Source organism: Zootoca vivipara, chromosome 3 (genome assembly GCF_965207765.1).
Source record: "Zootoca vivipara chromosome 3, rZooViv2.hap1.1, whole genome shotgun sequence".
Classification (NCBI taxonomy): domain Eukaryota; kingdom Metazoa; phylum Chordata; class Lepidosauria; order Squamata; family Lacertidae; genus Zootoca; species Zootoca vivipara.
The window spans coordinates 34,443,529-34,731,886 of NC_142586.1; the positions used below are offsets into that span (position 1 = coordinate 34,443,529).

The 288,358-nt window shown below is 41.7% G+C and overlaps 2 protein-coding genes, 1 long non-coding RNA gene and 1 pseudogene across 4 annotated transcripts in view; 2 read left to right on the forward strand and 2 right to left on the reverse strand.

Annotated features, from left to right (window-relative positions):
- The first annotated feature begins 24,810 nt into the window (after positions 1–24,810).
- On the forward strand, positions 24,811–200,257 carry COL19A1 (collagen type XIX alpha 1 chain). 2 transcript variants are annotated; one of them, XM_035109681.3, is made up of 48 exons: positions 24,811–25,083; positions 34,990–35,113; positions 46,771–46,839; positions 47,320–47,419; positions 70,019–70,142; positions 70,805–71,080; positions 74,994–75,074; positions 77,619–77,744; positions 80,436–80,489; positions 90,014–90,067; positions 97,110–97,163; positions 98,879–98,923; positions 110,031–110,084; positions 117,048–117,101; positions 118,885–118,920; positions 126,095–126,148; positions 138,376–138,429; positions 150,334–150,387; positions 157,780–157,824; positions 158,204–158,239; positions 158,952–159,005; positions 161,765–161,818; positions 162,207–162,296; positions 163,004–163,048; positions 163,140–163,217; positions 166,500–166,535; positions 166,626–166,679; positions 166,776–166,829; positions 167,641–167,682; positions 168,204–168,257; positions 169,957–170,010; positions 173,806–173,859; positions 176,344–176,397; positions 177,800–177,844; positions 178,083–178,133; positions 178,215–178,259; positions 178,717–178,743; positions 180,009–180,062; positions 180,708–180,752; positions 183,107–183,151; positions 183,245–183,307; positions 183,817–183,852; positions 183,989–184,033; positions 186,243–186,413; positions 186,834–186,900; positions 189,629–189,757; positions 198,013–198,090; positions 198,299–200,257. In XM_035109681.3, exons 2-48 carry the CDS (start codon positions 35,026–35,028, stop codon positions 198,433–198,435), a joined length of 3,219 nt encoding a protein of 1,072 aa, XP_034965572.3. In that variant the 5' UTR covers positions 24,811–25,083; positions 34,990–35,025; the 3' UTR covers positions 198,436–200,257. The 2 variants fall into 2 exon arrangements, with proteins under 2 accessions (XP_034965572.3, XP_088521971.1); XM_088665845.1 differs by lacking the exons at positions 198,013–198,090; positions 198,299–200,257 and adding an exon at positions 190,492–190,678.
- Positions 150,077–150,171, forward strand: LOC118083282 (U6 spliceosomal RNA; annotated as a pseudogene).
- A 5,213-nt stretch (positions 200,258–205,470) lies between the features above and the next one.
- On the reverse strand, positions 205,471–262,733 carry COL9A1 (collagen type IX alpha 1 chain). The gene is made up of 35 exons (XM_088665846.1): positions 262,605–262,733; positions 256,494–256,890; positions 250,307–250,390; positions 249,516–249,536; positions 246,980–247,054; positions 246,525–246,560; positions 246,354–246,416; positions 244,707–244,760; positions 244,324–244,359; positions 240,784–240,807; positions 240,541–240,594; positions 239,853–239,906; positions 238,692–238,724; positions 238,535–238,591; positions 238,169–238,222; positions 237,661–237,714; positions 237,141–237,194; positions 235,862–235,915; positions 234,065–234,118; positions 232,333–232,386; positions 232,153–232,206; positions 231,107–231,160; positions 230,051–230,095; positions 229,877–229,930; positions 229,715–229,768; positions 223,572–223,625; positions 222,712–222,783; positions 217,218–217,253; positions 217,068–217,112; positions 216,119–216,151; positions 213,905–214,051; positions 213,671–213,725; positions 211,629–211,817; positions 208,394–208,471; positions 205,471–206,654 (listed from the first exon to the last, which is right to left on the reverse strand). The coding sequence occupies exons 2-35, from the start codon at positions 256,833–256,835 to the stop codon at positions 206,473–206,475; spliced, it is 2,409 nt and encodes an 802-aa protein (XP_088521972.1). The 5' UTR covers positions 256,836–256,890; positions 262,605–262,733; the 3' UTR covers positions 205,471–206,472.
- Positions 262,734–263,098: 365 nt separating this feature from the next.
- Positions 263,099–288,358, reverse strand: part of LOC148686208 (uncharacterized) — a 41,996-nt gene continuing 16,736 nt past the window's right edge. Inside the window, exons 3-4 of the long non-coding RNA XR_015948895.1 lie at positions 265,044–265,117; positions 263,099–263,161 (exon numbers count right to left, since the gene is read on the reverse strand). This is a non-coding gene — a long non-coding RNA (uncharacterized LOC148686208). The remainder of the gene's footprint in view (positions 263,162–265,043; positions 265,118–288,358) is intronic.

Here is a 288,358-nt window from a genome sequence, read left to right on the forward strand (position 1 = left end):
GGGGGAAAAAAGTCCCTGCACTTAAAAAAGTAGTATGTCATGGACAAGTTAGACCAGGTTTTCTGTAAAGTATTCATAGCATTTGTGGTGCGGAGAAACCTACATGTAGTCTTAAATAGTATAGTCTAGTAACCACAGGAGTTTTCCTAATCCCCACATGCTTCTGTACATGTTCCTTATGACAGCCACTGTTGTTCTTTTGGTCAACCTTTGTTCTTCCTGTTTTGTAGGCCAAAAATAATTGAGGATATTCCAAATGAAAATTAAGATCTGTACTAGGAAAGGAAGGTTGGATGGTGTAGTAATGTACACACAGTTGAAGATATAGGAGACACAAACATTAGCATGACCAGCAGTGGAAGGCGACTAAGCAGATACTGAGTGAGTGACTTGAACCGCCAATTATTTCCAACTTTTCCTAGGTCCAGAGTGTGCAAGATTCTCATGCCACGCATTCCAAAAGGCTGTCAGAGATCTAATCATGCAGATCAATTAAGAAGTTAGAGGCAATACTACAACGAAAAAATATTAAAAGGCATATCAGAATGAAAGGGTGTATTATTTCTTAAATAAGGAAGCAAAGCATTCACTAAGCTTGATTCAAATGGACAGTGGAGGTTAATTATAATGAGGGCATTTAAACCCAACAATCAGAATAAGAGGTGTCAGTTAAAATGATTAATGTATACTTCTGTTAGTAACTGACAAACAAAATTCTATGCTTCTCTATTCAGAAGTAGGTTCCCCTGAGTTCAGTAAGCAAGCTGGTATAGTTTGTTTATGAAGCAAGAACAAGGTGGCTAATTTAAAACAAAAGGTGTGCAGCACAACCCTATGCATGTTTATTCATATATGAGTCCCCATGTTCCGTGTAAGTATGTTCTACATGGCACTCTAAAGCAAATTAAACAAGTTTCCATGGATCATCAATTAATGGCTATGTTACTCAATGCATCGCTTTAAAAGACTGACCAACAGACCATCCTTTTATTGGTCAAAATCAGAAAATAGAATATTGTAGGTCAAACCACAGAATTCCCCAAATAAGCCAAATTCAGTCTGTGTCTCTTAACTACTTGCTAAGGTACATGAGATCATCAACTGACACATACCACCAAAGATGAAAATATCTAACACTAGCTTGATGTCATCTACTTTTTATATGTAGCTACTACATTCTGGGTTTGGCTTTTTTTTTCAATTTGAACTTACAAATGCTATGGTGATAAGTAGAATTTTACTTTTGTTCGACCAGTGCATTATTGAAGTAGGTGTTGTCATTTGACAGAATTGTTATGGAACTCCTTGGTTTGTGAGTGGGAGCTGTTCTAACACTAGGATGACTCAGAGTTTGCTTCAAAATATGAATCATCTCAGATCTGCCATTTCAAAACCTCCTAAGCTATGCAGGTACAATTATAAGAACTGGCCTCCGTAACCCCCAAATGGCCAAACGTTCTGCAAGAGACCACACGGGGTTCAAAATGTAATGTGCAAGATTTCAAATTACTGTCCTTGGGACAGCCATTTAATATCAAACATGTTTTGTGACTAAAAATAGACCATTCTGCTGACATGGTGCATAATGCTAAACTCGGCTTCCCTTTGCCAGTAACCTCTGGATTCCCCCCTTCCTGTTTTCATGTCTTCTTAGTTTTCTTTATAGTCATGAGTACTTTGCAAGGCTTGTTTCTCTGCTTGTCCAATTGGCACCGGAATTGGAGATGTCACTGTAGGAGAGGGACTTGCAGGAAAATAGCAAAGGCTGGAATACCACCATCTCACCTTTTCCTCAAACCATCCAACGAAGGGTTGCACATTTCTCTCATGGCACTAGGGAATATCCCTACCGGCAAAGGGTGGCATAAACGTGCTAACTCTAGACACTGTGGGGCGGGTGGGAATTGTGTTGGCTGGGAGAAAAGACAATGAACCAGAATGTAGGACAATGTTAGGAAGGCCTTAGTTGCATCTCAACAGCTCTCAAGCCATAGCACAAGACCATCAGTTTCATTTGCTCTCACCAATGATGGCTTTGGGGTCGCAGCAAAAGTTAAACCACCCTTCATCACCAATTTAATTGTGGATTTCATGCGCCAGTCATTGTGGAGACAACAATGTAGATCGCAATGTAGGAACACAAGAAGCTGCCTTATACTGAGGCCACACCTTGGTCCATCTAGTTCAGTATTGTCTATATACTGACTGACCGTGTCTCTCCCACCATTACCTGGAGATGCCAGGGGTTGAACTTTCTGCATGAGCAGATGCTCTCACTAAGCTACGGCGCTTTCCCAACCTTGTTCTTCCCATGATTTCTTGTAGTTCCTGCTTAGGTAAAGGTAAAGGGGCCCCTGACCATCAGGTCCAGTCATGGCCGACTCTGGGGTTGCGGCGCTCATCTCGCTCTATAGGCCGAGGGAGCCGGCGTTTGTCCGCAGACAGCTTCCGGGTCATGTGGCCAGCATGACAAAGCTGCTTCTGGCGAACCAGAGCAGCGCACGGAAACGCCGTTTACCTTCCTGCCAGAGCGGTCCCTATTTATCTACTTGCACTTTGATGTGCTTTCGAACTGCTAGGTGGGCAGGAGCTGGGACCGAGTAACGGGAGCTCACCCCATTGCAGGTGTTCGAACCGCCAACCTTCTGATCAGCAAGCCCTAGACTCTGTGGTTTAACCCACAGCGCCACCTGGGTCCCAGTTCCTGCTTACTTGTAAGTAAGTTCCTGCTTACTTGTGTGTTAACATCTAAATTATTAGTACTTTAGTGTGCTTCTTCTGAACACAAGCATTCAAAACAGCGTCAGCCAGTATCTCCTGACTCTGTTAGCACCTGACCCTGAGAAACACCCTCATCAGAATTTGACTATGTACAGTGACAGTAATGCAGATATGCAAACAGTTTCTGTTTCTGTTTCTGTTTGCCTTTTATAATCAGTTTTTCTGTCAGTTTAATTTTTGTTGTATCATCTTGTTGAAACATAACATTAAATGTGACCCCTATTAACACTGTTATCCATTTTCTAAGACACTACAGAATATATTTATATATTTCTGTTTGTGGTGGCCTGGATAGAAACAGCAAAAAGGTGGAAAATACCTTCAGGCTGCTCAATCCAAGGATGGTTCACAAGAGTATGGCACATTATCCAGATGAAAAATTAACACATCACAGCAGATTAGTTAGCGGGTTTGTTAAATATTACGTTTCTATCCTACAGCAGTGTATATAAACCATTTACCGGTATCATTTTGGTGGGAAAGTGCTTGTTGTCACGGAAAACTTTCCTAACAATGCATCACATCACTATTCTTCAGCAAATGTTATCTATCACCGGTAAAACTGTTTACGTTTCTCTTTGTGTGAATTATAATTTGATTGCTGTTTAATGTTTATGTTTGGTCAAATCTGTTGTTTAAAAATGTAACTATAGTAACTGGCCGTTTGCCTGTCTGATTTGTAACAGTACAGTTCTTTATTTTTCAGTGGCTTTCCCCATACATTTTCTGCTGTTTGTAAAGATCACTTAGTGCTGCATTTTGGTTTTAGTGCTGTTTATTTCTTTGGTATGTAATTTTTATGGTATGGGTTTTCTTTAATGTTAACCACTTTGAGAAATATTCTGAATGCATTTAATAATGAAATTAAATCACATTTAGTCTGCAGTCGAAGACAAATTGGCTTCACAATTCGCTTCGCTTCAAAACAGAGTACCATATCTTTGAGGCCTGACCAGTGGCGGAGCTTCATGCTCCGACACTGGGGGTGGGGGTGGGGCTGGCGCCCATTCTGGGGGCGGGGCACACCTCCCGGAGGGGTGGGTCACACATTCCAGGGCCTTGGGGTGCCTTCCGGAGGGCCGTGGTGCACGTTCCGGGGGCGGGGCGCACCTCCTGGAGGGGCGTGACATGCGTTCCGCGGGCGGGGTGCACGTTTTTGGGCCGGGCCGGGCCGCAATGGCGCCCCTTGGAGCCTGCCGCTGCCCGCCCCCACCGCCCCTATCTTCCTACGCCCCTGGGCCTGACCATATAGGGTTTGTGACTACTGACAGAATCGTTCAAATTGCATGAACCTCAGGCACAACACATTTTAGGGTGACAGGATGTAAAGGACAGGGTTAGTTACTGTATCAAAGAGGGGCTTTCAGGCAATGCATATTTTTCTTCAACCCCTAACTGCACTGCTGGAAATCACTCTTCTGCACAACTAAGAAAGATATAGATGGGGCCATGCCAGGGCAGAGGAGTGGCAAATAGGGGTGTCATGCAGTTTATGGGGACCACACCTGATCATAGCTGCCAAGTCTCCTGTTTTTCGCGGGAAGCCCCCATATTTAAACCCGTTTCCTGCTGTTATTCTGAATAAAGAAAAATCCCGTAAATCCCCCTGAATTTCCTACCTGCCAGGGAGGCTCCTTCTGCGCATGTCTGGACATGCACAGAACTGATTTCGGGTGCCACTCTGCCCATGTCTGGGCACCGGAAATTGGGCAGCACCGGCACCGGAAGTTGCTTCTACACATGTCCAGACATGCGTAGAAGCGACTTCCGGTGCCGCGGCGCTGCTGATCCCGGATTTTTCTTACTGGGAGTTGGAGGGTATGCACCTGATGCTGCCAACTACTGCCAGCAGGCACACTGCCTAACCAGCCCTGCCACCTCCCACCAACCTGTCTACCCCTTCCCTTCCTAGACCAAAGGGAGGCCTTGGCATCACTACCACTACTAAAGCAATGTCAAAAGAATTATGTAGGCCGGTGAAGGGGAAGGGACTGTCACTGCCACCACCATTGCCATGAAGAGGCAGGGGGCACAGGGCCGTCTTAAGCATGTTGGGTGCCCTGGCCCCATGGTGCGGAGATTGCTCCGGCGCCCCCCCGGCACGTTTTTCGCCGCAGCTGGTGGGCGGGCGCAGGGCACCGCGCGGCTCTGCGCCACCCAGCCTTCCCTTAGAGCCAGCCCTGAGGGGGCAGCAGAGGAAAGGGGGGAGATGAAGGCAACGAAGAGGCACATAGTCTGATTGGACCCAGGCCAATCAAGGACATAACAGGGAAACATATTAAGACTTCATAATTTTATTTTTCTCCCTCAGTTTTTCTGGGGCTTAGCTGAGGTAACTGACTTCATTTCAGGAGGTTCTCATATATGAATACAATAGACAGAGAATCTGATGTTGCATTCAAGCAGCAAAGCTTGATATGAGATAATAGGTATTGAAAAAAACCTCAGTCATTCCTGCTTTAATCAATGAAATCATGGAAGGTACACAATAGAAAGGTCCCCTTTTGTGCACACATACATGCAGCTTGACAGAATGACAGGCCTCTTTATTACTGTATTATAGAAACATGGGAGGGGAACCAGTTATCAGGAGCTTTCCTCAGACCAGACGATGCCTCAGCCTTTGGAATAAATATAATGACCCAAAGTCACAAAGTATAAACTCTCACCACATGCCAAGGATTTCACAGTAGCACTCCCAAAATCAACTACACTGCTACAGAGAGGAGGCCAGTAAGGTATAATGTATAGAAATTCACATAATGTGAATGTCAATACTGCGCCTGTCTATATAACCTTACATTGCAACAGTTGTTGTTTACTGCAGCAACCAGTATGTCATAAGATCCATAATCTTGATATACTACATACGGTATGTACAATTCATGAAGCCCAGGAGGGCAAAACAAGGCATTATTCCGGAAATCCTTGTCAAGATTCTGTGGAACTGTAGGAAGCTCCCATTTGGATTTTATGAATATACAAAGACATACGTGGAAAAGAAACTAGCAAATATTTGGACTCTATGAATGAACTGATCTATTGGGACTTCTGTTTACTTTGTTGAACTTTATGTGTTGATTATGTACAGGGGAAATATTTGATATTGTGAAAAATACAGAAGAGCATTGTTTATGTGAATGTACAGCCGGTTACGTTTTGTGTGTTTGTTGCATGTATTTCACGTAACGCTAGTTTGATATTGTTTTGCAAGGATTTCACAGTAGCACCCCCAAAATCAACTACACTGCTACAGAGAGGCGGCCAGTGAGGTATAATATATAGAAATCTAGTTATCTCCCGCTTGGATTACTGCAATGCGCTCTACGTGGGGCTACCTTTGAAGGTGACCCGGAAACTACAACTAATCAAGAATGCGGCAGCTAGACTGGTGACTGGGAGCGGCCGCCTAGACCATATAACACCTGTCCTGAAAGACCTACATTGGCTCCCAATACGTTTCTGAGCACAATTCAAAGTGTTGGTGCTGACCTTTAAAGCCCTAAATGGCCTCTGTCCAGTATACATGAAGGAGTGTCTCCACCACCATTGTTCTGCCCGGACACTGAGGTCCAGTGCCGAGGGCCTTCTGGCAGTTCTCTCACTGCGAGAAGCAAAGCTACAGGGAACCAGGCAGAGGGCCTTCTTGGTAGTGGCACTCGCCCTGTGGAATGCCCTCCCATCAGAGGTCAGAGAGATAAACAACTACCTGACATTTAGAAAACATCTGAAGGCAGCCCTGTTTAGGGAAGTTTTTAATGTGTGACATTTTAATGTATTTTAATCTTTGTTGGAAGCCGCCCAGTGGCTGGGGAAACCCAGCCGGATGGACGGGGTACAAATAATAAATTATTATTATTATTATTATTATTATTATTATTATTCACATAAGAGAATAAGAGAAAAATCGACTAGTACCGGAAGAAAAGGAAATTAATTTTTTCTCACACATCTTCCCTATGGAAGGTAGTAGGTACAATAGCAACAAAAACTACAGCTCCCACAATTAATTCTCTGTTTCAGGCAACATGGTAATGATATGCTTCCCTCCTTGAATGAAATATTGGGACTGAATGCCTTGGAGGGAAAATCAGGTACCGGTAGTAGTCACTGTGCAGCACAGTGCTTTGGGAACGGGAAGAACCACTAGGAACAAAGGTGCTTTCTGCCCTGCCCTGCTCTGTTCTCTTTTCAACAGTGCAATTTTAGCATGGGCATTGTCCATTTGATCTGAGGACAAAGTCATGTGGAGTGGCCTGTGTACTAGTAAAAAGAAGCAACAATGAGAGAGTCTACTTTGCATTTTTTTTTGGTTAAGGTCAATAAAAAAGAAAGGTGGGGAGAAGGAAGAACAAAGAACTCTGCCCAGGAATGCTGTGCATCCATTGTGTGCTTGGATTATTAGCCACTGATGGAGGAGGCAAAGTGTCTTCTTGCTCCCATCTGCTCTGCTCTCTTCACCCACTGCAAATGATTATAGATCCACGCTTGTTTACAATGTTCAGACTTCAGGAAGCAGTAGACTGTAACTAATCAAAATCAGCAATCCTGGATTCCCAAACTTCAAAGTCCTCTAAGAGAATAGATGGCCCCCATATTCCCATCCCAGTTAGCTGACTGTGGTTTCACAGAACAAAAACCACCCTAATTTTCAAAATGTCATTAAGGAAGCTTTAATAATATAAATAGTGCATTGACTTGGTTTAGGAGCCAAATAACCTTGTGAATTGGGATTATTTTGGAGTATTCCCCCCTCTTCAAAGCAGTTGGATCAGGGCCCCCACAAAGTCTTGTGTTGATCTGTTCTTTCTGTATTTCTGTTTTATAGCTCTCTATTTTCCTATATATCTGTGGTTTTCCTGGTCCATGGTTTGTGCAAGAAATAAGGCTGTCCGAAATGTTGCACACAGAGTACCTAAGAGCTCTGAGTTGGGTTTTGTTGTTGTTGAAGCACAGAAATGGGGGAGTGTTCTTTTTTAAAAAGATGAAAGCTTCATTAACTTTATTTCTTTAAAGTCCTATATTGATCAGCTTTAACAACAACAAACCTCAGAGCTCTTGGTAACGCCAAGGTTGCAGACCTCCTGCATATTCCTGCATTGCAGGGGGTTGTGCTAGAGGACTCTCAGGATCCCTTCCAACTTCTAGGATTCTTCAGAACTCCACAGGCAGCATTCTATATAGCTTCATGGTGCAAAGCCTGTCTAAGATCTATCAGAGGAATGAAGTGGCAATTTATTATTATTATTTAAATATTTTAAGGTAAGGTAAGAGACAACCCTCCACTTCCCCACCCCCACAAATTATGGAGGAAAGTGCAAACCTTTTACTTTCCCCATAAATTGTAATTTGACAGACTTAATCCACTCTGGAGGGGTGGATGCAAAGTGAATGGGTGCATGCAAAGTGAATCTTGCAGCCTGGGCATCTCTGTAATGTTGTTGTTGTTGTTGTTGTTGTTGTTGTTTAGTCGTTTAGTCTGACTCTTCGTGACCCCATGGACCATAGCACTCCAGGCACTCCTGTCTTCCACTGCCTCCCGCAGTTTGGTCAGACTCATGTTCGTAGCTTCGAGAACACTGTCCAACCATCTGTAATAATAATGATCAAATTTGTCAAACTAAACAAACAATCTCAAAAGCATTTTCAGGGAAATGGTTCATGCTAGCACAGAATCATAGAGTTGCAAGAGGCATCAATATTATCTAGTCCAGCCCCCACCAATGCAGGAAATCCACTGTTGCAGCAACCCTGATAGCGATAGGTGGTCAAGCAACCTCTGCTTAAAAACTTCCAATGAATGAGAGGTCACCATCTTCCAAAGCAGTTTGTTAAGTAGCTTATACAAGGGACCCAGGTGGTGCTGTGGGTTAAACCACAGAGTCTAGGGCTTGCTGATCAGAAGGTCGGCGGTTCGAATCCCTGCAATGGGGTGAGCTCCCGTTGCTTGGTCCCAGCTCCTGCCCACCTAGCAGTTCGAAAGCACATCAAAGTGCAAGTGGATAAATAGGGACCGCTCTGGCGGGAAGGTAAACAGTGTTTCCGTGAGCTGCTCTGGTTCGCCAGAAGCAGCTTTGTCATGCTGGTCACATGACCCGGAAGCTGTCTGCAGACAAACGCCGGCTCCCTCGGCCTATAGAGCGAGATGAGCGCCGCAACCCCAGAGTCGGACACGACTGGACCTGATGGTCAGGGGGCCCTTTACCTTTACCTTTAAGTAGCTTATAGCATCAGGAAGATCTTCCTAGTGTTTCATCCTTATTTTCTTGTTCTCTTTTTCTTTTTGTAGATGGAACCCGTTGCTTCAAGTCCCATGTTCTGGAGTAGCAGAAGACAAATTTGCTCTTATTATCTATGCAATAGCCCTCCAAATATTTGAAGATGGCTATCAAGTTGCTTCTTAATCATCTGTTCTCCTGGCTAAACATAACACAGCTCCTTTAACCTTTCCTCATAAGACTTAGTTTCCAGGCTCTTCACTATCTTTGTCACTGTCCTCTGGAGATGGTCCAGCTTGTCAATATCCTTCTTAAGCTGTGGTGCCCAGTACTCTAGGTGAGGTCTGACCAAAACAGAAATAGAGCACTACCATTACTTCCTGCAATCTGGACACTATATTCCTGTTGATGCGGTCTAGAATTGTATTAGCCTGTTTAGCTGCCACATCACACTGCTGAGCTTTGTTCATAGCTGCCAAGTTTTCCCTTCTCTCGCGAGGAAGCCTATTCAGCATAATGGAATTTCCCTTTAAAAAAGGGAGAACCTGGCAGCTATGGCTTTGTTTAACTTGTCTTCTATTCACCACCCAATCCTTTTCACATATACTGTTGTCAAGCTAGGTGATCACTCATCTTGTGATCTTTTTCTTCCAAAATACAGAACAACATTTATCTCTGTTGAAAATCATATTGTTAGCTTTGGCTCAGATTCTCCATTCTGTTAAGATAATCTTGAACCAGTTTTTGTCTGGTGCTGTATGTCTGTATATATAATATCTCCTATAATCCTTCGTCTAAGTCATTTATAAAGATGTCTAACAGCACCAGGCCTAGAAGGTGGGCCAGTCCGCCTGTGAGGCGAGGTGAGGCAGTTGCCTCAGGCGACAGATCTGGCTTGAGGAGTGTGTCTGCTCCATTGCTGTGCCTGCCCACTATTCTCTAGCCTCCTTTTACCTCCCCCCTGCCTTCGGGAGGGGCAGCAGCAGCTGGGGGCTGCAGAAGAGTAGGGGGGAATTTTCTGTGTTACCTGAAGCAGCAAAACACCCTGGGTCAGGAGAGAGCCCCATGGCACCTGCCTGTCACTTCCCTTCAAGTTGACAGGAAGCCACTGATGCACATTCTTTGGGTATGGTCTATCAGCCAGCTTCAAAACTTCTCACCCAAAGTAACATCCTTTTGGTCTGAGGGTGCTCCTCATCCAGCTCTCTTACCAGAGATCCATGTGGCCTCAGTAGCAGAGATTGCTTTTTACCAGCTTCAGCTGGTAAGAAAACTATTGTTGTTTCTGGACAAGGAGAGGCGTCTGACCACTGTTGTCCTTGCACTGGTAACCTCCAGGTTAGGTTATTGCAATGTACGCTACATGGGGCTGCCCTTGCAGTTGGCCCAGAAGCTGCAGCTAGTGCAAAATACAGTGGCTTGACTGATCACTGGGGCAGATTCTTGCCACAGTGTTATGCAGCTACTAAAAGAATTTCAAACCCAACCGAAGAATTGATGCTTTTGAATTATGGTGCTGGAGGAGACTCTTGAGAGTCCCATGGACTGCAACGAATATCAAACCTATCCATTCTTAAGGAAATCAGCCCTGAGTGCTCACTGGAAGGACAGATCGTGAAGCTGAGGCTCCAATACTTTGGCCACCTCATGAGAAGAGAAGACTCCCTGGAAAAGACCCTGATGTTGGGAAAGATTGAGGGCACTAGGAGAAGGGGATGACAGAGGACGAGATGGTTGGACAGTGTTCTCGAACCTACAAACATGAGTTTGACCAAACTGCGGGAGGCAGTGCAAGACAGGAGTGCCTGGCGTGCTATGGTCCATGGGGTCACGAAGAGTCGGACACGACTAAACAACTAAACAACAACAACAAAAGAATTTCACTGGTGGCCAAGCTAAGTTCAAAGTGCTGTTACTGGTGTATAAACTACTTTACAGCTTGAGACTAAGAAACCTAAAATACGATATCACCACATATATATCCAATCGATCACTGCCCTCTGAGGGAAATGTTAGATACCATCTCATTAGGAAGTCCACCCCCAGGGGCGTAGGAAGATAGGGGCGGTGGGGGCAGGCTGCCCCGAGCGGTGCAATCCCAGGGGCGCCACCGCAGCTGCCCGCCCCGCCCCAAAATGCGTACCCCACCCTTGTGCACGGTGCGCCACGCCCCGAAACGCGTCACGCGCCCCGCTCCCAGAACGCACGCCACGTGCCTGGGGGCCGCGCACCTGCTCTCCGCCCCCAGTGGCGGAGCATGAAGCTCCGCCGCTGTCCATCCCATAAGATGTAAGAATTTCTATTGTCTTCTCAGCACCTGTTGAATACCTTTCCTTTTCATCAGGCCTTTTAAGTGGAGATCTTTATCGTAGACTGTATCTGTGTTGGGTTTGTAATAATTGTTTCTATATGTGGTATTAGTTTCAATGTTTTTTACACATGTGGAATTGTTTAAAATTGTTCTTATGGTTGATGTTTTACTGTGAAATCATTTTGATATATTTTATGGGAAACAATTCATAGATGGAACAAAATACTGTGTTCAGTGGGCTTTGCCCCCTTGGAAGTGTGCTTAGGGCTGCAGTGTGTGAGAGCAGAATGTTGGACTAACTGGGACTTTGCCCTGATCCATCAGGTCTTATGTTCTCCATATGGTTTAATGTTACTGCCCATTGTCACTGCACATTATCTTTCATGTCAGCTGCACGTTATGTGACCAAAAAAAAAATCACTAATTTTGTTCGCTCTTAATTCGATCAGGTGCTCTCTTGTTCTATATTTGTGTAGAACAGTGAGCAGCTGTTCCCTGATAGAGATTTCAAGAGCTTTTGTGGTTTCATATACCTCTATCATATTTCCAGTTAACTATCTCTCTCTTTTTTCAAGCTAAAGAGCAGTAGTATTTTTAACATTTTGTACAAAAATACTCCATCTACGCTGCATGATCACATTTTTGTGTTTCTCAGTGCTCTTAAAATGAAACGACCAGAACTATCCAGTTGATGAAATATACTGAATAGATAATTGCATTCTTTTCTGTCTTCGTCCTTAGCAGCCTTTGACATTCTATTTAATGGTTTGAGGGTTCTTTTACATTTCTGGTTACATATTAGAATTCTCATTGTTTCCTTCCATTGAGAAATAGGGAAATGTTGATTTACTGTCAATTCCCATTTTTGAGACTGGATATACCTATACTCGTTCTTATGGAAGGCAGGGTCTCCTTCGGATTATAACATTGGCCATGCTGGCTGGAGCAGATGGCAATTGGAGTCCAAAGGTTCCTCGGTGCTGCTGTAGAACAAATAATTTACCATTGCCATGAACGAAGGATCAAAATGATGCTGATAAAAAGAGGAAAATGTCAAGGAAGATTATATAATTTATTAGGTGGAGGCTGTCATAACAACTTAATGTTATAGGGGACAGAAATAACAGCCAATCCTCATAATGCTTAGCATCTTCTAACAGTTAATGGGTATTAAAGAGGATGACCCAATATATACGGGATTACCCAATCCCATACATAACACAGGGATTAAAAGAGTAGAATGGGAAATTGTTGGTTTTAAAAAATCTTTTAACCGCCCTGAGATCTTGTGATGAAGGGCAGGATGTAAAACAAACAAACATGGACATTAATTAATATTTGAGTGCCCTTAATTCAGAATAATTTATGTATATTACTACTAAAGATAAAGTAAAGGACCCCTGGATGGTTAAGTCCAGCCCAAGGCGGCTATGGGGTTGTGGCGCTCATCTTGCTTCAGGTCAAGGGAGCCAGCATTTGTCCACAGACAGCTTTCCGGGTCATGTGGCCAGCGTGACTAAACCACCTCTGGTGCAACGGAACACCGTGACAGAAACCAGAGCGCATGGAAACACCGTTCCTGTCACAGCAGTACCTATTTATCTACTTGCACTGGTATGCTTTCAAACTGCTGGGTTGGCAGAAGCAGGGACAAAGCAACGGGAGCTCACCCCATCGCAGGGATTCAAACCACTGACCTGATTGGCAAGCCCAAGAGGCTCAGTGGTTGAGAGCGCCACCCGCTCCCTACATATTGCTACTATGTTGTGGCAGCATAGCACAATAGGGACAGATGTTTTTTTTCTTGTTTATACAGCATCAAATTTCTGGCCTAACTAGAATTTTTGCATGACAGTTCTGTTTTTTGTTTTTGTTTTGTTTTTTTAAAAAACAACCAACGTTTTTTTTGGATGTGAAGAAGGAATGAATCTGTGATGCCATGGGGAGCTTCCCTTCTTCAGTCGGGCAGGAAAGAATTTACAGCCTCTGCAACCAGCCCAGCACATTCAGCCTGCAAGGAGACACTGTGTGTGCACAGCACATAAAATACGCCCACCCACACATCTGTTCTTTTTTCTTTTAGTTTCCATATGGGTCTCTGCGTGTCTGCCTCTGGCAGACTCAAAAGTCATAGAAGTAGAGTAATAGCAGACTTGCAGAAAATGTTTCTTCTTTCTGCAGAAGAAGCGGGAAGGAGAGGCTGCGATGAAACAATGGAAGAAGTATATAGAAATGGGTATGGCAGGTTGATGTTTGCTTGAAAGTAAGCCCCTTTGAACTAATGCATAGGTTGCATAGGTTGCTACCTTAAACTTGTCACCTACATGCTGTTTAAAATCTTGTACGTGACAAGATTTCTGGTGTCAGAAATCTAAAAGAAAAGCCACAGCAATTCGGAGGTTCTTGGGTGATATTTGACTAAATTCTACTCAGAGTAGGTCCATGGAAAGAACAGACCTATCTCGTCATGTTCACTAATTTAATTTAATTTGGTTTACTCTAATCAAAACCTATTTGAATACCATGCACATATATTTAAATGATTAGCTTAAGGCAGTGTTTTGATTTCTCTTTTGGACAAAACTGGCCTGAGGATTCCAAAGCAGCTACATTATTTCCAAACCCATTTGGTTTTGAAGAAACTTCACAAATACCTCTTAGGTGGAGGATGTTCTCTGGTGCAGCAGAGCTTTGCTTGCCTGATTTTAGAGTGATTTAACATCCTTTCCTTCTGTGTCTTTTGAGAAGAAGAAAAAAAGAAGCAGCACAGGATAGTTTTCAATTGGGAACTGAACCCATGTTCTCCTCTTTCAGTCCTTACTAGTGATATCCTTTCAGGCAAAGTATTTAAGTTATGGGAAGAAGATACTGTACCACTGGCATTTTGTGGCCAAAGATGAATCCTTGAGGGTTAAGTCAGGGGATTTTTTTTTTAATACAGCCAAATACAGTCACAGCATTTATCCTTTTCATATATTGTTGTGTATTTTGCCTTCTAGATTTGCAGCCCTTCGGATGGAATCAGTACTTTTTTCCTAAAAGTACTCTCATTTTGACCCAAGAAAATCACCATTTTATAGTTCAATTCAGGAAAAATGCAGTAAATGGACAAAAGTACAAAGATTCACAAAATGTTTAGGGGTATGCGTGCGTACCCCTGCATTCCCCCAGAAAAAAACACTGGATGGAATTAACTGGGTTTTTTAATTGGCTAATAAAAACTAGTCAATTTTCTTCATGTTTTCTAAACAAAGCAAACGCAGTGAAACAGCATGTTCATCCTAATTCAGTTTAACCCAGAGTACTATGATTTAAGTCTCATGGGGATCCCTGTGGAAATTCCTTAGGGAATTGTAGATATTGGCATTGGGAAGTCATAATAAAATTGGACATTGTTTATGAATTAAGATACAGTACAATTTTCATTGTACCTATTTATCTACTTGCACTTTGACATGCTTTTTAACTGCTAGGTTGGCAGGAGCAGGGACCGAGCAATGGGAACTCAACCTGTAGCGGGGATTCGAACCGTCAGCCTTCTGATCGGCAAGCCCTAGGCTCTGTGGTTTAGACCACAGCGCCACCCACGTCCCAATAATGGCTGAACTTGGTAACAAAACAGCAATGCAATATCTTGTTCTTCCTGCTTTCCTCCCTTGGCCTGTGCTCCAAAGATCTCTTTCTTAGAGCTGGGCTTAGTTTAAAATCAACATGACATTCTCTAATAAATGTGTGTAGCGTGCAATATAATGTGGATGTAGATGAAGGGGAAACTAAAGCAAATAGAAAGCACAAATGGAACCTGCAACAAAATGTTACAGGGCGGACTGTTCAAATTTCCAGCCAGCCGCCCCATCTTCCGTGACACTCCATTGCCTTCTCCCAACAGTCAGTCAACATTCTGTGCCCACTGAGCATTCTCAGACTTCAGTGGGCTGTGGTTTTTTTGGGGGGGCTGCCCTTTTTGTACTTCTGCAAAGTTTAGCGTTACTCCTGGGTTATCCCAGGCTTGCTGACTCCTCCTTCTTAAGTGCATGGATAGTGCCGTTCACTATTAGTGTATATTGGATGGTACACTTATTCGGTTTTCTATAGTGACTGAAGCAGTCAGAACAGGGACTTAAGTTAATCATGACTAACATAACCCACACTGATTTTAATGGATCTAAACGTGGACCCAACCCATGATTTACAGCCAAATCTAAAATGCACTTGCATACTTTTCCAAAGCAAATTCATTGGGATTGCCTGGTAACAAGAATGAAAACTAGCAAGAAATCTGCTAAACTCACACAAAAAAGGAAGCACGAACCCTTCTTCATTTCCAGTAGCAAAGCATCTTTTGAAAACAAATTGTTATTGTGAATAATGCAAATATTTTTTCCACACATTATTTCTATAAATATAAAAACTGCCAATTATTTTTATACATAGCCAATCTGGTCTGGCATCTTTGTATTTTTCATCATTAATTCATTAATATTAAATCACCAAAAGAAAATGGTTCCCTTGGTGCCATTACTTGTAATTAATTATGCATGTTATGAAACCAAACATTCACCACACATATCATGAAGAATTTTTAAAATGTTATAAAGCTTGGGAAAAGAGGGAGAGAAAATGTTATTTTTCCCAAACAGGAACAAATAATAATGCACATGTTGCATTTATAAAAATGTTATGATTAGAAATACAACAGTAAAATACTATATTGCTAATAAAACACTGAGCACAAAAGGCATAATTAGTAAATGATGATTAGAACTGTAAAAATAAATTTTACAGATGTACAGTCATTTGAATTAACCGCCAAGCCTGCAGCATATAGCTTGTTATGGGAAACAATCCACAAAACAAATTCTGTTTAAGCAAATTTCTTGTCTTTTTAAGTGGTTTCTAATTTCAGTCAATCAACGAAGTAAGCATACTCTCCAACATTTTCCGATGAAAATAGGCACGTCCTATTTCATAATAAGAACAATACTATTTCTATTTATACTATGCCCATCTAACTGGGTTACCCCAGCCACACTGGGCGAATTCCAACATACATAAAAGCCAGTGCCAGATTACCAAATGGGCAGTCGGTACCAGCCTACTATGGGCCCCATGCCTTTTAGGGGCCCTGCAACAACAGATCAAAATAATATTGATTTGATCTTGAAAGAAAAGTACAAAAATGTATTAGAAGTTAATCTGCAAGAAGTGCCCTGAGATTTCGACTGCCTAGGGGCCTCCACAGGGTTTAATCAGGTGCTGATAAAAACATAATAAATCATTAAACATTTTTTTTATTTAAAAAAAATCCCTATAGAGGGCTGCCTTCATAACTCCCAACATTTCTCCAATGAAAATAGGGACATTCTAAGGAAAAGCATGACATTCCAAGATCAAATCAGAGACCAGGGCAGCTTCTGTAAATCCGGGACTGTCTCTGGAAACTAGGGACACTTGGAAGGTCTGAGTAAATGACTAATGAAATCTTTGCAGAAGAAATAATTTTTAAAACAAAGTGGAGTATTTACTTGTTATATCACCAAAAAAGTAACCTAAAATGGGTTGTTTCCAATGGTTGTAAAAGTGGAAGACAGTTTTCACAACAGATCTTCCTCTCAAATGTGGCTAGCTTCCTTTTTCTGAGAAAAGGTCAACACGGTCCCTGTCTCCACCTCCAAGCTTGTGTCTTTGGTTTGCTTGTCTGACTTCATCTTCTCACTTGCAAGACACGTGCTTGCCTGATCCTAGTTCAGGGCTACCCACACCATAGTTGTAGTAAGAGTTATGTTTATTTCATATTCAAACAATAGATTCCACCCAGAGGACTGTAATATATTAGGCATTTATTTAATTGCTGTACTTGCTGCAGGTACTGCATAGTTTGGCTTACCATGTTATCTAAACCTGGGCTCATGGTTTACCTCTTCCAGCCAAAACCACAAGCTGGAAACCCAAGAGGAAATTTTGATCACAGATTGTGGTTTCTCTGGAGTGACAATAATTTAGCTTAGTGTTACATGCGAACCAGCTGATGGTGAAATACTGGTAGTGAACACCAACCCACAGAGCAGTGAGATATTCTAAGTGTGAGCTTTATTAGAAAACTACTTGTTACTACCTGAGAGGCTATTTAAAACCATACCAAAAAAAAGCTTATCTGAATGTAGGAATAAATAAGGAAGGCATTAATGTGATTAAGATCGATTTGGAAATGCAACACACACACTTAAGGAACTCTGTGTACGTGTGTGCTCTTGGGTTCATCACAAGTTATAAGCCAGATCCAGTTATTCTGGGCTGGCTACAATGATCACTTCCAGGATTTTAGACTCCTCAAGCAGCTGCTTTCCTTTCAACTGATTCGCCTGTAAACATTCATCATGACAGAAAAAGACACAAAGTCACCAACAAGGCTGATCTGAAGAAGTATGGAATTAGTTCATTTGTCATTCCTGATTGCATGCTTGTTACAGCATGCAAAAGAGCCCCCTATTTGTAGGGTCTGGCCTCTATCCAGCCCCATTAGGTATTCTGAAGCCCCTTGATTTAAGAGGGCTTAAGTGCTCCTGTCTGCAATGGTGGCCTCAGAGTTTACGCTTTAATCGTAATGGGGTTGTTACTACTTCCTTGTTTTGAGCAGTAGCAAGATTAAGAGCCTATGGAGATGATGTTTGTTTAATATCAGTTTACCTCTCACGACTTCTGCCTACTAATTCTAAGAATTGTACTTTTGAGCATGTTCAAAATTCTGTTACAATGCCACCAGCCTCAATGTTTCTTTGCACAGAGGGAATTATTATTAAACTAGTTTAAGTCTATGATGTGGATGTGTCCATAAGTGCGAGGGCTGTCAGCTGATATTGTTGATTAAATAAAATAATCAAGTCTGAACAATGATATACCTATGCTGCTGGTAATGAACATATGAATTTCTGCCAAAAGCTGATTTGAGTTCTCTTCCAAAGTTGCATGTATACTGGATCAATGACTTAATAAAATTAAATAAATTGAGGTGATTTTACATAGTCCTAATTCTAATCACACCAAAAGTGGACCCAAACAATCATGCTTACCTCTAAGATGACATGTGATATATGGGACTGTAAGAGTATATTAGTGTACAAGTTCCCGGACTCCTCAAAATAGCCAGTAAATAGCCTTACTTGTGGCACAGAAGTACTGTGGGGGTAGACTAGTAGGTCAGTTTACAGCACGTGAACTCAGCAATGTTCAGATTTTCTCAGGCGTAGAGATTTTAATTCCAATGTAATTGAAGACCAAGAATGCCACTGAAATCAATTCTTTCATCCCAGACTAATACCAAAATATAAGATTGTATCACATGTTGCAGTGACTTTTGCCTTTCTCTAAGGTCTTTCAATTGTTTCAACTTGTAAAAAAGATGTATAGCAGTAGAATGATGTTCAAGCCTCACATAGCTTTAGTCTGGTATGTTTTCTCCTAAGAATGACAGAAGAGCGCAACTCCTATGCTCTGCCTCAACAGTTGGGGGCAGCAATGTTTTGGAATACCAGTTGCTGGAAACTGCAGAAGAGGCTAGTGCTCTCATGCTCAAGTCCTGCTTGTGAGTTTCCAACAAGCATCTAGTTGGCCAATGTGAGAACAGGATGCTGGGCTAGATGTGCCATTGGCCTGATCCAGCAGGCTCTTCTTATGTTTGACAGTAGAAGTGACACCAGCTCATATTTGCCACTTTCCCCCTTGGTGTGCATTAGCAAATTATTTATTTCCATTGAAACAGCCTAACGTGTCTGGATATGTGAATAAGTCTCTCTCTCTCTCTCTCTCTCTCTCTCTCTCTCTCTCTCTCTCATCCAAAGCAATGCAATTACGACTAAAACCCTTTCAGTCTGGTTTCAGGCCTGGACCCAGCACTGAAACAGCCTTGGATGCCTTTATTTGGGAGAGAGTCAAGATGAGTGCTCTACCCTGTTGATTCTTCTTGACCTATTAGTGCAGGCATCCCCAAACTTCGGCCCTCCAGATGTTTTGGACTACAATTCCCATCTTCCCCAACCACTGGTCCTGTTAGCTAGGGATCATGGGAGTCGTAGGCCAAAACATCTGGAGGGCCGCAGTTTGGGGATGCCTGTATTAGTGGCTTTCAATGTCATTAACCACAGTATTCTCCTGGATTGGCTGGGTGGGATAAGGGCTGCAACTTGAGAGCAGCTCTGGGGGTATTCTGCTCCATCTTGGCAGTAGTGCTGTGGAGTTCTGCAAGGCTCTATCTTGGCACCCATGCTATTTGCGTGTGAATACCTTTAAACCTCCCCCTTAAATAAACTCAGACAAGACTCAAATTTTGGTTTCATTTTTGGCAGAATTTAGGCCACAACTTTATTGATTACAGCGACTTTCTTGATTACAGCGAGTGGTTGCATAGGTTCTGGTTTGACTAGCTCCCTGCACCGTTCCAGGTAGCGCTGACTCAGGGCACACTGTAGGTCAGCCTAGGGTGAGCACCTGGATAGGCGGAAAGCCAGGTACATGCTATGTCCACCACCCAGATGTCCCCCTGGACTCAGGTACGGGCGCAATCCCTCGCAGGGTTGACCAAACCATTGAGTCCCTGGATTCCTTTAATGGAATACCCTTCACATAGGGATGGCGAGAGCGCTCCCCCATCCCTATCACCTGAACCAGAGCCTATCCATAACCTTACAAGTTGTGACGATTTGCTACGTGGCAGGCGAAACCCAAATGGTACCAGCCGATCAGCCAAGTGGGGAAAATTCCTGCCGTGCCCATCCCAACAACAGATGGCAGACAACGGCATAGCAAGGTCAAGCACGCAAGCCCTAAAAGTAGGGAGAGGTGGGCGGGTATTCCGATGCAAAATGCCAAAAGAGGAAGCTCTGCGTCACATGCATGGGTATATGTAGGTTCCTTAATCCGTTTAGCCTGCGTCCCATTGGCCTGATTGAACCCTGCATCAAGGGACCTACGAATTGGGTGTTGTGGCTATCCAGTCATACCCACCCAAAACACAAGGGTTGGGTTGCCAGGTCTCACCGCAACACGTGCCCTCTTTAAGGGAGAACCCAATTTAACATTGATATGAAACCACTGGAAGGTGTCATTTGGGGATTTGAAGAGCAGTGTTGCTCATGTGCTGATGACACCCAGATTTATCTCCCCATGCCACCTGAATTGGGAAAGGATGTGCAGGTGCTGGACCTGTGTGTGGAGGTAGTGATCAGCTGGATGAGAGCCCATAAACTGAGGTCAAATCCTGAGAAGACAGAACCTTTGTGGGTAGATAGTTCCTGGGCCCAAGAATCAGGTAGATGGCTCAGTCTGTATAGGGTAGCACCCCACCCCTTCAGGAACAAGTATGTGATCCAAGGATAGTCCTAGACTCCCAGTTGTCACTTGAGGCTTAGGTAGCTTCAATGGAAAGGAGCATCTTTGCCTGGCTATAGCTGGCTTGACAATTACAGCCATTCTTGAACCAGCTTAACCTGGATATAGTTAGTCTAGGCTCTCAAAGCCTCCTGAACAGAATATTGCAAAGTGTTTTACATTGGGGCTGCTCTGAAGACATCATGGAAACTGCAACTGGTGATTTAGTCTGGGACAGTGAGGTGGGATCATATTACACATATCCAGAAAGGAAGGCACTGGTTGGTGGCGACCTACTGGGCCCAATTCAAGCTGGCAGGACTAGTATACAGAGCCACGAACATCTTCGTACCCATGTCTATGGCCTGGAAGCCATGACAGGAAATAGGGTCTTCTCAGTTATGACACCAAGGATCTCCAATTCACTTCCTATTAACATCAGTCTGTCTTTCACCTTATTCTAATTCAGGTGAAAACTGAAGATCTATTTAATTCTGTAGACCTTTGGAACATGAAAAAGGTGGCTCCACTGACCATGTTAGTTAGGATTGTGATGGAAAAGTTGTTTATTTTTCTGCTTGTTGTTAGTCACCCTGGGCTCCTGTGTGAGGAAGGGTGTAATATGAATGAATATTTGTTGATGTTCTTTATTATGTTGCATGTTTGATTCTAATGAAAGGCAACAATCAGCCTCATCAGCTCCTTCATAAATTCTATGAATACCGAGTGTTGGCTAAATTTGGTTTTATTTGTGTTCAAGAAGGGAGACAACAGCATGATAATTATATTTAGAATTTGTCTGCCTTTACTGAGAAAACAGACCATGTGTGATTTGACACATGTTTAATTCAAGCTATTTTAGCAATGTAACATAATAGAAGAAAGTAATTTGGTACTGAAATAATATGCTTTCTTCTGTCAAGCTATTTTTCTTATTTTCAATGTAAATTTTAAAATCAACAACAGCAAATACTGCAAATGGAAGCCCAAAACAAACTCAACTGATCTAAAATGTCAACATCTAAAGTAATTTTTGTTTTTTCTCATCCCAGCTTTTCCTGCTGTTAGTATTCACTTTTGAACCACTCCGACATTCATTGCCATTCATAAACAGATTGTACGTTGCTCCTTGAATGCTTGGTCTGTGGCGTGCTAAGCAAGATACATATTCCATTTCTCATCACATTGCAATTTGTAACCATTGTAGGAGGGGTCATCTATAATTTCCTGCAGTAAGTATGTCATGTGTTTGTTGTTGTTGTTGTTGAACATAGAAACAATCTCTTCAAAAGCAGAACTAATACAAACAGCATCTGTGAGGATGTGGTCACAAGCGATACTCTGGTTCATCAAAAACCATGCCACTCAAAGAATGCACATACAAGGCTCCTTGTGGATGAACAACTTTAGAGGCTGATGGGAAGAGTTCCACTTGGAATAGCTATACACAACTTTATTCCAGTTACTATGGTCCAAACTAGATGTGGCACACAGTCATGTGTATCTTTTCCTCTGACTTCTAAAAACAAAAATAGCCTGGCCAGGTGCTGGTACAAATTTATGGTAAGAGGAAGAAAATCGGAGAGTGGGGTGGTTGCTTAACACCCACTGACGGCTGCCATTTTTCCATTAAAAAAATCACTATTCTCAAGCACAATGCTTAGATTTTACAACAGGTCCTGGGCGCTGCTTATTTTTAAATTAAGGACCACCACTTGGTTGATGATAGGCTGATTCAAGCAAAATCATCCACTTTATCTGTGGTTCTTGGATGCTTCCAGGCAGTTGCTATCTTTGGGTGGGATTCAGTGATATATTGGCAAGCCGAGGTTGCAAAATTAAGCACAAGTTGCAGAACGGTTTGCTGCAATATCATATAACTTCCCCACAAGCAAATTAGGATGAATGCTCATTAAAGAGGTCTCCTGGAAGCAAATGTTATGTCTTTTTCAAGTCTTAACATTTTTGTTTACCAAGCGAGTTCTCTTTCACTGTTACCTGTTCCATCTCAGGATAGCTGAGGCCAATTATTTCTCCTGCTGTTCAATATCATTATCAGATTGGGGGGAGCATGCCTTTAAGAAGCTAGAATTGGAGAAGGTTGAGAAGGGCTTCCAGCATTTGAGGAATGGGAATTAGTATATTGCTTTCTGCTTTTCTCTTCCCTATAATGAATGCACAATGCTAGGTCTTGGGACCACCCATGCTGGAATAATGACTCACTCCCAAGTCTTGTACCCTCTGAAACAGACTTTTGAAGCTGTCTCTTCTGTTCTCCATGATAGAACTCCCTGCAGCAATTTATTTCTTTCCTCCTGCTCACCTAGCAGTTTCATATTCAACAGGTAACGCACAAACAGGTATAGAGGATGACATCATCCCATACAGATCTCCATCATACCTAGTTTGGCTGACTACCATGAGTGATAGTCCACCAATAGCATTAAGTCTTGTAGCTCCATGCAAAACATTATAACTACTTATGAGAGCTGATGAAGCAAAAGTGGTTATGAGACCAAGCTATGACACAGGAAGTCCCTGGTTCAAATCTCACCTCTGCTGTGAACTCACCGGATAACCTCAAATAATCCACACTCTTTTCCGTCTCAGCCCCCAATCTCAATCTCCAAAACTGAGATAATAATACTTACCTTACAGGGTTGCTTTGTAAGAATTACAAGACAATTTGTTTGAAGGACTTTGAATACCCAAAAGCCCTAGTAATTATTACTACTAGGAAGAGAGAGAAAATTCATTGGAGTGTTGGCATGGTCATCAAGAAGGGGAGGGGCAAAAACAAACCCCACCCCTATTTTGGTGTGTTCACTTCTGCATATCATTTAAATACTGTCTCAAGGCAAATCTAAAAAAAATTATAACACCAACAATTGAGAAACTCTTGCCTGCGAGCACTCCAACTAACAGCCTTCACCAAAGGTGTCATGGTTTTTGCAGACACTCGAACTCAGGATGCAAGGGAGAAACGTGCAAGAGGAAGGCATGCTTGGCAAATCCACATTGTGATCAGCTCCCGCCCGGAAACCAATGTCCTCACTGTGGAAGAACGTGTGGATCCAGAATTGGCCTCCACAGTCACTTACAGACTCATTGTTAAAACCGTGTTTATGGAAGACAATCTTACTCGGCTACGAGTGATCGCCAAAGAGAAGAGAAGAAGAGAGATCATTGGTAGGGCTTTTCTTGTAAATAACACAAGCCCCCCCAAAAAGAAGGGTCCCTACCCCAAAGAGCTAACAACCTAAATTGCAGATTTCAGCAGTGTGTGAAAGGTAAGAAAGATGTGGATCTGGATAGCTCAGTTAGTTAGAGTGTGGTGCTGATCCCCATATGGGACAGGTGCGTATTCCTGCATTGATGCAGGTTGGACTAGATAATGCACAGGGTCCCTTCCAACTCTACAATTCTAAGTGGGCAGAGGGGAGTCAAGGGTAGCTGATGCTTGTTTGGAGGAAAGGATTATGTTAAAAGCACAGGAGAGGGTGGTGAAGGTGGAGCGGGGTGAGCTTGAAGACAAAATTTATTTAAATATGTGCAGACAGCATGTGTGAAGATCCTGCCCTCCCTTCTCCCTAAGTTTGTGCCGCAGTCATTCCCTTTTTCTCGCTATCCTTTTATCCTCTAGTTAAATCCTTAAAGGCAGTGCTAGAAACTGTCATGAGAACACTCCCAGGGCCCAAGCAAGCACAGTTTAGCATATTCAAGGGAGAATTAGCAGGAATGCTGTGTGTCACAGAGGGTTTTTTAATCACAGACAGCTGATATTACAGTGTAAGAACACCCTTGCTTTATATACGGTGAGCTTAAAAAAAAAAGGCAAATCAAACAGCAACCATCCACTATTCTCTGCAGCATCGGTGCCATAAATAGGTGCATTCCCATGGCTGTTTGATTTTAAATTTATGATAAAGTATATAAAATTAATGAGATGTGGCTACACTTAACATGCTGGGGGAGCGGAATCTACTCCCCTGCTGTTGTGCTGGTATCATGTACAGTACTTCAGAGTCGGTGCGCTGAAACCAGACACCCCTTTCATTCATGCAGTCAAACCCCAGGCAGTCTTATCTGTGACACAGCTTTAGACAATCCATACCTAACCCTTTTAATATTATTAACAGATTTGCATTGCAACCTCTTGAGCATGTGTTCTCCCTCTCTCGCTCGCTCTCTTTTTGCAAAAACGGGTGCCAGAGCTGGGGGCTGTCCTGCCGTACAGTTGTATTCTCTCTGTGTGCTTGCTGAGTGGGAGGGTCACACCGTGTGAGACTAATAAGGACAGAGCTGCGTCCCCTTCTCCCACTCTTTAGAGACTCCAGCAACTCCTCGGCAACTACAGCAGCTTTGTACAGGCATTTGCTGCGCTTCTGGGGAGGAGGAACTTAATCAAAGGTAAGAGCCTCTTGTTTGCGATCAGCTGATTTACACCCAGTATACACTGCAAAGTACCGTGTGCTCTGCTTGGTTGGTTTGCTCTGGTTTTGACAGTGTCACAACTGAGCCCTCTATATAAATGGTATTATAGATTGTGCGCTGGTATATTGATAGCTGTCATTCTGTGCTTGTTACACTGTGCAGTCTGTGTAGCTGTGTGATGGGAAAACAGGTATATATATATTTTGCATGGATATGCTGGTTTTAAACGAATGCCCTGTTCCCTAAGGCACAGGGAACAGTTCAAAGCACATGCAAGGCATAACATGTACAAACTGATGCAGTGATAATGAAGCTTGTGGGTATATTTTGTTCAATGTCTATATACCAAAGGAAATAACTGTGAGGGTGTGGGTGCGTCGCTCTGTCTTCTAGGGGCCGTTGCACTAAATTGCGTGTGTATATCGTGAAGGAAAGGAAAGTCATAGTGGGATGCTGAAATTTTAAAGCAGCACAGCTCCCATGAGGAACTATAGTGCTTTTACTGGATTCTCTCTCTCTCTCTCTTGCTGTCAGGGATATTTTGTTTTGTACTATTGCTAGAGATCCTGGATTTGGGACCAAGAGAGTGTTGTCCCCTCCCAGGTACACACCTGAGTAAGCAGAATGGTAGAGCATAACCCCCTATAAATGAACCCCTCTTCTCCAAACACACACACACACACACACACACACACACTGAACGAGGATGCTATTCAATTCCCTATTTAGTCGCATTCTGAAGTGGGATGGTTTCTTTCCATATCTGTGCAATTTCTGATTATTTAAATATTATACTGCTGTCATACATAATCCCATAAGCAACTGGGGCATGTTGCGGCCGAAGTTAACAGCTTTTAAGTCCCATTAATTGGAACGGGAGAGATGTTTGGCACATGCTTAAGTGCCCCACTAAAACGGATGCAACACAATGGTGCTGCCATTTATCTGGATAGTGCTCCATATTTATTTGCTTGTTTAATTAGCTAAGGGGCGGGGGGGGGAAGCATGTTAAAAGTCTTGATTAAGAACCACATTGTGGGTTCCAATGTATGGTACTCTCAGTCTCCCCCTTTCTACCACACCACATAACCTTCTAAAAAGGTAATATAAATATTTCCCTGTGTGGGATCCAGATGTGGTTAAGAGTGGTGCATTTCCATTGTGATATGGTGGAAAACTGAAAACTTGTGCTTTTGCTTATACCACTGTCACTCATAATGAGCAACAGTAAACTCTGTTTGCATTACACAACACACATTTAAAGCACCAACCCCTCCAAAGATTTCTGGGGATTGTAGTTTAAGAGTGCTGGGAATTGTAGATCTGTGAGGGGCAAGCTACAGTTCCCATGGGGGAAAGTAATATGCTTTAAATATATGAACACACCATGAAAATACATTGCTTTTTAAGAGCAAAGTAACTTTTTTTGAAAGCAATAACAATTTCCATCTTACAGCCTGCCTCACTTTGTTAATCCTCACTACAGATCTGATCTGGTCCACAGGGGGAACTGTCTTCAGTTCTGAAGTTTTCTCTCGAGAGTAGCTTCTCTTATATAATTTTAAATAAGGGTGGCTTTGGGGATGCACTTACATTGAACCATTGTTTTGCTTGCTTCCCGTCATGATTAAAGCAAACAAATCTGTGAACTGCATATTTCTAAGGGTTCCTAAATTACTGGTAATCACTCGGTTGCCAGAATAAGCACGCACAACTCACACTTTTCTGTCATGGCAAGTGCATGCCTGGAAGGGCCCTGAGTTTGGACCACATGTGCTCACTTTGTGACATTCAAAGGGCTCTGATGAGAGCATTAGAGGATGCCATTTCCCAATGGAAAAGGTGTTAGCTGTTGTTAATCAGGATGTGAAAGGCTTAAAATATAAATGCCAAATAATATAAATATAAATATAAATAGCCTTTGAAAGCAGGGGAGCAGCCACAATAAGCAACATTGGCTTCACACTCTGATGTGACTTGCATCTAAGGGTGCAATATTTTTTTTTACTAGCCTTGCTCCTGTGCTTCAGTCAAAATCCTTTGCTCCTAACAAACATTAGCAGGTAAGGGCTTTTCTGATATGTGGATAAATGGAGCCGGGTGGAAAGCTGTAAACAGAAACATATTAAACAGCCTGTGGCAAAAAGGTCATAACCGTACCTGCTGCCCGCTGAAGAGTTGGAGGAACTGCGTGGGCCCAATCAGGCTGCAATAGCAAAACCAGGTAGTAAAAGCCTGAGGGGATTAAAGAGGACTGTACCACTTCACAGGCAGCAGGGGAGCATTGCAATCTTTAGTTGCTTCCTCATGAAGAAATTACCTCCAATTAAGTAGATACCACACCAAGCCAGCCTATTCCCAGAGTTGTTGGCTGTCTACTTACTAAAGTTGTTTCCCCCCCCGAAGAGGGAACAAGTTAAACACAGAACAATATTTTAAAATAGGATTTCCCCCCCTCCTTCCAAATTCCCACTGGTTGAAGTGATACATTCCATTCACTCATTTATACCCTCATTACAGTACTACCTGTCTGCTGCATATGTAGACTAGGCCTAGGTGAGCTTTCCTTGCACACGCAGGCAAGGAAGTAGGTCATACGTGACATCCTCCTCTATAAAGGTAATTGATATTTTCTTCTCCAGGCAAGGGTTTCTGAGAGGAGTTGCTGTTTCACATATGTGAGTGTGGGCTGAGCACCTAAAATTGATTTGGAGTGAGCTTGAGACGAGGCACTGGTAAAGGTCCATTATATATGCTTGGTGGTCCCTGCTCAGGTGTGTATGTGTGAAAGAAAGGATCAAGTATTCTCCAGTGTGTTTTAGAAATCTCAGGTAATGGATCTATTACATGAAGGAAATGCGCAAGCGGCCTAAAGTGGTCCAGCTTTTAAGGTTGGCTAAAACCTACTAGTTTAAGATACTCAATGTTTATTTGCCCTTAACTGCCAGGAAACTCTAGGGCAGTGTTTTTCAACCTTTTTTGGGCAAAGGCACACTTGTTTCATGAAAAAAATCACGAGGCACACCACCATTAGAAAATGTTAAAAAATTTAACTCTGTGCCTATATTGACTATATATAAAGTAATTTTTCAATTTTTCCCACGGCACACCAGGCAACATCTCGCGGCACACTAGTGTGCCGCGGAACAGTGGTTGAAAAACACTGCTCTAGGGAGATGCTCAAGTACGTGAACAAGCCCACCCACTGTCGCTCAGCCTGTTCTGAAGCGAGTTCCAAGCTTGGGCAGAGAGAGAAGCTGTGTATAGAGCATTTTTTTCCAATCCAATTTTGGACATGGGGTGCCCGAGAGCTTGGAGTAGAAGAGGGAAGGGCGATGGGAATGGGCAATGCATAGACACTGGCATGAGCGTTGCACTGCACGGGAAAGGAAGGTGAGAAATCAGCAGGAACCTCCATGCCTAATTCTTCCCAGCTAAGAAAGAAGTAGATGCATTGCAGGGAGTGATTTAAGCCAGCAAGAAAATAGCCGTTGAAATCTGTTTCTAGTGGTAGGATTCAACTCTGGAATTAAGGGGTGAAAGTAAATAGGAATGCAAGTTCATTCCATAAATCATCTACTTTTAACAGCTGTGTGACACGGAACGAGAAATTCAACAGGTGAGGTTCTTCCATCCCTCTGGCATGAAGATGCTGTAATGCAAGCCTCACCTACTGATTTTTCCTTAACACAATTATTGAAAACAAAGGAACTTGGCTTGAAAAAGGTTGACAGCCATGCTAAACAATATCTCACATGTGAGCAATCACACAGGTAGCTCCCACGCAGATTAGGTGGCAGGAATTATAGGATGCATTTTGAAACTATTGGTTAGGTGTAGCCTCTAGTACACTTTGTTTTAGAAATTAAGCTTCAGAATGGCAGTGGACTAGTGCCCTGTGAGTTGTGCATACACGCTTCTTCCCGAAGGTGGGCAGATAATAATTTAAGCAAGCCCCACCAAAGCAGCTTGCAAGAAATAGCAATTGAAATGCATTAGAAAAAGGAGTTGCACTGCCTTGGGTCGATAAAAACAATCAGTGTGTATCTGCAAGCGCGTTTTCCAGACAAGTGATGTGACTGCTTTTGTTGTCCTTATCAAGTACAATAACTTGTGTGAATAAAGATGGAGCCACACAGATGTCTTTCCCAGTTTCTTCTGCTCAGTTATGCAAGGAATGCTTGCAGGCCCCTCATAATGGATAGGCACATGAAAGTCAGGGTTGCCATTGGGTATAGCGTACCCAGTCAATATCAGCAAGCCCTTGGAGAACAAAGCAAATCCCAAGATCACAAGGATGGGCAGAGTTTGGAATAAGAAGGTCTCTGCCTGCGCATGTGGAGGGTCTTCATCCCGGCTCAAACATAGATAACCAGCATAAGTCCAAATGAGGGTAAGTCCCCCAAAGGGGTATAGCAGGAAGGGATAGGGGGAAACTTACCCCTATTCAAAACTCCTTTCAGTTCACTCATGTGACTAGCAACCTAGTGGACATTACACTGGCAGAAAGAGTGGTGTAAGTCAAACTCTATTTTAAAAGCTTGTTGTCCTGCTGCTAAGCTTAGGCTGGCTCAGCTAGCAATATCTTCACTTCTGAATACATTGGTACCTCGGGTTACAGACTCTGCTAAACCGGAAGCAGTACCTCTGGTTAAGAACTTTACCGCACGATGAGAACAGAAATCACGCACTGGTGGCGTGACGGCAGCAGGAGGCTCCATTAGCTAAAGTGGTACCTCAGGTTAAGAACAGTTTCAGGTTAAGAACGGACCTCCGGAACGAATTAAGTACATAACCAGAGGTACCAATGTAGAGTTTTAAATAAGGGTAGTTTACCCCAGTGTAAATTACCCTGGCATGAATTACCCTGGCTTCCTATAGCTTGGATTGCTGTGCCTATGTCAGGCATCCCCAAACTGCGGCCCTCCAGATGTTTTGGCCTACAACTCCCATGATCCCTAGCTAAGATGACCAGTGGTCAGGGATGATGGGAATTGTAGTCCAAAACATCTGGAGGGCTGCAGTTTGGGGATGCCTGGCCTATGTTGTATCCAATAGTCCTACTTGTACTCATTGAAATTAATTGGTATGTCTAACTTAGGGCCACTGATATTAATGGACCTACTGTGGGTAAGACTAGCATTGGCTATAACCCTCAATAATGCCTTAAATTCAAGCTTGCAGGAATCATATTGGAGGCAAGGATAGGTTGAAATGAAACATACAAACAGAAACACTGAGGACCTACATTGTAAGATAATAAGGGAAAGGTGGGGCGATTCCAATTTTTAATGTACGTGACACTCATTTTTAAGATACACACACACAAATACAGCATTTATTTAAAATGTTTATACCTGGCTTGTGCAACGAAAAACATATCTATCTATAGATATGATGCAAACTAGTGCAGAAAGCTAAATCTGTGTACCCATTACTGTTTGTTTGCTCCAGTGTGTGTGCACCACTGGTGTTTGACATAAAGTACACATGACATTAGCCACAATCCATGCCTATCATGTATTTCTTTGAAAAGTACTGCTGTTGAATGGATGCATTTTTCCTCAAACGAGCTTCCACATGTTTTGGAAGTAGAAACCATGTTCTCTCTGCAGTTAAGCTCAGGTGAGACAACTGCTGCGCATGCACAGATGGCTGCGCATGCACAGATGACAGCTTCATGAATATGGCTTTGGGGGGTTGTAAGTGTGGGGAAACTGAACTGGGAATGTGCATCAGGTGAAGACATCCCTGCTCTCTCTCTGTAGTGTAGAGCAACACGGAAATGTGACTTGCAGTACAGTGGGGGAGAGCACACCTAACTGTATTTTAAGCCAATAAAGTGTATGTAGCCTAAGATTTGCAGATTCATACTGTCTTGCCAGAAAGGTTTTCAGAACTTGAGATTCATTGCGTGAAAATGCTTTCCAACTCCTTGAGAAAGGCAATAGAATTTAGGCATATGCTCCTAGAATCCATTTATCCAAATGAGATTCAAGCACAATTTTGCCATCTCTCAACTACCTCCTTTTTTGTTTTTTAGTGAGTCTGACTGCCAAAATAAAGAATCAACCACTGCCTCTTCTTTCTGTTGGCCTTATAAAGGCAACATTAATGTGAATACAACATATAGATGGCACCAATGGATCTGAAGTAGGGGCAGCCTGTATTACCCCACTATGGGCCAAATGGGAAGATACTGTTGCATGCCACCCAATCTCCGAGCAGTGTGAGATTCCACATGGCCACATCTGTTGTGTCCTTCATCTTACATCATTGCCCACTGCAAACTGGAACTCCCCTCTGGCATTGTCTTCTGCTAACCAGCCAGAGTGCAGGGCAGGGCTAATAGTCTTAGTCTTGCTGATGGCTTCTCTGCGTGTCTTTTATGAGGTCAATGACTTGGTGATTACCTCTGGATGGTTCCTCTTGGTAGCTTCTCTGACAGGCAGTTTACTGGACAGGGAAAGCTGAGTGCAGCAATTTAAAGTCTAGCATTCAGTTTAACCCTCTAAGCAGTGATAAATTTTAACTTTTACTACATCGAGGAATTTAGGGGGATCTGCGTACTCCTACATACTCCTAACAATACATTAACTCAGTGGCTTTCAACTGGTGTGCCGTGGCACCCTAGGGTGCCATGAAGGATGGTCAGGGGTGCCACGGGCAACACTGGCCTCTGTCCCTCTTTCCTTCCCTCCCTGCTCTGATGCCCTCTTGTGTCTCTGCCTCCCAAAGGCTTGCACAGCTGTTTATTGTAGCAGCCCTGGCTATAAGGTCCACAGGCGAATGGTGTCTCTGGGAGGCACCTCTCTTTGGGGTGGGTGGGGGGGACAGCTCAGAGACCAGGGGCGGCGGCAGCAGCAGCTGTCCAGAGGACTCCCAAGGAAAGGGGAGAGGAGGCTGAGGGAACACTCCACAAGGGAAGGTGCTTGAAAAAGGGCGAGAGGCTGCCAGCTCTGCAGGCAAGGGGTGACATAACGGGACTCCTGAGCCCCACAGGGGATGCCGCAGAAAGAATGTAGTTGGTTAAGGGAGCCGTGGACTCAAAAAGGTTGGAAACCTCTGCATTAACTCTTTCACCATTCAATGCAGTTTACAGAAAAAGGCAGATTGCCAGTGTAGGGGCCCTGATCTAGATTGGGATTCTAGCACAAGGGCAATGGGGTTTTGACCTTCCTCCAACCCCACTATGATTCTGGCCTAGATTGGGGGGACCCTTGTCAGCAATTTCCATAGGAAAAAGTTCTCATTGAAGAAAATTGAAGCCCCCCCCCATGCAAATTGTTGGTGTACCACCATAACCCTGCATCGGAATAGGTATCATAGTGGGTAGGCAATGGGTTAGGTCTATGTATATTCTTCCCCCATTCTATTGTCTTTATCCGAACTGGGTCTTCCATGCTTCACATTCATGTGGAAAAAATACTACACTTATTGCATAGTTTGACCTGGACTCTTTTTCATATACAGTAAATAAATTATCATCCTTATTTGGATTTTTTATTTATTTTTTTGCATTTTACTATGCTCTGTTAAAGTCCTAATTCTCTTTTCATTATAAGTGATGTAAAATAAATGATTGATTGTGTATAGATGACAAAAAATATTTTGTTGTATACATTCAATTCCTCTTTTATGCAGTCCAAAATGGAACTGTCCTTTCCCCCTCATTTACATATTTTCTGAGACATGAAAGCTGCTTAAAAAAAGAAAAGAAAAAAGAAAAAGAAATCTAGATATAGGAATGATACATCACTATGAGATTGTGACTGCTCCACTCATCCTGCTCATAGTGAGTGCATGTAGTTTAACTTTAAGTATCATAGGCTAAAAATAATCAAAAATAAAAATGCTAATCAGCTATTACTCACACATGATAATTTAGTGGTCTTTTGACCAATATATGTGACCTTAGCATAGCTGAAAACATATTACTCAACAATCTAAAAAAGTAGCTGAGAAGTACTTTTCATTGTCTTCTTATAAGTCTAAAATTAGCCTGCAAACACCGTGTGTGTGTGTGTGTGTGTGTGTGTGTCTGCTTTTTTCACACTAATAAATGATACACATTGTACTTGACTGATGACACTTCTCTCTCTTCACAACTGCTTGTGATTTTTGCAGAAGTGAGAGGAAGTAGAGTTCAGGGATGGAAAATTGAAAATAAAGTTCACCCTAGTTGTGTCACCATCAATCACAGGCTATTTCAGTAAGCAAAGTTACAGAGAGCCTACATAAATAACATGCAGTCAATACATATCAAATTTTAAAACATTTCTAGCAGTCATTGGTCAGCACAATGTAAAATTATTTTCTGCTCCCAAATGGCAAAAATAAAATGCCTGTGAAACAGAAATTATTCAAAGGCCACAATAGAAAGAGGTACAACCTATGGCTCTGAGGACTGAGGCAGAGCAGCAAAAGTCACCTCTTCCCAACCTTGACTGGTACCCAAGACCAGTCAAGTTATTTTTGCACCTGTGGCAGAAAGTGCTACAGCTACCCCACCTCTGCCTCTACAGATAGTAAGTCATTACTTAACTTATTATTTTTTCTATCTTTTTATGACCCCAAAATCAGCTGCTTGAGGTGACTGCGTCACCCTGCCTAATGATAGGACCAGAACTGGGTCCTCAGAGCAACAGTTATACCCAACATGGGCTTCTCAACAACTAGAAATTGTCTATATTTCCCAGGCGGAATAATGGACTAAGGATTTATTATACAGAGTCACAAATGTGTGTTTAAAAATTGCTATTGGTCATCTGGGATGCTCATGGAAAGTACACAAACAGCTGGTTTCCATTTTTAGATTTGGACCGTAATTAGCTAGTAGCAGGGAATTATCCAACCAATTATGCTACAACACATCTCAATTCAGAAGTAAGACCAGGCATCCCCAAACTGCGGCCCTCCAGATGTTTTGGCCTACAACTCCCATGATCCCTAGCTAACACGACCAGGTCGGGGAAGATGGGAATTGTAGTCCAAAACATCTGGAGGGCCAAAGTTTGGGGATGCCTGAGTAAGACCCCCTGAGTTTAGTCAATGAGATTTACCCCCAGGTGAGTATGTATGTACAGTACTACATTAATGGCTCAATAGTCTATACCCCTCTTTCCCCCTTATAACTAACTCATGTGTATATTGCTACATTTGTTTGTGTGTATGTACGTGTGTACCAGTATGCATATGTATTTAAAAAGGGAATATTTAGATGATTCATAATTATGTAGGTTTTATATTAACTGGCAGCAATGTAGTTCAAGGGTTTGATAAGTGTAGAGAGGAAGGTTGCTTCGTTGATGTGATTTAATTTTACACTTCACAAAAATATGATTAATTTTAAATATAGGGGGAAGCCTCTCGAGTACTAGTCCCTTAACCATTACCCATGAAACAAAAGTGTAAGGGTGAAATCATGTGCAAATTCCTGAAACCCTCAGAGGAAGACGGAGCAGCATTTCACCACTCCTCCATCCTGTCTAGATATAGCTCCAGCTGAGAACTTCTGCTATGTACATGAAACTAAATTATCCTATACTTTTATGCAACTAATTATATTTCTTGTAAACAAGCTGAACCTGAGTCCACTGATTTCAATGAACTCAGGCCTGCCTAACAATTTTCAGTGGAAGAAGTGGGGGGGGGGGCTTTAAATGAAATTTGTAAGTCCCAGCTTCCCCCACATTTTAGCCAAATCATGCCTCACATAACCTCCTGTCACAGCAGGTAAGCAAGGTCAAGTCTTCTTTGGCCCCTTGTAATTTGAGCACTGGTGTCTAAATCTGGATATGTCTAGGCTGGACATCCACAAGGCAATCTGCTTGACCACAGTAATCATAAGAGTGTTTTTAATCATGAATGTTTTCATTTCAGATTTCTGGTCATTTGTTCACATGTGTTCAAGAGGAGATGAAGGCAATTGGATCTTGCATAATTTGGCTTGGGTTGGCCATCCTTCTTCCAGTCTCTCATTCTATAGCAGTCACTGATAAAACAGGTATTTCTTTATTCCTCTTCCTTTCTAATCAGGCACAGAAACTTTGTCGGGGTGATATTGATCCTTTTGAGAGAATAATCAAGTCGTTTGGAAAGTATAGAGGCACAGAAGGCTTTTCGACATGTTCAACAGGGCACGTACAGCTATGTAGAAAGTTGTACTCTCTGCAATAATAAAACCAACACATGGAAAGTGCATGTACAACGAAATGCATGGAGGGTTAATGGAGCTTTGGAAGCTAATCTGGAAAGTATTTAATTAAACTTCTCTATTAAAAGATGTTTCCACCCCAATGTATCTAACAGCAATATTTCCATTTCCTGTCCACTCACAGGAGTCTACATTTGGAATGAGCTTGCAATCGTTTACAGTTATGTTGTGCTGCTACTGATACTTCCTCATTTTCTTAAGTTACATATGGAAAAAGAACCCAGCCCTGGGCTTTGAAACAGAGCACAGTCATGAGTGCAGTTTTGTTTGCTTGGTTCTGTATGTCCTGCACTATGATCCTGATGATACTTAGATGGGAATGTCATATTGCTTTTAATGGAAATTTCTTCCATGCAATTGTGCATGAGATTGGCAAATTTAATCAGTGAATGTAAGGACATGAATGGGCCAGTCCTTCAAGGAAGCAAATGTGCTTAGGAATATCATTAGCCTTTCTCTGGATTCGTGCTTGTCTGATAATCTCTATGTGATATGACCAAAAGAAAAAAAAAAGTTCCTAGGAAAAATTATAGAAAGTGAAGAAGGAACACTTTTCACCAATACTTTATAACTTCTGCCGCTTTGCTATTTTTTCCTTCGATCTGTTTGATTTCCCCCCCCCTTGCAAAAAACACATATAAACCTGCTGCCCTTCCGCTTACGCATCTCTCTGCCACTGCTCACCTTGGCCCTCACAAAACTTTTGGGCCACCTGCCTCTTAAAATCGTCCAGACAGTTGTCATCTCCTGGGGATTAAATCAGTTTTTGTAATTGCAGAAATAGCTGGTTTAGTTGTATTTCATCCAACATTGACCTGGCAGTTTCTGAGGACTTGCCATAGACTGCATTTGTATTTTTTGATAGTTCATTGGTGCTCAGTCTCCAACACCAGGTGGGATGATTCAGAATGACCCCAGGAAGGGCACATCCACACTTGCCCCATGATTTCAAGTTACAGGTCCAATGGGGCTTTTTCTTTCTTTCTTTTTGTCCTGCTGCTTTCTCCAGGAAAACCTGCTGTTTACTGCTAAATGAGAACAAGCATCAATCGGCTTTTCTGCGGATTGACCCATGACTTTAAATCACGGGATGAACAAAAGTGTAGCTGGGTCCTTAGACATCTACATCAAATGTTGTAGGAGAGAATCTTACTGATTTACATGTGGAGCAAATAACAACACACTTTGAATAGAAAAATGAAATGGGATTGATTTTCAGATCGCAACATTGTTCATGTAACTCATACAAAAAAGGTGGAAGGTATGAGCTATCCCATCTAAATACTAAAACAAATATATTTAAGAATTATTTTTCTTAGACCACCAGGAGTCCAATGTTAAGTGGAACCTCTAAGCATCTTGAAAAACCAATAGTAAGTGCTAAGTGATTACAAATGTGCTGAAGGGTAGCAAGAACTGTGGATAAGCAAACCTTGCATTACAGGCTCTTTCCTAAACTCTTAAGGCAGCAAAACCTCCTCAAGACTCGCTGATCTCAGCTCCTGAGAGAAATGGAAAGCAAACTACCCAGTGAACCTACCATATCCTTCCCTTGCCCTTTTCAGGTGTGAAGTTACAAAGTTCTGGATGCAATATATCCTTAATTGGATGGTTGAATGTACAGACTATTTGTTTTTCAGGGTCCCAGGTGATCAGCACTATCAGAAATGAAGAATGACAAAATTCACCAGAGAACGTTAGCTATCCACCACTGATGCTGAATAGTGACCCTTCACTATAAACAAAAATATCTAAAAACAATATTGACACCCCACCTTCCCCATTTCTGCCGCCCACCGTAACATAGGCCTTAAAAGTATCTACAAGTTTTCGAGCCAAAATGCAGAGGATGGAGGTTTGAGAGGCAAAATGTTTCTGGTTCAGCATAAAATAATGAAAAGAGTCAAAAGTTATTTATGCCAAGAGAAACTGCTGAAGTAGGCATATCAAAGGAGAGCTAAATCTCTAAGCACCTCAATTTACTGGAGTTCTCTTTTTGTACCACTATTCAGTGAAAAGTGAACTCTATACACCTTTGGATTTCCCTTTGAGTCTGCTTCCATGGGATCCCCTTATGTCTCTGTCCCTTCCCTGCTGCCTCCTCATTCCTTAGAATGATCCTATATTGCTGAGTTTGCTTCTCCTTGGGTCCATAGCTGTTTTGGATTGAGACCCTTACCCGTCGCACACAATGGTCTAATTGCATTGAAATGACTCTCAGAACACTTGGAGCTTCACAGAAAGCTCCCAATTAACCTTGATTTTTAAAGTGGCATATACTGAAATATGAAGGCAATTACTCACGCTAAAGAAAAGAGAGAGCTTACATGTGTGGGCTGTTATGAAGGAAGAAGTAAGGTTTGCTTTCTGCTTAGTATCCTGAATGAGCCCGGGGAATGACTTCATTTAATTAGCTAATATTGTATTAATTAAGGAAATGGCAAGGCTGGGGATGGGGGGGGGGAGGGGAGAAGAAGAGATGTTGCAGAACGGCAAATTGTGCTGGTTATGCTTGCAGCAGCCTGCCTGGGTATATGCCGATAGCTTTTTGGTTCATAGCAATGTCTTCAGTTTTCGCTGGTGCAGAACTGCTGGTATAAGAGCCATTTACTGGAGGGAAGTGATTACTTCTAAAAATAAAATCTAACAAATCTAAAAGAGAGGATTGTGTTACAATACTGAAGCTCACGGAGCTGTCAACAGCCATGTGTTAGTCTAAAAATGAGTTATTTCTTGTAATTGTTTTATTCGTTGACTTTTCAGGGATTAATCTTGTTTAGGAATATTTATGTTTTCACTGGATTCATAGGGTTTCTCTGTTGGCAGGGCCATAAAGAGTTTTAAATGCTAATTTATACATTTTAATTGTATACAAGTCAGGTTTTTTAAAAAATAAAAAAATCCTTAGTGATTATTGCTGTGTGTTCCAAATTCCTATTATGGGCATCATTCTACCGTACTACAATCCTAATCTTCCTATAGATGGGCCTCATCTGCACTTTCGAGGGGTTTTTCTTTTGGCCTGCACCATCAATCCACAGAAAGCCCGATTGATGTGTGTTCTGATTCAGTGATAAAACAGTGGATGTCCTGGGGAAAGTGGCAGAACAAATGAAAGACTTCTCAGACCTTTGCCTAGAAAACATAGGGCAAACGGAAGTGTGGGCGAGCCCTTAGTCTTGACGGACTAAGGCTGCAATCCTGTGCACATTTATGTCCAAATACATCCCATTGAACTAAGTGAGATGTATTAATGAGTAAGCATAAATAAGATTGGGTTTAACTTAAATCCGTTGATTTCAGTGGTGTGTGCTGATGTCCTTTGCATCCTTACCTGGAAGTAAGTACCATTGAACACAGTGGGGCTTACTTTGGAGCAAACTTCCATGAGCATGTGCATGTGCTGTTAGTCATGATGACTATGGACAGTGTTTCCCAACCTTGGGCCTCCAGCTGTTTTCAGACTACAATTCCCATCATTCCTGACCACTGGTCTTGCTAGCTAGGGATGATGGGAGTTGTAGTCCAAAAACAGCTGGCGGCCCAAGGTTGGGAAACGCTGGACTATGCTTAGCTGGTTCGTTGCTGTGAATGGTAGGGACTAATTCAGGGTCACATCCACACCATACCTTTGAAGCACCCTTATACCACTTCCTTGGAGCTGTAGATTGTTAAGCATGCTGGGAATGGTAATGAGGGGTTTCCTAATAACTCTCAGCACTCTTAACAAACTACAGTTCTCAGGATTCTTTAGGGGAGGCCATGATTTGTGTTCCAGTTCTAACTATAGATATTCAGAAGGTCTCAGTAATTTCTCTATGGAATCCTAGATTTCTGACAAAGAGCATATTAGCAATATATTAGCTTCCAGTCAGAATTTTAGGCATGTAAATTTTGAGCCAAACACCGATTGAGTTTGCAAAAATGTTCTCCAGCCCTGCAGTTTTTAATTGGTTTGTTGGAACCCAGTAGCAGTTCTACCGTTCTCTTGTTGCCATTGTTGTTTAGGGTGATTTTTTAAAAGAGGAAAAGCAGGAAGACAGATTAACAGAGGCAATGTATAGGAAAGAGAAAGAGAAAAGAAATCAGTTGCAAATAGGGCAAAGCTCCTTTAGTTCTGTAGAAGAAGGAATGTCGGCAAATGATCCCTGCATGACAAGCTGGACCTGACAACATTCTCTCTCCTGCAAAACTCTGAAATGTACAAGAGTCTGTCCTTTCAATCTAGTCTCCCCGGTGGTAAAATGAACATCGTCCTCACATGCTTTGTTTCCCCTAAAACCTGACAAGTGTAACGCTTAGAGTGAAAATTCTTCTCTCTTTTATTTAAAAACATTGTGGAATTGAAATCTTATTGTATGGCATTCAGTTGCATGTGAAATCTCACAACTCCCACAACTGCAGTGAGGTAATTTCCTTCTAATATTCGAATTCATTTTTATTCCTAAAGCGGCACAATGAATAATTCCTCTAGTTACTTCAGTGGGACTATTCATGTACATTTGGGCATTTACGTTCAGAATTACTCAGTAGTGTACTCAGACACTGACTGTACACAAGCTGAACTCCTTACATTGTGTATCATGTAAAATTTAATGTTCCCAGCACTTTCAGTTACTGCTCACACTCTATTTATGGCCTAGCGGCAGACAACCCGGACAGCCTTGCATAGATGTAAAGTGCAGCCTATGATATAGTAGTTCTAAATATTTTGCTTGGAAGGCTAAACTTAATTGAATGCCAGCATTTAATATGTGCTTTCTCCCGCCCACGCTGGTTGGCACAAGGGTGCAGTGCAACGGTCTGTGGCGGCAGGTAGAGGCACACAGTGTAACTGTTCTTGTGTTAAAGTCAGGATGCATAGCAGAGACAATGCATCCATATTGCTTTTTCCAAGGGAGGTCTTAAGATAGCTGTCCCCCCCCCCCTTCCTGGTCTTAAAAGGCAAGGAGAATGAGCCCTCCAGCTGTAAATGGGGCATATCTTCTCTCTCTTCTGGCACTTACAGATTCCAGGATATAGATTGTGCATACAGCTATTTTCTCTACGGAGAAGAGACACACAGTTTAGTTATCCCTGCCTTATATACTTGCGTGGTGAGTGTAGAACTTGAGTAAATGAAGGGAGGGAGGGAGGGATATATGAATGACAGTCTTATCTAGGACCTGATATTTTTTCCTCATGGCCTCTTGACTGTTGTAGCTCAGAGTTATGTATATTTAAAACACAACTAAAAAAGGAGCACTTACCAGCTTTTAAGAACTCCTTGCATGCTACCATGTTATTTTAAAAATGTTGGCTGCAGTCATGTATGGGATGCAGAGTAAAAAAAATAAGTTGAAAAAGTCAGTGATGGTTCAATAACAAAAAATACAATAATAATAATAATCCCATTCTGAAAATTGCTCAGTGAAGCGTGTATAATTTAATGTTAACGTGCCAGGGTCTTGCAATAGACCAAAGCTCTATTGCTTAAGTGTTGTGGAACATACAGTGTGTGGTCCACACTTTTGTTGCTTTGTGGTTCTCTTCTAAGCCCAGTTCATCAGAGACTTTCAAATAAAGGTCAGGTTCTGCAACTGAATTGAAAGGCCATATTCTGTAGCCTCAAGCTTATTGTAGCTCCTCTATTTCATTGTTGTTGTTCATTATAATAATTCTTAGGGCTATAATAACAACCATGTGGCTAGAGGCTCAACCATGTGGATGACTGCCTCCCTCACATGGTTACTGGTGGAATGCACTAAACAGCTATGTTGTAACCCTGGTCACCTGATTTAGTCCTCTCCATGGTGCTGGGAGAATAGCTTTGATGAGGTTAGATGAAGGGCTTTAGGAGGGAGAGATAGTGGAGAAAGAACAGAACCTGGTGTGCTCAAAAGTGGGAGTGAGGGTATCACGCCTTCTAGGGAGTAGAATAGGAGACAAGCAAGATGTGGGTAGAGGCTTAGACAAAAGAGTATTTCACAGTAGATGGGCTGATACTTGGGCACAGCAAGTGACAGTAGCATCATCTTTCTTTCATTTAGAGTTCATTTTTTAAAACGATGAGCTCAAGGATGAAAGCATTTTTATATGAACACAGTGTCAGGCTTTAGAGAACATTTACAGAGTGTATGGCGAGAATCTTAATAAGTGGAAGCAGAGAGGTTCTTGCACAATGAACAGAGCAGAGGATGGCCATGGAAACATGGGAGCATGTTGAAAAGATTCAGTTCAACTTAAGCAATGTAGTGATTTCTTCTTATTATGTACGTTCTCTGTGGAATTTTGACACACTCGCAAAGCAAGCTACATATCTCATAATATCTAGGATACAATCTGACATGGCCTTACTTTTGTTTCTAAATGTGGGCTACTCCATAGATAAAAAGAAGAGGATGCTAATGTCGTTGGATAATGGCTTCATTAGCTTCCTTCATATGCTACTCATGTGAAGTGGCACCATCTGATTAAAAGGGCTCTGGAGCCATGCCTCTGGCCCCAGTAATAAACATCGTTCCTTGTTCTGCCATCCATGAATTAGGTTCTTGGGCTCTGGTTTTAACTATTGAATGGTGCCATGCAAATAAAATTATTTATGCATTTGAAGAGGGGAAGCCTATGTACTTAGGGTTTCCCAGAACTTGGAACCTTGGTCACATCACAGATTCTTCAAATTCGTGACACCCCTTCGTATGAGTAAGCACATGAGCAGAGCTATTGATCAATGTTTGCTTCAGTGTTTCCCCCATTCCCTTGGAAATGGCTGCATTAAATTAGCCCCTAAGTAATGAACATTTTATTTACTAATATAAATTGTATTTGCCATCTAAAAAATATATGTGGTTGCCCACCAGTAAAAATTCATAGGTGGCTTACAGAAAACAGCATTATAATATGATATTGTTACATGCCACCCCAATTTCAGAGCAGTGTGAGATTGCAGGGAGTTGTAAGTGCTCACCCAGGATTTGTGTTCCCTTTGGAAATGAGGCACAGTGGAGATAATATATATATATGGTTTATTTACACAAATATACAACCCGAGCCTACAATTGAGGGGCTTTCAGCATTGACATCCCTAGAGGTTCCTGTTTCTGCCATATCTGCTGTCTCGGATTCCAAAGAGGAAACAAGCATGCTGTCCTCCCCCATTCTTGACACTTACAGGTTGGAACATTTCCCTCTAGCCCACATCATCCCCAACTGCAGTCCTAAATTCTCCACTTTGCTTTATCTCTGCTACCTATCCCAGAGCTGAGGGCAGGGCCCCTCCCAAGAGCCATATGCCATAGAATCTCCTCTCCTTGGCTTTTCTTCATAGGCCATCATTTCCTTTTGTTTTCCTCAATGGCTCTTCTCCCAGGTGATTTCCTGAAATTGCTATGCTGGCCTGTCTTATATTTTAACACTCACTAAATTGCATGTCTGGCCTCCAGATTACAACTCCAAGCATTGCTTAACTATCTCACTGCACCCAGGAATTTAGTGGGGGCACCCCTGAACTCACAACATAATAATTAAACCAACATTAAAGAATAAAAAGCAGCCAAAATTTCCTGACAACAGAAAGTGACATCCAGTGTTGTGCAATCTTCTCTTCCTCTTCTCCCCCCACTATAAAAACCTCCAGCATTCTGTCTCACCCCCCCCCAAACATTTTTTTGGGGAAGTCCAAATTTAAAACAAAATTATTTAAAACAGTTTAATTTCTGGTTACCTCCATAGTGTGGAAACATCTGGAATACTCGCCATTTTCAATGCAACCTTTTCTTCTCTTGGTTTTGGAATTCATGAATCACATTCTGCTCTGCTATACCTCATCCCTTTGCACCTTGTGACACTTTGGAAAGCCCCTGCTAATATTATTTTGGCACTCTTTCATAGGGGCTTCACATTTTAAATTCAATACAGATTCCATCTGCGCTAAATTAGCAGGCCTGCAGTTGACTCAAATGGTTCTCAGGTGGCCGCTCCTTCAAGCAATACTTTGATGCTGAAAAGTGTTGTGGCAGTGTAATGTCAGCTAGTAAGTGTCAGTTTGTTTGTGCACAGATTAGACATGGAAGTATCTATAGAATTAATATATAATGCCTCTAAAGCATTGACTAACATATTACCTTCAGCAACTTTTCTCTCTCTCATAGCAACATGTGAGAGCAGTGTTATGAGTGAGTGCCAAAATCATGCTGCTCTGGTAATGTCATTGTAGAATTACAAATCACAGCCACTGGGGTCCTTGCTCTTACATCATAATTGCACGTGTGTGACTCAACTGTTGGTGGGGGGGAGGTGCTGTCATGTGGCTGCAAAATAATAAGTGTGAATTAGTACTATGAAAGTGAATAGGCAGGGGAGACAGACTGCACAATCCTATGGGTATTTACTTGGAAGAAAGGCCATTAATCATGCATAGGATTGCAGTCTGAGATCTTAAAAGGCCTGGGGAGAATCAGTGCTCCCAGCCGGGATTTTATGATTCATGTATATAGGAGTTAAGGTCTTTGAAGGCTGACATGTTGAGGACTTGTTTTTATATAATAGTAGAATAAAAAGGTAAAGGGACCCCTGACCGTTTGGTCCAGTTGTGGATAACTCTGGGGTTGCGGTGCTCATCTCGCTTTACTGGCCGAGGGAGCCGGCGTACAGCTTCCGGGTCATGTGGCCAGCATGACTAAGCCGCTTCTGGCAAACCAGAGCAGCGCAGGGAAATGCCATTTACCTTCCCGCCGGAGCAGTACCTATTTATCTACTTGCACTTTGACGTGCTTTCAAACTGCTAGGTGGGCAGGAGTTGGGACCGGACAACGGGAGCTCACCCCATTGCGGGGATTATCTTTAAATCCTCAAAAGTTAATTTAATGTAGCCTGTTTCGTTAGGCTAATCATTAAACAAAGTGATTTCAAATCATGAATTAGCATTATATGTTGGAACACTTTGCCTATTTTAAAAGAAGCTATTTCAAACTGAATTCGAATCATAGGTTGGAACACTGTTATAGGGGAGTGTTAGCATATTTGAAACAGCCCCTGTTGTAAAATAACTTAACGAGATAGTTTTTGTAACGAACCTTTATGATATTATTTAATGTTTTCTCCAAAAGCAATGTTGAATATTAACACAACATTGACAGCCATTGTCTTCACAGTAAATGATGTTTGGCTATTTCTCCTGTGATCCACTTATCTGCTTTTATTCTTACTTCGTTATCACTTAAACATTTATTGCAAATTCCAAATTTGGGAAAAGTTAATCCAAGTACAAACAAATGCACAAAATATGTGATCAAATGCTTTACTATATTTTTAAGGGGAGAATACAATTTAAAATTAATACTAAATATTTGTTGATGTTAACTCAGATTTCAACAGTTTTTCGTTCCTTTTGATTTCAGTGAGATAGGTAAGCCTGTACTTAATCCTTTACTGTAATTGAATTATTTGCTATTTCATGGCCATATTTGTGCTTTGTCTTACTGAATGACATTACAAGGCAATATTTTATTGTTAGGAACACACTTTAGATTGCATCAGTAAAAGATTGAGTATACAGTGGTACCTCGGTTTACAAACTCAGTCCATTCCGGAAGTCGGTTCTTAAACCAAATCCGTTCTTAAACCGAGGCACTCTTTCCCTAATGAGGTCTCCCGCCGCCGGTGCCCTACCACCGTTCGGATTCCATTCTTAGACCGAGGTAAAGTTTTCAAACCAAGACACTATTTCCGGTTTTGCGGAGTTTGAAAACAAAATCATTCTTAAACCGGACTGTTCTTATACCGAGGTGCCACTGTACAGGCAACTCTCAACTTACATAGGGGTTACGTTCTGGGGATAGTGCATAAAGCCAAAATCACATATAATCAGAACAATACAGTGGTATCTCGGTTTATGAACACAATTGGTTCCAGAAGTCTGTTCATAAACTGAAGCGTTCATAAACTGAAGCGAACTTTCCCATTGAAAGTAATGGAAAGTGAATTAATCTGTTCCAGATGGTCCGCGGAGTACTTAAACTGAAGCATTCATAAACTGAAGCAAACTTTCCCATTGAAAGTAATGGAAAGTGGATTAATCCGTTCCAGACGGGTCCGCAGAGTACTCAACCTGAAGCGTACTTAACCTGAAGCATGGGTGTAATTGGTTCCAGAAGTCTGTTCATAAACTGAAGCGTTCATAAACTGAAGCGAACTTTCCCATTGAAAGTAATGGAAAGTGAATTAATCCGTTCCAGATGGGTCCGCGGCGTTCGCAAACCGAAAATTCGTAAACCGAGGTGTTCGTAAACCGAGGTTCCACTGTAGTGAGTGGAATTGCCAAAGTTTTTTTTTCCTGCTGGATGCCCACCCTCCCCTATTGCCCCTTTTATTTAATTTTTTGCCATGTGCGTAAGGTAAATGAGCACAAGTTAAATGCACAAAAGTTGCGGGTTACTTGTAGTTTCCCTTTCTCACCCCAAACCACTCAAGTCTGCTATTTAGCAATAAAGTGCTGAAGTTTGCGGCTGGCAGCCAACCTCCAAACTTAAGGTCTAGCACAGCAAGGAGAATGGGAAATCTAAAGATATGCTTCCTCAGAAACATTCCTCTTGTGAACCCCGTGAATAGCACAAGGCTCTTGATCCAGATTGGTTTAAACCCTGAACAGGAATACTATTGTAGGGGCTTTCTTTTTTTATTTTTAGCTTATTGAAAATGTGCATCAATTTTTCTTCCATGATACTGATGCTAAATTCATTTCCCCAGTTTTGCAGGTTTAATTGTGTCAGTGGTGTTCAAGAAGATCTGTTGTTTTCTTGTTACTCCATACAGTGTATAGTAGGAGTGGGGGAGTGGGGAAGGAAATCCAGATATTTGAATAAATTATTTTATGCCTGACACATTTTGGAATAATCCTTGTTCAGTTCATCACAAGTAATGTGATGTAAAGGTATAATGCAGCCTCATACTACTTGAATAAAAACAAAGTAATCAATATATGTATATACGCAAACACATGCACAAAAGTTGTTAAAATCCATGAAGAGATATGCCAAGGACAAAACATTATATGGATAGGCCAATTTTTATAACAGAACAAGCATCTGAAGAAGGGACAACCCACAAAATAAATAAATTCTATTCCACCTGTGCAGTACTATGCATGTTTCAGTCTTTCTTCCATTACTTGCTAAAGTCTTAGAAGTAGCAAAGATTAATATAATTAAACCCTGTGAACATGTATTAATAATTGCACAACAGACACCCAAATTATTCATCTCTGAGTGAGCCTGCTTCTTCTGAAATGGACCCTGGCGCTTTCCTAGTGTCAGGCTCATTAATGACACTCTATAGAAATAAACAACAGCAGGTTTGCATTTAAACATTGTGTTATTTTTTACAATGCTAATATTACTTTTATTGTAGTGAAAAATACTATGATCTGTTTATTTTTATAAAGCTTTAGGACATTTTATATTTTTTTATAGCTACTGCATGCCCAGTATTGAAAACAGAAGGACATCAATTTAGCTACCAAGAAAACCTTGATGTTTCAGGTGAGTTTTCCTTAAGCAAAAATAAATTAATAAATGAGTATGTCCAAAATTATGTAAGAACACATTTAATACTTAGAAATGTGTTTTCATTAAAGCAAAACATTTTATTTCTGAGAGCCCTAGCTAAGTCATTTACATTCATCCTTTATTTTTCCATTCATGCTTGTTATAATTAGCACAGAGTTAGCATTCATTTCTGACAAACAGCACTTTTATTTTCATTCATTCAGATGGCAAAAGGAAACAGTGAGTGAATTCCTCAGAGGTTGCCAAGTCAAGTGCTAGGGGAATTTCACGCTAATATTCCTTCTACAGAAAAAATGAGATCTGGACATTTCTGTGACCAAAACCGTGGGATTTGAAATAGCCTGTCACTCTAGCGAAACAGACAAGCTTATGGCACAAATCGATGATTTTCTTCAGCCTTGTTAAATTGCATTAAATGAACAATAAATGATCCCACTCTATCATATTTTTCAGGTTTTGATTTAACCCAAAGCTTTTCTTTGAGGCAGACTTCATGTGGAGTTGGAAAGCCTTGTTTTAAGTTGGGGAACGCACCTCTTATCAGAGACTCTCAGTAAGTAATACATTATCATTGTATAACCATGTAGAATCCCTAAACATTTCTCTATATCCTACTTGGCTCGTATTTAATTCTTTATTTTCCACCAGTCTCTTCATTTGTGTACCTCTGCGTGAATTTCCACTTTCTCTTTTCCTGCAATGATGGACTGTGTCTTTCTGTTGATTTTACTTATTGTTTCAGCCCTGTAAGCTTAAAAAAAGGGGGGGTTGGGGGAACTTTAGGTAGTCGTATAAGCTTCTTCATGTCTTATTCCCATAAAAGCAATGAAATCAAAATTATATGGTGATGGAAGTTTATATGCTAATTATCCAGAATATGTGGAATGCTTCCATGTGAATGACCATTGAAATGGGGAGTTTTCAGTATTTCTTCTCTCTTTCCCAGTACTCTTCAGGTTGTTTTTGTTCTCTCTGCTGCCCATCCTTTGCCTGTTTGTTTTTCAAGCAATATTTCCTTGAGCTGTTAAAGTTTTATAAACCTGCTTTATTCTCTCTTTTTGAACCCTGTTTTAGAGTTTGTGGATTCTGGTGGTGAGCATATTCCCATAATGTGTGCTTACACATCCTTTTTAATTGCTGCCACAGCAATTTAATCAGGCTAGATTGTAACAAAAGAAGGCTAGGAATGTAGACATCTGCCACTAGAACATCTTTATCTCCATTGCCCAGGTCCTGTGTGCTCAGTAAATCTCTTTTGTTGCCTTCTTCACTTTCTGCATCGTGTCAGATTTTGTGGCTTTAGACCCAGCAGCATAGTCAGATGCAACATGACTTGTATGATCACGTCTTCTTCTCTTAGTATATGTAAATAGACTCTGGGTATACACTGTGAGTAGCAGAACATTGGTCTCCTCACCACAGGAAGCAAGAGAGTATCTGATTAAGCTGACTTGTAAGTGTCAAGTAGCTTGGCAGATATCCCCTTACATTTCACTCATTCAGCTACAGCATGAGTGAGTTGTAAACTATGCTGTGCCACTTCTGTTGAGGAATGCCATTTTCTTTTTCAATGAGGCTTGCAGCTATCAGCGTACTGTAGTTGTAAATATGGTGCTTTTCCAAGCTGGATATACAGTAGAAGGAAGTTAGTTTCTTTAGTATATCTGTCTGGAAACAAGAGTTTGGGTGAGGTGCTATCTTCTCTCTATCTCTTTAGGGTTTCGTTATTGAAATAAGTCCCCCACCCCACCCCCCTGGCAGTGTGGCTATCTTTACTGCATTGTGGGAAAAGAACAGAGACTTTGCCATCTTGAATAGTAGCATATATATCGTAGCATAAGCTTTCATGTACTGAAGCCCCCTAAACCATGGGTGGGCAAACTAAGACCCGGGGGCCAAATCCGGCCCAACCGCCTTCTAAATCTGGCCTGCAAACCGTCTGGGAATCAGCGTGTTTTTACATGAGTAGAATGTGTCCTTTTATTTAAAATGCATCTCTGGGTTATTTGTGGGGCATAGGAATTCGTTCATATTTTTTCCCAAAATATAGTCCGCCCCCCCCACAAGGTCTGACCCCCGCAGGCTAAACAAACAGTTTTGCCTTAAATAATCTATCAGGATTGCACTCCACTAGGTTTTACTCAGAGTAGACCTGTTGTTGCCAATGGAATCTTTCCTTCCATTGCATATAGCAGGCACAAGGCTCATGATTTGGATTTGGACCATGGCAGAAGAAATAGTTTATAGCCCATCTCCTTCCATACTATGGTACCAACTTGTTCCTGCCCTGGGTATGTATGAAAGTGTCTCAGTTAACAGAGGCTTCCCTGGTACCTTCGTTACATATTGTTGCCTGCCACGTCCAAGCAGTGCGAGTTTGTTAATTGGGGGGGGGTTGCCTATATACTGGGACACGGGTGGTGCTGTGGGTTAAACCACTGAGCCTAGGGCTTGCCGATCAGAAGGTCAGTGGTTCGAATCCCCGCGACGGGGTGAGCTCCTGTTGTTCGGTCCCTGCTTCTGCCCACCTAGCAGTTCGAAAGCACGTCAAGTGCAAGTAGATAAATAGGTACCGCTTCGGCAGGAAGGTAAATGGTGTTTCCGTGCGCTGCTCTGGTTCTCCAGAAGTGACTTAGTCATGCTGGCCACATGACCCGGAAGCTGTCTGCGAACAAATGCTGGCTCCCTCGGCCAGTAAAGCAAGATGAGCACCGCAACTCCAGAGTCGTCCGCGACTGGACCTAACGGTCAGAGGTCCCTTTACCTTTAGCCTATATACTTGACTCCCCAAAAAAGAACAAAGCCTCAAATTGATGTTTAAAGGAAAATATTTTTTTATTATACAGTGTGGTACATCCAATGGGTTTCAGTGTCTTCTTCTACTGGGATGCTAAGAGGAAGGACACCGTTAAACATTTCAAGGCTATAATTTTAAATATGCCTGCTAGGAACTTCTGAGCAATCATCCACAGGCTTGTGGTGTAATAGTACTATATATTTGTCAGAGATATTATTCCTCTGAATATCAGTGGCTAGGTATCACAGGTAGGCAGAGGGCTACTGTACTCACATCCAACTTGCATGCTTCCTGCAAGCACTATGAAAACAGGATTCTGGACTAAACAGCTCCCAGCTCCTGCCCACCTAGCAGTTCGAAAGTACATCAAAGTGCAAGTAGATAAATAGGGACCGCTCTGGTGGGAAGGTAAACAGCGTTTCCGTGCGCTGCTGTGGTTCGCCAGAAGCAGCTTTGTCATGCTGGCCACATGACCCGGAAGCTGTCTGCGGACAAACGCCAGCTCCCTCGGCCTATAGAGTGAGATGAGCGCCACAACCCCAGAGTCGGACACGACTGGACCTGATGGTCAGGGGCCCCTTTACCTTTAATGTAGGCCTAACGATTTGCAAACAGACTCTTACTTTCCCCCCTCAATGCCTTATGAAAAAAATATTTATGAACCTCTCTTGTGTTTCAAAATCTGTTTACCATGTGGAATGAAGGAACAGCTGCTTAAGAAGCCCATACCTCCATGGTGTCCATGGAACCAGAAGCATATTCTTTTTATTTACTACCTTAAGATGTGTTTTTGTATTTCCCTACTTGATGAAACAAGTTCTGAAACAAAACAGTTTTCCTTAAAGCACTGCTTTAAGGCCAGGTTGCCATGTAAGATTCTAATAGGCCTAAAATTGTTTTAGTTAGATATTCAAGTTATAATCAATCATATTCTGCTTAGACCATTTATCTGCATTCTGCTGGGTCCCTGAAAAAAATATTACAGTGTTGTAGGACCTTAGGCTAAAATATGGCAGTCACGTAACCTGTTTTACACCAGGAAGCCCTCTATCTGAACTGCTGTCCTGGAGAAAATCTAGTTTGTCTCACATATCTGAAGGATCAGCAGAATGCTTCTCTCCCTCCCCACATCATTGGGGAAAGGTATACCTGCCAACATTTTCAGATGAAAATAGGGACTTTCCATTCTACCTCCGCATCACTGCTGGGGATTGCCTACCCAGGATCTCTTCCAGATACTGCCTTCTCTTCAGGCCTGACCTGGCTCCTTTTCTCCTTCTTGTTTTTTATTCAGCATGGCCAGCTGAATGGGCAACTTGGGGCCCACCAGGCTGGAGAGTCATAGTGGCGGTGGTCTTGTTGCCTTGCTCCCCCTTCTTCTTCCTCCTCCTCATTCCTGCAGTTGCTGCTGCTACTCCATCGGCTGGCCAGTGTGTCTTGTTGCAATAGCTAAAATGAAATCAAACATGTGGTTTTGTATTTGAGGCTCAGACTCAACCTCTGATGTACTCAGTTTCTTGTCTTGGGGGACTCACTAACCTCCATCTAGTCCAGCACACTGGGTGGGATTCACCTAGGGCTGCCATTGACATCCAGAGGAAATTTCTGAAAGGTGGCGCTTTGTCCTGGTTCTTAGGCAAGTCAATTGAAAAATCGTGTTGTTTTTGAAATATGGCAACCCTTGATTCGCCTAACTAGCCCCATCATCTGAATCCCTGCAAAGGACTGTTTCTTCTTCAACAGGGCTTTCCCCTCCCCCCCCACAATTGGCTCGGGGTTGGGAGAACCCCCAGAACAGCACACAGTGGGAGGAGAGGGGAAATTGTTCTGCTTGGCAAGCTGCAACACTTGCGCAGATGGAACAACTGGAAGAGTGTGGCGTTGAATTCCACCCATTGCTGGTAGTAGTGGTCATGCCTTGGGAAACTTAAAAGCAGCAGGGCATAGGGGCAATGGCATTTCCCCACTACAGCAAGTTATATTCCTTTTTCAACCGTAGTAATGACTTAACAACAATTTGCAAATATACATTAGGAAATTTGCACCCTTTGTTTTGGTGTGGGTGGGGCAATGTGTTTCCTCTTTTTTTCATCATGTGCCCATTTCCATCCTGGCCTTCATGCCCTAAATGTTGATGTGAGCATGCACAGCTGTCACCAGGGCCAAAGGCCCCAGGGCAGAATTCCCAGAATTCCTCCATGCTATCTCACACATCTGCACGTTTGAGTAGCGAGCGCCGTAGAGAGGACATCTTATAGGTACAGTCTGCATCATGCTTCCACTGTGATGTGACTGAGTATGAAATGGCCTTTAAAAGCCCTCACCATTTTGGAATACGTAGATCCATTTTAGGCTTCACTGATAAGCTTTATGAAGCCTTTCTCACCTTAAAGGTATAGAATGAGACATGTGGGACGTTGCCAAATGAAGTAGCAAAAATTCCATGTTATTGCTGTTGTTTTTTAACTGTTCAAAAGCAGCCTTGGAATAATAAGAAAATGGGTATGGGATTTCAAATCAATATCTGCCGCCTACCAGGGGTGTGAAAGTTGTCACTTTTTCTAGCAAAGCCAGTCAAGCACTTAGCTTATTCCAACCATCCTGATATTCATTAAGGCTTGGTCAATTAGTAAAGCTTCCTGTCTCGGTGGCGCTTCTCTGTGGTTAGCTCTTTGCAAGTTTTATCATTCTGCCACAAAGTATTTTTCACGGTTGAAGGAGACAAATTTATGAACACCTCTTTAGAAGCAAGTTTCTTTAATTTTGTATAAACAAAAATGGTTTTGTGCTCTACTTTATCCACTCAGGATGTCTGGGCTCCAAAATGGCACAGGACATTAAATGTAATAGGGTTGGCATTTTAACAGTTCTTATCCTCTGTTGAATCTTTGCCACATTATAAAATCGTTTTGCAGTTTGGAGGGAGTCAAATGCCATTCAGCACGAATGAAAGTCTCTCCTCTTATCTGTAGAGAGAGTGAAGACTAGAATAGGAGAGCTATATCTTGAATCAAGAGTGTTGACAGTGTGCAGAAGCGTTTGTGTCATCTTTGTTTGCTATCATTCATCTGAGCTGATAATCACAGTTGCCCGCCTTTTGAATCCTGATTAATTTTATTCTGTTAACAATTTGAGTAAATAAGTAATTGGAATTAATGAAGTATTCTAACAGGGATATTTTGAAGGCTGTAAAACTGGGTGAGAGATTTCTGCTTTTATACCTGCCAATCATAGACTCTCTGCTGCTTTCTGAATTTTTTATGGGCTTAGCACACTGAAGTCTCATTGCGTCTGTTAAGAATTTAGAGCACTCAGCACATGATCTGACACTTTTTGTTTGAACTACAGGAGTCTTGCAGGCTTAATCTCACAGTGTCAAGGCAATGGAATTACCTTATAAATGAATACATGACAGTTCCATGAACTCCTACATCCCCTGATTTACTGTGGAAGGGCTATATTTTCTTACATCTATTGGTTGTAATCCTTGCCCCTATTTTGCCTTTGTGGTAGTTACTAAGAAGGGGGATCTTTTCAAAAAGTTCTCTCTTTTTTTAGTGCGTAAGTGTGAACGTCAGCCTTTTCTCCAGTCTCCAAGTCAAATGTCCAAATTGTGTGTAAAGCACACCTTGACTTGCGTGCCCATGCATGTAAATGAATATTACATTATTTATACACTTTATATATGTGCCCAGTCCTTACGGTCTTAATTAGAAGCTCTTCTTCAGTTTATTCTGTCTAATGACTAGAGAAAGGGCCTTCTCGGTGGTAGCACCACAGTTATGAAATGCTTTCCCCAGATGGGCTTGCCTGGCACTTGTGTTAGGATCTCTTTAGCACCAGGTGAAGATTCTGCTGAGCTTTTTCACTACTATGGGGGTTAGTGCATTTTAGTTCTTAGAATTAGGCCTATTGTGTTTTCTCCTTTGTGGGATTTTAGTGTTATTTTTTATCATATATTGTTAATTATATTCTGCTTTGTGATTGATTGATTTTTTGCGTGCCCAGGTGCGACCACCCCGCCGCCCTGACACAGAGAAGAACCAGTCAAGACACATACTTATTTTGCCTCAAATAAGGCCACAACTTTATTGATTACAGGTGTAAGAGGTTTAGCAAAGGCATTGGGTATAACCTATAACAACCAGCCTGCCAGCAGGATATTTTCTTTCTCTTGGGGTTGACCCTGAGAGGAGGTCCTATAACTTACATCAAATAGGTACGTTCCCGCAGGGATTGCTTTCTTGAGGAGTGCTACGGCCCTAGCCCCCACCTGGGCATCTGGACAGAAACATCTTCTCCGGGATTCCTTTAATGGGATGCCCCTTTCCCCAGAGTCATCCTCAACTGGACCTTAACGGTCAGTGGTCCCTTTAACTTCACCTTATGTGGTGTGCAGTTTTTTTTATTGCTTTTCTTAAGAGGTGAGCAGCCCTCTTAAAGAAGGGGGCATAACCCAAGGCTGTTCTAAGTGTTGGTGTTTCTGTCACTCAAGGCTGAGAGAGAAGGGGCTGTTGCACCAGAAGCAAGGGGCCTGCTGAGTGTTTTCCTTTATATTAGGTTTTCCTACATCCTTTGGCTATTTGAGCCAACTGCTGCAGCCCTTATGTTCCCTCTGAACAATGTATAAATCTATTAAGCAGCTGCGGGGGACACACATTCTGTCCGGTATTATACTTACTGTGGCACTGAATTGTGGAAATTCAGCTGCCAGTTGAAGTAAATAATTCAAAGTAGCCAAAAGTTCAACAAAGAAAACATGAGCCCTTAGAAGATCTTTTCAAAAACATTTTAAAGATGTGACTAACTTGCGGGACGAGTGCAGCTGCTGTGTTCCACACTGATTTCAGCTTTTCACCTCAGGCAGCAGATCTCCCACAAAGCAGTGCCAGTTTTCAGATGACCCTTGGCATGGTCTAGCTGATAGTCCCCACTGCCAGTGCCCAAAGAGCACACTGAGCAGGCAAACTAGTTATGTGTTCACACTTTCCCCCATTATGATGAGCTGTATTGCATTTTTTTAATTAAAATCATACCAACTATTTTTAAATGGGTATATATACATATAAATTAGCATACAGACGTTTTGTGCAAATCTGTGCCCTCATTTATTTATTTTTTGCTGGGGATGGTGCATCCATCCTAACCATGCAGATAGTTATGCATGAGGGGTGTGTGTGTGTGTGTGTGTGTGTGTGTGTGTGTGTGTGTGTGTGTAATCAGAAGCTTGCTGCCCAACTTGATGAGCCACTTTGGGAGTTTCAAAATCTATTTGTGTATGCAGCATGGGGAGCTCTTGTTAGAAAATAGTTTGCAATTGCATGCTGCATTCATTTCATATGCTTATGTGTGCCTAAAGAGTCTCCCTAGAGTCTGGTATTTGAGAATAGAGAGGCCATTCTTTTAGGTTCACTGGCCAGCATGATTGTATCACTCATAAAATGATGTGTACAGATAGATGGAGACACATTAGTAAGCAACAGCACACATTTTAGCTTAACTGGTATTGTACCAAGTTTGACTGAAACCAAACAGGAAAAAAAAACCCTTGTGATTCAAGAAACCGATTTCAGGGAAGGAAGGTCATGGCTCATAATGGTGTTACTGTTACATTCTTTGACAAAATAATTAGTAAAGTGAAATTAAATACACTGGCTCAGTTAAGGCTCTATTAATAGCATATATATATATATATATATATATATATATATATATATATAGGTAAAGGTAAAGGGACCCCTGACCATTAGGTCCAGTCGTGACCGACTCTGGGGTTGCGCGCTCATCTCGCATTATTGGCCGAGGGAGCCGGCGTACAGCTTCCAGGTCATGTGGCCAGCATGACAAAGCTGCTTCTGGCAAACCAGAGCAGCACACAGAAACGCCGTTTACCTTCCCGCTGTAGCGGTTCCTATTTATCTACTTGCATTTTGACGTGCTTTCGAACTGCTAGGTTGGCAGGAGCTGGGACCAAGCAACGGGAGCTCACCCCGTCACAGGGATTCGAACCGCCGACCTTCTGATCAGCAAGCCCTAGGCTCAGTGGTTTAACCACAGACCCAGGTGGCGCATATATATATATATATAAATTTTTTGGCCAGGTTTATCACAAAATCCTTCCATCTGTATTGTATTGAATATAGAGACAATTGTATTGGATCAAAGCCATGGTTCACCCTGCTAGTGGCCAGGGAATACTACATTTCCTCTGAAAGACTCCGATAGTTCATAATAGCAGAGACACAATCACGGGAGATACTCTGAGCATCTTACCTATTAGCTGCTGTTGCTCCCATCTTCCAGGAATTCTCATACATCATTCAAAGCTTTGTATAACTACTATGAGGATCATTATCTCTGGATAATGTTTGTGTTGGCTGTTTATCATGCAATCTCTTACTTGTACTCTCATGATAAGCTTGTCTGCTTGCACCACATGGTGTGTGTTGTCACAATTACCCCCCAGAATTCTTCTTCTAAGACCTTCACGTAATCCTTCTTTAAATAGGAGCAAAGGATAGTATTGCATTATTCACAGTTGTTTAACATGACATGCATGAGCAGAGACGAGATGCAGCAAGCTTTTGGGTCCTGCCCTCCTCCTCCTCTCTTCGTCCTGTGTTGACAAGAGGATTTCAGAAGCTTCTGCTTTTGCTTTTAGTCAACCACAGTTTGCTGTGTCACCTAGACCCAGAGTTGTGAGTAATATTAATTGTGGTTGGTTTCAGCAAGCCAATTTCAGAAACCTCAGTTTGAAGTGGGCTTGTTTGAAACTGACCATAGTTGATGTCAATCACAATTCCAGATCTAGATGACATGACAAACTGTGGTTAACTAAATAGAAGTGAACACTGCCGAACAACCACCTCTTGGCTGCAATGGAGGAGGAGAGGGGAGCAGGGAGTATGTGAACGCATGTCTTGTTCCTGCTCATAAATATCTGGTAAAACAGGTTTTAGAGTGACTTGTGAACTTGGCTATTGAGCCCAATTGTCATCCCAATTGCCCAATCTGCCTGCTTGCTTGTTTCCATCCTCCTTACTGGGGAATATGTGCCTGCCTGTTTGTTAGAATTTGCTTCTCTTGCTCTTCCTGTCAGCCTACCTTTTCGGTTGTTTTGTTCCTCTCTTGTGTTTTGCTTTCCCCCCCCCCCCCTGCTCTTGGCCTGATTGCCTCCCTTCCAGAACCTACACACACACACACACACACACAGCGTGACTGGGCATGCCAAATTGTGGTTGGGCATGCTTTCCACCAGGCCATGGCAACCATTTTGTGACAAGGTCTCCCTCCATTCACCCATCCACCCCAGCAATTCGTACACCATTCTTTTTTATTATTAAAAAAGAAATCCAACTATACCCATGGGCCCAGAAAGGTTGATGGCCTCCCTGTTATAACGCTGTTTCCATGTGCATTCAGAGGGGAAATAAAAATAAATGAATGAATAAATTTAATAAGTTTAATAAATAAATAATAAGAATCGTCAGAAACTCTAGGACTTGCTGTTTCTGATGTAAACTCACTTGCATTCTACCTGCCCATATCTGACCATTTATGAACTTTTTCCAGCGGCTTCCCTAGTTTGTTGTACATCTTTTAAGAAAGTAGGGCATGAGAATAGGAGAAAGTGAGTAGTGCACCTTGAACTTGATTCCTCTGAGGTGAATTTGTTAATTTACTTCCCATGAAATAAGCTTTTGATGAACTGGTATGCAAAACTCATGGGACGGACTTTCTTCTGTTCAGGAAACCCAGGCCTGAGTGAAAACTTATCCTAACAGATTTGCATATACGTTCGCCGTGGCCAATGTGCAGCCAATGTTACCGCAATTTTTGGAGCGGCATTCACACCATGTTAGCCTCAATCCATATTGATCTTGTAGTTTCTTGACAAATACTGCTGTTTGACGTGGTCCCCACCCTCACGTCCCACCCCGCCTCTTCAATCTGACTAGAAAACTTCAGAATAGTGTGGGCATTTGAGACAGGTGTGTGTGTGTGTGTGTGTGTGCAGGTGACAGCTTCATGAATAGGAGTTCCAGGGAGGGTGGATTGCAGGAGTGGGGGAACCCACATGTTGTTTTCTTTTCTTTTATGTCTTATTTGTAATTTTATTGGTGTTAGCCGCCCTGAGTCCAGTTTTGACTGGGGAGGGCGGGGTATAAATAAATATTATTATTATTATTATTTATTTCATGCATGTTGGGTGAAGACTTCCCTGCTCCCGCTCTGATGTGAGCAACACTATGCAGATGCAGCTTAAAATGCAGGGGTGAGGGGGATGCGTCACCTGCATTTTTAGGCAGCCCTCTATAGGGAAGTGTTTTTTAAAAAAGATTTTTTTTCATGTTTTACTACATTTTTATATTTGCTTGAAGCCACCCAGTGTGGCTGGGGCAACTCAGACAGATGGGTGAGGTATAAATAAAACAACAACAATTCTTATTATTATTTAGCATCGCCATATTCCAAACAGTGAAAATTTGGACAGGAAAGTTGTTGAGCTGCTTTTTTCTTTCTTCCAAAATCGCCCCCCAAAAATGACGGTTTTGAGCTATTTTTATGGAAAATGCTGCCAGTATTCCGGATATGTCCTGGAAATTCCAGATGTATGGCAACCTCCTCCTCCTCCTCCTCCTCCTCCTCCTCCTCCTCCTCCTCCTCCTCCTCCTCCTCCTCCTCCTCCTCCTCCTCCTCCTCCTCCTCCTTCTTCTTCTTCTTCTTCTTCTTCTTCTTCTTCTTCTTCTTCTTCTTCTTTAGGGTGTCCCTATTTTCTTTCTAGAAATGTTGGAGGGTATGCATTGTATAGAATCATAGAGTTGCAAGGGACCAAGGATCACCTAGTTCAACTCCCTGCAATGCAATGAACCCACAACCCTCAGATTAAGAGTCGCATGCTCTACCATGCTCTACCAACTGAGCTAGCCTTTCATGTGTTTGTGTGTGTGTGTGTGTGTGTGTGTGTGTGTGTGTGAGAGAGAGAGAGAGAGAGAGAGAGAGAGAGAGAGAGAGAGAGAGAGAGAGAGAGAGAGAGAGAGAGAGAGAGCTATAGGAAGGAAGATAACTCTCCTTCGCCCTGAAGTTGCAGGAGTTTATTCTTGCCATGGGCTTTAAGTAACAAAAGTCTCTCTCTCTCTCTGGCCAGTACTTGTCACAATATTAGATTTGGGTGAGAAGGCTTTCAAAGCAGTTTTCTAGGTCATATAGGAAGCATTTAATCCATTCCAACCACCCTCTGAAGGATAATGGCACGCATGCTATCTGATTTCCCTAATTGTATTTCACTGGAAGAAAGGGTGGGGGAGGTTCCAGGTTTCTGAATCATGTGAAGTATTTTTAAAACTTCTTTAAATCTGGAGTCATGCCTGCAAGCTAAAAACCCATTAGCACACTGCAGAAGAGTTTTTTAAACTGCCCTGAGCCCAGAGGCTACAGAGCTAAAGCTTATCACGTTAGTGAGGCTTAAAATGTGGAGCTGGGCTAGGTTACAGATTCTGAAGGCTAAACCAGTGAAGCTCATAACTCCTATTATTTTTGGTATAGCGCTCTGTTCATGCAGGATCGAGAGCTGTGAATCACCTGAAAACAACATTTGGCGCCTCACTCAGTATGCAAACACTGAGCATAGTACAAGCCTCTAGTTTGTAACCACTTTTTCTCCATTCTCCTTTCATATTTTCTCCAATCATATTTTCTTTTTAAAAATGAAATTCTTTTAGACTTTTCTGCATGCACATTCCTTCAAATGTGGTTCCCCTACCTTTTAAAAGTGAATGAAGTTTTTAAGGTGATTTTTTTTTTCAAGAAGAAAGATTGATTAGTGTTTTTTCCCTTAGATGCAATATGAATACCAGTATATAGCTCATCTGCTTATAAGCTAAAACCCATTTCGATTGCAACCAAATTACCATTCAATCTACAGAAATATTTCTCTTTTCTATTCAGATTTCCATTACAATTACACTCCAATTGTACCTGTTGTCCAATGTGATGATTCTGATACCCCTGTCTTGGAATAAGACAGCCACCTTTGCAAGCAGAGTGGGTGATGTCTCTTGTAAAGGTAAAGGGACCCCTGACCATTAGGTCCAGTCGTGACTAACTCTGGGGTTGCACGCTCATCTCGCGTTATTGGCCGAGGGAGCCGGCGTACAGCTTCCAGGTCATGTGGCCAGCATGACTAAGCCGCTTCTGGCAAACCAGAGCAGCACACAGAAATGTCATTTACCTTCCTGCTGTAGCGGTACCTATTTATCTACTTGCACTTTGACGTGCTTTCGAACAGCTAGGTTGGCAGGAGCTGGGACCGAGCAACGGGAGCTCACCCCGTCATGGGGAACTTCCAATCGCCGACCTTCTGATCGGCAAGCCCTAGGCTCTGTGGTTTAACCCACAGCGCCACCCGCGTCCCTTGATGTCTCTTGTAGAACATACTAAAATCAGTTTGATATGAGGAAACAAAATACGGTACTCATTTTTCTAAACTTATTTGAATACAGATGGGATATATGAAAAGCAAGACCTGATGAGAAGCATTGCAAATCAGTGGGGATTTGCGCAAATTGTAATAGAAATTTACTAGACTAATATAATATTTTATGTTAAACGTTTTTTAAAAAGATATTTAGGTGGCGGTGATAACAACAAAATTAAAAATAAATTCCAAATGTCCATCAGTATGTTCTCAAGACAGCAAATCAATGAAACACATGATGGATCTGTGAGGGCAGAAATGGTTTGTAGCAAGTACCTTTGCTGAATTAGTTGGTTGAGTATTTGTCCGACTGTTGTTGAACTGTAATGTTTTCTACCTGCAGCTGTCCAAGCCTCTCTCTCCCACCCCACCCCACCCCGCCGCCATATTTTTGTCAGGGCTTTTAGGAAACAAAATATTGTGTGGAAATCTGTAATGAGCAGAACAAAATCACCTTTCATATCAGCTAGGTATAAAAGTGTACGTTTTCTTGTACCGTTGCTGAGACCAAGGTGGCAATTCTGGGCATACCAGATCCAACTGCATCAGCACGGATATGATGCGATATCATCAGCACAGTGTACAAATTAGGCCACCGTATTAGTAAACATATTATGGTTGGGTCTACAGTATCAACATTGGCTTTCAGTTGAGTAGTGCTTCTCAATGAGTTATGTGCTGCCCCCGTGGGTAGGTTTCTATGGCTCTGTGTATTTTTCTGAATTTCCTCAGCAGGAGTCATATTGCGTTCAATTGGAGCACTGGTGGTTTCATACATTTCTGGATTCAAAAACACCTTCAGAGTCAATTTGTCACATCTGTGCCCTTCAGCTCTCTATATTGGACAAACAGGCCAAACCCTACGCCAAAGGATAAATGGACATAAATCTGACATCAGGAACCAGAAGACAGAGAAACCAGTAGGAGAACACTTCAATCTCCCAGGACATTCTATACAAGATCTCAAAGTAGCTGTCTTACTACAAAAGAATTTCAGAAATAGACTGGAAAGAGAAGTTGCTGAATTGCAACTTATCACCAAGCTCAAAACCATGGAGGGACCTGGTTTGAACAGAGATATCGGGTTCTTATCTCATTATACATGATAAGCGATCTTCAGCCATCTCCACCCTTGCTTTTTCATGCAAAACCATTTGCAGTCGTTTCCGGTCATCAACAGCTATCAGTCAGTCAATCACCCATTTCCACCACCCTTCTGAGTGATCCCCCCCTCCCCATCCCCACCCCTCCCCACCCCTTCTCTACATAAGTGCCTGGAAACTTCCATTTCACTGTATCTGAAGAAGTGTGCATGCACACGAAAGCTCATACCAAAATAAAAACTTAGTTGGTCTTTAAGGTGCTACTGAAGGAATTTTTTTATTTTACTTCGATCCAGACCAACACGGCTACCTACCTGTAACCTGTCACATCTGAGCCATCCATGCTGTTCGCTACTGTAGTATTCCCGTAACATGTGGTGTCCTGAAATTGATTGTGACATCCAAATATCCAGGTTAGGTCAACCAGCTTTTGAGTCCGTGATACATCTTGGTTTTGTCCTTCTTTTGAAGTTAGGGTGTTGCGCAGAAGGAAAATTAGGAGCAGGGTGGATTTGCGGGTGGTGGCTCTCCGAGATTTGTGTTTACTGCACAAATTGAAATTGAAGGTTGGCACCAGGCTATGCAGCTTATCTGGAAGCAAACCCCAAGGACTGCTAGAGCATGAAGTTCTCCCTGGGGCTGTCTTGTACGTCACCTTGAGGTTCATTGCATGAGGCAACTGAAAAATACAGTAAATACATTATAAATGGTGCTGCTGCAACTGCCAAACCCATACATTTCCCTGAAGAGTCTGCCCACACATTGCTGCAGTAGAAACAATTTTAACATTCAATACACATGGGACTACCAAATATAGACACAACACTCCCCACTGCAAATACAACTGATGCTTTAAACCTGCTGCATTTTTATTCTTGTTTTGAATATCTGGTTTTTCAGATGTTTAATTTAATTTTAATGGGTTACAGTCATACCTCGGTTTAAGTACACCTCAGTTTGAGTATTTTCAGTTTAAGTACTCCGCGGGCCTGTCTGGAACGGATTAATCCACTTTCCATTACTTTCAATGGGAAAGTTCGCTTCAGGTTCAGTACGCTTCAGGTCAAGTACAGACTTCCAGTACCAATTGTGTTTGTAAACCAAGGTACCACTGTATAGCCAACCTAGGTTCACTGGAATCAGTGCAACATCTCTCAGTCATTATTAAGTTTTAATGTTGATTTAAGTAGGGCCTGATTGCAACTAATTAGTTCTGGATATGACCCAGATCCTCTATATGTTGAGGATCGCATTGAGAAAGTTAAATAAAAAAAATTCCTTCAGTAGCACCTTAAAGACCAACTAAGTTTTTATTTTGGTATGAGCTTTCGTGTGCATGCACACTTCTTCAGAATTGAGAAAGTTGTTCTGGAATGGCATTTATCCTTTTAAAAATTCAAACAAAACAACATTTGAGCAAGCTGAATAACAGCATACAGACGACTGTGAATGAGCAGTATACAAAATGTAGAAAATAAAAATAAATGTAAGAGTTCATTGTGCCTTTATCCTTATTCTGAGTAGCAGACAGCAGATCTTGATTCTCATTTGAATTTGCATTCAGATATCCTGCGTTGGCACTGACTTGCAGCTGGGTCTTATTAGCTGCTCGCTGCTCTTTTGTTCTTCTTCTCTAGGGCACTTGTTTGTTGTCTGAATTTTTTCCCCACATTGTAAGTGCTGTGCCTTAATGTGTTGCTGCTGACAATGTCAGCAAGAAGGATTATTCTTTTCGGTCCTTGGAGCTTCAGCTTTCCATGAGTATCATGCCTCTGTTTGTTGAATCCTCAGCGCAAACACAAAAGGCTAAGATTTCAGAGTCCTGGTTTAAGGTGGCATTAAAGACACCATCACCCACCCTAGGAGGACAGAGGTTCACACCAACCTCACGGCCACTGATCATCAAATTATTTGTAACGTGACAGGTGATGGTAGGTGTCAGCTGGAAGAAGAAATGTCTTGCCATAAATGCCAAACATCTCTCACTTCACTCTCAGGAAATGCAACTTGGATCATCTTTCTCTTCCTGGAAGACATTCAGCGAGCTAGAGGCCCCATTGATACTTGTAAATACGGAAGTTAATCACAAACTCTAATTTGGTCTCATTCAGTGTGGAAGAATTAGTGTTCATAAGATTTAAAAATAGCAGCTTTTTTCCACCAGTGCTTTTTAAAGCAAAACCCCAAAGGTAAATAAAGATTGCCTTACTAAATCTGATATGGGTACCTCTTACTACTGCTTCTCAAAAATAGCACTGCAACCAAGTCTGCCTATAGTTCAACGATTACTGTGTTCACTTTATTGATAACTAGGTATAAAAGCATAGGGCACTTTGGAAAGCTAAAATAAAGAGTTACAGGACTAGAAAAGCTTGAAAGCCAACATAATTCAGCACCCAGTCCTGAAGCAGGGCTCTCCACAGATTAATTCATACAGTTGTTGTCATGGTGTACAATGGGTGTGTGATGCTTTCTGCACCACCAGATGTAGCAGCCAGTCAAACCCATCCACTGATTGCCATGTTTCGAAAAGCACTGAGCCTACAAGTTGACCCCACTCCCACACACCTTCCTGACTAACTCAGTCTGCCTCTGATGCTCTGCTTTCCATTGTGCAGTTTGGAGGAGAGTGACTCAGGTCTGTATCATGCCACTGGTGCTACTTTTAAACAGCTGCTCATAGAGTAACGCTGAGTCAAAACCTGCAATTTCTATTTTGTGTTCTTTTGAGAAATGCCAGCATAAGCTTCAATTCCTCCCCCCCCCCCCCGTTTGCACTTCTTCCTTCCTTCCTTCCTCTTTGAGGGGTAATATATAGGCCAGTTCCAGGGCTCCCACTGGCGACGTCTAGGCACCGAGCACAGAATGACAAATCTAATAATATACCTTAGAGAAATGCATGCGATTCTGCTCTTTTATGTACCAGTGACACTGTGGTGCAAGCTCAGCACCTGCTATTGTATTTTGAAGTTTGATACATATTTGTTCTTAAAGAAAGTGGCTGCTCTAAATTCTGCTGGGAATGTGAACGTTAGGGGGGGAAACATGGCCCTCACCCCATTCTTTCAAAGTTGCAAAACAGAAATAGCATGAGGTACTGTATAGGAAATAAAAAGAATTGTTCTTTTCATGGCTGTGATAAATCTGTGGAGGATAAATCAACAACAACGACAACATTTAACACTTGTATATTACCTCCAAAGTGTTTCACATGCAAAGTGTTTCACATTATCCTTCATAATGGTGGTGGTGGCGATTGAGACTGAAGGAGTAGCTTTGCAAAGGGTACCTACTGAGTTCATTCAAGATACAAGATTTGAACTGGGAACTTTTGGATTCATAGCATGCTCTCTAGCCCATGTGACACATCAGCACATATTAGTCTTATTGTTGACTATTAATCGTCATTGCAAGAGATGAAGCATCTGTATTTTGGGAGAGTACATAGCTGAGAGTACCAGATGTTGAGAGCAGATGACAGAGGACATTCATCACCATCATGCCTTGCTTGTCAAGTTACCATCAGCTACTGCTGGAAACAGAATGCCATTCTGTGGCTGTCCTTTTGTTTGTATGACCCATTAATAGATTAAGGTCAGTATCTTATGAAAACCATATCAGAACTGATTCCCAGGCCAAGTTGTCCTGAAACATTATAATTAGAGAGCCACACAATGCACTTCCATTCCAAGCATATTTACTTGGAAGTGTCTACAGAGCTACCGATCCCAGCACCATTGACAAATTGCAGTTCCCATGATTCTTTTGAGGAAGATGTGCTTTAAATGAATGGGTGTGTGTATGCAGTTTAGCTGGCTGCCTCTCATCTTCTGTCAATGGTAGCGGTGGTCCTGGACCATAGCTGCCAAGTATCCCGTTTTCGCCGGGAAAACCCCTTTTTTCCTACCGTTTCCCGGTGGTCTCCCGTTTAGGTTTTTATCCCGATATTCTCCCTTAAATCTGCTTCTGCCGGTGGCCATTTTTCTGGTGCTGCTTTGCCCTTCTATGGGCACCAGAAAATGGCGGTGCCGGTGCCGGAAGTCGCTTTTACGCATTTCCAGTCATGCGTAGAAGCGACTTCCGGCACTGGCGCTGCCATTTTCTGGTGCCCATAGAAGGGCAAAGCGCCACCGGAAGTTGCGTCTACGCAACTTCCGGTGTCATGGGCTGCCGATCCCGGATTTTTCTGTCCAGGACTTGGCAGGTATGTCCTGGACACCACTGGCTGCTTCCTGTTCAACATTCATAAACAGAGGTTTTCCAAAATGGCAGCTGTTCTGTTTGTTTATGTGAATTAGACTAAGCTGGTAGTGTGCTTTGGTCATTATCTTGCCACCGAAATGGAAATTTTTCACTCCCTTAAGAAAATACGGAGTTGGCAGAAACGTATTTTCCTCCCAGTGTTATGTTCATGATCAAATCCAAGAGATGGCTCTCAGAATCAACAGACCTGAGAGTATAAATTGATTTATCACTCTTTCTTTCGGGGCGGGGAGGGGGGGGGACAGTAATAAAGGAGAGACAATTTCCCTCCCTGTTCATTGCTTATTACTTAATTGAAGGGCAGGTCAGTGTAAAATTCTGTTTATAACCTGAGAGTATTAAGCCAACATGTTGAATAGCTGCTGTATGCCAAAGCCTTAATCAGTGTAGGTAATTTTTTGGTCTCTAAAGAGGGAGTGTGTGCCAAGGCAAAAGTAAATTTTCAGCCAGTTAATTGGTGTCCAGTAAAGCAAAAGTCATTTATGATTGTCTCAGAGGATACGCTTTATATTTCATTTTCCTAGCCAGATGGTACACGCTACAGCAGTACCAGTGAGGGCATGGTTAATTGGAAAATTGGCATGCTTTAGGGTGATTAGCTCATTTGTATAAAAAATCTCAGCCATCAACCATCTCCATGCATCTCTACTGCCTTGATATACAAGTGTTTCCATACAGTATCTCATCCTTTGCCTTCTAGGATAGTACTGAAAAACATAAGAACATAAGACAAGCTTGCTGGAACAAGCCAAGAGCCCATCTAATCCAGCATCCTATTCTCACCATGGCTGACCAGATGCTCATGGGAACCCATGAGTGCAACAATACTCTGCCTACTTGGTCTGGGTGAGGTTAGCTTTTCAACATCGTGGTGTATCACCAGCCAATCATTGTGATATAGTGATATATCACATGATGTTGAAAAGCAGAGAAACAGGCTGCATTGGTCCCAAGGTGCCAGGCTGAAACCGCCTCAGCTGCCTTGGCGGGAGTGGCAGCAGTTTCACCCTGGCGCCTGGCGCAGCCTGTTCCTCCCGCTGGGCGCTGGCAGTGCAAGGAGTCGCTCCACTGCCAGCACCTGGAGCACAGAGGGAACAATGAGCCACATCAGCTATTCTTCCTGCTGGATGCTGGCAGTGGAAAGAGTCCCTCTGCTCCCAGCAGAAGGAGTCAGGTGAAGGAGCCATCATACTCTGGCCCCCAAACTGGTCCTGGCCGATGTATGGATACATTGCCCAGACTTAATGCCCACCTGCAGCTCCCAGCAACTAGCACCCGGTGGCATAATGCCTCACCCAGAGAAACTTCCATAACCATTTAGTGTTAGTGTAGCCCATCTGTTAACCGTTCTCTGATGGCTTAGATGAAGATGTAAAGATCCAAGATCTTAATTGAAAAAATAATATTTTGAAATGCAAAAGCATGCAACGATGAAGCCCAAAGTTACAATTTACTGTGTATATGGCTCACACAGTTATTTTGCTGATCCTTAGTTAGAATGAAATAGTGAAAATTTTAAAAAATAAAAAATGGCAGAGCAGAATCAGCAGTGGGGGGAGGTCCTGTTGTGTTTCTCTTGAATCAGGCACTGTCAAGAGACAGGGGAGGCATAGAGTGAGTGGGAGACCTGCTCTGGACCATAGTGATATACCCCTTACAATCCCCCCTCCACACACACACTTACAGAGCCATGAGGAGCACAGGAAGCTTGTAAGATATGGAACTGGGCAACCACACTTCTTTTGTTTCACTCCCCCCCTAAACATTTCTTGCTTTTTATTGTTACTCTGTGTGTTACTGTGCTGGAGTTCCTTAATGAGATGTAATATTCAGCTTGAATTTATGTTCCACTCCATTAACTCTTCCCTCCCCTGCTTGAATTTGGTCTCTACTAATCAAGATTTTTGCGAAAGCTTGTTCAGCAATTCTTCGATAAATGTGTCCTCCTTACAGGCTAATAGAGGTTAAAACACTGCAGCAGAGAGAAAACGATATGTTGCAGAAGGTTCTTTATGTTATACAGCATTTATTGGACCATTAACACTTTGATCTGCTTTCTGCTGTATCAAACCTGCACAGTTTGTGACCCATGAAGCCAAATGCCACCTGCCAGCTATGTGTGGCCACCTAGGAGAAGCTCTATAAACTTCCAGTTCCTGCTGCTTACGTAGCACATAGACAAATTCATGGGGGATAATGCTATCAATGATTACTACAGTACTAGCTACAATGGATATGCTCTAGTTCTGCTGTCAAATGTGGTGTGCCTTTGAATGACAGATACTCAGAATCATATGTAGAGAGGATGTTGTAGTACCCAGGTTCTGTTTCTGGGCTTTCCATGGGCATCTGCTTGGCCTCTTGAGAACCGAGAACTGGACTAGGTGGGCATTTGGCTTGATCTAGCAGGCTCTTGTTATGTTCTTAGAAAACAAAGAGTCCCGCCCAGCACCTGGCAGGTCACAATACATGACTACTACTAGCTGCATTTGGCTTGGCAGGTCACAAGTAGGGATGGAGGAGAAATTCGTTTCCATATGCATTTAAGGCCAAATCGATCAGTTTTGCATTTTCTGAAGCAATATGCAAGCAGAAACACTGCTGTCCTTCAAAATTCATACTTATCTGAATTTTGCAGTGTAGGCTCACTAGCCAACCAGTGTTTATAAAACGTATACACACATTAGGTGAAACTGTGCAGGAAATGAAGAGATAATGGTGAAAATAACATGCACAAATGCATTGCTTTCAAAAATGTGTACATCCGTCAAAACTGCATGTTAAAATGTTTTCATTGGAGGAATTTGCACTAAAATTCTGAAGGATTTTCATGAGAATTTTGTTTCAAGTCACAAATTGCTGCAAAATGTGGAGAATGAATTTAAGATGGGGGGCTGGGGGAATGAGAAACTGAGAGAACTGAAATTGACTGATCTCTCCATCCCTAGCAGTATTGCTGGTCTACAGCTGCTTGGTTAACGTTTTCAGTTTCTACCTTGCTATTCCTTTATTTTTATCCATGCATGGATCCTTACCCAAGTTGAATTAAAGCAGCAGCAGCAGCAGCAGCAAAGATAGCAGTCTCCAGAAGTCGTCTGGATGTCTGCTTTCCTTTCAGCAATCATAATAACAGGGGTTTGGGGGTGGGGTGGGGAAAATGGCATTATATCACTTTCATAATTCTAACGTACATGATGTCTGGTGATGATGTCTGAAAGGAAGCAACTTCTTGCAGCTACAGGACAAACAATATTAGGACCCTCAGTAACAATCAATGGTTTGGTTTGGGGTTTTTTCCCCATCCATGCAGCAGTAGAAGTCAGGCCAAGCAGTTTATATGTGACTGAGTAGTCTTCACTCTTCATAGTTTTGAAGAAGGAAGTGGTTTTTAATGTTCCCAAAACTTAAAAATAAAAAATATTATTTTTCTGTCATCAACTTGTTAATAACTAATTTATTAGAAAACATGTTTGTCTGTCTTGAATTTTAAAAAGCTACATTTAGTTTTTTAGGTTGCATTCAAAGATCATTTGGGGTGAAATTCATCCCTGGGCAGAAGGCCAGCGAACGGCCTGCATATCAAATAGCGCTTAAGCTGTGCGTAGCTCTTGTGCTACTGCCACTGGGCCGAATGCTAAATGTCTGATCAGAAATGTGCTGCGCGTATGGGCAGCTTGCCAAAATATTTGCCCGGTGAAAGATAAGAGCCCCTCTCTGCAGGGTGTGGTGAAGGAGCAACAGACAGGAACTGCTGCCAGCAGACAGGGCTGAGTATGCGAGCTTCCTGCTTTTGGCCTTCAGCGAACATTTCACAAGCCCTCCTCTAAACTGGGAAAGGAAAGAACCAGCTTCAAACATCGTTTCGGCACTTCTGGACTTGCCCCCTCTTTATGCAGTTAGCCTTGGGTACATTCAGAGCCCTCGGATAATTAGCGGATGACACAGAATGGATCTCTGCTTACATAGGAGTTACTTAGTGCCATGAGGTTATAGCCCTAAGTCAAGTGTGCTTGTTCATGTACACATCGTGTGATCCAGGTTGCATCTGCCGGCCTTTTCATAGTTACACTGAAACTTCACTTGTATACCCAAATACATTTAGGCTTCCTCTGTGTGTCATCTGGCTCGCTCCATTCTTTAGGGCAGGCATGGCCAAACTTGGCCCTCCAGCTGTTTTGGGACTACAACTCCCATCATCCCTAGCTAACAGGACCAGTGGACAGGGATGTTGGGAACTGTAGTCCCAAAACAGCTGGAGGGCCAAGTTTGGCCATGCCTGCTTTAGGGTGATGAATCCCATACAGGAGCCAACATGCATTCAGGTATAGGCTTGGTGCAAATGCAACTCTTGAGGCAGTACAGTCTCTTGAAGACCATACAGTTGCATGAGCATCCATGAGGACATCATGGGGAGAGGTGTATTTTAACTTACATTTGTTTTCATCTCTTCACCCAATTATCAATAAACTAATGATATTCTCTCTCTCTCTCCCCCATCGTCTCTTCATGCAGGAAAGTGTTTCCAAATGGGATTCCAGAGGAATATTTCTTAACAGCCACATTCCGCGTTAGGCGAAACAGCAAAAGAGAACGGTGGTATTTGTTGCAAATTTTAGATCAGCACAACATGCCACAGGTTAGAACAAACAGTCTTTTGCCTTCCCAAGTGTCAGGTGATAGATACAGCTTTGTAGGAAAGCAGATATTTTTCTCTCTGGGATCCGAGTATACTCGAGATGTTTTTGCTGTTGTGGCTATATATAGAATCAGTAACTGTTCTGTAATACAGCACTGGCATGGTAAGTGTGTAAGCTGCCACCCAGGATTGCAGTGAAACTGAAATTCTCTTTTGAGTTATGGTGGAATAGATGTAACAAATGAAAAGCCAATTAAACAATAAAGGGTTTAGAACGGATGCTTGATGGTGAAGCTGAATGGGAGACTTTTTTAATGTCCAAGGGTGGGATCCAAAGAGTCTCTTGCACAAGTAGAAGGCACATCTAGCTGTGTACAGGGAGTAGCGATTTTTACCTGTATCTGCCAGCAGTAGCTCCCACACTACATCCAGTGCCATTCTGGAGAATCCTTGATCCTCAGGAGTGGCTGTATGTGTGTGGGTGCACAAATGCACAAGAGACTGCAGTGGGAATGAGGAAGCCCCACTGGCCAAACAGAATTCCACTTGTGATTCTCTGCATCCTACCAACATGTAATGAGCTGTGAACTTCTCTTCCATTCTTGGCTATTTTGCATTGTCATTGTTTCAGACCGCTTCTGATTTGGCTGTGCTTTTTTCAGGTTTACATCACCGTTGACGGTACGAAAAAAACTGTAGAGTATGTTGCACAGTCCTCCCAGGGGGTATCATTGCACTACACTTTTAGAAGTCGTGAAATCCACCCTGTTTTTGATCGGCAATGGCACAAGCTTGGCATCAGTGTGCAATCAAGGATCATTTCTCTCTATGTGGACTGCAGCTTAATTGAACAAAGGGAGATTGATGAGAATACTACTACGGACTTTCAAGGGAAGATTCTTATTGCTACCCATTCTTTAGATGGCAAGCCTGTAGATGTAAGTTGGGTTGACTGTGAAAGTGTATTTCAGTGATATAAAAATAGGTGATCAAAACGTATTTATCCCTACAAAGGAAAAGCTTTGCAAATTATTAATGTCATGTACTGGGACCCTTTGAAATAAGAAACCTGATTCTTAAGAGATCAAACAGCAGTAGTGGATGAGGTCGTGGAATGGAGATAGTTACCTGCACTCCTGGCAGGTGAATCACTGCTCCTTATTGGGAGGGGTGAAGTGGTGGCAAAGTCAGTGCAGTGCGAACGTGACAAGTGCAGGCAGTCTAGTGCTCCTGTTGGTGCATTTGCACCATGCCCTCCTTGCCACTTTACTCCTTCCTCTCTCCATCCTAGTATGCAGCAGCGACTCGCCTGCTGGAAGGTCAAGTAAAGATTACCGCCACACCATGCCACCTGCTACTGTCAAACGGGTGCCATAATTTAACACAACAGGTTCCATATACGCACATTATCATTTTTCTAGAGTGCCTTTCCTTTTGCCAGTGCAGGCTAGGCAGTGGAATGGGCTGCACTGCATGTAACTCAAAGCATTCCAGAAAACTGGTTAGGAACAACTTGTGAGCTTCCCACAGGTATCTTGTTGACCGTTGTGAGAAGGGATGCTGGACTAGGTAGGCTTTTGGTCTGATCAAGCAGGGTTCTTTTTATGCTCTTAGTCTATTGTTGTATACACATTACTAGCTTAAGACACAGCTAAGTCATTCTTTTTCTAACTTTGGATTGAAGCTGGTTTGGGGAGAAATGCACCAAGACACATTATTTCTGGGGGGAAATATGACAGGATATATACAGGTTAGCTATGGAGTGTGTACACTGCTTCCCAAAGCAGCAGTGGGAGCGCACTGGATGCGGAGTAAATGGGTGTGTGTACATGGCCTAATAGAAAGGACACAAAAGGAGAAAAGGGGTGTAGAGCTGAAAAGAAAGCATTTAATGAGCTGCTTCACATGTTACAGTAAGCCATAGTTCTTTTTGAACCATGCCTCCCACTCCTCGTGTGGCTTCCCTCCACCCCCACAAATGCTTTGTCTGCCACAAGCAAAGCATGGTTTAGGCTGCCATGATATGTTTATTTCAAATACACCAAGGGCTCATGTACTTCCGCTTGCCCCATGCCTAGAAAGCGTGGGTCCAGGCGATTTCCCACTACTCCTGGGCTTGCTGCTTTCCCCCAGACAACTCACTATTTAGCTCTAAATCAGAGCAAACGTCAATCTGGAGTAAACCCAACTGACAGTTGCTCTGATTTAGTGCTAAAGATCAGGTTTTCCCGGAGGAAAACAGCAGGGCAAATGGAAGTGTTGGTGAGCCCTGGGAGTGGTGATCCAGAAATAAACTTAAGAGTAAACATTCTAGATTATTGCTCGTGGTTTATTTGAAACAAAACAAACCACAATCTGGGTTTGCATGACATGACAAACTGTACTATGGCTTGTTTGTGCCACAGGTGCAGGAGAGAGCTACAGAGGGATGGTAGGACATTCACAATTAATCCATGGCTTAATAGTGACTTACTGTTACATGTGAATCAGCTCTGTAGGATGTAGAAAGCATTTTAATTACACATTTTAAGTTTTACGTTGCCTCAGCTGAGGAATATGCAAAAGTGCCTTTAATATCAGCTGTGAGTCACCTCCAAGTAAGATTTCAAAAAAATTATGTGCGGTAAGAGAGTACTACTACCTATTTTCACATTCCCTTTATTCCCTCAGTCCTATTCTTTTGTTCGTGCATCACCACCGACTCCTTTCCATCTGTTTTTTTTTTTGGACTGTATAAATGTCTCAAAATTCTCATGCATAGACTTTGCTCTGCAGCATGCAAACCCTTGCGTAATGTGCAATTTTGTGTGTGGGGGGGGGAAGACTCTAGTCGACTATTTTTTCTAAGAGGATCAAAGCAGTTGAAACATATTCCAGTATTTTTATAGCGAACTCAGTGTACAGAATTCTCTGCTCCTTGCTGTGCAGATGCATCAATACATGGGGGAAACAAATATCTGTTCATACTATTACACATCATCCCAATTTTCATAAGCGGTGTGAGATAGGACAATGAGACACAGTAGAGCCTGTGGTGTCTTTAGGACGTATGGTTTATTTACACATATATACAACCTGTATCTAGATGGAGAAAGTGCAGAACATTCACACCCCAAGAAGGTCCTCTTCCTGCCATTGCTACAGCCTTAAATCCCAAGAGACCCCAAACATCATATCTGGCCCACTCTGAAGCATAAAACAGACTGCCTGCCTTGTGCTCCCCCCCCCTTGCAAAAGGAACACCTTTTTCCTGTTTACTTATGTCCTCCACCCTGTAATTCTGGGAACTTCCCCCTCCCAACTCTGGGATTGTCCTTTGGTAATTACTCAGATGGATAGGTTTTTTTTAGAAGGTCACGAAGAGTTGGACACGACTCAACGACTCAACAACAACAACAGCTTTACTCAGAGCTCAGGGCGGGGTCTCCCCACTCTGTGTCCTGCAGAGAGCCTTTTGCCTTTGTTGACAGCTTTCTTTATGGGTTAATGTCTTTGTTTCATAATGGCCCATCCCCAAGCAATTCCCTGGTCAGGAAAACAAGTCCAGCCTTTATTCTTATGCTGCTAAATCCATTGTTTAAACTCCAACATTTACTTTGAGCAGTTGAGGGGGCAGGGATATATTCTTCTTCTTTCTTCTTTGGCGATCATATATGAAGGATTCATTTCATAACTTTATTGTGCTGCAGTGGGACATCCCTTGTCCTCTCAGCTCTGGCAAACGTCAGCCATGCCAAGAATCCTGGAACCTCCTGTGCTCCGGCCAGCATCATTTCTGTGGCTGTGGGAAGCTGATTTAGCTGACCCTGGTTCAGAATGACCAAGTGTTCCTGCCCTGCCTTCTAGCAGAGATCCATACTTCCACCCTAGAAAGGAACAGGGAAGTAGCAGTACCATCTCTTCCCTGAGGATTGCCAGGCCAGTTGCATGCATTAGTGTTGGAACAGGCAGGCACCTGGGACAAAGCCATTCCCTAAATAATTTTACTATATTGTTACTAGTATTAAGAGTGGATGAGTTTGTAAATAAAGGTAGCACTCTTCCTAGAAAATCATGCCTAGAAAATCAAGGAAGCGTGTTTTGGAGAGGTATACCTGCCAGCTTTGAAACATATTCTTAAAAAATTATCAAGCAAGTTGGCCAAGGGAATGTAGGAAACTGCAATATTCATTTTGGTTGTTGTTGTTTAGTCGTTTAGTCGTGTCCGACTCTTTGTGACCCCATGGACCATAGCACGCCAGGCACTCCTGTCTTCCACTGCCTCCCGCAGTTTGGTCAGACTCATGTTCGTAGCTTCGAGAACACTGTCCAACTATCTCGTCCTCTGTTGTCCCCTTCTCCATGTGCCCTCCATCTTTCCCAACATCAGGGTCTTTTCCAGGGAGTCTTCTCTTCTCATGAGGTGGCCAAAGTATTGGAGCCTCAGCGTCACGATCTGTCCTTCCAGTGAGCACTCAGGGCTGATTTCCTTAAGAATGGATAGGTTTGATCTTCTTGCAGTCCATGGGACTCTCAGGTAGATAAATCCAATTGCTTTTTTAAAAAAATTATACAGTATAAATAAGAGCTGTGTTTGGTTCAATATACTTGTGTTTTGTATAATCAGATTAGATTATGTGGGCTGCTCCCGTGTTCACAAATAATATATGCAAGTACAGTATTTTAAAATGAAACACTGTAATGTGCTTTCTAAGTTTACAACCCGAAATAGAATTTGGCGTACGTAATCCCATTCATTTCTATGAGTTCAAGTGGTTTAATTTTGTTCTGGATTGTGGTCACAGAGGTTTCAGATGTGTCAAGACTGATTACCTTATAACGCTGATAAGCACCTCTGTATTTACTAAACAGATTGAAGTTGGCCGCATGATAATATACTGCAATCCCAGTCTTGCTGCTCAGGAGACTTGCTGTGAATTATCTGAGAATATGGTAAGTTAAGAAATTTTTTTAAAATGCAACTTTTCCCCCCACCCCTGAAACACATAGATCGGTATGGTCTTTCTTTCTCCATTTAAAAATGCAAATAAATTTAATGGTATCACAAGATTAGTCCGTTCTTCAAAATGGAAGTGTGACCTAGATTAGTTTTTCATGCTGAAAAATATGGGATGGAAAAGGATCCACACTTGAGAAACAAGAATTCAAACAGAAAAGGAATATTGAAAACATTTCTGCATGCCCATATCATGGTTTCTGTTTGGGTCTCATTAAACTTGATCAGTACAATTGCTCATGAAAGTGGAGATGCTCATTATATCTTTTAGGAAGAGTATTTGATAAACATAAAAATCTGAATAATATATTCAAAGAATCCTTAATGATGAGCCTTAGGTCTTATCCAGGCTTGCCCTTGCCCCACTACCTTCCCACCCCCTGAGGAAAGCCGCTCTTCTAAGTCAGAGCAAAGGTCAATGTGAGTTTTCTCTGGATTGACGTTTGCTCCAATTTAGCACCAAAGAGTGGGTTTTCTGGGGGAAAGGGACAGGACAAGGGCAAAACTGCTTGGATCCATGCCTAGAAAGCAGTGTGAAACCACTTGGACCTGTGCTTTTTAGGAATATAACAAGCCAAAGTCTGGATGAGCCCTAATTCCCTCTCCCATTCTAGCTGGGTGTTATTCTGTTTTTTTTCTACCATTTTTCTTATTTTCCCCCATTTAGAAGTATTGTGCTGTTCATATGGCTAAGAACATAGTGGATTAGTCTGGCCCACAAGCTAGCCGCTATACATAAAAAGCACAAAATATTTTTCTAGTTCATTTATAACATCCTTTAGCTACATATTTGACATTATTGCGATTGTTTACGAGCACAGTTCAAAGTGTTGCTGCTGACCTTTAAAGCCCTAAACGGCCTCGGTCCAGTATACCTGAAGGAGCATCTCCACCTCCATCATTCTGCCCGGACACTGAGGTCCAGTGCCGAGGGCCTTCTGGCGGTTCCCTCGCTGCGAGAAGCCAAGTTACAGGGAACCAGGCAGAGGGCCTTCTCAGTAGTGGCACCCGCCCTGTGGAACGCCCTCCCACCAGATGTCAAAGAGAAAAAACAACTACCAGACTTTTAGAGGACATCTGAAGGCAGCCCTGTTTAGGGAAGCTTTTAATGTTTAATAAATTATTGTATTTTAATACAATAAGCTGCCCAGAGTGGCTGGGGAAACCCAGCCAGATGGGTGGGGTAAAATAATAAATTATTATTGTTGTTGTTGTCATCGTATTTGCCGCATCAATGATATTTTTTTAAGAAAAAGCTTAAATTGAATTTTGCATGTAAATCAGGCCCTATCTCACACATGGAATGATAATGTGGGTAATTGCAGTCATATACATACCTACTCAGAATTAATAAGCCCCACAGAGTTCAATAAACCTAACTCCCAGAAAAGTGTATATATGTTTGCAGTGTTAGATAAGATCAGTGGTAAGATGCACCCCCCCCCACATTTTTAAAGAATAGAATATATGTATAGCATTTAGAAGTGTGTGCAAAAAGAGTGGTTGCCCAGGCTGCAATCCTATTCCCCTTACCCGGGATTAAGCCCCATTGATCTTAATGGGACTTGCTCCTGAATAGGTAGGTATAGGATTACACTGTAATTTTCATACCCAACCATGCTAAAGCAATACAGTAGATGAGAAGATGTTTCACTTGCAGCCCCAAATTCCCTCCCTATGAAGTAAGCCTCATTGAACACCATGTGACTTATTTTAGATTTAACTTCCACAGAATTAGTGCTCTGTGGTTTTCGAAAATTAAAATAGATCATTCATGGCCTGATTTTGAATTCAGGTTGCTGTTTTCATAATGTTTCATCAACACGCAGTTAATTTGGTGGAGATGGCTGAGCTCCCCCCGCCCCCCTGCTTGGGCGAAGATGTTGCGGTATGGCCGTTACAGTGGAGAAACCAAAGTATATGTTGGTAATCTAGGAACTGGTGCTGGTAAATGTGAACTTGAGAGAGCTTTCAGCTACTACGGACCATTACGCACAGTATGGATTGCACGAAATCCTCCAGGATTTGCGTTTTTTGAGTTTGAAGACCCAAGAGATGCTGAAGATGCAGTTCATGGGCTAGATGGGAAAGTGATCTGTGGCTCTAGGGTTAGAGTGGAGTTATCAACCAGTATACACGCCGGTCTCGCTATGATAGACCCCCAGCACGCCGACCATTTGATCCCAATGATAAATGTAATGAGTGTGGCGAGAAAGGTCAATATGTTTATGACTGTCATCGCTACAGTCGTCGGAGAAGAAGCAGGTCACGGTCTCGATCTCATTCGATCTGAAAAGTGGGTCTTTTTATGGGCACATGAAATAAAATGTGTATTTCTAAAATAAAAAAATTGAGTTAATTTAATCCTTCCTTACCCTACAGAGTGTAATCTCTACAGATGCAAAAGGCACTATAGAAAAAATGTTTTGATCACTGTAGATGTAGACTTAAATCGGAATAATATATATTTATTATTTCAGTGCCCTTTGGAAGAAAGCTTGAAAACTACTGCAGCATCACCATCAACTGTTCATGTTGCTGAAATACATGCACTTCCAATAATGGAAAAATACCCTGAAGAAAAATGCTTTTGCTCTTCAAATAAGGTACCTGACTTAGTTGCTTATACAGTACATATCTTTTTTTTTGCTTTTTGTGACCTGTAACATTTGTGCTGCTGGCCAATAACTTTGGCTTTTTGCTTGCACCTTTTGTCCCTTGTATTTTAGCTAGTATTTAACATTTGTGGAAGTTACGTTATGTTTAATATAGACTTCACAGATTAAGGGAACCATGCCAATGGTGCAACAATGGCCAGCCATTATAAACTCCTATATAATATATAAGGCCATAAAGTTGTTCTGCAATGGCTGAGGCAGTAATGTGTTAAAGATGACATAGAACTAATGTACACCCATAGCCTCTGTGAAACAATTTTTACCATAAAAAAACCCTCAGGAGGGTTATTCTGTCGGTGTAAACACACACCTAGCACAAATGACACTGACTGTTTAGAATTACAGGAGATTAGAGGAATCTACAAGGGAAGCAAATACTATAATAAAGGGTTGTTTCAGCTACTTCAAGTTGATTGGATAAATGTCACTCCAAGGTATACTGCAGAGATGAAATTTCCAAATGGTATGAATGATTGTTTCCTGGAATAGCTAGTTTGAGAGGCTGCACAGTGTGAGGCAGTCCTTGGCTCTTTTCTAAGTGGCACATAGAAACTGGACTAGAATATAGCTGGACCACTATGGAAGAACAGCTCTGATGGGAGTTCAATTCACAGGTATAGATAGAGACAGAAGAGTCTGAGAAAGCGCTACCTGTGGTGAATGAGGTGTGTGAGACAAATACTGGGACACTCAAAACCATGATTCAGGATCTGACGGTAGAAGGAGAAATCTTAGTAGGGGTGTCTGGGCACCCCTGTGACAGCAAGAGGAATCATTTGTGAATCAGTAGCAGGTACATTACACAGAAACTGCATATCACCTCACAAGGAGGTTATCAGCCAGACCCGTGAACTAGCCTGTTTGGAATGGATGGCAGCTTTTCATAAAGCATTGCTGATTTAAATAATGTAATTTGCATGCCATTTTCATGAACACAGCAAATGTCAAGCTGCAGCAGACATTATGCAGTTAGAATACAATGCCTTTTAAAAAAACACAGCAACTTATTCTTACAGTGTTTTTGTGCTGGAATGTGGGGGTGGGTGGGAAATGAAATGGTTTGGGCTTCAATGATCGCTCGCAGGCCAACCAGAAGTGGTAGGTATGTCTGTTCGTGCAAGACATAAACAGCAATACAAAACAAAAAAATTCCAACAGAATGTTAGGAAATATTCGAAAAGGTGTGAAAGATAATGTAATAGTAACAATGTCCCAGATATCAGTGATTATACACTCAAATACGTCATCCACTTCAGCATACTGAGGTCTTATCAGAAAGGAGACAGAAAGGGAATTAATATATTATGTTTGAGAAACTTGTGGAATTTCACCTTGGAGAAACTCCCCATCTGCAATTGCATCGAGGAGAGATACTACCGGTAAGTCCCCCTTTATTAGGGGGAAATGGCTTTTGTGACATCATTAGCCATTGCATTATGGCTGGGGAGCCTTTGGCCCTCCACATGCTGTTGAACTCCAGTTCCCATCAGTGCTGGCTTGCATGGCAGTTGTCATGGACTGTCTGGACGCAGAGGAATGGTAGGAGGCTCAGATCCCAGGGACTCGTGGTGAGACAACAATGAGTGCTAAGAGGGAGAAGACTGGGAGGAGGAGGTGTTGGAAGTTGAAGTGTAACAGGGTTTAGTGAGACGAGAGAGTCTGTGGCCGTGAGAAGTCTACAGTCGGAAACAGGAGAGGAGGGAGGCCAAGACGCATAGATGAGTCAGGCTGGTGAAGAAGCCAGGGGCTCCCCCCTCCTGCTGCAACAAGTTCCCCTCCTCCCTGTTCTCCCAGGATCAGCAGAGGTATGAAGCATGAGCAGCTAAGGCAGCCACACAGGTGTAGTCTCAGAGATTGCTTGGGAAAGACCCAGGAGAGGAGGAGACTTAGGCAGCTGTGGGCAGGCAGGGACCTTCAGTCTCCACAACTGCTTCATAGGGAAAAGACCTATCATTAGGCCTGGCACTCCTGAGCAGATCCTGTTTCTTTTAATAGAGAGTTAACTTCGCTTACTCTGTAACATCTGGAGGGTTACAGGTTCCCCAACTCTGCATTATACCAATCCTAAACTTCAGCCAATAACTCTTTCATGAAGTAATCAGTGCACTTAGGGTAAGGAGCAAAAAACAAACAAACAAAAGGCCTGAGGCAACAGTGAGAGTTGTTGTAATACCTGCTGAGGTCACAAAGATGCTACTTTTTCTTCTCAGTAACGTAGCCATAGAGCAGGCATGTCAAACCTGCGGCCCTCCAGATGTTTTGGCCTACAACTCCCATGATCCCTAGCTAGCAGGACCAGTGGTTGGGGAAGATGGGAATTGTAGTCCAAAACATCTGGAGGGCCGCAGGTTTGACATGCCTGCCATAGAGCCATGCACACGAAAGCTCATACCAATGACAAACTTAGTTGGTCTCTAAGGTGCTACTGGAAGGATTTTTTATTTTATTTTGTAGCCATAGAGATGAGCTAGAGGTGAGTGAGACTGAATGGTATAAGGCTGAACTCTGTGTTTTCTTTTAGCATTATCAAGAATGACTATTATCCAGGCACTGGTCATATTGCTTACTTTTCTAATGTAAGATGCTGGAATAAAACATTTCAAGCTTTACTTTAAACAGGGAGAAGCAGGTTTGCCAGGAGTACCCGGTTTGCCAGGACAGAAAGGAGAAAAGGTAAGATTCTAGCCTCATATAAGCTTCACTGGTGGCAACACTGATACAGTGGCACCTCAGTTTACGAACCTAATCCATTCCAGAAGTCCGTTATTAAACTAAAACCATTCTTAAACCGAGGGGCGCTTTCCCTAATGAGGCCTCCCACCGCCAGTGCCCTTTTACCGTTCGGATTCCGTTCTTAGACTGAGGTAATGTTTTCAAACCGGGACATGCATTTCATTTATTACAATCCCTCCTTCTCTCCATAGAGTCCTGTGCTTTAGCAGGTGGAGCTATGCCTGAGTCCTGCTTGTTTGTGTTATGTGGGAATTGAATTGGGTCCTCATTTGTGCTCCGCAGATTATCATTGATGGTGGGAAAGATGGTGTGGGGTGACAATTTCTGTTGATTCTTCCTTGGTCCTTTGCCGGCTGAAAAGATGGTTGGGAGACCCTCTGGTAGAGCAAGAGAGATAGTAATGGGTATTGCAGAGAGAATGCAGTATCAGCAATAATTGCCACCTCACCTTCCTCCAGCATAGAGCCTCTGCTGAATCCCAGTTCCTGGTGAAAATGGAAGAAATTCTTCCAGTTCTGCAGGTACAAGCCTGGATCCCACTAACTGAGGGGTTTTTTGTGGGGAGGGTATCTATTTCTCTGTTTTCTTTGATGTCTGCTGCTCTGTGACATTTGTTGGGTGCAGTAATACATGGACTTTAGCTCCTGTCTTGTTAACTTTTTTTTAAAGTCCTATTTTGCTCTTGTATCATGGTAGCTTATTTAACCCTGTGAACATTGCTGTATATCGCTTGAACAGAAATTCACTATTTAGAGGAATAATATTGGCGGCCCTTAGTACTTATCTTCAATTGAGCTTTCCTTTTCTCCATTTCCAGTTCATAATTTCTAAGTGCAGACTGAAGTATTACTATGGCGATACCATAATTATATCTCGTCCCGTTTCTGATACTCCGATGACCCTCAGTTATGTTCATCATGCCTCCTAATTTCACCAGCATATTCCAACTGTATATCAGATTTCCTCAACATCCGCCTACTCCCCCTACTAGCCATCTGAATGGAAATACGTGTTCCAGAGCTGATCTTTGAAACACTCTGCAATGTGAAAAATTGCTGTTCTGTGCAGCCCTTTGAGTATTGTTTTAACCAGTTTCTTATCTATCCATCCACCGTGCTATCTTGGAGTCCATTATTTTCAATTTAGGTAGAGATCTCCCATATGGCGCAGTATCAGATGCTTTGCTGAAATCTAAACAGACTAAACTGACTGCATTGCCCTTGTCCAGAAAACCAATTATCTTTTCCAGATTACTTTGACATATTCTACCTTTCATGGACCCATGCTATGTTTCTTCTTGTCTGACCCCTTCTTCCTGTCTTGTATCGTTCTTTCCTCCCATATTTCTTCTGGGAGTTTCAGTTACGGTGATTTAAAAAACAAAGCAAAACCTGCAGTTAACACACTGACAGCTCGATGCCAAACTCATTTATATGGAAAGAAATCAAATTTCTTTGAATGCAGCTAGGCATATTTAACAGATCCGTAGGACTGAAGCTATAGTCTTAGCCCAGGCATCCCCACACTCCGGCCCTCCAGATGTTTTGGCCTACAACTCCCATGATCCCTAGCTAACAGGACCAGTGGTCGGGGAAGGTGGGAATTATAGTCCAAAACATCTGGAGGGCTGAAATTTGGGGGTGCCTGGTCTAGCTGTCCCCAACCTTGTGCACTCCAGGTGTTTTTGACATTAACTCCCATCATCTCTGGCCACTGGAAGACACCAGTTTGGGGAAGGTGATTTAGTTCATAGCTCTGGGTGACCTTTGAGAGGACAGAACAAGGTGCTGCTAGAATAAATGTAAAGGGACCCCTGACCATTAGGTCCAGTCACAAACAACTCTGAGGTTGTGGCGCTCATCTCGCTTTACTGGCCGAGGGAGCCGGCATACAGCTTCCAGGTCATGTGGCCAGCATGACTAAGCCGCTTCTGGCGAACCAGAGCAGCACACGGAAACGGCGTTTACCTTACCTTACCTTATCTACTTGCACTTTGACGTGCTTTTGAACTGCTAGGTGGGCAGGAGCAGGGACCGAGCAATGGGAGCTCACCCCATCGCAGGGATTCGAACCGCCAACCTTCTGATCGGCAAGCCCTAGGCTCTGTGGTTTAACCCACAGCACCACCCGCGCTAAAATGGACTGCATCAATTCAGGCTTCATGTCAAGGATTACATTTATGAGTGTTTTCCTTACATTCAAAAAAGAAATTACTTGAGAATAGAAAACTAGTGCAGCATGAAAGAGACTGGGAGAGACATACACCTTTAATGATACTTTGTTACTTGGGCTGTTTATGGGACTGCCCTCGAATATGTTTTGGAGGCTGAAACTGATAATTGTCACTAGTCACGAAAATGCTGCATTGGCTGCCAGTGAGCCACTAAGCCAAAATTCAAGGTGTTAATTGTTTTTATTATTGATTTGTTTGTCACACTGGGCTCTTTGGGGAGGAAAGGTGGAATAAAAATAAAATAAATACTGTATATAAATAAATTCATCCATCCATAGCAGGGCATTCAGAACCAATATCCCCCACCTGTAGTCTGAAGTGGTACAATTCATTCTACTACGTCGGGTTGGAGGAACCTATTTTTCTGTACTGGGGTGTGTGGCATATATGAACAAAATTCACTGAGAAAGGTGACACATTATTGGGCCAGTGGACACATTGAGATTTTTGAGAGAGCGCCATGGGTGCTTCTCTTCCATCTCCCTACACGCACATGCACACAATGGATCTAACATATCTGAGTGTGCATAGCATTGCCTTCTCCATTCCTCTGACAGTACATTCTATTCTCCTGTGACACCCCACTTTGTCCTCCCTGCCTCCCCCAGTTGCTCTGTTTTCCCCCCCTGAAGTCTTCCATATCGCTCCACTTTCCCTCTTAGCTTCTCCGCTGCTCTACTTTCTGTTCGGCTGCTCAAATTGCAGCCTGAGCCTTGAAAATCACATAGAGTTCAGAGAGGAAGTTGGGGAGACCATTGCCCTCCTAGCTTCCTCCTTCAGCTCTATAACAATCCTCACCACCCATGATGAAAAGGGCCGTGGGGGGAGCTCAGAGGCTTCACAGGCACCAAGAGAAGACCTCAAGGGTCCCATTGTACCCACGGGCACCACATTGGGGACCCTAAAAGGTCGCAGCAAAGGGATTAGAAGCCTTCCCTGGTTTCTAGGAATGTAAATCACCATTGGAGGGTCTAGGGATGACTAATACCATGGGAACTAATAGACAGTCCGTAAAAACTTTGAAAGAAGTTTTAACAATTTATTCTACATTCTTATATGATTTACAGGAATCTTAATAAACAGATAATTAAAAAGGGGTGGGTGGGTTAAATAAAATGCTCAGGGTAGTATGACCCCCGTATAGCACACAAACTGCCTCATGGGTCAAATGTTGGCTGCCCTGGACCTAGTTCAGCTGTGCATGGACCGAAGAGTTTGTTCGATTTGAGTCTGGCCTCTGCTTATTAAAGTGGCAATTACATGATGTAGGCATAACTTCATAATCTAATTTGCTGTAGTACATAGTTATCTTAAAGGCTTAAGGGAAGGGGAAGTTGATTTACTGTTGTCGTGAAGCAGCTGTGTATATTTAGCATGGTTTCTACTTAGTGTTAGTCACACTAAGGTCTTTTTTTGTAATAAAAAAAAGAATAGCAGACATAGAACTGCATGAATTCAGGGTATGCAGTGTGTAAAAATACATTTCAAGATGTATTTCAAAATGGTTAGGAGCTCTCTTAAAATAGCTGGAAGCAGCACAGGAAGCAAAATATGATGTGATGCTCATTCCGTGGGCAGTCACAGAAAGTGACATGCTTAATTTCTGCTCACCCTCTCTTATTCCTTTCCTAAGTGCTGGTGGCAGTTGCTAATAAACATAGTCAGGATTTCATCCTGCTGCTGGTGACTGAACCAACTTAGTATGTCTGCATTCAAAACCATTTCAATGAGAAACACTAAACATCATTACTTCAATTCACTGGGTGTGAATTTCTGGAATGAGTGCAAGCATGTGCAGCTCATTTTGCTTGATTTGCTCAAACCCCCTCCCCGCCCCCTGCTCACATGCCAATATATAAGTGGTGCCAGCTGGTTTTTACAGGTGCAGCCCTTTGAGTTTCTGCAGATGAATGCTGTGATTTCAGGAAGACAGGTATAAAAGCTGCAGGATATAGCTCGTGGAGGCAATTTAGTGTATATAAAGGAGTAGTGACTTGCAAAAATGTCTTATTTTTAGAAAATATTAACTCGATTGCTTACCTAATTGCTTTCCATCATTTATATGCAACTGCTGTTGTTCAGACTAGCAAAGAATATAACCATACCCTAGCCTTATGGGCAGTTGCTTATCCCAAGAGGTATTTTAACAGACTCAGCTTTCCTTTCACAACCAGCTATTTATCTCATCTCACCTGTTTTACTTAAGTTTATGAGCATCAGTAGAATCTTAATAGAGTCTGGCATACTGATATGAATCCGGACTGTCCCTGAAGGGCTCATTCCATTCACAGAAGGGACTGAAACACCCAGCAGCAGAAGGAGGGCAGGTGATTTTTACTTATTTCCACTTCCCAATGCAACTTTTCAAACCATCTCCCACATAGCAGGACCATCCGTGTGCAGAGTTACCCACAAATACTCTATATCCAACCCAATGTGTCTAATACTTAAAAAAAATAATCTGTACTGGGGTGTGTTGCATGTATAAACAATATTCGCTGAGATAGGTCAGCTAAATTGTGTTCTAAAGATTCATGTGATTTTAGGGTTGGATGCAACCTAAATGCAATTACGATTCAAAAGGAGGAGACATTTCTTAAACGTAAGCCATTTATATCTCAGAGACCTGCTTCTAATGAAATATCTGACTCATTGTGTTGGTTAGGTAACCCTCAAGCACATCAAATCCACAGCGGTTGTACCATCTATGATATAATGGCAGAAGCAAGGAATCAAATTGATATGTAGCTTAGATTTGATATTCCTTTTTCTTTTGAACACTCACATTTAATTCAGACTCCTGAAATACCACTTTAACCAAACAGTCTGAACAGGTTAGCCTATATATTAGAATAATGCAACATATGACATTCCCAAACAATGTAAAGCAATAGAGCAGAGGGGTATAAACATTTATCATGCAAGAAGTGCCTTCAGAATCAGATTAGTTTCGTAATACTAGCAAAACCTTTTACATTTATTTATGCATTAGAAGGCAAACATATTATATACTAGAATACTGCTTTCTTGTTTTCCTTTAATTCCAGATCTTCAATGTTTCATCAATTGAAACATATGGTATTATTAGCACACTAGTGGACAGTTCCCCAGGCTATATAATTCCTGAAGTCTGTGAAACATGCAGAAGGGAATCTCTTCCTTTGACAATTGTTTCCAAACACTATTATGAGGTGGCCTTTAAAGTATTTGTTTTACAATATAGTGTTCAGAAAGCTTTCTTGCTAAAGAAAGTACTATATAACACGTGGGGTTTATCTCCAGTTTCAAAAGTAGTGTATGGTAGGTTCATACCGTTCAATTATCATTATACTTCTACAAATGGACAGTGGGTTTTACATATTATTTCAATAGTTTTGTGAAAGCACTAAATTCTTAAAATTGGAACAGGTGTGGCCTTTTGTATTCAGCACTGAGTTGTTCTCTGCAGCAAACTGAAAGTTAGCACTGGGATTTTGTAATCTACAATGTACAAGTGGACTCCCCTCCTGTGCGACCTAATCAAATGCACTTCATACAGATATTTGCGTGTATCAAATGCCAAGAGTCCATGAATTCATATACTAACTGAGAAAGTGAACTTAAGATTTTGAAAAAAAAGTCAATTTAGTCTTTCAACATTAACCCCTACTTTTTTTCTTTATAGTTTGAAGAACTGCATTTCCAATTTATGTTGTGCTTGTTTCTGTCCTCCTAACTGCAGGAGTTATGTTTCTAGATTTTATATGCTGAAGGTGACAGTAGACCAAGAATTTACTAGGTTCCCCCCCCCCTTTATTCCAGTAACTTTGCTTCTGATAGGTTAATGTCAGGGGTCAGCAAACTTTTTCAGCAGGGGGCCAGTCCACTGTCCCTCAGACCTTGTGGGGGGCCAGACTATATTTTGAAGAAAGAAAATGAATGAATTCCTATGCCCCACAAATAACCCAGAGATGCATTTTAAATAAAAGGACACATTCATGTAAAAACAGCCTGATTGCTGGACTGTCCATCGGCCGGATTTAGAAGGTGATTGAGCTGGTTCCTGCCCCCTGGGCTTTAGTTTGCCTACCCATGGTTAATGTAAATTCTGTTGTTGCTGCTATATCGGGGTTTTTTGGGGTGTGTGTGTGTGTGTGTTATATTTCGCAGTGGACAGGACTGGGATGAGCTTCATGTAGTTATTTTCCCATTTTTCCGTAGCAGCATCCATTATCCTGGCCTTGGAAGAGATAGAACCTTGATTAATTTGAAAAAAAGAAAGTCAATTAGTTCTGTGTGCATTTGTGTATTGAAGCCCTGATCATTCAAATGTGATGAATTGAGCTGCCTCTTTGACATAGAAGGAACAGACATGCCCAGTTGTATTTTTTGGGGGGGGGGGGGCTGCTGTGTTGTCTGAATTGGCTATTTTGTCAATTTTGCAAGCAACCTTCATAGAGATCAAAGACTTGGATATCTGAAAATACTGTAATCTCGCCTAAAACAATTTTGGTTACAGTAGAGAGAAATGTATAGTCTCACTCACTAGAGTATTTAATAGCTATGACTTGTACTTTTGTAATATTGGCAAACTAGTCCTGTGATGTTGCATGCAGAAGACAGGTATTACAGTCCAAAACATTATTTAGGATAAAATATAAATCTCCCATTATCATTAAATGGTCATAGGACAGCACCTGTAGATGTTGAAAACAGTTGTGAGATTATAATCGGAAGTCTACATTGGGGTCATAAATATTTATGATTGCTAATTTTTAGCTAGCAATGTAATATATAACAACCCTCAGGGTCCTTTATTTCCTTCTCTAGTTGCAAAGTTTAAGATTTGCAAAGCAGGATAACTACCCCTTTGGCTTTTTTTGAGAGAGAGAGAGATCACCGAGTAAGCCTTACTTACTCAGCAATTGCATAATGTATGCCTGCCTGTTTTAGGAATGTGGCTGTCTTCACTGAGGAAAATTTCTGCTCTCTCTAAACCTGTAGTTAACACTAATTTGTATTTTTCAAGGTGGCCCAGGAAATTCAGGGAAATTGGAGAGGTAGGCATAGCAGTGTTCTCTGAAAATTAGTGCACTGGGGGAGTGCAACGGAGAGATTAGCCCCATCAGTTTCAGGATTCACTATTCGTTTTTAGGCCCGACAAGGCTAATTCTTATGTAAAAAATTGCAGAGGTGGAGGCAGTGGGAATCGAAAAGTAGGTAATATTCTTCACATATCAGAAGAAACAAAAATGTTAGACATTAGCAGCACTATCTGTAACATGTTATCCGGGTCAGATCTTAAAAAAAAAAAAAAACTTATTGGGAAGGAGAACAGTTGGTAAATTAAGGTATCTCAGAAAAACGTTTTAAAAGGGAGGAAGTGATAATAATAAAACAGGTTAAACAATTCAAATTATAGGAGTGGGACTTGCTTTCCTGCCTTGAAACACAAATTTCCTAATGTGCTTCCAGGGAAGGAGCACCAATCCATCCAATATCACAAAGGGAGAGGTTGTTCCAGTCTGCCATCAAACTTGGCCCCAAACTTGGTCATGCCAAGCTGTCAAAAGTGAGAGGCTGTGGGGAACCAAAGCTGAAATGTACCCATTCAACATCATTACCAGGAAGGGAGGAAGGAAAAGGGAACCATCCTGGGGCCTTTACATTATATCAGTTTAACATTGCACATGCCTACAAAGACCAACTCTGAAATAATCACAGTCCTATTCCAGTTAATATCCATTTCACATAAAACAACTAGGACAAAAGTGAGCTGGGGTTGGTACAGTGTGTGTGTGTGTGGTGAAAGGGAGAGCTGAGTTTTATAAAATGAAATTTCTCACGGGCCATACCTAGTAAACTCTAAGCCTGTTGTGCAGATCAAGCAAGCAAGACAAGGGGACTGGTGGTATGATGAAAGTGAAAAGGATATTATGACCAGCGGCCACCGCCACCCCAAAAATTCTTATGTTAAAAGTGAATCGAAGGAAACTGAAAAAGGAATGGAGATATTGTGTGAGGGGGGAGGAGGCAGGGTGGAGAAAGCGCAAAGGGAATTCCAACAGAAGAGAGTTAAAATGTTATGGCAGGAGAGGCTGTCTGTTCAGCCTTTGTCCCAAGAGATAACATCAAGCCATATGTTTGAAGGAAATTAGCATGGTGTATTTCACATCACTCTTCAGCTGAGTGTTGCGTAAGGAAGTCCTCAACTGATGCTGCATTGCGGAAGGTCCTTATGTGGCCTGCATGTCAAAGACAAAAGATTACTGGATGTCAAATGTAAAAGTTTGTGTTTCTGTCTCTTGCCATCTGGCATACCTCTGAAAACAACTCTCAACCACCTATTTTGGGTGGTTGGGGAATATCATCATGTATGCATTATTACAGTCGACCCAATCAAGCATTCCCTTCTCTCTTGCATATTTGAGAATATCTTCCTTGGTGGGGAATTGGAGGGATTTCACAGCAAAGACTATAGGAGTGACCTCCTTCCTGTGTGGTGAGATAAAATACCTAGGAGCTCGATATCTAATTCAATGAATAAATCCAAAACAACATGCAATGGAGAGCCAATGAAATTTGTGGGGTTCCCAATAAATCCTATATTGTCCTGGTGAGAACAGCCTTGATATCAGCCTATAGGGCCTCGTATATTAATGATCTCTCTCCCCCAGTCCTTTCTGCCAGCCTTGTTTCACCTGTTCCCCAATGGCAGTTGATTGTACCCACCGAGATCTGTAGCACATCCACTGATTTTTTAATATTGTTTTTAAATCTGCTGCCATTTGGGGGGGGGGAAGTGCAGAAGAAAACCCTCCGTTGCTTCTTCTGAAGCAAGAGTTGGGGGAATAGTGCTGTTAGGCCCTGGTGGGGAGGCAGTGGGGAACTGCAGAATTATGGCCCATTAGCACAGTTAATGAAGGAGATTAAGGTGTGAATGCCACCTATCTGCCTTCAGTGAGGTTGAAAAGGATTCAAAAGAGGTACATTTGCTTTTAGGCACTGAGAAACACAGCTTGAAAAGGCAGCTAGGGTGTGGAGCTCATCTAGGCTTGTCTGATTCCATCTCCAACTTAGCAGGAAGTCTCTTGGCTGTCTGTCTCTCAGCTTGTGGTACTCTTTTGCTGTTCTTGTTCAGTAGAAATAATGGAATAAAAAATAAAGCAGAATCAAACATTTGAGGGGCTGAATGTTTTCTTAAAGAACAACTTGGACAAGCTGATGAATCTGTCTACAATTTATTTTACAGGGTGAAGAAGGAGCTAAAGGAGAAAATGGCACCCCCGGTTTTCCCGGTGAGAAGGTGAGTTTCCTGCGTCTGACTTCACGAGTTGCAGTGATATAATTCAATTGGTGTTATTGAACTGTACAAAAGTAAATTTAGGACGTTTGGCAAGAGAGTCTTATGGTGTTGGCATCCTGAGGACCAAAACAGTTTAGTATACAGTCGTACCTCGGGTTACAACCACCTCGGGTTGCGAACAATTTGGGTTACGAACTGCGCAAACCTGGAAGTTTTTTCGCCGCGCGCGTGCGCGCAGAAACAACGTGCACGGTTTGCGCATGCGCAACGCGCGAAAATCGCACTTTGCGCATGCGCAAAATGGCGGTTTGGGTCGCGTTCGGGTTACGAACTTTTCGGGTTGCGAACTGCGACCCGGAACGGATCGTGTTTGTAACCCGAGGTATTACTGTATGTAAACTAACACTGATGTTTGTTATCATTTAAAAACACAGTAGAAGCTACTTAAAAAAACAACAACAAAAACCCCCGACAAATCAGATTTTCCCACCTGTCTTGGGAGGCCGGGACCTTGACTGTCAGTTACAAAAGCTGAGGCTGCTGAATTGACTCTTGCTTGCACCCTGCCTCTTAACACAGGGGCGGCCCAGCCCATTTCACAACCTGAGGTGAACAAAAATAATTTACACGTGTAAATCATAAAACTTGTCATGGCCGACCAAAAAATGGGTCACTAGAGGGGTGAAAGGGAACGCGGGTGGCGCTGTGGGTTAAACCACAGAGCCTAGGGTTTGCCGATCAGAAGGTCGAATCCCGCGACGGGGTGAGCTCCCATTGCTCGGTCCCAGCTCCTGCCAACCTAGCAGTTTGAAAGCATGTCAAAGTGCAAGTAGATAAATAGGGACCACTACAGCGGGAAGGTAAATGGTGTTTCCGTGTGCTGCTCTGGTCCGCCAGAAGTGGCTTTGTCATGCTGGCCACATGACCTGGAAGCTGTACGCCAGCTCCCTCAGCCAATAACGCAAGATGAGCGCCATGACCCCGGAGTCGGTCACGAGTGGACCTAATGGTCAGGGGTCCCTTTACCTTTACCTTAGAGGGGTGAAATATGAGGTGATGAATAGTAAACCAGTTCAGTGAATTCTTCAATAGATCAACTTGGAAAACTCAGAATAATAAGAGTGAGCTAATGAGTAGTCCCTGCTTATCTATGCGTTATTGCAATATACGTTGAAGGCATTTCTCATCTCTGTGTTGTTTCATTTGTACATTTAATAAAACCATACCATACAGTGTAAAAATTATCTTGTTCTCTCTCTCTCCCCTTGCCACCTTGAAGGTGGCAACTGCTTATTTATGGCTCAGCAGATCATCTTCAGTATACAGTAAAAATTACAGGCCTTTTCTATTTCATAATAAGTGACAGACAAATTGTCATCATATTAAAACTGAAGAGAGATTATATGAAATTTGGAATTGGCACTGTAAAAGCGTAAAGCCAATTGCTAAGACGTGAAGGAGGGGAAGGAATCTGATAAAATATGCAAGGCATGAATTGCTTGTATAATGGAATGTATTGAGTAGAAAGATTAGTCAAAATAAGTATTCAAAAACAAAAGAAGTGGAAAATTGTCTGTCTGACTCTGTATCTAGTCTGATAATGTTCTAAACTAACATATTAGCAAGCACATACTCATTCCCGATCTTTAGACCTAGCTCATTCACTGTTTTCTGAAGATTGGTGCTAAAAGAAAACACAGGGAGGGAGGAGTGGAACCCATAACATTGGAGTGCAAGCTCTTATATAGACTTTTGAAATTGCCTACCCTGTAGCTTAAGACCACCCCCAATACGTCACAGAAAGAGGTGGTCCCCAGCAGAAATTTGCGTGTGTTGCTTCTCTCCTGTCTGCCTTATCTTATTGCCTGATAGCCTGGCCATTCCTTTGAGATGGTATATACAGTGGTACCTCGACTTACGTAGGCAATCCTTTCTGCGGCGCTCTTTGTAAGTCGAATCCTTTGGTTGCCGAAGCGTCCATTTTGCGCATGTGCAAAGCGCGATTTTGCGCTTCTGCGCATGCGCTGACCGTAAGTCAAAACCTTCGTAAGTCGAGTCATTCGGATGTTGAGGTACCACTGTACTTAGATCCTGAATCTCTTACTTATTGAATTGATAGTGTGCTCAGCTTAACAGATACTTGCCAGACTGTATTTACAGGGAGGTGTAAACCCCTACAGTCCAAAGACAATTGGAAAGCTTTTCCTATTTCCTTCCTCCTCGCAGAGAAATATTTGAGGTCAATTTGGGAGAGTCAAAGATTGTTCTGCTGTACTATTTCAGACACATGGTTTATATACTTATGTATATGTTTGCCTTGTACATTTATGAACATTTATTGTTTATATATAAGACCTTAGAATTCCTATAACAATACCTTACTAAAACACTTTTCCTGTCACCTCACACCTAGCTACCCTGGCATCCTTCTAAACGCCCAGTTTCCGTTCACACCTCAGGGTGTGGGGAAGGACAGTTCTCTTCCATTGTCAATGGCGCTGTATTGTTTCTCAACAGCCCTACCTTGGCTAGGTAATTTTGCCTAGGCTAGCTCAGGAATTCCTCTTTAACTTCCACATCCCAAATAATCAAAGTCCTGCCATTTATTAATTTCTAGGGTTTAGGGGGATCCCCCTTCAAACTCATAACACCATTGTTGTTCCATTCACAGAACCTTAGTCTTCACTATTTCAGCAGCATCTGCCCCTTTCAGAGTGTGCATTTCCGCAATATTCTGTATTTATTGCAGACTCCTTTAATATATTCACGCTCTGTGAGGTATAGAAAGCAAATGATTCATCAGGATTGAAATTGAAATGAATAAAACTGACACTAGCATACAGAGACGACTTTTACAATCTGGGTTACTTCTGGACCCGAGCAGTAATGTGTCATTTTTACAAAGTTAGTGTATCAGCCTTGCAAGGGCTGTGTAATGGATTGTGAAAACTGAGCTTGTTTCATTAAAAAGCTCTGAATTGGATTGCTTGGCTGTTTTGCCCCAGCGCTACACTCTTGTTTGACGCAAGACCGGTATGGTTAATGTTAATGCAGTACTGGTTTGTCTTTAAACACATTCCTTTTATAGGAATAAACAAAGGTGTCTTGAATGTTATACATCTGAAATATGCAAATGTCTATCATACAGGCAGTCATCAGGATCAACAACTATGTGTGCACATTTTGAGGCAAATGTGTATTTGCTCCCATATTATTTGTGAAATGGCCATTTGTGGTCACAAGTGTTTAAAGAACATTTTTCCGGAACTGACTTGGTTGTTAACAGCCTACTAGAACATTCTCAGGACTTTTAAGCTACCATAAGTTACATTTGCTGAGACCACCTGCTAAGCAGCGTTACGTAAAGAACAACATTTCTTTCTTGATTTTTCACACATATTTGCTTCAAGTTTTAGCTGTTTTAAATGCCTTGAAGCATTCATTTTGGAAACAAGCATCTGAGTAACCTACAAAAAATAAAGACATGCAGATAGGAAACACAAAAAGATGTCTTGGCAAGTCTACTTGTACACTGTCTCTTCTTTTCATTTGCAAAATCTTTTAAGAGATGAATATTCTCTTAGAATGCAAAATATTTTCTAAGAGATGCAAAATATTCTAAGTGTACTCAATTGCATATTTCTATCAGCTATAACAATACAGTCAAAGAGACAATTTGCAGAGATATTGCAGACCCGGGCAAAACCAATTTGGCAATGTGATTGCTGTCTTAAAATGTCTTTATCAAAATAGAGAAATGCCCATGGCATATTGACACTCTAGGGCATGTTCTAGAGTGCCAGAACCTCTGGATTTTCATTTCAGACTGCAACTCCTCACAAATCACTCTGGAGGACTCCTTGATTTTTTTGGAGAAGTTTTTCAGGGGACAGAATGAGCTCAGGAAGGAGAATAAGAAGCCTCTCCGCTTGCGTGAAAGCCTATAGATCAGGCATGTCAAACCTGCGGCCCTCCAGATGTTTTGGACTACAATTCCCATCTTCCCCAACCACTGGTCCTGCTAGCTAGGGATTATGGGAGTTGTAGGCCAAAAATCTGGAGGGCCGCAGGTTTGACATGCCTGCTATAGATCCTTATATCATCTTGCTTAATTTATTAGCCCAGTTCACAAACATCCCCGTAACACAACGACCCTGAATTAAATTTATGCAGAACAATAAAGGGCTTTGAAATTTATTTATTTTTACTGAAATGAAATAACGATATGCAAGAATAGCATGCAAAGATGAAGTCTCAACAAACAAGGGATATGACCATATGTTCAAATTTAAACACACTGAAAATGCCACTGGATGTAATTATCTACATCCTGAGATTTAGACATATTTTCACATTCAGGGCCAAGAATTGTTGATATATTACTTTCTGCTGTACAGTTTATTTTCTGTGTTTTTTTCTTACACCTGTTTTCTGATGCCACACTCTTAAGTAATCACTACTCTCTTACCGAAGCACTTCTTTGCTAGTTGCTTACCCTGTGAGATTCAGAACTGCATGCTTAAAACCAAAGAGCAGTCTATTTCCCACCACAATAAATTGTTTCAGTATCATCACTTAGACCCTTTTGAAAGCTGTGAGTGAAAAAGAGGAAATGGTTTACCATGGTAAAATGCATTTTCTATTGTATGGCATGAAGCAATGCAACAAGACAGGGTTGGCAAAAGAGTAGTTTAACAACATGGACCTTTGTCTTCTGTAATGGTAATGTGAACCTAGTGACCTTTTTGGTCACTGCCCAAAAAATATAATAGCAGCTGTGAGAAACTTTTGTTTCAGGAATTTCTTCTGGAAGAGACAAAAATGAGACTGCAGAAATTCCCTCAAAATGTGGTCAACAGAAAGCCACATTGCCATTTTATAGGGTCACATGAGATTCTACTGAATAGTTGGATGCTGTTTTTGTTAAGCCAAGCAATAATCTCCAAACAAGATGTTTTAAAGCACCCCCAATTCCAAACCATGACTCATTTGTGTACTTGTTTCTTAAAAGTGGAATGCTCTGTTTTAGTGCTAATTGCTTACAGAAATATCCACTCTGAAAATTCACTAGTATCAATTTTGTTAAATGAAGCAATGCAAGCATATTCAGTGGTAGCACAGAAGCACCCACACCTCGCAACTGTTGGATAGACACATTTCCTCACTTTCACCATGGAGGATACGTGTTTCCCTTGACAAGTTAGATGTTGAGTGACTTAAAAAAGGAGGGGGCAAGGGTTGTATGGATGGTGGATCCATACCTGCCAAGTTCCTGCCTGAAAAATAAGGGATTGGACTGGAAGTAGCAGACCAAAAGTAGTGCTGCCGCCATTTTGGAACTGGGCGGAGCATGCTCAGAAGCGACTTTTGATGCTGCTGTGCCCAGTTCCAAAATGGCCGCCGCACCAGAAGTCGCGCTGCAGCCATTTTGGAACTGGGCAGAGCAGCATCAAAAGTCGCTTCTGAGCATGCTCCGCCCAGTTCCAAAATGGCCGCCGCACCAGAATAAACCGGGGAAAAACAAAAAAATCTGTTTTTTCGGCTGGTAACAGCTGGAAAAACGGGGGTTTCCCGGGGAATACGGGAGACTTGGCAGCTATGGGTGGATCTGTATTTTTGGAAAGACCTCTCTGCATAGAGATCTTCCACTCATTCCAACCCCCATCAATGATCCAGCATCAACATCAAGTTGTGTATCACCAGTGAGTCTTTGTTGATGTAACTACATCAGGAATGTCCAACAGGTTGAACACAATCTACCGGTCAATCGCTAGGCCTTTCTGGTTGATCATGTGATCCTGATAGATGCCCCACTCCCAAAAAGCTCAACAACTGATCAATTCTCCCCCAAAAAAGCTCAACAATTTTGGTCAATACAATGAGTAGATCAATACCAGGTATTTTTGGGGGGGCGGGGGAGGAGGTTGAGTGGGAGTAGATAGCAGTCTCTTGGAAGTTGGCCATCCCTGAACTACATCTGTGTATTTTATACAGTGAATATAGAATGTTTATATTCTAGCATAGCCTGTGGTTGAATTTTCTGACTTGCTAAACTGGTTAATGTGAACAGGATAGGGAACATATGAAAGCAGCAGGAGGCTAGACTTAGCCTTGTAACTCTAAACAATGTTTTAGCATTATATTCAGCTGTAGCCATAAATTATTGGGATGTTTCCAAGCTGCACAATAATATCACATATAAAATATATAATGACTGTACAGATTCCTAGGGCCTACATGGAAATGCTGGGCTTCCCGATGTCCTTTGTGATAGCTTAGATAATTTGTAACTAACTGGGACTCTATTGCATCTTGAAAAATATGCAGTATGACCATATGGATAGGGAGGTATGGACCAAAGTGTATCAAACACTGTCAAATTAAGCAAGCTTATCCACAGTTCCCTTTTGCCCTGTTCATTCCAGGCAGAGGTTTGTGCTTAATACACTGTGTCCAAGTGTTTTTTGTTATTTTGCCCTGAGCTTTCCCTGTGAAAACCCACTCTTTAAAGCTGAATCGGAAGAAATGACAATTCTGGTTTTCCATGGATTGATGTTTGGCCGAACTGAGCTTTAAAGAGTGGGTTTTCGCAGGGAAAGTTTGGGCCTGGGGGGGGGGGAGGCGCTTGAACATGCAGCTTTAAATTGTGGACAGTGTCTGGAAATGTAAGCCCAGAGTGCCCTAAATATTCTACAGCAGCCTTTTCCAAACTGGTAACTTCTTGATGTTTTGAACTACAACTCCAATCAGTCCCAAACATCAGATCAGCAACAGGTTGGGGAATGCTGCTCTATAGACACCATATTCTATATTATATACTGAGCAAATATGCTCATACTTCAATAAATATCCAGACTATTCTAGCACTTAGTATTACATTTGGGTTAGAAAACATCAAATTGTTATACAGGTATCTAAATAAGTAAGATAGGATAATGGAGAACCTTGCTATCATTTCTTCATAATTCCACATAAAATGTTTCTAATTAGTTAGTTAGTTAATGTCTGATGGATAATCCAGTTTATATATAATTTGCTTCAGGGAGAAGATGGTCTGATTGGTGTTCCTGGTGCTCCTGGTGGTTTTGGTGAAAAGGTAGAACCGATTTATATCAATTTATTGCAGCTCTGTGTTTCTTATTTCTCTCATTCTGTTCCTTTCTGTTTTCCAGAAGTAGCAAGAGTAGAATGTTGGTTTTGGCTGCAAAAATCCCCCATGTTCTGATCAAACTCAGTGGGTTGCTGTGACAATAAAATGTATCCTAAACTGCTTGGTGGAAGGTCAAATATAAGTAGATGAATACACCGAAAGGTGATCCAGGGATAGCAAGAAGGAAAACACAATGTTGGCTTCTTTCCAGTCTAATGGTGTTTAAATACATGGGGCCCATTGTTTGATGCTAACCTGTAGAGTAATAATGTTCTTTTAAGCACCAGAAATGTGCATTGAACATGACAAAATATGTTTTGTGTATACAGTATTTGATAATTAAAAGGTCATGATTATTGTGCAGTACTTTATATTAGTGAATCTATTGATAGAAAAATAATAATATTTCCCACATTTAGAGGGACTATCCAACTTTCCATATTGTGATTTTTCATAAGATGCATTCAAACACTGCTTCCACAAACTAGTCTTGAAACCACACAGCCTCTTCGTTCTAGTGTAATAGATATTGTACATACACCTTAATATCCAGGCTTATGCATTTACATTTTCTCAGCTTGCGATCTCTGGATAAGCAAGATGTTCTACTTGTTGCGAGAACACATAATATCAATAAGACTGGGTGTGCTGTTAAAATATTTAAAAAATTATTCACATTTGCCCAAGAAAACTTTATAATATATGTAGGCATTTTTGTTTAAAATCTATAACATTTTCCAGGTTTGGAACAATTAAACAAACTTCTTTAACTTCTGTGTATATGTGCATCTTTTTATGTGTATCTTTTTATGTGTGTCTATTGCTTATACTATATAATAATTTTTCCAGTTAACCCCTATTTTTTCTGATCTATCAATGAAGCATTGTTTTACAGGAAATAAGAGCTTGGGTGGCTATTTTGAATGACCATTTTCAAGCAAAAAGGCAGTAAAATGCCTGTCTCTCAGCTACTCCATTGCTAATAAAAAGTCTGCTGCTAGAAATAGCACTCAGTGGTTTATATACCATGAATAGTAAAATGGTGATCTTAGCTATTAAGTCAGATTGTTTCTGTGCATGGCATTCATATGACTGTTGAGAACACAACAAAAGGGAATAGGATCGGTGAAATAGTGAACTATTGGAGATTATAACCACCCAGAGGTACTTTAACAGGACATAAGGTGGTAAGTTCTGTCTATACATCTCAGATGTATAGGATCTTAAGGAAGTGTTAAGGTTTGCAGGCCTCTTTTCAGTTTGTTAAATATAAAGATGGTCCAAGCTATTTTTTATCTAACTTGCAATTGTCAGGTACATCATGGGGATATTAGATTTGAAATGGCGAGTTATTCTACGCAAACCTTTATTGTTATATTTTTAGCTTCCCTGCTTTAATAAAAGGGAAATGTTTCAGAACGTTAACATTATTATCAATAAAGGCGACACGGAAACATTGAGGGATGAAGGTCCTTTGAGGCTTGCTTTTTGTATATTTAGAAGCCCCATCTCAATCATTGTTATGAGTCAAAATATATTCTGTAATTCTTTTAAGAAGTGAGTGAAGCAGTATTCATTGCTTCAATATGTTGAAATATGTTGAAATGGTTGTTTTAGAAGTTCTGCATGCTACTGACTTCTTACATTGCTCCCAAAACCAGGGTGAACATGGCTTGAAGGGTGACAAAGGTGAAGTTGGAGAAAAGGTATATAATACTGTATTATATAAACTGATGTTATTTGATATTACTGTATGTTGGCTTAATTATTTCTAGCTTTACCTGAAACCCAGTCCTCGCTATTTCAGCTGCAAAACTCCTACTTTCTATAAAGATAATGGCCTAGTTCGCATGTAACATTAAACTATAGATTAAAGTGTGCTTCTCATTCCCATTAAACCATACTTTGTTGAATGGCTTATTGTGAACTAGGCCACTGATAGAGAACTTCAGTGCAAGGCTTCTGCTGTTCAGTCTAGTAATAAGAAAACTATTTTCAAAAATGTGACATTTACTGTTTGAATTGAATTTGAAACCATTGTTCATATTTCATCATAAACCTAGCCTAGGCAAAACACTTGGTACAAGGTGCTGATGTTGCCAGCAGTAATTTATTGTATATTTGCACTTGGGACTGCCAACTAACCCTTTTTCATAGAATCATGTGCCAACTATAACTGCAGTCACTAGAGGAATCTCATGTCCATCATCAGATGTGATGCTTGGTGGACTCCAACATCATCTTCAAAGGGGATTTCTGCAATCTCACAATTCACAGTAGTCATGTGAACAGGCATTATTGGTGGGTGCCAGTTTTATTTGTGTCTCCATCCCATCCTCACTGGGTTACAATCTTGCTAGTAGCCTCATGGACTTCTGGGGCTGGCTGAGTGTCTGAACTGGATTTGAGCAGGTGACATGTCTAGTGGTTATTTTTTAGAAGGCTTAGGTTGATGTAGCATAGGGAACAGGCTGAATACGACATGCTTCATTTTAAAGGCCCTCGGATGACACAAAAAGTTTGCTGTGTTGGATTGGTGCATGTGGCACCTAGACTAGGACAGATTTTATTTGCTTAGGATGTTACTATTGCAGATTGGCTTGAGCTGACATTTTTTTCCTGCATGTGTAGGACCAGGGGCACTTTCCTGGGGTACACATGCTGCAGGTAACTCTTGAAGTTTTGAAATTTTATCAAGAACCACAGACAGGTCCAGTGAGTGCACCTCTTTGAAACAGATCATTTTTGCATCTAAAAATGAAGTATACAACAGATTTAAAATAACTTTGACCATCTAGGAATGCAAATGATACTGCAAAAAGAGAAAAGTTACCAACTTCCATTATTTCTAGCTGTTGTGGGATGGATAAAAGGGACATGCTTGGATGATATCTGAGCATGTTTTTATTTTTAAATGATTCTCAATTAACCTTTTAATGATTTTAAGTGGCTTCCCAGCAGCTGTGTCAAAGCATCCTTATGTCTTACAATTGAATTTTATTTGGACACCGGGTTGGGATGGCTGCAGCTGCAGCTGCCACTCTGGCTGCACTATTTGTGTTAAGTTCAGTTTCCCTTAACTCTAATGCAGACTTTGAAAAAATGTGCAGTCAGAAATGCTAATAGCTTTCTGGTTTTGTTCTTGATTCTAACAAGTGTTTTGTGGTTGTCCAAAATATTATAGGAATCTCTGAGTGCTTAAACAGAGTTTGACATTCAGCAGTCCTTCAGTGCATAGATGCTGATAATAATCTATGGTTCTGCAAAATATACTATTGTAATGGAATTGCCTCTGACATGGAAAGCCAGAAGTGTGCGAACATTCGTGTGTGTGTGTGAGAGAGAGAGAGGGAGGGAGGGAGGGGGAGAGAGAGGGAGGGAGGGAGGGAGGGGGAGAGAGAGGGAGGGAGGGAGGGAGGGGGAGAGAGAGAGAGAGAGGTTAAAGAAAGGAATGTGTCAAACACCTATTCACTGAGGGAATTTAAACATCCCATTTTACACCTAGTTGGGGTCCAAGCATCATTTTGGGGTGAGTGCAAACTTGTAACATGGGCCTTCACCACCAACCCTTCCCCGCCCCATATATACAATATCATGAGTCATGAAATAAAAGTTTCTATTTGAATTTGGAACTGACATTTTCTACATTTCTGAAATTGAACCATGGCTAGCACTAAGAATTTTCAACCATGTTCCAAAACAGCACTCCCCCCCCCATGCAGTGGCCCCTTTCATGTGTCACACTAGGCTGTAGATTTTTGAAATCAGAAGTGGGGAACCTGTTGACCTCTAGACTTCAACTCCCATCCGTTCCAGCCAACCTGGCCAGTGCTCAGTGATAGTCCAACCATATATGGAGGGCCACAGGTTCCCAATCCTTGTTTGAAACCATTGACCTGGCTTCATCCTGCTCCCACAGATGCTCAGGTCACAGTATGGCTTGCCATGTCATGCAAACCCAGATTGTGGCTTGTTTGCTTCAAACTACGATATGGGTTTGCATGACACAGCAAGCCACAAACAGTAAGCCAAGAACCCAAGAACCAACATTGGTGCACTTACGACTTATTCATAGGTGCCAACTCCCAGATCAAAAAATCTGGGATCGGCACCGGAAGTCGCACTGAGGCCATTTTGGAACTGGGCAGAGCAGCACCGGAAGTTGCTTCTACGCATGCTCTGCCCATTTCCAAAATGGGCGCAGTGCCGGAAATCGCTTCTGCGCATGTCCAGAGACTCTAGACATGCGCAGAATGAGCCTCCCCGGGCCGGTAGGAATCCAGGGGATTTACAGGGGTTTTTAAAATCCGGGCTGCCAGCGGGAAACGGCTGGAAAAATGGGGGTTTCCCGGGGAATATGGGAGACTTGGCAGCTATGGACTTACTACTGCTGTGTGCTGGGGCTTGTTCGTGCTGTGCACATCGCCTTGTGGGATTAAGGAATCCTTTGCTGGGGGCAGGAGGCAAGTTCAAGATTAAGCCATGGTTTAAAACAAACTGGCACAGTGTGAGACGCAAACCAGCTCGGTATCAGTTTCCGTGACAAGTAAAGGAATGAAGTGAGGTCCTTTCAATTCTCTTTGCATTCCCAAGTATGGATTAAAAGGGCAGGGGGAGAAGGATGTGTGTTAATAACAGAAAACAGCTTTGCCCTACAGATGGAATAGGGAAGCCATCCTGGCCACAATCCTACATGCTGCACTTCTCTGTTTAAGCCTATTACCATCTGCTTTGTGTGGACAGATGTCTGAGGGTGACTATTAATGTGAGCCAACACCTGTGCGGAGTACGTTTCGTGGAGGAAGGTTCTTGTGAATGGCCGGATTGTTACAGATTTTGGCTTTAAAGTTGAAATCCTCTGCACATCTTTCTGCAGTAACTGCTCTCATTTTTTTGCACATTTTCAGAAGCAGCACTCTTGAAAGTATCTGATGAAGTGTGCATGCACACGAAAGCTCATACCAAAATAAAAACTTAGTTGGTCTTTAAGGTGCTACTGAAGGATTTTTTAAATTTTGTCTTGAAAGTATGTAAGACTGGGGAACAGAAGCTGTAAAAACCTGAAGTAGCCATATGCTAGCACTTACTTATAATGGAGTTTTGCTCAGGAAACATGTTGGTGGGTCAAAAATGTTGAGAGCGCTGATGGTCCTGTGGGGGTTGCAGGAACAAACAGGGCAGTATCTTGGTAGATCAGAAAAAAAGATATAAAGCAGTTCGTTTGTAAAGCGGCTATTTTGAATATTGTGGTGTCTGATCTTTAGAATGAGCCATTTTTAATTTGTGGGGTGCTGTTGTTTGTTTTGGTTGAGGGAGCGGAGATGTGTCGTGAGAGGAGAGGAGCTGGGGGGCCAATCACAGGAGACAGCCGCTGGGAAGATACCATTTTCTGCCAAGGAAGATAAGCTCCCTCACTTGAGGATGAGTGTGAACCCACTTTTACCCATTTGTTTTGCAATGAATGAAAGTTGAACCAAACAAACTCCATTTGGTTCAGTTTTTCATTTGTTACAAAACTAATGCCAGACCCGTTAGTAAAATATGAAGTGGTTGTTAACATGACTTAGCTTGGCTGGACACTTTAAGGTTCAGGATATTTTTCAAAGATGAGAGTGTTGTAGCAGTAGAACATATATTGCTGTATCGTAGTTGGCAAATGTGGTGTGTTACTCTGACAAATAAGTCTGCAGAGCTCAGGCCCAGGGCTTATTTCTCTTTCATGCTAGCAAGGAACCCCCTATTCTGAGAAGAGCAAATTATGGAAGCCTGCAGCATATTACAACTGAGTTAGGCCAAAACAAATTAATGTATATAATTGGCAATAAAAGAATGTTCTGACAAGAAAAAACTAAAGAGGACAGGGTAGTAAAATATTGTTCTTGTGGCCAATTTGGGACTGTGTCACAACATACAGATTACTATTTGTATGTGAGCAATACCCTTCTTGAAAACAGTTTGCAGCTCTTTATTTTTGTTCTGAGAACGATAAAAAGTTAAGTTTATTAGAGAACAGAAATTGATTTCCACTTGCAGCAGCAAATATCCAGGTGCAAATAGTCTAGGAGGGGATTTGACCTATATAAAATCAATAAAGTATTTCTAGCAAAGAACATGGCCTCTAGTGCATCAGTTTTGGAGTGGGCTATTGATTTTCCAGTGTTTAATAATGGTATGTGTAACATGATGAGAAAAATAAAAATGGAAACAAATTGTAAAAGGAGAAACAGCATTAACTTCTTTGCTCTCAGAGCGCTAGACATCTATGAGTGCATGTTGCAAGAAATACTGGAGATAAGAAGATTCAATCATTCTAAATGAAAAGTCAAAATTAAAAGCAAGTCCATTTCTTGTTGAGAAAATGATGCTGTCTGATTTAATGGATATTTACTTAGAAAGAAGTCCTTCTATGATCACTAGGGCTTACTCCCACGAAATTGTGCATAGGATTTTAGCCTTATAAGAATGTCTGTCAGTCTCCTGCAAAATAGAGAACCTAAGTAGGTTCTCTCCTGCAAAATAGAGAACCTAAGTAGCTAATACTGTTGCATGCCACCCCCAATCTCCGAGTGATGCAAGATTCTGGGTGTTTCAAGTGCTTTACCTAGGGTTTGTGTTTCCTTTTGGAAATGAGGCACAGCAGAGTCTGTGGTGTCTTTATGATACATGGTTTATTGACACATATATACAGCCTGAGCCTACAATGGAGGCATTCACAGCACTGACACCCCAAGAGGGCCTTGCTTCTTTTGTAGGCATAGCTCTGTATTCAGATGGACATCAACATGGCTCTGACCCTCTCCTCAGCTAGCTGCCTTTAACAGACTGCCACTTTTTGACCTATGTCGCACTCCAGCAAATTCTAAACTCTGAAGCTTTTGTTATTATTAGTGTTCAATCAAAGCAAACGTCAATTCAGGTTTTCTGAAGATTTATGTTTGCTCCAATGCCGCTTTAAAGACTGGGGTTTTGCGGGGAAAGCTCCAGAGCAAAAAAAAAAAAAAAGTGCCACTTGGACACTGAGCTTTAAAATGCAGACAGTGTCTGGAAGAGCGGAGAAAAGTTAAGTGTGGGTTAGCCTATAGTTGCCTTGTTGGGCTTAGGCAGAGGTGACCCAGATTCTATTCTGCCATGAAACTCCCCGGGTGATATTGGGTCAGGCGCTATCTCATAGGATAGTTTTCCTTACAAGTTTGTTGCAGCAGCAAAATGGGGCAGGGGAGATCTATGTACACTGCCTTTTCAAACGAAGGCTGGAATGGAAGTATAACAAATTAAGGAACTTGCAGAAATATAAACTGAGAGGTCATACTGGTATCAGAAGCTTGTGAAGCTGAGGCTTTACAGTACATGCTCACCAGTCCATCACACATTTGACATTGTTGTAATCGCTGTGCGGAATCTGCTAGTCTCTAAACAACAATTGTAGCAGTCTGCTGAATCCACAGTAAATGTTGATGTCTTAAAAATGCATTATGTGAGAGTAATGCCATTTGTCAACTACTGACAGGAAAAGATTGGTTCCTGACTTACCTTTTAAAATAAAAGGGAATGGGGCTAGTTTCTGTTTCTTGTAAGGACTCGAATGTTCTGCAGCTAGAAAATCAGAAATCAATCTTAAAATATGATTTATTGACCTATTGCGTGAGCAGCAAGGGTGCTTTCTTATATTCTTCTGGTTGTTTGTCACCAAAGCCTTTTTGGTCATGCCTTCCTGAAGAACACTGCATATGACCCTCCCCCTATTGTTTTAGTTTTGCAAAGGGGATATAAATATCCCAGAAGGAGGCAGAAGAGTGGGGTTGTGGGGTGGGGATCAGGGCTATGTGATCCCAGGAGAGATGTCTGCATCCCCATTTCTTGTTTATTACTTATATTCTATTCTCAAGGTTTTTCATCTTGCTGTGAGAGCATCCTTCCAGTAATTCTGGGTTCAGTCAGCATGAATGCAACTAGGGGATGTCTCCAAGCTGGAGAGCCTTCATACCAGATCTCTGTCTGCAAACCAGAACAAAGGCCTAAAGGCCTGTGTCTTCAGCTCAGTGTTCCAATTTGCTAAATCCAAACATCTGGAGGGGAAATGACTGACTATCACTGTTATCTGGACCCAATTTATATGGAGTTGTAAACTGGCAGTCATGAAAATGCAAGGCTAATTATGGAATTTAGGCCTATAAGTGACCTTAAGTGCCATGTATTTCATCCGCTACTCATAATCACATCTAAGGCAGGTGCTTCTCTGTTTTAAAAAATCTCTCATTTATGGATTCAGCAGTTGTCCCCCTTGCACTTTGTTATACTGCAAATATTGTTGTCATAAAAATATTTGTACATGAAAATTCTCAGCATATAAGATGGCAACCTTTCTGCTGAAGATCATTTGCAGGGTTTTAAAGGCTTCTATGTGAGAAGACAAATCCTGTTCGGAGATCTATGCTTTATTCATAGCATCCCAAATAACTTGCAAGTTCAGGTACCTGCCATGCTTCACTTGGCAGAGACTTGTGGAGCAGGACCTTTATAAATTAGTGGTAATGCCTGGATTACTACTAGTAGTAATTTTGTTGCCAAATTTAGGGCAGGTGTAGGGAACTTGTGGCTCTCCAGGTATTGTGGGACTACAACCCACATCATCTCTAACCAATAGCTACACTGGCTGAGGCTGATGGGATTTGGAGTTGACAACATTTGGATGGCCACAGGTTTCTCACACCTAATTTTGGGTCATGAAGGTATCATAATACTGTGGCTTTTAATCCCCCCCCCAAATGATGGACCAGCATGGCTTCCTACGCCTTTTTATCCAATTACTTTGTTCAGGGTTAAGAACAGGCAGCATTTGTTTTGTGACTGTCATTCTAGTAAGGACTGCTAGTAGGGGACGTGAGATATGTTTGAATTCCTCACAGATATCATGTTGGCAAAGTAAAGGAGTGTTTTTCTTCCCTCTAATTTGTTGTCCGTACAAGATGGGGAGAAAGTGAGGTGTAATATTGAAGGTGTCATTATGTGGGGAGTGTGTGCACCAAATAGGGGGGAAACTTAGGGAAATAAGTTTGAAGCCTAGAGAGTCTTCTCCTGAGGTACTCTCCTGTCTTTAAAGGGCTTTTAAATGGCCACTGAGTGTATGCATTGGTTTTGGCCAGGGTGATTTGGATATGGAGTTCTGAGATAGCAGCTGATGTAGTGGCAGAAGCTGGATGTTTGGAGATGAGCTGTGGAGGACTGTGTGAGAACTACTCAGTTGCTTTTTTGATATGCATTTTGATATGGTGAGAATATGAGTGGAGTGGGTCCATGCACAACACAGCAGGGTGGTCATTTAATTGTTTACTGCCAAATGTACACCTTGCAACAAAGTCCATGTGTATTCTGCCGCCACTCAATCCTGAAGTCTTGCATCAGTCTGGCAGTTTAAGTTCCAAACTTGGCAGTGCTATCTAGTGTTGCCACATGGTGAACCAGGCATGGATCTGTTCAACTCTCCATCTAGTCACACCTGTTTACCAACTGGCCTTGATATGTCTTCATTTCTTTCTCACTGCAGTTCCTTGTGAAGTGCTTGCAGTTCTGAACACCAAGTACACTCAAGGGGTGGTGTGGGTGGGTGGGTGTTGAACAGTGTAGTGTAAGACTGGAGGTTCTGTTCATGGTGACCCATGCAACATGGGGATAGAGCCCCTACAGCAGCAGCAACAAAAAGCTGCTTCCATGAATACGATTCCCCCCCCCCCCACCAGCCATTATTGGAACTGTGTTGTGGCACTCTTGGAATTCAGTAGTAAATTATAAAAAGGCACAGGGCTCTTAGAAGTAATGAGCAGTAATGTGGAAAAAGTGAAGGATAGGATGGGTTTGTTTGTAGACTCAAGGAAATAATAAAGACTTCAAGGGAAGAAGAATGCACAATATTCACTGAATGAAACCAGAGTTTCTAACAATTGCTTCCTTATTCTTTGTTCTCTGCTTTCCTTTCCACTCTTCCATTTCCATCTGGATCTCTCTCTTCCCTTCCCCGGCATATCGCTGCCACTACCCTTTAGGTTCTACAACTCTTTTCTAGCTCAGACGGCCGCAAATGAAGGTTTGCAACACCACGGCAATTGTAGGACATCAGTTTTAAGGTTCTAGAATTAGAACATAAGCGATGCTTATAAAATAAAATAAAATAAACACTTATAAAATATTTTATAACTTTGCCAGCCTGCAAAACATTAAACTGGGTATATAGAAAATTCCAGGGTTAGTTGAGTCAACTTAGTTCTGGACTGTTACGATAACAAAATTAAACTGATGAATAAGATAGGGACTATTTGATATTGTACTCCAGGCATCCCCAAACTTCGGCCCTCCAGATGTTTTGGATTACAATTCCCATCCCTGACCACTGGTCCTGTTAGCTAGGGATCATGGGAGTTGTAGGCCAAAACATCTGGAGGGCCGCAGTTTGGGGATGCCTGTTGTACTCCTTTTTAAAGTGCTAAGTTTCAACTTTGGTAGAAATGGGAGTTTAGAGAAACATAACCCCTTTCCATTTTTCAGGAATAGCATTCATTCTCAGAGCCTAGTGAATCTACATTTTAAGTTCTATGGCTATCCATAATTACACCTACCTAAAAGTTAGCCATATGTTGTGACCATATATATATATATATATATATATATATATATATATATATATATGTGTGTGTGTGTGTGTGTGTGTGTGTGTGTGTGTGTGTGTGTGTGTGTGTGTGTATATATATATATAATCCATATAATTGCTGGAGTGTCAGTGGGAATACAGAGATCACCTATATGCAAGTCAGATTGCAGCCTCAGGTTTGTGGCTCAGTAGAAACGGATCTCAGTAATTGCTAGAGGCTTCTCATTTATACATGTCAATGCCCACATTGAAAAACAAGAATAATCAACTATAGGGCCATATATATATATTGACAGTGTTTTGGAAAAATATGGCAAAGCTTCTGACCTGCTTTGCCAGGCACAAAAGACTCCACGAAAAGAGTGTTCTTGCAGAGTATATTCTGCTTTTATTCTTAAAAGTCTTTAACTGCAAAATGATTTAACTGTACAGACATCAACACCACCAGCTTTCACCAACCAACCAAGCCCCAGCAAACACCACTAACATATATACAGGTACAATACAATTAGGTGAGAGGTTGCATGAGTCGCCGCAGACTGCTGACTCAGCTCCCCCAGCATTAAAGAAACAGCGGCCAATTTTTAGCCGTGACACCCCTTCTGTTTCTTTAAATGCAAAAACTCCAACAGAAAACAAAACATACATATATTATATACATAAACCCAGTTTTGTCATCAATTCCTTATGACATGTTGCTGGCAAAGGCTTGGTAAACAAATCAGCAATATTATCTTGTGATTGACAATACTCCAATTTGATTAACCCATTCTGTACACAATCTCTAACATTTGCATAACGGATGGCAATATGTTTTGATGCGGATTTCATTATTTCCGAGCCCGCTAATGCAATGCATGATTCACTATCTTCATACACTTGGATAGGCAAATCTACTTTACAATCTAGATCTTTTAGTATCTGTATAAACCACACGCTTTCATTGCATGCTAGCGACAGGCTCCCATATTCTGCGTCACAGGATGAGGTTGCTACAAATCCTTGTTCCTTTGAACGCCATCCAATTATGGAATTGGCAAACATCACAACCATTCCACTTGTAGATTTTCTGGTAGTTACGCAGCTCCCCGCAGTCTGCATCAACAAATACCTCTAGCCTCTCATCTTGTGTACTAGATATCTTTAAACATACACTTGATGTCCCCTTTAGATATCGGATAAGCCTTTTCAAACCACACCAATCGACAGTACTGGGTTTAGATACACGTTGGCTCAGAACATTTGTAGCACATGCAATGTCTGGCCTTGACCACTGGCTTAAATACAGCAATGATCCTATTTTTGAGTGATACAAGTAATATTTTCCCTCTTCTACTGCTTTAGTTATAATAGTCCAGCCGGGCTTTTAAGGCTTTCTGCATCTTGTTGAGGAAGTTTAGGTAGATTTATTTTATTCATAGATTTATCAGTTTGCTTGACTGAAGAATAACCAGATTAATAAAGATTGAGGTAGAATTCGTGGAATTTATTAGACCTAGGTTGTATAATTAAGCTATTCCCATATCATATATTGGAAGTATTCTGGCATTGCCTCTTTTTTTTAACAGGGCGGCTAGAAACTTATTGGATTTGTTTATTGGACTGTCAACTTTTATTACATCTGTTTGCATGTAACATTAAGTTGGATTATCTTTAGGGCACAAGCAATCTCTCCTTTGACAACAACGTGGTTCTTCTTCCAAATTGTTTTCCTTTTTGTATGGAATATGATGACTGTGCAAAATTCATGGGGCTCTCTTGGAGGATGTGCACAAATGATTGAAAAACAAGAATAATTAGTACCAATGGTAGTTCTTTTGCATCTAAAATTTTCTCTGTTCTTAACTGTGAAAGCCAGTTTGAAATTCACTGTAATTTTTATCGCAGCATTTTCCTTCCTGGTACTGAATTCCGTTACTAAACATTACTGAATCCATTGAGCATTACTAAACCTTGCTGAATCCATTGAGTTGTGATGCTATACATTCTCAATTTGCTGTAAGTGTCTGAATTCAACTGTACTTAGTGCAAATAAATAAATAAAAATGCAATAGTTTCCTGATGCAGTTACTGAAAATGGTCGCTGTTCTTTTAAATTTCCCATAATTGTTTTCCATTTAGATACGCTTTTTGAAGAATGTTAAAAGAATTGCTTGCTTTTTTTCTCCTAGGGTGAAAAAGGAGATAGCGGAGAGCAAGGAGCAGATGGAATACCTGGAAGAGACGTGAGTTGATGTTTTACCTATCCTCAGTGATTTATATTTTAGCTACTCTTTGTGTTTTTGGCACCCTGTAAACTTTTCCAATCAGCAGCAGCCACTGTGGCAAAACAGAGCCACCCTAACACTGGTGTTGCTGCAACTTACCTGCACAGGGCTTGGTTAGGGGCAAGGGTGATGGTGAGGTTGAGGCTGCATGGATACACTAATGGAGCCAATCCAGCTACATCCAGCTGGGCTGTGATGACAGCGGTGTTGGGTTGGTGGCACTACAGGTCTGCCCAAGCATACTGGCTGCTACTGCTTACTGGATATGAGCAGTTTGCTGCACTGGACCAAACACTCAGAAGTGGGTGGGTGTGCACAGAAAGTTAGTTATGGCTCCAATTTATGTCGTGCCCAACGGCTTTTCCGTACGCTCTGGCATTCGTCACAGTGCATCGCGCCAGAAGCAGTTTAATCATGCTGGCCACATGACCCGGAAAGCTGTCTGTGGACAAACACTGGCTCCCTCGGCCTGAAGCGAGGTGAGTGCCGCACCCCATAGTCACCTTTGACTGGACTTAACCATCCAGGGGTCCTTTACCTTTACCTTACTTACCTGCGCCCAACACTCTCAGTGGGTTTTATCCATTGGCGCCTTCCATTTGCAGAGGGACTTTTGATGTAGTAGAAGCCTCTGTTAATGGAAGGGGGAAGAGTGGTTTTTGCCTATTCCTCCCCCTCTCCTTTGCTCTCTGCAAATCTGCTCCAAAGTTTGGCAAAACTCTCCAAAACAGCATGGGAGGTGGTAGAGGCACCACAGTGGGGAGAAAACAATAAGCAAAAATCACTTTTCTGCCTCCTGTTCTGCTTGGTCAAACCCCCTTCTGCAAACGGATGAAGTCCTCCCGGCTGACACTGTATTTCTTTTCCTGCCCATGCTTCTACAAATTTTTCATCTATCTAATGTGAAAGAACTGTTTCTTTCTGGAGCCATAAGCCTGAAACAGTGAAAGTCCATCCCCAATAGTTAACTTCCTTGCCATCATCAGATGGTTTGCACTTGCTGTCTTATTTAGTTAGTCTTATAAGGAACTAGGTCTGACTATAAAAACTGCCTGTTAACTCCCCATGTGCACCTTCCACTTTACCATTCAGCCCACTGGAGACACACAGCACGTCAGTCAGGAACTACAATTTCAAATCCAGCCAACAGCATAAATATTGATTATGAATGCCGTTCATGTTGCTATTCCCAGTTTGCTTGGCATCCAATCTATGTTACCTTCCTAACTTTTTAAAGAACATTTTTTAATGTATGCACCTGAAAACAACTATTTTCATATTTAACACAAACAGGAGATCTTTGGAGGATTGTGCCAAAGCATTCTCCACTGGGGCCATTTATAGCACTCCCTGATATTCCTAACATTATTTTATACCCTGGGAGAAAGGAAGTGTGCCTGGGCTATTTTGACAGCAATGAGAAGAGAAAACTACTGATGCTGAAGTAAACCCTGATACACATTTTTAAAAACGATATACTCCCTTGCACACAGATAGTCACTCTCTTTCTCTGTATCCCCCCCCCCACAACACACACACACCAATTGCACTTTTCCTGGCTCCCGCCCTTGGATGAAAGACTCAGACTCTCAGCTTGAAAACCCCCCAAACTTTATTGATAAAAATCAGCACACAGTCTGAGCATCAACTCTTGGTACAGGGCGCCTGGTTCAATGGCTCATAAGCAGAGTTCTTGAATACATGACTAGGCATAAGCAAAGATGCTCTGTTCTGAAAAAGAGTGTAGCACGAAAAAGAGTTTGTTGCACAGTTCTTCTCCCAAGTAAGGAGACTGTGCTTGCATTTAACCCTTGGACTGAGTACAGCTGGAAGGCTGGAGATGCATTATTCTGGGTCACGCTGCCCTCGTAGGTAAGAATCTCTTTTCCCACTAGAATTGAGGCTTATTTGTTGTGGTACTTGTATTATATCTCACCAGACCCACTCCATTAAGGCCCCATGTGGACCAGTGAACTCTATCTGTTCTACTTTCCAAGCTCTTTTGAGCTTTTGGAAGTTTATCTTCTTGCAAGCTGAAAATAGAAAAGTGCTCCTGAGAAGTCCTTGTTTTATATATTTTCCCCTGTGGTTTTATATCGAATTGTTTCATATTAGTATTAGACTTGTTTTATTGTAAGCTGCTTTGAGGGATGTATGGTTGAAGAGCACGCCCTAAATGTGCAGATAAATAACTTGGTTCAGTGACATATCGTCTAAAGCTCCGGAGTCTGTGTTCTCATGACTGGGAGGGGGGCAGTGGCGGCAATCAAAATGCCGTTTTCAAAAAGCCCCACTAGGGTGTCTCAATAGTGGCCTTGAGCCCGTTACCTCCTTATGGAGCGAGGCCACACTTTTCAAAGTGTGGGCAACCATGTCCAAGAGGACATTTGCCATTACCTACTACAATCTCCACTATATACAGACCCAAGAAGTCAATTCATAAAGCCCCTTTTCACGAAGGAAACAATCTAACCAGGATGGAGGGGGTGAAATGGCTGCTGAGTGATGCTGATGACTCTGGGACTTACAAAGTGGCTTGCTATGCCCTGGCAGCCAGGAAGTTTAGGAAGAAAGAACTGGATGGGCTAGTGGGTCAATCGCAAAGGGGACTCTGAGATCTAATTTTCGCATTTTATTTGATAATTACTTTTCATTCTGTGTAATTTTGAACATGGTTTTACTGCATATGTAGCGACTGCTGTGTGTGTGTGTGTGTTTCCTTTTCCTTTTTTGCTTCTTTGGATGTTGCCATGGCCTTTGGCTAGTGCAATAAAATCCACACACACACCCCAAAAAACCCCCCAAAAGTAATAGAAGAAAGCGCCACACAGGCCCTTAACCCAAGTGCACACCCTGATATCATTGATTTTCTTAGCAGTTGATTATATTCCTGTGCATGGAGAGTTGTGGGGTTTGGGGTGGGTTTTTTTTTGCTGTTTACTTTGCTTTTTTGATATCATACCGTATTTTTAGTTCCCTTGGTACTAAAGCAGGCACATTTTTATTAGAATGCCTTTCTGCATTGGTTAGTCTTTTCTCCAGTTTCTTCACAAAATGAAGAATTTTGTGATATTTAAATGAGGTTGCACTTGTAGATTCCTAATTTTAAAATTGAATTTTAACATACTTAATCTGCATTTTAATTGAATTGTTTCTTTTATGCTTCCTTTGATATTCTTGTTGTTAGCCGCCCTGAGCCCGGTCTTGACTGGGAAGGGCGGGGTATAAATAAAATTATTATTATTATTATTATTATTATTATTATTATTATTATTATTATTATATTTTCACAATTATCAGTGCTGTTTGGTTAATACACCTGTATAATAATGAAAAACTTTTGAAAGAACAGAAGAAGAAAAACAGCAAGCATTTATGGAGCAATAAAAGGGTAATGGGTTAACAGGATGTCACTCCAGGCTGTCTATCACCTTGTGTAGTGACTTCTCTAAAAACAGCTTATAGCCAGGAAACCAGCATAAGGTAGGGTTAAAAACAATCTAATTTGAAAAGCAGGTCACAAGGCTATGCTAACTGACATAATTACTTCCTCCTTTGAAATTCTAGCTGTCTTTACTTTGTATGCAACCTTTTTGTATATTTTTTAAAAGTGTGTTCTTGTTAGGAAGGCCATTGAATCAATTAGCTTTAACACCAGTTTTCTAAACCCTTCTCACAGCTGGTGAAAAAATAGGTAAAGTTGTATGTTTATGGATGCTTCATACTGTCACTTTGTGTTTGGGTTCAATGCCGTGGCACACGTAGCACATCATTTGAGAAGGGTGCACATGAGTAAAGATAGCCATGGTTAACTACATGACTATTTAGAAATACATGAGAGCAGTGGCCAGGAAATGATTATACCCATGTGTTGAATGGAATTTTAAAGGGGGGAAGTGCTATTTTTAATTGTGTGCTCCATTCTCAATTAGTGCGCTACATGTCCGTTGTGTACTTTGAGCTCAAATATGAAATGTAGCATAATAATCTTAAATTAGGCCCAAATGAGAGAAGGTTCTAGATCTTAGACGGTAGCCAGAGTGCTAAAGTTCTTGAATGACTCAGATACATGCTATTTTCAGCAATGAGAATGTTCAGTAGGCACGCTAACTTGAACTTAAAAGGCCTCTGCCAGCAAGGGAACAGTCATAGATCACTAAGAGGCAATGGTAGCACTTCGCCCTTTCAGCTACAACGCTTGTCGGCTCCTAATGCTGGTATACTAATTCTACTAAAGCTACTATCGTTGCTGTGACCTTGGTATCATGCCTGCTATGTGCATGAGTGGAACCCACAGTCAGCTGCATTGTGTTCTGCTGTGATCGCACCAAGCACAGGTTTCACAAAAGGGTATGTTCCTCACTATCACTTCCAGAACCTCAGACTAAGTGCAGCATCAGTCAAACTGCAAGTGACTGTTTCTACACCTGTATAGTTCTAGACCTTGGCACCGAGAGGACCCTAACCACCTCAGCCTGGTTGTGGTGGAGAACATAGGTGCCAACTCCCAGATTGAAAAATCCGGGATTGGCAGCGGCGCGGCACCGGAAGTTGTGCTGCGGCCATTTTGGAACTGGGCAGAGCGGCACCGGAAGTTGCTTCTACGCATGCTCTGCCCATTCCCGAAATGGCCACAGCACCGGAAGTCGCACTGCAGCCATTTTGGAACTGGGCAGAGCGGCACCGGAAGTCGCTTCTACGCATGCTCTGCCCATTTCCAAAATGGCTGCAGCGCCAGAAATCGCTTCTGTGCATGTCCAGAGACTCCAGAATGTGCAGAAGGAGCCTCCCCGGGCCGGTAAGAATCCGGGGGATTTACGGGGTTTTGTAAAATCCGGGCTGCCAGCGGGAAACGGCTGGAAAAACGGGGGTTTCCTGGGGAATACGGGAGAATTGGCAGCTATGGTGGAGAATGATGAGCTCTCAGTTCTGACTCAGCAGTGATGGAACGTTCCAACAGGGCTCAGAATGATCCATCATAGTAGGGCACGTAAAATATCCCATCTAACCTGATACAGGTTCTTCTGCTTTATTGTGAACAACTATTGCTGATGGCAACCTTCCTAAGAGTCAAATTCATGAGGCCTCTTCTATGTCTATCAGTTCCTATCTTCCCATTTTCCCATCCTGGGGAAAGACTCCTGGGAGAAGATAGCTACTTTCAAATAAGGGCAGACAAATGTTGGCCTGGTTCAACCTCACTCATTTTGCAAATTAAGCAACAAAGTTCTAAATAGCATCATGCTATGTACGTGCATGGATTTATTGAGCTTGTGGAATGATTAGGCAATAGCATATGTTTCCTTGTATGTCTTTTTCTCAGTTCCATCTCTCCTGTAAATACAGTCACAGAAGTGATTTCTTTGGTGAAAGATATTATTCCATTCGTGTTCTAGTGTTACCTCCTAAACCAATTCCACTTTCAGGCCATAGCAATTCAGAAACCTTAAACATTCATACAGAAATCAGATTATCATGATTTGCATTTATACCATTTCATGCACAGGCATTAATAAGCCGTAGAGAAACGTTCCTCTCACTTTCTTTTTCCTTTTCCTGGCCTGTCTCTTTTTGATAAATCAAAGACTACTTCAGATTTAACTCTTCTGTTGCTGGCAGGCGTAATAAAGGCCACATCAAAGCTAAATCAGAATTATTGACAACATCCACCATTTAATCCAAAGTGGATACTTAAATGCTCATAAATGATCTTTCTTCCAGATGGTGAATTAATGTAATTTTTGCAGGAAGTGAAGTTGCACAAATACGAGTATTTTGAATACTTACTGATTTAATGTTTCTGTTCCCACCAGAGCACAGATGTTGCTTATCATTTTAGTACCACTTGCTTTCCTGTTACCAAAAAACAAGCTATAGTATTAGGAAACCTTGAAGGAGGGGGAAGGAGGACTTGGGGCCATGAATCATGATTCTCCTATAGAATAACATGTATAACTTTTTCTTTCTGTGCCAATCTAAGCCACCTAAGCTGATACTACAGTGACAATACAGTCATTGTATTGTATTTATTGTATTTATGTTTTTATTCTTCTAAAAACTATAATCTGCCAGACTAGCCAGAAATAAATTCCTGTGACCTATAGTATATTACATAATATAAATTATTCTACCACCAATTCTACTACTGCTAACAATAATATTGTTGACATTAATTGAATAGAAATGTTATTAATGGATGAATTTAAAGATAAGTGTGTTTTACGGCGTCTTTAAACGTTATAATGTTTATATTATCAGAGTGAACTATTTGTTGGATTGCCATGTTTCAAAATGAGATTGTATTTGATTGCTATTGTAAGGATGTATTGATCTGCATTTTTGATGTTCTGTTGTGAGCTGCTTTGAACATATTTATGTAGAAAGGGGAAACACAAATTTTAGTGATAGTACTACTACATCTTATCACATTTCACATTGCATTTACAACCCTTGTGTCTATATCCGATCCCCAAATGTGAAAAGTCTATTCTCTGGTTCAAGATGTCTTTTAGTATGATGAGAAGACTATTCCTGTTAAACAGGCATGCTTTTGAATCTCTCCCACATTCTGGATATTTCATGAAATGTCTTCTCTTCTCTAAATAACTGAAAATTTAGTGGGGAGGGCATTGGCTTCCCTTTGTTTCCATAAGCTAGTGTGTTGAAAGAAAGAAAAAAGTTCCAAAAGTGAAAGGGGATGAGTTAGTCTTTCAGTGTTGCAAAATTCCCATATGCATTTCATAATTTATGTCAAGTAATTCATACAACCTGCTACAGCGCTTTGGCTCTTCTTTGATGCTTCACTGCTCTGGTTGCAATTTTAAAGAAGCCTCAGGGCTTTATTTTGCTGGCACATGCATTAATGTATTGCTGAAGTAATGGTACATTTCTTTATTATATTGTTTTTTGCTTAATCCATAGGGTTTAAAAGGTGATCCCGGTGATCCTGGAATAGCTGGTATAAAGGGAGAAAAGGTATTCATTCATGTGTGGATACGCAAATGACTAAATCCTAATGATTTGCCAGAATATCCAGACAAGGCTTGTTTAATGAGGAAAATGGTCAAAAATCATTTTAGAGCAATCACTGTTCATAAATTTAATATGCATATAATTACACTGTTCTGGTTTTTGATGCAATTATTTCTGTATCACTGAGAGGTTATTGAAAAACAAATAAACCTGTAATGGTTGCTCATTTGCTGTGCAGGATCCCTGGTAATGCACACATTGTAGGAGAGCACAAACTGCAATTTGTATTTCTTCGGGAAAATGCAGCCCCTCCATTTCTCTCCTTGCTTCTACTCATCTTCCCTGCAAGCAAGCAAATGCGTTGCAATGACAAGTATTATGTGTGCTAAGCCAAGCGCGTCTGCCTCACCTTTACATTACAGCATTTTATAAATAGTTTAATTATTTTGCAATTATCCCTCTTTAGGTATTGATCTGCCCTATTCATATAGCTGAGCCCGTTCACCTCCAGCGCCCAGGAGTTGGGAATGGGTCACACCTGATCGGATCTAGTATTCATTTGTGTTCTGCTGATTGGATCTTGTATCCGTTTGTGTTCTGCATAGTAATGTGGCACATCTTTGTCAATTGTTTGGTCCTTTGCTCTCCATTTGTAAAACACCCCGCCCCTCCTTTCTTCTCTCTATATATCAATGAATGCTTTGGTCACCTGACAAAATGGGGTCTGGTCCACAAAAGCTTGTGCCATCCATTTATCTTCCCTCCCTCCATAAGAGTGATGGACGCCAACAAAATGACCCCTTCCCCTCTACACACACATATTATTACATGGATCTCCCCCTGGTTTTTTTTGTTCTTTGGGGGACCTTCCTCTCCAGAGGGAAGTCATGCCTGTTAAAATGCAGCATGTACAATGTACAATGTATATTGTACAACGTACAATATAAAATGTACAATGTGTATGTTATCATGATGTCGCTGGGGCATTCTGCTTTTGTTCATGCATTCCCTTTTTTGCCGTGGTAGCAACACATTTTGGTACATATTCTTCCCCGTTGGTTAACTCCTGATCCTCCAATGAACCTCTCTCTGCTCCTCAGCTCCTCACGCTGCTCCACTGATTCCCCAAGCTGGCTGAATGGCCGGCATTGGCAGGCGCCTCCTTACCTGGCCTTTGCTCCATCCCCCAGGCTGCCGCCGCGGCATTGACTGATTTGAATCAGGGCCAGGCGGGAGCCCTGAAGCCTCGGGTGGCTAGCCCAGGAGACGGAGCAATGGCCATGCAGCTATGGCATGGCTCTGGAGGCTGGGGAGTCCGCACCAGGTTGCAAAAGCTGCCCACTGATGTGACTGGTGAGCGGTCATTTTGGTATATGTTCTTCCAATATATATGTATAGACACCTCTGACCAGACACTGTTTGATAAGCAAAACAAAAGAGCTGGTGTCATGTAATGATTATGGAGTGTTGGAACTAATACCAGGCAAATCTAGTTCAAAACCTCACCCAGCTATGATGTTCACTTGGGTGACCTTGGTCAGCGATCATCTTTTATCCTAACCTACCTAAAAGAAATGGAGGAGAACTATGTAAGTTGAAGGAGCAGCTGAAGCTTTAAGGTTTGGGTTTCTTTCCTTTCAAAGATGGAATCCTGTACTCATCTTTCAGCTGTGTGTGTTCCTGTTTTTAAAAATCAATGTAATACTTTTTTTAAAAAAGTAATTACGTTAAGTTTTTTTTTAGAGTGAGAAGGTCACTGATTTTTCGGTTTTGCCTAATTTTATAGGGAGATATGGGACCTCCAGGACCAGCTGCCCTTAGTGTAAGTATGCTAGACAAGAGGCAAGAAGAGATTGTTCTCATGCATGTCGATGTTTATTTTTTTGATTGCCTAATACTGCACTTGTTAGTAGATTGTTAATAAGATAGTTAAACGAGCTGCTCACTTCTTTTTCTGAAATAAAATATGGATCCAGTGACTTGCAACATACTACTGCGATTATAGTATTTTGCATCCTGAAATGGTATATAAGGAAAAGCAAATATATTTAGTTGTGCACACTGTGTTTTCCCACCCCTTTCAGAGCATACTTTGCTTGTCTTCTGAATGTGTGAAACAAAGCCAGGCAAACATTTTTTAACAAATCCTGCCATTTTGTTCATCACCTTGCATATCTGGCAATGGCTTCAGTGGGACAACTGAAGGATTGTAGGTAGCAGTAAGGAATTTCTGGTTCTCTCTGTGTTTTGGAGTGAACCTACCTTTTTTTTATCACCCCAGACTCATTTATGGGGCATAGATCTGTGGATTAAGCCACATAATCTATTAACCGATTACAAGGTGACCTGCAGACTTCCTCTTCCTTCCAACAACATTTTATAGGTGTTCAAAGCAGCTAATACCTCCTTTGCAGCCACACAGGGGGGAAAATGTCTTTGAATACGCTCCCACAAAGTGGATGTATGTTGCAATGTGCAGCCCCTTCCTGGGGAACTGTACAAAGGAAAAGATTGCTGACTCGATGTACCTATGGAGACAGCCGTCTTTCTTTTCATACAATGTGTTTGTAAGGCTATCGGGGACATGTATAGAAAAGGAAGGGTTGATAAATTGTAGCACTTTCTACCTAGCGGAAACTGATGCAAATAGCACCATATTTTCTTCCTACGGCAGCTGGGATTTGTAATCTTAGTCCCATGGGGAATAGGCACTTTGCCAGGAATCTGGAGCATCTTGGACCCCCGCTACCACATGTGAGTCATTGGGCCCTCATGGTGTAAGCGAAGGGGGGCAGCAGAGGTGTCAAAGATGGGCATTCAAGCATTCCCTGCTCAATTTGAACTTACTTGCAAGGACTCAATTAGGGATGCTCATTTCTGATGCGGCCTATTAGATTTCTCATGGCATCTCTAATTGAGCTTCAGTTTGTTCATCCACACCCATATCCAATTCAGAACTGCCCCGAAACACAGTTTTAGAACTCCAACTGCTCCTGTAGGATAACATGTTGGAAATGAAGAGAGAGAGCTAACTGTGTGTCATCTATATACTAGCCATATACTAGTGGGCAGTGATTACTACAACTACATTTAGATCACCCAGCACGAAAAACATAATAATGATCCAATGTTGATTAGAGATGGAAGGATCTGTCAATTTCAGTTCTCGCGGTTTCTCGTTTTTCTATTATTGCATTCAGTTCTCCAGGTTTCTGTATTTTAACACATTATTATCTGCGGTTTTGACAAACACACGTTTTTGGCAAGCAATTTATCCATGTAAATGTGTTTTTGTATGTTATTGTCACAAATATATTCATTTTATACATGCTTTTATACATCCTTTTTTATGAACATTGGTTAGAGAACTGCATTGCATTGCAAAAAATTCTGATAAGTAGGATTTTTGAAGGATAGCTGTGCTCCACGTTTTGTTTCAGAATGTGCAAGTTTGATAAATTAAGCTATAAATGTGAATGTAATCAAATTTGTCCCCTGTCCTCGCACTTGCAGTTGCCAATTTGAATGAGCTTAGTTCAACCTTCAATTATAATCACAGCTGGGAAACTTTCATACGGAGTTAGCCTAGAACTCTTCCTTTTTAATGCTTAAGAAGCAGCATGTTACCTATACAGGACTTACAGTTTAACACCCCAGTCACACTTGTGTTTCTTCACGTTCTGTCAGCATCACTATATTACCAAGGTTTTTGTATAACTTGCATATAAATCACATGGGATTTCTGGGTCAAGCCCACTATATATTTAAGAAAAATGTGGATTAAGACCTCTTAATTATTTGGGGGTGTTAAGGGGGAAAATCAGTTGGATTTATTTCCCAAAAAATGTATTTTGAATTGGGCTACCAAGGAGTTGGGACGCGGGTGGTGCTGTGGGTTAAACAACAGAGCCTAGGGCTTGCCGATCAGAAGGTCGGCGGTTTGAATCCCCGCGACGGGGTGAGCTCCCATTGCTCAGTCCCAGTTCCTGCCAACCTAGCAGTTCGAAAGCACCTCAAAGTGCAAATAGATAAATAGGAATGGCTACAGCGGGAAGGTAAACTGCGTTTCCGTGTGCTGCTCTGGTTCGCCAGAAGCAGCTTTGTCATGCTGGCCACATGACCTGGAAGCTGTACGCCGGCTCCCTCGGCCAATAATGCGAGATGAGCGCCACAACCCCAGAGTCGGTCACAACTGGACCTAATGGTCAGAGGTCCCTTTACCTTTACCAAGTTGCTGAGTAATAATGACCCTTTATAATACATTATTTATACATTCTGGGATGCGGGTGGCGCTGTGTTCTAAACCACTGAGCCTAGGGCTTGCCAATCAGATGGTTTGAATCCCCGCAACAGGGTGAACTCCCATTGCTCGGTCCCAGCTCCTGCCAACCTAGCAGTCAAAGTGCAAGTAGATAAATAGGTACCGCTCCAGTGGGAAGGTAAACAGTGTTTCCGTACGCTGCTCTGGTTTCGCCAAAAGCGGCTTAGTCATGCTGGCCACATGACCCAGAAAAACTGCAGACAATCGTCGGCTCCCTCGGCCAGTAAAGCGAGACGAGTGCCGCATCCCCAGAGTCGTTCGCGACTGGACTTAACTGTCAGGGGTCCTTTACCTCTACCTTTTATTTATACATTATAGTATATTATTTTAAAAGCATTAATTTAAAACTTGAATTTTTAACCTCATCATATGAGCTAGATTATTTCCCCAACATTAAAGAGGATTTAACAGCACAGCTCTAGACATGTCTACTTGGATGTAAGCCCCATTGAATCAAATGGAATGGCAGCCTAATTTACTAAGGACCGCATAGGAATTGCTTTCACATCTAAGATACTAAATGTGTATCACTAGGCCCATCCAGTGATTGAACACCAGAGATGACAGCATTATCTTCATAGTTTTGTCAAGGTGCTGAATAAGGCGAAAGAAGTTAGAGACTTTTCTCCGAAATGACACAGTTGGCTAAGCTCCCCTCTCCTTTCTGGCATCGAGAGCTTAAGCCTGTGCATGTCATGTCACAAGAGTGACAGGTGAAGGAAGGTGGTACAGTGATCTCTCTTGTAAAGTATATGAAAACTATTCTCTTGACATTTGATCCGCAGCTTTTAGTTCCCCAGGAAAATGAGCGTCCGTCTCTACGTTCCTGTGGGCCTATCCCTTTGCAGAGTTATAAAATACTCATCCAGATGGCACCAAATGTTTACACAGAAGCCAAGGGTTAAGTTAGTCACAAGCAGAAGCACCTAAGATTTGCTTACTAAACAGATACTTGGAATGCTGGCTCCGTACTCCTTGGGGCCTTGTCAAATGAAGCATCAGATAACATGTTCAGCGCAAAGCAAACAGAATGAGGAAGCTGGTCACTCAGGCCTAGACACGTTCTGTGGTCACTTTCGGATACAAATTCAGCAAACAAGTGACATACAGAGTACACATTGTATAAAGCTCTAAAGCTGCATATTGTTGTAGACAACAATGGCTACCATTTTGCAACCAAAATGGCCAGGGGGCTGGAACAATATAAACATGATTGCAACATTTGGGGCTTTTAATTTAGAACAAAATATGAGTAAACGGGGACAGGATAGAAGTGTATAAGGACCTTTCTGCACATAGCATTTATACCAGCATAGTTGCTGTTTGATCCAATAATTTAAAGAGCAGAGTTGCAGCTGATTGTCTGCAACTTTGGTCACATGCTTTCAATACAGGAGAACAAGAGCAGGTTTTTCCTTCCCGCACCCAGGGCAGGTTGTGCAGTGCTGTGCGCTTGGATTTGTAATCTTGTTTAATTTTATTTGCATGCAGTGGGACTATTGTCAAGGTAAACCTGTCAAGAGAATCAGAATGTGTTGCTGTCATTTTTAGGCTATTTTTATCTCCCTTGCACAGTTATACAGGAAAGCTCCAGTAATATTTTTATTTTTGCCCCTGAGGAGATTTATGTTTTGGAAAACAACAACCCTGCAGACTCTGCAGTTGACACAAAAATGACATTGTATTTTTCTTTAGGATAATGATGTAAAATTATTCAATTTCTTTCCATTCCGAATGCACTTCATTGCAATGTAGCAATGCAACCCCCCTTTAATACTTTAAATGATATAGTTGGGATGTTTCGTATAGTAGGCTCTTGTGTGTTAATAGTGAAATCTTTGAAACTGAAAGACCATGAACTCCCCACCCCTTAGAATAAAACAGATGTAAGTACAGTCATACCTCATGTTGCGTCTGCTGCGGGTTGCGTTTTTTCGTGTTACGAACGCGGCGGACCCAGAAGTGTTTACTTCTGGGTTTCGCCCCATGAGAAGCATTCTGCGCGCTGCACACATGCGCAGAAGCATTCTGTGCACTTCACGCATGCACAGAAGAGCTCTGTCGCGCTTTTGCGCATGCGCAAAGTGCCGCTCGGGTTGCAGACTTTTCGGGGTGCAAATGGCACCCTGGAATGGATTGGGTCCGCAACCCAAGGTACCACTGTACCACTGCAAGCAGAAAGAAAAAATGAGAATACTTAAAAGTTTAACAGTTAATATCTTCCTGTTCTCTTATGTTCCTAAATGCATGGACTACTTCCTTCCTTGCATTTTCTTTCAATATCACCACAACCCAGCCACATTACCTATGAGAAAATGAAGATCTCCATTATTATTATTAATTACTATTCACATTTCATTCTAAGGCCCTAACAATTTAAAATACAACATAAAAAAACAGTTTAAGGAACTTACAAAAAATGCAGTCACAAAAATAGAGTGGATTCTGAAAATTTACATCTCACGTGTCAAAGGACTGAGATGGTTTAATAGTTTGTGATTGTCCGACTGTGACCTGATCTACATATACAGGCAAATAAGGAAGCTTTGACACACCCTTGAACACTAGGTTGTAGTCAACATTTGTTGAACTCAGAGTTCGATCCATGAATTTCAGTGGGTCTACTCTAACTTATTTAAATACAACCCTTCATATTCACTCTTAAACACTTAGCAGAACAATGAAAAGTAGAAAATCTGTTTGTTAGATTTGGTATAATATATTTTGTTTTCATTATATATAACACTTAGAATGCATCCTGACTTTATCCAGTACTTTATTCCTCTGAACATGTTATATTACATTATAAAGATGTCATTTAATTTTAGCTTACAGCTATGTAATATCTAATAGTAGCAATTTTGGCCACAGTGGTTCAGAAAAGTCTTCATGACCTCAGCTTATTAACATTTCACATAAATGCAACGAAAGAAATACCTTGTGATTAATTAATAAGGTATGAATAATATTCTTGGGTCTTTTGAGTCTGGCAGGAAGAATGGTGTGTGTTTTTTTTAAAGGGGCAAGAGGGAACTCCTTGAAGTGATTAAATTTTATATAAAATGATTCACAGTATTAATTTAATCAAGCAATACCTTCCCTTTGAGGCATGTAATCTAGCAGTTTTAGTATCTCCCATATTCTTTTCAATTTTTATCACCTTCACCACTGAACATAATTTTCTTTATTCCTGTTCTAGAACATGGAAATAAATTCTAAAATCCAGAGAACAATAGCTGAGTTTAAATCAAGCCCCATGAAAATCAGTGGGGCGAGCTAGCCATGATTACTTTCTCATTCCATTGCAAAGGGATTTTATAAAACCATTGTATGAGTTTAGGTGGAGACCCAGGTGGAGATTCAGGTTGCATGTCATAGTAAACCATAGTTAACGGCTCACCTTGAATGTGTTCCCCTGTCCACCACTAGCTTCGGAAGGAATGAAACTGCATTCCTTACTGTTATGTCTGCACAAGGGTTTGTGGTTTGTTCCACTCCCAAGAAACCATGATTTATAGCCAAAGTTTTATTCTTGGGCTTACTGGTAATGTTTTGATGGAAGGAAACAAACTATGATTCCTGATTCAGATGTGTCCCCAGGGATTCCTACTGCTTGGTGTCCAAACTCGCTAATCAATCTCAACTCTCACTTCACTCATTGGCTAAAAGCACTGGCAGATGGGAACAGACAGGCTAGGTTATTTCAGATAAATCGCTTAGAAGAGTATCTGGACATTTTGCTTCATAACTTCCTACAAGGGCTACAGATTTGATTTTTAAAAAATAGATGAATCAGAGTCTGGGGCCTCTGCTGGGGATACTGATGAAGGCTTTTGTGGGTGTCATAAAAAACAAAGCTTACAAGGTTCCCATTTGAGCAAACATTATGAATTTAGGCTTTGCATAGATATAGGGTTTTTTCAGAGGGTAACCTGAACAGGCATGATGAGTGGGGCTTTCTGTTGTTCCTACTCTTCATGTCCATTCAGTGTACTCACACACTAAATGTCTGAAAATGTCAAGAGAGACAACTAAAAGCCGTTTTGCCACTTGAATTCTGGGAAAAGATTGTTCTGAGCTGGCTGATGCAGAAGTTCCTAGGAGTACAAAACAACTCTCTCTGGGGATCTGATGTGAAGTTGGCCATTTTACTGCCTTCTGTAGGAGCTTCTGCTTGCCTCCATTATTCACTGCATGCGCACACTACAAATATCTAGTGCTAAGTTATTCAAAGGAAACAAAATCTTTTATCTCTGCCCTTTGACTTCTCACCATTTGGGAAAGAGGAGCGTGTATACGAATAATGTCACTGTCTAGAAAACAGTGTGTGAGGTTGCCATATATTAGTAAAATAAGTTCATCATTATCCTTCACAATATTCACAGTATTCCCTAGTGTATTGTCTTTCTAGATCGCATAAGCGATGCTGGATCGGAACTGCAGTAATTTTGACCCAGCAACCTTTTCCATTGCAGCTGCAGCTTTCTACGTACCTTTTCACACATTTAGCATTTTGCAGCTCTACCCATACGTAGTTATGAACCAATATATGGATATTGGGCAGGGAGAGGTGATTGATTAAACGTTAGTGAAGTCTTTCTCACTAACATTTTGAATTCCATGGTACGACTAAGCAATATTAATGAGAAACCTTCTAAACTATTTATATTTACAGGGTGTGCCAGGAATAGAAGGTCCTCAGGGGCCACCTGGGAAAGAAGGCCAGAGGGTGAGTAGATTGATGAACAACTGGTGTATGCTAGCTGACCTCAACAGGCTGTTCCTGAGCATGAACTAAGATGCTTGTGTTGCAACAGCTGAATGAGAAGCCATATTTTGCTTTGTTGAACTTTGTAATGGCGACTGCAGAAATCTGTTAGGGTCAATCTGATTTTATTTTCTGATATTTTGTGTGAGGTACTACCCTGAACCTTTCAAGCAGCACTGGCTTTCAAGAGCCAGTGTGGTGTAGTGGTTAAGAGTGGTAGACTCGTAATCTGGGGAACCGGGTTCACGTCTCCACTTCTCCACATGCAGCTGCTGGGTGACCTTGGGCTAGTCACACTTCTTTGAAGTCTCTCAGCCCCACTCACCTCACAGAGTGTTTGTTGTGGGGAAGGAAGGGAAAGGAGATTGTTAGCTGCTTTGAGACTCCTTAGGGTAATGATAAAGCAGGATATCAAATCCAAACTCCTCCTCCTCCTCCTTCTCTCATGATGAGATGTTGCTCAAACACTGACACTCTCTTTTCCCCATACTTAAAAAAAAATTAATCCCTTCACTTTGCATGATATTTGCCACCAAGGCTTTCCTTGTTGAGGGAGCTTTCTAACTGCCATTCCATCTCTCATTTTATAAAATAAAACCTTTTGGGGTTTGTTATGTACTGAGCTGAATCCTAGAACAATAGGATTCAGAATCAGCGGGAGCTACCCAATCCAACTCCAGGTGGAAGTGAATCCGCAACCTGATTGGCCTGCTGGAGCAGCCAATCAGGCGGCTGGCAGAAGTGAATCTGCTACCTGATTGGCCTGTAGGAGCAGCCAATCAGGCTGCAGGCAGAAGTCAATCCACAATATAATTGGCCCACAGGTGTAGCCCTGAAGTAGCCAATCACGCAAGGCCCATTGTGTAAATAATGTATATAGCAGATGGTTTTGGGAAAAGAGCATTCTTCTTCTCCTCTTCTCCTTGATGACTATGAGCTGAATAAAGAGCATGAAATTCACTCTCGACTCCGAGTACATTTCAGGGTTTCAGGAAACAGAAGGAGCTTGATACGGAGAGCCCCATCTAAGACGAGCATAGGTACTTATAACTTGGGTACCTCCGCTCCAAATAATTTTTGACGGGGTTCCATTTTGAATTCCCATGGGCAAGTCAGGAAGTCAGGAGCTTTTTACATACATTCAATCCATGGGGGGGGGGGGCAGGGTGAGGGTAGAACATCTTGGCAGCAGGCTTTAATAAATGTTTGTAGAATAAGTTTGGAGCCTGCTGCTTCATACACATTCATTTTTTCACAGAATTAGCCCCTGAAAGGGGCTCAGATCACAACCTTATTCATTCTCTCAAGGAAACCTAGTGAACTGTTGTTGTATGGAAGGGGTCAGGGACTCTCCAGCAGCGAATTGACGCTGACCTCTCTGAAGCGCAATTTCCAGGCTTCTCTGGGGGAAAACTATAATAGCAACACTGGTATAAGAGTAATATAAGTTTGTGGTGCAGATGTGCTCAAACCATGCTGTGCCAGCTGTTCTTAATACATTCAGAGGCATATCATACACACATAATCATATGGTGCACATGTAAGCTAAGAATTCTGTTTAGCAGAATATCTGCAGGTCTGGTTATTATGTGTATTCTGGAGAAGTCTGAAGAAAGATGAGGTAGCATTTGCAGGTGAACACAACAAAATAACCTGTGATGAAAAGAAACCACCAATGCTTTTCTTAAAATAAATTAAAAAGGGTTTAACAAAATGCAAAATCTAAATGTAAGCTAAACAAATGTCACTTTCTAAAAAATTATTGCTGCTCGAATGTCAGGGTCAAGAAAGAGTCTCTCCTAATTAATAATTTTCTAGTTATGATATAACTAGAATGGAATAATTTTCTCTGTCCCATCTGGTCTGGTCTAAATGTGTAGAACTACAAGTCTGTGGGAATAAAGAGTGTACATTTTCTTAGAGAACCTTTTGGCCTCCTCACACTTTTGACACATTTATCTTAAAATAAAATACAAAATAAAGAAATGTGGGTGACAAAACCTCAATGATTTGCAAACAAAATTATGGTTGGAATAATAAATCATTTAATGTTTCCTATAAAGATCGAGGCTTTCTGCTAGTAAGAACTTATTCAACAGTAAATGAAATGATATAATTAAATATAAAAGGAACTGAAATAATAGAGAATGAGAAAACAAGCGGAGGGGACAAATATTCATGTTGGGCAGCTTAGCAAGGGTAACCCCTTCCTGTTTATATAGCTGCCTTCCCCTACTTGGTGGACTAAACTGCCGTTATCCTAGACCAGGCATCCCCAAACTTTGGCCCTCCAGATGCTTTGGACTACAATTCCCATCATCCCTGACCACTGGTCCTGTTAGCTAGGGATCATGGGAGTTGTAGGCCAAAACATCTGGAGGGCCGCAGTTTGGGGATGCCTGTCCTAGACCATTGGCCATGCTGACTAGGTCTGATGGGAGTTGTAGTCCAAAAGGAGGACTTCAGATTGGGGAGGGCTGCTCTACATTCTTGTGTGTTACAGAACAATTGAGCTCTGAGTATATGGAAAGGTTTATTTAGCCTCTTCTTGGAGAAGAATTTGACATGGGAGGTATCTTTAAGCAAGGATGCTCTCTGTGGGTGCATGAAAGGAATGTAAAATGCAGGTGCCTGAACATTTGAATTAGTTCTTGGAAATACCACTGAGAACCAGACACTAACATTAGTCACCCAAATACGGACTTCCAAAGCCTGCATTTGATACTAATGATGTGAATCTGTCCTTGATCTACAACAGTTGCTCGTATTAGGACGTTGATCCATATGTTCCTTAATTCCTACTGTTACGTTACATTTATGGCATTCATTCGATTCCAGATTCCATAGCTGGTCCTAGCAAAAAAATATAGAAAGGGTATCAGTACATTGCCTCAGAAATAAATAGCTTTTTCTTAAATAACCCATTCAAATGTTCAATCACTGATGTACAGGACTTGTCAATTGATGGTACTACATAGCATTTTGTGGGGGATCCAGCCTGCTTTTTCTTTTTCCCATTTGTGTTTCCATTAATGAGCACTGACATTTCCTAAAACGTTTCATTAACCAAAGCCATACCTCATTATTACTTGGGATGTGGAAGAGGAGAGTTAAAGAAAATTCAGTGTAAATTCCCTACCAGATTATTAAGAACTATTGATTTCCTTGGTATATTGCTGATGGGTGATGATTCTGATTTAAATAATAATGATTTTAAAAAAACATTCAGTGAAGGAAGCTTATAATTGCATAGCTCTTTTCAATTTTCTCAGTTATCTATTGATTAAAGATTGTTAGGTGCGTTGATCATTACCCTGAGAGTTGTAAAATGTCTTAAAAGATGCTAAATTGAGAGGTCAAAGTTTAACTCTACATTAGGTAACAGGGATCTTAAATCTGGTCACATAGTTATGCCAGTCAATCACAGGCACAACCACCCTTCCCCCAAACCAAATTAGTTGGCCTTGCACTAGGAAAGAGTGCTTGCTATAAAACTAGGAGTGAGTTCTTCATTTATAGAACAAGACGGAGAACAGTCATTTGCTTTGTGGTAGCTTTGAAGGTGTGCCTTGAAGAAAGATGCTGTAATGGCTCCACAAGGCATGTTGTGAAGCTGCAAATGATCCATTTGAGGCCTCTGTTACAAGAAACATGCTTTGGGAAACCCCCACCCACTAGAAAAGCATATACATGGAAAAAGAAAGATGCGAGAAAGGAGAAAGCATTTCAGATTTTAGCTAAGAGCGCTGCATATATTCTCTTTCACCATTGACTAGATTTTTTTTCCCATTATTACATTTCCTTTATTCTGTAGCATTTAGGTAGCTGATGCTTTTGATATAATACATTTATTCTGGTGCATGCAGACGTTACCATAGAAACAAAGTTACAAAATACAGAATTTAAGCATGACTGGTTTTGAAGATTGCTACAGATTGAGTAATTTAGAAGTGTTGCCTCCTTGGACTTGTGTCCAGCCCCGTGCTGTCATTATGCAAGTGGAACAGACTTCCACTTGTGTTACAGGACTCCCCCTTCCTTTCCTGCCCCCTGTAGTCACCACCCGCTTTATCCTCTGGAATAGCACTAGGCCTTGTGGATTCTCTATTCACTGCTATTACGCTCCTCAGGCTCTTTCTCCTGAGCTGAGTGGCAAGCAAAGGACTCATTAACACCTGCTACAACAAATAAGGGACGCGGGTGGCGCTGTGGGTTAAACCACTGAGCCTAGGGCTTGCCGATCAGAAGGTCGGCGGTTCGAATCCCCCAACGGAGTGAGCTCCCATTGTTCGGTCCCAGCTCCTGCCTACCTAGCAGTTCGAAAGCATGTCAAAGTGCAAGTAGATAAATAGGTATCGCTACAGCGGGAAGGTAAACGGTGTGCTGCTCTGGTTCCCCAGAAGCGGCTTTGTCATGCTGGCCACATGACCTGGAAGCTGTACGCCAGCTCCCTCGGCCAATAACACGAGATGAGCGCCGCGACCCCAGAGTTGGTCACGACTGGACGTAATGGTCAGGGGTCCCTTTACCTTAACCTTTACAACAAATAATAAGATTTTCCTAGAGTTCGCTCCTTGGGCCGCCTCATTTGTGTGTGGGCCAAGACACAGAAAATGGGAGTATATGGGGAAGCCCTGCCCAAATCACTTTTCATTGGAGGAAGAGGGGGGCTAGAGACACCCTTAGCCTACATTTTAGAAGCAAATTAGATGAGAGAGTCCTGACTGGGTCTCCTGGAACGTCTCTTTTTCTTCACATCACTGTGCTGAGATAGGTGATGAATTAGATAAGGACCATGGCATGGTCCTTTCCCACTGTGCCATTTTTACTATGCCCCCTGAAGTACTTGTGCGGAAAGTGGTTGGAGGGAAACAGTTAAAATTTCTCCCCAGCACCATGGTCCTGACCCAGTTTGGAGGGCACATGGTTCTTTTGACAAAAAAGAAATGAAAAAAGCAAGCATAGGGATCTCCAGTCAAGGATTTCCCACATGTTTTCTGCTTTGTTCTTTAGCTTGTGTCACAGGGCAAAGCAAGTCTTGCCAGACATTTCATGCTTGCCCAAATCAAAATATAGCCTTGGTTAAGAATGACCAAAAATTGTAAGGGGGAACGAGAAGGTTGCCCATTGTACTTTATTCTGAGCTTCTACATTAAAATACAAATCAACTCAGAAAACAAACAAACAAACAAAGTCAAAATGGGGCAAATAATTTTTGTATTAACACACACACGTGCTCCTCTTCCTGCCATTAGATCCATGCCATTCATTAATATGCGGCTTTGACCTGTAGAGATTTTTTTGTGTGCTGAACAAGAATCATCCGTGCCACTTTCATTTTTGCTATGACATCTCCAGTAAACCACATGAAAGACCATTCCTTTTTATTCGAACTTCAAGCCATGTGAAAGTGTTACTGCAGTGGACCGTCAAACCACATTACAGCTGTTCATATTCACTTAGACACAGTTGAAATAAAGCTCAGAATGTTCTGGCCCAAATCAACCAGAAATTCTTAAAACGTTTTCAAGTGCTAGTACTGCTGCAAGCCGAGGAGCTTTACTGAATCTATTTGGTAGAGCCATGTTATTGAAAATGCCTGCTGTCTCCAACCCACTTCAGCACTCACCCTGCAAAGCTGTTCCTGGGGGTTGGAGAACCCTCTGGAACAGAATGGGATATGATGCAGAGCGCTACCATGAGCATGGAGAGGGGGGGGGTCACCCAAAATGTTGTATTTTATCATCACATCTGGTTTGGCTCTGAGATAATGAAGTCACACATCTAAAGGGTTTGCATGTTTGTAGTCCCATGGACAGCAAGATGATCAAACCTATCCATTCTGAAGGAAATCAGCCCTGAGTGCTCATTGGAAGGACAGATCCTGAAGCTGAGGCTCCAATACTTTAGCCACCTCATGAGAAGAGAAGACCCCCTGGAAAAGACCCTGATGTTGGGAAAGATGGAGGGCACAAGGAGAAGGGGACGACGGAGGACGAGATGGTTGGACAGTGTTCGTGAAGCTACCAACATGAGTCTGTCCAAACTGCGGGAGGCAGTGGAAGACAGGAGTGCCTGGCGTGCTCTGGTCCATGGGGTCACCAAGAGTCAGACACGACTAAATGGCTAAACAACAACAGCTCTCTGCAATTCATAGAATTTGCGAGCAATCTGCCAGCTTCCAGAAGCTGGAGGAGGGAAAAGGAAGTTTATAATTTTTCCATCGGCAAAATTAAGTTCTTCATTATGATCTGTTTTTCACTGGAAAGGCAGGGCGTAAGACTTTTGCATTCAGTTTAGGAATTCTACACACACTTAAATCTCATTGACCATATGCAAACATTTTACAATCTGGAAAAACAAAACAGCAATATGGACAGGAAGCTGAATGCTGTATATAGAAAGGTACACATACCCATATGGATGCAGATTTTGCATGATACGGGATATATTAAGAAGTTCTTTGTTTCCTGGATGGATCTGTAATTCATTGTTTCTGAAGGCTAATGGGGGCTTTTAGTGTATCTTTCCAGCCCTTGCTCATTCAGCTTAAATTGAATCAAGGTAGCAAAGGGATGAAAGACAACTGCTGGCCCTTCTAGCAAGAGGTAGCTGCTGCTGCTGCTGCTGCTGCTGCTGCTGCTGCTGCTGCTGCTGCTACAGTATCTTATCCTTCCCACCCCAAAATTGCTTCCACTTAATGAGAGAGAGAAAGGCTTATTCACATTTCTTGCTGTTAAAGCAAGCTGAATGGGATGTTTCTTTTCCAGGTATATAATTGTGGATGAGCAGGGAGAGAGAAGGATTGTATGGTCTCCTGAGAGAAGGCTGAATGTTTTAAAATACAGTAGTGGTTATAACAAGAGAGAACGAACCCATTCCTGTTTCACAAATATTCAGAGCTGTCATTTAACGGGCATAGTGCTTTTTAACTACTAAACCACCATATGCACACATATGCCATAACTCCAGTTAGCTAAGTACTGCAGACCCCCTGCTTTTCAAATGTCAAGCCATGGACCCTCCACTTTCGGAAAATTTTCATATCTCGTACAGGCACAACTGTAATCGCCATAGGAACAGAATAGGGGAAAACAAATAGGACCTTGCAACAAAATATTTGTTTTCTCCTATTTCTATTGATGGGCATTGCCATTCAAATGGTGTGTGCACACCACGTCATGTGATCAATTATGCAAGGTGGGGCTTGCCTGCCTTCCCCCCCCAATATTTTATTCAAGTTGACACCCCTGTGCTTGTGTGTCTCTTCCTTCTGCCTCCTTTTCTGACCATTCCATTCCATTCTTTCCAGTCACTTATCAGTTCTCTGTGGTCCTCCTTGGGCCGTTTCGGGAGATAGATAGATAGATAGATAGATAGATAGATAGATAGATAGATAGATAGATAGATAGATAGATATACAGTAGATAGATATAGATACACACACACACAGCACACACACACAGAGAGAGAGAGTATTCTTGCAAACCTTGGAATCACTCTTGACTTTCTGAGTCTGCTGATTCTTCCCTCTTGTGGGAAGGTGGTGCCATTTGGCTACATATGCAGGAAAATGCAACAGCTTAAATTGGAAATAGAGGGAATGATAGAAATGGAGTATGTTTCGGAAGGCTCATGGCTGACTAGCACAAGGTGTTTTGGCATCCTGTTTACTTCAATGTCCACTCTAACTTTACGTATGGCATCTTAGAGGGTTTGCGAGGGTATAATGTTTTTCTGTGGTAATTAGCACCTGAGTCACAGCTGTGCATGTCAATCAAAATTCCATTTTCTTTGCCTTAATGCTTTCCCTGCTACTTTGTTTAGACTGCTCCCATTTAGATTGTCACTCTAAAGTCAATACACACTAACTAATAGACAGACAGACACAGGAAACTACTTTTAAGGTGGCCGTTAGCATTTGATTTTAACACTGTTTTAGCACAAGTTCATTCTAATTGTAATATGTTTAAAAAGTGTTTAAGATTTAGAGTATCATATTTCAGGGTCTACATCTCTTTTGTTTCCTTATTTAAATTGTAAGTTTTAGTAAGTTGGACTGGTGAAAACTGGGTTCAGATTCCAAGTAAACTGGATGCATGGAACAGCTTTCCCATTGACTTCTGTGGAAGTATCATGGAAGCTTAGACACGCATGCGGCCCTATGTCTACACTGCAGCATGTAAGACTTTTTGGATTAGAACCAAAGATTCAAATAACTGCAAGTAACTGCAAGTCAGCATCCTGCTCTCACAGCGGCCAGCTAGATGCCAGTGCGACGCCCACAAACAGGGCCTGATCAATCTTCCTGCATTTCCCAGCTACTGGTATTCAGAAACATACTGCCTCTGACAGTGGAGGTAGCCCACTGGTCGGTAGCCACTGGTAGCATTAGCTTCCATGAATTGGTTTAATCTTCTTTAAAAGCCACCCATTCCCTCCTGTGGAAGCGAATTCCATGGTTCAACTATGCTTGGGGTGTGTGTGTGTGTACTTTCGTCAGTCCTGAATCTTCCAACATTCATCTTCATTGGATGCCCCCGAATTCTCGTGTAATAAGAGAGGGAGGAAAACTTTTTGTTTTAGGTAGTTCTGGCACTGGTGACTTCAGGACTGGGCTACTGCAACGCACTCTGAGTGGAGCTTCCCTTTGTGCTTGATCCGGAAGCTCAGTTAGTGCGGAGTGTTGCAGCCTAATCAGAGATCTGCATTGGTTGCCCATTTGCTACTAGGACAAGATCCCTTTGTTTTTGTTGTTTTTAAACAATAATTTTTTATTGGTTTTCACACATATTTTCCATCATAAAATCCTTTAAAACATTATTTCAAAATTTTGGGCTATCACAGCCTAATACTTCCTTCAACCTTGACTGATGGTTTTCTAAATATTTTTAATTGAGAATTTACCGTGTTTCTCATATTATAAGACACATCTTATATTTATTTTTTCCTCAAAAAAACACACTATGGCTTATTTTCAATGGATGTCTTGTTTTTTTTCCTCCTCCTGCCGCGGCCGGCATTTCTCATATTATAAGACACGTCTTATATTTATTTTTTCCTCAAAAAAACACACTATGGCTTATTTTCAAGGGATGTCTTATTTTTTTTCCTCCTCCTGCCGCGGCCGGCATTGCTGCTGCGCCTATCACTATGTCTTATTTTTGGGGTATGGCTTATATTCCTTGAATGCTTAAAAATCCTGCTATGGCTTATTTTATGGGTATGTCTTAAAATATGATTTTATACTTTTGTAAGTCCTTAGAGGTTTTCTTACAGTCGATCAGTTTATAAATCTTGTTAATTTTTTTTAAAAAAACCACTTTCTCCATTCTATGCATAAGTATATACACTTCAATCATATTGCCTCTTGCAACCTTTCTCTATACTAAAAAGCTGCACATGTTGTAACACTACCCCAAACTGGGGTTGCTGCATCCTCTTGATCATTCTGCTTGCCCTTTTGTGAAGCCCTTTTGATTCTATCATTTTTGAGGTGAGGTGTCCAGAACCGTCCACATGCGATAACACCACATATTTGTATAATGGCATTATTATATTAATAGTTTTATTTTCAGTTTCTTTCCTAATGGTCCCTAAAATGGAATTCATGTTTTTGACAGGTGCTACACACTGGTGCAACATCTTCATCAAGCTACCCAGTTCCTAGTCAATCCCCAGCAGTTCAGACTCTATGATAGTATATGTGAAATTAAGATTATTATTATTATTATTGCCCTGAGATGCATAACTTTACACTTGTTTACATTGGATTGCATTTGCCATTTTATCACTGATTCATTCGGAGAGGTCCTTTTGAAGTTCTTACAATCTCTCTTTGCTTTAACAATGCTGAGCAATGTAGTTTCGTCAACAAACCTGGCTACCTTACTACTCACCACTAACTCTAGATCAGGCATCCCCAAACTGCGGCCCTCCAGATGTTTTGGCCTACAACTCCCATGATCCCTAGCTAACAGGACCAGTGGTCAGGGATGATGGGAATTGTAGTCCAAAACATCTGGAGGGCTGAAGTTTGGGGATGCCTGCTCTAGATCAAGCATCCCCAAACTGCGGCCCCCAAGATGTTTTGGCCTACAGCTCCCATGATCCCTAGCTAACAGGACCAGTGGTCGAGGAAGATGGGAATTGTAGTCCAAAACATTTGGAGGGCTGAAGTTTGGGGATGCCTGCTCTAGATCATTTATGAACAAGTAAAAAAGCACAGATCTCAATCCTAAATCCTTGGGGACTCCAGAGTTCTGGAACAGCCACCAGCCCCCCAGAGGAGCTTTTCAGAGGGCTGGTAAGGGAAGGAAGAATCAATGGAAATCTTCTCTCCCCTATGTCCCAGGAGTGTCCTGTGAACAGAACTCTACATAGGGGAACTCTATTTAGACCCAAGCCAATGCAAACAAATTATAAATTGATAAATAACTAGAGATCAGCTACAGTCACAAGGTTTCAGAAGGAAATAAAACCACTGAGGGTTTTTTTATTTTTAAAAAATTGTTGTATCTTCATCGTCTTAACCTGAAAAAAAAACAAGCTGGCATCTCTGCAAACAGTCAGACAAAAAGCTTTAAAAGCTATTAACGAAAAGCCAAGTTAACAGAGAGCATATTGACCTAAAAATGCACAGCCATATGTGAAATGCATGAACTTAAAAGTGATACCAGGAGACACATGGCTGCTGAAAAATGTTAATCTACTGTTTTCCGGTTTTGGATTCCCATAGAATTGCTTAGCTCTTGGAATCAAGGTTTAGCTGGCTGTGACTCTTAGCAGGTGACAGATGACTTAAGTAATGGAGATCAATAAGTAGGAAGCACATAATTCAGTTCACTTACAACATAGCTGAAAATCAGTCTAGAAAATGGAGGGGAGGACATTTGTAAATGTGTTAAACACAGCCTATTGTATATGTCTAAATTATATTGCAATTCTGGACTCCCTGAATGTTAGTGCCCTATCAAAATGCTTTTATCCTTGAACCATAACCTGCAAAATGAATGCGAGTTAAAAATACATTGAAGCGAATCTTCCCTTTTGTTTCTAAGAATTGTCTGAAAGCTGGTAAAGCTCATTGATTCAGTTGTAAGCGGCGTAGCTTGTTTCTGCCTTACAGTCTTATGCTTTGCCTCTGTTTCCAGCATCAGTTCAAGGAAATGCTTGTTTACCAGTGTGGCAACAGCCATAAGTACCACATATCAGCTCTCTTATGCATGCAGTTGTACTTTTAAAGGGCTTTAAAAGTGGTATTTATAACTTTTCTTGAATAGTAAGGGCCACTGAAGGGTCACTTCAGCAAGTACAACTTTCTGAAATATTTTCCAAAAAGTTAATTGAATGTGTGAATTTTCATATCTATTAACTGCCAGTGTCTCACCTATCTGCTGTACTGATATCATTCATCCCTTGCTGCCCCCTGATTAGATCTCTTTCCTCCAGCAATCCAAGGCATTTGGGGTGTCACAGTGCTACATAGCCAATCAGCTGTGGTTCTGTGCTGATGTCACTGAGGGCAAACATAGCCAATTTAGAGTGACTGGTCACATGGACTTCCCCTGCTAGTTAGTGATTGCAAAGTGAACTGAACATCGTGACATGAAAACAAACAACTTATTTCCAGGGCTATTCTTCCTGAATAAGTGAACACTGCCTTTTGCAACGCCAAAAAGGACATAGGTGGCACTGTGGTCTAAACCACTGAACCTCTTGGACTTGCCAATCAGAAGGTTGGCGGTTCGATTCCGCAAGACTAGGTGAGCTCGTGTCGCTTTGTCCCAGCTTCTGCCAACCTAGCAGTTTGAAAGCACACCAGGGCAAGTATATAAATAGGTACTGCTGTAGTGGGAAGATAAACAGACCAGTTTGGGCCCTGTCTGCAGGAATAAAAACCATCAATGGTGTAAAAGGGGTTGGGGGTAGGTATTTGGGTATTACTCAGCTTGCCTTTCAAGAATGATAGGAGAGTGTTTTAGCTGCAGCAGTATAAGACTTCGTTAGCAGTCTAGGAGCTAAAGTTGTAGCACAGGGTCAGGTTTGAATCTTTCCAGTAATAATTTCTGCAGACATTCTTGCTTCTTAAATAACAAATGAGACCGCTTTATCCTTAACAAGCCTTTCTTCCTAACACTCATTTATTCTTCTAGTAATTATCTGTTTCTTTGTTTCTTTATATACAGGGACGGCGAGGAAAGCCAGGACTCCCCGGAAAGGCAGGGCCACCAGGACCGCCTGTGAGTAACCACTATGTGATGCTAAGTTCGGTCAAGAATTTGTAGCGGATCATCCAATGGTAGCTTTAAAAGAGCACATCAGATCTTTATTTTCTCTGCAGTATCTTACCTTTACAACTGCACAGAAAAAAGCATAGGAGTGTAGGAAGCTGCCTTATAGTGAGGCAGACCATTATTCCCTAAAGCTCAGCATTGACTGCAGAGTCTCTCTAGGATTTCAGACAGGGAACATTCCCATCTCTACCTGATGGTATTGCGGACCGAACCAGGAGCCTTCTGTATGCAAAGCAGATACGGTGCAATTGAGCCACAAGGCAAATAAATTATTTTGCAGATGCTCGTAGAGGAGTGGAGTAAGGGACTAATAGGAAAGGAACACAACTTCTGAAGCTCCAGTGTAAATGGGAAGAAATTGGTTAGTAATTCAAGAAGCCGGCTATGTGTACATTATCTGAGGGATATTGTTAATTTAGTTTACCCAAACCGATGATGCTGTGTGCTTAAGAAGGGATAATTTCTGTCTCGGAGGGGTAATTGCAAAAGATGAAGGGCTGCACGGTGAGCTTGCCAATGGTCCGAATGGTGGAGAGGATTATAACCAATGCTGGAAAGAGCATTCATCTGTAGATCAAATGAGTTTGCTGAAGAATTAAAGAAGATTAAGAAATACAAAACTGTATGAAAGGAATTGCAATAACGCATCACTAGAGGCTTTAATTCAGATCTAAGCATTTGGGGATTGTTTCCTTCATTGCTAGATTTGTATGGTTTGGAATGTGAGCTTGCTCACGTATCTGCCTCTCAAGGAAATTCCTCAAATCATGGAATGGATGCAGCCTCTGGAAGGATGGCATTTTGCATTAATATTTTAATGAAAATCTCTATTCCACCCCCCACAAAAAATACCACCTTGATTCTATGTTCTTTGAAAGCACACAAACACGTGGAATATACAAAGGGCTAGATGTATCTTTTTTAGTAGATGGATTTATATTTCACAAAAAATTACTGTTGTTTTTTTAAAAAAGAATGTGTTGATATTCTTTTGTGAATCTTCTTTTTTGGGGGGTAGGTTTTTATCTTTTAAATAAATGTAGTGATAGAAAGTAATGGAGTTCATGCTACAAGTCCTATCGGTTTTGCAGAGATTCTGCATTTAGAATTAATGTGTTGTTTATACTCATGTGGATGCAATGGCCACATACCAGGGGGCTCTACATGAGGAATGACAGAATTCTGTTCCCCACTACCACACTGCTGAGTGTGCATGCACAGGCATACATGGTGACCCAAACACCTATGACTTTGAACTTTGCATTCTTTGGCTGGGCAGTAGGGGCAGAGTGGGCTGGGGTTTGGGTGTGCATGAGAACTGTTAGGATTCCTGCTCCGTGTTTGCAGTCACGGGATTGTTGTCTATCACATGACGATGTATGTTTCCATTCCACAGTGTGGGAAGTGACGGAGACAGGATGTTTTGGTATTACTCTGTTCCGTGAAGTGGGACTATTGTCCTTTGTTCTTTCCCTCTTTGCTGTCTGATGAGAAAGTGGAAGGAGCTAAGGCAGAATGCTCCGAGTGTAATATATGTAAATAAAGTAGATTAGCCAAAATACTGAGCTATTGAGTCTCTTACACAAACTGCCAATACTCTGCAGGATCGTAAGTGTGCTGATGCTTTTTGGTATCAGTCACTGTTATGTTCGGGCTAAAGTAACTTTAGAAGCTCCTGAACAACAGACCAGGAGGGAGAGAACATGCCAGCTGGGCATGTGTCTGCCAGGGTCCTACACGAGAGTAGGATGATCCTAACAAGAACTCCCTTCCCCTGTAATTATCTGGTGTGCTACATGCCCATGCAAGGGAGAAAGGGGACGATGACCGGAATTTGTGATGCCTTGCGTATGTGAGAATTTGGTGCTCAGAATGTCCCTAAATGGGACACCCACTTTACTTACCCAGAGGACTGATGTCAGGAGGCTTGTAATTCTGTATATCAGATGTTACTGTCTGATTGGTTTCCACTCTTGGCTGTGGAACATGATGGGCAGAAATCCATATTCTACAGGGCATCTCCTTTAGAGCTACAGGGAATCTTGTCTGTTTTGCAACAAAAGTATTGCTGGAGACAGTAAAAAATTACAGCTGTAAAGGAAAGGGTGAATAAAGGCAAAAAGAACAAACAACATAACTATATATCTCAGGAAAGGAAAACTGAGATAGTGACCCAAACAGTGCCCCCATTTATCACCTGGAAAAACAAGAGGATAATAATTCTGCTTGACATAGACACATGGACACTATTCCAGGAATACAGTTATAACTTAAAGGCAAAATCCGTGAAGAAAAAATTTCTAGTGAAATGGGAATACACTGGCAGATTAAGGTATGTTAAATATATACTTGTATTAAAAAGTATGAAGGTGATATGGAAATCTTCTGAGTTTGAGTTAATGCTGTATTAGGTAGTCAACTGGTAGCAAACCTTACAGAGATTTTTTTAAAAAAATGATTACATATATAATAATAGCTATTTTTGTATTATAAATGGTGTAACACTTGGTCTTCTTGCATTAAATATGTACTGGTTTGTTTGTTTTTAAATTCTAGGGATAAAATGGCGTCTAAAGTTTAATCCATATAACACAGGGACATTTTATATGATTTTTCACATTAGATGCTAAAATTGTGAAAAGTTAAAAAGGTGAAAACCATTGACCACACACACCTCTAAACTTTCTTCTAATTGATGGGTGATTCATAGTACTGTACATAACTGTCTGATCACCCTTGACATTTTGCTTTCATTTTCATTCTTCTCACCTTCTTCAAGCTGATAATAGTCATGATTCTTTAGACTGCTGCTTTCACATCAGCTGATCTGATCGGAATGTTTTGGCACCACAGCTTCTCTTCTGCTACTTCTCTGAATGCTTTTGTCGTGAAACCATTCAGGAGTAAGCGGGAGTTCATTTAGATTTTTAAATAAAAGGTGCTTCATCAAACTGAGAGCTTTGCAAAACAGCAAAGCAGCATACCATGAGCAAAGACCTGGGGGGGGTGGGTGGGTTTTGAATTGATGATAAATTGAAAGAGGCCAGTAATGTACTTATATGTGGGTTAGAGTTAGCAGGTAAATATGGATGAAAAGAGAATGTGCATGATTAACAACGTTGTGGTAGTTATAGACTGACCGACGACGAAGGAGGTTCAACTTTAAACAAGATAACAACCATACACGGTTCTCCACCCCATTCTCCGCACACCAACCACCCATTCTCCACACACACTCTGCCTCCCCGCCCCTGCTGCCATTAATTTCCGACTTTCACTTCCGCTATACGGTGTAATGACTTTCTGTATTCTTTCTGATGCACTTACAAGGCACAGGTTTCTGGGTGTAGGTCTGTCTAGGTCCCTCAGGGGTGAGCAATCGTAAATCTTCACAAATGGTCCAAACTAAGAAGAGCCTGATGGATCAGCCCATTGACCCATCTCTAGACCAGCATCCTGTTCTCACAGTAGCCAACCAGATGCCTGTGGGAAACTCACCAACAGGATCAAGCATAAGACTACTCTTCCATACTGTGGTTTCCAGTAGCTGGTATTCAGAAACATTGCAGCCTCCAGTGGTGGAGGCAGAGCGTGGGCATCATGGTTAATAGCCATCAACAGACCTCTCCTTCATGAATTTTTCTCATCCTCTTTGAAAGCCATCTAGGTTGGGGGCGATCACTGCCTCCCGTGGGAATGTTTCTTAGTTAAAAGCATGGAACTTAAGTAGCATGGAAAGCATTCAGCTAGCAGTAAATTAAATCTTGGTAAAAAGTGTTACAGCGGCAGCATATGTGGGAGGACATGTAGGGAGCAGAGCTAGTGCAGTGTAGTGGTTTGAGTGTCAGACGAAGACCTGGGAGACCAGGGTTCCAATTCCCATCCAGCTGTGAAGTTGGGCCAATCACTTCCTCTCAGCCAAGCCTACCTCACACGGTTGGATAAACTCAAAGAGAACCATGCTTCCTTGAGGTTCTTACAGTTAAGGTAGGATATAAATGTAACAATGTAATAGATAAACCCAAATTCAGTTTTGCACAGTGCTGTTTTCTGATGTTAAGGTGATCAGTTTTTTGTTTTGTTTTGTTTTATTGTAAGCCCTTGATCACTGGGACTTCTCTGCTCTGCGCCCCCACAAATGTTGAATGATTTCAGAGCTATTTTCTTGTTTGTCAAAGAGCAAGCGGCTTCAGGCACCACGTGATTGGACCAGAGCAGATTGGTAGTTTACTAAGGGGAGCTATTACTTACTTTGAAATGTCTAAAATTACTCTAATTCTCGCTGGACCAAATCCAGATTCCACAGAAGTCATGAAGAATATTAATTGCTTCTGTTAAGAATCATGTTACTTCTTTGACATTTCTTTTTCTTTTACCTTAGAGTATTTAAAAAGATTTTTTATAAAAAAATTCAGTAATTGTGAACAAGAATTGGCATTCCCTTTTGCAAAACTCTTAGATATGATTTCTTTTTCACTTGTGTTGTTTTAGAGCATTGTTCCATTATTTCACTGCTAGAGATCTCAGCCGTGTTCAGTTTAGTGTGTGGTATTTCATCTTGGGAAAAATACTCAAGAAGTTCATTTTTTAAAAAATAGAACAGCAGCTCCCTCTAGTGATTCTGTATCCACATTCTCATAGACAGTACTGAAAGCTTTTCATTGAACAGTTTCATTATAGTACTTAGAAAGCTTCAAAGCTGGTCCCTCAATATAAGAATCAAAGAGCAAGTGAAACTACCTTTCATTGGAGTAGTTAGATATTTGAACTGTTCCAAAAAGCTTTGGAAAGGCACATTTTTATTACATAATTTCTTCAGAAAATAGACACCACCCATACATGCTTACTAGAGCACCTTTTTACAGCACTCCCTCTGGTTTCTTGCAAATTCATCAGACAGTGTTGCTGTACTGTTGCATCTTTTTATTGGTTTTCAGAAAAATAACAATAACGAGCAGTGGGGAGAGGGGAATAAAATTTTACAGCCCTATAAATGTCTCCTACCCAACATGCTGTAATATTTTTAAAAGCCTGCCATCTCATGGGTGGTGGACCAACAATGATGTGGACTGCATGATGGAGAGAGAAATCTGGTGGTTATATTTGAAGGCACAGAAGGCTAGAGCAGAAATGTTTAATTAGATTACAAAAAGTAGTCTTTGTTTAGAGAAATTACTGGGGGCTCAGATGACTCATAATCTTTTTTTAGAGGCCTAGTTAAGGGGAAAAAAATATTCTGAGAAGAAAATGGTGGACCAGCACTTCTACTCCCACACTCTAAAGAGACTTGCAAGCAAACTTGTTGCTGCTGATTTCTGTTTGTCCACCCATGGGTTATGTTTTTCCCCCCTTTCCTAGTCCTGCTGAGATCTTTTTTAGCAAAAGTTGCCAGAGAATATACGTGTGCTTTACCACTGACTTAACTGTCTTTCCCTTTGACAATACACATTTCAGAGCAAATCACCATGTTTCAAGCATACAACAATGTTTATTTCAGAATATCCATATACGCCCTGCTACAATCATTTCCCTTATCACACATCTTCCATTCACATGATATTGCTTTAGTATTCTTTTGTAAAGGAAGTATCTTTTTGTTGTTATGCACAGCAACCATAATAACCTTCCAAATGTTCATTTAGAGCCCAATTTTCATTGCAGCTCTTGAAATGTAAGCAGTTGAGTGGTATTCAACTATGTTTTACTCAACCTATTGCAATTAATGAACACGACCAAGTTTGATCCATTAATTTCAGTAGGTCTGCTCTGATTGCATCTTAGCTGTATGCCACCCAAATGCATCATTAAAAATATGCATTGGTGAAATTGTGCTGTAAAAGTTTTTTTTTAAAAAAAAAGAACAATCTTGTGCAAGATTACTGAAAAATAAGTTTGTAGAGTGCAACAGGGTTTATTCTCATGTACGGTTTTGTAGGATTGCAGCCTTAATAAGTGTTCAAGAAACATAGTTAGTGTATTGTCATTGAAAAGCTTAAATACTCAGCCTTCTTTTTTTTCTTCAACACCATCTGCAGTCCTTTCAAAAAGCCCTTCATTTCCCCCCTTGTCTGTATATTAATTCTGTATACAGTGGTACCTCTGGTTAAGAACTTAATTTGTTCCGGATGCCCGTTCTTAACCTGAAACTGTTCTTAACCTGAAGCACCACTTTAGCTAATGGGGCCTCCTGCTGCCGCTGCGCCGGCAGAGCATGATTTCTGTTCTCGCCCTGAAGCAAAGTTCTTAACCTGAGATACTATTTCTGGGTTAGTGGAGTTTGTAACCTGAAGCATTTGTAACCCGAGGGACCACTGTAGTTATATCCTGTCATAATCCAAGATATATACATAATCCAAGATATATACCACCACAACAGGTATGTTAAGTAGTTAGTGGTTTGCTTTGGAAATCTCATTTCCAATGCTTCTGGAAAGATTGTCATCCTTTCAGGGTTTCTGGAAGTGATAGTAAACAGAATATCAGAGGCATTATAAGATCAGTTCATGGGGGTATGAGTATTGCAGAGATTTTTTGTTTCTCCTTGCATGTGTATTGGAGAAGAATTACCCATATTGGGCCCTATTGTTTGCTATTTTATTAATTTTTCATCATTGGCAGGGCAAGGTTTCTTCCTTCCTTCCTTTATTTCTTTTATTTTTATTTATTTAGAGCATTTTTACTCCACTCTTCATCCAAAAGGGCTCCCAAAGCAGCTTTTATGAAATCAAAAGAAGGCACCCCCTCCCCTCAGGCTTGCATTCAAACAATTTTTTTTTTGGGGGGGGGGGGAAATACAGCACACAAGGGAAAGGGGACAAGGAGGGAAGAGGAAAATAAAACTCAGAACTCCGGCACCAATTTCTAGACAGTTGTTCTTATACTGACCAGCTGGCATAGTTCAGAGGCAGGACGTGCCTGTTGGAACTGGGCCTCCAGCAAAGTGGATGTAATGAACCCTGCTTCCTATCTTTGCTACTGAGACAGCCTGATGAAATGGCTACCCACCCACCCCCCCATGACAGCTGAGGGAGAGGAGGCTTGATGGAGCTGGCCTGTCACAACAGAGCCGGTGGGTAGAGAGCTCTGCTTGTCAGCTCTCCCACCGCTAGAATAGCAGCCCACAGATGACAGTTGAGCTTCTGCCAGCTGTTACTGACACCTTGTGTGGCCTCTTCAGCAAGAACCTCATGCTTATTTACATTTGTCACAGAAATAAGGTGGGCCCAAGTAGGCAAATGCATAGTTCTGCAGCCCAGCCCTCACTGATTTTGGGTGGGTGGGGGTGGGAGCAACCAGCAAGTTGTGCTGCCTAGAAACTTGGGCTTGGGGAGAATTGGGTTCACTTTAGCCGCAAAAGTTCAGAGTAGCCTCTTTCATCCTTTCAACACAAATATTATGCTTCTGTGGCTCTTAGCCGCTTCTCTTTGATGCAGTTGCATTAAAAGATCTCCGTATTTCATTGCAAAGCATTTAGAGGGGTGGAAAGGGAGTTGGGGTGGGTGTGTGGCTCTGCTTACCAAAGAGGGCATGGAGTGGGTGGAAGTGATATGACTCAGAAAATGTTTTCCGGATAGGCAGATAAATTATCTGCTTTTTAATGTTCCTTTTTTTGGTCCTGTGAAGAAATGTCAAAAATTATCTTCTGCCATAATGCCACCAGTACTGCCTGTTTCCTATAAATAACATTGATTAATGTACAGTGTTCCGGGACCCCATGGATCAATACATACAACAACTCCACCACTGCTAGAAAGCAGAGATCAAAGTGAAACTAACTTAGTCTGGACCCTTCGCCTCACTATTCTATACACATATCAAAACTTAGTTTTAAATTAATATTTCATTGGTATGTGGTAAGTCTGAAAAACATTCAAAATAGCAGAATGTGCCAAATTATAGGGTGTCTTCTTTTTGAATGACAGGTAACCTTGTGATGTTTAAACCTATGAAGTATGAATAATCATACTTTTTTGAATGGGGGTGCTGTTGAGATTTACATCTTCAATAAGTAGATTAAAATAGAGAAGTACATACATGTACATATAGAGCTTTTCTTTCCCACTACAGTAATACCTCGGGTTAAGTACGCTTCAGGTTGAGTGCTTTCAGGTTAAGTACTCCGCAGACCCGGAAGTGTTTACTCCCGGGTTCCGCCGCATGTGCATGCGCAGAAGCAATCTGTGCGCTTCGCGCATGCGCATAAGTGTTCTGCACACTTCGCGCATGTGCAGACGTGCTCTATCGGCGCTTCGCACATGCGTGCTATCGCCACTTGGGTTAAGTACTTTTCACTTGGGTTAAGTACTTAACCCGAGGTACCACTGTAAATGTTAATTTTTTTCATCTACAATACTGTCTTATTTATTTTATAGTATAGTACATTCATTATTGCCTTCATTTTATTGATCAATGGTCTTGTTAGACAGTAAAATTCGTGTTAAATTGCTGTTTTAGGGGGTGATTTTCATTGTCTGGAACAGATTAATCCGCTTTCCATTACTTTTAATGGGAAAGTTCACTTCAGGTTAGGTACGCTTCATGATAAGTACGGACTTCCGGAACCAATTAACCTGAGGTACCACTGTATACATTCAGACAAGGCTCAAATCCATGAGCTTGCACCCATCTGACCATCTATTGTACTGAGGCTTTGGAGAGGAATATACTTAAGTAGGTTATCCTGGCAGAAATCTCACTTGATTAAGTCTGTTGCACAGCCAAGTCCTTTGCTCACCACCAACAACAAGTGACACACCCAAGAATTCTCTAAAAGCAAAGTTTTTTCTTGCTCGAACAGGAAAGGATACAGCAAGCGATCAGGAAAGTGATCAGAGGCAGAACCCTGATTTCTGTTTACAAACAGTTTTTATAGTCATATAGGTTAGACATATAAGACACACACCCAGTGAAACAGTCTTACTGTCAGCTTAACTGCAAAGTCAGGTGTTTCCAAACCTCAACTAGCTATGCATTTTCCTGTTTATACCCTTGTTTTAAAGGCCACTCCTTTGCATGCTCTTAATAATACTTCTCTTTACACACCCTCTTGTGATTTGCTCTTTCTCTGTCCCTCTCTAAAGCTATAAAAATGGAGATGGTCTTGCTTTGGTTGCAACACTTGTGTTGTGACAAGGTTTTAGAATTGAAGTGCTGTTTGATCTAAGGTAATCCTTAGAGCTGGTAATCCTTGATCTAAGGTAATCCTTGAGAGCTGGACCATAAAGAAGGCTGATCGCCAAAGAATTGATGCTTTTGAATTACGGTGTTGGAGGAAACTCTCGAGAGTCCCATGGACTGCAAGAAGATCAAACCTATCCATTCTGAAGGAAATCACCCCTGAGTGCTCACTGGAAGGACAGATCCTGAAGCTGATGCTCCAATACTTTGGCCACCTCATGAGAAGAGAAGACTCCCTGGAAAAGACCCTGATGCTGGGAAAGATTGAGGGCACAAGGAGAAGGGGATAACAGAGGACGAGATGGTTCTTCAGTTTTCTCGAAGCTACCAACATGAGTCTGACCAAACTGCGGGAGGCAGTGGAAGACAGGAGTGCCTGGCGTGCTATGGTCCATGGGGTCACCAAGAGTTGGACATGACCTTTGGTTCAGGGACCAAGTGCTTGACACTGAAGATCATAATCTCTCTGTTTATAATGCACCTGCTTATCTTTTTAAGAGTAGGCATTAATGATATGGTGCTTACAAAGGACTCTGAACTGAAAACACTGAGTGGAATCCTGATTGACATCGCTCCTCTAACGAAAGCATCGGTCGGTGAAATGGGGAGGCAGGCAATGTTTGGTTATTCTTCCTCTGCCCTGCAACCCCCTCCCTCCCTCCAGAATCTTCTCTGGAGGATTGGGAGACCCTTTTGAACAGAGAAGATATGTGTGCATTTGAAGGCTGCAAGAAGGAAATTAAATTGCCCAAAATTATCGCCCTCCCAGTTCTGTTGACAGATGTCTTCTTTCAGTGGAGTGACACCAATTGTATTCCATCCCCTGACAGGAGCCTTATAATATATCAAGGATATTTTAAAATTATCTGGCTATAAGACCAATATAAACAACAAAATATGATAGTGTCCCTTGGTTTATTTCTGAATTGTATTTCTCTTTCTCTCCCTCCCTATTTCTGTCTCTTACATAGTAGCTGCTTAAAAATTGCTTTGCAAGGCTCATTTGTTTTATTTCTCTTTGGTCCTTAAAAAGTCTGTATATTTGCATAGTTATAAATATTTATCATTTTGTAATTCTGAGCCTTGATGGCCGCAGCTATGATTAATCCTGTTTGGCATGCCCTGGTTAGATCTTTTCAAAGTGCGGAAGCTTCCATAGTAGGATGGCTCTCTTGGGGTGGTCCTCTGCTGAAATTCAGGAATTGTGCTGGGACTAGCTTCAATTCCCTTGGCCGTCCGCTTCTTTTTCGTGAATTTGACGGTCCTCTTAACCTGGGAAATCGTCTTGCTCTGTGATAAGGCAGGTGGTAAAGGTAAAGGTACCCCTGACCATTAGGTCCAATCACAGACGACTCTGGGGTTGTGGCACTCATCTCGCTTTACTGACCGAGGGAGCCGGCGTACAGCTTCTGGGTCATGTGGCCAGCATGACTAAGCTGCTTCTGGCAAACCAGAGCAGCACACGGAAACACCGTTTACCTTCCCGCCAGATACCTATTTATCTACTTGCACTTTGACGTATTTTCAAACTGCTAGGTTGGCAGGAGCAGGGACCGAACAACGGGAGCTCACCCTGTCGTGGGGATTTGAACTGCTAACCTTCTGATCTGCAAGCCCTAGGCTCTGTGGTTTAACCCACAGCACCACCCGCAGGTGGAGGGGAGGATAATTCTAATACTGAATGTTTTCCCAGTCCTTTTAGTTGGATCGTTTCTCTGCTTTCCAACCTTGACAGCTTCTCTAGACAGACTATAGTTCAAAAATGCTCATTGGCTTACTGTAAGTTGTATATTTATTTAAAACACTGTCTTTTCGTCAAAAAAAGTTTGAGGTGCCAAGGCAGACCATAGAATTTGCAATAACATTTAAAATACTAAAAACAGCAGTAATCACACACACACAGAGAGACAGACACCATTACAGTATACTGTATCATCAACATACTTTCACTTGAACTGTGGTTCTGTTGTAGCATTATCACATTAAGGGGAATGGCCTCAGCTTAGTGGCAGAGCACATGCTCTGCATATATAAAGTCCCAGATTCAATCCCAGCTTTAAGAGCTAGTGCCAGTCAAAATAGTATTGGGGTAGATGGACTATTGGTCTGACCGTGTGAGGCATTTCACTGCTAAATAAATATTGTGTGTTACCAGGAGCAGAAAGTTTGGGGATTTGATATGTCTTATAGAAGTTATTGGAAGTTTGCCGCCACTCTCTTTCTAATGTAGTATTACAACATTAAAGTTGTTAAGCCAGAACATTTTATGTTTATGGAGCCTGACAAAATTGATTCAGACTAAGATTAATGTTAATTGCATTTTTGTTGACCTTAGACAGTAATCAAATGTCTTCCAAATTTAATCTGCTTTGGGTAAGACTCAACAGGTTTTCTTTTTCATGGATAGATACTGGACTTGTTTTGGCAGCACTCATACTAAAATTGAATGATACAGAGAAGATTGTTAGCGTGACCCCTGCACAAGGATGAATGGCAAAATTCCATATTTTTTTATGCTGGCCTGTGACAATTTTTCATATAATATATATAATCTCCAGTTGTGTGGTGATACTTTCAATTCAGTTAAAATAAATGAATAATGCCTAGTACGCTATTTTGTCGAACCAGAAATATTATATTGACCAGACACAATTAACTGTTTTCTCTTTCTAGGGTCCTCCAGGTGCAATAGCACTTCAAGATTCCTTTAAAGGGCCATTTTACCAGGTATGGGCAGTTATTTTACATGGGACATTGTGGAAGATATATGTGCTTGCACAACTTCTAAATTCATCTATATCCAGCCTATATATATTTGGCATGGGAAGGGCACACAGACTGATGAAAGGAGAGTGTTGTAGCATAAGACGGTTGGTGAATTAACTGGGAGTAAAGGGAGATGGGAATGTGGAAGGAGCAAGTAGGAGCATATGGGACTGGCTGAGTTATTTGTAATTGACTAGAATTTCAGTTTACACATTTGAAGGCAGGGCGGGAGAAACTTTGCAGCTTTTTGACATCTTTGCCCAAGATTTTAAATATTTGCTAAATGTCTGGGTTACATAATGCGTTGTTTAGAAAGCCATAATCTGGGAGGGAGGAAAGCAAGCATACGGATGGACTTTCTCAACCTTTCTAGTGAAAGATCAAGGGATATCTTCTGCAAGAATCTCCTTCATTGTTGCAGATTAATTTTTCGTGTATTTTTCCATCCCGCCAACAGATCCCCAAATGCACAGCCCTTCATTTTTGCCCATTGTGAAACATGTTGGTAACATTCTTGCAGAGTTCTTGGGGATTTTGTTTTACACATTCCCAAACTGAAAAAAGTAAGAGAGGTTGGGAACTTAGTAATTGAAGGGAGGGGGCATGTTCATACCATGTACACACATCCCATCAAGGACTGCCCTCTAGTGTGGATGGTAAACATTAGTTGAGGAATCAGAGGCAGAAAATCTAAAGCACTCCTCTGTGGACACTCTTGCACCAATGTGCACATGGAAAAAAATGGATCTGAGTTATCAGCTGCACAAGAGACAGCCCTGAATAAAATGCATTTCCCTAAATTCTAAGCTTGCCTACTCAGAAGCAGGTCCATTCAGATCAGTGGGACTGAACTCCTAAGAAAGTTCACATGAGATTGCAGCCTTCAGTATACATATTCATTGTGCTGTAGCTTTTACTGTCTAGAACCCCACTGGGTTTGAGTAATTTGAAATGCTGCTTTCTGCATATGTCTCCAAAACCATTCTCTGGTATGGAACAACTAATGATATTGAGATATCTCCCCCACCCCACCCACCCCGAATAGTTTGTTTCTTGTAATCTTTCTTGGTGTACTTGGCATCAGTTTTAGTAGCCATCTAATTTCACATTACTTAAGATTAACTTTGTGGCAGGTGACATGAACCACAGTGGAGGTCCTCAGGATTTGATATACATCTGTCTGCAAGATTCATGTTTCTCACTACCATGAGGCTCTACAAATTCTTAAGTCATCTCATGTTTCCCAGTTAATATCTTCTGGCCAAACATGGGCCAGCTGTTTTGCCTTCAAGAAATTAATCATCTTTTAAATCCTCTTACAGTGCATCAGCAAACTCCTCATTTCTGCCGCCCAGGGCAAAGCATTTAATGACTTATTTCCAAGCAAGCAACTTGCTTGTAAAGGAGTACTAAGTTTAGTATTTAGGATGGTGGAAGATGACTCACCAATCCAAACCTCAGATTTAAATACTTAGACTCTCTGGAACCAAAGTTTCAACTCACAGCAGGGCTGATCCTGCAAGCCTGGTGATGAATTTTCAGAGCAGTATATCACATTAGCAGTATTTAGAAGAACAATTTGTCCTTTCTGGGTGTTAAGGAACCATTAAAATGAGTGATTGGTCTTCATATGTTTGACATAAACATCACCATTCTCTTGAAATTATGTTATGTGGCCAATAAATTTCCCATCATTGAGCCTAAGAATAAATTAATTCCTATATGTATAATGCACATTACTATTACTATTACTATTACTATTACTATTATTTACTCACCCTTCCCCCTAAAGTCCCAATTTAAAACAACTTACAAACACAGAAATAGGATGGGTCCTAAAAAAAGGTGCATTTCAAGTGTCAAAAGCCAAGATAAAGAGGTGTATGTGTAATGTATTTAAATCTCTATATGGTAAAGGGATTCATGCAATATTCAAACAATGTTCAGATTTTTATAAGCCCACATGATTGGTTGTCAGATCTGTTCCTTTGATTTTAGCAAGTTTTCCAAGGTCCAACAATAAACTTGTAATTAGTAGGGTAAGGTTTCATTCTTACATAGTCGCATGACTCAATGGGCTCCTGTTCTGCACTAGAATTTGCTGAACGTATTCCTGTATTCTGAAGCTGAATATATTCCTAGTCAGAAAGGGAACTCTAAAGGTTCCCACCTACATCATAACTAGGTATCTGCAGATGCTTTGTTCCATTCTCTCTCACCTAACAACCACCATCGTAAAAATCAGACAGAAAAGATAATATTCATCAAACCCTGGCCGATGCACCCAAAATGCTTCTATGGTACTGCCTCCAAAATTTTCATACCTCCTAGTATGTGCAATCCTGAGATGTATTGCATAAAACTGTACATGTAGGTGCTCCCTGAGTTAAGTAAGCTATCTCACATTCCGGATTTGTGAGGCAGTCTAAAATAAAGCTGCATTCATAGGCCTCAGCTCAAAACTTGCCATCTCTGGATGTTAATGTTAACATGACCTGACATTCCTGCTAGGTGGTTTGGAATCCAGCTTTCCATTCTCTCTTCTTACAAAGCACCTTTCCAATCCTACCTTCCTTGCTAGTTTAGCAGGAAGGAACCAACTTCATACTTCTCAGATTCTTTATTCCCCATTCCACCCTCCCTCACATTTTGAAACTTCCAGCTTGCTTCAACAGAGCATGCTTAGAATTCAGACGTTCATTTGAATAAATGGAAGTCAAAGCTTTGATTAGGATTTTAATGTTTCACTTTAAATTGGGCTTTATTGACATTTGCTTACCACAAAAGTGTCTTTATAATTCCTCTTAGAAAGGAGCAGATGCTAAAGGTTTATGGCAAGGTTAGGGAACCTGCAGTCCTGCGCCAAATTTGGCCCAGCATGGGTCTGAATTTGGCTTGCAAGCCTGTTTTCCCAAAACCTCACCCACCTGATATCATATGCATGACAGACAGAGACATGGCTGGATTAGCTGCATGAATTGAGGTCCTTGTGGAAAATGTAATTGTGCCACTGGTCCCTGCAGAGAAAGCAGGGTTGAACTCACTCCACTTCAGGTGGCAAGTCTTAAGGCATAGCATTGTTTATGTGGCATTCACCCCTATCCACTTCCCAATCTTGAATACTCTCGATGGACTTGTGCAGGTAGACTCTGGTTGCAGTGAACAAACTGTGTACCTCTGTTATTGCCAATTCACACAATCAACTTGGCATGCTGTGTGAATTAGCCCTTGACTCCCTCCCTTTAGCTCTCCTGCAGGAATTTTTGCCTATAACCAGCTGTTTTATCGTTTGAAGCTCACATCTTTACCATTAGAGAGCCCATTGGTACTTTGAATAGATTCACATTTAACAGTTTCTTTTGTGTATGCAAAGTCATTTGCGTGATTTATATGGAGTTCTTGAACTGGAACATTTCCATTAGAATAAATTTCCAATATTTAAAATTTATATACATTCTGAAAACGTTGTTTTGTTCCATTTTCCTGTTTTGTCATTCTGATGTATTTCCCCTCCCAATTGTGCTTTTAATGAGCAAATAAAATGCACATACTGTTCTGAAAAGTACACTTATATGCAATGCTGCGTGTTGAGGTTACAATGAAGAGCTTGGAAATGCTTGGTATCATTAAGAGCTGGTAATTTTGTTTAAGGATTCCTAGTCTGTTAATTTTAAAATGAACCGAAGAACCAAAGTTCAGAGACTATACATCCAAATACTCATGTGAGAAATGATCCAAGCTACCCCTGTTTATTATAAGTGATATAACTTCGTCTTTAGAAAATTACATGTATTCCTGAAATAAGGATTATTATTTTAAGATAGTTTATCATTAAAAGCATAGACAAGCTATCTTTGTACATTATAAGCAATTTAACTCTTTATTTAGAAAACAGAATGTAATTTTGATGTAAGGTTAGTTATTCATAGATATACCTGTTATGTGCATTTAAACATATTCTCTGTCTTTTACATATGATAAAACTTTATGTTTAGAGATCTGAACAAATTTTTGTTATAAGGAGAATTATTCTAAGATTCATTTCTAATTTCTCAATATTCCAGCTGATGAAGAATAGTCGAGACAGGGCCTTGTCCTGAATTTTACTGGAATTTTTCTTTATTTGCCTTCAATACTGGGATTGATTCCTATTTGAACTCATCACACAAATAAAACCTTGTGGAGATTTATTTGAAATCCAATTTCTTCTGGCCTGAGTTCTTGCAATTTACCGTTTATTTCTGGTATCATTAAGAGACAGAGATTTTGCTTAAGGATTCCTAGTCTGTTAATTTTAAAATGAACCAAAGAACCAAAGTTCAGAGGTTATACATCCAAATACTCATGTGAGGAATGATCCAACTATCGAGGCTAGACTTAAAGCTATTTTCATAGAAGTGGGGAATGAGGAAACAAGAGCCACTCATTCGGTCTCCACTATTTCTACTCTAATGACTGAAGCAGGACTCCAGGACTGCCACAAGAAAGATCTATCCAGTCTCCCTACAGCTCAAATAGGGGACTTGGAGCAGATTGCCCAGGATTGGTTTTAATTTAATCTGGGCACATATCTGAAGAAGCTTTTTTCCAAAGATACACAACAGGTGTCATACCTGTTAAGATAAACTGAAAGCATTTTCTTAACTGCACAGGCTATGGACAAAGTTCCAAAAGCAAGGGCATGTTCTCATTGGCTGACCTAAGAATTTCCTTGGCCTAGATGTTGGTCAAAGTAGTGTATACAGGTGAAACTCAGAAACTCTAATTTTCCAAGTTTCACCTGTACTTTCTGGAAGAGCTGCAAAGCTCTCCTCTATAGACTGACGGAAACTCTCCAATTTCTGAATCACAGAATCATAGAGTTGGAAGGGACCATGAGTGTCATCTCATCCAACCCCCTGCAATGCAGGAATTTTTTTTTTTAAACATACTTTTTATTAATTTTACAAAATACAAAAAAAAAAACCGGTACATACATAAACACCTTTTCCACCTCCTTCCTACCCACCCACATGGGTCCTCCCCTGCCACAGAAGTATCCCATGTATGTGAACAGTCAGAGATGGTCCATTTTATGCTTGGATTTCTGTCCTCCTCCCCTGACCCCAAAGCCCCCCCCCTGCCACCAGGGAGCTCCAGCAAACCAGGGCAGTACGCAGGAGGCCATCCATCCAACCATCTATTGTCATACCAAAAAAAGAGAAAAATAGAAATAGAAAAAAAGAGAAAAAAGAAAGGGCAAAAAAAGAGAAAAAAACAATACAAAACAGAAAATTTTTTCTTACATTCATAATTGTAAAACCATATTTTGTGGGCTTCCCCTCCCCCCCCTCCCCGGTTTTCATCCCTTTTTTATCATCTGCAACAGTTTCTTACTTTATAAAAATACACCTTTGTATCTTATACAACTTATAAATCAATTGTTAACATTTTCATCTAATATTCAAATCACTGAAAAATCAAACTCCCATTTTATCTTCCCGTGCCTAATTTTTACTCCCTCTATAAGCCTCCATATTTTCACATTTTTCCAAAATCCATTCACTTTTAAAACTATAACTATTCTCAATTTAACCTTACATCCCCGATTACCGGCTCCACCCCCCCAATCCAGCAAATTCCATAATCAGCAGACCAGTTATAAACCTGTTAATCCATCCTTATAATCACAACATCACTTTCCCTTCACCCCACCCCCTGTTTACAGTCTTTTGCCATCCAGGCCACCATACGGGACCCCTGAATTTCTTCTCTTCTCTGCATATTTTTTCCTTCTTCCCTGTGGGCGTTCTGGAGTTCCAGTAATACCAATCGTGCCCCCCTCAAAGGCAGGGCACTCCATCCAACTTTTTGTAGAGTAAAGTCATCATTTTTTTCGTGGTGTGCTTCATTTTGTGTTGAATCATCACAGTCCTCATCTTCCTCTTTTCCTTCCAAATCACAGTCACCATCATTGTCATTCTCACATTCATCTTTTTCAGTGTCAAAAGCTTCATCTTCTAAAAAATCATATTCTGCCATCACCATCTGAAATTGTTGCTGTAACTCTTGCCGTCGTGTCTCCTCTTGACATAATTCTATTCTTGTTTCCCACATTAAGGTCAAAACAGACCGCTGGAACTCAGGGGAACACTTTTTTGTTGACATAGTTCAATCCTGCCAAGGTCAAAACTTGTCACGTGGGGTGGAATATGATCACAGTTTATTTTCTCGACTCCATTTTAACAAACTGGCTGCATTCTTCAAGTCTTATTAACAATAAAGTTCGAACTCACATTTCACAAACATTTAGACCAAAAAAGAAATTCCACAAAGTCCAGAAATACAAAGTGAAATGAAAATTGACTTAAAAATCCTGATCAACTCACTGGGTTGTATGGGCTGCCGGCTCCCGAGGAAAAGAAAGGTTTTTCTTAGTCTTTACCTCTTGCTGCAGGGCAACCACAGTTTCTCTCCCCTTTCACCCTGCATCAAAGGGGAGATTCTCTTTGATGCCTTTGAGGGATCCTTTTGAATTGCAAATCTTCTGTTTACGGCTTCGGGTTTCTATTTACTGTCTCTTTTGTTGCGGGGGGGGTGGCTTCCTCTTTTCTCCCCTCTCTCCCAGATCCAAATTGTTTTATAATCCAAATCGTGAGGTTACTTACAGTCTGTTTCCAATCGTTTTATTTTCGGAAGAATCCAGCGCTCTCCGCCTTCGGCTTGAAGCTTCTCCCTGCTAGAATAACGTTGCCGCTCAAAATGGCCCCCGCGACTTCTACCCTCCTTGCTCCGGAGCTCTTATTAGAGCTAGCCGAAGGGTTGGGGAGTCCGGATTGGGGCTGTGCCGAGCAAATTTGCCCCCGGGACGCCCTTCCCGAGGTTCTAAGGGGCGCAGCGTCGCTCTCGCTGCCCTCCCCACTCCTAGCAGGGACGGGCCGTCTCGGAGACGAGACGAAACCCCGCCGATCGGCGCTGGCGCTGAACCCGGAAGCCAATGCAGGAATTTTTTGCCCAGTTTGAGGCTCGAACACAAAACCCTGACATTAAGAGTCTGATGTTCTACTGAATGAGCTATTAGGCTAACTTCAGTACTAGTATATACTTTCTGAAAGAGCTGGGATACCTTCCTCTTTACCCCGACAGAAAGTGTGTGGTTTCTGTTTCACTTTTACTACCATATGTTTCTAATTTATTTAATATTTTTAATATTTTTTCTCCTCCTCCCCATGGACCAGAAGGTGCCTGCATGTCTCTGTGTGTATCACTAGAGGCTTCACTCACCTACCTGCTCGCCCCTTTGGTAACTGCCCTTCCCCCACATCTGAACTAATCCCCCTCCCTTAACAATATTGTTTTCTTTTTTATTACAAGAGTTATCAAGAAAAAATGGGCTTGAAAGGAGCAAAAGGTGAAAAGGTATGTAATTTGCCACTCAGGGATTTAGGGGTGTCATGGTTTGTTTGCCTGCATGTGTTGGCTGGGCAGTAAGCATGGTTTGCACTCACAAACAGCCCAGGCATAACTAAATGTTGCCATTCTGTCCAAGTATACCCTATAATCTGCATGTGTAGTTTGTGCATAGATAGAAATATGTCCTCTGAATGTTTTCCCTGATGCATTAGGTTACAACATTTTGTTCTGTGCTCTATTCCTTTTCCTGAAGCCAGCACAATGCTTATACATGCCTTGGCGGTTAGCTCTTGTGTTCCTGTGCCGATTGTTGTGGGTTACACATTTGGGTCTTTCATGTAATACAGTCCATGTAAATATTAAGATGGCTTATACTCTGTCATAGGGAGAGCCTTCGGCAAAAGGAGAAAAGGGCGATCCAGTAAGTACAGCTAAAACCTGTCACTGTGGTTTCTTTCCAGTATTTATTCTTGGTTTGCTTCATACAGCCGGTGTATTTGCAGAAGTCTGAATAATAAAGTGTTAACATAAAAATATCACGGGTCTCATGTCTCTGCTGCTCTGTTACCTACATGTCAACATGAATCATTTTCAGGAGCCTTCCCCAACTGGTACTTTCAAGGTGTTGTCAAACTACAACTCCCATAGGTCCCAACCAGCATGGCTGGTTAGGGATAACAGGAATTGTCTAAAACATCTGGGGAAGGCTGATGTACAGGTAGCAAGGGGCCAGGGGCTTTTGGCTCTCTAGATGCTGCTGAACTACATCTCCCATCAGCTTGAGCTGTCATGGGCTGCATGGCACCAGCCGGGATGGACAGGGAGGGTAGGTTCTGTTAGAGAAGGAGGAGCCCCCCCCCCCGGATTGGAGGTGTGGAGAGTTCAGGCAGTGGCAGGGAAGAGGGTTCTGCACCTTTGCTGCTGGACTTCAAAGCAAGAGAAGAAGATTTGGTTGAGTCAGTTTCTGCATGCCTCCAGAGAATGAGATTTCCATGGTAGCTCAGTTGGAGATAGGGGGAATGTTGGAGGGTTGGACTCGGGTCCTGTCACCAAGGTCCTGTGCCAGCAGGAACATTTTTCATTGATATATAGTCAGACGTTTAACATGCCATTCTGAAAAAACATTTTTTTAGGGTGCATCAGGGGAACCTGGCCCTTCTGGACCCATTGGAAGTCCAGGACCACAGGTATGTACGTTATATTTCGTATACAAAATACCATGTTGAAGCTCTGTGTTGCTCTTCTTCTAGCACAAAACAAACCAAAAACCAGAGTGCTGTTGATTTCTAGTCCTTTATTTAATACCATTAATTTTTTTTAAAAAAAACACTCTTCTGAGTTGTAAAGGTAAAGGGACCCCTGACCATTAGGTCCAGTCGCGGACGACTCTGGGGTTGCGGTGCTCATCTTGCTTTATTGGCTGAGGGAGCCGGCGTACAGCTTCCGGTCATGTGGCCAGCATGACTAAGCCGCTTCTGGCAAACCAGAGCAGTGCACAGAAACGCCGTTTACCTTCCTGTTGTAGCGGTACCTATTTATCTGCTTGCACTTTGATATGCTTTCGAACTGCTAGGTTGCAGGAGCAGGGACTGAGCAACGGGAGCTCACCCCGTTGCAGGGATTCGAACTGCCGACCTTCTGATTGGCAAGCCCTAGGTTCTGTGGTTTAACCCACAGCGCCACCCGCAGGTGGAGGGGAGGATAATTCTAATACTGGATGTTTTCCCAATCCTTTTAGTTGGATTGTTGCTCTGCTTTCCAACCTTGACAGTTTCTCTAGACAGACTATATTTCAAAAATGCACATTGGTTTACTGTAAGTAAAACGCCGTTTACCTTCCCGCCAGAGCGGTACCTATTTATCTACTTGCACTTTGATGTGCTTTTGAACTGTCAGGTTGGCAGGAGCAGGGACAGAGCAACGGGAACTCACCCCGTCATGGGGATTCAAACCGCCAACCTTCTGATCGGCAAACCCTAGGCTCTGTGGTTTAGACCACAGCTCCTCCCATGTCCCTTCTGAGTTGTGGACTTGCACAAAATGCTAAAAATATATGCAGTCTTACGGGTTTTTCGCACAAGTTCTGCTGACACTTTAAAATAGTCGAATGCTGTCCAGATCCTGTGTTTCTTTTTTGTCCCGTAGAGTGCCAAATAGACAGTTAATTTGAATGTTAAATAATCATAGCAACTGTATTCCGATCCAATGACCCCTCTCAGTTGTCTTTTACCAACCAAATTTTGATACGGTGCTACTGCTCCCTGAAACAGATAAAGAAATCCTATTATTTTACTTTAGTTATGTCTGAATGTATAGGACACCCTTCAGTTTGCAAAGTGCATAGAGCAGCTGATGAATAAACACCACAAATAAATCCCAAATACATTTTTTTAAAACCCCAGTAAAAGCAGCTCTGCATTAGAAACAGTAAAGTCGATGCAAACTGAAATGTACAGGAGCAGAACACAGTAAATAAAAAAGAACAGCAGTTTCAACATTTCTATTCATATGTAAATGTCAATCATTCGTGCTGAAAGTTTCACTTCCCAAAGAAAAGTTAAAAAAGAGAGAGAGAGAAAATGCTCATTTTCAAAGTTTTTTTAAATGGAATGAATTCATTTTTCCCTGTGAATTCACATGTAATATTTGGCATGATTGCAATAAATATATATTTTTTAATGATCTCTCTCATTTGCTATGAAATATACCTCAGGCACATAAGAGAGAGAGAGAGAGAGAGAGAGAGAGAGAGAGAGAGAGAGAGAGAGAGATGCACTTCCTCCTTGAATAAAATTAATTTATACAGCTACAAGGCTTTGCAATTCTATGCTTTTATTCATAAAAAATTATTCTAGAGCTGTCTCCTCTATAGCGAATTTTAAAGCTAATGGTGTAGAGCTCTATTTAAAACGCCCCATTTGTTTAGATGGATTCTAGTTTATTTCATTCCCCCCCCCTCCCCTAACACTTAAGGAAACTGAAAGAGAGCAAGAACAGAGAATGAAACTCACAGCTGGAATGTCGAAGGCAATGGAGTTTAGGCAAAACTGGGCAGGTTTTTAAAACATTTTTTTAGCATTTTAATAATGTCACACTTTTTTTTATTACATCCTTTGAGTGGATAAAACTGACGGTGGGATTTTTTTGTGCTTTGAGAGAAGACAGACAGAGGAAACTGAGCCCAAGTAAATAACGTCACAGGGTTTTTAAGGAACCCCCAAGTATCAGTAGTGGTCAGTGGGGCCAAGCAGCATAGGGCAGCATTGCTTACTTGGCTTTCCAATGTGGATGCTGCTCCTGGTAACCAAGAGGGAGAGGGAGGAGGTGACAGGGACGCTGGTACAATGTGGGTGCAACAGTGGGAGCGTCTGATTGGCTATGCCTCTGAACCATGCCAACTCCCCACTGCCTCACCCCTCTTAGTTAATGGCAGTGACCTTCACATTGGGAAGCCAGGTAAGTAATGCCAACCCACTGACTGCTACTGGAGAGCATATTACCAGTCCTTTAACTATAGACCTGAACCATGAGGAACTAGACCAGGCTTCCTCAAACTTGGCCTTCCAGATGCTTTGAGACTACAGTTCCCATAATCCCTGACCTGCTAGCTAGGGATCATGGGAGTTGTAGGCCAAAAATATCTGGAGGCTCGAGTTTGAGGAAGCCTGAACTAGACCCACCCACTCCAAAAAGGAAGAACTTTTCATTCTTTGAGTTACAGGATTTTAAATGGGTGTGTTCTTTGCTGGTTTTGAACACCTTCAAATAAGGTTGTGTGATATGGACAGTAAATGAATTTTTAGCCAACATTTTAATGTGGCTACTACGTATGAAGAAAACTTTGGCGAATCCCACCATCTGCTTTAGCTGCTTAAAAGTAACCCTCTTTTAACTGGCCAACTGACACAAAAACTTACCGCCTTGGTCTTTCTTTTTAATTAACTAGGGCTTAATGGGAGAACATGGAGTACCTGGAAGACCAGGGATTAAAGGAGAAAAGGTATGTTTTGGTGATGCAGAATAAGCATATCATTCTCAAATTAGGTGAAAGGCTCCTAGGACTAACCTTTTGAGTGTAGCTGTCCAGGCTTTGTTATAAGCAACATCATCCAGTATAAATTATTGCTGCCTTCTCGTTACTGAACAGCCTGCCAAAAGAGGTCAGTATCATGAAGATGCAAGACCCACCTACTTAGGCTACTGTCAATATAGCTAGGAGGGTGCCATTTTTGAAGCAGATAATTGTATTAGTAACATGAGTCCTGACAGCAGTTCAAGAAACGAAGATGTTACTAGTCATTATTCAAACCTCTAAGATAAAACATATTAATGAGACATTTCTAATTACTTTCTGTGACTTTACCATTGTTTTCATCTAAATTACATAGGGGGACTCTGGTGGAATCATAGGCCCCCCAGGGCCGCCAGGTTCTAAAGGTGACACAGGACCTCCAGGATCAAGCCTTCCAGGAAAACCAGTAGGTATCATAGAGTTACGTGGCAGAAGGGACCACAAGATCCTCAAAACCAACTCCTGCCCCAAGGCAGGACCTTTCACATATGGGCACTTCAGATATATAAACTCATATGTTAATTCAGAATGAGCACGCCACAAGCAGAGTGGCAAAACTGTGACTGTGGGGCAGAAAGATCCCAAATGTTAGTAAAGTTACTTAAATAATGCAGATGGAGTCCAGAGAGAAGATGAATCCTGTTTTCAGGATTTTGTTTATGAAACTAAACAAAAATGGTGTATAATCTGAGGAGAAATAAACAGAAAGTGCCTGTACCTAGCAAAGAGGCATTCAACCAAACATACAGAGGAAAACTCCCTCAGAACTACAGAGAACATGCTACCTCAGCATCAGCAAACATCCTGGCACTTTGCCTGGTTGCTAAGCAATATGACCACCCATTCCCTCTCTTGGTTAGTTGACTTTAATGCTGACAGAAGTATCCCTTTAGTTGCACACAGAATTTGTTGTTGTTTTTCTTCTTTCCACACTCAACATATTGGGTCAGATTTCCAGGCTTTTGACCCTAATGTGTGGGTGTTTTTTACTGGTGAGAATCACCTCCAAAACAGAAAACAGTCATTTTACAGCAAAGTATATAACATATCATGGTTCCTTCACTCATGCTTTTGTTTATAGTAGATTTTCTTTTCTTTTATTTAAAAAACCAGGGACCAGCAGGCATTCCTGGAGCAGTTGGTCCACGGGGGCCTAAGGTAGGGAAAATTGTTAGAATTTGTGTTTTTGCATTTCCCGAGTACTGAGTTCTTTTAAAGGTTCATAAAAAATGGTTTGCTCCTTCATCAGGGTGAAAGAGGGCTGCCTGGAGTACAAGGGCCTCCTGGAGAGATGGGTCCAGCAGGAAATGGAACCCAAGGTACTCCTGTAAGTATATCCCCTCCACCAGCTTTTTGTGATGTTCATGCAGGGTTAATAATGCCCTATGTGTGTCACTATTACTCAGATGATACAACCTAGGTAGTGATTGTCCATTTAACATATGATTGGTGATGCACAATTTCCTTTCTACTGTACCGAAACTGTGCATTTTCCGAAGGGATGAAGTTGTTGCAGGGTTTGTATCCAACAAAATCATCTCATTTTGAAGGAGCGTCTCCACCCCCATCGTTCTGCCCGGACACTGAGGTCCAGTACCGAGGGCCTTCTGGCGGTTCCCTCATTGCGAGAAGCCAAGTTGCAGGGAACCAGGCAGAGGGCCTTCTCGGTGGTGGCGCCCGCCCTGTGGAACACCCTCCCATCAGATGTCAAAGAAAACAAACAGCTACCAGATTTTTACATCTGAAGGCAGCCCTGTTTAGGGAGGCTTTTAATGTTTAATAGATTATTTTATTTCATTTTTCTGTTGTAAGCCTCCCAGAGCGGCTGGGGAAACCCAGCCAGATGGGCGGGGTATAAATAATAAATTATTATTATTATTATTATTATTATTATTATTATTATTGTTGTTGTTGTTGTTGTTGTTGTTGTTGTTGTTGTTATTTGCGCAAGGGTTCCATTTGTACAACAGAAATTCCCTTCCCTGTCCTCTCCTCTGTGCTCTCCCCTCCTCCCAATCTCCTTTGGAGGGTTGGCATTTGGGGGGGAAGAGGTGATCGGGGTGGGGGTGGGAGTTCCATGTTGGAACTTGAAACCCTCACACAAATGGGACGATGCCACTGAATACATCCCCCATAATATTTTCATGGTCACACTGCAGAAACCTTAGGGTATGTTTTGTTTTGTTTTGTTTTGTTTTGTTTTGTTCCTTCTGGGATATCTTAAACAAGCAGCTATATAAATGCCTTCCTAATCTTCATTTTGGGAATGGGAATGGAATTGGAAAGGAATGGAAAGAAAGGAGTTCTGCATTGCTACACCACAGGGCAGGCAGCATGGTTCCTGTCTTTCCTCAGAGTGTAACTGTACCCAGAAGCGCAGTGGCCTACTTCATGCTCCTCGCGATGTTAGAGATTAAGGTATATTTGGGGCATATTATTATTTTTCAGCCGTTTGTTTGTTTACTTATTTGCTTACAGTTATATAGCACCTTTTTCTCCAAGGAATGCAGTGTGGTATACACAGTTTTACTCTCCTCGCTTTATCCTCACAAAAACCCTGTGTGGTAGGTTAGGGTTAGACTGAGAGGCAGTGACTGGCCCAAGGTTATCCAGTGAGCTTCATGGCTGAGTAGGCATTTGAACCCTGTTTTATTGTTTTAAGGTGTTTAATGTTTTCATGTATTTTTTTTATAAAAAAATTCATTGCTGGTTTTGGATTTCAAATGGTATGGTATGGTATGGTATGGTATGGTATGGTATGGTATGGTATGGTATGGTATGGTATGGTATGCCACTATAGGACAACTTTTATGTGAGAAGGCAGTGGGTATATGAAGGTTTTTATCTGGCTTTCAGTAGCCAGGATTAACATATCATTTGGTGGTTTGGTTTTAGCATATAAAACCTTTCAATGTTTTTATGCTTTTGGTAAAAAAAAAGCCACCATTTTATAGGTTGTTGGGTTTTGGGGGTTTATTTTTTTAAAAAAAAAATCTGGTTACATGCCTTAAGGTTTCATGGTAGGACAATTTAAAAACACAAATGAAAACAAATGTTCAATTTTTGCAATACATTTCCTAGCCATGAGAGGAATACAACTGTGGCATGCAGAATCTTGTGACCAATACATGATAGCTGGGGAATGTTAATCTTCCTACGCACTTCACAGGGGACAATTTTTCCTGAGGATCATTGATATATCATTTCAGTCTCCCCCACACATTGGACCTCGTGTTTCAACATTGCCCCGGCCTTTAATTTCGTAAACAGGGAAGATGGTCAAAATGTTAACTCCAGAGCATTTGGTTTTACAAAAGGCCATCAAGTATTCTGTTTCCCATGCTGTATCATCTTGCTAGTCAAATGTCACCATATTTGTCAATAAAGAAGGATGCATGTTATAATAACCGTGGTCCTGAACTGTGCTCTTAATTACAGGGATGCATTGCATACTCTGTTTGATGAAACCAGCTTAATAAAATTTTATTCTGCTCGAATTAGAAGCAGGGGGCATAACTCTTGGAATAAAATGAAATAAATTACTGTAAATTCACATTCAGGGTTTGAAGCGAGCATAAGCATTTTATTTAAAATATAAGTAGGCTTTTAAAAAAATGTTCAGAAACTTCCAACACCTGCATTTCTTTAAAGGATTGTGCAGATTTCAGGTTCGTAAAATAAAATACAGTTGTCTTGTGGATCTCATCACAACAATAAACTTTGTAGCAATATAACTACTGTGTTTCTCCGAAAATAAGACACCGTCTTATATTCCCCCCCCTCAAAAACACACTATGACTTATTTTCAGGGGGTGTCATTTTTATTATTATTAAGTATGGTACAGTTTAACCTACAAGGTTAAACTGCCTATCACTATGGCTTATTTTTGGGGTATGGTTTATATTCCTTGAATGCTTAAAAATCCTGCTATGGCTTATTTTATGACTACATCTTATTTTCGGAGAAACAGGGTATGTAGGTATTTATGGATTAATTTTACTGAATGGCCATCCAGTATATCCAGCCAAATATATGGGTTACTCTCATTTTTGGCAAATTGCTTAACTTTGGGGGGGGAAATGGGTTGGATATTATCTAAAGGATTGTTAAACCGTGCCCCCGGTGATCCTCCTCTCTCTGGATCAGCACGCAGAGGTGTTCATCATGACTGTATATTTCCATTTGAAATTTCTACCTCATGAGAATGAAAAGAGGGCTACCCTAGAGGGCTGAAATGGGCAGAACAGCAGCAGGCTTCATGCAGGCGCAGTCTCCTATTGCTTGGAGAAAGCTTGAGGGATGAGGAGACTTAGACAGCTGTCAGGAGGTGGGGACTTCCAGCCTTGGGAACTGATTTTATGGGGTAAGACTTACTGGGGATGGGCTGCTGTGCTCATTAGGCCTGACACTCAGCCAAGCCTGTGAAGATGGTGCTTTTGCTAATAAAGAGTTACCTCCAACTTTGAACTGTGATTCATGTGTACATGACAATGCCTGAGAAATGTAATCAAATGTACTCATGAATCACACTGTGATTCTGTACCTATGACTTGTATTTCTCTTTCATTCTCTCTCTCTCCCTCCCTCTCCCTCCCTCTCTCTTTCTAGGGTCTTAAGGGGCCTCCTGGGGCACCGGGCTTCCAGGTAAAATACAAAATGAGAAATTTAGGTGAGTGCTATTTATGCATTTATCGTCCAGCTATTTCTTGATGACCCAACTTGTTTCCACCTCAGGGCTCAAGAGGACCTCCTGGATTACCAGGTACTCCAGGAACACCAGGTATTGATGTAAGTACTAACTTTGCAAATGCTGCAATGGCAATTTGTGTCTCTTGTCAAAGCCAAGAATGTAAAATACAGTACTTTTAATATATCTGTCTATAGGGTATTCCAGGACGCGATGGGAAGCCAGGACTCCCAGGGCCTCCAGGTGACCCAGTATGTATATAAACCAAGGCTCTAATACAAATGCACTTAAGGGTGAATATTGCAAATTTACTTAAAGAGCTGCAAGCTTATGAAAGTTTAGGCTTGCGTGTTGAATTAATTATAAATAGATTCACAGTTTCAATCACTTAGGATTTTGTTTGATTAGATGTGGGGAACCTTTGGCCCTACAGTTGTTGCTGAATTACAACTCCAGTCAGCCCCAGCAAGCATGGCCAGGGGTAATGGAACATGTAGTTCAAAAAGTATATAGTTCAGCAGTGTGGGAGTTGTAGTTCAGCAATGTCTGGAAGACAAAAGGTTGTCCACACCTAAGTCTGATGAATACTTGAACTGTTGTTGCCTGTTAAAAACACTTATACTTGCATTTGAAAGGTCTAAATTAAGTTCAGATGGCCCTTATAATGGCCTTCCTAGCCATCTCTTTTGAGAACTCTTGATTGTACTACATATGGAACTACAATGCTTCTGATGGTGGAGAGAAGGTCAACAATGAGTTTTACACTTTCCTGGTGCAATTCAGTTCTAGGCTAGATCTGTTGTTGGCTGCATTTTGAGCTTTGGATATTGCACTTGGGAATTTTGAATTTACAGTTGCAATTTATTTAATTTATTTGCACCCTAGACTTTCTTTTTTCTTTTTGTAGTATTTCCTGCCAGTATTTCCTATGGTATACCTATCTGTTTCTTTGGAGAGCTGCATCGCTCTCCTTTATTATTGAATATGGACAATGCATATAGTCATGTAGGATGCTTTGCAAGGGTGCTCTACTCCCTCCCTGATCTGTCCGTTTGCTTTCAGGTGGCTCTTCCTCTTCTTGGAGATATGGGTGCTTTATTAAAGGTAATTGCGTATTCTGGTTCCCTGCTCTCTGCCAATAGTTGGCAAAACCACAGAGGCAATCAGTTTTGCAGTATCGATGCCAATCTACTTTTGCCTATAGAGCCTAATTTTTATGTTTCTGCTCTGCTCTTTTGGTTTACCACCTGATGTCAAAAATCAGAAACCCTGAATGCACACTCTTAGCATATCTGTAATTTGCACATTTTCATGGACCACTGAAGGAGATCACAGTGCTGACAAGGCAAACTGTTTTCCATGTTGAAATCCAGCATATATATTTTTATTGCATTTGTATCTCACCTTTTCCTCCAGGGATATCAAGGTGGTATATACATGATTATCCCTCTCCTCATTTAATTCCCACAACAACCATGTAGGGTAGGCTAGGCTGAGAGAGGAAAAGGAGAATGGCTGTCTCTTCTGGCAGGGATGGCCATGGAGTTAAAAGTGATGGCTGCCTTTGTGACAAGATGCATTACTACTTTTCTAAAAATATTGTCCACCATTTTCGTCTTCATTAGGGTGATCCTGGTCCAAGAGGTCCCCCAGGAATCCCAGGTAGAGAAGGGCCCAAGGTGAGTTCCTGAAGCAAGAACTCTGTGTAGCTTTCTGGCTAATGAAGATGCTGAGCATGGTTGCTTATTTGTAATTTTTTTTTTTACATTTTATTTCCATGTGCTCTATTTTGCAATATTGCAATTGCAGGTTGCTGTTGTTGTTTTAAATAATAATGAGCAGTTCTTTGGCTGTACTTGTTTGCCAAACAGTAATTAAAGTGCAATCTGCACACACAAAACTGGAGCTGCCTGGCTAAGGGACAATGATAAGATAATTCACTATCACTGTGTGCCCATTGAACTGGAAGTATCTAAAGGACTCAAGCCAAAAGGAGGAAGCTTCCATCAATTATACACTTGCAGCTGACTTATACTGAACAGGACGTAATTATGTTTGTAGAATAAGTCTTATAGAAGGATATTGGCCATTGGAATGGGTTTTGCCAGATGATATTGCATAACCCTATGTAAAATGGCATGTGGAAACACTAGTTGAATTCTGCTTTTGGGTGATTACAGAAAAGCAATGCCTCAGCATCACTAAAGAACTCTAATATTGCAGTAGCATACATAAAAAAGGTAAAGGACCCTTGACAGTTAAGTCCAGTCGCGAACGACTCTGGGGTTGCGGCGCTCATCTTGCTTTCCTGGCCGAGGGAGCTGACGTTTGTCCGCAGACAGTTTTTCCGGGTCATGTGGCCAGCATGACAAAGCCGCTTCTGGCGAAACCAGAGCAGTGCACGGAAACGCCGTTCACCTTCCTGCCGGAGCGGTACCTATTTATCTACTTGCACTTTGATGTGCTTCCGAACTGCTAGGTTGGCAGGAGCTGGGACCAAACAATGGGAGCTCACCCCATTGCAGGGATTTGAACCGCTGACCTTCTGATCGGCAAGCCCTAGGCTCAGTGATTTAGACCACAGCATCGCCCATGTCCCAGTAGCATACATACATATTGTCTCATTAGCATATACTCAGGCTCCAGAGTTTGAGCCCATAATTATGTGAAGTTGGACAGTCTTAAACCTTTTCATTCTGTCTGAATGGATATTCCATAATTGTTGTTTTATTAGGTATTATTAGTGATGCATTCATTTTTTTTCAGGGGCTACTCAAGAATACGCAATACCGGCACTTCTTTTTGTTGTTAAAAAGTGCGGCACTTACCATGAAGTTGTTACAGTGAGTACCAGCACCTCTCCTTTTTTTGGTTAAAAAGTGCTACACTACTGTAAAAACTTCATGGTACTAGCAGCACCTTTTTCTATAAAAGAAGCACTGGATGCAGGAATAACAATGTATGAAACTATCATATCTAGGTAAATAATTTTACAAGCTCATCTACTTCATTCATCCATGTAAAAATTTTGACTTCTTGTTACTCTATTATTCGGTACTAACAGCGCAGTCTTATGGAAGTGTACTCAAAAGTAAGTCTTTTTGAGTTCAAACAAAAAATAAAAAAATTCCTTCCAGTAGCACCTTAGAGACCAACTAAGTTTGTCATAGGTGACTTACTTCTAGGTCAGACTGTATATCAGCCTTACATCTATGGCTAAATTTCTCAGTGAGATCAAGTCATGCTGATACCAGGACCAGGGCATGCAATACCATCTCAGCTTTGTTCCTTTGTTTCCAAATGCCTTGAGGGGGGTTTGTTGGATAAGGTTGTTTTTATAACCAGACCCTGCAATGACATCCAGCTCTTGGTTTCTAGGGAAACAAAGGTGAACGTGGATTTCCTGGGCTGCCTGGAGAAAAAGGTGATGAGGTAAAAACTCATTCTGTTGCAATCGTAATTGTGTTTCCATTACTCAGGTGTAAAGAGCCCTGCTAAAGTGTCCAATACCCATGGGCGACAAACCATTGAAGGGGCTTCTGAGAACGCATCTGGTCAGCACCTCCCCCTGGATGGCAACACTTGCCCCAGCAATGCTCACCACCAATGAACAATCAACATCAGAAAGAATCCCTCTGTGAGGCTATGAATCATGGTTATTCAGGGTTTGCACTGTTAGCCTACTGTGTACAATGTCTATGGTGAGCACTGCAGAAAATGCCAGGGCAAGAAGGTGGGGACCAGAAGAGGCCCCTGTGTGTTTTGTGGTGGCCACTACCTGCTACTGTTTTGCGAAGGTTAGGCAGGGGTGTGCTTTCATTTAATTTGGTTGGAGTCAGAGCATAGGGCTTGTAGGTTTCATTAAATATCCTCATCTTTTGCCTGTGTCAAGTTTCTGTGCTGCTCACTGAATACATGAGCATTAACGGGTGGTGTTTAGCCAATGAGCTGGATGCATTTGGATGTGAGAAACAGATTTCCTTGTACTGCTGCATGTATAAATATGACCTTGGTACATAGGTGCCAACTTCCAGACTGAAAATTCCGGGATTGGCAGCTGCACGGAACCGGAAGTCGCGCTGCGGCCATTTTGGGACTGGGCAGAGCGACACCGGAAGTTGCTTCTATGCGTGCTCTGCCCATTTCCAAAATGGCCTTGGCGCCGGAAGTTGCGCTGCTGCCATTTTGGAACTGGGCAGAGCAGCACTGGAAGTCGCTTCTACGCATGCCCTGCCCATTTCCAAAATGGCCGCAGCGCCAGAAATCACTTCTGCACATGTCCAGAAACTCCAGACATGCGCAGAAGGCGCCTCCCCGGGCCGTTAAGAATCCGGGGGATTTACGGGGTTTTTTAAAAGTCCGGGCTGCCAGCGGGAAACGGCTGGAAAAACGGGGGTTTCCCGGGGAATACGGGAGACTTGGCAGCTATACCTTGGTACTATTAGAGGCAGATTTGACAATGGCTCTGTGTTTTAAGGACAAATAGGCCAGCTACAGAAAGGGGCACAGCTTTGTTATGGTGTGGCTTGTTGGATCCTTTCTGCACAGTAAATGCAGCAGGTAATTCCAGAGACCTGACTTCAAGCAACTCTTAACAATACCTTACTGCTGAGAACCAAGAGACAACTGAGCAAGCAATAATAAAAAGGCCAGTTTATAATTGGCTAATAGTCTTTTAAGAGACTCCAGAGCAAGTTCATTCTGGGCAAAACTTTTTATTGGTTCAGTGGGGTGCCATACTGATTCGTTCAGTTACTAAGCTAAAGTCCTACTGCTGTGCAGTTCATCAGCTCCTTAGGTGATCCAGCACTTTTCAGTGGCTCTTACATTTTAGCAGTAGCTCTAGTTTAGTGCACTGTAAGTGGGTAAATTAATGCTACTTTCAGGAGATTACACTGCCAAGAGTGATTTTATTAGTGGGTCTGAAAGGTACAGTTTCAGGAGCAACAAAGTGAGGTTGTGCATCAAGCCAATGTTGTCATGTATTGGGTTTCACAGAACTTTGGACAAACTTCACTGTCAGTTTCTTTTTAACAGGTGAGAGATCTCCTAAAATGCAGCATATATTGTAGTCTGTCTCTAAACCTATTTTTGCCTTATTTCTCTTTCTTTCTCTTAGCCTTTTGTTCTTGTTTTGGGGCTTATTCTCATCCAGGATAATAAAATATGTCATTTTTACGTTAGAGCAATTGGTATGGGTTTGCACTAGTTATTATGCTTTGTTGTTGCTGAAACAGAATGTTAGCCGGTGTGCCAAAATCTGGTGGCGCACACATAGCTTCTGCTTTTCTTTTTACTGCCATGCACAAACACAGCATGTGGGAACCATGTACGAGCTCCAAACAAATGCTCCTCAGCCAGTGGTCAGGGTGGATGGGATTTGTAGCCTAGGAACATTTGGAGGTCCACAGGTTCCCCATCCCTGTCGCAGACATGCAACGTATGAGTACATATACTGTATAGGCAAAGGTTGCTTTACAACAAAATAGTTTTGTTAGTGAACGGATTTCCATTTGCACAACAGAACTTCCCCCCTCTCTCTCTTCTCTCCCCACACCCTTCCCAAATCTGCTCCCTAGGTGGTGTGTGAGGAGAGGGAAAAGAGGGGAGGTTCCATTGCACAAACATAAGTTCATAGAAAGGAATCTTAGAATCAAAGAGTTGGAAAGTACTCTGAGGGTCATCTGGTCCTACCCCCTGCAATGCAGGAATCTTGCCCACAGCCATCCCTGGGTAGGTTCGAACCACCAACCATCTGGTTAACAACCGGACTTCATTGGATACCGCTCCTAAAAAGCGTCCTGCAGAAATAATCCATCCTGCATACAGGGCATAATTGCATTACATGCTTAAATTGATTTCATTATCTATTTGCAAGAATATACCACATTGGGGGGGGGGGACTATCATGGTGGTGAACAGGATAAAGGGAACAATAAAATCACAACATGTTGATATGTGGTTAATATATACCACATGAAACGTCCAGCCTTCCCCCAAAGAATATTGTGAATTGTTGTTTGAGTACAGTCATACCTTGGATGCTGAACATCTTGGTACTTTGACGTTTTGGCTCCCGAAAGCCGGAAGTGAGTGTTCTGGTTTGCAAATATTCTTTGGAACCCAAATGTCCAACGGGACCTCCGCAGTTTCCGATTGGATCAGAAGCCACACTTTGGTTTTCAAATGCTTTGGAAGTCAAACGGCCTTCCGGAACACATTCTGTTCAACTTACAAGGTACAACTGTATTCTCTGTTGCAGACCCCCAGCCGCACCTCATAGAACTAAAATTCCAAAGGTTTCCTCAGAAGAGGGAAACACTGTCAAACTAGTCTGTCTGTCTTGACACTTCCTATTGTTTGTGAAGCAAAGTGTAAAAGTTGTATGGAACAGTTTAGTTATCACCCTCTGTGATGAAGGCACATGTGTTGCTGTTTAAATCCATGCTAATAAATGTGCCATACTAGTAGATAGTCGAGTAAACTGCTTTGAGAGCTCTTGTGAGGCTATAAAATAGGATAGAAATATTCTTAAATAAATAAATTTCCAAAACATAAAACAAAATCCCTGTTCACTGAGTCAAAAAGAAATAGATGCTAGGTGATTACATGTTGTGGCCCAGATCCATACTGTATTACTTTCTTCTTTATTAAAAAAGCACTAATGTCAAAAGAAATCAATACTCCATTTACATACCTTAGGTAACAGAGAGATACTTCAACTATCATCCATTATTGGCGGGTGGGGAAGCTGTTGATGTCCAGAAAAGGGAAAACAAAATGGAAGACTAATCAAATGTATTTATTGTGTGACTTAATAAATCACAATAACGCCAACATTATCAGCATTTAAAAGAAGAGCCTTCAAAATGAAAACAATTAAATGAGAAATGGAGAGGAGACTTGTGATGCGGTGGCACGATCCTTGTATTTTGTATAAAAAGAAAGCTCTCCCTGCTATACAGTACAGATTTAGACTGTAATCTGAAACACACTTGCCTGGGAGAATATCCCAGTGAAATCAATGGCGTTTGAGTAGACATGTGCAGGATAGCACTGTCAACTATTCCAAATAATCCCAGTGAATTAAATAGAATATGCTGTTTAACAACAAGAATGCTATTTGCAAGGATGTACATATTATAGGGGGGGAAAGGCCAGTGGTTCCATATTTTCACAAATATGGAAATATGTATGCGTATCATCTTTTCTTTTTATTCATTTCAGGGTCTTCAAGGTATTCCAGGACTTCCTGGTGTAGCAGGACCTTCTGGACCTTCAGTAAGTCTGTGTGCCATCCTTATCAATGAACTCATTGAGCACAGCATTGCTATACCTGTTGATCAGGCTTTAACAGGGAGGGATTGTTCTAAATTGAGTGAAAGGACACTTCCCGATGACCTGTTTATTGAGCATCCATCCTGATTTATTTGCACAACCCTTGTGGGGGAGAATAGGCAACATAGGCTATTTATTGAGTCCCAATGCACTTTCCTCATCTCAAAAGTCAGGGGGGTTGCAGAAGGTGAGGGGTGGACAGATTGGCTGCACAACTTTAATTCTGCAACCCGAATACCACCTAAAAGTAACTACAGTCAGTGTAGCAAGACTGTTGTGTAGCAAGAGTGCTTGGTGGAAGAACCCAGGGCCAGTATTTCTTAGTTATATAAACCAGAGCTGGGCTAAAAGCTTTAGAGAGCTTGTTAATCCAATTTAAACTCTTATACTCCATAGCAGATGAGGAGATCCTCATATGAAAGCAGACTTCCATGCATATCATTTGCTGGATTAGAAACACAGACATAAACTGGATACACATCAGAACACTGGTATCCTCTGCCCGCACTGCGTTGTTTCCAAATTGGCTGTGCATTCAAATGTGCATTTCCATTCATAGTCTGGGACAAGTAGATATGCATAAATACAATTTTTATGCATGACCTCCACTAAATTAAGACATTTGTTTGCGCAGAATGTCTTAGCATTTAAGAAGACAGGTAACCTTATGTGAGTTTCTAGTCCCATAGAAATAGTTGATACCGTAAGTGATATTCAGGCTGATTTTTGTTGCTATTCCTCCCCAAACCTGCTCCTTTTTCTGATTTAAGGCTGCAATTTTGTCTTCAGCAGACCTAATGGGTTTTGTACAACAGTAACCATAAAACAATGCTTTCCTGAAAACTCACATGTTTAAACTTAACATTATGTTGTGAAGAATCCCTGCTTTATGAATTGATCCCACACCCCACCACACCCCATTATATTTATTGTAAATATATGGATTGAATATGTTAAATAAGTCGAATGATCGGCCTGTTTGAAATGTAACAAGAAACTGTGGTTTGTTGTGAGCACGAGTGATTCCTGCAGTATCTCCTGCTCTTCCTCTTCCTCCTTTTCTGTCCTTCGTTCATGAGGGGTAGAGATTAGAAGCTTCAGCATGTTGTTTTGTCCAGATATGGTGAGCTGTGTTCGTTCAATCCATTGTTCTTATATCAGGAATAGTTTATGGTTGTATCTGTAAGAAATGTTCGACTGCAACAACCATCTAAATATGAACTTTCTCCATCTCCCTGCCTCTCTCTTTTGCTCTTGAATGGGTGAGAAGAGGAGGGTAAAGACATAAGAGAGGTGCAGTTATCCAGATTGGACCTCAGTAGCTTGTGATGCACTATGCCACTTAGGTATTGTGGATCACCAAGGGCTTAAAAAACCTCCTATATAGGCTTCCTGTTTCAGAAAATAAAGATAGGGCTGTCAGTCACTTGGCAGGCTACAATTCATAGCTGATGGGCCCCGTTTAGCTTGGTGAGTCATGCATTATACAGGCTGGTTGTAATTGTTATCACTTTCCTTTCCTTCATTGGGTTGTATTCAAACCAGCACAATGATGCTTGAGTAAGATGAATTCCCAGAGATTCTCCCTAGTGCAGGCCTCAAAAAAACCTTTAAAGCCCTGAAGGGAGCCTGAGATGTGGGATAAGAGGCTGCAGCGAGGTGGGAAAAATCGGGTGGAGGCAGATTTCATGAGTGATGTGCCTTGATCCACAGGTTGGGCTTTGAGATGCTGCTCTGGTGTTGGAGGAGAAATACTCCCTTTGCATGAGGACCGTTGCATTTCAGCTGCACTGGATGCAAGCCCCTGTTCTTCATTTAGCAACTGTAATGAACAACATTTCAACACTGGAGTTGTCATTCGAGCATCAACATGGTTTCCGAAGGGATCAATATCAAATGGTTGTAGATAGCTTACTGCAGGGCAGAAGGTGTAATCAGAAGCATAGCTTTCACCCACTATATATATTTTTATAGTAAGCTTCACCCACCAGAGGCTCATCAGCAGGATATAGCAATTGTATCAGAAGTATAATCTTGGGCAAAAAAAGTGAATCTAGTTAAAATGACCTTCAAAAAGTACAACTTGCAGAATCTGACTAAAACAGTATTTTAACACACACACCACACACACACACACACACACACACACACACACACACACACGTATGACTCATTTTATCTATCCCTGCCTATTGAGATCAAGCAGTCACCTTCACTGGACTCTTTTTGGCACCTGCTGAAAACATTCTTGTTTAGAAATTTGACATCATTTAAACCTGTTTTAGTATTTAAACTTTTGCATGTTGTGAATTTTCATTGATTCTGTTGTTTTATCTTTTTGTCAATGGATTTGAGGTATTTTACAATCAAGCAGTGTATACATTTTATGAAATAAATGAATATAAAATGTAAATAAATGTTTTTCAGGGGGCTGTCGGAAGACCTGGACACCCAGGCTCACCAGGGACAAAAGGTGAAAAGGTATGTTATCCCTTTACATATTATATTTACACGCCTCGAACCATTTTGTTGTTAGTTTACTGAACTTCTTTTTTCTCGTAGGCTGTTTAATGAAAACAATATCAGTACAGTCTTTAATTTTGTTTAGATTGAAGTTTTTTGAAATGCCAAGAGTGAAGGTTTCAGTAAGACAGTCACATTGCACATAAATATATATTGTATTCTGATTTCATCTAGTTAAAGGCACAGATTCAGCCAGGTAGTCATTTGAGTGTGGCTGCATATGCATTTAGGGAGGAAATCAACACCATGACTCCCCCCCCCTTTAGGGTTCTAAAACACAGATAGGCTTACGAGAATCTTAACTTTAGAGTTCTCTGAAGATTTCAGCATCAACAGTACTCCTGGGACCTCCCACAGCCCATCTGCGGTTCTCATCTTTGTCTTAAGGAATTGAAGTTCAAGGCAACAGAAAACTGAGCTGCACAACGGAATGCTCATCCACAGCAATGTGTTCTGTATTAAAGACAAATCAACATCAGTGCAACTTGCTGCAGTAAAACAACAACAATGAACCGCCTGTTTTTCTTTGATATGCTCCAAAGACAAATTGGTCAGCATGAACTGATGGTGGTTATTTTTTATATTAAAAAAAATTAAAATATTATCTTCAACAGGGTATTCTCATCCTTTCCCAGTCTTATTACTCTTTATAAGAAGCTGCCAGCTAAATTCTGTGTTCTGCTGAGGAGCAGTCATAGGTAGTACCTTGTAGCATTCACTAAGGGCTGTTATTGTGAACTCTGTCCCTGATGAAATTATGCAAGGAAAGAAATGGGAGGCATTTTATGTCCTTTAGCTGTGGTGACTCACATTGCATAGATAGGCACCAGGCATTCTGATTCATACGCAAACTAGAATTTTAAGTCCAAGGCAACTCACATCTATGTTTGAAAGTACCTTTGGGGGGTGTTTATTATTAAATATGGTTGTTGCTTACCTTGCTTATAAAGGGTAAAGGGACCCCTGGCCGTTAGGTCCAGTCGCAGACGACTCTGGGGTTGTGATGCTCATCTCACTTTACTGGCCAAGGGAGCCAGCGTTCAGCTTCCGGGTCATGTGGCCAGCATGACTAAGCCGCTTCTGGCGAACCAGAGCAGCGCATGGAAATGCCGTTTACCTTCCTGCCGGAGCGTTACCTATTTATCTACTTGCACTTTGATGTGCTTTCGAACTGCTAGGTTGCAGGAGCAGGGACTGAGCAATGGGAGCTCACCCCATCATGGCGATTCGAACCAACCTTCTGATCGGCAAGCCCTAGGCTCTGTGGTTTAACCCACAGCGCCACCGGCGCCCCTTGACTTGCTTCTACATATGTTCAAAAGAGATATTCATGGTGGGTTTTTTTTTAATTGCACTTCAGGGAAACGAGGGTATTCCTGGAAAGCCTGGACCTCCCGGACCACCCGTAAGTGAAATATATGATACTGCCAATAGCTGGGGGTGCTAAGCATGTTTTTGCAGAAAAATGCTGTACCTCACTGATTCCTGAGACGTGAAGCAGCGTAACTGATTTATTGTGGCCTGAACCTCCATAGGAAAGCCTGTTTTTTCATGTTGATGCACCAGCTAGAATTGTGTGTGTGTGTGTTTGTGCTTCGTTAGAGATTAGAGTTTGTTGTACTTTCTTTTCTTCACTTTTTCAGGGTGTGCCGTACAATGAAGGAAATGGCATGAGCAGCCTATATAAACTACAGGTATTTCATGGTCTGTGGTCTAGTATTCTGCGGTTATAGTCACTTTGCATGGATTCAAATGTGGTGTTTCTCCCACTGTAGGGGGGTGCCAACGTTCCCACATACGCTGGTCCACCTGGGGCGCCTGTAAGTATTGCATTACAGTATTATAGTCTCAGATATGAATATATTGTCTCAGTGTAGACTTATGCACATCTCCTCAGAAACAAGTCCCACTGGATTCAACAGGACTTGCTCCCATGTAGGTGTGCACAAGATCGAAGCCTAAAACTGCATTTCAGAAGTTGCACACACATGCTTCTTTCATTCTTTCGAACAACAAGCCTGATACAGTATAAGGAAACAGGGATAATTCATTTTACTAGTATAGACATGGTTTCCTTTATGATTCCCCTTTGTGTTTTGGAGCAGCAGGGTCAGCTGAAATAGCCTTCCAGGTATTCTCAGGTTTCCACCTGGTCAATGCCTAGGGTGGAGACTGCCTCTGGACCTCGAGTCCCAGCGTGGAAGAAAGGAAAGATACAAACAAACGTAATGCAATAAATAAATAATATATTTTGTGCCATCTTTCTTTGTCTTTCAGGGCCCCAAAGGTGACACCGGAGCAGTGGTATGTAACTGGTTTAAATGTATCTTAAATATCTGATAGGATGGGTGTTCACTAATTCCCGCTGCCGCCCCCAACCTGCCTAATTACAGATTCATTGTCTAATTCAGAAGGGAAAAAAATATTAGTATTAAAAACTCTGCTACCTATTTCCTTTTGGTACTACAGCGAGGCTTAAATTTGTTTACAGAATGAAACAATACTTATTATTTTAAATTACCACTTGTTGAGAGGTACTGTGTGAGAAAACTGAATAGACCTGGGGGCTGGTGGGGTACACGATCCTCTTTATTGTGGTGTGTTTTTGTTTTGTTTTGTTTCTCTTTTTTTAACCTAATGCTGCTTAACCTTGTTGCAACTCAGGTTAGATTTTACATCTGTAGCTTGAAACTACAGCAAGAATGTAGCACTTCTTATTTGGTATGAATAAGAAATAGGAAGGATGTCTGATGCACAGACAGAGGTACTTAGGTACTTAAGAGTTTTCCATTCCCAGTGAACGCTCAGCAGGTTCTTCCCTAGTTACTCCAGCTGCAGGATTCAGTTAAGGTTCTCATTCAAATTTCCCTTTGTTTGGGAGGTAGGAATTTCTTTCCTTTTCAACACCTGTACTTTCGAGCTTGGCAAGTATGTGGATGTCCCAAAAGGTTGCTGCCTGCCTTCGACAACCATACTTTTTACTAAGGGATATGCTCACAGAGTTCTTAAAATAAATGTGTTATCCATTTCCCCAGCTGGCGGCATATACCCTCAGAGGCTTAGCACTCACTGAGGTGGTAAACAAGCATTTTTCAGGGTGCAGGGGAGGGCTTTCATAAATGAATATTCCATACAAGAAGAAGAAGGCTAGAGCCCTTTTCCTTGACGGGGAATTATTTGTATGGAAAAGCATTTACTCCTTGGAGCCTCTACCTGTAGTAGTACTGGCCAAAAACTGATTTGCAGCCTCTGTGAGAAGTAGCTTTCTGTCATTGGATCGAAATCAGGTTTAAGAGCTGACCTTGATGAAGCATACTCATCAAATGATTCATCCATCCCTGACTAGGACTTTTAATCAAAACTGAAATGTTTATTCAGGAAATAAGCACAATCCAAATCTGGGAGCAATTTTTATTCTCAAGTCATTAGAACACTCAATACGGTAAAAATTGCCACCTCCAAGTAAATAGCGTGGTTAGCAGCTTGTGAAATACTCTGAAATTGGATGCTTAACTTTGTTTACTGAGGATGCAGAACTTTTCAGCAATAATCTTCTTTTTCTTTACAAGGGAGAACCAGGTCCGATGGGACTGCCAGGATTAGAAGGACTTCCTGGAGAAAAGGTAGGATTTCAATAATTAAACCTGACCTGTTTCTTTTCACTGCATGTTTTCATACATTAGTGATTGACACTGACCGCTCTTGAGAAGAAAGGGGTAAGTAAAGGTCACAGAGCTAGGTGTCCTTGAGCTTTTGTTTTAATTAAATCAAATTTAATAGTCTCCACACACAAAAATGCATAACATCCTTGAGCTTTACATTATTGTTTGCATGTGTGTTTCATTTGTATTTCCATTGGGGGGGGGGAATCAGAGGCTACAATCTGTCTCAGGTCACATGTAATGCTAAGCCAAACAAACAGCTTATGGTTTGTCTGGACCCTGGAGCAAGTCAACTACGAGTCTGTGTTTGGATGACAAACAAAGCCAACCCATGGCTTAACCCTGCATAGATTGGCAGCAGGATGGCCAAAGTGAGATGAGAGTCCAGTGACCACAGTCTCCTCTCTGGGAATCCACATGTTCATGTGTTCATGCTAAGCTGTGGTTTGGCTTTGTGTTACATGCAAACTGGGTGAGTGTTTACTGGGATTATTTGGCCTAGTACTCTTGAAACTCATTAAGCCTTCTTGCCTCCCATAGTCTCTCACGCACCTGATCAAGGATTTGGCCTTGAAATCAGACCTTTATTTTATTTTAATTTCTTAGGGAGACCGTGGACCAGCAGGTCCTCCAGGAGTTCCAGGAGTACCTGTAAGTATAGTCCTAAAGATGCTGTCTTAATATTGAGAGAAATAATTTTAATTGTATATGGAATACAGTGGTACCTCAGGTTAAGTACTTAATTGGTTCCGGAAGTCCGTACTGAAGCGAACTTTCCCATTGAAAGTAATGGAAAGTGGATTAATCTTTTCCAGGTGATGGAAAACACCCCCTAAAACAGCAATCTAACACAAATTTTACTGTCTAATGTGACCATTGATACATAAAATGAAGGCAATAATCAATGTACAGTGGTACCTCAGGTTACGTACTTAATTGGTTCTGGAAGTCCGTACTTAACCTGAAGCTTACTGAACCTGAAACGAACTTTCCCATTGAAAGTAATGGAAAGTGGATTAATCCGTTCCAGACGGGTCCATGGAGTACTTAACTTGAAAGCACTCAACCTGAAGCGTACTTAACCCAAGGTATGACTGTACGTGGCCCTGTCCAGTTTTGAAAGGTAATGTAACCTCAGAGTTGGTGTGGTAGCGGTGGCTTGTTTGTTTTTAGTTTTTGTAAAATGGCATCCTCCCCAACATTTCGTGAGGTGAAAATGTGCACACGTGAGGTCATAGTATTGCAAGTTTCTCTGACACTGCAAGCAGCTGCCAGCAAAGTGGAGGGTCAAATAACTGATTATGGCATCACAATTACCATAGGCGATGTTGTGAAGAAGAGAGAAGCAGAAGATGCAGAGCTGTGGTTTTTAGCAGTGGTCGTACAGTGGCTATAATGTGTAGTTGAAACCTAAGTCTCTAGAACTGGGGTAGGGAACCAAGGGCTTAGAGGCAAACATTCAGGGGCCGCTTGCTAGTGGTAGCCGGGGTCATAGGCTAAAGTGGGTGGAGCAATAGATTACTTATATTTATAGGCTACATTCTAGACATATAAAAACCAGAGGTTTCTACATGGACACCATCTCTATATCCTGAATCCAGTCAAGGGCACATTCCAGACAGGCAAAATATCTTGCAGAGTGCTGAGTCAGGCAAAAACACTTGAGTAAGCTGTGTGGCCTGGGGGAGAGTCCCAAGAACTGAGCAGAGAGGCCTAGAGGTGCTGTATTTGGCCCCCCAGGCTTGAGGTTCCCCACCCCTCCTCTAGAAATTCTTTTAGAAGCCCTCAAAAAGCTTTGGTGTAGATAAAAGTAAATTCATTGATGTTTTGATTTGCCTATTCATGGTCCAATGGGAAAGATATATATGATTTGTTATTTAAACAAAGAAACAAAAAAAACCCCTGCAGTCTCTGTTGAAAAAAGAGGCATTGAGGCTTTAGGATAATGAAGTAATTTTATGCAGATTAACTTACTACTCTTGGAAGAGCTCCCATGCAGTTCAGGAATTCCTTTTTAATTATGAAAGTGTATCATGTTTTTTTTTAAAAAAAGGCAGCCAGTAGTTTATACAATTTTCATTAAGTGTGTTTGTGAACCCATTCAGTTTACTGTCTAGTGAAGAACAAAATATACTAAATACTTTAGTTTGGCAACCTCTCTAAAATAGTTAAATATCCTGAAAAAAATAAGGTAATTTATCTACTCCTTGTAGCTAGATTAATGGTTAAGATTACATTTATACACTTCCTCGGACATTAAAGATCAGTAGTGAAGCAGACCCTTAGATTAACCACAAATGTTCATTCCCTCTTTATTCCTTCTTGGATTAGCACAACACTTTTTCTAGTGTCTCATTTTTTTCTCCTCTTCCTCAAAAATAAAATGACATCTGACTCCCTGAGAGGACCAGTGACATCATAATGCTTCATTATGATGTGAAATTTCACCAGCACCTGCAGTCACTCTGTAGTCCTTTCCTTAAGTACCACTGTTTGGAGGTTCTAGCAGGGGAGCGAAGAACGGTACACTCCTCCTATCTGGGATGGTCGTCCTCTTCCACCGAGCACGCAGCTTTGGGAGGGACGCACATGGAGCGATGAGGGAGGAAGGGGACACCCGCCTAGCCTGCCAGATCAGCCGAATCAACCCTGGCGATCAATGGGGTGACAGATGTCGCAGCCAGATCACCCTCACACCCTCACATCCACCAGCACCTGCAGTCGGTATCCTTTCCTGAAGTACCACTGATCTGAATCCTTGATTTTTCTCCTTTGACCCAAGTAGACGCTTTCGGGGTGGGAGGCTGTATTTGCCATCTGCCTCAAGCTTTGCCAGAACTCGCAGGGTTGGCCCAAACATCTATCACGTGTTTCTCATGGTTGTTGGTAGATATAACTTGGCATATTGGGTATCTTATTGACCTCAGCTGGTAAGAACATTCACAGTGAATTACCGATGTTTCATTTCATATTCTTAATAATCTCATTTTTCTTAATTTCCACAGGGAAAGCATGGTGCTCCAGGACCACCAGGGATCCCTGGTGAACCAGTAAGTGCACGTACCTTTGAGGGCTTCCTTGTAGTACTGGCATTCTTGTTTTCTTCAATTGTCAGAAATGTGTTATTCTTTTGTTACCTTTAGGGTGAAAGGGGCCCTGTTGGAGATATTGGCTTTCCTGGACCAGAAGGGCCAGCTGGAATTCCAGTAAGTAATTCAGCGTACTGCATACTAGTACAGAATTTCCCAAACTTGGGTCTCCAGCTGTTTTTGAACTACAGTTCCCATCATTCCTGACCATTGGTCCTGCTAGCTAGGGATGCTGGGAGTTGTAGTCCAAAACCACCATTTTCCTTTCAGTGTGTCTCCATCCCCATGTTATTCAAACTTCTTCCATTGTTTAAAACAGCCACTTTTTTCTTTTCAGTGTTTCTCCCTTCTCACTGTACTCAAACTTCTTCTCCCTCTTCCATTCCTCAACTGCCTCATGTGTGAGAGACAAAGAATGTGGAGCCCTCAATATTCCATAGTCTAACCTAAGACGTTGTTTAACTGCCATTTTGCTTTATTCAAACTTCTGCCGTTGTTTAGTCAACCACATTCCACCCTCATTATCTCTCCCTTCTCACTCACATGCCAGTCATATACAATATATGTATAGCTTATAAGAGACCAAAAGTCTTTTGTAATAGAAATATCATTATTATTTTTCCTAGGGCATAAATGGAAAGGATGGATTACCTGGCCCTCAGGTAGGAAAGCCATGGTTTGTTCAATCTGGGTTCTATGCAAATTATAATTCTTCTGCATTGGGCCACAGTGGAAGATCAGTATCTAAACTCTCGTACCTAGAGGCTTGCATTCTTAAGACTGTCTTCCCTTTTCCAGGGTTTATTGGGTAAGCCTGGTGACAGAGGCCCCAAAGGAGAACGAGTAAGTTATATTTTTACATAGAGGTTTGGTTATTTGATTATCATCATTTTTTTTCAAGAACAGGGTGCTGCAGCATTTCAAATATTAGCAGCCTCTACTCTCAAACCGTTATCAGTATCTAGAATTATACTGTGGATTATTTGAATAATTTGTAAGTATTTTGGACTGTCAATTGGTTTGAAGGGTTAGATTGCAAAGGTTTTAACTTTGCTCCCACTCAATATTTAATCATAACTATTTGAACTCTAATTATGAATACCTTGTAGATTCAATTAGTCCAAAATTGTATCACAAGTCATAGGAGTCCTTGAACTGAAGTCTCAATTATAGTTAGTAGCAAAGATTAAGCCAGTGGAAATCAAACTGATTTAGAGGTCAAATTGGTTGGCATGAAGGTTTTCAACCTTTGCCTGTGATACTTAATTTTCTCTCTGCCCTTTTCTCACCACATCCATAGTTAGTTGCAAAATATTTAGCATAATTTAAATGAGTCAAACATTTTATGAAATCCTAATTCAGTACCAGTTTTCAGAGGGCAAGTTGTCATGCTTCTTTTCCCCACCCCACTTCATGTTCTTCTAATGTATATTTGCTGTACAATTTGTCCTTTCAGTGCACAGTTGAAGACTATGGAGAGGGAAGAAACATTTGTGGCCTTCATGGGAATCCCTCTTTTTTCCATTAAGGCTGCAATTCTGCACTCAGTGGGACTTACTTCAGAATAGGCATGCATTGCATATGATTGCACAGTAAATGTCCAAAAGTATATTCACAAAGCTTTAGATTAACCCTAATAGCAGACTAGCATCGGGTAGGTAGGCGTGTTGGTCTGATGCAGTTGAAATATATATATATAAATATAAAAACTTGTCCAGTAGCACCTTAGAGACCAACTACTGGTAAGTATGTTCTTGGTATAAGCCAGGCATCCCCAAACTGCGGCCATCCAGATGTTTTGGCCTACAACTCCCATGATCCCTAGCTAACAGGACCAGTGGTCAGGGAAGATGGGAATTGTAGTCCAAAACATCTGGGGGGCCGAAGTTTGGGGGTGCCTGGTATAAGCTTTTGTGTGCATGCACACTTCTTCAGACTAGCAGTTCATTTTTAGGATGCAGTTCTTTACAACCAACGAAAATGAGCAAGCAGATACAGATAAGAAAACCATTACTGATTAGACTTCCAGAATTTGATTGATTTTTGCTCCCCAAGGAATTAAATATTTGTTAATCATTCACCCCCATGAGAACTAAATAACCTAATCCTTTATCACCAAAGCTGAACATAACCCCTGAATAAGATTATTATTTTCAAACCTGAACCCCTGTATATGGGAATGTCCACACCCCATGTTTCCTTATTAGTTTGTTCCATGTATATTCTTTACATCAGAGGTGGGGGACCTATAGCTCTCCAGATGATGTGGGCTCCAATTACCAACCATTGGCCCCGGTCAGCATGGCCAGTGGTCAGGGATGAGATCAGCTGCAGCCTACCAATATCTGGTGGGTCACAGGTTCCCCATCCCTGTATGTTCATGGTCTCCCTTCACCCCAGTGTTCATTTGCTCTTCTGTTTCCTTTTCACTGTTCTTTCCCTTTTTCATTTTGGGTGGGTGAGCAGACATACAGCATTGGCCGCAACCCATTGTTCCCTGGACAGTTTTTACTGTTCTACACAATTATGGAACGAAAAAGGCCACCCATATGTAACTCTCTAACATTTAAGGATTTATGTCCTGTACTACATGCCACAGTAAGATTCTTGAAACATGTGTATATTTATATGCACCTCATTTCAAGTCTTTCTCATGCTATTATCATATTTTGCTCACAATTAGATTTCCCATTAGCTTCTTGGGCATCACTGCAGGGAGATTTTTGATTAGGCGTGGCACTGTCTTCCTCAAAAGACCGTTCTGGTACTGAAAAACAACACTTGCCTGTCATCATCTCTGAATTATCTACTTGTAACTTCCTACAGGCATTCGTTTTTATTTTTGCGGAGCTCAGATGTTACAGCAAGAGTGGAAATAGAAGCATTGGCATTCGCTTTTTCATCTAAAGCAGCCTGCCAGAAACATCTTTAAGTGTTTTCTTTGCAAATCGTGTTTCAGTTGAACGCAATAGTTTTCAGCGCACTTAACTCAGCAATGAAGACAAGAGTCACATAGACGAAGGTGACAAATTGTTGTCTCTGTTTTGCACAGGGGGATCAAGGCATACCAGGAGACAGGGGCCTGCAGGGCGAAAGAGGAAAGCCAGGCCTTCCAGGAGAGAAAGGGTCTGTAGGGCCCATGGGCCCCTCAGGGAACAAAGGGAATCCCGGATCGCCGGGGCATAAGGGCCCTCCAGGTTCACCAGGTGTCCCAGGCTTACCGGTAAGGTAATTGGCTCTTGAAGAGAAACACCTGTTTCTAAGGACAAGTAAATTAAGCTAATGTTATAAATGTTGCAATCCTCTCCCTTAAACTAGAATCTTTAGAAATGTTTGTACAGGCGGCGGCCATTTTAGGCACATCCAATTGGCATGCAATCACTGATGCGCAGGTTCCTTTGAACCCAGAAGAGGGCGGAAGGGGGGTGGAAGGGAGCAGGGCTCTCTTGTATGTGCTCCGCTGATGCGCACAGGGGCCAGGAATGGGACCACCATGCAAAATGGGGCCAGGAACAGAAGCTACCGCTGCCTGTACTGTTCCAAAGCTCTTAATGGACACTGAGAAACAAAATTCGAAATTCTGTTTGCCTTATTTTGATGTGGACAACACCTATCCATACTTTTCTTTTCATGTCTTTGCCAGGCTGACTCAGCTTCATTTGAAGAAATGAAAAAATATATCAGGCAAGAGGTCCTTAGAGTTTTTGAAGGTGAGGAAATGACATATCAGAAAGCATGATGTTAAGAAAATTACTACAGTGGTAATATTTGCTTCCACCTTTGATTTATGTACCCATTGTACATAGCCTTCGGAAGTGGGGGCGGGGATTCAGCTGCACTTATACAAGTAGTTAAACTGCGCAGATTCTGATTAATTCACATACTGTGTACACTAATGGCCTTTAGATTGCTACAAAATAATTGTTATTATTTCCGCCTAAATGAGTAAATGTTTCAATTAGCAGTTCTTTGAGGAAACTGCTTTGCATGCAGAAACTCCCTAGTTCAATCCATGGCATCTCTAGGTGGGGCTGCGGGGAAATCCCTGCCTGAACGGAACCCCAGAGAGCTGCTGCCGGTCAGTGTGGACATAACTGAGCTAGATGAACCATTGGCCTGACTCTGTAGAAGGCAGATTCCCATGAATGTCAGACAACAGTGAGCATGGAAGAGCATCATCATAAGGCACTTAGTAGACCAGACCCATAGGATTGTGTTTTACCTCCAGGGGGGCAAATTGCAGCAGTCAAGAAGACAATACAGAGGGGCAGATTAAAATCTCTCCCCCCTCAGCACCACTGTCCCAATCTAATCTCTGCCCCAACTCTGTGGCTGTTGTTAATGTCTTTAAACTTCATGTGATCCTAATCATGGATCTTCTTCATCACAGCTAATTTGTCCCTGCAAAGGGAGATAGCACAAGCCCCATATATTTTTTATTCAGGGGTAGTCAACATGGTGCCCTCCAAAACTCAACCAACAGGGCCAGTGGTCAGGTATGGCCCAACACAGAGGGCACCATGTTGGGTAATTCTTATCTAGTGCTTTAAATGTTAGCACCAGCACCTTAAATAGAGTGCAGAAACCAGTGCTTTTTTTCTGGGGGTACCCAGAGGTATGCAGTACCGGCACCTCCCCCCAGAAGAAAAGCACTGGCGGAAACAATAGAATTGTTGTTGTTGTTGTTACTATTATTTATTTATACATACATACATACATACATACATACATACATACATACATACATACCCTGCCCATTTGGCTGGGTTTCCCCAGCCACTCTGGGCGGCTTCCAACAGAAAATGAAATAAAATAATCTATTAAACATTTAAAGCCTCCCTAAGCAGGGCTGCCTTCAGATGTCTTCTAAAAATCTGGTGACTGTTTTTCTCTTTGACATCTGATGGGAGGGCGTTCCACAGGGTGGGCGCCACCACCGAGAGGGCCCTCTGCCTGGTTCCTTGCAACTTGGCTTCTTGCAGCGAGGGAACCGCCAGAAGGCCCTCGGCGCTGGACCTCAGTGTCCGGGCAGAACGATGGGGGTGGAGACGCTCCTTCAGGTATACTGGACCGAGGCCATTTAGGGCTTTAAAGGTCAGCACCAACACTTTGAATTGTGCTTGGAAACGTACTGGGAGCCAATGTAGATCTTTCATGACCGGTGTTAATGTGGTCTCGGCGGCTCCTCCCAGTCACCAGTGTAGCTGCCGCTTTCTGGATTAATTGCAGTTTCCAGGTCCCCTTCAAAGGTAGCCCCATGTAGAGCGCATTGCAGTAGTCGAAGCGGGAGATAACTAGAGCATGCACCAATCTGGCGAGACAGCCTGCAGGCAGGTAGGGTCTCAGCCTGCGTACCAGATGGAGCTGATAGACAGTAATAACCAGTGCAACTTGTTAATAATAATAATTTATTATTTATACCCCGCCCATCTGGCTGGGTTTCCCCAGCCACTCTGTGTCATCATTCCCCGTTAAGAATTTGGATCATTTGGATCAATTGAATTTTGTGAACCACCTTCCAAGTTAGCCCAATATACAGCACACATGACTATAGTAGTCTAGACTGGCTATTACCATGAGCATTGTGCTATGAAGGACTGTTGCCTCCTCTAAGAAATGGTACTGCTACAGCAGCAGCCTCAGCCCTAAGCTGGAAAAATATGTCCTTGGCCAAGTGCTGCCACTTGAGCACCCTGGAATAACGACTGGGTCCAGAAGCAATCCCAAACTGCAAGTCTGATCTTTTGTGGGCAGCGCTGTCCTATCCAGAAAATAGAATATGTTGTGCACTTATTCCTGAAACGGGTGGTGCCAAAAAAAGACTACTTCTCTTCTCTGTCTGTTTACTCACATTGAGTTCATTTTTACTGACCTCAGGGATCACTTCATAGTTTCCATCACCTCTTTAGGATCAGATGGATAAGGGACATAAAATGGCCTGGTGTGCATACCTATGCACACATCTGTATGCTTATGCTTATGCTGAGTCAGGGTAGGGGAAGGAGAGGGTTCAATCAGCGTCAGGACACAAGGACAGGAGATGGTGGAAGTTCTGTGATGGGATCGCCCCCCCCTTTTTTTTTAAAAAATGACAAACACATCTGCCTAGGTGTCGAACTTGGACCAAGCCTTTGGTTTTGTGGAAGATAGGGAGCTTAAACTCTACTCCCTAACCATTTTCCTGGTTGAAATTATCTCCTGAAGCTACTGTTTTACCCCATTGCATATTACTGTATGAACAGCACCAACAGTTTGGTTGTTTAGGAAATTGGAATACTGTATTGCTTTTGAAGTTGATGGATGAGTAATAATTTGAAGCTCGGCTACTTTTAAAATATTTGTCTGAATGGAATAGCTATCACTTGTTTTAAGTGTGCTCAGTCATCTAATGTAATTCATGCTTTTCGTTTGGTTTTTTTAATATGTATATTATTGAAGAGAGGATGGCTCAGTTTGTGTCTCAGCTCAAATTGCCCGCTGCCATGCTTGCTTCCCAAACTCATGGGAAACCAGGTCTTCCAGGAAAAGATGGGTTACCTGGGCCACCCGGAGAACCTGGACCTCCAGGTAGGGCTTCCAAAACAAATGCCTATGTATTTTATTTAAAAAATATATCTTCAGAGTTGGGTGGAACTATATACATTTAGCTTCCTAATGATTAACTTTTGAATCCATACTACTGTTTTCCAGACTAGACCAATATATTAACACATAGTAGGTGTGTGTTCTTGTATATTAAAAACTTCTAATCAATGCATAATAATCGTAATAACTTTTAACATTAGGATACTGATACACACCTTTCCTAAACTTGCAGTACTCAGACCAAACCTAATAATGAGAGCATCATATCACAAATCAGTTATTTAAGCTACAGAGTCTGTAGTTCTGTGGCTCCAATCTGTAAAATATGAAAAATTAATGTATAGGGTGGAAATCTAAAACTTGAACGTTACAGTGCATCATTCTTATTGCAAATCTAATTATATTCACATTTTCATAATTAGATTTGCAACATATCTAGCATACACATTCCTTGTCAGATTGTAAAAGACAGTATTGATTAACTGCGTGGGGGAAATCTGTGATTTATTCATATTTGTTCAGCCTCATCCAGATGCCAGTGAATCAGACCTCCTCAGTATGTATCCTTGACACACCCCCAATATTGCCAATTTAGATTTACAGGGAGAATAATTAGAATACATGCTGTAAAAATAAAAATAAAAACGGGGGCGGGGGGTAGTAAATAATGAACCATATATGAATATAGGTAGTTCTTAATTATTATCTTTTGTTAGTTTGGTCTGCTCTGGAGTCAGAGCAAGTCAGACTGGAGTGAAGAACATGAAAGCAAAGCTGAAGAAATGTGGAAACGCAAACCCTGTGAGAAGAATAAAGGCTATAGAGGCTGATAAGAGCAAATCCTTGACTGAAGGTTGAAAAGTGTGATGGGCTCAGAATGAGAAGAAGCAGGATGAAAGGATCGAGGAGAGCCTTAAAGGGGGACTTACAGAATTTTTTTTTTTTAACCACAAGTGGTTTGCTCATCATCTAAGTATGCAAATTGTTGTAAATGGTCGACTTGAATGTCTCTGCTAAGATTGTTTTCATGAGGGTTGCGCACAGTGGATCGTTTTAAGACGTAACCAAGAAACAAGCCAAGCTATAATGTGAAACTCCTTCACGTCGGTGTGTGTGCCGAAGTGAAGACTTGGGGAACTACACTTCATGGGGAAAATGTGTGGGGTAGGGTGGTGGTGGTGGGGAGAGATAAAGCTGCTTTTACTGCTTTAGTTGTAAGGAGATTCTATGGTTGCTGCTTGTATATGACATACTCTCTTGTATGACATATGACACGCCAAGAGCACTATGATTTTTAAAACATTGGAAGGAACCATGCATTTTGAATTGCAAATCATTATATATAATTAGAAGAAGATGCACCTATGTAATCAATATTTTACCATTTCATAATTCATTCAGAAATCTTTCCCAAGGCTAGTCCATTCTTAATAAATCTCCTATAAAGGCACCTTAAAGATTAACAATTCTATTGTGGAAGAAGCTTTGTGTATCTGACAGTGTGGTCTCTGGCCCCTTAAAAAAATGTATACCACAACAAACAAATAGTATTTAAGGTATGTACTACAAGTCACTCTGTTGTGTTGGGTTTTGCTGCACTATTCCTTGAATCAGATCAATGCAATACATAAAGTGGATGTCTGATCTACACTGAGGGAAAAAGAGAGAGATTAATAAAAGCACAACAGCAAACATATGTGCATAGAAAGAGCTGCTGTGATTGTCTCCCCTGCTGCCCTGGTTTGCCCCAGCCTTCCACAGCCAGTAATAAAATGTGACATATAAAGTATTAAACAGGCAAAATGCTTCTATAGATTTCTGTTTCCTGCCAACCTAAGAGAGGCAGGGTTAAGCTTCAAAGGATAACATATACAACATATATTCATACTTTGCACAGAAATCAAAGAGTCTTAAATGTGCTTGACTTTGTCTGAATTATCCCTTATTTTTTATATGTAATACTACATGTGCAAGCTTAATATTCTAGATCTAAAAAAGAGAGCTGCTTTAAATCTCATGGTAGTTACTATTCACCTACAGACTTGGCTTTCTACTGTTGGAACACACAGCAGGTTACACTGGGTGAGGAGAAACACCTGCACCCAGAACCAGGGGCATGCGCATCGCACAGGCGGCAGAGTGCTAGCCCCCGACCTTCAATTCCTGGCATCTTCAAGTAGGGCTGGGAATGTCCTCTGTCCGAAACCCTAGAGAGGGCCTGCCAGTTAGTATAGACTACTCAGTTTAAGGCAGCATTCCTTGTTCTTTTTATGTACATGGACACATCCTAAAAACAACATCAACAGGCTTAATCTGAGCCTGTGCTCACTAGGGTTCCCCCCCCCCAATACGGAGCAATAACAAAATAACTTTGATCATGTGCAGAATTCCATCATTTCATAACCACTATCAGTTCCCATAGATCTGAGAACGGCTTTCATGGCAAAAGGAATTATCTGCCATATGTGGAAGATTTGGCTTCAGTACCCCTTTCCTTGTAATTAATTGATTTATTATTATTTACTAGTTGTTCCTGGCCACGCATTGCTGTGGCTCAGTATGTTAAATGGGAAAGCAACGCCTCCACCCACGCGCGTTGTAGAAAATCCTCCCACCCTGTTCCTGACCCATTCATCCTCCCCAAACCCATGGGCCTCCACCACTCAGCGCCCCCATTCCCCACCCCTGCTGCATGACATCACGACACCCCTCTCTCTGCCCCCCCACTGTGTGATGTTAGAATCCTCCCGCGTGACGACATTGACCACCCCATCCCCTCCCTCTCTCCCCCTTGCATACCCCATGCACATCTTGGGGAGGTTCTGGCTGGTTCCCACGGCGGGTCCCATAGGGCAAAGGGACAGGATTCGGCCCCCACCCTCCCGACAGCCACACCCAGCAGCCTCTGCGCGCTCGCACATTTATATTCAGTAAGTTGCCATGTTTTTTGTGATGTCACAGATAGTCTTCAGCTAATGGCAGCAGCTGAGGCCAAAGATTATGATGCAGCATCCTCAGCTGTGCTTGCTGGGCAATGCCATGTTATTGTGATGTCACAGATAGTTTGTAGCCAATGGCAGCAGCTGTGACATCCTGTGTTGCCTCAGCTGTGCTGCTTTGACATCCAGCAGATGGCGTTTTTCTAAAAAAGCATATTTTTACCTGTCACAGGTGAGACATCTATATAATCTAGGTATATGAAAACCCTTGTGTACAGTGTGCCAATGTGTCAAAATTTCAAAGCAATCGGTCAAGCACTTTTGGAGATTATCGATTTTGCACAAGGTTATCTTTACATTTTTATTTGTATAGATTAAATTTGCATACCACCCTTTATCCGAAGGTCACAAGATAAAAATGCAAAATGCGTAATAAAAACAAAAGTAAAAGCAGAAAAGCCAAACCAATAACCCTGCTTCCGTGAACACATTTAAAAGGCCGTAGAATGTTTAATCAGCCACAGGCCTGGTTATAGAGAAACAATGTAGACAATGAACAAAATCAAAACAGTTTAAAATGGTGCTATGCACTGTTACTATTTTGCCTTTATAATAAAGCAATAAACATAGAAACAGAGTTATTGTGGTTGTGGGGTATGCAAGAGAATGTTTTGTGGGGTTTGCTTCTGGCAAAGTTTAAGTTGTACTGATTGCAAAGGGTCAGCGGGTCAAAACTAGGGAAAAAATACTAAAGGAAAACTTCTAAAGCAGCATTAGTTCCACCAAAATATGCCTTTAGCTCCCCCCCCCAGATGTTTGTTGTCTACCCCCTTTGAGGGAAGTTATTTTGCATATACAGAGATAAATCAGGAAACTTTTTATGTCCATTTGCTATTTACTGGAATAAAAGTTAGTATAAAGAAAATTATTTTGTTCATTGAGTAAATATCTCTGTCAGGTAACACTGGATCATTAGGGAAATTGTCTAAAAATGCCCCCCCCCAAGTATATGGCTTTTGGATTAATGAGAAGGTTCTGAGCTAGATTCACACAGAACATAAATATTAAAATATATTTCAAAAGATTTGCACGCTCATAGATTATTCCCCCCCCCAAAAAAAAGAGTCCTGGAAGGTTAAAATGGGGGGGGGGTCCAGCCATAAACCGCCAGAATTCAGTTCCAGCACCTCTCAGGTGAGGGCCATTGCCATTCTGAGAGAACGAGGGAAGCTTTCATGATTCATTCTGGGACCTCTTTTTCTAGAAAAAATAGCTGTAGTTACAATTATATAGTTTTATGTGGTTTGGATTAACATTTAGGGAAAGTATGAGGTAGAGTAGGGTCCTGTGACATCAATTGAGCCTCTGAATCTAATTATCAACAAGAATCCGTAAGAGAACAATGTATTATTAAACTACCCAAAAGTGAACAGTGTGCTGAACTGCACCTAAAGAGGGCTCTGTTTTCAAAAATCTTCACAGTCCAATGCAGTTGAACCTTGGTTCGCGAACGCCTCACGAGTCGAACATTTTGGCTCCCGAATGCAGCAAACTGAATGTTCCGGTTTGCAAACGTTCTTTGGAACCCAAACGTCCAACACGGCTTCCGATTGGCTGCAGGAGCTTCCTGCAGCCAATTGGAAGCCACGCCTTGGTTTCCGAACATTTTGGGAGTCGGATGGAGTTCCGGAACGGATTCTGTTCGACTTCTGAGGTACAACTGTACGTTTTTCTCTTTAACAAGATTGTAGAGCAACAGGTGTATGTTCCCAATGGAAATATAGAAATATAGAAATGAACATAAATGGAGAAGCTCTTTAATGTGATTTATTCAACATTGTTTTCTACACAGAGTATTAAAGAGATTTCTAGAGGTTTCTAGCAGTTTCAGCAGGCGTTTCCTCAATCTCAGTGGCTCACCCCACCCCAGACTTCCACAGCCATGGGTGCAGCTGTTCTTGTGGGCATGACTGATAAACACTTTAGTTTGTGCAAGTGGCCATGTATACACAGTCACTTTGAGATAAGTACTGCTTGTTTATCTGAACAAGTCCTTTGCAGTGCAATCCTGTACACATTTATTCAGATGTAAGCACATCTCCCAAGTAAAATTAAGCTGTATGAAATCACAGCCTAATTCTCTTCTACACTTCCAGTATGTTATCATGGGTTGAGAGATTACAGTAATGTGATACTGTATGTTTAAAAAATAATAATACATTTTTACTGTAAATGTTGACATTAAACATTGCAAATTTCTGATTATATTTACTGCAGCATTATAACTAGTTGGTATAGGTGCTAAATCAACTTCTTTGTTCTATAGCCATTTTTTGGGGGGGGGGTGTCTTTAATAAAAAGCTAAACTTTTTGAAATTCCCTCTTGTGCAGAACTATTGAAAGTGCAGGAGCCCAGTCTTCTGGCCAGCCTGTTAAGAACCTTGTTTCATAGCTCTAAAGCAAACTTAAAATCTCACTCAGGTAGACTGTGAATTTAAACTCCAGAAGTTTAATCATTAGTAAAATATACCTCATGTAAAATCTACTGTACTGCTAGAGATCTGTTTTTGGATTGTTCTTTAACGGTGGTGTTATTACATATCTAAATGTTTTTTCTCAGTGTTTTGATTCTGTAAAATAAAGAAGTTTAGAAAGTTGTTCATGAAATGTTTTATTAAATGTGCAGTTATTTTTGTTACTCAGCGGTGCACAAAAGCATTGGTTTATATGTAACTGAGCTTTGTTTTACACCATTCATAACCTTAAAATGTGATCAGATAGTTGTGTTATTAGCTTTCTTTAGTTACTTGAATGTACACAGAACTTCTCAGCCTGTATTGATTCTTTGTGATGCATTTTCATTCTGTACATGTGATTCCAAGTAGGAATTTTGAAGGCGATTTATTATTAATATTGTTTTATTTCTTTATGGATGTTGCATGTAGAGATTCTACAGATAAATGTGCAGGAGGATTGCCCTCTTTGTTTTAATGTATAGCTCAACAGAGCATTTTTATCATATAAAATGCTACTTATTGTAAGACTAAAGAAAACCGAGGCAGTGTAACAATTGGGAAATGCAATAGATGCCCCAATTATGGTGCGAAAGAGTCGGAATTAAAACAAAGTTTACCACATTTCTGGCAAATATATTTATATAAAAAATAATCATGGTAATTGAAGGTCAACAGTATTTTGTACAGCTCTACCCCAAAGGACACAGATTTCACAACTAACATATGACGATAACGGGTAGAGTTCAACTAACTTTTACTCAGAGTAAAATTAGTAGACCTAACTTTGTCATGTTCCTTGATTTAAATGTATCTGCTCTGAGTAGGCCTAACCTTGAATTCCACCCATTGTTTTTATTGCATTTTTAATTTTAAAAGGTTTTGCTTTCAGTTCCAGTGCCTGCTTATTTGTCTGTTAATATTGGTCCATTCTGTGGTGCCATGCATGCTCCCCTCGCATGTTTTGTGTTCTCCCAATACGAGCTTTAGTCATCTCTTGAGTTGTTTTGAGGGACATTGGCGCATTGTGGTAGCAAAAATACCATGTTTTTGTGCTTTAAAATCAAAGGCTATTCCAGCAATTATATCACAATTAACTTGTTGAACAACAAGTATTTATGTGTTTTGTGATACATTTCTACCATTAGATCTCAGAGATAATTGAAGTAGATCTAATTTATCCTTCTGTTTCCTGAGTTTTGCCCCTTAGGTGGCATATAGAACAACTCCAAGGCTAGTCTATAAGCTTTCTGGGGCCTATTACTGTTAACATTAGTTAAACTCATATTGATGCACACTCATGTTCTTCTAATTGCCTCTATCCAGAAACTCTAAAAAGTAGATGTCCTATCTGGCACTGGAAACTCTGGTTGGTAGACATGCGCCTCAAATGTTCTCTCTTGTCAGGAACATGGGTTTCCTCCTTGCTGATAGCTATAACATTCAGAAATAGCCAACGTTGTGCCCTCCGGATAATATAGTGTTCTCCAGCTAGTATGGTCACACTGGAGGGATGATGGCAGCTGTAGTCCAGCCACATTTGGAGGGTTCCACATTTATTCTACATGATTGCAACTGTGTCTACTGGCTGCCATTTGCTTGCTCGGCTGCTTCTTCCCTGGGGAAAAGCCAAAAGAAGTCTAAATAATAATCAGCCTTTTCAGACCCAGGACCCAACTTCAGCCCAAACATGCATGCAACGGATCACCAAGAGTGGCAAGCTCTTTCTCTCTTGTTAAAAGGCTGAAGTTTTGGGGATGCCATTTCATTCTGTTAGTAGTACCACTTTCCACATGGGTCCTCTACATCAGTGGTCCTCAACCTTGGGCCTCCAGATGTTTTGAGACTACAATTCCCATCATCCCTGACCACTGGTCCTGCTAGCTAGGGATCATGGGAGTTGTAGGCCAAAAACATCTGGAGGCCCAAGGTTGAGGACCACTGCTCTACATCACATAGAAGATCTCTATGCTAGCTCCAAGCATAACATTTAAAACGAAGATCCACTTGGTAAGCAAGGCTGCATGTTGCACATCTTCATGCGAAAAAGCTATGCATTTTTCAGCAACCTCCCCAGAATGGCTGTAACTATAATACCAGTTTCTAGTGACGCATGGCCTGGCCCGGCCCAGCACGCAAAGCAGGGATTTGAACATAGGAGTCCTATGTTCAAAGCAAGCATGAATCCCTCCTACTCCTCTTACAGTAGCCCCCTTTCCCCCTAAACCTCTTTCTCCTTTTTTATTTCAAAGTAAGTTAAAGTAAGTTAAAAGTTATTTTATTTATTTATTTCAAAGTAAGTTAAAAGTTTAATGGTGCCTAATTTTCAGGTTTACGATTCCTCTTGTAATACTTTGCGAATTCCATTATGTTTCTTGTGCGCCACACTTGCTATGGATGTATGTAATTCTCTGTCAACTCACGGTCAAAACTTTTTATCGGGTTTGTTTAAAAGTGTTAAGAGAGAAAAATGAGCCATTTTGATGCCTGCTGTCATCCTCAGTGAAGGGTTTCTAATCCACTCTTGGAGGATCAAATCAAGGCAGGGTGGTAATTCTAGAAGATTGTGAAAGGGGGACTTAGCAAGCAGCCCTTGGATCTCACGATCCATTCGGTTTCATTGGGAATTTGTGGAAGGAATGTTTTAAAAAGAACAATCTAAATTGCCATCATTAGTGTGGGAGGGAGTTATATTTTTTAAGCATTATAATATTGGGAAAGAGGTTAGGAAAAGTATATCTTCTGTGATTTCAGGGCACTCTTATTCCTTTTTTATCTCCTGTAGGCTACAGAGGACAGAAAGGTGAAAGAGGTGAGCCTGGAATTGGCCTGCCAGGTGATCCTGGTCCACCTGGCCCTTCAGGTAAAAACAGAAGTTCATATTTATAATAACCAGGACAGCAGATTAGTAAAAGAACTGTGAGAGGGGGTAATAACTTCTAAGATTGGTTGCATATAAGCTGCCCTTTAGTGCATGACAGAAATGCCTTTGATCTTACATTTTAAAGCGTCTTGACCCAGTAAATGCAGCTGGTTTTACAATATTGTTGCTGTTGTTGTTATTTGCTTAGTCATTGGTATGCCGGGACCGCCTGGAGCTGCAGGAGGACCAGGCCCACATGGCCCACCTGGGCCATCAGGAAGATGCAACCCAGCAGATTGCTATTACCACGTCTCTCAGACTCAACCACGAACAACTGGCAAATGAACATCTTCTCCGGAAGTATTTTGATTCCTGGTTTACCTGTTCCTTGATTCCCTCCTGCCCTCCTACCTAATTTAAGCTTTAAAATACTTGGTACCTTTTTTTGGTCTATATACAGGATATTGTGTGTAGGCATTTTACAGAGCATCTCAATGGAACGACGTTTATTTTCCAGTTAAGCCAATGCCGAGATGTTGTTTTCTTGAGTTCATTCCATGTGTTTATAATTTTAGGCTAGTTTTCTGTAGCAAAATGCAGTTTTCTTGCATTCTGATGGCCTGTTGACCTCTTAATGGTTTTTAACCTTATTACTTGTACTGTCACATATCTTATTTAGCTTTTGCTGGCTACCGTATCTTGATGGCTTGGAGTTCATACATAACATCAAAAGCTCTGCTTGCAAAACTGCATCCGGAGTGTTGAGGCTTTCGTGAATCCTTGAGCAACTCTCTGAGAAATCAGCTGGTATTTTTCATGCTCCTTCTGCCCTTGTGCAGTATTGTAGACTTTGCAAGAAATTTATTAAATTTCGGAAAGCACTTTTCATATATGAACTTTTTTTTTTTTAAGAAAAGGAGCTGCTGAGCCTCTCTCCCATTAATTGTGACACAGGGGGTGAGAGTGTGGTTAATACAAGACAGAGCCTAGATGTCGCACATTGGTCTCAGGGGAGCTTACTTCCTGGCAAATGTACTTGCTGGCTCCATTATGTGAAACAGCCCTAAATTATCTAAGGCTTAGTTATTGAGTAGGCTGTTGATAATGGCTCATTCATATTGTTCACTTGACTTTGCTCTAGTCTTTTGCACTTTGCTTGCAAGGCAAGTCTCCCTGACATAGCCTCTGTGTTACAGGTGCTTCCCAACCTTTAGAAGCTTTTTGAGGGGCACAAGAGTTGCATCAGAGTAGTAGGTATAGAATCAGGGGTCCTGCCTTTGTGCAAGTGGAAGTGCTTCCATTAGGGCAAAGCCTTAATAAGATACCACCTTATAGAATTGTGTTCTTACGCTTAAGCTAGTCGTGCTTGTATGTCGGGGGCTTCTGCCTTATTTTAATATACCAAGGCCTTTATCTCAGGTAGAATTCTGACAATAATACATTGATAAGTTTGTGTAAATATGTTCAGATAGAAGAGGATAGTGTAGCTTGAACTAGTACCCAAGTATTTCATGAATGATGTCTGCCTTTGCATTGATTAATTTCTTTGATTTAAATGGGTTTACTCTGAGTAGAAGTAGCATGGATACAACCCTAGAACAGGGGTAGACAATTTGGTCCCCTCCATATACTGTGGACCATGACTCCCACCAACAATGACTGTAGGTCACACTGGCTGGGTTTTACAGGAGTTTCCACAGCATCTGGATGTTGGCTATTCCTGATCCACAGTGTCTTGTGTGAACTCTCTGAGAACATGGAGTCTGAATGTGAGAAAATCCAGAGAGGTAGCCATGTTAGTGCGGTGTCAAAAAACAAGAGTGGCAGTTAAATTGTGGTGACATAGCTTTTGTCAGATGCATGAAGTGATTACTTACTGTAGGTTGGTACGTATATATATATTTTCTTAGCACATAAAGAAGTGAAACTAGCCCAAGCAAATGCAGGAGATATATCTATAGGTGTATCATAGTACTATGGCCACTTTCACATTGCTGTTGTGTGTGTGTGTGTGTGTGTGTGTGTGTGTGTGTGTGTGTGTGTGAACATATATAGTGCATTCTCACCTGAGAGTGCCCACATCTTGCAATCTCAGCATCCTTCTCCATGTTCTTCCTCCTAAGCAATACGGCTCACCATAGCTTATAATGGCACAAGCTGCATTTTTTTTTACAAAAAAAAAAGCCTCATTCACTCTCCATAGTCAAGACAATCACATTATTATTTGATTGCTGTCATGATCCACAACACACATGTTGGGGCCTGATCCATTCCTGTGTGTGTGTGTAGCTGCACCAAATGGAATCCTCTAAAGCAGGGCTCAGCAACGCATATGCTGTTGAGGACTGTATCCCCCTGGGGGTATTCTAACTATCAAGGAAGCACATGCCAGCTGTGGCCAGGACTGGGGCCCTTGGTGGGCAGTGCCAAGACTAATAGCAGCCAGGTACTAGAAGCAAAATTAGGTGGGCTCCCTTTTCTCTATTGGCCACCCCCTTTCTCTCCACACCCCATGCCAAAACCTCCCCCCTTCCGTTTTGCAAGAAATTATACTGGTGATTCGGTGAAATTATGACACCACGTGCAGCTCTAAGCTCTCTCCCTCTGCCCCTCCCCACCGCCAATGTCCTGTCATTGGCTGGATACAAGCACTGGACAATGGGTCCACCCAGTACCTGCCATGGAAGGCCACCCATATAGGCCACTCTCTTGTGTAAGTCCAGTCAGTTTGTTGCCTTCCAGGGCTGTAAATGCAATCTACTCTTCTTGTGTGACCATGAAGAAAAATGGTTTGTGATGGAAGGATGAATTGGCTCCCACGTTTTTACATATATATATTTATTTTCTCCCCCTCCCACTTTTAATCTCTATTTTTTAAATAAAAAAAGACAGCTGAAGTGTGGAAGATGTGCTCAAAATTGTTAAATTCCCTGGGGGGGGGGGAATTGGTCTAAACTGAGCTTCGGCAAGCCCCTGCTTTAAAAGAATGCAGTCAGGTCAACAGTATTTTGATGGGAGAACTAGGTTTATTCTGTTTGTTTTCAGTATGGTTGCATGTACTGCAGGACAGATATATTGCTTGGCAGGAGCATTTTTCCTATTCGGGTTGCCACTCCTGTCATATGAATTTCTCCAGCGATTCCAAATTTTGCTGAAAAGGTCTCAGTATTTTAAATTTAGAATTTCTTTTAGACTTTGCTTTAAAAATAACGAAAATATCAAGTTGTATTTTAATTAGATTATGTAGAAACTAGATTAGGTGGAAAGCTAATCAGAGCAGCTCATTTGATATATTGTTTGGTGCTGTGTGTATATTTTGGGTTTTAGCTAGATGAACTAAAATTTTGATAAGGTATCTGGCAGTATTATTTAGAGGTTACTTTACTTGAATTTGTCAGGAACATTTATATATTTTGGGGGAAAGATATTTTAAATTCACATTGTTTTTAGTTTTGTTTGTGTCTAAGTACTTGGAAAAAGCTTTCCGACATGTTAATGATTTTAATAGTTAATTTGATCATTTAGATCACTTCGAATCATTTTTCTTGTCTTTAATGCTTTTCCTTTTTTGAAAAGCATTAACCAAACTTTTTTTGGTATATGAAATAGTGTATTTTGTTCTTCTAGTGTCTCCACACAGTTTTTAAGATGTGGAGCATATTCTGTATTTATAGTTAAATGTAACAAATCAGGAATAACTCTGTAGCTATTCTATTTTAATTGAGGCCGCATGGTGTCTTGAAATGAGCACTCAGTGGGTTTTTTCCTCTTTTATCTTGTGTGTGCCAGAAACCACACAGTTGCGACTTCTGTTTGTCATTTTAAGTTAAACTCTTATTTCCGTATTCCTGTTCTAGTGATATTTTCTCTACCAATTTAATATATGAATATCAGCAAACTTAAACAGCAAATACCACATACAAACACACAGACAAACCAATCAAACAACACAGTAAGAGAATTCTCTTGCTCCTGGAACTATTGAATACAATGAGTAACCAAAATAGAATGGAACACTGTCAGCCGAATCCCGCAAATGGAATCCATGTTCACCAACAAGTTTAGGCTTGCAAGTCCTTCCCTATTGGTTATGAAAGTGGTTTTTAAAACTGAGAAACACTTTGCACGGTATTCCCACTCCATGCAAACACTAGTGGATAAAAATCAGCCTGGTCATCCACTCTTGACGGAGCTGAACATCACAGCACTGTTGAGACATTGTACTGTAGAGCGAGAGACTGCATTCGGTGTCCCCTTTTCTTCCCCCACCTCTAACATCTAATCATCTGTTTACTATTTACACAAGAATATCTCTGGAGAAGGAATACAATGTGCAGACCTGAAGGCTACTGCCTGTATTATTTCAGTGGTGCGTGTTCCCATCATGGTGCCTTGCACAAGCTTATTATCTGTTTGTAAGAGAAGATCATTTGCTCATGTAAAACTTCTTTCCAGCTACCAACCATACAGTGCGCAACACTTCAGACAAGCAAGCAGCAATTGTGTCAACCCAATTGTGCCTTATTGGATCAGGTGCATAGTTGCAATCTAGTGATTTCAAATGGATTACCTGGGGATGAGGGTTCTAGACGTTCCATAATATTTTGCCTTTCTTTTGAGCCCACTGATGAACGTGGCCAAAACATTTTGCGCAAAGCCCATAATGATTTGCCTCCCCCCCTGTATCTCTTTGTTCCTGCTTTACGTTAAACTGTTGGTCATGACCCAGATTTGGTGGCATAGATTACTGCATAGCCTTGCACAATTTTTTTGACAGTTACACGGTCTTGTCTCTAGAAAAAGCTCTCAAAATGGAAGGAATGTTAGAGAAGCTACAGTAAAGTATTTTGGTTTGGTGGTATAAGTAATATGTAGAATACAATGAGATGTGTTTTTATGCCTTGCATCAGATTATTTTAAAAGTTCCATTGACGCAAAATTCATTAGGATTGCTTCCGAATTCTCTTTAACAAATGCTGTGTTTAGAAGTATTTGGGTTTGTAAAGCTACTGTAGGTTAGTTAATGTTAAATTTTTGCAGAGTTCTTCAGGGTCTGTGCTATACCTCTAAAGTCCACTTGGTGGCATGAAGCACATTTTTGTTTGTGCATTTCACTTAATAAGGATTGAATTCTACAAATGTATATAAGGCAGGAAATGGTGAAAAGTTGATTTCTATATAGTGCACTAAGTTTCCATTTTTGTGTCCTTAAGTTTAATAGATTTATTATTCTTTATTGGTCTTAAAATTATATTTTATTTTATTTGATAAATACAGGGAACAATTCAGGCCAAGTTTCCCCACCCACCACCACCACTTTGAAGTCCCACTGTTTTTTAGCATTGGAATTCATGGGGCTTGACTGTGCTTAACTTTGGCTGGATAATTCTCAGTTGCATCGCTTTTTCTTCCACCAATGACTGTGACATAATCACAATTTATGATTCAACTTGTTTATAATGTAGCTTGTAGGTAATGAAACCGCAGGTAGCCCACCTCAGGCCCGCAACTTGGCGGAAGCTGGAGGGATCGTGCTGAAGTGCTCTTCGTCCCTCCCACATTGCGTCACATGTCATTAGGGAAGAAGTAAGTCTCTTTCCTTTTTGCAGAAATAAACATGCTTTGTAAATTATGTGGAAGGTGTAGCCTATTTATCTTTGATATTAACATTTTAATATCAGTATTTTTGTATAAAAAGTGTATTTGGTTTCAGGGATTAATAAGAGCGCTGGGTATAGGACGTTTTATTCCCTTCTCCCTTTGTCCTAAATCTTCCTTTTATTTAAGGTATGCAAATGTTTTCTAGGTAGTCAAAGCTAGTTTTCAACACATCTGATTGCCATTAACAGAACTTCAGGTCATTATGATAATGGTGCAGATTTTCAGATTAGTTGAAAAGCCTTCAAGTGTAATCTTGAATTGCAAGGGAAGATGTTATATATAAATAGACCAAATCCATGTACACAATCTAGGAGAACGAACATGAACGTCACATTCTAACAGAGTTAAGTATACTCAAAAAATTATTTTTGTGGGCATAAACACACTTCTGTCATAGAATGTAAGCTCTGTTCGTTGTCAGATTTATCTAATGAAAAGCAAATGCATTTAAATAGTTTTCTGAATTTTTCTTTGTCAATACTTTTTTTCAGCTATTTCAATTGAGGGAGTTTATGTTTTATTGTTGTCTTTCATTTCTGAATAACTAAGCACTAGTCTTCAAAACCTGTCTCTAAGGTTCTGTTGGCATCTTGCCCACAAATGGAAAGTACAGCTGTTTGCACATGCTAAGCAGATTATTTTATCTACTTGGTCCCTTTAGTCTTAAATGAATTTTTGAATTGAAGTGAGCCTGATACTATCAGGTATGTTTCTTGTGTATCTATAATTGTAAACAGGTAGTTTTAATTTAAAACCACATTATAAATGTGTGGATTTCCTCCTCCCAGAATTTTAACCAAATTCTGTTTTATGCATTTTTGATGGACTTTGCATTTTCCTCCCTGTACATTTGTTTTATGTTACTGGATTTGTGAAAACAGTTTTCTTTCTCTTGTCAGATTATTTCATTGTTTATTTCTGTGCTATTGCTATGGTTAAAATAAAACTTAATTGATCTAAGCATGATGTTAGGGTTGCTTTTCTTCCTATTTTCATCTTGAACCCGACATGCCATCAAAATGGAAATAAAATTGGTCTGAGTAGCACAATGCATAGGAATACAGTCTAAGCATTCTCCCCAGGACGATTGCTGCCAAATTTAATTTATGCTTCTTTACATGTAAGTAGCAGCTTTTTTTTAAGTACTCTTTTGTGCAAATCTGGTAGATCGAAAATTGTAATTTTAACTTGTATTGAAATTTTACCTTGAAAAGCTGCACACATGCAGCAATAAACAAACAGCTACAATGGTCCTCAAGTTTCAGGCACTACTTGTGGGTAGGAAAGTACTAACTGAAGGGAGATGACAATACCACACCGTGTGAATACATCCCACCAAACGCTGCCCACTAGTGCAGATGGAAAACACAGTGAAAACATAAATTCGCACATGGAAATAGCGACCCACATGAGAAATGGATTAAAAATGGGATTGGAAGAACAGTACAGTGGTACCTCGGTTTACAAACACAATTGGTTCCGGAAGTCTGTACTTAACCTGAAGCGAACTTTCCCACTGAAAGTAATAGAAAGTGGATTAATCCGTTCCAGACAGGTCCGCAGAGTACTTAAACTGAAAATACTAAAACCGAGACGTACTTAAACCGAGGTGTGACTGTATGTTTCTGGTGGCAGCTGAATTAAACCTGGTTCCCTGAAAGAAGTTCTCCTTTTCTGAAAATTTCTAAGTGCAAAATAGAGATGGGGAAGTAATGAAGATTAAAATAAGGGCACTTTTATTTTTGTCTTTCAAGATGACAGATCAAAGAATATATATATAAATTGTAAAAACAAATTTACACAGTAGACTGATTCATACAATGCACTTTGTTTCCTTGAGAAATGAAATTTTATCCAAACATATAACGGGACTTTTCTAATAAAGCTTGCCTCCTTTGTTTTCTTTGTGTTTACCATTCATACCAAAACAATGCAAAGGGGTTAAAAAACATTATTTATTTCAACTTTTATACAACCAGAGATGTGACTTCGGATCATTTAAAATAAATAAACTTGGCTATAAATCTTAGCTGTTTCCAAAGATTAGGATTCCCTTACCAGTGACTTTTTGGCCTCTTTGTTTAATTTCGGATATGACATGTGGTGGAGTTGGCAACAGTGTTGCTTTGAACAGAATTCAATACATGTTGGAACAGAAAATTAAAATTTCTATGTGTAGCAGTTTCTTCACATGATATATTACCGGCAACGTGGCATTCACACCCTTACAGAAGCTTCTCAGTGTGCAAAATCATTTCACATGTTTTTGCATGGCGGCCATGTCTGTGTATTTGAAATTAGAGAAAGCTACATGGAAAAAGGTGACTGCAAACAACCACAATTGTACAGTTGCCTTGGATAAAGGCAACTGAATCACATCATTCTCTCTGATGCTTTCATACAGTACAAATACAAAGAGGAGAAAGAAATAATAATAGTATTTGGGGAAGGTGTCTTAAAAAAGACACAGCGGCCTTTCACCATGATAAAAAAAAGAAAAGCCACCAGGTATCACTTTTTAAAAAATAGTTGCCATGTACCTGTTTGTACAGGTTGAAGAGGGGACAACCAGTGCATGCAAAGTCTTGTCAAGCCTTGGGTAGAAGAATTCTCTTACGTTTTTACTGTATGCATCTCTTCTGCCGTTTCCTCTCTGTTGTCAAATATATGTGCAGGTAGCACACTGTTGCCAAACACTCACGTGGCAAACTTTTGCACTTTTCATGGCCCTTTCACATTGTCCGCTCGTAGTCCTGCTTGCACAGTGCAGGCTGATGGCTCACAGTAACCAGGAGGGCCAGGGGGCCCCGGCGGCCCAGGAATGCCTGGTAGACCACCTGCTCCAGGTGGGCCTCGGTCGCCATCTCGCCCATTGGTTCCATAGCTGGGTTTGCCTGGTTCTCCTGCAGAGGGAGATGCAGCATGTGGATCAGGAGAGTTCAGCGTGCACGTCTATAGTCACCAGCCTGAACCAAGTGTCTCATGGAATATTGGCTTTCAGAGTACAAAACAGAAACTCCTCATCCAAAGGAGAAGACCCTAATCTGGCATTCAAGTTTCCCCTTATTTGGTTCACGAAAGAATAAAGCAATAGAATTATTCATTAAAAACAAACGAAACAACTATTTAGAGACATTAAAAAAATAAACCAGCAATATACTGAAAACACATTGGTATTAGATATCTGGGGTAAGTTTGTCTGAACAAACATGCTTTTAGCAGGTAGGTGCTGAAAAGAGTGCAGTGAAGATATCCATTGGTAGGCACAGTCATTGTGAACATAAGGAACTGCTTTATGCTGACTGAATTTTTTTGTTTGTAAGAGATTTTTCCTAGTTCTAGTAATGCTGGGGATTTGAATGGGGAACTTATGTGTTCAAGGTACGTGCTATATCAAGGAGGATGGTGGTGGCGGCTATGGCCCCTGAATAAAAAAATTGTTTCCAAACCCAATAAGCGGCCTTCAAGTAAACTAGGCCATCTACTTCAACCATTTTCGATCTGATGGGCAAAGATTGCGTTTGCAAAAATCACAGGGTCTTGCCCTTCCTTGGCAGAGCATTAAGGCCGAATTTCCCTCGAGCTGCCTGTTTTTGGGACTGCATAGTATTATTGGAAAGAAATCTTGTTCATGGAAAACGTAATGTTGTGGAGAAGGGATGAGATGGTTAAGAAATCAAGGCAACTTGAAAAGTTTTGCGTATAACGAATAGAAATAGTTTGAATATATTTATAGAAATGTATGCAATTCATATAAATACACAGTCCTTAAAAGTTGCAATCCACACTTTTAATATAGCAAATTATTTGTGCCATCGTTACCTCTAGTTACCACTAGAGGGCACTTGTGTTGCATTTATAAGCAAGGGTTTCTCATTCTGCAGTGCTTCATATTGGTACAGTAACACAGCAAGCTAAATTTTAAAGAGTCCTGCAACCAAAATCAGATCTAAAGGATTTGCAAATCCTTAAGCATGCCATATATTCTAGAAGCCAACTTGCTATTTTCAACTTAATCATTGTGTTCTCGATCCCGACCTTGTGTATTTTACCACCTCCTGCAATGTTGGCAGTATTAGGTCTATGGAACTTGATTCCAAAATTTTATTCCATGGCTTTCTGAGCTGCAGGCTGGCTTTTACTAATGGGTAAATCCAGAGCTTCCCATACAGTTTTGAAGATAAAACAAACAGTGGGACAGAAGACTGTTTGAGAAGAGCTACCAGCCATAATTTGGAAGCTGAGCTGCTAGTTTCAAGGGGATGCACTGCCTGCCTTGACCATGGAGGTCACAGCATTACCAAAAAAGAAGGGCGAAAGAAACAGACATGGGCTGGGGGCGGGGGGGGCAGGACGTTTGTATGTATAACTTAGTAATTAAGCATTCACTCCCTTGCAGACAGACACCTACATTTCCAGGGTTGTTAAATATAGCATTTCATGCACAGCTGCACAAACACTTCTTGTATTTCCTAGAGCACAGGTGGGGGTGGGGAATCTGTAAGTGTCACTGGGCTCCAACTCCCCTCATACTTGACCGCTGGCTGGGGCTGACAAGAGATGGAGTCCAACAGTATCTGGGGGGGGGGGGGGGGAGTGTTGGTTCCCCACCCCTATCCTAGAAGCAAAATTCAGTATTTACCTGGGAGTCCTGTTGTGCCTGGTAAGCCTTTGGGTCCTCGACCTGGGAACCCTCTCTCCCCCTTTTCACCTGTTTCACCTAAAACGTATGAATGGAACATTATGTGCAATCTGCATCACGAAACTTTCTGCACACACAGAGACACCTAAAATCAGTAGACAGGACAAATGATCCGCACTCAAGCAATAACAGAGATTTAGAGCAGAGCAGATTCAGTTAAACTAAATATGCATGTCCTTAAGGGTAGCTTCCCACTACTAAATCCCCCCACAGTTAGAACTGACTGCTATCTCCACAATCTCACATTACAGATCCAATTTCCAAGTAGGGACTTTGCCCTTCTATAGCTGATTTTTCTTTACCACTAATCCTGCCCCCCCTTCTGCATCTCATCACCACACAAGAGTGGACCACATGCCTGGATCAAATGGCTCAGTAAATAAGTAAAATTTGGGTTGTTAAGCATTTATTTTTTAAAAAAAAACAGCTTTGAATATTATCAGGAATAGTTACACAGTAAACAGTAGGCTTCTTCTGAAACGGCTAACTTGAAAGATCACCTGTACTATGCAATGCTGGCAACCAGAGACCAATTTGCCACCCTAGAGAGTTTTCTGTCTGGCGTCTGTTGGCAAATAAAGTGGAGGCCTCTGTGCTGCTCCAGAGATCTGGGCACCTTCTCTGAGGCCATCACAATTTATTTCTACTCAGGTTTTCCCCTTTTCATGGCCCGATTCTGGGGAACTGCCCAGAGTTTGACATTTTGTAATAGCTATTGGCAGTAATGTTGATGGGACACCATTGTATCATATTTTGTTATAGGCATCACAACTTGCTGCATCCTAATGTGTGCTGGCTCTGGAAACTGGATTGCTGGGTGGGACTTGAAGCTTTGCCTTCTCCCCCCTTTTATGCAGCATAATGATCAGCTTTTAACATTCCGCTCTTATTCATTTTGCAGAGTCATCCCCTGTTCCACCACATTTAGATGTACGGGTGCTTCCAGGTGCTGATTACTGTGTCCCGAAGTAATTATTAGGTTACCAGAGATCAAGTTATTTTCATCTAAGCTTTGTTAATTTCACTTCCTTTGTCCTCCTTTGCTCTTGGAATGTAAAGACCAAGGTTACCGTGCTCAAACAGATCTTTGTTCCTGTTGAGTCAGCAGCCTGAATTGTTATTTCCAGGTCCAGTTATCCCCAATCTGGCGTTTCAGTGTTCTAATCTCTTTAGAAAAGTTCAGAGTGGCCGGCCAAATTGAACTCGGTGCTGGTTCTAGACCCGTTGGCTACCCATGAGCACAGTCCTATCCGCACTCAATAAACTTTGGCTCATCACTCTGCAAAGGCACTGCTGCACACTTAAAACTGGCTCTATAGTGGTTTATTTGTCATGTCCTTCCTGCAAAGGCGGGTGGCTCTGTTCGAAACCCCTAGCCTATCTCACAATAGCCAGGTTTGCCTGCGAAGCAGTTTACTATCTATAACTGGGTAAAAGCATGCAAAAAGCAGTTGAGGGTAGGGGGACGCTTTCATGACAAGGGAAAATGAAGCATCTCACATCTACAAAATAGTTGAATATTAAAGGTTGCTGTCACAATCTCAAAATAAAATATGGTCTTAAGCAGAAACTGCTTTACGACCAGTGATTAGATTTCTCTTTCAATTCATTTTTGGCATTTTGTCACCATTTTTGACAGATGGTTGGGGAGTGGCAGGTGCAAGTCATTCCTTGCTTTGTTGCTCAGTCAAAGGAGAACAAAGATGAGACATTAAATTAGCAGATCTCCAGTTTAACTACAGTATTGAAAAGTGTGGTTTTCTTGCATAATGTCCCTCTGCATAGGCTTCTCAAAACACCTTTTGCTCTATTCAGAGGTTTGCAAATGTGCGCTTTAGTGACAAATGCCCTAGGGCTAGTGGCATCACTAGAGTAGGTGATGTTTCCAGACACTGTTAGATCCATAGTAACAATATGCTCAAGTGTCAAGTTAGCAGTGGGCCAGGGAAAGCATGCAAACCTTGCTAAAATGCCACATTGGTGTAATCCCAACCCTGTCTAGCCTGATGTCATATTGATGCTTAGCAAGAAGTTTCAGGTGAGAAACTTTACATTCAAAGGATGAATGTGCTCCGTGTTTTTATGGGAAATGAGCACAAACAGCCGGGCCTGGGAAGAGAAGTGAAATAAAATGCTGCATAAAGGGACTGGAGAGTGTTCTGAATGCAACAATGAAAGGTGAGGGGGAGGTCTGTTTCTATCGCTAAGGCTGCAAAGCCTGTGCACACTTAACAGGGAACAAATGCCAATGAACTCAGCATTACTCTCTTCCAGGTGAGCGTGCAGTGGATTGGGGTGCATATAACCTATGTGATCTCAGTTCTTTCTTTGCCACTGTGAAAAAAAAGGCAGTAAATAAATATCTCCCTAGTCGGGTAATTCAGCTCAGAAACAGGAAGCTAAAACGATCGTGGCTGCAGCTAGTTACACAACTGTACAGCCCATTTATTTTAATGGGGATTGATGGAAGCAAGCATCGTGAGTCGCAAGACCTGAGGCAACGATTGCCCTGATCTGGTTCCAGCACAAATCTGCCACAACTTCCACCTGCCTCACACAATATCCAACTTGGCCTCTCTTGCATGATGCTCCAGCAGGCCTAGGTACCCTTCTGCAGCACTCTGGAGTAGACAGGGGGCAAGAACTTCTTTCTATTTCAGTTACTCACAGGACTCCCGACTGGTTCATTAGAGATAGTAAGTAGTACAAAGGCATCTGGTAGAATTGGACCAGGAAAAAGAAGAGCAGAGAATGAAATCTCAAGAAGGTGAGTATGCAGACAAAAGTAGAGGAAACACTGCAGAAATTAAGAGCTTAGTGTGTTAGGGGTGCCTGCTGTGTTACATACTGAGGTCAATAATGGGGAAAAGAATAAATTTGCTTGTACTCTTTCCTGAAACGAAAATGAGAAAGGAACGATGATTTCTGGCATCAAAGCCAGGAACATGAACAAAGCTGAATTAATATGTATCAGTTGTATGTGACGGATCCATTAATGTGGACAAACTTCCATTAAACTGCATGTAATAATGAACACCCCATAGCAAATAGCTTCGGTGTGTTTTATATGCAATCCTAGCACTGAGCATCCCTCTCTTATACATGTTTCCTTGTGGCTGAGTCTTGTTGACTTCAGGGAGCAATGCTCCCAGTTGAGCATGCATTGGTCTCTTACCTTTGGGGCCTTTCAGCCCAATGTTTCCAGAAGGACCCTTAAGGCCAGGCAGTCCCCGAAGCCCAAGCTGCCCTGGGAAGCCATTGTCTCCAGGTGGCCCAGGGGAACCCGGTGGCCCAGGGCGGCCTGGGAGGCCTGGAGCACCAAACTCCGGCCTCCGAAGACTGGCAGCCAGTTGAGCCAGTTGCTCTGTTAAATGGGGGAGGAATGAAGATCAATTACAAGCTAAATTTAATCTAATCATTTGTAGTATTCAACTGCAAAGATAATAATATTGGTGGTTGCTGCTTGTTTTTTACTCACCAACCTTTTCATAAAAAGCAACGTTTTCAAACCCATGCAACCATGAGGACTAGATGCCTATTGGCTTTTTTATGAATAAATAAAGAGATGGTTCTTACAATTCTGATGAGACACAGTAGACTTCAAATAAGTTTCTGATATTTAGGTTTTATATTAGCTGTGACAATTCCTTGGGAGCAGAAAAACTGGGAGCAGAAGATTTCCATAACAAAGAGATGGAGGGGGGCATTTAGCATGAATCTGCCGCAAATACGCAGGTAGAAAGGTTAGGAGCGGGCAGCAGAAAGGGAACTGAATCCCTTGCATGATAATTTGTTTTAATTCCCCATCTGAAAAGTTCTGTGATAACTTATCGGCCACACACTGACACTGTGAAAGATGCATTTTTCAATTTTATTTTTTGCTTGGGATATGGCATGATGTTTCCAGTAGTTCCCCCCCCTTTTTTGCTGCAAATGTAACACTTCAACTGCTGAATCCTCAGATGGCATTCAAATCCAGCACAATTGGCCTCACATAACCTAATGTTCATAGAACATAGAAAGCGGCCCAAACCAAGTCAGAGCATTATTCCGCCTAGCTTAGCATTGTCTACACTGACCGGCAGTTGCTCAAATCTTTCTCAGCCCTACTGGAAATGCCAGGGATTGAATCTTCTTCATGCGAGACATGTGTTCTACCACTGAACTACAGCCCTTCCCTATAGGGACATTCTAAACTTGATAAAAGGAGAGGGGTTACATTTATCTTCATAGCAAAGCTAAATCTGAAGTGGAAACTAATAATATACCCTGTTGGGCAGTTTTTAAAAATAGCAGTTGTGCTGAGAAGGCCTCAAATTAAATCACAGTGCAATAATGCCTCTTAAACTGCTGAAATACAGCAGTGAAACATCCCAGAGGACCTCTGTCAGCAGGGCACAGATTTCCCCCGCCCCGACACAGACACAATAAATTCAAAGCTACAAATATACCCAGTTATAAAACAAGAATAAAATCAATGCTATTGCAATGTTAACACGCATGGATGACTGAAGGAACACAGTTCTCATTAGCAGCCCATACTTTAGCATGTTTTATCCGCAGTCTATTTGACACAACATACTTTGGACACGGGCACTTACTGGAACAACCTCATTTTAAGGCTTTACAAAAGCAACTTATTGAGCACCACAAAGTGCGACTAAATGAGCTTGCTTAAATTGCCGTGATCCATGTTAATTATAGCAACAGCATTGAAATGGCAGTTATCATCTGGAGGGCCTTGGGTTGGCAAAGGCTGCCTTTGATGGCTTTGCTTGTGGCCAAAACAGCCTTCATGTTAAAGGAGAAAAATGTCGTGGAGAATGCAGGAGCTTCTCTCCCCCCCCCCCACCTCTTTTTGACTGGGTCCTGTGCCTTCCTGTCCTGCTGCCCAGAGTCAATGTCAAAAAGTTGACATTGATCCATTGACTTGGAACACTGTTATTTCTGAATGGGAATCTTTAGCAAGGACAAATACCACCACCACCACGCAATACAACCCACCACCCAAGAACTTCCAATTTCAGTTGTTTTCCACCCCAAATCAGCAGAAGTTCCAGCCAGCCTGCCACCAAAGCATGTGCTGCTAGGAGAAAAGCAGGTGACACACACAGTAAATGCAAGCTCTTGAGGGCCTCAAGCTGCCCACATGATGTTTAGTGTTTTGTTGAAAAAACTCATATTCAGAGTTCACAAACAGAAATATGGTTTATTTACCTTGCAGCACTCTCATGCAAACCTGCTTAATGTGTGCATCGGTTGGCCCTCTGCCCTGAAACAAATAAGCATTCTGTAAACAGTGGGCAGAATTGCGTCCAGCAAAAAATGTAGATGATCCCAGCAGATTGCAGGGATCTGCAATAGATTGCCACCTTGCAATTTTGATTGCAAGCCCATTCATAATTCTTGCCCATTCATAATTCTAGCCATGCAAAAGGATATCTTACTTACAGCTGGGCCCTGGCTGCCAGGCAGGCCTGTTGCACCTTGTTGGCCTTGCAAGCCACGAGGTCCAGGGGGCCCACGTAATCCTTCTATCCCGGGCAAACCGCGACTTCCTTCAGGCCCCCGTGACCCAGGTTCGCCAGGATTCCCAACCTAAAGATGGCAGGAAGTGAGCAGATTACTCTCTTTCTTTCTTTTTTGCAAAGTGAGCTACTCTTCCACATTGTTCCGGGTATCTCAATACAACAGTAAACTGTGCCATGTACTTCCTCAGGCTCCCACGACATTCACAGTGGAGAACTAGGAGTTGACATTTGCAGATTTGTACTTGAATGTTGAATGATTGGGAAGTGCTTGGGAAGGCTGCTCAGTAAAATGAAGAGGGTTATATATCTTTCTTTTCTTCTTCTTTTAACGTGGCTGCCATGGCACCCTGGCATTCTGAACAAGGTCCCCTGCTAGATTTGGCAATTTCAACTGAAGAGGAAAGACTTAACAAGCCTTATGTTGGACCGTAGATTTGAGTTTGCCTTTATTTTTGGTGGCGGAGCCTGATCTCTTTTAGAGGAGGACCATTTTTATGCACTGCAGTAAGTAAACACATAGGGAAGAGTCTGCTGCATAGCAAGTGACATTTGCTTTCCCTTCTCCCCACAGGCACCTCCGCTGTGATACATTACTTAAGCAATATGAATCCCTGAAGCAATTCTAAACTTTTGCCTTTGCACAAATCCTATGAATATATTAAATATTTAAAAAACAGCTTAACTACCAAGGAGGCCATAAACTACAAGTGCTTTTAAGATCCCCCCATTTTTGTATTCTATAAATATAACTGCAGAGGAAATAAATATTAGATAAGCTAGAAATTGGTAACACAAGTGTTTGCAAACGGCTGCCTCTAAACCACTGCAGGGGGAAACTAATCGCAACTACTTCTCTTCTCAGACAAACAGAAAATTATGGCGCCAGTGTTACTAGTTGCAGAACTTTTCATCCCTGGGATGATAACAAGAGTGGTAAGGATCTTGCAATGATCTACTGGGTGGATATGGAAACTGAAGAAGTTGGGGGTGAACTTTAATTTGCAAGATTTCAGGGCACCCTATATATTCTCCAATCAATGCATTCCAAACTTTACATAGGACCCCCGTTAGCATACTGTGGGCTGGCAGGCTCCTTTTTATACTATTCTGTATTACTTCATTGAGGAGAGGCGTCACTGAGACAGTGGGATAATCATACAATTATTTTGAAATAAAACCTATTTAAAAGTAGGCATATTTACGTCCATGTCCAAGGTCCACAGAGGCCAGGCCACTAATAGCCAAAGCTGCATCTTTTCAGATAGCAACAGAGATTCCGGGCAAGCTGCCCTGTGACTATAGGTGCATCATTAACTGACATCACCCAGGTGCTTCACTCCTCCCTTTGGGTGGGTAAGCAAACCAAGATGTCTCCAGTTCAGTACTGTTTACGATTTAAGTCTGAATCAGAAAATGGCTTCCAAACAAGGCAGGCTATTGGGACATCGTTAAGATATCCCTGGCTTGTCTGGAAGACATTAAATAGGATTTCTCAGTTCAGATGTAACACTATGGTTAACTGAAGAGTTCCTTGTTTTGCAGCTTATGTGGAAGGAGAAGCAAAGTGGCTGCATTAAGTGCACGGGGTTCACCTTCGTGGCTTGGCTTAGGATACCAAGATAGGATTGTTCGAACATGGCCTCTGCCAATCTCTGTCTCAACATGGACGAAAGCTATGAAGTTACTTCTGGTAAAAGGAGGGGGGATTTAGATACTAAGGAGCCAAATTCTACATCCAGATTGAATGTCTTTTTTTCTGTGTGAGATGCATAGAAGATATTCAACTCTGGATTATGACCTGTATAAAAATTTTAGTTCACAGGGATCGCTCTACTCAACGACTGGGAAGTTTCGCACTGACTCATTAATTTGCCCCTCTTCACAGAAACACACAAACCACTCCATCTCCACACACTGAGAGGTCACATTTGTCACTCTGAGAAACCCTCTAGTAATCCACAGCATTAGAATAAAAACGATGAGTGATGGATCACATTTGCCTTAACTTCCTTGCTTGGGGAACTAAATACTGAAGCTCCATTTGCGAGGCTAAATAACCACCCCCTTGTTTGAAATATTCTGCTGATTTATTAAGCTTTTGATTTTCTGTAACAATGCAGTTCATCATACTTACAGATCCTTTAGGGCCTGGCAAACCCATGTCGCCCTAACAAAACAAGATGAATTGTGTCAGGATGGCGTACGCGCAAGCAATTTTAAATAACATGAATATTGTACTATTTTCTAAATATTTTAAGAAATGGTATCACTCTAAAAGGGAATGGAAACCGCTTGGTGTACTTAAAAGGTAGACTTACAGAAGCTGTGAAAAAGGATGAAAAGGGTGTTTTTTTACTATGAAAAAGGCTTTTCTTTAAAAAAAATAATGAGGGGTTTTGTTCATGAAATTGGTACCATCTGTAATTGAACATTTTGATGCCTCATTCAAGATTTAGTATGTTCTGGAGTGGAGATGGCGAACCTGTTACCCTCCAAATGTTGTTGGATCGCAACTCCCATCATCCCTGACCAAAGGCCATTCTGGCTGGGTCTGCTAGGAGCTGGAGTCCAGCAACATCTGCAGGGCCACAGGTTGTGCTACCCTAAAATTGCCTCTGAACTACATCGCTAATGGCTGTGCCCTGCCTCTGATATGGCACAACAATGTCAAGTTGCATGAAGGTAGGAAGAGCTGAGAACACAAGAGGGCAATGTTCTCAATCTGCCTCACTAGACTGATCCAAAGTAGTCAGATGTGGCGGCATTTGCCCCTTAATGTCCAATGTTGAGCAACAGGCAAAGGAATCAGATCACATTTTGTATTCCTCTAATGTGCAATCCTATGAGTTTCTACTCAGGAATAAGCCCTGTTGAGTTCAGCAGAACTTAATTTCCTAGAGAGTGTATATAGGACTGCAATAATATTACCCAAATGTCCATAGAGCTATCTTTTTCCGTTCATATGGGATGTGCAGCTCTTTCAACAGCAAGTTGCATGACCCATTTGTCTGTGTTATATATGAAACAACACCTGCCAGTTTTAAAGCTGAGTGTGTAGAATGAATGAAGTGAAAAGATCTTACAAGATCGCCTCTTTGTCCAGGCTCCCCTTCTCCACCAGCAGCTCCCTGTATTATAATAAGAAGCATATTATTTATAAATAAGGATAAGGCATTTCCCATAATTTCAACCTTGCTGGAAGCATACGAGACAATGTGAATATGTGTACTCACTTGATCTCCTTTAGGTCCTGGCTCACCAACCAAACCCTATATGCAAAATAAAAATAACATGATTAAAAAACAAACCAACTTAAAATTAGCTACTGTAGACAGTTTAAAAATATGTTCTGCTGCACATAAAGAGCTCCCTTTGGAAGCAAATTTCCCACTTGATTAAATGGATGAGGCAATATGGGTCTCTTTATTTAGCTGGAGCTGTCCTCTCCACTGAAGTGAAATGGGAAGCCTTTATGATAGGGGCAGAAAGGCAAGATGCATTTTGGAATTCCTGCATCTTGTTGAACTTCCAAAGCTTGGGGGAGGGACTTTTCAGCAGTCATTTTAAGTGATCCCCCCCCCCCCGATCTTATGGTTAACTTTAACTGGTTTTATGATGTACGATATATCCTTATTGTACACCACATAGAAACTACAGAATTAAATGGTATCTAAATTATCAAATTAAGTACAGTGGAACCCCGGTTTTCGAGTGTCTCGGAAGCAAACGATTCGGAACCCGAACACTGATGCGAATACTTCTGTTTTCAAACGCGCCTCAAAAGTCAAACGGCTTTCGAGGCAAGTTTCTCCATTTTCTCAATGGAATTTGCCAACCGTCCATTGCGCCTTGGTTGTCGCATGTTTCGGAAGTCAAACGGTCTTCCGGAGCGGATTACGTTTGACAACCGAAGTACCACCGTAAAGAATGGCAACATCATAATCTATTTGATTCTTGTGTTCTTTGAGCCAGCTGCAATATGACTGCATTGCAAGTGGTTTAATCTATATATGTATAACAGTTTATTCCATGAATATTTTCTGAAATATTCTAAAAAAACATTTTTAAAAAACATGAAGGAAAGAAAACCAATACAGCAATAAAAATTACAGAAATGGAGCAATGTCTGAGGCTTGAGGAAATCCAGTGTTTCAGTCAGGGCTGGTAGTGAGACAGACTTTAAATAACACTATTCCTGCTTTCCTTTTTTTTTCTGATAACACTAATCAATAACCAGACAATTTCAACTCTTCCTCCTTGCTGTCAGCATGACAAACAGAGTTCAATTTAAGTGTCGGCCTAAGTGGCGTTATGGGGACAGCCAAGGTGGGTGATTAATGCTCCCAGAAATCTATTGTGGCCATTCCTTCTTCTCCCGTAGTTGACAAGTGAACCACATGGCTTGCACCTGGGAATTCGGGGCTCAGAAAAAATGTACTAAATGGGGTCTGGGCAACCAGTTCACACCCTTGGCTAATCATCTACTTGGTATACCGTAGTTCACGCACTTGATGGAATTTGCTTTACAAAACATGGCACCAAACAAGGCTAATTCCAAACTGTGTTTGGCCTGAAATAATAATAAAAAGAGTCATTTCCTCTTTTTTCCCTGCAAGGGGTGGTTTCCCCAATTTTAGGAAGTTGGAAACCCCTAACTTCAAGGCATTTGGGGGTATTTAGAGCTTTGAAAAACATAACTGAGAGGTATCTGTGCATCACTATCAGGGCAGTTAATTATTCCACATTGAATGATATGATATTGTGTACTGATGAGTTTTCCTGCCCTTTCAATGCAAATTTTAACTCTCTCTCAATTCCATCTTTTACATTTTTCATTTGCACATCAAGGCTGCCTCTCCTTCCCTCCCTCTTCCTCTCATATTCAGAATTCCTTGCCAGGAGACATGTTCACTGACTTATTTACTTAACAAACCACTTCTCAAGTGACTGCTAATGAAACTTGGTATTAATGGGCCCCAGTCCATTAAATAGCTGCACAGCGGACATTAAAGTCAGGTGGTGAAGATTTCCACTGCTCCATCTTTACTGTGGGACAAGCTTCTCCTGTTGAATTTCTGCCAAGCCTTTCTACCTGCACAAGACCTATTTCCACAAGACAGATCAGGAAGGTCTCCCATTTTTGTTCTTGATTTCTTATTTAATTTTAGGAAAAAACAGCTTTCACTTCAAAAACACCTAGGGACTTACATTAAACCCAACAATAGATAGAATATTAAATTAGAATTTTAATTGAAGCTGCTCTTCTAAGCAGACTTTCATCCATGATTGTAAATCTGATGGAAACAGCATAACTTAATTCTGAATAAATGTTTTGCAAATCAGAGTGGTCCTTTGAAACACAGAGATGTTTCTTTATGGGAAGGCTTAATATATGAGACCGGGTTTGCCCCCTCACAATCTGGTACTAGTGCTGCCGAGTGTGTGGGGTGTGTGTTTGAATGCACCAAAGATTTTGGAGATATTTATATTGAACACACACACACACAATACTCTTTCATCTACACTTCTTATTTCTCTTGGCTTTCATACATTGCACCATGCCTGCTGAGCAGCATGAAGGCACAAAGATGAGAGAAAAGAACAGAAGCAAACTAGATACAAATATTCAGCATTCCCTCCTACAGAATGTATACAAGGTACATTTGTATTATTGCAATTTAAGAATAAAGTAATAGTGGCAGTGCTTTTATACAACAACACTGTGCATAACCAAAAGAATAAGTATGTGGCAAGAATGTGGACATGGGTACCATTGCAACAGTAGGCTACCCTGAGACTTCCAAGTCAGAATACCTGGCCAGGCACTGTTCCCATGGGATTGCTCTGCATGCTGGGACATCACAACATCCTGCAGTGCTAGGAGGGAAACAGTGTGTTGTGCCTGTTTTTGCCAATTTCAGGATGCAGCACAAATATACCCTCCCCCTCCAGGTATGACTACCATTCAGTGATGTAGCATGGGTTGCCAGTATCCGGGGCCACACCGGGGGGGGGGGGAGAAATAGACAGAGTACACATGCACATTCAACTGCCTAACAGTGTCTGAGTCACCCAGGAGATTGCGGAAATAGGAGTCATTCCATTGTTTGAAGAGGTCACTTCCTGGTTTGCACAGAGAAGCCATTTTCAATGGAGCCCAGCAACAGAAGCCTGCAACTGTATTGAGGCAGCACCAGGCATTGAAATTTTGCACCCCTAACAATTCTGCGCCTGAGGAAACCGTCCCTGTGCCACCACCACCCCGCTATGCCACTGCTACCATCTACCCTCTGTGTAACTAATATTCTATCAGTTACATACAGTATGTTTCCTATGGCATGTAGTTACCCTCACCCCACACATTTACAGCAGTGCCAATCACCTGACCTCCCTCACTCTGAATTGTTGCTGTATACCAGAACAAAGGTGGCAGCAGCAAGCTCAGTGTAGTACAGTGCAGTGCAGTGCAAACACACTGGCGGAGCCAACCTGGCTCTCCTGCCATTGGGTTTGAATTGTGCCAACTCACCGGCACCATGCATGCCCCCTCATAGAAAATATCATTCTATAACAAAAGCAAAATAAATAAAAAATACTGAACTAGATGGAACGTTGCCCTGGCTTAGTATAACACCGTTTCTTGTATTCCTTCAAGTTTCGCTTCTGTCTGCCCTAATGGTTTGGACCCATTTTCATGCATAACTGAATATATTACCATGATAGACGGAGCCATCTGAGTTGATGACAAGGTATAATCCTCACGTCAAACATATGCATTTTTGGCCATCTTCATGCGAGAACGTGAGTACCTGTGCCTACGTGTGTGTTTAAAGGAAGGATTCTGACAGTACCATCAAACATTGCTTCCTTCCGGTCACTAACCCACGCATGAGTGTTTGTATCCCCTATATATATATATCTATCTATATCTATATCTATATCTATATCTATATATATATTCCATTTTAAATATAGAGAAGATCACATGAGTTACTGGGGAAGGCACAGCTACAATGAAGAGCTCTAGGCATCAGTAGCAAGTGGTAAAGACTACCTATAATTTGACTTCCCCTGAGAATAAACCCTTTCCGAGTTAATTCCTCAGAACTGATGGCTCTGGAATTCTATAGCAGTCTGCCAACTAAGCTAATGCCATAATGATGAATGCTCATTGACAGAACATCAAATATCCCCTAGAACAGACAAGGCAAAGAATTTCAAGAAAGCAACAGCTGAAGTTAAGAAGCCTTTTCCCAGAGAGAGAGAGACAGAGAGAGAGAGAGACAGAGAGAGAAAGAGAATGATCTCCTTGACAATCAAGTGATAGCTAGGATTTTTCCTTAATTTGCTAACTAAGCAACCAGCGACTTTGAATGTGAAAGCTAAAATTACCCAGGGATGCAAAAGGAAAAGACTGGAGGCTTGAGTGGGAAAGGGCAGGGGAGAGACCTCTAATGAACAGAAAACAAAAACAACCTCAGAAATAATCTGGAAACCCCTTAGCAACAATCAAAGGGGTACAGAGCCACCGAGTTCCACCCAAAATTGCAAGGGCCGTCTTGTGCATCGAGCGCTGCACTTCAGGAGGAGGCCTAGTGAGGCCTGCCGCCGCCCGAGAGGACCAGCGAGGACCACTGTCACCCAAGCGAGGCCCAGCAAGACCTGCCACTACCCAAGCGAGGACCACTGCTGCAAGCTCGGACCTGTCCCAGCAGACTTTGGGGGTGGGGCGGGCTGAGGACACCTCAGCCCTATGGAATTGGCACCTATGAAGCAGTAGCAGCATAGGATGGAACTGGAGTTATAATAAGGTGAACAGTTTCCCTTCTTAGGCTCAATTTTACGTCGGTCATAGCGTGACTGGAAGTGGGGGCCTTAATTAAAGTAAGGATTTCAATTAAGATAGTTGCAGTAATATCAGGAGGAATTTTTAGTGGACATCAGCAAAGGTGAGGTGAAGGGTTTAAAAAAAACAGAGGAGGGCAACCAAAATGGTGAAAGGCCTGGAAACAGTGCCTTATGAAGAACGGCTTAGGGAGCTGGGTATGTTTAGCCTGTAGAAGAGAAGGTTAAGGGGTGATATGATAGCTATGCTCAAATATATAAAAGGATGTCATATAGAAGAGGGTGAAAGGTTGTTTTCTGCTGCTCCAGAGAAGCGGACACGGAGCAATGGATTCAAGCTACAAGAAAGAAGACTCCACCTAAACATTAGGAAGAACTTCCTGACAGTAAGAGCTGTTCGACAGTGGAATTTGCTGCCAAGGAGTGTGGTGGAGTCTCCTTCTTTGGAGGTCTTTAAGCGGAGGCTTGACAGCCATCTGTCAGGAATGCTTTGATGGTGTTTCCTGCTTGGCAGGGGGTTGGACTGGATGGCCCTTGTGGTCTCTTCCAACTCTATGATTCTAAGGTGTGTGTGCTGGTGGTGGTGAGGAACTTGTTGACTACACACCACAACCGTTTTCACAGACCGGAGGGCAGAAACCTTATACATAACAATTCAGGGCAGGGATACCTTTGGCCCTCTAGATTCTGGAATACAATCTGTCATCCCGGACTGTGAGCCATGTTGGATGGGCTTAAGAGTCCAACAGTGTCAAGAAGCTCCCAGATTCCCCACCCCTGCAATATTGGTAGTTCTTAACTCCTCCCCCCTTTAAGTGGCTTCAGAAAATAATTAGTCCAAGGGTAGCTGCAGCAATTCCTTATGGCAAATCGTATGCTTACCCTGTCACCTGTAGCACCAGGCAATCCCGGAGGCCCAGGTAAACCTGGGAGGCCTAGGTCACCTTCGCCACCCTGTGGAAACAAAGATTCTTAGGGTAATTTTCAGACTGAAGAAAAGAACCACTGATAGAGAGACCCAGCCTCTGAGAAGCACATTACACTTTCCCTATGGAGAGTAATAAGAACAGCCAGCTGTGTGCTTTCTTTCTGAACCATAGACTCTGCTAAATTGTTGCTGACAGTTTGCTATAATCTACTGCAGCCAGAAAACAGCAGTTCCTAAGACTTTTAATACATCTGCTAAAATATTTGTGCCTTTATGGAGGGAGGAGGATGCTGTAATTCCTCGACCCTATGGCGTGAGCATTCCTCTCTAACAGGGAGCTCTTTCAGTTCCCAAATAGCCAGGCTGCCCTTCAAGCAGAAACCATGCAAATGAAGATTGAGTCATTTCAAAGAAGGCATTCACGCTCAGTAGTCATTAATGCCAGATAGCTGCTAGCAGGAAAGAAAAAACGAAAAAAAAACCTGGCCTTTCATTATTCCTGCTCCTTTTTAAATTAATAACACAAGCGACAGCTAACTTAAGGCAATACACAAAGAGAGATATCCACTTTTCTTCCTCACAGTACTGCATTAAAAATGATGTGTTCCCAGTAGAATTTTACAGAATTCAAATAAGAAAATGTGGATCTTAGTAAAGTCACAAGCTGGGAAGAGGGAAGGCAACAATGATCGTATTCATGTTTCATCTTTAGCTTCTTGCATAAACTGCTAGGTTGCTATGGATTCTGAGGGGAAACCATAAGCTCTTGGAAAAATAAAAATGAATTTGATGGGAGTAGACACTGGCTGCTTACCATTTTACCTGGCGGACCCGGAGGGCCAGCAGGACCCAGCTCACCTCTGCTACCCTTTGAGAAAACAAGGAGGCATTGTTAAAGCATTTTCCGGCAGCAAAATGAAGAATCGTTTCATTAATGCTTACTTAATATTTTTTTTATATAGTCAGCTAAAAAGCAAAATCCCAACTTAGAAGAAGGTAACTTCTTATACTCCCATTTTATTCTGCATCATAAACACACATGTATCTCCTCTGGAAGGACAAGCACACGCTCATATGCTCAAGTATGATTCTTCAGGTATAAGTTACAGGTAGGTAGCCGTGTTGGTCTGCTGCAGTCGAAACAAAATTTGAAAAAATCCTTCCAGTAGCACCTTAGAGACCAACTAAGCATGAGCTTTCGTGTGCATGCACGCTTCTTCATGCACATGAACGCTCATACCAATGACAAACTTAGTTGGTCTCTAAGGTGCTACTGGAAGGAATTTTTTTTATTTTGTTTTGTCTTCAGGTATGAGCAGCCTAATATCTCTTCATAGAGGATGCTCGGTTCCCATGGTTAAATACCAGTTGCTGGAAACTGTGGGTAGTAAGAGTGCTTTTCTGCCCATGTTCTGCTTGCAAGTTTCCTTGAGGCATCGCCTTGGCCACTGTGAGAACAGGATGCTGGACTAGATGGTCCACTGACCTGATACAGCAGGCTCTTATTACTTTCTTATTGGTATCACTTTTAAAGATAAGTTTATCAACCAGTTAGATGAGTGTGTGCATAATCTGACAAGAGCGATACATCATCGGAACTCCACTTAACATGAAACACTGTGGGGAAGTGTAATTCTAGCTTTCATGTTAATATTCTGGTAAGGAAATTGTAACACAACAGGTTGCGGAGCAATGAAGAGATGAAGCCACATATGAAATACATGTTATGCCGCATCTTGAAGTTGCATGAAATGGCTTTTCAAGCAAAGCAAAGCAAGGAAACTTACTGGAAAATAATTAAGTATCCTGGAGGGATCAAAAGAACTCAGAGCTGGGTAAGTTTCCAGTCACTGCTTCTATAAAATTCTTATGTCATTAATATGAGAAGCTTTTAGAAAGGCTTGGGGGGGGGGGAAACTTCAGGTGACCCAGAAAATTAATTAATCTTCTCCACAAATTTAGCTCCATTTAGTTACTTTGTAACATGATTATTGAACATGCCTCTAGATGCAGATTCAAGTGAAAATAATTAAAATTAGAATAAATTGAAAACCACTTCTTCTGTTTATCACCATAAGATATGCAATTGAAAAAAAAACAAATATTTTTGATAGGGAAAATTAGGGTGCTCAGGCTAGCAGTTCCAGTTAAATGTGCTTAAAAAAAACTATTATATGCTCACATCTTTCCGTGTTTCAGTTAGGAAAATCTCATTTTGTAATGCTGCACAACTTGTTTCAGGTTGACATTTCACACGAATGTGAACCCGTGGTGTGAGGGTCTAAGTACAATCGGCTAATAGAAGCCTTAGGCTTCTATGCTCTCTCCTTTAATTTAATACAAACCAGAGAGAGAGAGGAGATCACCGTGCTCAAGATGAGGAGAGATTATATGAATGTGTTTCATGTTCATGTTTCATGTTCATTCGCATAGTACCAAACCATGTTGTGGCATCAAATCTGAACATCTGTTCTTCAGGTGTCAAAAGTCTACACCTAGCTGCCCTATTGAAGAGGGCCAGGTTCTTTTTCTTGCACAGCCAAGAAGGAAGGTAAATGCACATTTAGATATACATCTGCATCACAATGCTTGTCTTGGGATCTTTAGGGAAAGGTTTGAAAACAAAACTGCCGTTATCGTAACGCCATTGAACAAATCTACGCTGCAACCCTAATTCTGGACACCTCACTACAGGAACGGTTACAACATTTGGAGCTTTGTAGTTTAGAGGGAAGGTCCTCTGAGAACATCCCAGGAAGGATTAACATGGAGGATAGCAAGCATGCATGTAGGCTTTCCACTTATTGTTTACAGATGGGAAAGGAATCCTGAGCATAACTTTTAGGCCACTGGACTCCTGACTGCAAAGTAGCGGCTTCTTCCCACATTTGTCCCTGGCATATTGTGGGCTACCGTATATGTTTATCTCCCTCTCATCAGCCCCCATTTTCTGGGCACAATTTGATGCGCCTTTTGTTTTTTAAATACATTTTTAAAATTCAATCAAGAGCACTCAGTCCATCATTGTGGTCCCTTCCAACTGTAAGAGGGTACTCAGAGAGGTGCTCTTGGTAGCTGTCCCACAATGGTGATGCTCCGTTCCTATGAAGCCTCAACAAAGTCTAAATTGAAGTACTGTGTTGTCCAAAAGCCCCTTCATTGCCTTGTTGTGGTGAAGGGGCTTGAATAACTCCAAGAAACTATGGAGCTGTGCCATGCAGGGCTACCCAAGATGGACAGGTCATAACCGAGAGTTTAGACTAAATGTGATCCACCTGGAGAAGGAACTGGCAAGCCACTCCAGTATTTTGCCAAGAAAATTCCATGGATATAAAAAAGGAGAAGCTTTGAGAAGAAAATGAGAGTTTCCGAGGCATGCTCTGGTTCATGGGGTCACAGAGAGTCGAGCACGACTAAGACGACTAAACAGCAACAACACTGTCCATAAGAACTGTAAAATATCTCCATTTTAATAGCATAGCCATCTTGCTTTTGGGGGCAGGGGGCACATCTGATCCATACATAGCATCTCTGCTAAATAACAGAGTGGAAACAATGGAGGAAAAGAACTGGCAAAGACTGGCAGAGTGAAGCCAAGAATGGGCCACTGTGCCCAACTGAGCACAAATAATCTGCTTATACCACTGCTGCTGCTGATTCTTTTTTTAAAAAAAGCATTATCACTGATTATGTCTGACACTTTGAAGTTTAAAAATTGATACTCCGGAGCAATTTAGCATAAAATGAAAGCTTTCAAAGATTTTAACCAGAAATGAATGTGATAATCATATAGAACAATTTCCTTAATGTGTGTGTGTGAAGCAAAGCTTCAAGTCAACTGGCAAAAAGAAGCATGAAAGACATGTTTTATTAATACGTTTTGATCTATAACATTGTTGTTGTTGTTGTTGTTGCTGCTGCTGCTGCTGTTTAGTCGTGTCCGACTCTTCGTGACCCCATTTTCGTCACTCATGTTGGTAGCTTCAAGAACACTGTCCAACCATCTCGTCCTCTGTCGTCCCCTTCTCCTTGTGCCCTCAATCTTTCCCAACATCAGGGTCTTTTCCAGGGAGTCTTCTCTTCTCAGGAGGTGGCCAAAGTATTGGAGCCTCGGCTTCATGTATGGAAGTGAGAGCTGGACCATAAAGAAGGCTGATCTCCAAAGAATTGATGCTTTTGAATTATGGTGTTGGAAGAGACTCTTGAGAGTCCCATGGACTCCAATAAGATCAAACCTATCCATTCTGAAGGAAATCAGCCCTGAGTGCTCACTGGAAGGACAGATCATGAAGCTGAGGCTCTAGTACTTTGGTCACCTCATGAGAAGAGAAGACTCCCTGGAAAAGACCCTGATGTTGGGAAAGATGGAGGGCACAAGGAGAAGGGGATGACAGAGGACGAGATGGTTGGACAGTGTTCTCAAAGCTACCAACATGAGTCTGACCAAACTGTGGGGGGCAGTGGAAGACAGGAGTGCCTGGCGTGCTCTGGCCATGGGGTCACGAAGAGTCGGACACAACTAAACGACTAAACAACATGGTAACATTAAGGTAAGATTAAGAAGTTTGGCTGTAAGATTGCAGTACCCTGACTTGTGCCAATACAGTGATTCAAAGGCTTGATCTTATCTGTGTTCTTTTCCCCTTGTGCAGCAGATCATAACAATTGGGATGATGGTTCTAATGTTCTGAAGGACGCTATATCAAATTAAGTGAAAATATAGTGGTTCAAGGGGTTGGCCAATCATGTTACCATGAACCAGGCACCAATCAAGTACTTGGTAAATGTTGCTAGTTCTGTTAATAAGGTTGTTGAGGAGATGCATGCAGACTAGGAGTCAAACTGCACTTTATATAGGAACTTTGGGTTCAGAGGTACCAAGAGAACAAAGGAAATTTTTTTTTTGTATGCTACCATGGCAGCTAGAATAAAACAGTGGTACCTTGGGTTACAAACACCTTGGGTTACAAACACTTCGGGTTACAGACTCCACTAACCTGGAAGTAGTACCTCGGGTTAAGAACTTTACCTCAGGATGAGAACAGAAATCGTGTGGCGGCAGCAGCAGGAGGCCCCATTAGCTAAAGTGGTACCTCAGGTTAAGAACAGTTTCAGGTTAAGAACGGACCTCCGGAACGAATTAAGTTCGTAACCAGAGGTACCACTCTATATGCCCAGGGATGGAAAGAAGAAGCAGTTCCAACTAAAGAAGATTGGCAACTAAAGTTAATGAAAAACGCAGAAATGGTGAAACTTACTGGAAGAGTAAGAAATCAAGAAGGACGGCTTTTTAATATAGAATGTTAACTTTTTACTAAACTTTGTAACTACACTGAGTTTGGGGATGCAGGGAAAAGAAACACCTACCCTCCCTGTATGCTACACTCTTTGAGAAATACTGGGGGGGGGGGTTGCCGCTGTAATTAATTTAAGAAAAGCAAAAGAAATAGCAGCCTGTCATGCATTGAGCATGATGTGCAGTTTGACCCCAAGGTTGCAATCCTTGGCGCTCTTCTCTGGGAGTAAGAAGCTCCATTGACCATAATGCAACTTGCTTCTAAGTTAACCATACTGGGCTGCATGGCTGTAAACTTATAGTAGTTTAGTTACTTGTGAGTGGGCCCCATTGAACTAAAGTCTAGCTTCCAATTAAGTATGGTTAAGAATGATTTGTAAATTTTGATATAAGGAAACAATCGGCGTAAACTAATGTGTAAAGAGAACAGCAGCAGTGTTTCCCCCACGTTTCCCATTGAAAGCATGATTTATAGCATGTTTTGCACGTCTATCAGCTTATGCAAACCATTTTTAGCTTATAGAAATCTAGCAGGTGTCATGCTGGTCACTAGAACTAGAACTTTCAGAGTCTAATCTGAACTGCTTCCAGAGCTTGCAATGGGGATGGTTAATAATTAACACAGTATGGTAGCTCCGGTTTCTACGCACTGCTGATTTTATAAACCCTTAGTTGCATTTTACGGGATTAAAAACATAGTTTAGAAGATTATATTGCATTATCCGGTTAGGGAACTACCCTGTTCTTTATTAACCAAGAGCTGTCCAAAAACATTCAGACCGACATCAGTTTAGAGAAAGGAATTTGGGAAATAGTCAAGTACCGGTATATCCTATATAATATATAGGATAATGTATATATTATTATTTCATGGGGTAATAAAATATAAAAGGGGCACCCTACCTCTCTATCTAACACAGTAGGTGGCAGCACCAAACATTTTGAATGAAGTCTGGACACAGTGGTGTAGCTGAGAGGCTGACCCTTAGTGACCACCCAGGGACAGGTTCTTGAGAGGGTTCCAAGAAATGTCACGCTTCCATTCTGTCATAATTAATGGCTAAGACTTCATGCAGTGCAGCTGAAATTCATCCTTAGTTCACAGCAGAAGAACCAAAAAGAACCCCACAACTTCTGGCACAGTGTGCAAGGGTCTTCAGCAGGGCCGTCTTAAGCGGGTTGGGCACCCTGGCGCCGTGGTGCGCGGATCGCTCCGGTACCCCCGCCCCGTCTCTTCCCGTGCCTAGTGGGCGGGCGCAGCATGGTTTCCTCGCGATTTCGCCATGCAGCGCCCCCAGCCTACCCCTAGAGCTGGCCCTGGTCTTCAGTCCCTCTAGGGACCATGAAAGCTCTGCTTGACGTGGATCTGTAGACTAGTGTTCAGCTTATCATATAATTCTACTTACATGTTTCATGGTTTTGGTTGGAGTGTTTAACTCACTACGGAATACTGGACTGAGTTTATTTGTTTTATGAATTGGCAAATGTGAGGCAAATGTGCACAACTAATTTGGGGACTGGAAGAAATTGATGTGGAAGCTAAAAGAGTTTACGTCACAGGCAAATAACACAAGGCAGCTTTTGTGCAGACCTTGTCTCCTCCATCATTGGCCTAGAACTGAAATCCCAGAACCTAAAGATAGAGCAGAACAAGTACTTACCGGTGGGCCTCTGGGTCCGATGGGCCCTTTTTCTCCCTGTGGCCCCTGTTCTCCCTGTTTAACATGATTACAAGAATAGGAAATGCTTTAAAACTGATTCTGCACAAAATGTGCAAGTGTTAGTAAAAAATAAAATGAAACTGGAGAAAGAAAGGAGCTTACAGGTTTACCCGAATTCCCCATCAAGCCAGGTATCCCAGGAGGACCTGCATTACCCTGTTGGGAGACAAGGAGAATTAGCCACGTCACAATATGTGCCACTATCTTGGAGAAAGAGTGGAATAATAATTTAAAAATACACCTGGAGTCTTTCCCAGATTGCCTAGAATACTTTACCTGCGGTCCAGCAACACCTTTTGCTCCTGGAGACCCTGGTAAACCCTAAAACAAAACAAAGAAAACACATTGCCTTAAAATGTTTGTAATGTTGACTTAAAAGGTGCAAATATTCCTTGCTCCCTCGGGCAATTATAGTCTATATTGGAGGAATGTCTCCCGTAGTGTTGGGTACTGTTTCTTTTTGCCAAGCTATGTCATCAGGTGAACTATATTGGACCTTTTACAAGCATGTCTCAACAGAGCCAAAATCCATTTGAAAAAACACCCTAAACTACTGTCAACATAATTAACCTTCCCCCTCCAAAGGACGTGGAATACTCTTTAAGTACATGCTTAAATTGGATCCTAATAGCATGCTATGAAAATGCATTGATTTTCATACCAGAGCCCAGTTTTCAGCAACAGCGACTATCTTATTTGATTGATCTATTGGGTTTCCTTATGGTTTCATCCCACTTTAGGAATATAGTGAGGCAAAAGGAATTGGAATGAGAGAGAGAAAAAAATTGAGGTAAAGTGGTCTTCTGAATAAGGAAAATAATAAATTTTAATCTATGCTATACATTACAAAAGATGTAGGAAAACTTCAGGAGCCAAACAGTCTTTGACACAAACTTCAGCACAGCCATAATATGCTTGCAGGGATGATGTCATCATGTTGCATAGGCGGCACTAGATTTAGTTGTATCTGGGTGGAGCAGTGGGAGACAGCATGGCGGGCCTGCACCTTGGTGAAATGGTAAGGAAGTGGGCGTGTTCTATTCTCTTAAAGAGACACATCAACATTTTTATCTAGCTTCCCAGCTCGGGTGCCCTCTAAAGCTTCCATGACAATCCCGGAACTTACCCTTTCCATATGCAATTAACACAAACAGGATCATCGCAGTAAAATTGAATCATGCTACCTACACCCTAATTTTTAAAGGCTCCACTCTTCATGGTTTCCCCAGACTCTCACTATTCCTGTCATTACCGAAAATGAAGGCTTAATAAGCTTCGGTCTGGCTTGGAAATTTAACTATGTTTTACATTTAAAGTGCACAAAATACTTACTGGCAGTCCCTGAACTCCTATATCGCCTGGAGGGCCCGGTTTTCCTGGTTCACCCTGGAAGGAAAAGTTTGCATCAATCAAATGAAAACCGTTGTAGTGCAACTGCCTACTTGTTTGCAGTAAAGCCTGCAGACTGTCTCGCCAGAGTGGTGCATGCTCTGGTTATCTCCCGCTTGGACTACTGCAATGCGCTCTACATGGGGCTACCTTTGAAGGTGACCCGGAAACTATAACTAAACCAGAATGCGGCAGCTAGACTGGTGACTGGGAGCGGCCGCCGAGACCACATAATACCGGTCTTGAAAGATCTACATTGGCTCCCAGAATGTTTCCGAGCACAGTTCAAAGTGTTGGTGCTGACCTTTAAAGCCCTAAATGGCCTCGGTCCAGTATACCTGAAGGAGCGTCTCCACCCCCATCGTTCTGCTCGGACACTGAGGTCCAGTACCGAGGGCCTTCTGACGGTTCCCTCGTTGCGAGAAGCCAAGTTGCAGGGAACCAGGCAGAGGGCCTTCTTGGTGGTGGCGCCTGCCCTGTGGAACGCCCTCCCATCAGATGTCAAAGAGAAAAACAGCTACCAGATTTTTAGAAGACATCTGAAGGCAGCCCTGTTTAGGGAGGCTTTTAATGTTTAATTATTTTATTTTATTTTCTGTTGTAAGCCGCCCAGAGTGGCTGGGGAAACCCAGCCAGATGGGCGGGGTATAAATAATAAATTATCATCATCATTATTATTATTCAGAAAAAACCCCAACCAACCACGTTAGGGAAGGTGGGAGGAGTTGTGGGCGGGGTAAAGAGACACTGTATTAGGAGCAACTTGATGGGGCAGACTCTTACTCTTTGGAAACACCAGTCACCGTTATTGCCTCTGAATATGCAGGATCCATAGAGATAATATCGCTAATCATAATTAATAGTTCTGTTCTCTATCAGTTCACCTAATCTGCACTGATTCACTGTGATTTTCCCTCCTAATCCACACAATATGGAAGTGAGCAGTTCATTTCGAAAATATAAATTAAACAGCACGATGAATTAAGTACCTTTGCTCCTGGCATGGCAGGGATCCCTTCACGGCCATCAACTCCCGGTAAGCCCTTGAGAAAGAAGTAACATCTTCTGTAACACGTTGCCATTATGTAAATCACACTTGTTTCATAATACATGATAGCAATGTAAATTACAAAAAATGCTATGATTAATAATAATCACACTATACGTACACTTTCTCCTTTAGGCCCAGGAAGACCACTAATTCCTCTAACACCTTCAGGACCCTAAGAAAAAGAAAGAAAATTAAAGCATATTGAACAATTACAGTCATATTAAGGGATGCACATTTGAATGAAGCAAGGCGAATGCCTCCTCTCGAATAACTTAAGTCAGTGTATTAGCATTAAACTACCTTATTCCCATTTTATTTCGAAGTTCGTGCACACAATGGGGCAACTCACATGTAATGCTACATGGTCAAGGGCAGTGTTTCTCAACCTTTTTTGGGCCATGGCACACTTTTCTATGAAAAAAAATCCCGCGGCACACCAACTCTGTGCCGCCCTATATTTAGTTTAGTTTGGAGGGGAGACGTACCGGTAAAGCATGCCGCTGAAGAACTGCTGCGCGGTAGCCAGGCGGACCCACCAGGCGCAGAGCCTGCGGAGCGAGCGGGGACAGACCCCAGGCGGGCAGACACGGGCGCGCGGCTGCCGCCGCCTCCTTCCCAGCCGCCCCAGGCAGCCGCCGCCGCTCTGGCCCGGCGAAGGGAAGCCCTGCGCAGCCTTCCCCGCCTGCCTCCTCCTCCCCAGGAGGGCGATTTGCATTGTCACGTGCCTGGCGGCCGCCAATAATCAAGACTGACCCGCCGGAAAGGAAGCCGGCCGGGTCACGACGCGGGCGCTCGCCTCGCGTCGTGACCCGGCCGGCTTCCTTTCCGGCGGGTCAGCGACGTGACAGTGCAAATCGCCCTTCTCGTCGCGGCACACCAGCCAGTGTTTCGCGGCACAGTAGTGTGCCGCGGAACACCGGTTGAGAAACGCTGGTCAAGGGCACCCTTTCCTCTCTCCAGCTGGAAGAGGAATACACCTGAGCTTGGAGATAATTCAGTCAGTAGAGCACAAGAGTCTTTATCCCAGAGTCATGGGTTCAAGCCCCACATTGGGCAAATGATTCCACCATTGCAGGGAATTGGAACAGATGACCCTTCTGGTCCCTTCCAACTCTACAATTTTATTATTCCCTTTCCATGATTCCAAGCTCGTTGCTAGATATAAAACCGAAACTGTGGTTGAAAATGAATTCTATTTTATTAAAACAATCTAATTTCCTAACCCATGGCTTGAAGTTGAGTTGTTTTGCAGCCGAGTTCATTTCACACCACAATTTCTGCTTCACATCTAACAAGCCAGAGATCATAGAAAGTGAAATTGAATCTCAGCTTATACCTCTTTCCAGTGGCATGGGAGGAGGGGAGGAGAATGGGAAGTGTTCAAGCCCAAGGTCCAAGGTCAGGCTCGCATTGTATGGAAACAAGGCCCTTAGTTATCACCCACTTGGACTACTGCAATGCGCTCTGCGTGGGGCTACCTTTGAAGGTGACCCCGAAACTACAATTAATCCAGAATGCAGCAGCTAGACTGGTGACTGGGAGTGGCTGCCAAGACCTTATAACACAGGTCCTGAAAAATCTACATTGGCTCACAGTACGTTTCCGAGCACAATTCAAAGTGTTGGTGCTGACCTTTACAGTCCTAAATGGCTTCAGCCCAGAATATCTGAAGGAGCATCTCCACCCCCATCCTTCAGCCTGGAAGCTGAGGTCCAGCTCTGAGGGCCTTCTGGCAGTTCCCTCACTGCAAGAAGTGAGTTTACAGGGAACCAGGAAGATGGCCTGGTAGTTTTGTGGTATCAAGGGTACATCATTACATAGTCATCTACTGGAACTCAATAAGAACTCACTCTTTCGCCTTTGGGGCCTGCCTCTCCCAATGAACCTCTTTGTCCTTGATCGCCCTGCAAAGAAATGTTAAGCACATTAATTGGCAATTCCTTGTCATAATTAAATAAAAGTTATGTGAATGATGATGGCTAAAGGCAAGGTAAATTCCCATGTTTCTAAAGAGTTACTGTAACTGCATATTACAATATAAGCCTCAAGATAGCAGGTCAAGAAGGGCCATTTCTTAGACAAGGGTGAATTGATTGTGTGTCATTGTAACTCATGCTTGGACGACGGGGAAATATCAAAGCCAAGTCAATCTTCAGCTTACTGTAAATCCCCAAAAGCTTATAAATGCATAGGGGGGAAGCACATCTATATATATAAAAGACTTCCTCAGGGAAAATTGCCTGCCACAAAACCTTTTGTTCTTTGGGAGTCAAACGAATATGTTTTCCTTTTTATTTGAGTAGCTATTTCAGCATGTTTGATAACTGTTTCTGGTTTTATGGCAACTCTACTAGATTTTATTAGTTTTTACGGCTGTAGTTTCTGTGCTTATATATTTGTTTCGTACGCTATTTTACTGTTACTTTTTAAATTATTGATTGCATGCCGCCCTGGGAGTTTTACACTGAAAGACAGCCTAGAAATCATTCAGACAGACAGATAGATAGATAGTAGGGCTTTGGAATTCTGGTCTTCTTTAGCTGTGTGTCAATTGCTCCAGGAGTTTAACTGCACCTTCAGTAAGGATTTCCTAGGTTAAATAGGGCTCATAATATAAAACACAACTGAAACAATATCTTATTTTGTACAAAATATCCATTATCATTTTATACTCATGCATCACAAACATAAACACCTCATTTAAGGTACTTCCAATGTCTTATACTACTGAAAACTCATTCATGCTATTTTCTTGACGAACAGAGAAAACTGAATTTGATGTTTCCACATGGACTGTATGAAAATCCCATGTGGGAATAACTAAAGATGGCCCCAATTTAAGATCACTAGGGGCTCTGGCTGACCTCATGTCTCCCATCCCAGCACTTGTGCACCACTCTGTTTCTGTGCGAGACACTATTCTGAGAGTCCCTCTGGACTGGAAGGAGGTGAGCCAGGTGTAATGACATGCAGAGGTATAGCAGGTGATCCTCCTCTGGGAGTGGGAAATTCTGTTTTTATCTCCGCATCAACCCAGGAATGTAGGTAGCTTCCTTACTGGTATACTGAGTCAAGACAATTAGTCCATCCAGCTCACCACTGCAACAGTGACAACAAGGGACCAACTCCCCAGTGTTTCAGACGGCAGTCGATCCAAGCCCTACCTGGAAATGCCAGGGTTTGAACCTGGGACTTCCTGCATACAGAGCATGTGATCTACCCATGTGCCACATTCCCTCCCATCAGAAATAACTGAATGATCCAATTAGCTCTATTGCACAGTCAGCACAACACCGCTCATTCCCAGCAGAGGGTGGTAGCAAAGAGGAAAAGCAAAAAAGAATGAACCTTGCAGTGGCGCAGTATGCAGCCACATCTGTGGGTGAGTAATACTTTGGTATCCCGACAATCTTTACATTATATAATATATTTCTTCTTGCAGGCCAATTCCCCCCCCCCCCGCCACACACACACACCAAACTCACGTGCCTTGGAACAAGAGATTGAGATTTACTGTATGGAGGTTTTTTAAAAGAATGAAAATTGAGATAGGCACTCCTGAAATGTGAATGCCGGGGTAGCTGCCCTGATGTGCTTAATTGTGAATCCTCCTTTTGAGGTCTTGCTGATAATACAAAGAAACTCACCGGGGGCCCAGGAAGACCCCGGGGACCAGGATCACCATCAAGACCCCGAGCACCCTACAGTAAAAACAAACAAACAAAGAAAGAATTATTAAGATATAAAAGCTTTAAAATATTCTGCACGCACATGTATTTTCTATTGATGCTAATGGGGCAGACAGCAGCTTCACACTTGCCATTATTTCGTTCCAACCCTCAATCCTTTACACCTGAGGTCAAGAGCTGGAATGACCACCAAGGATTTGTTATGCAGTTGCTACTGTGGAACTATACTCCACTAGTCTTTATAAAGATGTTCCACAACACATGGGTCTTCCTTCATGCTGTGATCCATCACATGAAAGCTTGTTATGATGCCAGCAATCCACCTCCATCAGATCTAGCCACACTGGCATAAAAGGACTTGCATATAATCTAGATGACACATGTGATTTCAAAATTCAGAGATTACCAATGCAACCTGGGAGCTAACCACGGAAAAGTAGTAATCACGCTGCAAAAGTAAAGTCTGCATCAAAATCACACTGAACCTTTGTGCCTCTGTTGGATCATGCTGGGCAGCAATTGATCCGTTCCTCTGAATATATTCCACTGCAGGTCATTTCGGTCGTCAACTATTTCTCAATGCCCTGCATGTAACATATGAGTGTGCTAGTCTACAGAATTACAGTGAATTGAACCAAAATATATTGTCCTTTATGGAACTGCTGCAAGAATGCTTTACAGATGAGACAATTGCAAGCAAAAAGAAACAGCAATAGTAGAATATGTAATGTAATCAAGAAGCGGTGCCTCAGAAAAAAAGCCTTTATATACACATTTAATCTGATGGAGCAACTTGAGTAAATGGAAAGGGTAATAGTAAATAGCAATTCTGGCGGGTCAATAAAATAAGTATGCTGGCTATAATAATAGTGTTTCATTCTTTGTCAATAAAAGATTCAAAGTATTCAAGGTGAGCCTTGATGAACACCTTTGAAAATCAGAAAGGTAAATTTGGTTTTCTGAAAATGAGATCCACGTGTGCCAGAGAGTTGACAGGCTAAAGAGGAGCACCACATATGGACAAAAAGCTATTCTGCTTTTCATTTCTAAAGAAGGATTCTTGGTCCATCTAGTTTACTGGGGGTTGCTGACTGGTAGCAGCTCCCTGGGGGTTCAAACAGGAGTCTTCTCCCACATTATCTGGCAGTAGCAGACAGCGTTGTGGGGTAGCACCCCTGTGCTTTAACATGATAAAGTTACCGTTTAAAATGATAAAGGTAACGTTGCTATTACTTACCTTGTCACCTTTGGGTCCCATTATGCCAGTTATACCTCTTAACCCTTGAGGTCCCTGAAATGCAAAATTTATTGTAAGTATGCAGTTTTGTGCAGCGGAGTTATCCTATATATACAAATTGTCATACCATATTTCCTTGGATAATATACCGTACTTTTTTAAAAATACCTTTTCAGGTCTTACTTTGATTATAATAAGTGTTTCTCATTTTAGGCAAGTAAATTTTAAAGATGGTTTACTTTTAATAAAATCAAGAATTTAAAAAGCTCTAGCTACTGAACATTACTTAACAAAAACAGACGGGAAAGCTCTAAACATATGATTGAGAATTTCAAAAAATGACAACATAGCCGTGATTTGCGTCATCTCAATGTGTCAGTTCACACCTGGTTTGAACAGCTGGAAATGAATCTTTTGCAGGTGGATTAAAGGAATAAATAGTACAATTTCTCACACCTGTACATAGCCATTAGAGATAACAGAATGCAAATAAAAAGCTAATTAAAAGGAAATACTTTACTGGTGGGCCTTGAGTGCCAACATCACCTACGCCTCCTTGTTCACCTTCCTCGCCCTAAATAAGTACAAATAATAACAAATTAGTTTATAGAACATTCTAACACCTAATCATGTCTACTCAAATGTAAGTCGAACTGAATTCAATTGGGCTTACTCCCATGTACATGGGGGTCAGGATTGTGGCCTCAGCCTGTGAGAGAGAGTGTGCACTATTTATTAAAGTTATTGATCAATGTGTACTTGCAACTCATATGGCCTACGTGCAGTACACAAAACATTATATTTTACACAGAAGGGAAGTCCATGCAGAAACTGCCTTATTTGGAGAAGACATCAAAGCTGCTTGGGATTAAAACAGAAAAAAGTGTTGTGGCAATAGTGGGGAAATAAATCTAAGAGGGAAGCTATTGTTCTTTTCGTTTGTTAAAAGCATAACAAAATTAAATATGATTCCTCTTTCAACCATTGGCTTTCCAAATAATTTTAACCTAGTATTCTATTTCATTTACCTTATGGCCTTGCTTTCCTGGTTCACCAGCCTCTCCTTTTACTCCTTTGTGACCCTAAAGCATAAGAGCAAAGCCCTGTTTAATTAGTAGGTTTAAACATTCACCATCTTTTAAAATTTTGGTATGTACTAGGCTCCCACAAGATCTCTCCTCCTAACTTAGGGTATAGCAAGGCCTATGGTGGTCAGCAGGTCCGTCCCCCCCAACCCTCTGAAGGTCTTTTCAAGGAATACACCGGGGGGGGGGGGCCTTCATAACAGAAAGAGGGGGGAGATGGCTTCTGTGTGCTGCCTTCCATTCCTGCAACTCAATGTATTCAATATGCATCCACAATTACAACATAGTCAAGAACACCAGTTCTCTTACCTTCATGCCCATTAGCCCAGCATATCCTGATCGGCCAGGTGGACAAGAATTGGGACACTGGGAGTGGGGGAGAGAAAACCCAAAAGCTGAGTTAAGGATGAGAAACTATTACAGAAAAGCATTTTTTTTATCCAAAAAGGTAAAATAAATATCTTACCAGTGGATCTCCATCACGAAGTCCAACTGTTCCCTAAAGGAGATTAAATAGAACAGTGTTTTTTTTTTTAAGGCATAGCCTAACAGGAAAATGAACAAAAGGCAGATTCAACACAGTCCCCAACTTTCTCATTTCAGCAATCCACATTGTTCCCCTGCCTCCCAAGGCCATCTGTATTTTCTGCTGAAGATGTGGAAAAGAGCCATAGATGGGTGGATGGACAGGTAGACAGACATTTGTACAAATTCATACGATTTCTTTTTTTAAAAGCAATGGGTTGTATGCCAAAATGCACCACGTTTAAGCAAGGTGGGTCCTCACTGGATGTTTCGTTCACGCATTTGTTAAGGCACATTCTGCAACCTCTTCTCAAAGGAGAATATGCACTTGGAATGTGACCTTGTGAAAGAGCTCAATCTGTTTATTTTGCCTTGCCTTGTAGATGGGTAACCAAACATAAAGGTGAACTGATTAAAAGGAGTGGATTTCATATGGACTGTTACCTGACTGAGGTTGCAAGCAGACCTGTAAATCTACCGTTACCTGTACCAAGGGCATAGTACAGGCAACAACAGATTTACGCACATCCAACTGATATGCAACCAGGTATCGCAGTGACCCGGAATTGGCTGGAAAAGGGGCAAAATTCTGCAGAGTTGGCAGAACGGGGCGGAACGAGCTTACACATGCTCCGCTGATGTGCGGGGTGGGGGTGGAGAGGTCAGGAACATAACCCCCGCACAAATAGGCCGTTCTGTATATCCTCCAACACTGCTAGAGAACAAATCACAACTTAGAAGGGTGCCGGGTGGATGTTGAGACCTCCCTGAAATCTTGTGAAATGGCTCGTCAAACTCTATAGAGTGTATTCTCTGGTGAAGCAGGGCATCTTCTGTACCAGAAACAGTGCATGATCCCAGGCCTCACCTCCTGCTTCCACCAGCATAAATGGCAATGCATATGAAAAGAAGTCTCTTGTACTCCTTTACTCAGAAAGCTTTGAAATTCAGTACTGTAGCAGGTCAACTGCGGCCACTGGAGGGAATGTCTCAACAAAGCAATGCTACTTCTCACCCACAGAAACATCCCTCCACACCTCGAAAGAGTTGGGGAAACAGACATTTTAATAAATCTATAATAAAATGAGTATCTCGAACTTACCATGGGGCCTGGGGGACCTGGAACTCCAGGAGGGCCTCTCTTTCCAGGATCACCCTAGATAGTTTGAAGGAGGCACAAGTGTATATCAGTGAGCTGCATAACTGATATTTGTTCTGGCCTTATTTGTAAATAAGGATGTAGCAATCGCAGAGACCACCATTTACACTGTGGTTAAGTTCAGAGTTCTAGAAAGCTCTAAGTGCACAGAATATAAAAGTAGTTTTACATGACAGGAGGAACAGAGGCTACAGTAATCTATATCCCTTGTTTCTTTTATAAAAGAAATACATCACAAAGATATGGGATGGGAATTTCTATTACTGAAGTGCTCAAATATAATAGCAGCTATTAAGAGGACGAAATAACTAAAAATGCCTCACACTCCATTCACCATCACTAAAGCCCCTATTACATACAAAACCACTCAGAATATTGAAAAGTAACCACCATGCAGTTAAACCTCTGCAAGGAAATCCATTTGCGTGCCCAGTGGCATAGACCATTTGGGAAGTTTTTAACCATGCTATCCAGCCCTTATTTCAAGGAAAACGTGATTAGCCTTCATGTGCCAGACATTGTTGGGAAACATCCTTCCTAAACATGCATAATTAGCATGGGGAATTTAATTAGTTAACATGAATATTTAGATCAGTGATTTTTAAAAAAATATGCAGTGATAAATACTCACAGGTGGCCCAACTCTGCCCACTTCACCAGGAAGTCCTGCAATACCAGGAGGACCCTATGTTTGAAAAGACATTGATTTGATTAGCAGCCATCCTTATCTAAGGGATAAGTGGCTTCTAAACAGAAGTACCAACTTGACCTTAAGAGGTTATTTTTTTAAAAAATATTACCAATAGACCCATTGCATTGAAGATAAAATGTATTATTTTATTATGCTACCGATAGTTGGTGAATATCTACTTACTAGAGATCCAGGAATACCTTTACCCTGAAGGGAAAAATATATAGCACATTTTAGTTTTTTAGTATATTCAGACTTCATAGCACTCCAACAATAAAATTAGAGAACAAACAACAAGATGGATTTCCGCCGCCCCCCCCCCCCAAAAAAAACCCTGTGGAATAATGAAAGCATTATTTTTAGCTCTCTGGGTATTTGGGATGGATAGCAATTTCATGAAGTTTTAAAAAGCTTACTACTTTTGTGGTAGATGCTCCATGTAATAGGGCAATCATTATTTAGAGAACCTTTTTTATTAAAAGAACAATTCAAGCCATTTTCTTTATAGATTAATCTAGGCTTAAAGGTACAACTTAACATTTCTAAAGCTCAATGCCGCTGCCATAACGATGCTAGGAAACAGAAGGGCACATGTTTTTCAAAGGGGCAAGTAATGTTCTGTTCAAGTTTGCAGAGATGCAGGGTTTCAAGAAGATGGGTGAGGGAACCTATAGGGCCTTTCTGCCGGCAGCAGGGAGGTGGCCCTGGGAAAGGAGCTCTGTGGTTGGCCTCGCCTCAAAGCACAAAGATGGGTGGTAGTGGGGCAACAGCCATGATGGGCAATGGTGGGGAGGTGGCTGCGCTGGAAGCAACACAGTTCCAGTCACCCAGTACTCATTCAGCCTGGAGCTATGAAGAGAAGCACTAGGTGAGGCAGCTGCAATTGCCACTGCCTTCATGATCCTCTGGTGACTCTGGGCCTCACCCTGATGCAGGGGAGGGTACATGGTGTTGGGTTGCATAGGCACTGGAGATAAGTGGGTGTTCGTGGCTGTCATCCGGCCCTAGCTGATTGCCAGGCTGTACATCAGAACATTTTAAATGAGAAATGTCTCCTTTGGGTGACTGGCGGTGAGGCCTAGCTGGTGGCAGTGCAGGATGTACTAACATCATCCCAAAATTCTAATTACAGGTAGGTAGCCATGTTGGTCTGAGTCGAAGCAAAATAAAAAAATTCCTTCAGTAGCACCTTAAAGACCAACTAAGTTTTTATTTTGGTATGAGCTTTCGTGTGCATGCACGAAACTAAATAAACTAAATAAAAACTTAGTTGGTCTTTAAGGTGCTACTGAAGGAATTTTTTTATCATCCCAAAAGATCCCTAGGCTTGGATCTTTCCTAAAATGTTTCGGTGTTATATTGATCTCCAGTGGTTTCTCTTTTTGTTATTCTGATTCCCCAAGAAATGAAATGTAGGGTGACTTTCTTCTATTCAGTTTGCTTAAAATATCAGCTATCACAAGCTATTCCATGCAATCATTCGCCACATGCTCTGCTAAATCGTTCCACTAGGAAACCGGCATCTGTAGGAACCTTCTCATCAGCCACCTTTAATTTTGCCTTCTACCAAACAACAGTAATTTGCTTTCATTATGAACAAACAGTATTGCACTCATGTTACTGCTATCGGTAACGTTTCTCTCACAGCAATAGCATTATTTCCTATTTATCCACAGCTCCATGTATCATTTATTTTGTTTAAAACAAACAAACAAAGGCTCGTAAGGAATGCAGCAACGCCACCCTGAACACTTTTGAGCAAGTGTTCTTAGTGAATGTTCTCCTAACACTCACTAAGGTTATTTCAGTCCCTTTGCCTTCTTTAAATATATACAATCCCCTTGTTTCATTCTATTGTTTTAATATTCGTTGGAAGCCACAGTGATTTTTAGGCATATATATTTTAATTAGAGAGTAATCTGTTATATAAATGATATTAAATAGAATAGGAAAAAACAGAAGTCATACAAAATTACAGGGTTCTGGGTTCAATTTTTGCAGTATCTGAAGGCCAAAATAAACATAATGTTTCAGTGTGTTGTTGTTAATGCAGTGTGTGCACCTAAAGGTAAAGGGACCCCTGACCATTAGTTCCAGTCGCGGATGACTCTGGGTTGCGCCGCTCATCTCGCGTTTTTGGCCGAGGGAGTACAGCTTCCGGGCCATGTGGCCAGCATGACAAAGCCGCTTCTGGCGAACCAGAGCAGTGCACGGAAACACCGTTTACCTTCCTGCTGGAGCGGTACCTATTTATCTACTTGCACTTTGACATGCTTTCGAACTGCTAGGTGGGCAGGAAGTGTGTGCACCTATTATTATGCAAATAGTTGCTGCATTGCTCCCCAAGCAGGATCAGTACCCTGGCACGCAGGGAAGTTGACTTTAACCTTTCCTTTGCCACAATTCCAAAGAAAGACGAACATATTTGAAATGGGAGGAACACGCTCATTGGTTTGCCCAATATAGGAAGGCCTTTTTATTGGTGGCTCCTCAGTTCTGCAGTTTAAGAAGTGTTTGTTTCCACAGGAGTTCACATCCTATAAATGTTTTGCTTGATCTTTTATTAGTTTTCACTAATACATCAACTAGTGCTTGATGTACACTTAATTTGTTTCTGTATACTGTATTTTGTTACCCATTCCCAGCCCTCAATCTGCTGGCCGATGACCTGGAAATGGGTGGGGCAGGGGAATATAAAGGGTGAGTTGTTGTTTTTTAACTCTGCACCAAGGTCACTTTTGTTCAGCTCCTTTCTCCTTGTGCACAGAAACACTTTCCACTCACACAAAGAGCTCTTTGGATCCCTGTCTCTCTAATATGTGTGTGTGTACAGTTCAAATACAAAGGCAAGGTAAAGCCTAGCCCGAACACCCATGTGGTGCACTTGAGGTGTTGAATTAGGAGTTGGAAGACTCAAGTTCAACTCCTCACTCAGCCACTAGTTCACTGGGTGACATTTGGCTTGCCACATTCTCTCAGACTGCCTACCTCACAGGGGTGTGGTGAATATAGAATTGCAGGAAGGAGTTTAACACTGAGCTCCTTGGTGAAGACTATGACATCCTGCCCAGAGTGGCTGGGGCAACCCAGTCAGATGGGCGTGGTACAAATAAAATAAAATAATAAAAAAAAAACATCATCATGATAAGGCCAATCTGTAAATAAGACCTGACAATAGCTTAATAGCCCCTGTTTCTATGCGCAGAATGGCTGCCAGTTTTCCTTTTCAAGCACAGCTTTTCATGCTGATAATACTTCTTTTCTGGGGGAGTCCATACCAACTCCCAATGATCAGGGTCTTTTTTAACAGCCTGAGGGGCAGAAGTAGGAAGGGGCTTTTAAAAAGCCCCATCCCAGAACTCTGGACAAGGTCCTTCGGATCCTCATCAGAAAATCCCCTTCAGAAAATCAGCACAAGCAATCACTTTCGACCATGAAATACTACAGAGGTTGTTTTTAAAGGCCAGTTTGGCATATAAAGGCGAAGAAGGCGAAGAAATTAAATCTGCTCTCTACTGATTTCAAGATAGAAGTTCTACTTTCTATGCTCTTGTGTTATTTTAGTCTTCCTGGAAACTCCCTCTGGGATTATGAAAGTAGAGGGTTGGTTCCCCACCCCCACCCTGCTTTCTTCTTGACCTTTGTTTTACTGTTCTAAAGCTGAAAAGAAATTCATAGTATTGATTTTTTTAAATAGATACTATATAAAAATCTATTACGTACAGGCAGTCCACGGCCTCCAGGCAACCCGGGTTCACCCTGCAAAAAATAAAATGTATAATATTTGGGAGGGTCTGAAACCAGTGATATAGTGAGCAGAATAATAAGTTTTCATGTTGGAGGTAGGGGGGCACAGTGGGGAACTTTCCATAATATACCATAATATTATGGAATAGATTCCATAAGATTAAAATCACGAATCAAAAGATAGTATCTTTAGATATTTACGACTGTGTTGTTGTTGTTGGTTGTTGTTGTTTATATGCTGCCCTATACCAGGAGGTCTCAGGGCAGTTCACTGAACAAAATCAAAATATTAAAGACCTGTTAAAAAGTCCTAAGGCCAAAAAACTGAAAGAAAAATTAATAATGGACTTTAAACTTACCTTTTGTCCTTTTGGACCAGCACGGCCTAGGGATCCATCCGGGCCTGTCAATCCCTTGTGGAACGAAGCATATACTTTTATTACAGTAACAATTACCTTTTAGTTCACAAGAAGGAACTGTTTATAAAATGTGCCAAATTCCAAACAAGATAATCAGCTCAGTATAACATGTGTGTGCACTCTGACCTAGGAAGGAAGCCCCATTGAAGACGCTGGGACTTACGTCTTAGTAAATAGGCACAGGATTGTGCTGTGGAACTTGGCAGTTTGGCCAAGGTCTGTAATTTATGTTGTGTGTCTTTTCACCACAGATTAGGCCACAACCCAACAACTTAAATATGCTGAAATAAATGGGCTTAAGCACACCCAACTTGTGTTGGACTGCAGCCTCCTCAGTCATTATTTAGAATTAGCAGCAATTAACAAAAAGGCTTTAAAGAGTTCTGGATATCTTGCCAAACACCTATACTACAGCAGTCCTATATATTTCATTTTAATGACTCTGGAGAAAGAGGTTTGAAGACAAGAAATAACCTCTGCTGAACAACCTTGCATGCACTTGAGGGTGTTTCTGCATTACAAAGCCCTATGTGCAGAACATCATAGAACCGCAAGTTGGAAGGGGCCACAAGAGTTATCTAGCCCAAACTCCTGCAAATGCAGGATCTTTTGCCCAATGTGGGGCTCAAGAACACAGCCCTGAGATTAAGAGTCTCATGCTCTTCCGACTTGGCTACCCTCCCATGTAACCTGGAGTCTTTATATGGGCATAGTTCACAAGCATGTCCTACAAATTGCCATTTTAAAAAAAATCATGTGTAGAATATGACCTGTGCCACATAGGTAGAGGGAGGGAGGGCACCACATATGACAACCTCAAAGCTCATTCTCATGCCTAACTGAAAGTAGGGCTACGTGCCAGCATGAGGTTTGAAATGTGCTCACAATAACCAGGTGTACAATTAATTAATAAGCACCTGTATCTCTGCCACTGTTTCGGAAGCAATTATTCATCTGCTAATGCTCCTTTCAAAAAAATCAGAAACGCCACTTGAAATGTGGGGGTGTAAAGTGAGGAAGGAACCTCAGAAATAAAGATTCTGATTATCTTGCTTTCTCAGGCAAAATATTACGAGGTATAGGAACACACAGAACCTAGCTTTGGGGCCTTGTTAGGTGCAATACATGTCCTAATGTGTACCCCTGCCCTCTCAGAAATCTGTGCTAACACGTTGCAAAACTGTCACTGGGCAGGGGAAAGGTGGATCAGACCCAGGTACTGATTCAACCCAAGCAACCTCTGGATCCCTGCCTTGCATTCCCTTTCCTACTGCTATGCCCTGCCCTAAACAAGGAAGGCAGCTGCAGCATGTAGTACCTTTCCTGTTTGAATTCAAAGGAATTCTGGGAGGAATAAATCCTCTCCCGGAAGCTTAGCGCATCAGCTGCTTTGCCCATTCCCCTGCCACTCCCCTTAGAAATGCCCAGCCCCTTCCTGGCTGGCTCTGCTCCAGAAGGGACCGCCTCTCGACTTGGAAATATCCCGCTCAGGCTAAATGCCCTGGCTTGCTATTACAACCAGAGGCCTTTCAGATTGGTAGCAACATCTCACAGAGAGAGCCCCAAAGAAGAAGAAAATCTACTCACATCAGCCCCGGGTATTCCTGGCAGTCCAGGGACACCTGGTCTACCTGGTTCACCATCTGCACCCTGCAAGAATGCATTGGAGATGGGGGGAAATTAAGGCATTGGAAGAGAGGAGATACCTATGCATGCATCTTTTGATAAAAGCATGGCAAGAGCTATCAGGCCACTTACCGCAGGGCCCACGGGCCCATTTGGACCTCTGTCCCCCTAGAGGAAAAGAAGAGGAAAACAGCAAAGTAAGGATACTTTTTAAACCTGTCACATTTCCATATGCAAAAGCTTTATTCAGATATTCTTAGCAAGAAATCCCTGATTGCTAGGACTGCAGAAACGCTGTTATAAATACTAATCGAACACAATCCCTAATGTAATTTAAAAGAAACACATTATATATGCCAATTTACTTCATGCCACTAGCATGCCCCTCATGAAATGAGGAATGCACATTTAGGATTCTTGGCACAAAATCCCAGGAACTGATTCCTTCCGCTATCTAGCAGTGGGTTACGGAGAGTTGACATACAAAAGTGTCACAGGCTCAATATTGTATACTCAGAGGGACAGCTACAGGGAGGAATTCCTCGAGCGGGGATGACAGTCCAGCTTTATGCACAAAATAAACTTACGTCGATGCCGTCGATGCCAGGAACTCCTGGGGGGCCTGGCGGGCCAGGGGGACCTTGTGGACCTGGGGGGCCTCTCTGGCAAGAAATAAAAGAGCACATAAGACAGTGGAGCAGGAAGGCATAGAAATCATACCAGAAATAGGGGGAAGGAGTAGAAGTTGAGAGCCAGCAGTTAAGGGCCACCACAGATTCATAGAATTGTAGAGTTGGAAGGTACCCCGAGGGTCATCTAGTCCAACCCCCTGCAATGCAGGAGTCTCAGGATCTGTGACCAGAGTTCAGCTTCCCTGTCCCAGTGCCTAGATAACTTTAACTGTACCACTGAATTGTGCTCCGTTTTTCATTAGGATTCTTTAAATCCCAACACTTTGACCACTCTCTCCTATGTTAATCTACAATTCAAGACGGATGCAGTCACATGCTGTAAATCTGGGACTTAGAGATTAAAATATATCATTCTGCCCATCACAGAGAGGCAGTGTGGTGTAGTGGTTAAGAGCGGTAGACTCATAATCTGGTGAACCGGGTTTGCGTCTCCGCTCCTCCACATGCAGCTGCTGGGTGACCTTGGGCTAGTCACACTTCTTTGAAGTCTCTTAGCCTCACTCACCTAGCAGAGTGTTTGTTGTGGGGGAGGAAGGGAAAGGAGAATGTTAGCCGCTTTGAGACTCCTTCGGGTAGTGATAAAGCGGGATATCAAATCCAAACTCCTCCTCCTCCTCCTCTTCTTCTTTAGTGGTTTTGTGTGTGTGTTTTTCAGAGATCCCTAGGAGGTGTGTGCGCAAATAGCATACTTTGCCATAGCACACACTGTGCTTTTCATTTCCCCCATACATTCTGAAGAGAAAAGTCGACTTCCCAAACTTGACTACACCAGTGATAAAATGTAATACAGTAAAACAGTGCTCTTTGGATCAGATGTCCACCAATTTCCTTCCTTTGTAAATAATAATAATAATAATAACAACAACAATAATAATAATAAACTTTTGAAAGGAAATAAACTGACCTCTGCAAGTAACCCCCAGGATTCACTATGCTTTACCTTACCAAGAGAGATCACCAATATGCCTACAGGTCCATATTCATATTCTAAAAGTCATGTATGATGAAGAGTTTTCTTCTAAAAATAGGACCTCCCTTCCCCCCACCTTTTTTTATATAAAAAAACCCTTCCTAAATCCCTTTCAAATATGCCGCTTTCTATGTGAAACCTCAGTGTGCGCCTCATTTTCCCCAAAAATAGTTTTGGGGAGGGCCCTTGGTTTCTACAACATACTCCACGGTTTCCTTTTTATGACTAAATTCCAACTGCCAGGCAACGTTAACTTCACAATAGGTGCTTTGTGAAGCAAACCTTTAAGCAGGCCCCTTTCACTCCCCTCACACCTCTTGCAGAGAAGGTGAACTACTGACTCTAAAAGCAGGGGCGCCGATTTGCCAGGCAGATTCAGGCTGTGAGAATGCCAGTTCTAGACATAATTCTTGTGTTTCCTGCCTTCTCAGACGGCATTTATAAAAAGACTGCTTTTCCTCAGACAGACTGCCAAAAAGTAGCTTATCCTTGCTATGCTAAACCAGTGAGTTTCTTGGGCACCGATGACCCTTTTCATTTTCTCTGTAAAGGTGTTCATAAATAATAGATAAAACATGGCTAAGATCTGTAAAACCATAATCATTAAACTCATGTACCACTTTATGTAGAATCATCCAAAATAACTACCACCTCTGCTTGGTTCCATACTCACAATGGCTGACACAGATTGGAATCCCCACTTCATATTTTTAACACGGATAAAAGATCCTACATTTGCCACTCTTTTAATGATGCCGATTCTTGTTTTTAAAAAGATTGCTTAAAGAAGGGGCAATGTATCCATATTAATTCCTCATGGGCATCCATAATAACCTATTGAGTTGGATCCAGACGAAGTTCGATGAACTTAGGTCACAATGAAATCTACGGATTAAAGGGTGACTAACTTGTTGCACTGATTTCCATGGAACCTCATTTCACATACCTTAGTCCTGACCTGACCCATTGCACTGAACAGAATAAAAAGTTTTCGATTGAGCTAAAAATTATATTCAAGGGGCAGGGGTGCCAGATTTCAACATGGGATGAGGGGTGGACTGTTCAACCACTGCATAGGCCAAAGGAAGAGGCACTACTGAAGCCAGATCTTACAGAAATTGTGTTCTGCTTAAATGTTACCTCTGCAAAGCAGTCTGATCTAGGGTAAAGGAAATAAGTACAGTACTGCCTTGTCGAACCAAACCTTCATCTATTCAAGCGTCACGTTTCTTAAAAGCAGCCAGGCAAATAAATGATCCAGGGAAGTTCACCAGCCAGGGCACAACAATTTCTGCATATTTTCCAACATAATAGCATAATTACAAAAATACACATTAGCAGTTCCTTTGATTGCCAAATAAAGAGGGGTGGGGGAAGCAGAGTGGTGATACATCAGAACAGGGAGCATATAGAAGCACTTTATCCTCTGCACTGGGCAAGCATTCTGCCTTTAAAACTTACCTTGGCGGCTGTCTGGCTTATCTGAAAAGAACGAGAAAAGGTCAGGCAAAACTTACTTGAGAAAGGCAAAGGCAAATGACTTGCAGGAAAACCCCAAGGAGGCAGGAAAACCTCTTGCCTGGAACACTGAGAGCCATGGACTCGTCTTTGACTGCCTCGGATGGATTTTAGGATGTTAAAAAATCACCCCCAGAAGGACCCCTCCAGAACACCTAGAAAGGCACAGTCTGCAATAGGCACAGTTATTCTGCTAATGAATGGCTGTGGAGGAGGGTAACAGAGATTGGAGGAAACCTGATGGCTAGAAAGGAGGGATTGAATGACACTGGCTTTTTAACCCTTTGCCCTGCAGCCAGCAGCCTGCATCTTCCAGCAACTTTTGGCTTGATCTATGCTTTGAGCAGAATGATCAGGCAAGGATTGTTGCAATTATTTTCCCCAGCCCGTTATATCACTAGAAAGGAAATGCATTAAGGCACTTTGAATCCCCCCAATGTTCTAAAACTAAGGCTGTGTACAAACTCCCATTTACTCTGCCATCAGTGCACACCCACTTGTTTGGGAAGCAGTGGAAGATAATCTTACTCGGCTACGAGTGATCGCCAAAGAAGAAGAAGACACATGAAGTACACAGCCTATAATCCAGCCTGTCGTTTCTTGTGAAACACTGTGTTCTTATGCATCCCCCCCAAACCAGCTCCGATCCAAATTGAGAAAAAGAATGACCTAGCTGCATTGTAAGCTGGTGATGTGTACATAGCCCAAGTTTAGATCTTACACTACAATCTTACCGAACTCCGGGCTGTAAGTTCACCGCACGTTTCTCTCTGGGGTCGTTGAGGGTCACAATGAATCATCATCCACTGGATCTCAAACTAGGGACAGAAACAGGGAAGGTGGTTTAATTTTTCTTAGTGGTTTAGCAACAGCACCATTCTAACTCACTAACCTTTAACAGCCTTTTAAGTGTTGGATGATTATTTCATTGATTTTCAAGCCTTCCCTTTCCTGAAGGCTGGATACAGATAGCAGCATTTCCTCATCCCTTTGATCCTCACAAACTTGTGAGGTAGGTAGTAATTGCCTCCATTCTGAGGGTGGAAATGGAGGCTGGCAGAGCGATTACTCAAAGACCGCTTGATGGATAAGCAAACTGTCCCCAGATATTTGAAGGCAAAACTCAGTCTCTGCATCACACCGGTTGAGAGCAGTGGATTACCATGCTAAAAAAGGAATGACGCCAAAATGTGACCAGAATGCATTCCTTCCAAATGGCCACAGGAATGCATTAAACCAAGGGTTTATTTATACAGTTGTCTTTTGGGACCCGATCAAAATGGCCAAAGTACTGCATATAGAAGTTACTCTCCCTGGATGCATTAGCATATGAATAAACAGATGGGCAAAAGGGTACTAGCAAAGTACCATATATCTTTATCCTGTGAAGACATCCCGAGAGAACCCTGCTGTGTGTGAACTGCATTCATATAACTAATTCTGATGAATTAAATCCTTAAATTGCTTTCTCATACCTGTGTTTCTTAGTATGTTTAATGGAGGGACAAATTACAGATATAGTCTTTTCTATAAGGAATGCATCATTTAACTAATCTGTGTCCGTTAGTATGTTTAATGAAGGGATAAAACAGAAATGTATAGTCCTTTATGAAAGGAAATTTGCAACTACATCTGCTCAAGAGGTAAAACCTCTCCTCCTTTCAGAGGGGAGGAGTTGCGGGCAGGGCCAGCTTCCTGCACTTGCAGGGGGGGTGTTCGGCCCCCTGCATCAGCCCCTCCTCGCCGCCGCGTTAAGCCCCTCAGCCAGCCAATAGGGCTCGCTGGGGGGCGGTGTCCAGCTGCTTTTGAGCAGCTGCTGCGGCAGGAATTCCTCACTCTGCTTCCTGCCCACATCAGCTTTTGTGTGTATCAGCTGTACTGGAACAACATGTCTATTTCGGAATAAAGGTAAAGATAAAGGGACCCCTGACCATTAGGTCCAGTCGTGACCGACTCTGGGGTTGTGGTGCTCATCTCGCGTTATTGGCCGAGGGAGCCGGCGTACAGCTTCCAGGTCATGTGGCCAGCATGACAAAGCCGCTTCTGGCGAACCAGAGCAGCACACGGAAACGCCGTTTACCTTCCCGCTGTAGCGGTACCTACAGTATTTATCTACCCGTATATTCCTGCGTATAAGACAACAGGCCGTATAAGACGACCCCCAACTTTTCCAGTTAAATTATAGAGTTTGGGATATACTCGCCGTATAAGAAATACGACCCAGCGTATAAGACGACCCCCAACTTTTGAGAAGATTTTCCTGGGTTAAAAAGTAGTCTTATACGCAGGAATAAGCCTGAAGCACCCATGATTTCCTTGTTTTGAGCCGTGTTTTTCCAATACGGATCATTTTGTTGATATTAAATATCTATGTTCCTAAAATCTTTCTGTGCACATCCTTCCATAACTTATTGACTTCCTTTTTTATACATCATGTCATCTCATTTCCTATATTCAAACCTGCCTGAAGCTGAGCTAGTGCCCTTACTCATTTGAGTCTAAGAACCATAGTATTTTGCCATATTCTCTAACTAGTACAAACTTATTTCTACATTATTCATACAATCAATGAGACTTTAAAGTCTAAACTCCTCTAACATAATATGCAAAAACACCTTTATTCCCAAACATGGTTTTGCATTTCCCTGGGGCATCTCCTACCTCTTATAATCATTATAAGTGATTATGGTTTCATTTTCTCTCCATGGTTTCATTTTCTCTCCATATTCTGGAGTTTCTAGGTTTCCAGCATTTAGAGTACATTTGCTTTCCTAGTGTTATCATTACTCTTACATCCTTATTGCACATTTCACATGCATAACTGATTGCAAATTACTTGGACCTGCCATTGAAGCGAACAGAAACTTCCAAGTGTGTTTCGGATCAGGGTTTTAGTTTACATCTAGCTGTTACTTTTATATCATTAAAACTACCAAGAAACTCTCTTTGTTCTCAGAAATCTCCAGACAGGCAAACAATCAAGGAAATAGTTACAGGTAGGTAGCCGTGTTGGTCTGCCGTAGTCGAAACAAAATAAAAAAAATCCTTTCATGTGCATGCACACTTCCTCAGATACATACCAATGTACATACCAATGAAGGATTTATTTTATTTTGTTTCGACTACGGCAGACCAACACGGCTACCTACCTGTAACTAGAACTATGGAATGCACCACATTGAGCCGCATGAAATGGAAGTCCATGAGTGTATCTGAAGAAGTGTGCATGCACATGAAAGCTCATACCAATGACAAACTTAGCTGGTCTCTAAGGTGCTACTGGAAGGATTTTTTTAAATTTTGTTTCAATCAAGGGAATGTGTGTCCTGGCTTTCCATGCTGGTATTATAAGATTATAATGATGTGATACAAGCAATTTATGATGGATTTATTAATGATCCCTAGAATCTGCTTAATTCCATTATTTTTATAATCATCTGCAAACCGTATTATTTTTTAATTACTCTTGACACCTATGCTTTTGATGAGCTGGTTTGCATAATATGGTGGGCCAGTGTATACATAATACAACCCATCTCTTAACTATGGTGGAAGGTTCAAGTACAGGGTGTGAAACCGTGTGTTCCTTTTCCCCGGCCCCTCTCCTCTCAGGCATGAATCTTCTGTTTGCTTCAGCAATGTCAACAACACTAACTAGGGTTTGCACCCTTAACCAAAGTTTGGAAACCAACTTCAAAACGTTTCTAACCTAGTTAGAAACAGCAAGTCCTGATTAGCATTAATCGTAGCTAAGTGTCAATGTACAGCGGACACTCGGGTTGCGAACGTGATCCTTGCAGGAGGTACATTCACAACCCGCAGCGTTCGCAACCTGCAGCGCCGCATCTGCGCACGTGCGGGTTGCAATTCGGTGCTTTGCCGCATGCGCTGAAACCCGGAAGTATCCCATTCCGGGACTTCTGGGTTCAGCGCGGTGCACAACCAAAAAACATGCAACGTGAAGCGGCCGTAACCTGAGGTATCACTGTAAATCTTAACAGAAGTTAATAGAAATGTGGGAATTAATGCCAGGAAGCCCAGGTACTGGGTGAAGGGAATATGCAGTTCACCAGCTAAGTAACGTATATTTAAAAATGCACATGCTATGGTAATGTGTGTATATAAATGCAGATATATTACTGTAATGCAGATATATTACTGTAATACATTACAGAAAAGACCACAATGTACAGAATACTAATTTGCACCTTTCCCCCCCTGCCCCATCCCTAATGCTTAGAGTCTGAAGATAAAACTTTTCCAACCATCATTTGAATTCCCTATGCAGATAATCAACGTAGGCATCACTGGTTATATTGCCATCTAGTGGGTGATTCGGCCGAATCCAAGGGTGTCCACAGTTCTTACGCTACTGTCAATGAGTAAAAGATAGTTTCCTTTATTTAAATAAGATTTGTGGTCAGTGTAATGGAGGTCAGTGTTTTCAAGTGGAGTAGTTGGTGCATTTAATGAAACAGGATGTGATGTCTGCAGCTCTCAACCTATTTATCCTGGAGTGAATATCCCCTTGTTACAAACCTCAAAGAATGAATAAGGACAGCTCTACAGAGATGAATGCTTCCAAAAAAGCAGAGGGGATATAACAAAAGGCTGTCAGCCAGCAGTGAGCAAAGCCTTTGGAAGCATGTGGGAAGAATAATTGCTGCAGCCAACAAATCATTTAAGCCAAAGTCCTCGGCTACGTGCCAGTTTAGGCCCATTATGGTCAATTCATGTAGGAGTCTAATCAAAATGCAATAACACAAGAGCAATTTCCTTCATCTGCAGACTGGTAATAAGAATATTAATGGAGCAAATAAGTTTAGACAGGATGGGCAGCCCAATTCTAAGTGGGTGCTGTAAGCTACAGCAGCAGAACTGTACATCTAAAATGAAATTGAGACAGAACCACGTGGCTCTGTTTTGCCTTGTAATTTTTCAACAGCTGAAAGAGGCCTTTAGCAGCAGATACTGTACTCCTCAGCATTCTGACACAACACTCTGAAAGCTCTTTGGATCCCTTTGTGCTTCCCCACCCCCAGTCTCACTTCTTGGCATAGTTTAGCCGAGTCATGGGCAAACTTCACAAATCAGGCAGTACAACACATATAGCTAAAAATTACCCGTTTGCTTCTGCTTGATGAACAGCTTTGCCTCAGCTACAGTAGCAAACAGAGATTAGCCCTGTTGCATCTAAAGTGGAATCCAATTGAGACCAGTGAAATGCTGGGCTGCTGTTTCATTAACTTGACGTTAGTCAAATGAAGGACCATTGTTTTGCCTATTCATTGGTCACCTTAACCACAGCCATCCACATTAAACTTGATGTTGATATATGTTTGTTCTTAAACAGTTCATTCAAATGTGGGCCAACTTCCACTTCCTTTTAGACATGCACACAGTGGACCATTTTAAGATTCTGCTCCTTCAAGGGAACAGATAATTACTACCACTCATAGTGCCACCGCAAGTTATTTGTTGCAAACGGAAGTGATCAGGCAAAAGGTAGGAAGTTAAGCAGTCTTTCCTCTGTTTGCTCTTCTTGCTTCCCATTAAAAACAGCAACAACAGTGGGATAGAGGGGAGAGAACAATCACACAGTTGATCCCTGATGAATCCACCTAGCTCCTAGTAAGGCATTACTGTACATAGGATGTGACCCACCTGCAACTACTAGAAATAAGATAGAAAATATCATTAACCTAAATTAATTGCACTACAAATTTAGTAAAAAAAGGGGTGAATTAGTAAATAAAAAGGCCTTACATGTGTGCATTCTTTTAATGCCTCTATTTGCTTTCTATGGAACAAAACACCTTTTTTAAAATAAAAGTGCAGCATGACTCATTATCCAAAAGAAGTGTTTCCACATCTTCATGGTACAAATTATTTTCTATTTGTCATAGACGGTAGGCACTTCACACTTACTTACATACTTCACACCAATCGCAATTCATCTCTGAAAATAAATATGCTCATTATACAGTGTCACAGCTGAGGTTCCCAAATACCAACTTTCTTGGTGGAAGAACAGAGAAGAAAGGACTTCCAAAATTACTATGATCAGAATAATTTTGTAACAGTTTTCTCATGCAAAGCAATTATTGCTTCTGCATTGTGATGTCATAACCAAGGAGGTCTGACTACGCCTGATGATTCCGAATCTCTGGCGCTACTGTAGTTACAGTATTTCAAAACAAAGTAGTGATTTTATTCTATGAAATGTTATCTTGTGAGATTGGGTGGGTGGGTCATGTTCTGTGGTGATCATTGTGAGATCGTGTGTGGAGGTCATGTTCTGTGATCATTGCAGAAAGGAGGCCAATATCGTTTCTATCCTGAGGTTTTGAAATTAACGGGACTACAGCTCAAATATAATAAATATTTCTTTCAATGGATACCCCACATAAATCAGTTGAACTTTTAATGTCACCGAGAATACAATTAATTCTTATAAGCTGCTTAATCATAATAAAGTTTAAAGATGGTCACGTTCACTGCAAATGTGTAAAGGTCTGGTGGCTTTTAATTATGCTTTGTAATGAGTTGAGGTAAGTCTTGTACTTAATTCTTTGTCAGAACATTAAATCCACAATCCTTTATAATCTGGTTTATTAAATTATCTATTGCTTTCAGAATTGTTCCCCCCCCTCCCCAGTATCTACAGGGTTCTTAAAGGATCAGTACAAGCATCTTTCCAGATATATAACTATAATAAGGTTTTCTAATTTAAAGCTTGTTAAAAGATAATCAATGCTTCCCTATAATATCAAAATCGCAGAGCCATATTTTACTGCTCCATTTGAAAAAAAATATATTGTGGTGCTAACCTACATCTATCTCCCCACCCTGCCCCACAAAAAAGTCAAAGGAAAGCTAAAGGAAGTACTTTCTTTGTAAATGTAAATCTTTAAAACTTACCGGAACTGAAATTTGAGGGTTATCTTTCAGTTTTCCCAGTGTGGTAAAGCCATCAACGTTGATCTTTCCTCTTGGTTTTATGGCTAAAGTCTGGATCTGAGTACAGTCAACATAAAGAGTGACAGCACTCCTTTCTATACCAACCATAACCTTATGCCACTGGGAATCAAAGAGATACGGCAAATCCAGAAAGGTTGCTGTTTGGAGACTTCCATCAATCCCTTTATATGAGTACTCAAGAGACTTGGCTTGCCCATTAAACTTCAATCCAACTTGCTCTTTTCCAGAAGAGTCTAGAACCTGCCAAATGCTCCAATACTTCTGAAGAGTAGTTCCAGCCATTCGAAAAGTCGTTAGAATGGAATATTCATTAGGTAATCCATTAGGATACAAAGACCTGTATAGGATCAAAGTAAAGCAGGCTTGTTGTTGTTTATTTGCTCATCTGATTTAGCATTTGGGATGAACATGGAAAATGGAAAGATGACTCATTCAGTAGAGCAGGAGACCCTTAATCTCAGGGTTCAAGCCACACATTGGAACAAATTCCTGCATTGCAAAGGGTTGGATGAGATGACCTTCATGGTACCTTCCAACTCTACAATTCTATGATTTTATGAGAGTTGACCACCTCAGGGCAGCACCCTACCACTAGTAGTTTTGTCCCAGTCTGAGTCATCAGCCCTTTACTGCTTTACTGCTGGCCAAAGGAATTGTGACTCAAAAATATTAGCTCTTCCTATGTCACAAACAACTCAAGACAAGGCATTGTGCTTATGACCTTTTAGCCAGTAACAGTGAGGTGAGGTGAACTAAACCAAATCAATCCCGGTCACAGCAAGCCCATTTAGGCAACGGTGACCACATTTAAAACTTTCTATGTATTTGCTGCCAATAAAGTTACGTTACTTAATTCATAGACACATGATTAAAGCCTTAAGTTCCTTCCTGATATATTCAAGACCTGCTCCTGCAGTCTTAGCTTTGCTGGGTGAATCTGCACTCAGGCTCCACTCACTGTTTGAATATTTGATGATCATGTGTTATGTCAGCAGCCAACAACTGGCGCATACTATAGTTGCATACACAGCATATATTTAAAGCGTCGTTTTCCCCACCCCCAAACTATCCTGGGAATTGCATGTTGTTAAGGGTGCTGGGAACTGTAGGGTTGTGAGGGGTATATTACAGTTGCCAGGATTCATGGTGTATGTGTGTTCTGAATGTGCTTTAAATATACATAGCCTATGGCAGAGCTGTCAAGTGAAGAACTGACTCTTTTCTCATATTGTTCTTCCTTCCTCACCTTTAAAAACTGCTTGAAGCCTAGTAGTAGTAGTAGTAGTAAAAAAAAAACCTCCAGATGCGTTTACAGCTTTCCCTACTGGTTCATTTTCTGTTCATTTTCGCTTCCTGTTCCTTTCTTACCTGTTTTAATTGGCCTTCATATGTGTTTATGCTATTACTCAAAGGACGGGCATAAGCTAAATGATGGTGATGCTAAACAACAGCAATTATTTTTATTTACAACCATGATGATAGACCTATTAAATCCACCATAAATCTTTCCCAGTTTCAAAGCTACAATTAAGGCCAGTTTATTACATGGGTGGAAATGTTATCTGCGTGTGCTTGGGTCAAGTGCCATCAATGCTGAAAGGATCATGTGATTGACTTGTCATGAATTGTATACCAGGCATTGGCAACCTCCGGCCCATGGAGGCCATTTATCCAGCCCACGGGCCGCCCGTGAACTGAGCCACCCGCTCAGCAGGTCCCCCGTGCGCTGCGGTAAACTGGTGCAGCGCGGCGCGGGGACTCGCCGAGCAGCGCCAGGAATCGCTTCTACACAGCTGCAGAAGCGATTTCTGGCGCTGCAGACATTTTGGAAATGGGCAGCCAGCACCAGAAATCGCTTCTGCGCAGCCGCGGACATACGCAGAAGCGATTTCCGGTGCTGGCTGCCCATTTCCAAAATGTCCACAGCGCCACCGGAAATGGCTTCTGTGCCTGTGCGGCCCATGTCTGGCCCACGGACAATAGTCCGTGGGAATCCTCCGGCCCACGGGAAGAAAAGGTTGCCGACGCCTGTTGTATACGTTTGCTGCCTATAAAGTCTCCAGAACCATTATCAATGGTTTTAAAGCCTCAAAAAAATTGAATCCTCAATCCACCTGTACAATGCTGGCTCTCAGGTCACTTTAATTAGCACTGTGGTAGTGTGGCAAATGTGGGATGATAAACTCTGGTAAAACACTGTTACATTTACAACCCATCTTCCTTGCAAGAGTAGTGCACATTATCCCACTACTCTATTCCTCACAATTATCCCGTGATATACGGTAGGTAGCTTAGTGTCTGGCCTAAACCTACACAGGAAACTTAACAACAGAGGAAGGATATGAACTGAGGTCTCTTGAACAGTAGCTGTTATAACACAGTGCCCAAAATAAAGCAATCCAACAATGAAACAGGACAATCAGCTTATGCTCCTTGGGGAGGGGAGGGTTAAATAAATAATAAACATAGGATAAATAATAATAAAATATTGATGGTAAATAATTGCAATTCAAAGTGAACATTGAATTGCTGGGGGGGGGGGGAGAAACCGTGATAAAGAATTCACTTTGCGCTATTCACTGAGAAGAGGGGAAATTGCTGAAACAAAACTGATAATCTTTTCGTTTTTATTCTTACATTAGTTTCCAAGGTTTCCTTGGAGATATGCAAATAGGAGCCACTGAAATTTCCTTCATCCCTTAAAGAAGCCTTGCCAAACAATATAGAATTTGCATGCTGGGGTGTGTGTGTGTGGAATAGCTTAGCTGGTGCTGCAGTCGCAGAAACATTTTTAAAATATTTGCTAGAATATTTCTAATATGCTATGTAAAGGATATCCATAAGAGGGGATCTTTAATTCATTAACCATGGAGGCACATGAGGGGTATGGTCTACTTTCATGAACAACACAAAGACCATATATATATATATATATATATATATATATATATATATATATATATATATATATATACACGGTCCACTTTGACACATTGAATCCTTTTGCCCTATTTTTGTTTTTGTGTCCATCTCCACTAAAGTCACACTTGGGGTAGGGGAACCTAACATGCTCAGGAATCCTAGTACGGTAGAGGCTGCTGGATCTGTTATAGAGGTGGTAAAGAACTGAGGTGCCATTTCACCAGTTTGAAACATGCATCTTGAAAATCCAGACCCAGTGATGCCTCAGCAGGTGTTCTTGAACTTATGTGTTCTTAAATTGTTAATTGCTTGCAATAATGCCATGAGGCAGCAAAAAGACATGCTGACGTAGGAACCAGTGGATGCATCCCTACTGCTGTTGCAGGAGCAGCTATTCAACATCTGACTACTGCCTTTCCACCCTGGGAGGAAATATCTACCGACAGCCAAGACCTCAAGTACTAAATAATTTGAGCAACATCACTCTGCTCTTGCTATCTGTATATTCAGAGGATAAGCAGAGCTCCTTTATCTTTATATCCTTTATCTTTTTCCTTTTATACTTAAAAACTCATAGCATAAAACCCAAAGCAAGATAGTATTGTTATATATGGCTCTCTGGGTTTGCACAACAGGGACTATATTACTATATGCTTACACAGCCCAGTCCTACAAATCATCACCCAGTGATTTCAGTCTTTACTACCAGGTTAAGCATGCATAGGATTTCAGCCTTGATGCTTTTAATCTTTTAATCTAATGCAATGTTCCTTATTGTGAACATGATTACAAAGAAAGGATCTCAGCCACCAACTCAAAAAAGATGAAAAGCATCAAAATTTGTTATGAGTATTTGGTGTTGAATTTAGCAATAAATGAAAAGTAACACCAGGGTTGACAACATGGTGTCCTCCCAGCTACTACTGGGCTACATGTGCTTCTCTGAACTCATTATATATATAGATAAAGATATATAGATATATATGTATATGTATATGTATATGTATACATATACACACTCACTCACTCACTCACTCACTCACTTGGGTCTTCCTCCTAGCAAAGAAGAGGAAGTGATGTCAAGGGGAAATGATGTCACTGGGCTTGAAAACCAGAGCAGCTGGAAGCGGGGAAACAGGCAGAGCCCCGGCCGCACGCTCCTTAAATGCAGCGGGCCACACCCCCAGGCCAACCAGATTAGTCGGCCTGGCTAGTGACGTGGCCGGGATTCCCCCAATTGCACAGGGGCTGGGCACCCACCCCCTGTGCACATGGAGGGATCGTGACTGCCCGCAACCCCACCTCCTTGCAAGGGTGGAAATGGCTTTCTGAAAGTGATCCTTTTATGACAAAACACTTGTAAATAGTACTCCATCTGATATGTCTGAGACAAAGCTGTCACACCTACTTTGCTCTGTGGCACCCTTGAGCTTAGACTTTTAGTTCGTGATATCCAATTCCCAATGTGATGCCAACAATGAGTTTGAACTTTTTTGGGGAAGTGGGTGGGTAGGACTAAACACTGAAGGACTGTGACCCCTGCCCATAACAACAAAGCTAAGAATTGATAGCATATATATATATATGTATATGTATATGTATATGTATATGTATATGTATATGTATATGTATATGTATATGTATATGTATATGTATATGTAGGAATGCACTGCAAAACCAATCTGCTTCATCCTATACGCAAATCTGTAACAGAAGAATAACCCTGAGTGGCTCTTTCAGCACCGGTTTTAGTGAACAGCACCGCTGCAACTGTTTGAAGCCACCAGGTGGCACGCGATTCAATCGCTGCTTTAAACTGCTGCATTCTTTAAGGAAAGACAGTGCGTCCTTTCAACCATATCCAGACAAATTACAGGAAAGCTAGCCCATTTCCTGCATAATAGCTGGCTGCTGTTGTGCTCCAGACTAATATTAAAAATAATTACATGCTTCATATATGAATAAAGGATAGTGTAGGGCGTTGAGGTGTAACGGCTTTATTAGCAGGATTCTGGAGCGGCTGTATTACTCACAGTCAGGCTAGGCAAGTTGCGTAAATATGCTACAGCCTCATCTAAGGTGGCCTCTGCAATTCGCTCACAGATTAAACACCCACTATTAATTTGTGAACCTGGAATTGATGCCGGTAAATATAATCTGCTGTGCTGCACCTTGGTAAACCACCACACCACATTCTTTCCCCTAGCTCACAAAATATTCTAGTTGTGGCAGAAATGTTTTAAGATTCTAACAAGTTCCACATTGTAAGGTGGGGATATATCTTGCCCTAATAAATTGTTTTTTATGCTAACATATCATTTCTCTCTAAATTTTTTATTTTTATTTTTGAATGCTGGAAAAAAGGACAAACGTAGCCGGTTGAAAGTTTGCCAATGTCAGTCTTCCTGAAGTCTGTGCAAAACAGTGTTGGGTACTTGAGAAGCAGTTGCAAATCTGTGCAATTATCAATGGTGGGGTTGGAGTGAATTTAGTTTAAGTACCTAAGTGAAAATGCTTTTCAGAAGTCTCTTTTCTTTTGCTGTTTTAATAGTGGTGGAGAAGCAGCAGCAGGGTAATGCTTGTTTGGGTGACCCTGTTGGATGTCTGTACAAAAAAAGTGTGCCTGTCGTTTGGGATGGTAAGGTACTGTACTCAACATCTCATCACTCAGAGAATTACCACTCAGTTACTTGCAGATGAATGTGTAAAGCTCCTGGACAGGGAATTATTGTGCTACAGGCAGCATATGACCATGTCTGTCTGGCCATGAGGGCTATTTCACACCTGGAAGTTGGGACTTGATACTGCGGGCTTCAATTAATGAATATTCATATAGGAACTCACCCCCAGTAATCTCTGGAAACAACAGAAAGGCTCAACTGGGAGAGAACGCAGCATGTAGAGTAGCTGCACAAGCACTTCACTCTGAATTCAGATGCTATTTGCATGCATCACAACACAAACAGCTGGTGTACACAATAAACTTGGGTGGCTTCACCCAGACGCGAAAGAGGGAACTAATTCGTGGGATGGATCCTGCAAGGTAGTTTGCACCGCTAAGTAAATGGAGAGTTGTGCATTTAAACATAGATTTAAAAAAGAAATAATGAAAGCAAGAGTATAGATTACCTAGTTGGGATCCTGAAGTCTACATTTGTGCTTAATTTGTAAGCCACTTGTAAAGCTGTGGAGCCCACCACACGCTGGATGATGCCTCTGGAAGCAGCTTTATCAAGTTGGAACTGTGAAATGAGGTCATATCCTAAAGGAACAAATATGCACATTTAAAAAATATTCCATTGAGCAATCATGTAGCTTGAAAACCTAGCCTGAGTTTTCCCTTTGGTCTCTCTTTTGATTTGCGCTCTCCTGCTGTTTTAACTCATTTTTTTAAAAAAAAACTGTTTTAAATTAAATTAAAACATTTGGTTTTAATGTAGCTTGTTTTTCATAATGTGGTGAGAAATCTTGGACATCATGAATGACATGAGGAAGCGAGATGATAGACAGATAGCTTATGCAGCCGAATACTACATCTGCAAGGAAGCGGTTTTCAAAAAGGAGGTCTGAAACAATTTATTTGAAAGACGTTGTTAGTATATACTTGCCTGGTAGATCATCCTGGCGAAACCTAGTTGGTGGGCAGAGGTCAGTCTTTGTGTTGGAATTGAATGTAAGTGGAAATCCTGCAAGAAACACCAAACACAGGCATCTATGTCTATTATTTAATTTATCAGTTTATCAGCCTAACCTTCCTGTGATGGTCCCACTGCAGGTTACATTCAAAAACAACAATAAAAACAAATTACCTTACAAAACCCCAAACCAACCTTCATGCTGTTGAATAGCCTCGGACGTTGAGTCATATCCTTGGATGTTAACTTCATAGAAATCAATAGTATTTACTTCCAAGCTTATTTTATTTAGGGTTGGGGTGTAAAAGGTTCCAGAGCAAACATAATTAATGAAAAGTCACAGGAGGGGAAAAGGGCCAAACTCTGGAGCAATTGAAGATCATGGTGTAAGACCTATGAGACTGTCATCACACCCACAACGGCCAGATTATGGTAGATAAAATCGTTAGATTTCTTGAGAAATATATAAAACAGAGAGCAGTAGAGGACACCCCTTCCCTTCCCTTCCCTTCCCTGCCATTTCTGAAGAGCTTCTCTGCCTTCTCTGACATGGGTTTGTAATATAAAGAGTTCTACAGTGCAGAGCTATTTGTGGTTTGGACAACCATGAAAAAGTTGTAGCTAGCTAGTTAGCTAAGTCAACACCTATATATAATTCAAAGAAAGGCAGTGCCAACTCTGCTAAACCAGCAGTTGGGAATCCAAGCTCTTGGCTTCCTTCCCTTCCTCTTTGATATTTCAGATGTTCCCACTCTTTCCTCTCCCATGTTTAATCACACAACAAGCCCTGTAAGGCGAGAGCAAGAGCTGGGAGGGAGTTCTGAAGAAGAACTTTTTTTAAAAAGCCTCTTCCATGAACAAGTAGCTATTTCACTGTCTGAAACACTCCCACTCTGTGAGCACACATCCCAGCCCATTCATGCGACACCCTAAACCCCTCCCTAAAGAACCAAAAAGGAAACTTAAACATTGGTTTAAGGTAGCTTTAGGGATCCTACCTATGCAATATTTCAAGCCAAGATGGAAAATGTCACTGGAGGCTGGAAGAAAGGCTTACACAGTTTGAAAAGAGACACTTTTCCAGAATACAGAGTGTGTCTGGTCTATTTCAAGAACTGACACTTAGATGTAGATTTCCATTTTCCAAGCCTAGAAAATGGAGCATGCAAAATCTGTTGCCTCTTCTTCCCCAAGAGCTGAGCTTGCTATTCTTTTAGGGATTTCATTTTGCTAATTAGTATTTATTGTCCATGTCCAACATGTCTTCTTAATAGACAGTGGACATGTTGGTCCCAAGGAATGAAATTTACAAAGGGAAATGTTTGTTAGCCACTTACACCATAATAAAACTTGTTAATCTTTGAGGAGTCACAAGATTCTTTGCCATTATTAACAGGCTTAAGTGTGCCTGTTTTACTGAGGTTGCATTTTTATTGATTTTGCATTGTATGAGTGTTCCTGCTTTTGGGCTATACAGAACTCTTCCTCAAGTTGTTCTGTATAACGCAATCCAATTCACATTCAGAATATGTGGATCCAATAAAATTCACCACCATGCTAATTTATAAATGTGTAATTTTAAGAATATAATAATGTTCACTCTATTTCCTTTACGTCGCATTTTTTTAAATGTTAAATGTAAGAGATAGGTTTAAATGCCAGATATCAAAGGCACCGTTTCCCAAAAATTCAAGTTGCCTTTCTTTCTCATTTACATACCCACATTTATCATGCAGACATAAGAATCTAATCCCATTGCTAAATTTGTTACAGTGCAATCTTATACATGTCTACTCAAAAAGTAATCCCCACCGAGTTCAGTGGTACTTGCTCTTGTATAAATGGGTATAGGATTGCCAGAGAAGGCTCTGAGTATGGTAGAACTGTTTTCACTGCCAACATCTTTACTACATGTAATAAAATAGACCCTTACTTGTCTGCTGTTGAGCAGTAGCGGATGCCAGAAACCCAAGAAAACAGCACAAATAACAGAAAAGTTGGTATTGCCTGTAAGGAAAGAAAGACAGCTTAAACATGAACGTACACAGCCTAATAATGTCACCCACTTTCATCTCACAGTTGTGCATATAAAATGCATAAAAGCGTGACTTAAATCTTTGCTAGCACAGATGGCAAGTAAAGCTCCAAAATTTCAGGTTTGTGTCCTTTCCCCCAGCAGTACAACAAAATGTTGCCTTAGCATTTGTCTCAGATACCTGTTTATACATACATAACTGTCAGAAGATAAAAGGAAGACACAGAGGACAGCAAAGCCTATTTTAAATGCAATTAAACTGTTCTTTCTTCCTCTATCAGTGGCGCCCCTCAGTTAGATATGCAGTGCATCACTTACCGGTTGTGCTGCATTTCCCCACCCAGTTTTTGTGCTTAGGTATCTAAGCAGCTTAATTTTCTGCCTTTGGTCCCATCAAATTAAGAGTGAGAGGGTCCCAGAGTCAGGTGCTCTCTGTCCTCCTGCAAGTTTCGTGTGCGACGAAACACCAATGGTTGGTGTCGTTTTAATAATCTGGATGAGAAGTGGAGGTGGGTACTAAGCAGGCCTACGTGTTCCTGAGGGGACATGCGGGAGGAATTTAGCTGGGATATAAAAAGGGGGGGGGAGGAGCAGGAGCGAGGGGTGTGGATATAAGTAGAAATTCCTAAGTTAAACAATGCTACCCAGTGAGTGAGTTACATGGCAGGAAAGGAAGGGAGGGGAGTAGCTGATGGGAAAGAAACATGAGGTTAGACCCTGGAGGTGACCCAGCAAAGATTATGTATACTTTGGCAATTCCACTAATCAGGGTAAGTTCAAATGCTGCCATGGGTGGGGGGAGGAACTTCTCATTTCTCACTGACTTCCTAATGAGGCAGTCTCTCAGCTCCCAGTCCTGCAGTAGAGGAATTTTGCTGAAACAGAAGCAAGCCATTTATGTAGGGTTCACTGCTTAAGTACAGATCTTGCCAAAGAGTACAGATTACCTAGTTATATATTGTGACCCAGCAGGTTAATCAGTCTCTAACCAGTCACTTTAGTTTGGATATATTTTAAAGCACAGAAAACCACACAGGTAGATCTGTCTATGTGGGTGGACAGAGGGCAAGAAACCCAGTGGATCATCAGCTCACGATAGTCTGGAGCAGGGGCCGCGCGAGAGGGAGATTGCTTTAATTCCTAGAAGACTTTCAGTGAAAGCTACAAGAGATTGTAAGTCTGCACAAACCAAAGAGCTTTAGAAAGGCCTCTCTGTAAAGTGCTCCCAAAGTACACAAAGGAGACGGGCTTCTCTGTTAATGTCCAGACAGAATACAATAAAACGTGGTTGGAGCAAACTATTTCCTGACTTGCATGCTCTGTTTCAAAGGGAAAATATCAGGTACTGTAACTTGGAAATACAGCATTGTGAAAAACATGGTGCAGATCAGTGAAGGCCAGTAGTCAAAGATAATGAGAGCTATATTCCATTTCCAACAATACTTGGAGAGCACTGCATGGGCCACCACTGGACTATTATTATTCAGAGTAGTGTGAGTGTCTGAGGAAAGGAAAATAGAGCTCTTGTCTAAGGCCAGAATCACATTTTTTATAAGTCTGGCTTTGCCTCTCTGTGGTATATCTTGGGGCACATTACTGGAATTGTTCAAACTGAGTTGCAGTTAATCGTACCGCTTTCTGCTACTTTGTATGTACTGGTATGTGTCCATAAGGACAGCCATTATGAAAGACAGCAACTGTACTGAAGTCTCCCAACAGAAGTCAATGTAAAAATTATTACAGAGGAAGTCAGCAAGGTAAGTCAACACAAGGTGCATTCTCTGATCTTCCAGGCTTGTGATTTCAGTTTTACCGTATCACACCTAGCACAGTGTTCCTGCCCAAAATAGAACTTACTGTTGCTCTTGAAGCATTTAAGTACAAAGCTACTGAAGTGGAAACACAACAGGAACAGGTTTGGAGGTGTCAGTCGATATGAACTGAATTCTCAAGTCAAATTGAACAGGCATGTGATGGACAATAAAGTGACACCCTAATTGGATAATCAAATCATTATGGTTGACTCAATATGAATTGCATCTGCAAAAGATGTATGAGTAAATGTGTGTCAGACAGGCCCAATCCTACTTCCTGAGAAACCAATGAGCTATTTATAGTCACTATCAGGTCCATGATGTGTCATATACTTCATGTCTCCTCTTTCTAGTCTACTGAATTGCCCAACAGCTGCCTTGCAACCTCTTGCATTGGCTCTGTCATTCCCAAGTAACCATGTGCTCCTCGGGACCCTTTGGTTTCAATGGGGGAACTGCAAACTTAACTGCACAGACAAATTCTACCTCCTCTGAACAAGTGTTTTCTAACTCTGGGGGCTTACGTATTGTCAAGCACACTTCATCTGATACTGCAGAAAAACAGATTTTCTGAAGTGTGCATTCTACCCCGCCATACATTGGAAAGTTGCCTAAGAGTATAGAATACACCCCAAAAACCATGAGTTAGGTTTTTGTTTTGTTTTGTTTTTGCAATTGGATGAAAGTTAAGGTGCCCTAGAGTTTTAACCTCAGATAGTGAGAAGGGAAGCCACAGCTGGCTATGGCTGTTGTGCAGGTGTTTCTAGCGGAGAAGGAGATTGTGATGGCTCTGAACACATGAATATCTTTTTATGGTGCAGAAAGCTGGTTTAGTGGTAGCAGGGTCTCAAAGATGCCTTCTCTGTTCCCTAAGTGCCTAACAGTCCAATCCAATAAATCCCTTGCAGGAATGAAAGATTCGATGCACACAGAGTGCTGCTCCCCCATCCACAAGGACTTTCCTGTTGATTTTAGTGCAGGGGACAGCTCACTGATGGGTGCCAATGCCAGTTTCACCAGTATATTATATGTGCTATTATAGGTGCCAGTAACTGGCAGCTTGCAGACTGAATATAGCTTCCTCAGGGCTGCCATCTGGCTTTCCAGTTGCTCCCCCCACCCCCATCCTCTCCTGCAGATTTCCTGGAACAGCTCAGAGGAAGGAAGAAATGGTGCAAAAGGAAGAGGGAAAATTCTCTCCCTGCTTCATTCTGGCTGAACCATTGCTGTCCAAATCACACATATTCGTTTTGCTGTTGTTCCATTTCATTATGCGTCTCTGCAGGTTTTGCAAGTTTACAAAACAATCTGCAGAATCTGCTTGGCTGCAATGACTAGAGTAGATAAAAGGGTAGAAGAAAATAATGGCCCATACTCTGGGCAACAATGGACCTGTCAAACATCCCCAGCCTTGTTTGGTATCCCTTTGAAAGAAAGAGAAGGGACAGGTGGGAAGGAACACAGTATGTGGAATGGCAGGTGGAAGAGAAAATGCAATCACCAGTTCCTATTATTATTTCTAAGCAGATGTTGAAGATGCAAAGGGGGTGGGGATCAGAACATAAAGCTATATGTGAGGGACAAGGGATACCGGGAGGTCCCTCCCATCTTAAGTACCAGCTCATCGCCAAGCGCTGGGGAAAGCGGGGAGGGTTATGCCTCAAGCGGAGACTCAGGAAGTGGTGACCGAGGCTCCAGCAAGGTAGCGGAGCCCATGCACAAGGTGGTACAGGAAGGGGGGAGCAAGGGGGGAAGGCCGATCCCGCCGACCCCGGAATTACGCAAGAAACGTCGGGGGAGGAGATTAGGGCTTCCCAAACTTCTTTGCTGGAAGAAGACGCGCCAACCTCCATTCGGAGGTACTGACGCCTAACTGACAACATGTATATAGATCGCTCCGAGCACTGTAAATAATCAGCACTTAATAAAGCCTAAAAAGACAATGCTGTGAGGAGTCGTTACTCTAGAGTAGCCACATCGGCATCTCTGACACTATAGTAATGTAAGAATATAATGTTCAGTTAAGAGCTGAAAAATGTTTTCTGTGGCTATCTAATCCCATTAAAATTAATGCTGGCTTTGATGTGATTTCTCTCTTGCTTCTGCTTCCTTATGTTTCCATGCAAGCTGTCTCCTCCTTCATTTCTCTGCCTTCCCCTCTGCCATTGCCTACATTCCTGTATTTCACACGTGGCTGTGTGAAAGAAAACATAAGCAAGATGTTGAGATCTCCCTCCATTTCCCAACATACAACATTCCTTTTGATGTCACTACATGCTGTGAAGTAATTAAGTTTTGAGTAACAGAGATATTAACTGGGAGCTGGATATATTTCCTTCTCTGATTGATGCATTGCATAGCTTGAATAAATGCTTTGTTGTTTTGTTTTGTTTTGTTTTGTTTTGTTTTGTTTTGGCTTGGTATGCCCTTCCCAGCCCCACCTGCAACTTATATTTAAACCCAAGAGAGTTTACTCAGCTATGTAACCTTATAAAGCATTCCAAGTAAATTTGTAGGTCTCCATACAAAAAAATCTGGGTCTAAGTGTTACAACTTACCCTGCCTTACACCTTCAGGGTTGGTGTGTACACACACACACACACACACACACACACATGAAAACACTAAAAAAATTTTTTTTAAAAAAACATTATTTCAAATGTATCACCGAAATCACCCTTAGCCATAATCACTAGATTACTGCCAAACAAAAATGGCATTCGAGCACCTTGAAAAGATGTTCAAATTAAAGCTATGGTGCATGTAGGAAGAAGACAATTGAGTCTCCAGCTGTTTTTGGACTACAATTCCCATCACCCCGATCACTGGTATTGCTAGGTAGGGATGATGGGAGTTGTAGTCCAAAAACAGCTGGCGAACCAAGTTTGGGAAACATTTATCTGTAACACAGATGCATGCTTGAACCAGCTTGAAATGCACTCCAATTTGGGATTGGGCTGCTTTTTAAAAAAAAATGGGGGAGGGGAAAATGTCTACTGGATAACTTAAAATGCTTATTTTTGGCTAAGCCCTATTCCAAATTGGGTTTCTGTCATATTCCTGCTGCTGATGTCACCATCAGGCACATGACCCAGGTAGAGGTCTCCATGCCACCAGCCCCACCTTTTCCTCAGGCTGCCCCCTTTCCCCGCAAGTAACTCAGCTGGAAATGCTAGGAAGGAAGGTTTGACACAGGCCTTTAATATCTGGATGCTGCTAGAGCACATGGAACATAACCTAGGCAAGCCAGGAAGCATAACAAATACTGTATATTTATCTATGACATTTTAATCCCGTCATTCCAAGGAGCTGAGGGCAGGGAATGTTGTTCCACCCCACTGCGCCCTTACAACAAGCCTGTGATGTAGGTTAGACTTGTGACTATAATAGGTGAATGTGGATTGGAGCTTGGGCTTCTCTGCTACTAGTCCAACATTCTAACCTCTGTACCACACCCTATGTGTACCAACACACTGGGTACCAACTGAAGTCTCTAAGCAGTTGTCAAGGGCTGTCTCAGGTATTATCACTTTGCTGCATTATGATCTTAGAGTTAAGAAGGCATATGCGACAGTCTGAATTAGGATCCTAAATCATCTGGTAAGAAAGCAGCAGCTAAATACTGAAGTAAGTGTGCAAAGTTCAGTACAACAGCTCAGAGTTTAATTACAATGAAAGAAGAAACAAGAGGAAAAGGAGTGTGTTCCCCACACCCTGTAATGCAAAATAAAATAATAATAATAATAATAATAATAATAATAATAATAATAATAATAATAATTTATTATTTATACCCCGCCCATCTGGCCGGGTTTCCCCAGCCACTCTGGGCGGCTTCCAACAGAAAAATAAAACACAATAATCTATTAAACATTAAAAGCCTCCCTGAACAGGGCTGAACAGGACATATCCAAATCTGCTACTGTATTCAACACGAATATTTTAATGTACTATATATAATAAAGTAAAGGTAAAGGGACCCCTGACCATTAGGTCCAGTCGTGACCGACTCTGGGGTTGCGCACTCATCTCGCATTATTGGCCGAGGGAGCCGGCGTATAGCTTCCAGGTCATGTGGCCAGCATGACAAAGCCACTTCTGGCGAACCAGAGCAGCACACGGAAGCGCCGTTTACCTTCCCGCTGTAGCGGTTCCTATTTATCTACTTGCATTTTGACGTGCTTTCGAACTGCTAGGTTGGCAGCTCACCCCGTCACAGCTCACCCCGTCACAGGGATTCGAACCGCTGACCTTCTGATCAGCAAGCCCTAGGCTCAGTGGTTTAACCCACATCGCCACCTGGGTCCCCACTGTATATAATATCCTGAAACAATTTACTGGAATATAGTTAAATCGTATAGTGTTGTCCATCTCTTCCCTTGTTGTAAAGATCAGCACACAAATATGGAAATGCAAGACTGTATCCCCATAACATGGCGAAAGATTCGATCTTTCATCTACATCACCTCTACTGAGTGCACAAGCTAGTATTGCTCTTTGTGGAAGTATTCTGCATGCTAGGACCCTGGACAGGAATGGGCTACTCCATAGCCTATATTGAACTGGGAAGCTCCTTCTGCCCAACATTCTAAAAAAATGGCCAGACAAAATACACCCATAGTTGAGATCCATTCTCACATACATTATTCTGTGTACTGCTTACATTGAAGGGAGTGCCATTGTGCCCACTAAATTAAGCAATCTCATTAAATCAAGCAAAGTTAAATGTTGTAGCCAATAGCTCTTAATTATCACATCCTTCTAGTCATGTACTTAATCTGTTTTTTAAAAAGAAAATACTGTATAAAAATGCCCCATTTTACCTTTTAAAAAATGTAACCCATGATCAACCTCACTGTGATTTCAAACTATTTTTGTGTTCATAGTGGGGCGCACTGTGTATGTTTGCATTATTTAGTTATACCAAAAATTAAAATTCTTTTTTCAATTTTAAAATTCTTATAAAAGTGGAGTTTAGTAAAATAAAATGCAAACAATAAATAAATCCTAATGAGAGATAAAGAAAAAATGAATAGCACGAACTGCAATTGTGGCACCTTCAGTCAGTACGGCAAGAGAGTCTTAATCTCAGGGTTGTGGGTTCGAGCCCCAAGTTGGGAAAAAGACTCTACTGCAGGGGGTTGGACTAGAAGACTCTCGTGGTCCCTTCCAACTCCAGGATTCCATTAAAGCCTGTCTGAAATAAGCATGCCTAATTGACCCATTCACTTTGATGTGGCATGTCTCTGGACCATCGCTAATAAAAGAAGCAGCTCTATTGGCTGCTGAAGACATACTGATACGCAACATAGGTGGCACCCAAAGCAACATCTCATTACCAGAATCAATGAATGGCAAGGAGCATGGAGGAAGTTGCTCTCTCAGGTTGCATAGTGATGTAAAGGTAAGATGTGAGCAGCATCTAGCTCTAGCAGTAGTTGTCTTCTATGCTCCTGCTGCATTCAACTCCAGCAGAAGTTTCCAAGTGATCTTCAGTCCTACACACTGGACATTACAGAAGTCTAGTTAAAAAAGTAAAGAGGCCAACAGTCATGGCCAAGTTATTGTTGTTGTTGTAAGAAGGAGCACAGCTGGTGTTGAGCCAAAGCTTACTAAACATGCTTTGGGATACAGAATCGGCCGGAAAATCCAGGAGACCCAGAACCAGGAGCACCCACTATCTGTAGCCCTGCTATTTCAGGAGGAGGAATGTGAACCACCCAGAACTGGCATTTCTGCTACTGTGTGTTGTTCTAGGACCACCCACCATGAGGAACTCTGTCTTGCCTTAATTATGTCAGGTTATTCACTCCCATTACCATACTTAGGTAATCATTCAAAGACAAAACAGCCAAGCCTGTTTCAGAAGAGATGAAGGAGAGATGGCAAGAAGAAAACAGAGATGAGAGGTCTGATGACAACCCACTCCAATACTCTGGAGAATGTCTCCTGGCTGTTTTATACAGATATTTAAAAATAAATAAATGACATGTATGTTGAAAAGCTTGAAGGACAGAATAGACCTGTGTGGCACTCCAGAACAGAGATGACTATCCTGTAATTTCAGCCTTTGATAGTTCTCACTGGATGTTCCCTTAAACTTTGTATAATCTCATTGGCCAATTGTCAGAAATAGAACTGTATGCCAGGAATCGTTTTAGCAATGCAGTGAAAGATGGCAGAAGTGTATCTCACAGCCCAAAAATTACATAAATGCCGTTGATACTGTGGAAAATAAAATGGTAGAGAAAGTTGTCATTCAAAAATCATGCATTTGTCATGTTTTTAGGAATAATAAAAGGGTTTGAATCAGGCAATCTCCATTAAAAGTAGATGACTCTACTTTTATTTATGTAGGCCACTGCTAGCAAGAAAACAATTCCATGAAATTAGTGGCATGGCTAATTTAGAGTTGGATACATCACTCTTGACTAAACTGAAATAATGCAATGGTGTCGAGCGTTCTGAAAGATAGATTTGTCAGAATATAATCCTGTAAGGATGGGCATGGTGCTGTCCTACACCGGAGAAATAAAGGCATCTAGTAGGTGGTGAATGAGCAAGAGCGTGTATTGGAAGTTTGCCCCAGGTCTAGCTGTTCTTAATTAAAATAAAATGGAAAGTCCGATTAAGAAGCAGCTGCTAATTACAGTATGGTTTATTCCTTCTCCCTAAAATTTGCAATAAAGAAATAAACACTATGCCAACACATGAAACAAAACGAAACGCAGACCACAAGTTTGGCCCACTTATATTTCAGCGCTTAAATTGAGTATCTTCTGCATGTGGGTAAGGAAATCTCAATCAGAGTGTTTCTTTAAAAAATTCAGCCCAAGATACAAATGTTACTGGCATCAAGATGACCTTCCAAGTCACACATATAAAGAAAGGGCGGTCACCTCACTCTGTAAACATTCTGTACTGCCAGTTTTGAATCAAGGACTTGGGAACAGCAATCAGGGAGCTCCCTTCCTCTCCTTGGAAGGCCAGGGAAGGGAGCTGCAGCTTTCGAAACCAAACCAGAACTGCTGATACAGTTACGATCAATTCCACCCCCACCACCCAGCCTTGTTGCTGATCCCAAAGTAGATAAACTTCATCTTTCTTGATAGTTTATTGCCAGGGGTCTTGATCAGAGATGACAATTCATTACCATTAGATCAAGAATGGGCATTGTGCCTATGCGCACTGGATGTGCTTTAAGTGTATGCTGTTTATCGGCATCATTTACCATGATGTGTGAACTGGGCCAGAGCCTCAAAGTGCTTTGTATCATTTCACAACCTGCAACCCAAACCAGCTGATGGTAGTTCATGCTGGGATTACTTGTATTTGTAGTGGTTTTATAGCTTCACATATATGGATACCAGCTTCTATAAAACTATACATGAAGCACATCTTGCTCTTTTTCAACCCAAAACACAGCTTTAATATCAGACATAACACTCTCAAGCAGGGTTCTCTTGATGATGGCTGCATACCACACACCATACATTTAAATCGCACATGCCCCAAGGATCGCAGAAAATGTAGTTTATCCCCATAGAGCTAACAATTCCCAGCACCCTTAAAAATTATAGTTCCCATGATTATTGGGGGTAAGCTTTGAATTTGTGGTGTGTATGAAACCTACATCAATTCTCTGTACTTTCTTGGGAAGGGAGGAAAGAAAGTTCAAATTTATTGCCAGGTACATATTTAAAATGTCTAAACCCTTTTATAGACCTTAACTTTAGATTTCATCCACATGTAGAATTGCAAACTGACTAAAAAACATGACCTGGCCTGCTTTTGTACTTTAACGGAAGTCTAATCTACATAATTCAGTATTTGGAGCTTTTCACACTTTCTAATATCTACTGTTAAAGAGTAGGACTCCAGGGTCCGTGGAAAAGAAACTGCCAATCCTCCCTGTATGCCAACTAAATGTTTATTATTTCCATATTGTTAGCTAACGAACTGGAGAAGGATTAAGCAGTGTACCTTGCATCCCCTTCTAACTGGGTTTGCTCAGAACTAGGAAAACGCTTTCTTAATATTGTAGCCTATATGTTTCTTAGTAAGTTAGACCTTCTAATCTAATTTGAATTAAAGGCAAATTGCCCTGCAGATGTTTTCATTGCAAGCTGACTAAGAACAAGCCTTTGAACTTCAATCTGACCAAAGCCTAAATGACACCCTTGACAGACGAGTAAAGACACTATACTCCGGAAATGATTAATCAAATAGCCGCACACATTATGGATCTATGAAAGCACAATTATGCAATTAGGAATAATGGAATGGAGCAAGAATAAGATTCTCAAGAGATCGACAATATCTGCTTCAACAATAGAAAATGAACAGATGATGCCTGGAGAGTTCAAAGTTTGATGTCCTCTCTCTTCCCGTTCCCCCCATTTCAGAGAATGAAGAACTATTTAAAAAACAAAAACAAACAAAAACAACACCACCTTACCATTGAGAAGTGGCCAGAGAAATGTTCAGAAGTTTTTGTTTAATTTATTATCTGACTAAAGATGTTGTTTTGATTATTTCTCCCAGAAAGGGTAAATCCAGGTGGGGAATATCAAGTGACATTTTGATGCCATTTTGGATGCTGCAAAAAACTTGCATGAATGAGGATGGTTTCTTTCTTTTCTATTATGCTCGTGTCAACACTGCATCTAATACTACTATCTTTTTTTGAGATATTGAGATTGGGTGAGAGAGTCAGATTTGAGAGAGAGGGGTTTTGCTAAGAGAAAACAGATGGAGAACCCCTAATTACTCTGCATAAGACAGGTTTTTCAAAATTAACCCTTCTCCCTAATTCTCTTATTTTCTTTCTTTTCTTTCTCTGCTTCTCCTAGGCTTTACCTCTTCTTTCACTCATACCTTCAGATGTGTACCTAGGCTGCCTTGACTCCCTTGTGCCCTTGGCAAAGAACTGTACCCGCCCCCCCGCCCTTGAGCCCTGGGCATAATTCAATAATCACAAATGACTCAAGACAGACGTTCATATGATTGTGCTATGCCTAACACAAAAGTAATTCCCACTGAGTTCAATTGAGCTTGCTAACAGGAAAGTGGGTACACAGGATTGCAAGCCTAAATCCAGAGGCAGGAACTTCTGACAATACCTCACTTGCCTTTTTGTTACTTCCGACAAGGCACCAGTAGAAAAGCACTAGCTTGGCGGTTGTGCGCCTCTGCACACTTTACTCGGAAGTAAGCCCTGCTTAAGTCAATGGCTGTTGCTCTCTGGGGTGCGCTCGCACTGTAAACTGGTCAAGGCGGGAAGGAAACCAGGGCAAAGCAACTCAGCTATGCTGAATTAAGAGCCTTGCCTGATGCTTCTCAATCATCAGCTGGAAGGCTGCACTCCCTTGTGGCAAGCAGGGGAAACAGAGGGCAGGGAGCAGCGGCTGCACTAGGCAGAGGGCCGAGCTGTTGAGCCACCAGTGCTGCCAACTGACTGGGAAGGGGCTCGATGGGAATGCTGCAACAGCCCATGCCCGGAGGCGCCAAGAGGCACAAATTTTGCAGGGGTGAGGAGCTACCCTGCGTTGTTGGCAGGGGCCAACCTAGCCAACCCCTAGGTATGTCCCTGCAATTAGCTCATCCTCCTGTTTGTTCCCATTCAATCGTCTTTCCATCCCTTTCTCACTCTGGAAGCCTTCTTTCCAAACAATTTTGATCTTCCTCTCCCCCAGTTACCGTATATTTCCCTTCCCATTTATATATTATTTCTGCAATCTTTTTTTCTTTTTTCCTTACTGCCTTAAAAAATAAACTCACCCTTGACTTCAAATAAACTCACCCTTGACTCATCGCTGTTACATGAGAGAAAGCTGCCTTCCTTTATCTTACATGAAAGAGAAGTCTGACTTAGTGCACAGCTGGGCCATATCACGTGTGATTAGCTTTAGTATTCATTCATACATATTTCATCTTTAGTTAGCATTCCTTTTAATCAACATGTGCATAATTTTTTTTCTTTACAAACCATAGTTGGCCAAGCTCACATAATGACTCTTCTTTAAAATAAAGACTGCACTTTCTTAATTGCTCTTATAACGAAGAGAATTCAGCCCACAATTCAGTGCTCTACTTTTACAATACTGTATGCCAGAGCAAACAGCAGCAGAGACACTGTTTGGCAGAGCAAACAGACTGTTCTAACTAAAATCCTCTAAGGAAGAATTTGGACAGCACTGAATGGTTATTTTCTCATCTAAGGGCACAGAGTGTGCATAGCTTCTATGACAGTGGTCAAGTTTGCTTCTTTCAACAATTACAGCAAATAAATGATTAAAAATTTGGAATGGTTATACAAGAGTTCTGGAAAGGGAACATACGCCTTCCTCTTTTAAATTCATTAGTCGACTGGGCTAATTCATTAGTTGAAAGGCATAAACTCTGTCATAATTGGAGCAATCTCTGTCTATGGCACACTTACTGTTCAGTTTGATGCTGCCCTAGCTGCAAATAGAAGGGCTGATATATGTTTTTACTTCTCACACAGAACAGTGCGTTTTTATATGCAAAACTATGCTTTATTTGCATTTTATTGACTGTAAAATTCTGTATTGCCTTTTCACTGGCTTTACACCAATGCCTTACACTGGTTTAATGCCCATTGTGCCACTTACTGAATAACCCTTTCAAACAGGTATGGAAATATTTCCTTAAATACTTCCTCTTTGCTGTTCATCATTTCCTACCTAGCCAGTATAACTCGGGTCTAATATCAGCATGATGTAACTTAAATGTAACTGTTATGTGCCAACTGGTTGCCAAAAGATCGCTCTTCATACCTGAGAATTCTCCTATAAATGAAGGCTTTATTTTGAGGTAGCACCACCATGGAAGACTGGTGGGGTATGAGCACAAGGTATACACACTTTAAATGGCTTTTATTCTCTACCTGAAAAAACAAATGTCTGCCTGGAATGAAATAAAAACTCTGCAAAATAATCTAAAAATTATGTAAGCTTCAATAACTCAAGTAGGTCAATGTAGTCATTAGCACACTATTTTTGAATTTGTTACATTATATGTCTGATTGCATCTCCTCTTCTGTTTTCTCTTAATGAACCTTCTACCCTGCTTTGGAATATTCATGGTACAGTACTTGCTTTGGGTGATTCAGAATTTCCGGACGAAGCCTTATGTCTTAACCCATGTAATGCTACAGTTGTAAAAGCCCTATTCATGTCACGCCTTACTGTTGTGGAGGAGAGTTGTTTCCACATAAGCCAGTTCCATGATGCCCTAATAATGTCAGAAATCACATAGGCCAGACAACTGATTTGCTAACTTCATATGCTGGTCTCCCACCCGTCCTCACATGCAAAAATCACCTGCTACTGATAAAACCAAAGAGGTTTATTCTTTAGACCTTCTGCTTTGACCTGCCTTGGAAACTGTGTAGTTGGAGGCCTTGAAAGACTTCTGAGCAATCTGAATCTGCCTGTCTGCAAGGAGGCAAATCTGCTTGCTGAATCTTTTATTGTGAATCTTTTAGCAAAAGATGTGAACCATAAATGATATCTGATATAAATCTTTGAATACCAACAGGGCTACACTTTGGTGGTTTCTGTCTTCATTACCCTACAGCTCTACATCCCCTCTGTAGCATAATCAATAAATCTAGCAGGCTTGTTTACCCTGTGTCTCCCCCCTCCCCCCAAAAAATTATGTTCTTGCATAATCTCCTGGAGTGCTCTCTGTAGTCAAAAAGGAGTGTGGCCATTGGTACTTGAAAGGGTAGAATTATAGACCCCCCCATATCAATGCCAGCGCCAAAATGCTCCAGGTTTGTGAATTTTCACAGCCTTGTCACTCTATCTATATAAAGAAACATGTAACTGTCCATTCGTTACCAATCTATGCTCTCCGAAAGTACTTGACCAATTGCTTTGAAATTTTGACACAACGTTGTATTCGAATACGGGAGTGTTTTTATATATCTAGATTACATAGATGTCTCACCTGTGACCTTCTTTTTTTTAGAAAAACCTTCTTCCAAAGTTAGTTGTACTGTATTACCATCTGCTGGATGTCAAAGCAGCACAGCTGAGGATGTCTCAGCTGCTGCCATTGGCTACAGAGTATCTGTGACATCACAATAACATGTCATTGCCTAGCATTGCCCAGCCAGGGGAACAGGCCAGGCCCTTCCCAAGATGCACATGGGATGTGCGGATGAAAGAGAGAGGGGTTGGGGTGACGGGTGCCATCACACGGGAGGAAGATAACATCACGCAGCGGGGGGACCAGAGAGAGAGGTGTCATGACGTCTGGGGTGAGGAACGGGGCTGGGGAGAGGAATGGGGGCGCTGAGTGGAGGAGGGCTGTGCTTTCGGGAAGGATGAATCGGGCGGGGCGGGGGGGGTTAACACGCTTTTTTGCGGGGAATGATTGCCACAGCAATGCATGGCCGGGAACATCACGCTGCAGGGGGACCAGAGAGAGAAGTGCTGTTACGTCTGGAGTGAGGAACAGGGGTGGTGTGAGGAACTGGGGCACTGAGTGGGGGAGGGCCGTGACTCTGGGGAGTATGAATGGGTCGGGGCGGGGGGCGGGGAATTTAACAGAACACACGTGTTTTTTGGGGGGAATGATTGCCACAACAATGTGTGGCCGGGAACAGCTAGTGAGAAATAAATAATTTAGCAGGTTACTCCATTTCCTGCATTAAATGACCCAAAGGACAGGTGGCATGGAGTCATACTGTTTTTATGTTTGTTTTTTTTAAATATATTTTTATTAATTTTCCAATTAAAACCAATTATATCACATTCATTATTTCAAATTATACACATATATATATCAATCAAACCGAATGTTATGCCAAATCATCTAGAGAATTTTTTTATTTGGGTTCCCATGCTTCAAGAAATTGGGGATTCCTCGCAACCGTCCACTGCCGTCTTTTTTCTAAAGTTCAAATCGTCCTCCAAGTTCATAATAATCCAGATCTTCCCCTTACAGTCACATAGATGTTTTCCACTTTCAACCGATTGTTTCCCAGCTGCTGAGATAAATATCAAACAAGGTTTCACAAATGTTCTTTCTCCTGTGTGGGTTAATCAGTCCAGCCTCCCCATAAATCTTCTTAGTCTGGAGCTCCCTGTTGCGTCGAAGCAGCGCCATCTTAAAAAGCTCAAATCACTTTCGTTTTCTCTCATAGCCATGAAGATTAACGATCTTTATAAGATTTACAGCTTTTCCAGGCAGAAGACCCAAACATCAAACCATAAACTCTTGGTAAATTAATGGATCTCCTTGCCCTATAGCTGAACTTAGCTTCAGGTCGCTGCTCCAATTCAAAGTGCGTCACAGCTCATAAATCCTCCGAACGCGTCCAGGACTCCTTCCGTCCGACTGGGGGGGGGCTTTTCTCATCGGCAACTCCACATCTTTAAAAAATATGCTCAGTAACAACAGTTTATAAAGTTCAACTCACACAGTCTTTTGCTTCTCTTTCACTCCAAACAAGCCAGGACATCGCGTCTGGGAAGGTACGAAGTAGCTCATATGAAGAAAAAAAAACTCAATTCCCTTATCGCTCCGTCCCCATCAATCCTTCTTCCAGATGATATACAGCCTTTGACTCCTCTCCCTCAGCAGCATAAATTTCTCAGCAGTAAACAGCGCTTCTTCCCCTCCTTCTGAAGTATGTCCATAGTTTTAAGCCTAATTATCTTCTTTAACCATGGAAATCCCCGCCATGCAGATTAGCGTCCGGGAGTCCTGGCCCTCGTAAGTGCTTTTCAGCCCAAGCTCCCCCCACTCCATAAACAGTCGGAGTGGGTCTGGGGGCATCGCGGGCCAGCGGCCCCTCTCCGTAACCCCCCGGAGAGGGTAGGGGGTTGCCATTTACTCCCCTAGCAACCGCCAAATTCCTTACGAAGGTCAGAGGGATGGAAAACAGGTCCGCCATTCCTGCCGGCGGAAACCGGAACCTTGTCATACTGTTTTTATGAGGCATTTAGTGCATGGGAAAATGTAAAGTATGGTAGATCTCATAACTGGACTGTAGCTGCATGTAAGTGTTGAATAACAATTGGTGGTAAACTAAAAAGGGGCTGACAGATGTGAATGTTTCCTCTCATAAATTGTACCCTTGTTGCTGATAATCTGAATGAAAAGTTGAAGAAAACTTGTTGTTTTTCTCTGCTCAACAGAACTTGCCTCCTCAGCTAAAGGTAGGAGCTGTTTTATTGTAAAACCAAGGGAAACTAGGTTTATTTTATTTAAAATGTATCAACTGTGTGTGTGTGTGTGTGTGTGAGAGAGAGAGAGAGAGAGAGAGAGAGAGAGAGAGAGAGAGAGAGAGAGAGAGAAATATATAATATAGAATACAGAATCTTATATATCGTAATATAGAATATATAATAAAAATTAAACCAAAAGCACAGTTGGCTTCTTGTTTTGCAATAATATGTGGCTCAATTATATGAAACCCAGGTTCCTATGCAGCTCAGCTGGGGGTAATTTGTCATCATAATACCCAATTCCATTTGTGTTCAATGGGAGTAATGATTACCTACTTTAGTGTTGTATCATAAATATTCAGTGAGATGCACTGTTCATAGCAAAAGAGCTGTCAAATGTATAAATAATACTAATAGTAATAATAATAATCAGTGACTCACAAATGAATATGGCCCCATCTACACTTTACATTTGAAGCATTATCATACCAATTTAAACTGTTGTGGCTTCTTCTCAAGAACCCTGGGGTCTGTGGTTTGTTAAGGGTGCTGAGAATCATTAGAATGGACCCCTCAATTCCCACACAGAGCTAAGAACTGAAATGGGTGGGTAGGTGGGTGTAAGGGCAATTGCCATGAAAATAATAACACATACGCTGACTTACCAAAAAGAATTTTCTAGCAGTCAAGCACTGGAAATAAGATACTAAATATTGACATCATATATTCTTATGAAGTAAGTTTAAAACTATGTGTGATAAATCAAAATCGTATATAATTACAGGTTGAATCCTCCTGCAGATATTGCCTCACACTTTTTACCCACCCATCAATTACGCAGTATCTGGGAAGACAAGTTCAGACACAAAGAGGACAAGTTCCAGAATTCCTGCACAGCTGCCTTGTGGAACAATAGCTTACAGTGCAATCCTGTTCCTACATACTCAGAAGTCAGTCCACTGAGCTCAGTGAAGACTTAGGCTGAGATCCCATATACCAGTGCGAGGGCACTTTTTTCAACTAGAGGTCTGCAAACCTTCCAGGAACTGTGTAACAGCGGTGAGCAGGACCAGAGGCAAAAGAGGATGGAGAAAGCAATGTAAACATCACAGTAGGCGGGTTTCTACACACACTTGCATACCCCTCTCCACCCTCTCCTGACCCGGATCTTGAAGCTGCCCTGGAGCAGTGGAACAGTGGTTTGCAGAGGGGCATAGTTCTGAAGGCAAATGTTGGGAAGAACTGGGAGGTGAACAGCAAGGTGAAGAAGAACTGGAAGAGAGAGAGCTAACAGACTCTCTCTCTCTCTCGCTGTAAAGTGTACATCCTATCAGTCCAAGGTCACATAGAGCATATAAGGTGGCCATACAAAAAGCACAGTGGTTGCGAGATCAGGTTGCAAGATGCGGAAGTGATGGGGGTGACTAAGGGGGAAGTGGGTGGAAACCTTAATTGGGAGCACCTTCACTCCGAGATGGACTCTTTGTTCTTTCGCTGTGATCATTAAAATGTATTTAAATGGTAAGAGAATATTTTTGCTTTGTTGTTCTTATCCACGGCCAAAGGGAGGGAGGAAGCCACTTTCCCGAAGCCTGGCAGCAGGGAGACCTAAGAACAAGATGGAGAGACCTAGAGGGGCCCCTAGGCCTGAGGTTCTCCATCCCTGCTATACAATTTTACGGTAACTGGAAGTAAGCCCTAGTTAATTCTGTAGGATGTGCTTCTGCATAGAATGCATAGGACTACACTTTTGTTACAGACCTTGCCAAGCCATGCACGGGATTGTAGGAGTCTTGGCCCTCAACCAGGGTCTGTGCTCCTCTGGAGAATTGGAGACATGACAGAGGCTGTTGTAGCTTTAAGGAATATGATTTATTCACATAATTACGCCTGGATTTAGATGGAGAGAGCCCAGATCTTACAGCATGGTCATCTGCCCTTTTCTCAGCTATTCCAAGGTAAAGGTAAAGGGACCCCTGACCATTAGGTCCAGTAGCGGACGACTCTGAGGTTGTGGTGCTCATCTCGCTTTATTGGCAGAGGGAGCCGGCGTACAGCTTATGGGTCATGTGGCCAGCATGACTAAGTCGCTTCTGGCGAACCAGAGCAGTGCACAGAAACACTGTTTACCTTCCCGCCGGAGCGGTACCTATTTATCCACTTGCACTTTGACGTGCTTTCAAACTGCTAGGTTGGCAGGAGCTGGGATCAAGCAACGGGAGCTCACCCCGTCGCGGGAATTCGAACCGCCAACCTTCTGATCAAGCCCTAGGCTCTGTGGTTTAACCCACAGCGCCACCCGCGTCAGCTATTCCAAGCATCCTGCCAAAGGCCCCAAACTCTTCCTGTGACATCACACCCAGTTACCTTGACAACCTTCCGAATACCCTGTCTCTGTTCACACCTCAGGGTAGCGGGGAAGGACAGTTCTCTTGCATTGCCAATGGCCCTTAGGCTAGCCTAGGAATTCCTCTGTAGGTTGTATTTTTCCTTCATATACCAAATAATCAAAATCCTACCACTTACTAATTTTTAGGGTCAAGTTTTGTTTTGTTTTTTTACTGCCTAGGGGTACGATGCTGTTAATGAAATCTTGTTCTATTTACAGTATAGTACTGAAATGTTTTTGTATGTTGCTATGTTTATTTCAGCAAAAATTACAAATGGGTAAAAGATGTGTGATTAGGAGCAAAGGTTCCATAATAAAAAAGGTGAGTTCGAGATCATACTTTATGCTCTGAAAGGCCAACAATCCAACTCATTGGATTTTAGCACCTCAGCCCAGGACTAATTGCAGCCATCAGCAACCATTAACAGCCATCTCCAGGTTTACCACTCCCATCAGCCCACCACCCATTCCCACCCACCCCCACCACCCTCTGTATATATATAGGGTCTGACACTTCTGTTTCTAGTGTATCTGAAGAAGTGTGCATGCACACGAAAGCTCATACCAAAATATAAACTTAGTTGGTCTTTAAGGTGCTACTGAAGGAATTTTTTTATTTTGCTTCGACTCAGACCAACACGGCTACCTACCTGTAATCCAACTCATGTGTGACTTGTCTTGCTTAGTGCAGAAATGCTGGCTTCTCTTAGGAGTCAAAGCCATCCTGAGGTACAATTTTTTGAGGTTTCACCTTTCTGGTTAATGTACAGATTATCTGAACTATTCTGGTGTACATTTCATGTGTACCACTTGAAACCCAGTTTGCAGCCTTTCTAGGTGAGCTTGTTATCTTTGGGGGATTTTTTTTAAAAAAAAGAATGAGACAGAAAATATATAAATTGTCTTCTTAATGAGAGGCCCTCGGTAGTCTTTTATATGAATGGTTCTCTACCTGTCTAATTGCTGTTACCAGTACCTTGAAAGCAATTTACACAAAGGCCTCGTAATGTCACTTGTCTTGGATAGGCAGCAAAATGTTTATAAGTTTAGATCAAACTTATAGATCATAGTTCAAAATTTATATCACTTTTAGTATTTAACAGTCTTACTGAATACAGTGGTGCCTCACTAGACGAACGCCCTGTAAGACGAATTTTTCGCTTAACAAAAGGATTTTTCGAGCGGAAGTTGCCTCGCTAGACAATTTCATTTTATGAAAAATTCGTCTAGCGAATCGCGGTTTCCCATAGGAATGCATTGAAATTCAATTAATGTGTTCCTATGGGCAAAAATAAATAAAAATAAAATTCAATGCATTCCTATGGGATTTGCTAGACGAATTTTTCGTTATAAGAATTGACCCGTGGAACGAATTAAATTCGTCTAGCGAGGCACCACTGTACATGCAAAATGCTATTTTTGTCTTTTTTCTGACACTGGAATGAAGAAGTGCTGAATAACAGTGTTTTATGTATCATCTTGTGTGCCATTACAGAGGCCCTACCTGAATTGCACTGATACAACAGACTGCCTAGAAATGTTTTAGAATAGACAGCTTTCTTGGAAATTTAATGGCAGGAGCAAAAAACTGGCTGCAGGGTGTATTTCTGTCAACGAAACAAAGACAAACCCTGATTATCAGGCTGCCAGGTTGAAATCCTACACAGTTACACGTGCAGAAGTCTTGTAAGTTTACACAACGTAAGTAAAGTTATCATTGCTAAAGAGATCTTAAGGACTTGTCAGGCAAAATGATGCAATTCTTTGGTGGGGTGATCTGTATCATTAGCTTTATTTTAATATTAATTGTTGGGAGAGTGATTAAATGCAACTCTTAACAGTTAACCCTTACTGTAACTAAGAGGCTGTAACTAGATTAGTTGGAATACCTGCCTCAGTTAGTTTAGAAGTTATTGTTTATATTTTGGAGGGGTGTGTGTGGAACCAACACCACCAAAAAACCCTCCCCCAACTTTTGCATGAAAGTGTGTTAAACTGCATCTAGTAGTGTAATGGAATGGTATAAATGGTATAATGCCATTATCAACACAAGTAGCTAAAAGAATCCTGTTTTCCCATTGGAACATTTACTGACCTAGTTCTGCTGTGTTCTCTTGAGCAAACTGATGGAAAAATTGTGCAGTGTCAGTAACATGGCGATAGTTTTTTTAAAAAAACCAAACCCGTACTGATTACATCTAAGCCGAGCAAAAATAGATGCAATTCAGAGGTGATAAAAAAAGAAGAAGCTTGGAGGTATGGGGAAACTTTCCCAGGAAGAAAAACTGTTAAGAAAGACAGTGGCTGTGCAATTAAAGAATGGTACTTCCACTTTTCTTCTTCTGATATTTCCCCCTTTTAAAATATATGTCTTTCTACAATTTCAGACTGGGTGTCTTCACTTACCCAGGACTGGTCTACTGTGCTATCCCCTCCCTTTTCTGCACCTGCAGCTTCCTTGTGCTTCATATGCAGATTAGGCAAGCATAAAGGGAGAACTGGTGTTAATGATTTGTATATATTTAATGGATATTGAAAGTGATGGTTTTGTGGATGCAACATCAAAATGCAGGGAAGGACCTGGGAGTTTTTTTAATTGCTTCTGCTTCTCAAGGAAAGAGAAGTGACCATAACATAGGAAGGGTCGAAACAAAAAAATAAAAAAAAATCATTCCAGTAGCACCTTAGAGACCAACTAAGTTTGTCATAGGTATGAGCTTTCGTGTGCATGCACACTTCTGTGTGTATGTTTATAAGGGTATGTGTTTATATATTATACTAGCTGGCCCAGCCATGCATTGCTGTGGGTTTTTGTGTTAAATTGACCTTTTTCTGTTAAATGGACCTTCAGAGTCTCTCTTTAGAGTCCCCTCACCTGCCCTGTCCCAACCCTGACCCCCCTCCTGTAAGTTTCAAAAATAAGACTCCCCCACCCACGCGTGTTCCTGAAAATGTCCCCACCCCCCACTGCTTTGGCTGACTCAGGGTCCTACCTACCCCCCACATGGCTATGTGTTTTTCCCCTCCCTTTGTTGTGCCTCATCCCTGTGAGCCCCCTCCCCCGTTGTTGTGCCTCATCCCTGTGATTCCCCCACCCTGTGAAAGGCCCATATTCTGTTTGTTTTTGCCTGTGGCCTACTGGGCAATGTTGCGGCCTACTCAGTTTTCCCTGTCCCAACCCACCCCCCACTGCTTTGGCTGACTCAGGGTTCTTCCTCTCCCCTCCCCATGGCTATGTGTTTCACCTCCCTCCCTTTGTTGTGCCTCATCCCTGTGAACCCCCCATTGTGAAAGACCCATATTCTGTTTTTGCCTGTGGCCTACTGGACAATGGTGAGGCCTACTCATTTTTCCCTGCTGGGCAATGCTGCGGCCTACTCAGTTTTCCCTGTCCCAACCCACCCCCCACTGCTTTGGCTGACTCAGGGTTCTTCCTCTCCCCTCCCCATGGCTATGTGTTTCACCTCCCTCCCTTTGTTGTGCCTCATCCCTGTGAACCCCCCATTGTGAAAGACCCATATTCTGTTTTTGCCTGTGGCCTACTGGACAATGGTGAGGCCTACTCATTTTTCCCTGCTGGGCAATGCTGCGGCCTACTCAGTTTTCCCTGTCCCAACCCACCCCCCACTGCTTTGGCTGACTCAGGGTCCCCCCCATAGTTAAGTGTTTCCCCCCTCCCTTTGTTGTGCCTCATCCCTGTGCCCCCCCAGTTGTGAAAGGGCCTATTCTGTTTGTTTTTCCATGCTTGGCAATGCTGCGGCCTATTGAAAAAGCTGGGCCTTGTTGCTGCAAAAGGACTGTTTTCAGTTGGTTGCTGTGGAATTTTGTGGTGTCATCTGGCAGCGCAGCTTTGGAGGCGGCAGGGTGCGATCTGCCTTTCTATTGGATGCTGCTGGTGTTTTCAGAGCTTCTGGTGGTGACGTCTAATTTGGGCGCCACTTGTTTGTGATTAATCATTATTTTAGATGTGAAAAGTGTGGTTTTTTGGAAATTTTCAATGCCAGATCCCTCCCTGATGGGCATGGAATGTTGTGGCCAAATTTGTTACATTATGGTTCAGCAGTTACGGAGAACGGCTGTGACCTCCACACAATTCCTACATTTATAGATAATGCAAGGTGTCCCACATGATAACTATTTTCCAGATGTTTTGAACTATAACTCCGATCATCCATGGTTGGGACAGATGGGAATTGTAGTCCCAAACCTTTAGAATGATGTGACACTGGCTAGCCCTGCTTTACAGCTAAAGATGTTTTGTGTCAGTTTTTTGTGCCACCGATCCTAGGGTGTCATTGTTTTGGAGCAGCAAATACCGCTGTCAGAAGCTCACATCAAGACCATGAAAAGCAAGCCAAGTATTTATTCAGAATCTCCCCAAAGCATCCTTCACAAAACATGGAAACTAGGCCTCAGAGAGTCCATGAGTTGTGGACCATGGCCACTTCTTGACAGGCTTTACCTTCTCAGCATTCCCACTAGCCCTCTGGCATGTCTGTCACAACCTCATTTACAGCAAATTCCCTTGACTGAAATCTCAAAGAGTCACATCCAGTTTTTGTATAACTCTACTGGTTTTTCTTTTTCTTTTTTAAAGTTTGTATTGCAAGGAAAATTATACTTCTTTTTCTGCAAGTAGGTTTTTTTTGGGGGGGGGTAACTTTGTTTATGGCAGCAGCCTGATTTGGGTTCCGGTTTCCGCCGGCAGGAATGGCGGACCTGTTTTCCATCCCTCTGACCTTCGTAAGGAATTTGGCGGTTGCTAGGGGAGTAAATGGCAGCCCCCTACCCTCTCCGGGGGTTACG

Coding starts and splice junctions, on each gene's coding strand:
- COL9A1 (XM_088665846.1), bottom strand. CDS start 256,835: ATGGCTGGAACTACTCTTCAGAAGTATTGGAGCATTTGGCAGGTTCTA. Junction 249,537..250,306: donor AACTTACAGCCCGGAGTTCG/GTAAGATTGTAG, acceptor CGTTCTTTTCAG/ATAAGCCAGACAGCCGCCAA. Junction 246,561..246,979: donor CTGGCATCGACGGCATCGAC/GTAAGTTTATTT, acceptor CTTTTCCTCTAG/GGGGACAGAGGTCCAAATGG.
- COL19A1 (XM_035109681.3), top strand. CDS start 35,026: ATGAAGGCAATTGGATCTTGCATAATTTGGCTTGGGTTGGCCATCCTT. Junction 176,398..177,799: donor CAGGGACAAAAGGTGAAAAG/GTATGTTATCCC, acceptor ATTGCACTTCAG/GGAAACGAGGGTATTCCTGG. Junction 183,308..183,816: donor AAGGGCCAGCTGGAATTCCA/GTAAGTAATTCA, acceptor TATTTTTCCTAG/GGCATAAATGGAAAGGATGG.